We start from the raw sequence: 274,289 nt of genomic DNA on the forward strand, positions 1-274,289 counted from the left end.
TTGTTAGCACTAGCTACATCTAGTAACGCATTCATCGTCACAGTTTGCTAGCTAGTGTGCTTTCGTTGCCGTTTGGATTTTGCTGGTTGAGAATTGCAAGGAATCATCAAGAGGAAGAGGAGGATGATGCTTGGAAAGATACACGAGATCGGCGACGTACGCCGGCCATTTCGGTTAACAAAGCGTTGCTATTATTGATCGGCACAAATTTCGTCAGGGAGATCGCTGTGTATCGGTACACGCGTTTGTTGCCGTGAATTAATGAGATAGTCGTCGGCACAAGTGCGCGAGAGCTAGCGAGGGAGACGTACGTGCTGCATGCCGAGGAGTGAGGAGTACGTACTGAGGATGTGGAGTGCGACGTTGTTGCCAATGGCATGGGCGGCGGAAAGGTAGCTACAGGCTGGAGACCTGGAGTGGCACGTACGTACGTATACTGATTCTTGTTCTGAAATTAAAGATTTATTAGGCGACACGAACCGTGTGGTTTTTGCGTGGATTTGTGTAAAGAGCGAGCTAGGGACGGAGGCGTCAACACTTGCCGGTGACAACGGCAAAATACTGCCTACTCAAGATATATTTTTAGACTTAAGTGGTGGGGATTTATTTTTTTTTAATCACAGCATATAGAGGGTACAAACACATACTCACGCACTTTATCCTATGTGTATATCCAAAAAAACTGATTTCGGGCTTTGTAAAGTCACTATAGACGTCTTTCTGTCGATGGGTACATGCTTACCAATCTCTAGCAAAATGCAAAACATCTGTTTAAAGTCGAGGATTTGAATCTGGATAGATAGGTTTCACCACAAACCTAAAAAGCTGAGCTATACTTAACTCAGTGAATTTTATATCATCGTTGTAATCATTGTTATTACCATTATTATTAAGATTTTGTTAAACTTATGATGATGATTTGATTTAGTTTGTACCTACAACAGTGGACTGGAAAAGTATAGCCTCCATTCCAAAATGTGGGGTGTAAATTTAACTATGAATTCAAATATGCATGATGTTTAGTGCACAAAAGATGGATCAATAGATTCTTATTTTACATGTCTTTTGTAAAACTTTGGTTTGGTCGTAGATTTGATGATATACTGCTAGAAAAATATTGGTCAAGCAAAGTATAATTTAGGAGGATTCTAAAATCCTAACACACCTTATAAAAAATAAATAGAGCCCATAGTAGTGTCAAATAATAAGCCCACCTTATGCTATTTTCCACTAATCGTATAATTTTTGTACCCGGGCTATTTCTTCAATTATTCATGAAGATATTGTTTTTCTCTTTTCCCTCTAGGCTCTAGATCAACCTTACTGCCAAATCAGTAAAAAAAAAACTATGTAGCAGCTAATCCATGTTTATGATACTATATGTAAGTATACTCTCTCCGTATACGAAATAAAAGTGGTCCTGACCGCTTGGCTAAAAAGAAGTCATTGTGCATGTGGAGCCCTATTCTAGACTAAAATACCCTTGGCTCTTCGATCGCGTCAAAACAAATTAAAAAAACATCGGCCAAGGGATTCAAACCTTGGACCCTGCCCGCAGGCCTCAAGTCCCACCTGCCCAACTAGTCCAGCTACAATTCTTTCTCGTCTAGAGGACACCCACAGACGTATTTGATAAGGGCAAACATGGAAAATACCCCTTAATTAATGACTTCTTGCTAAACACAATCATGTCCTAAACGACTTTTATTTCCTATACGGATCGGAGGGAGTATATTCTAAGCATCTATATGTCACCTTTAATTCAACGAGTTGTAGATAATAACAATAAAAGATTGCTTACCCAACCGTGTCTATATATATACTTACCACAAACTATAAAAGCACAGTGAAGTCAATGTGTTAGTTCTTCTACATAATTGATCCACTGCATACAATGTACTGTATGAGGCTATGAGCTAGAGAGATAGTGGACGACCTTGTAAAATAATATGCGGTAAACACCACACGCTACACTTGAGTGATTCTAACATGTCGTTGCATGCACCTACACACTCTAAATATGCTATCATCTAACAGACCTAGCAAGTAGATACTCTCATGCATGGTAGGCTCTTTCACAGTTCTGGAATCAGGGCACTCAAAGAGCCTAGACTCTTGTTTCCTTACTAATGCATGACTTCTTTTGCTTTCTCATCCTTCCATATATTTGCAAAAAATCCTATAGAAGCTATATATAGCACAGGGCTAGACTGCCGGGAAGCTAGCACTCATAAAATCAGAAAAAAATAAATACATGAATAGATAAATAAATAAATGTCCTCAAAATGTTCATGATAATTTAGTGGCCTGGTTTTGTTGTCGATGGTGTGGTTGTGGACACTTGTTGACGGCTCGATCGAGGTACTTCACACACTGGAGAAGGAGCTGGATCGGTCAAAAGATGCGATAGATCCATGCATGCTATTCCTTCATGAGAACAGCATGCTGAAATAATGACTCCAATGATCAGCCTGTCGACCTATTTTTTGCTATGGAACGATGAAGGATAAACCTTACACATGTCTCACGACACGTTGCTAGCTACTATTGTCTTTGTCCGAAAATAAGTTTAGTTAGCAGCTCTAGGAGAGCAAGAGAGTGATATTGTGGGTCTGTTTGGTATAACTCACAAAAGCTTCATGAGCTGTTTTGAGCTGTTTTTTTTAAACACTTATTTCTAAAACAGCTTCATGAGTGAAGCTGTTTTTCTTCTTCTCTCACAAAGACATGAGTTGGGATGAAGCTGAAAAAGTAGCTTATTGCAGCTCTCTCTCTCATCTATACAAGAAGTAGTTGGTGAAACTATTTTACCAAACACCTTTTCCAGAATAGCTTAGGTTCATCTAAAAAGTTGTCCATAAAGCCATTTTGTAAAAAGACAGCTTCATTAGTGAAGTTGAGTTGTACCAAACAGGACCTATATGAATAATGTGAGTTTTACTTCATGGAATGGAAGTCATCTCTTTCTGTTACTCTCTGTAACTTGCCGAAGCTAGTAAGGTCATTTTGTAGACTGATCGATGATGGTATACTGGACCAATGCGCAGTTAATGAACATATATTAGAACAGTAGTATGAGGCATTGGGTCTGGTCAATTCTGATCAGAGCTTGGTGTCCAGTAGCTTATATCTGGCTATCTGTCCCAGTTTGGAACTTCGTATTGAGTCTGCTACTCTGCTGGTCAATTCTGATCAGAACTATGAAGATAACACAATCTTGGATAGATACATTGAGTACAGTACAGTAGCTGTCCCAGTTTGGAACTTTGGATTGCAGCAAAGTTCTGTACAGAACAGAAATGTGGCTGTGTGTATATATATATATAGCTCGATCGGTGTTGATCAGTTGCCCATATGATTGGCGTCCTCATCACTAGTGATGATATGATGATATGAAGTTGCTGTACCGCTGCAGACATATATGTGGATGGGGATGATCACACGCAGTGAACACTGCACGGATCGGGATCAGATACAAATAAAGGTTGGCGGCCATCAGTAATTATATTTATATATATGGAATGGCACCTGCTGTAAATGGAAATCACATGATCGATGCATGCGTGCAATCAGCCTTCGATCAGTCTACTTCATTACTTCCTAATAACTAGGGTATCTATGGTGATATCCCTTTCAAACTGACTATATATATCATATGTGCATGTGCATCCATGTTTATCCCTATGACTATATACTATGACATTATTTGTCGATCCTTGGAGCATGACCTAATTAGTGATTTAATGGATAAAGTGACGGCGATTGAGTGGAGAGTCTGATCTGTAGCTATGAGTGCCACTGCCATTGCCCATTTCTTCCATCGAGTGGCAGCACTTGAAATTTGCTTTTTCTTCAAATGTATAGCTAAGGTAATTTGAAAATAGTCTGAGATTTCTCATGCAAAATTATCATCCATAATTTAGGTGCGAGATTTTAGAAAGTGTTGGATGAATCCAACAAATATGCCGCTAACTTTTCTATTGACTTGTGAAACTTATTGATTTACCTATTATTTCTTTTTAGAAAATATTAGAGATAGTGTGTTAGACTTAGAGTTGGCCGACCCCAATGACCTTCCGATTCCAAGGACAAAGAGTACTTACCCTATGTTCTCTCGCCAACTTAGACCCCGGTAAAATTTAAAAGTTGACCCCGACAAATGCATTCCATCCCACAAGAGAATACATATCTTGTTTCACTTGCTAGTTTTATTTTAGAGTGGATGTTTCACTTGCTAGTACTCCCTCCATCCAAAAATAATTGTTGTTCTCGTTTTCCAAGAAACAATTTTAATTAAATATATATATTAAAAATATTAGTATTTATGGTACATAATTAACATTATTAGAAAAATCTTTGAATCTAATTTTTCAATAATTTTATTTAGAAATATAAATCTTGTATATATTTTCTATAAATCTAGTTAAATTTACGACATAAAAATTAAAACAATAGTATCTTGAGACCAAAGGAGTAGACAGTATGGCTAAGGCTCAAGTGAAAAAGAGAAGCAAAGTAGGGGCCTTAAACAGTTAAACCCCTCCTGTTCTTTAGGCCAGTCTCAATGCATGTTTCATGGAAGTGTCATGCACATTAAATAGGGTGCCACATAAGCAAAATTGCTGACTTGACAGGGTCATTAAATGAATGAGTTTCATCAGATAAGAAGGAGTTTCATGTCTATAAAACTTATATAGCTCGGTTACCTAGTTTATAGTCTTGGTAACTGTGCCATAAAACTATACATTAAAGACTGTTCTTTTTAAAGCCCAGCAAGCCGAAGCCCACTTACTGGACGTGGTCCACGTGTAGTTGTGGACTCAAGCAGGCAACACAATCCCAGAAACGCAAAATTCACCTGCTTGTAATAAATCAATTGTTCTGGTCCCTGCCGACTCATCAACGACGCGACGCCCTTTTGTCTTCGTGATTCAGGCCTTGTTTAGTTGGCAAAATTTTAGTTTTTTGGCTACTGTAGCACTTTCGTTTTTTTTTTACAAACATTGTCCAATCACGGAGTAACTAGGCTCAAAAGATTCATCTCACAAATTTCAGATAAACTGTATAATTAGTTTTAATTTTTATCTTTATTTAATGCTCCATGCATGTGATTAAAGATTCGACGTGATGGAGAATCTTGAAAATTTTTGCGACCTAAACAAGGCCAGTCGCGCCTGTGCGCTCGCGCCCTCATCATGGCCTGGTGCCGGACCGAGCATCACCGCATCCTACCGGTGAGCCGTTGACCGGTGTGACGTGAGAAGGTGAATTTTTATCAAATTTTTACCTACAAGTACACCAACAAATCTCCAATTCTACACTTGTTTGTTTATCACCTTAACGTTCATTCTTTTTCCTTAGAGTAATAGAGGTCTTGTATGTTTAGCTAGGGAGGCAAGAGCAAATTGTTTTATTCTAAGGACCCCTGCACGCTCATGCATCTTGCGGCGCGTCGTTATAAAAACCTTTTCTCGATCTTAATAAAAACTACACAAAGCTTTTGTATATTTGAGAAAAAAAATAAAGATCTTATATCTGTTGCGAGTCAAAGAAAGAGTTTTTTTTCTACTAGACAATGAGGATCAACTGGTAGAAAACTTGGCTCATTCCAGCAAGATGTCGGGTAAGGAAATTACATATTTCTAATCATCTAAGCATGGTTCACTTTGATTTTCGGCAACAAGAGCTTTTTAAGTGGTGACTCAATTTTCAACCGCCACTACAGCTGCACCTAGCAGCCTCTAGATATGTATTTGTAGAGATAAGTCTATTTCTAATCGATTTTTATAGATAGCTCTATTTTCCGTATTCTCTAGAAGAAATTAATTTCTAGAGGTGGCTCTATTCTCAACCACCACTACAAATCGATTTTTAGAGGTGATTAGAAATAGAGCTGCCTCTAAAAATAGGAGTTGCACATCTAGAAACTATTTCTAGAGACGGCTCCGGTTCATAGCCGCCTTTTAATTTATAGAGATGGTTGGAAATCGGAGTCGTCTTTAGAAACACTTTGTAGATGAAAGGGTATAAACGGTTGGGCCAACTCGTCTCTATAGAGGCATCCCAGGCACCTATGTACTTGTTTTCTATAGAGTAATGGCTGCTTGGACATTATTCAATATCTACTTTAAAATTTAATTGCGTGGACTAATTTGATAGCCAATTAAAGCACAATGAAACTATTTTTTTTTGCGAGTGTCAATGGAACTATTGTTGAAAAGGAAATTGGCCCAACTAGTGATAGTTAGAATTAGTTAATTGAGAAAATGCAATAAAATGTAGGTGGTTTAAATATTTTTCCCTAGAGCCCTTTTACAATGGTTGGAAAGTATCATTGGTAACTTTAGGTACTTTTATATTTTCTGTTTTCTAAATAATTAATTGAGAAATATATTATAGAGAGTATTTTAGAATTGAGGTTGTGTCCTTCTAAAGGTAGATGTAATGCTCTCCTCTGCAACATGTTCGAGTGGCGGCCACCTAGTTCTCATCCTTGTTTCGCTGCGCATCTTTAAAGTGGGCAAACCCATTCGACCATGGTCACTGAAACTGTTTGGGCTGATTTTGTCTGACATGCTCGAGTGGCGGTCTGCCTAGTTCTCATATGTGTTTTGTTACATATCTTTAATTGGGCTAGACCATATCATGGTCACTGAAATGGTTTGGGCTGATTATATGGGCCATGTTGTGCTCCCTACTACGCGTGAGCCTAAACAAACCATCCTTTTCATCTTCATCACATTTTTTGTTCTTCTTTATCCAATTTTTTTGTCATACTTTCTCATCTATTTTGCAACGAATAAATTGATGAAACCAATGCATGTATGACTAATTTAATGGAAACTACTTTTAACTTAACAAAAGAAACAACAAATACATTGACATATACGTTACTTAATCAATACACTGCTAAGATACATTTATGGCGGATTTGATGGAACTAATTTGATGTAGTAGATATGATATATTTTTCTCTTTATTATAAACATGGTTAAAGAAATACGTAATACGTTCTGAAACGTAATACACTGATATGATATATTTATGGAGTAGACTTTTAACTTGGGATAAAAACGTCATACGTGTTCTGGAACGTAAGGAGCATAATAGTGTTCATAAAAATTTTGAAATGGATCGGATACATTTCATACATGGACGACCCACGTACGGATATCCTTCCCGAGGTTCTCACTTGATCACTTTGGAGCTTTTATGCGAAAACTTATACTACTATGATATATAAACAGCCTTTAACTGAAAGCCCAAAATTCGGGAAGACAGAAATCAGGACGTCGCCGAACCAGCATTAGTAGTAACTGAAACGCCAAAATTCGGGAACTAGCTGCAGATTCATCAATTTTCGATATTCCCAGGAGATCGTCGCAAAGAAAAAAAAAACAAACCCGGAGATAACCGATCCATGGACATTTTGTCCAGAAAATATATATATATATATATATATATATATATATATATATATATATATATATATATATATATATATATATATATATATATATATATATATATATATATATATATATACGGAATTGATACTGTACAGACGTCCGTCCAATCCGGACGGACACACACAAACGACTCGAACCGCCGTGACTATCCGCTCCCATCCAACTCGTGACCCCAGCGGACAGAAATAGATGCATCCAGTCGCTCTCTCTTCTCTCTCGCACGCACTCGCTCTCTTCGCTCTCCCTCGCCCGAGCTGCTCTCCGGCCGCGCGCCCAGATCGGGATGCTGCACCCGCGTGCAAGCTTTGCTGACGCCTCTGCTCGGCTGTGCTCCCTCCATCCCTCTCTCTCCTGCAACCTCCATTTACCCTGGGTGTTCCAATAGATCTCGCTCCCACTTCTTCCACCGGAGACAAGAACGACGACAACCACAACTACGGCTCCAACGCGGTAGAGCGTTCCTTCTATATATCCAGCTTATCCTTCTTCTCCTTCTCTTCCTCCTCCTCTCAACCCAAGTTCCCCTCCTCCCCCTACTCCGTCTCTTCGGATCTAGATCTAGATCTAGATCTAGATCTAAGGGACACGACGTTGATTAGGGTTTTCAGTAAGTTTTGTTGCAGTAGTCTTACTTTGTTGTTGCAAAAAGTAATGTTTCTTTGTTGTATTATTCTTTTTTTTATGTTGCATCTCGCTTTTGCGCTTTCTTTCTATTGTTGAAGTAGCCTCGTTTTGCTGTTGCAACAAGTAATATTTCGTTGTTGCATTAGTCTTTATTCTCTGATGTTGCATCTCGCCTTGCACTTTTGTTTTTCTTGTTTCAGTAGCCTTGTTTTGCTGTTGCAACAAATAATTTTTTTGGTTGCATTAGTATTTTTTTCTTTGATGTTGCTTTCTCGCATTGCGCTTTGTTCTCCTTTTGTTGCAGTAGCCATGTTCTGGTGTTGCAACAAGTGATATTTCTTTGTTGAATTAGTTTTTTTCTAATCTTGCATCTCGCATTGCAGTAGCTTTGTTCTATTTGGTGTAGTCGCTTCGTTATGATGCTGTAGTAGATTTTTTGTTCTGATGTTGCAAACAAGTAATACTTTTTATGGGGGAGTGGTGAAGATGCAACGCACCTAGCGCGGTGCGGCGAGGGGATGCGCGGCGCAACAGAATGGTAGAGGGCAGGTGGCATGGCGGGATGGTGGTATGGCGGTACGGCGGGATGGTGGTATGGCGGCATGGTGGGAGGTCGGGTTGCGTGCGAGCGCGAGATGATCCGCCCTAACTGGCGAGTGACACCCGAGTCGAACGGACCTAAGGCGCTAGGTGCTCTGTTGTTTTGGTCAGATCAAAACGAGTCGTATTGTTTTTGTGCGAGGAGCGAACACGGTTTCGTGGGGTGAGGAGTCATACACTCGGACGGATCCGAGGTGCGTCCGGACGCACCCCTGAAGCCGGATGTCCGGCCGCTAGGACTTCCGATATATATATATATATATAAAATATAGACTCTTCGTTTCCTCCAAAATCTCGATCTCATTCTCGTCATCGACCAAATCGCCCCACTTACAACCAACCACCGCCGCCGCTGCCATCATTGCTTACGCCTCCGCGACGAGCTGCAATGGCGATCACCAGCGCGCGCCGCCGTCGGATAGCCCTCTTGGCGGCGAACTACGCGGCGCTGCTGGTAGGTTCAGTCGCGGCGAGCCTTCTGTCCCGGTACTATTTCGCGCACGGCGGCCAGAACCGATGGATTGTCACGCTGGTGCAGTCAGTTGGGTTCCCGCTGCTCGTCCCCGCCGTGTTCGCCTCCGGTCGCCCCGCCGCCGCGCCGCGCCCGTTCCTGTGGTTCTCCCGGAAGTTCCTCGCCGTCTGCCTGGTCATCGGCGCCCTAATGGGCGTCAACAATCTGCTGTTCTCTTACAGCTCCTCGTTCCTGCCCGTGTCCACGTCGTCGCTGCTCCTGTCCACGCAGCTCGCCTTCACGCTCGTCCTGGCCGCCGTCATCGTCCGCCACCCGATCACCTTCGTCAACCTCAACGCCGTCTTCCTCCTCACGCTCAGCTCGGTGCTCCTCGCGCTCCGCTCGGGGGACTCCGGCGAGACCCCCGAGGGCGGCGGCCGGTCGCGCTACGTCCTCGGCTACGTCGTCACCCTGGGCGCGGCGGGGCTGTTCGCCGCGTACCTGCCCGTCATGGAGCTCCTGTACCGCAGGGCGGTGTCCGGCGGGTTCATCCTGGCCGTGGAGGTGCAGGTGGCGATGCAGGCCATGGCCACGGTGGTGGCCGCGGGAGGTGGCCGCGACGACGTGGCGCGCTGGGAGGGCTCCACGGCGCTGTACTGGGTGGTGGTGCTGACGCTCGTGCTGACGTGGCAGGCGTGCTTCATGGGCACGGCCGGTGTGATCTACCTGACCTCGTCGCTGCACAGCGGCGTGTGCATGGCCGCCGTGCTCACCGCGAACGTGCTGGGCGGCGTGGTCGTGTTCGGCGACGAGAAGGCCGTCGCCACCGCGCTCTGCGTCTGGGGCCTTGCCTCCTACCTCTACGGAGAGTACAAAAAGAAGAAAGAGGATGACGCTTCTCCGTCCGCTCCCGAGTACGACAGCGTCGGCAAGAACGGCGGCGACGTCCCTGGTCGCGAGCTCGAAACCGTGTAAAACAGACAAGACCGTGCCACACGCAGGTGATATAGGAGCCATGCGAGAAAAGCTAGAAACGCGTTGTGTGTACAAAAAATAAAAAAGGCTGTAGTTTTTTTATTTAGTTTTTTTTAAAAAAATAGATATGCATGTGTGGGACCTGAGACGCATGGGTTTATCTTGATTCTTAATGTAGGCTAGTAGCAAAAAAGAAACAGTGATCATATAGGTAGCACAGTGATTGAACGTATCCGGCCGTATGATTATTTGAAATTATCTGATAGGGCGTTGTGTATCCTTTATATTGTCTAATATAAAAAATATGATAAGGCGTTGTGCATGAGATAAACACTATAAAAAAGAACAATTTTACAAGATAATAGTTTATGCAAAAAAACAAATTTAAAAATATATACAGAAACAATACAAAATCCGTGCGGTGATCAGACCATAATAATAACACCTAACTTCTTTTTGGGCCTAAAGTTTGCTAAAGTGGCCTTGTAAAAACATCGGGCCGCCAGAACTCTGGCCCAAAATCCACTAATCCAGTCTGCCAGCGGTCGACCAGAAGAGCACGAGGAAAACCCTAGCCGCATCCACATAACCTCGCCCGCGCCGCCTCCCCAAGGAGACTCGATACCTCTCGCTTCCGGCAACGCCTTCACGCTCTCGCTTCCGGTGACGACGCCCGCCACTCCCTCGTCGACGAGATGGTACGTAGCTTTGGAAGAAATTGTTTAAGCTTGGGTCTGTCTTGATTTTGGTCGGCATCTTCGAGAAATCCTTACGATTAACTAGTAGTACTCTCTACTTGTTTAGCCTGTAAGTGTTCCTGCTAGTGCTTTCCGTAGTTATCAGGATCGTTGGATTCATAGGCTGACCGTGGGATTTCGAAATCTGGCACTATTATGTTATTTCGTGTTAAAATATTTGTCAGTCTTGTTGCCGGTCGGACAGGCTCCATACACATAAGGCCGTGTTTGGGTAAACTCTAATCCACCCCGATCTACATGTATTGGGATGAATTGGTGTCGGAAGCTAGTGAATTTTCCACCTCAATCCTGTTACATGTAGATTGGAGTGTGCTGAAATGCAGCCAAACAAGCTCTAAATGATCGGTACAGGCACTAAATAACTGAATAACTACAGGTGTATAGCTGAATAGGTTACCAAAGTAGTAAGAATATTGTGCTTTCTTCAGATACATGCTTTGAGCAATAATTATCATTCCATACGAAAAGCTATCTAGCTTAAACTTTCCAACTAGATCTTAGCTATTGTTTAGCATCTCCTAATTTTGGTCAGTCGAAATTAATTTGCATAGGTTGAGTTGTGCTGGTATAAATTAGTTTAGCGGTTCTCTGCTTCTGTCTATGCAGTGTATCATGTTAACCAATGCAGAGTATTGTAGGTATCTGTACATGTTTGTTCACTTTTTATTTATGCTCTGTGATGATTTTGCAGACGAAGCGCACCAAGAAGGCAGGAATCGTTGGCAAATATGGTACAGACACTGGACTATCTTTACTCATTCTTTTGCGGTCTCATGTTCTTACCATTGTATTCTGGTTGATAACTCTTTTGTTATTGCTGTTACATAGGTACCAGGTATGGTGCCAGTTTGCGTAAACAGATCAAGAAGATGGAGGTCTCCCAGCACTCCAAGTACTTCTGTGAGTTCTGTGGCAAGGTAAACTCATTGATTTTGTGATGCCTTGCTTTGATAGTCACATAGCATACTGATCAATCATTTACTGTGCATTAGTTGAGTGTCATTTATTGTTTGTTTGCTATTTTTAAGATGCACTATTGTTTATTTTTAGCAATTATGCACTACAGTTTCCACCTTATTTGAATTTACTAGATAGTCGATTAATGTCAAGGCATACCTCGCCAGACCTTTTCTGGCTTTTCACTGTTTTAAAGTTTTAATGAAACTCCTTTATGAATTCCATACCATGTTTCTTTCTATTTGCTTTTTGGTTCTTACTTGTGCCATTGTCTTTTGTATCGCCAATACTTTATAACAGTTTGCTGTGAAGAGGAAAGCAGTTGGTATCTGGGGATGCAAGGACTGTGGGAAGGTTAAGGCTGGTGGTGCCTACACCATGAAGTATGTGCTGAAGTCCAGTTACTCAGTTTATATTGCATTTTCTGTGTCTCTAGTCGTCATGCGTTTTATTATTTGTTACTTTGCATTTCCAGCACTGCCAGTGCGGTCACTGTCAGAAGCACAATCCGGCGCCTGCGGGAGCAGACCGAAGCATGAGTATGGACAGTTTGAAAAGGAATACCTGGATTTTGTAGTTCAGCCAAGAGTCGAGAATTATGATGTTGCCATTTTGCCTATTTAGCCAAATGAACAAGAAGAAATGTTTATCTATCTGTAGTTACCTTGATACTTTGTACTGTTTGGTTTCTCATGCTAAATTGATGGTATGCAAGTACTTCCATAATTGTATGTTTTTTTGTGTTGCCGAACAACTTTGATGTTCTGTGATGGTTCTGGTGGTGCTTAGCTGCTGGTAGCATTGAGATTTGGAACATAATATACCAAATTGTTGATTATGTTTTGAAGCAATGGCGGGGGCTGTCTTTCAATTAAGATAGAGAGAAGCAGAAGTGCCTATGTACAAGCAAAGGGAAAAAATCATGCCCTCCGGCGGCCAAATTGTTAATGATTACCAATGGTACATTTCGGTGCTGTTACAGCACTTGTCAAGCGCGTACTAATAGATTTGATGCAAGGATAGCAAGTCACCCAGAATGAGCCTATTCGCTTCTTACAATAAATTAGTGAATAATATTTTTAGTTATAGTTTTTTAGCCAAACGAACAGGTATTGGAATTGCTATTGGGTAGCACTAAATGCAGCTGTTTGGATGGTTTAGAATTCGGAATTGGAAATTGAGTTCACTACGAACCGGTATTCGCAGCACTTTGCTTGCCGCATCCCTCAATACGGAGCCTTGCCCCTCTGTATTACAGGGAATCAAGTCTCGCGATTTGGGATTGGTACCAATTCAATCACAGGGTCTCCAATATCTACATTCAAACAGACCTTATGTATCTCATGCAGAAACTTGATTTATGCAGAGCAATTTCATCATTTCCGTTTTCTATTTTTTTTATTTTCATTCAGAAAACGAAAATTTCCGATCGAATGCTCTTACAAAACCATCAAGCTCAGCTTTCGATCACCGGGTGCAGTTCGACTGCTTGAACCTGACCTGCATGTTCTTGAGGTCGAATTCCCAGAGGTGCTCTTGCTGCATGATGTTGCCGATGACCGACAGGCCGGGCCACTCGCCCTCCTGCACCCCGATGCACTTCACGCCCGGTTTCACGTCGATCACGTAGCTCTTCGCCGGTGGCTCCAGCCGCGCCGACCCGGCGAACTGCACCGCCAGCTTTGGGATGATCTCCGGCGCTCCCGGTCGCCGTGCCGTCCAGTTGTAGCAGTGCTCGAACGGGGGGAAGCTCACTTTGGGGACCCCGTCCAGGTGCTTGCTCAGCGCGGCGACCACGGCCTTGTACGCCGGGGCGGCGAGGACCGTGAGGGTGTTGCCGGAGTCGAGGATCACGCCGCCGCTCTTGGCGTCCCACACCTCGGCGGGGATGTCGAGGGCCTTGCCGGCCACGTGGATGGCGTCGACCTTCACGCCGTAGAAGGGCATCTCGGGGTCCAGGAACAGCTTCGTCTGGGTCGCCGGGGTCCGGGGAACTTGCCCCGGGCCGAAGGCGAGGTACCCGGTGGCGTTGCGCGGGGCGAGGTGGTCGACGAGGCAGTAGGAGAAGCTGCCACCGAAGCGCGCGGCGGCCTGGGTCGCGAAGGAGATCTTGGCGTTCCCCAGGCTCAGCACGCCGTCTGCTGACCGGAAGCTCTGGCCGTCGTGCGAGGAGGAGCAACCCAAGACCACGTCTTTCAGCTGCGCCACCTTGCCGCCGGGCAGCGCGATGGTCGCCGACTCGGTGCCCACGATGCCGCGCGCCCCCGCCGATCCTTCCTTGTACCTGCCATGCATGCACACACGTACAGGTGGTGGTAACATTGTCAGGAAGAAGAAGCGATGCATGCATGGATGGACAATGGCGCTGCTGCCGCGTGATGGTGGTGAGATAGTGACCGGTAATCGTAGGTGCAAGGGCTGGCCGGCGAGGAGCAGTTGGCGAGTGTGAAGGGCACGTCCAACTTGCACGTGTCGGACGAACACGGGATGGGCGCCCACGACCTGGAGGTCTTTGGCCGGAACACGCGACCCGGCGGTGAGGCGCCGGCGCACTTGACCCAGGTGAGGTCGCTGCCGGTGTCCGCCACCAGCGTGAACTCCTGCACGGGCGTTCCCACGCGGAGCTTTACAAAGTACTGCCCTGTGCCGGAGTAGGCCCCCGACGACATTGGCAAGGAGACCGCGGACGACGACGCCACCTCCGCGGCAACCCTCCGGCTTCCGCCCTGGCGCGACCGGAGACGGGCGCAGATGTACGCGTGCCGGCGCCGGTCGTCCCTCGCCCGCGAGGCTAAAGACGCTCCCGGCGCGGCGGGGACAAGATCGAGCCTCGCCGACTTACCGCTCGCGGTGGCCGCCGCGGCGAACAGCAGGACCAACACGAGCAGGTTGCCGCGCAAGGCCATTTCGTGGTCCTTGGCTCCTTGCTCTGCCTTCAAAAGTTGTCTCCCTCGCACAATGGCAATGGCAGATAGCAGCATCAATTTAAGAAGAAAAATGATAGAAATTCACAAGTTTTTTCAAGGAAAAGAATCGAGCAAAAGAAGCTAGCTTTGGTGTGGCCTAAATATGGCAAAGCACAAGAAGTGGATATCATTTACGGGCCCTATTTAAAGTAAACAAACTGTCTCAAATGAATGGTATATTTCCTTTGGCGTGGCAAGTCATGAGATACCCAAAGTAACCTTCAGCTTTCTTGGTAATAATTTATATTCTTCAATTATGTCTCCACGAACATTCTTTTTTCAAAAAAAAAACCTGATACAGGTATGCCCACATGTAACCTCACCCTCTATGAAAACACCTTTGAAGAACTGATTAAGCCTGACAAATCTTGAGAGTTGAGACTGGCAAATATGTAGAGCTTAGGACATACTAGGTGTATGTTTGAAGTTTTCAAAATAGAAATACTAGGTGTATTTGAATTGGCTAATAAATGGCAGGATAAAATTATCCAGAATTAGAGTATCTCTAGGAGTTTTGTAAGCCAACTTCTAAGTTCTATTTTTTAGTAAACAGAGACAAAAAAAAACCCTCCAACACTTTGCTAAAAGAGCTCCTTAAAGATAAAAATATCAAACATTCTTTCCAACTCAGTAACTTTTTGTAGGTATCCCACGCAAAATCATTCAGTAAGCTATTATAGCATACTGTTAGACAAAGAACAAAATTCAAGGTTGTTATTTCTTCTGTTAACTTAGTAGATGTATACAACAAAGTTGGACCTCAACTCAACTCTACTCGAGCGCCGCCGTCGCCGCAACCGTCGTCGCCACCGTCCCCCGCTTTCCACCACCATAGATCTCCTCCCTTCTTCTCCGGCACCTCGCTAGAGGCTGAGGGGAGTGAGGATCTATCGTTTTTAATAAGTTTTTCAGTAGATGGAGTTCTTAAGGTTAGGGTCTTTTCATGCTAAGTTTCTTGGTACTAGAGGTTTATCTCTTCCTCCTCCTTTTTTGACAACGGCAAAGGAAAAGGTTGGAACCATTTGGTCCATAGTGGCTATGTTGAAGATGAGGGCAATAACCATGAGCAACTTCACCGGCATAACGGCATGGAGACCTTTCTTTCCGACGGTGACATCAAGACAGAGATGATATTGCCGCCATGGAATAATTTTCTTTCAATCTCTTATTTGTTCTGTCGTGGTTAGGGGTTGCCATAATGAAGGATTAGGAAAATAATTTTCAGATTAGTCTTTCTCATTCTTCGGTGGCAGAAAGAAGAAGGAAGACAAAAGAAAGAAGTTTCTTAACTCCGCCTATAGGAACATTAGCCTTCGTTCGTTGGACATATGTTCTCAGCCCTTTTGCTGAGTATTTGCGTGTATGGTCATCCATACAAAGCGTCATACAGATTTGGTTTTGAGATTTGGAGCTATTCACAACGTAGGTACAATTTAGATGAAAATTCCAGAGTGCTTGTAGCGTACCCAGTTCTTATATAATAAATTTTTTCTTTCGCTCAAAAAAACTTAGTAGATTTATTAGTTTAGCAAGTAAACTATACTCAATCCATCCTAAATTATAAGAGTTTGACTTTTTTAAAACTAAATTTGACCGCTTGTCTTATTTAAAATTTTATGCACAATATTACTTCTTTTGTCATGGCTTGGTTTTAATAAAAGTTCTTTAAGAATGACTTAAATTTGACTATGTTTGTATAATTTTCTAAATAAGACGAGTGATTAAATTTAGAATTAAAACAAGTCAAACGTCCTATAATTTGAGATGAAGGGAGGACTAAACTTCTCAAGATGCTGTTAGCACCTTTGATCTCTACTGATGCGTGGATAGAATGTGTGGAGACAAAAAAAACAGCCTCATTATTAGCTCGTACTCCCTCCATCCCAATTTATAAATCATTCCAAGAAAGATTTATAACATTAAATAGATATTACTATGAAAATATAACTAATAAAGAACCTAATGATACTTAGATGGTATCATAAATATTATTATGTTATTATATAAATTTGGTTAAACTTAAAATGCTTTGACTCTATAAGATTCTTGAAATGACATATAATTTGAGACGGAGAGAGTATCTATTTGGATGGGTTAAATAGGGCATGTTGGATGGCTAAATAGGCCACGGTACATCACGCGAAATCTATTATTTGTCTAATTGAAAATCTAATAGCATGTATCTTACACGACTTGATATAGGTGCTCATATTTTTCTAAATTTATTTTAAGATTTAACAGCAATATACTTTCAGTGATAGGTGACTAGCGCCATCCCCGTCAATAGCGAGGCGCAATGTGTAAACTTCTAAACTGTACCGTGTAATTAAAAAAAACAATGTTGCCTCCACTCATTTTATTGTTTTTGGAAACAGAGCGTGCAGGAGAGCTGCCGATTTATCTTAAAAGAATAAGGAACTCAAAATGGTAGTACAATGGTTTGACAACTCTAAAGGATTAATCAGCCGCAAGAACAGTGCACTCCAGAAAATATGCGTCGTGCAACACCGTCCCGTTGACATGTTGTTAGCTTCGCTTTGATTAATTTGCTTGAGTGCACAAACACACACATTGTATTTGTATCATGTTTTGTAAGCGGGGTTTGCAAAGTTCAGTTCATTCACATTGTCAATGTTCTCCTTTCTTGTTTCAGAATCTGTGCTTTCTAGTTTCAGAATCTGTGTGTGTCTCGTAACTTATGTTTCAGTTGTGTGGCCGTCTTAGCCAAAAGCCCCGAACACAGCGTGCTGTCTGAAAGTCTTAAGAAGATTCATCCCTGCAGTGAACGATTTGCCATTGCACTAAAATTGATCTTTTCATTCAGAAGACCCACTGCCTCCAGGGTCGTTACAATTTTTAAATTTTATCAAGACGATAGACGAATTATGCATGCGCGGCGTCCGTCATCAATCATCATAGGGCGCAGCGCGTGTGCTTGAACCGGAGCCACCGGTCCCTGAGATCGAACTCCCAGAGGTGCTCCTGCTGCAGGATGTTGCCGATGACCGACACCCCGGGCCACGAGCCCTCCTGCACGCCGATGCACTTCACCCCGGGCGCCGCGTCGATGACGTAGCTCTTGGCCGGCGGCTCAAGCCGCGCGGACCCGGCGAAGTGCACCTCCATCTTGGGGATTTCCAGCGCGCCGGCGTCGGTCCAGTTGTAACAGTACTCGAACGGGTCCATGGTAACCCTGGGCAGCCCAGCGAGGTGCTTGCTGAGCGCGGTCACCACGGCCCTGTACGCCGGGGTGGCGAGGATGGTGAGGCTTGTCCCGGAGTCGAGGATCGCGCCGCCGTTCCGGTCGACGTCCCACACGTCCGCGGGGATGTCGAGCGCCTCGCCGGCCACGTACACGGCGTCCACCGTCACGGCGTAGAACGGGGTCATCCGGCGGTCGAGCAGCAGCGGCGTCTGCGCGGCGGGCGCGGTGGCGCCCGGGCCGAAGGTGAGGTAGCTGGTGGCGTTGCGCGGCGCCAGGTGGTCGACGAGGCAGTAGGAGAAGCGGCCACCGAAGCGCGCGGCGGCGCGGGACGCGAAGGAGATGTTGCTGTTGCCCAGGCTCAGCACGCCGTCCGAGGACTGGAAGCTCTGCCCGTCGTACGTGGCGGCGCAACCCAGCACGACGCCCTGCAGCTTCGCGCGCCTGCCGCCGCTGCTGTCTCCGCCGCCGCGCCCGCTCCCGGAGGACAGCGCGATGGTCGCCGAGTCGGTGCCCACCACGCCGCGCGCCGCCGAGCCGTCCCTGTACCTGCCATGCCATTGCCACCACGGTTAGGTAAAGTAACGTTAGTTCGCGCGCATCACCACGACAGCATCAGGATCGGCCATCACATGGAAAGATTCGGCAGCAACACGCTGTGATGTATATATTACAACAAATAATGTAGTATGTAGGGATTATCATTTTTATTTAACTCGTCAAAATGCATTTGACGATTTGCGAGAATGAAACTACAGTACTGTGAAGGCGACACTCGTATGCATGAACATGATTCGAATTGGGGACCCTGGCTTTTTTTGGGAGGCGACAGGAGGCACCAAGAACCGGCTTGCAAGTTACTCTACTCGTCTTCGGTATGGTCTGACGGAATCGTTCATAGACAGTTGGGAAATGGAAAGATACGTCTAATCATGAACTGTAAAGCTCAGCTCTGAGAGTCGGCAAAGTGGCTGAAAAGGGTAATCCCAGCTCATACGATGGTTACGCCGGGGATAGCCTTCGATGTAGTAGTACTAGTAAAATGGACTAGTCCGACTGTCCGAGGCTCAAGATTAGCACATTTCAGTTTTCTTTCAGTTGGGATATAATATTACTAAGTACGGTGCACTTGACCAATTAACTGTAAGTGGTAGCTGGAAAGCAGGCTACGCAGGTAGATGCCACCGGTGCAGTAGTGCCCGGAGCACGACCGATCAAAAGCTGAGCTGTACAAGGAGTTTGTCCAAAGATAGACGGTGCCTATCTATAGTCAGACAGTCAGTGTACTGACGCTGAATCAGCCAACGCGTTCGCTGTCGACGACCTCGGGCTCGGACCATACTACACTGCAGGAACAGTACGGTAAAGTCATGGTAAGTTTCAGAGAAAGCCGGACTGGTCAAACACCCATGACACGTTGCTTGGATCGGAGCAGCAAAATGACGCCCAAACTCCAAGTTCCAACACGTCCGTGTTTCTCAACTCTCGGCGTTTCCAACCTGCCACAAGCAGGGTCACGGGGGCGGCGTCCACCAAGCCAGCCTGAGGAGCAAGCACATGGCGCGCCCGGTTCGGCGAGGCGGCGGGCGAACAAGTTGCTCCATTTTTAAAACAGACCGGGAGACCGGACGCAGGCGACAGCGCATCGGCGGTCGCGACGCCGCCCTACCAACGGCAACGTGCGCGCCACCCACGATCGGCGCGAGCTCCTCCGCGTCCGCGTCGCGTCGTCCAGATCGCACGCGCGACGGATCGGAGCCAGGGACGCGGCCGGGGCCGGGGCCGGGGCCGGTAAAGATTAAATGTGTGCGTGCCCCTCTTGCTCTACCTTCCCGGCCGGCCGCAACCAGACCACCTCAACAACATTAACGCCGCATCCTAGCTTCCATCCAATTTGGCAGCCTGGACAACCTCGACTCGTACAACGTGCTGCTGCTGCCGCTGCTGCTGCTGCCTGTGGTTGGGCAATCCCTAGAACCTACTCTACTGTCGCCGTGAATCGTGTTCTCTACTCTATCAATTAGCAACCGGGTTTCTTCTGAATGCCTCGCTCAACTACGTCCAGGAGACCATGACGAACGCGGCGTAATTTTGCAGGAGAGGTAAATTCGAAGGAGAGGCAGTGGAGTGCAAGTAGAGTTTAAAGCACAAGGCGCATGGAGATGGATCCCAGTCAGCGAAACCGAGCACGAACTCGTGTCCGCACTAGCAGCCCCAGCAAGCCTGCCGAGCGAGGCAATTGAATGCCGCGCTCTGCCATGCCGCGGCGAGACCGGCAGCAGCAGAAGCGCGGTAAAAAAGCTGCGCGAGTAATGGCGCGCGCGAGATGCCGACCCACCCCGCCCACCAACCAACACTTACTACTGCCGCTGCGGCGCTGCCTGCTTGGGGCAGCAAGCTAGCCAGCCAGCCCGCTCGGCCGTGTCGCCACCGGAACCGGAGCCAGCCGTAGCGTGACGATGACGAGATCCGGTGGAGTGAGGAGCACGCGTGCGTGTTATTGAGTCGAGCGGCACGAGGCGATCGATCGGCGGAGTACGAAGCAGGACAATGGCTAGAGGGCATCGGAGTGAGGTACTGACCGGTAGTCGTAGGCGCAGGGGCTGGCCGGCGACGAGCAGTTGGCGAGGGAGAAGGGCACGTAGGAGGTGCACGTGTCGGAGGAGCACGCGATGGGCGCCCACGACTTGGACGCGGCGGTGCGGAACACGCGCGCCGGCGACCCAGCGCCTGTTCCGGCGGCGGCGCCCGCGCCGCGGCACTTGACCCAGGTGAGGTCGCTGCCGGTGTCCGCCACCAGCACGAACGGCTGCGCGGGGGTGCCCACGCGGAACCGCACGAAGTACTGCCCCGTGCCGGTGTAGGCCCCCGACGAGAGCGGCATGGCGAACGCGGACGCGCCCACCTCGGCGGCGCGGCGCCCGCGGCGGGACGAAGCTAGCTGGGACCGGATGTACGCGTGGCGGTGCAAGTCGTCCCTCGCGCGGTCGGACAGGGACGCGCCCGGCGCGGCCGGGACGAGCTCCAGCCGTGGCCGCGCCGGCTTCCTCCCGCGCGGCCGCTGGTGCCGCCCGCCGCTCGCCGCCGCAGTCGCCGCCGCGGCCAGCACGAGCAGCGCTAGCAGCAGGTGGCCGCGCGAAGCCATTTCTTGAACCTTACTTGATTTCCCCCCCTTGCTCCGATCCGATCCCTTCACACCGTCACACGATGGCAACGGCAGACGACAGCAGCAGCGGCGAGCAAGGACACGCACGCACGACCCACGAGGTTCTGCTACGCAATGGGAAGAGCAGCAGCTGCTGGCATTTCGCCACCTCTCGCCACGAGCTTTTGTCGCGTCGCGTCGCGTGCTCGGCTCTGCTCGTATTACTCCTCGATCGAACTCGAGGCCGAAGAAGAAGAGGTGGCCGGAGCAGAGCTTTTTGGCTGCGTCCGTGACGGCGAGGCGAGGGAGACGGCGTCTTTTATAAACACAAAACAAAAGCCGCTGGCTCACTGGCGCTGCGCGCGGTTCGGTTGGGTCGGGTCCGTCCGCCTGGGCCCTGGGGGCTGGTGCCTTGTGCGCGCTTCGTTGGCATTTTGGCAAGCGTGATTTTTTTAAGCAACATTTGGCAAGCGTGATTGATTGATGGGTCGAGGAGGATTTATTTCCTTTGCTGCCCGCCGGGGTTCGGTCCGATCGGGTTTCTGGGACGAGATTTGCTCGCTGTACGTCCCCGTGGGCCATGGGCTCGGCCGTTCTAGTTACCGTGTTCATGTGGGGCCTTGTTTATTTCCTAAAACTTTTACAATTTTTTAAAATTAACCATAGGCTCGGCCGTTCTGGTTGCCAGCCATGTTCATGTGACAGAAATCCAGGCCTTGTATAATTTATTTATTTATTTGTAAAATAGACATCATATCACTTTCGTTTGTATTTGACAAATATTGTTCGATTATAGATTAACTAGACTCAAAAAAATCGTCTTATAAATTACAAACAAACAGTGCAATTAGTTATTATTTTTATTTATATTTAATATTTTATGTATATGCCGTAAAATTTGATATATTTTTATTTTTATTTAATATTTTATGTATGCGCCGTAAAATTTGATATATGATGGAAAATCTGAATTTTTTTTTAAAAATTTTTTTAAGGAACTAAACATGGCCCCAGTTCTGCGAGACCGCCGGCTGGCTGATTTCAGGGTGGGGGATTGAAAGGCAAGCCGATCTGCAGAAGATGGCCTGGCGAGATCAACAACGTTTCTACTGTAACAGCAGCGGCCGGATTCGCCGTCCTGATTGGCGATTCCAATCAGATCGATAGGTTTCCCAATCAACACGTACTCCTAGGCCTTGTTTAGTTCCCAAAAAATTTTGCAAAATTTTTCAGATTCCCCGTCACATCGAATCTTTAGACACATGCATGAAGTATTAAATATAGACAGAAATAAAAACTAATTGCACAATTTGGTCGAAATTGACGAGACGAATCTTTTGAGCCTAGTTAGTCTATGATTGGACAATATTTCTCAAATACAACGAAAGAACTACAGTGTCGATTTTACAAAATATTTTGGAACTAAACAAGGCCCTACTAACTATGCGCTGAACCAGGACAGGCATGCCAGATGCAGAAACTGCCTGCTAGTACCCTGATTACATGCCGCTCGGTTGTTTGTTCTCGTGCGTCGTGGGGGGTGATACTACGTGACAAGTCTCTCTGCTCAATGACGCCGGAACGTCCGGATCAGCAGCTAGCTACTGTAGATTACATGGCGGGACTCTCCGCGCACGTTGTTCCACCCTTCCCGTGCCATGTTGTGCGTCCAGGTCCAGAGGCATGTCCACAGGTGACAGGCCCCTGTCATGTTTGCTCGACCGATCCCATGCAGCGTTGGCACAGACATGCTGGCCTCCCAGGAGCCTAGGAGTCAGCGCCGATGACGGATGCATGAGCCCACGCGTCAGGACGTCGACACGTGACCCGTTTTGGTGACGCATGCACGTAGGTGACAAGTGGCACGTCCACCAAATGACACGCCTTCACATTCGCTGCGGTGTAGTGTACTACTACGAGGAGGGAGTACCACCTCGCTCGTCGCCAGCGTCGTCAAGGGCGGTGACGCATGCACGCCGCCACGCGGCCGCCGCCGTAGCGCTTGCCGGCTGGCACCTCACTAGCACGGCGCACACAACGACGAAATAAAACGTAGTACAGGTGCTGAGATCAGTCGGCAAGCAGCTCGACATCTAATCTTCCTGTCAAGTACGGTACGTACAGTACGTAGGTAGGCACGTATACATGCACGCTCACTCGAGAATGATGGATAGAGATTCTTACAGCGATGATGAGACGATCGTCGATAGAATATACCTACAGTACAGTTTAGGCGGCCGGGAGGCATGCAGCCTGGACCTGGACAGCTCACGCACGGCGAAAGGCCACAGTGATCTTGAGCTAGCACGCACCGAATGAATCCGCCTAGAAATCGCACCAGAACGACACTGCAGCGCGCGATGAAACGATGCAGAGAGAGATGCTCGGGCAGTCGCCGTGCTATTCCTATAGCTAGTGAGCGAGTGGGCGGTCCTGCTCTGCTGCTGCTTGGTGCTGGCCAGGACAACCAGCTACAGCTAGAGGGCAACAACAACAGGCAGGCAGGACCGGGGATTGGGTGGTCAGGTGGATGGATGGACGAGCTCACGAGCAGGAAAGGAAGAGAGATATGCATGGCTTGGCAATTGGCATGGGGTCCGATCGGTCCGGTGCAGCGACCAGTGGAGTCGACAGGATGATGGCGCGCAACGAAAAGCCGTCCCTGGGCACATGGCCGCATCATGCTCGACTTGCGCCGCAGCAGACTGCACGACTCTGCACGTACGTACGTACTCGCGTAGTACGTGCGCACTGCGCTCTCAAGCCTTCGGATACCTCACTCACTTTGGAGTTTCAGTGCATGTGTGGATCCCATCTTCGCTGTTCATCATGTTCTGCCGTGGGGTCCGATCCGTTCGATGGAGCCGTTTGTGTCCGTCCGTCCCACGACGACTGTTAATTTCGGTGGCGCATGTCTCGGGCGCTCTGTTGGCGGCGGCTCCATGCCCGCGCGCCGGTCCAAACGACCGGGCACTGCGCATGCGTCATGGCATCCGTGGAATCGGCGCGCCTCGTGCCACAGTGGAAAAAAGGCTCCATCGTGGTTACTGAACTTGTTCGTTCGGAGTACGGTCAGGGTTTCATGCCTTGTTTAGTTTCTGAAATTTTTCAAGATTCTCCATCATATTGAATCTTACGGCACATGTATGAAGCATTAAATATAGACGAAAACAAAAACTAATTATACAGTTTGTCTGTAAATCGTAAGACGAATCTTTTGATCCTAGTTAGTCTATGATTGGACAATATTTGCCACAAACAAACGAAAAACCTCAGTTTCAGCTCATCTTTTCGCCCCTCCGAATCCAAGAAGACAGGCTTCGCCTTTCGCGTCTGTTAGCCAACAACTGCCTGCCTGCGTGGGATTTGATGGCTCACGAATCGGTTGCCCGCTTAGCTTGAGCGTTGAGCCTCGCTCGACCTTTATCTACCTGGACTATGATCAGCTCTGAGAACTCTCATCATTGGATCCACGCACGCGCCGTCATGATTCGCCTTAGGTGTTCCGCTAGCGCTAATCGAGCAGGTGATGATCATTGTTCATCACTGCTCTCTTGCACTGGCCATGGCCTCGATCTCGCGGCATATCATCGCTCGTCCAAATTTGTTGGCCCTGCACACTGCGTTCATATATCCAATGCGTGGCTTGATCTGAACTCTGATTCTCTGAACCCATCTCCTTGTGCTTCCGGCCAGCCTTCCGGGTACGGGCCGGCCGGCGAACGACTGCAGCTGTATCATATCACGAACTGGCAATTGCTTTGCTTATTAGGTTAGCATGCTTGATCTACTAAACTTACCCTGTATCACAAACTGGCAGTTGCTTATTAGGTTAGCTTGCTCTACTAAACTTACCCGGCCGGTCAGGGTTCTATTGCCAGCTACCTGCATGTTCTCCAGGTATTGCTCGCTGCCTGCGTGCAAGCATCCAAGTTCCCAAATAGAATGTTCAGAATGACTGGCAACTTGGACATACTGGCCCTAACTGCCGATTACAATCGCTGGAACGAACTCTGAACTAACCTGTGTGCTGGCCACATGCCGTGCGGGCATTCTGCCAACCACATGGCCGAATTGCAATAGAAAAAAAATGGCCAGGCCGGGTAGCGGCGAGCCGGCGAGGCGCGGCGCGGCAGGGATACGATTCGTTCTTTTGTTCCCGCGAATGATCCATTTGACCACCACATGTTTGGTACCACTGCTGTTCTGGCTGCATTTTTCTTTGCGAAACAGAAACACGTTTAGCGGTTAGGCTCTACAAGGATGGCTGGTGGGGAGTTGCAGGTCCTTCTTCAGAAGTGAAAGAAGGTCTGTACAGTAGATTACAGCTTGGAGACAGAAGAGTTCTATGTGACATGAAGCTTCCAAGCCAGTGCTTGGAGCAGCAAACCAACAACTACCTATACACGGCTACACAAGTATGATTTGATTTCCTTGGCAGATTGCAGATGCATGTATAGCCTGCAGGATCTTGGTTGGACTTGTTAGGTGGTGACTATAGGAGAGTAGAGACAAGCTTATCTTGCTGAACATCGTCACCTAAGATGCGAGAGGAAGGAGGTAATCAGGTCATAATGATTAGATGTGCATACAGAGCTGCTGAAGAAATGCTAACAATCTGAGATGCCGGGTGGAACCAAGAGTATCAGCTGGTAGAAATTAGGATACATTATCACTCGGTAGTAGGTATACAGGTACAGGCGTACAGCCTGTAAGTGTTCACACAGCTTTTACTCAATGTCCTCTGAAAGTTGAAACAATTATTCCGGTCTTCAAATAACTTCAACATATCTAATCAAGAGGTGTGATTCCTATATAAATTTATATTCATATATTTCAGTATGAAACCGTCATATTTAGAATTATACCGCCTAGTGAAGTGTGTACATGATAACTTGTCAGTACATATGACAATTTTTAAAAATCGCCAGAATATTTAGATGTCACCGATTTAGTTGTCAAGAGAGGCGTATTTTAATCTAAACATTTTTACAACTAAAAATAAAAAGGGAGAGGGTATCGTCCAACTGGTCTTCATGCGTGCACCTTCGAGTGGCGCTCCCACAAAATAGCACCCCTCCCCCCCTAAAATATTTAAGTTTTTTATTTAGGACATCTTTTGTCAAAATAGTGTTTCTTGGGACACTGATGTTGAGCTCAAAATAGCATCGTAGTTTGTCATTTCTAAATTGAAGTGTGTTGTACTTTAAATCTGCTACAACTAAAAAGAACAAAACAAAGATAACTGAATGGAACAACAATTTCATGTCGCCACTCTGCCTCCTATGCGATCCCGTGCACCTGGTGCTTCCCTCTCTTGCCCCTGACCGTGCGGTTGCCGGTGGAGCCGGCTCATGCTCCCTCTTCCACACGTGCGACTCGTGGACTCCTCTCATCTCCCACATGGACAAAACCCCAGGGCAGCTACACAAAAATTGGACAATTGCTCTGTAAAACAAAGAACAAAATTGGTTAACGGGTAGAAATTCTGAGCAATAAAATAGCAGGCTCTTGCAGCGATAAGCTCAAAGCTGTCAATGAAACAGGACCTTAGGCCAAATTCGTACTGCACAGATGTTTGTCATCAGCAAAGTCTTCACATAGACTACAATTTTGGCATAGAAAATGTTTCCTCGAAAGTAATCTTATCCAAACCAAAAGAAATATGTAATTTCACTTTCAGCTTGGTTTAGTTCAGACTTGGCTTAGTTGTTGTCAAAAAAACAAAAAGACTTGGCTTAGTTCAAACTTTAGTATTTGGATCACGTTTGAATCAAAGAATTCTCGTGTCTAAACTCAAATTTTCTCTTGACTAATTTTAAGTTATTGGAGTGCTGAAACAGTAAAAGTAAGTTATTGGACAGCTGAAACAGTTAAAGTGCAGGTAACAACAAAAACATACTAGACAATCCTCGACCATAAAAAAACAGACGATCCTCTCAACAACAAGAAGTGCCGACATGTTCAACTGTTTTTTTTCCTTTTTTTTCTGAGACTGTACGTGTTCAACTGAGGCCTTGTTTAGTTCACCCAAAAACCCAAAACTTTTCAAGATTTTCTGCCACATCAAATCTTACGGCACATGCATAAAACATTAAATATAGATGAAAAATAAAAAATAATTATACAGTTTGTTTGCAAACTGTGAAACAATTTTTTTAGACATATTTACTCCATAATTAGACAATATTAATCAAATAAAAATGAAAGTGCTACTGTGTCATTTTTCTAAAAAATTTTAGCCCAAACCGAAGACAGCCCAATCAGAACATGTCCCCTACCCTTCGGGCTTCGGGCTTCGGCCTTCGCCGTACGAGGCCGCTCCCAGCGTCGGCCCCACGCAGTCCCCTCCGGCCGCGGCCTGCGAGAGCCACGCCGCTCGGGCGACCCTGCCCACGCGGCAAGCAGCAGAAGCCTTGGCTCCTGCCCATCATCTTGCAGACTCGCTGGTGACTCGACTAGAGCGGCGTGGTCTTGTTGGTCTCATTCCTAGATTTTCCTAGGCACTAGGCAGGCTTTCTCCTTCCCCAAGCCAAAACCCCAGAGGCGAGAGAGAGAGAGAGAGAGAGAGAGAGAGGGGCGAGGAGAAGCGCGGCGGAGAACAGCACCGGATGGAGCCCTCGCCAGCGGCGGGAGAGCTGGGCGCGATGCTTCGGGCGGCCGCTGACTTCGCGTCCTACCCAGGCAATGCCCCTTTCCCTAGCTTGCTTCAATCTGGGCGGATGAAGTTAATTGCTCAGGTTGTCTCTGCCGGCGCCGGGTTATGCTTGGCTCTGATCGTGACAACGGATTGGATCACTTTGGGGTGGAGCTCGCTGCGCTGGAAACCTAGTAGCGGATCCTGGCTGGGGCTGTATTACTTCGGCATTCGTTTGATTCTCGCACGGATTCTGCTGTTTGTTGGAAGATATGTTCGCATGCTCTGCTGTAGTGGGGAAATTTCCCGTAGTGTTATTCGACTAGCTCAAATTTGTTTTTTAAAGCTGGAGATACCAGTGGCTTGTACTGCACCATCCATCGACGTGTCTTTGTGCGTGAGTGTGTTTTGATGGAAGGCTATTTTCTCTACTAGAAAGGGAATTACAAGTAGGTCAGGCAGATTTATGACATAATAATGGTTACATATGTATGCTGAAGTGGTGTGCATCGAAGTCTTCCTCAAATTTTAAGAGCACTTAAACTTTCGAAATGCATAGGCAGACTAGCCATGTGATGACTGGAGGACTGAATCTACATGTCATTTGTTGCAGGGTTGCATAGTGATGATACTGTGAGGCAGTTCCTGGAACGATGTCCTCTGCCTAAGCTCTTAGGGTATACCTATTTTCTATCCTCCAACTTTTTAGGGTGTCGACTTGTATATGTTCCTGTGCCATGTAATTCATAACAATACAGGCCCAGAAAAGTTACCTCCTTTAGAGAACGTTTTAGAAGTTCTATCCATATGTGTTCTGATTCCAATCTGTCATAGAATATGTATCAATTTGATATAAGTAACTAATTAAGTATATCTATTGTAAGGAATATTGACTATTTTTTTTTAGTTTACAAAATATTTTTTTTATAGAATGTTATTGTTTTAATAGATATAGAATACTTTTCTGTTCTGTGAAATTCTCTTAAAATTGACAAAGCCAACTTTTACAGTTAATGCCTTATTTATACTGTCTACTGGCACCTTATGTCCTTTATCCCATTTCAGTGATACTGTTTATTTTTCTGTCCTTCAGTGCATTGCAGAGTGAAGCAGATGTACCTGGGATGGTTGAAACTGTCACAGAGTGTTTAGACAAAATATTTTCCTCAAGATATGGAGCGTCACTTCTGCCAAGCTACGGTGTATGTGTAACTATCTCCTTCTCTGACTTGCTATCTAGACATGTCCAGTTGTCCACCTACTCTTACCTAGCTCAACATATTTAAAAATACCTAACAAAATGATCAATGTTCATTCTTTGTGAAAACTCCTTGCTTAGTTCTCATGCATACTGATGATCTGAAGTCTCCATTGTATTTTTATATTCCAGGCATTTATTCAAGCTGGATTGCTCACAGACTCGAAGCAAATCAGAAAATTAGCCTGCAAAGCTGTATGTACCTGAACATGTTTCTAAGTGCATGTTACTCGCAATTTCTGCTCTTTATTTGTTACTCGCATGGACACTCGGAAAACTTGGTTTTATCTGTTATCTTTATTTAACTCTTCTTTTATCCATTCATGTACATTTCATGTAAATTTCTAAGTGCATCTCTAAACACAATGCATACTATAGAATAGATTTTTATTGTAATTTCATTTGATTGCTTCTTTGAGATGGCAAATGGATAAAGACAATTTCCTTCTAGTACATAGTGTTTTTAAAAAGATTTACTCCATGTAACCTTCAAGGTTTCTTTAATCTGGAATAGCTCATATTCTCTAGAGTAAAAGGTCACACTGAACTTTGTGTGCTCACTGTGCTGACAGGGCACTTGTGTGCTCTGCAACTCATGCTAATCCCCTTTCATGTTTGGTGCTCTTCATTTCAGTTTGTAAATCTACAAACTTTTGGCAGAACAATGTCTAGCCACTGACTGAAATTCTGTATCACCATATCAGGTACTCCATCTTCTTGACAAGGCTGAAGATGGTGCTGCTGTGGAGACAGTTGTGCAGCACAATCTGTTTCCTCTTATGATCAATTGCTTGATTGAGGGGTATTATTTTTTGTACGCATACACTTTATTTAATCCTGTTGAATCATATGCATTGTAACTTGGTGATAAAATTTTATTTGCTGTCTTTGGTTTCTGCAGAGATGAAGAGATTTCAGCAATCATTTTGGACACTGTAAAGCGTTTAGCACAAATTCCTAAAGGAGCCGTGAGTCCAATAAGTCTTCTTAGTATTGAACATTTTTCTGTGTGATGGATATTTAGTCTATTTCTTTCCTGTTTGTAGGAAGTCATATTCCCACCAGATGGTCAAGGATCTGTCCAACTTGGTAAAGTGGCGGCTCAGTCATCCTCATTGGTATGGCAATTTGTGTCCTCTTATGTCACATATTTTGCAGAACCAACAAATAACAAATTAACAACAAGTCATGCCCTCGTGGACCAATGCCGGCCTACATGCACAAAGGCAGAAACACATGCTTTAAAACAAACGAGTTAATCAATACTGCATATGATTTGATCCACTTGTGTTTGACCTTATTAACTATATGCCATCAAATTTAAATGTAGTTACAATGGCACAAAAGTATTAAGTGATATCACCTAAATCTAATACAATTGCCACTATTATTGGTATCTTTCGACTTTATTGTATCATCTTTGTTTGTGGCTCTTGTTGAGTTTAATCTCTAGTCTACCCCAACTTGGTACAGAAGACTTTGTATTTTGATAATGAGCATGGCACATCAATACTATTTATAATGAATCTATTAATATCATTTTCATGTGTCTTCCAGAGTATTTACCAAATTACCATGTAATATAGTAATGGCCAAAGTTGCTGCATTATAGGATGTCATCAGATCTTTGTGTACATTTCCCTTTTACCTGGTGCCAATAAAATTAGTTACTAGTTACTACTGAGTGACTTCTGTTTATGTTGTACTGGATGCTCTTACTGTTGATCTGTAGACCACAACATGACCAAATGTTATTCATGTTTCTCGCTATTGTAGCCACGGATTCGTATTCTATCTTTAATAGCCAAGCTCTTCACTGTTTCAAGTTATACTGCTTCTGCCATTCGTGATACAAACCTTCTGAGCATATTTGAAGAGGAAATAAAAGATACAAGAGATATGCTTAAAACCCTCAGTGCGCTGGAGGTCTTATATGAGGTAAAAGGATTTTTTTTCCTGTTCATTCACATGTCTTAATATTTGGCTATCTCACTAAGAGTTTCATTGTGAATACTTGATTTATGTATTTATCTTAAAAAAACGGATTCGGCGAGTCTGTAACTTAGTTTCCAAGGGTTGGTCTGTGTAAGTTGGGTCTCTTTGATCAGTGTAACATTTTTCTACCTTAATGAAATGATGCGCAGTTCTCCTGCGCTGTTCGAGAAATTTTTTTTTGAAAAACTGTTTTTAAGGAGAAGGGGTTATATCCCTTAAGTTTAAGATAATAATGTTTTTATATTGTTTTTTAATGGTGCCCGTCGTGTAAAAACTCGTGAAGCCTTGATTCATTTGCAAAATACTTGCATTAGTATCATTTCATATTAGATGCTTGGTGAACCAATGTTTTATCGCATTGTGATAACTGTAGTTTGTTTCCTTGTCTATTGTACCATGTCAACATGTTACATAATCCTGGCAGTCATAGGTTTTCTGCTATCTAATGAATGATCACGCTCAATGGGTTTAAGATTCTGGAGTTTCTTGGAGAAGCTATATATTTTGGCTAACCATTTCTTCTATGACACTGCAGCTTGTTGAACACCCTCACAGCAACATTTTCTTGCTGAAGACCAACTTGCTTCAACTCATAGTTGATATCATCAAGTACTTGTCTTATGCCTTTATATCTCTGTTTTTCCTTCTGTTATGTTTTCAACTATAATATATGTTGTCTTTTCTTTTGGTCTGTGCAGTGATTCATCAGCTGATTCTGTTATACGGTCAAGGGCAGCATTAATTAGTGGGAGGCTTCTTTCTTCAGCTGATGCTTTCACAGCAATTGATAAATCCTGTAAGCATCAATACACCATTTCAGTCGTCAAACTTTCGATTACCAATTGTTCCACAACTTTGAACATTGAAGATTTTCTATTGTAAATGTTTCATCATCCTGCTTTAAATTTAATCAGATGACCATCTTCTGTAGTTTTCTTACATGTGAAACTAGACAGACATGTTAATCAAGATTTCCCCATGTTAGGCGTTACCAATCTGCTTGTAGCCATAGACAAAATTTTGAAGATGGAAGAAAGCCAGAATACTGATGAAATTGAGAGTGCATTGGAGACCTTGGGTCTAATTGGTACAAGTAAGTCATGCTTCTGCTTGATAATATTGAAGTCTTCACCACGTTGCCAGAATAAATCCTTACTGTTCCTTTGATTTTATGTTACAATAGCAAGTCAAGGAGCACATTTCTTGCTGACATCATCAAATGTTGCCAGACATGTTGTCAAGTCATCCTTTGACCGACAAGGCAGAGGTAGACAGCTGGTAAGTTTGTATACTTATTTGCATGCTTTGATCGAAATCATCACCTGTTACCGGTAAAGGAGTCATATTGTTAGAAACTATCCCTCTTATGTGTTATGATACACATGCAGGCTGCTTTACATGCCTTTGGGAGCATATGTGGTATGGATAGACAAGAAGACCAGATGAAACTTGATGACGAAGCCGAAGGAAACTTGAAGCGCTTGGTCTATACAACTGCAGCAAACAGTCCAAAATTAACCCCTTCAGTTAGTAGCAACAGTTTTTCTAGTTTGTCCATTTATCTGAAATTGCTTATGATTCTGCCTTCTTAGTTGTGTTTTTTATTAAGCCTTTTTCTCTTGATTGTTTGCCAGGCTGCTCTTCTGTCAATTCTGCAACAAGACCCGGACATTAGGATAGCTGTAAGCACCTTAGGCTCGTTAAAGATATTTTTGCATTTTGAATGAATATTTTCTTAACTCGTTAGCTTGGATATTTTTATTGTGCTCAACCTGATGAATGTCGAATGCATGACCATCTGCAGGGTTACAGAGTAATATCAGGACTGGTCATCCGGGAATGGTGCTTAAGGGAGGTTTGCTTAAATTCAGAGATAATCAGATTTGTTACAGACCCAACAATGGAGACAACAAAACTTGGTAAGTAATTAATACACTTGATCCTAATGAAGTAATTATAACCATCTGAACTTGTTTCAACAGGGCATTATGGTATTTATTTGATCATTTGGAATTGTTTTGTCAAACTGGTTATATTTGAATGTGTTGCCATGATCAAGTCATTCATAGTTTACAAATCCTACCATGCACTGGGCTAATTTCCATTTATTGGGCCAATTATTGTAATGTTATGTTGTAGGCATGGAAGCCCGGTATAACTGCTGTGTGGCAATTAACAAGGCCCTATCATCATCCCATCTTCTGCATGAAGCAAGTCTTTCTGGACTCATTGGGAAGGTAGACTCTCACTCTCTCAGGGCCAGTATCTGTCACTTTTGTTGCTTGAGTCTAAAACGTTAACCAGCAATACAAAACGTTTTTGGTGCAGTTGAATGATGCCGTGAAACGGGGCCCTTACCTTTCTGAAAGGAAGCGTGTGGAGGCACGGCCGGTTGTTGATACTGCAGAGAGGTTTTAAGCTAGCCAGAGGTTTTAAGCTAGCCTTGAGCCTTCACCCAAAGTAAACGATGACTCTCACAGCGTAGTTAGGAGGTAACTGGGCGTGCCCTGCGTCTCATGCTGTTGGCTTATGAATATCAGACATACATATGGTGTACTTGGATGATGGGGAGGACAATGTGTACTTGAGCTCATACCGTTTCTTCTGGTTTGCTTTGTGGATGTCTGATGCAGCCCATACCTGCAAAACAAACTCATCGGTTGCAGGACCATGCCAAATTTTGGGGGAAATAACAGATGCAACCAGAACTATTTTCTCTCATTTTCAATCAAATCGGGTACTTTCTCCATATATCTAAACCTAAACTGTTCCTAGATTTGCAAGAACTGAATCAACAAACCAAAACATCAGCCTCCGGGCACGCTGTATTCTGTACAACATAGTTGCCTTGCCTCTATGTATGCAGCGTGCGCACTCTGCATTATCTACACATGCGCACAACTGAACTGTACACCACGGCAACAAAAGACACAAAGAAGACGGCAATGTGGAATGTGGAGGCCTCAAACGTAATGTGGAGGCCTCAAACGTGATCAGTGTCCGTCAGTGTCCTCTTGCACTGCGATGAGCAACGAGTACTTGACCTTGAGCGCAACCTTGCCGCCCTCCATGCACAGCTTAGCGCCGGTGACCACCCAGTAGCCCGGCAGGTCGTCGGGGCCCCTGCTCACCTCGGTGGTGTCAATGTGCCTGGCCATCTTCTGAACCGGGAGCGGCACCGGCGGTCCCTTGGGGAAAATGGCGGAGTTCACCTCCACCTTCTCCTCCGCCTGCGGCACCGGCACCGGCGCCAGGCCACCGGACAGCGCGGCGCTGAGCCGCGCCGACAGCGACCCGGACTTCCGCGGCACGACGAAAGGCCCGTCCCACTCGGAGCGGCGGATCTTCATGGCGGCGACGCCGGAGAAGCCGAGGCGCAGGAAGAGCACCTTCTTGAGGCAGCAGGCGTCCCGCACCTCGAGCCACGCGCTGGTGACGATGGCGGCGCAGTCGTCGATCCGCGCGCCGTTGTACTGCACGGGCGCCGTGCAGATGTGCGAGAGCAGCGGCGACCGGACGGGCTCGATGTAGTCGCGCTCGTTCACCGCCGCGTCCTCCGCCGACGCGGCCTCGCCGAGCACCGTGACCGCGCCGGGCGTCGCCGAGAGGTGCTGCAGGTGGACGCCCAGCCGGTCGTTCTTCTTGCCTTCCAGGAACAGCCGGATGCCGGTCACCGGGCGGTTGCTGGAATCGACCTTGGCAGTGTTGACGTGAAGTTTAGGGCCCATGAGGGTGAACTGGAGAGACGGCAGGCTGTTCTTCCTCCGCTGGAGACACAGCGGGAGCTCACCGAACTCTGGAGCCCAGAGTCGAGGCACCTGGAACTCGAGAAACTGCTGGAGCTCTTCTATGGGCGGCTTGTCTGTTTCCATTCCACAAAGCAGAGGAAAATGAATGAGCAACCGACGATTAGACAGGACATCCAACCAACACAACACACATCTGATAAACTAATTCAGATTAGACTGACAGTCCTGCTACAGTTACAACACGCTTACAAACATAAGTACATACATACATACATCTGAGGTAGAGGTTCACGGCGTGGTTGAGGAAGCCGCTGCCCCGGACGCCGGTGAGCAGGCTCGTTATGGGCACGAACGACATGGAGATCACGTCCGGGAAGCCGGTGATGGTGGAGAGCCACTTGCTGTGGCACTGCCCGCTGTCGACGCCGCCCCTCCTGATGTGAATGCACACCATGTCCTGCGAAGGTTCCACTTCCAGGAGGGTTAGTTTTTGTTTCTGGCTGTTGGCGCCAATGCGCCATCATGGCACATTGAACATTTGTGATGAGCAAAGGTGCTTGCTTACATCCTTTTGAGACACAACGGGTGATCTGAAGGACTGCCAGGCGGCTGATCCGGGGCCAAATTTACCCTGTAGCACACACAACAAGACTTTGCTCATTCCGTTCCACACTCGGTTGTAGGAGTATTTGAATTGCATGGAGCCATGGACTCCAAAGTCTCAGTTTTCAAACGAGATGAGACGATATGTACATGTATGTGTTGGGCAGAGAAGAGGAAGAGGAAGAGGAAGAGAGGAGTGAAGTGCTCACGTTTAGCCCCTGCGACAGCCTGCCGTCTCCCGCGGCGGAACCGGAACCTGCCGTGGAATCCTCCTGTGACGAGGACGAGAGCCTGTCGTCGGCGAGCTTCTTGAGCCGGGCCTGCACGTCGCTCTGCGTGAGGTCAGAGCCCTTGAGCTGCTTCACGCACACCACGTCCTTCCCTCCCATCTTCACCCCGACGATGACGTGGGTCCCGTACTTGTCGATGAACCTGCAGTGAGCACGCACGGCAGCAGCATTAGTTTCAGTTTCAGTTTCAGTTTCAGCTTCGCCGCGCGCCACCGCTGCTCGGAGCCTGGGACGATCGACACGCTACGTACTCGGCGAGCGCGGGGGGATCCCAGGAGGCCGGCAGGTCCCGCTTGACGTCCTCCCTGAGGGCGAGGTGCGCGCGCACGGCCTCGACGCTGTAGAGCTCGACGAGGCGGGCGTCGAAGCAGAGGCTGCGCGTGGCGGCGGCGTCGCGGTGCCAGCACCCGCGGTAGTCGAACATGGCGTTGAAGGCGCCCGAGGGGATCTTGCTGCCCGCCAGCGACAGCGACCGGTTCACCTGCTCCGCCATCTGCGCGAAGGGGAGCACGTCGGAGCGGAACCGCGCGCGCTCGCCCTTGTCGGCGACGACACCGGCCGGCACGCCCGCCACGACGGCGCCGCCCGGGAACGCCAGGTCCCGCGGGGATGTCCCGGTCCCGGCGGCGTCGAGGTCCACCAGCCGGCCACCGGGCTTTGCGCGGCCCAGGCGGAGGTCCCCTGTGACGTCGTAGCCGCACCCGACCGCGCCCACGGCCGCCTCCGCCGCGTCCTGCGCGGTCATGCGCGCCCCCCTGGAGCCTCGCGTCGTCGTCATCGTCCGTCCGTCGTCCGGTACCCCCCCTCTGCTCTGCCCCGTGCGTCCGGGCGGGGGTTATAACGGACGCAGCCGCGACGGGGACTCGGGGAGGCCGGCCCGAGCTGCAGCTGTGCCGCCACCGGCACGGTACGGTACTATTCCATCGGCCTGTCGTGCGGCGTGGGCGTGGACTGCGCACGCAGCGCAGCGCAGCCCGTCGCGGCGTGCACCTGGTCGACTGGTCCGGTAGTGTGTGGCGTTGGGGGAGGGACAGGCTGCGTGCGGGGGCTGCTGCAGGCGCGGAAGGGGAAGGGGGGACAGCGACGGCGCGCGGGCGAGGTCAAGGTCGTGGGGTGGTGGGGCACCATCGTGTATGGTGGGCCGGGGGGACGCGTCAGTGGAGTGACGTGCGGGCGGCGGGTTGACGGGGTCTCGGCTCTCGGGGGCGGGGGCTCGTCGCTGTCGCGGCGGGGCAGCCGGAGCTACCGGTCAGGGGCCAAAACGGGGCGTCGGGCACGGGGGTTTCAGGGTTTCGGTGGACTGGAACTGGGCGACAGCGGGCGGCGGGGCATGCCGGGGCTGCGGATCCTGAGATCAGAATTCAGGTCAGGAGCACCAACACGTAGGATACAAGGAAGCAGCCGTGTCAGACTGAAAGGCCCTGTGTTTTGGAGGCTTGCTGCGTCGTCGTCTTCATTTTCCTTCTTCTATATGCAGGCTGCAGCAAGTGGCTATTGTGACCTGATTTATAAGGTATAATTGACCAGTGTCGCGTGGTATTTTTGTAGAGACAATGGTGTGGACTTTTAGAGTAAAACAAACGCCTGATGATGATTTCTTAGGTTTCTAGGCCTTGTTTAGATGCGAATTTTTTTTAGATTTCGCTACCGTAGCACTTTCGTTTGTTTGTGGCAAATATTGTTCAATTATAGACTAACTATGGTCAAAAGATTCGTTTCGCGATTTACAGGCAAATTATGTAATTAGTTTTTGTTTTCGTCTATATTTAATGCTTCATGCATGTGCCGCAAGATTCGATGTGACGAGAAATTTTGACAACTTTTTGGTTTTTGGGTGAAGTAAACAAGGCCCTAATTCGAAGCGTCAGCGGTGGCAGCCGGCAGGTTCATTCAGGCCGTGTTTAGTTCGTGAAGGAAAAATTTTCGCGACACTGTAGCATTTTTCGTTTGTTTATGGTAATTATGATCCAACTATGGACTAATTAGACTCAAAAGATTTGTCTCGTAAATTCCGACCAAACTGTGCAATTAGTTTTTATTTTCGTCTATATTTAATACTCCACGCGTCTAAAGATTCGATGTGACGGGAAATCTTAAAGAATTTTAGGTTTAGGTTTTGCGGTGGAAGGCGAAGGCTCAACCTACCCCTCGGTCCCAACTTCCAAATTAAGTGTTGTTTTAGATTCACGTATTATAAGTTTGACTTGATTTATATAAAAATATGTGTAATATTTATATTTCCAAATAAATTTGTTAGAAGACTAGATTTAAAGATCTTTTCAATGATATTAATTATGTAACATAAATATTAATGATTTTAAATATATATTTAATTAAAATTATTTTTTAAGAACGACAATTATTTTGGGATGGAAGGAGTATACTTTTCCCAGCAATCTTTTCCATGCTAGTGAACTAAAAATCTGGTCCCTCGTCGTACGTAAGTAGCCCTTTCTGTTTGTCTGACCTTGGAGACTTCCATGGTCTGCAACCGTGTCAACAATGAAGTTCTCGTCGCACTTCACTTTCTAGCGCCTTGTAACGTCTTTACCATAGACCAGAGACCTTTCTCACGCGCACGAGGAAGCTTCGTGGAGGGTAGTGTGGCGCCGTCCAACAAAGGTGGTAGCAAAACATTGTCACAGCTGTGTCCAGTGGCTCGTAACAAGTGCCACCAATGGATCAAAAATCCTCATTCAGGACACCAATCTAGAGTTTTTCACCACGGAGCAGTGTATACAGAGGGCTACCAAGATGACTAGCTCGATTAGAAATCTAGTCGTTCGAAAAGTCGTCATTCAATCATGATTAGTCGTCCAACAACGAGGAGGAAGACTAGACTTGATCTATGACATTGTGACTGCATGTCCTATTCATGGGCCTACTTAACTATGCTTAGAGGTGGGTTATTAGGCTGCCAATTTGGCATGTTAGGTTAGCACATAAGGCTTTATTTGGATGTAGTCGGATTCACATCAATCCACATGTATTGGGGTGGATTGGAGTGGAACTTGAACTAAATTCCACCCCAATCCACTTCAAATGTGGATTGACGTGAATCCGACAACATTCAAACAAAGCCCAAATTGTGTCCAAACTCCACTACAAACACATAGAACGGAGCAACACTGATTTCCTTCTCCCATGCCATCACAATTCCTCCGGTGAGTGAATTACCCCCACCCCACCCATACACACGCACTATTCGTCATCTCCTACGCTACTTATCCTCCGTGTGTCGTTTTTTCTTCTCCTGCGTGCTATTCTTTGTGATGTGTCGTTCCTGTGGTGAAGTTGCCGCCCTTCGTGATGACTCTGCTGCCAGTGAGTGTGCCCTTTCCCTCCCCTATCCCTTACTCTGGGCGCCAGCGCCGACCTCTTGCATGCTTGTTGTGCTTGTGCCACTACGCCCTTGCTTACTATGCTCCATCCTAAGATGTCGCACGGCTGTTGTGTATACAATTAGTCAGGTTTATCGGTGCCATGCCAATCAGTTATGCACTACAAGTAAGCACAATTAGACAAGTTGATCGGTGCTATGGCCATTAGAATCGATTAGGTGATTTGATGATCGGTGTGCCACACCAACTAGGATCTAATAGAATCGATTAGACGATTTGACAACAATGACAGCAATCAACTCTCAATAGTTAGTCACCAAGTAGCCACTAATATGGTCGTGATGCTTGCTTTATTGTGTATACTATATAGTATATGTATATATAGATATGCACGTATAGTATGGACGACTAGGTTCAACTGTATGGTTTGTAAACCCGGAATAGTGATATCATCCGCCTTACACACAGGAAGTGCACTGAAACTTTGAGATACAAACTCACTTATCAGACACACAAAAGGCGAGGCGAATTACCAAGAGAGGAGCTAGCACATGAGAAGAATACTGCTCACTAATTAGCAACAGAGTAAAAGGTAATAAGAATCCTAAATCAGGACCCCCAATACTTGCTCAACTTGTGTATTAATCATATTTCGTATACATGCACGTGATTTTCATTGCAACCAAGCACATTTGCAAAAGGAAACAACGATTGGGAAAGGAAAGAGCTATTCTTTTAGTCTACATGTAAACCTCCCCTATAATTCCCTTGCAACAATGATGTAAAGCTTTTCAAGAACTGACTGTAAAAACATTTCATATCCACTTACTTTTCTTAAGAACTGACTGTGGAAACCATTTCATACTCTCTTGTCTTCCTGTTCTTCGAACAAAGGAAGAAAGCTCCTCCACGCCACTGCTGAAAGAAGAGAAGCACCGACAGTAGTAGTGCTCCGCAAGGTATGACGATGTCCCAAGCAAGGCTGAAGAGATCATCATGAGGGCTCGCATACATGTAAGATGGTCTCAAGCTGGGCACAAAATGCTGTCGCCTGAACACATCATACACATGAGGCAGCGCACGGATTAAGGTGCTTCCAATATAGAACCCTGGGGAAAGGGCTCTAACTTTGGAATCTGAGAACACATTTAGGATCACTTGAGGGAGCAAGAACCCATCGAGTATCAATCCACAATAAGACACAAGGTCCTCCCAGAATGCATGCTCGATTGGCTTCAAGTGGACAACCTGCCTTAGCATTCTTCGGCTGTGGTTCGATCTCATGTGAACAACCCAAGTAATAACTCCCCCAATTATGTACAGTGGCAAGCATATCCAGAGCACTTTCTTCTCAGCAGACCATGACTCAGCTTTGCTGACATCCACAGATCGTGCAGACCAAGCCAGCTGAAGAAGACGCAACTGCAGCAGAAAGGTTATCATGGTAATGATTCGCACCATAACTTCATTCACCTCAAGCCATCCACCACCTGAAAGTGGAACAGTCTGTTTGTTGCTGTTCTTGAAGAGAGCGTCAAAGTTCAGCACAAGAGGGATCATGTAGCCAAGAGCCAGAACAACAAGCATGGTGATAGACATGGCAGGGAGTGCTTCAGGGACCTTTTTGACATGAAATAGCTGCACAGCAATGAAGATGCATGCTAGTGTCATAGAGATCAAGGCCATGGTGCTTTCTAAGTCCATTCTCCATATTGATTCGTCCACTTGCTCTACATACATCCCATATGAAGCAATGTCCAGTGTTTTAAAGAAAAGAGGGTCAGTCTTCTTCCTCAAGCTTTTGATTGTCCCCTTCACATGCTGTGCAACCTTTGCATCCAAAGAAGAAAACTGAGCAGTCACCAGAATTTCACAATCTGATGAGACATTAAGTTCTCGACAAGCGATCATGCAAAGGGAACCTGTCTTAGTATCATAAACACCCTCAGCAGAGATATGTCGACGGTGGAATGATTCTAGAGACCAATTGCCAACATAGTAGATATCATAGCTGACATTAAGCAGTCTTTGCTTCATCTCGGCTGTGACATGCTGAAAATGGGGATCTTGATCAACCAAAGAGTTACCATCAAACAACATTGATCCAATTGTGACGGGTGAGGCATATCCAGAGCCGCCTCCTTTCTGCACGAAGAAACGGAACACCAAGTCCCGGTATGAATTGCTATCTGGGAACTTCCCTTTCCTGTTCTTGTTCCATCCAGATTTCTCATAGTGCTTCATAGCCTCATCCACCTTAGTGTAATTATACTTCAAACCAGAAAGATTGCCCCTATAGTTGGGAGTGATTGCACTAGAACCTGCAGCAATGGCCTCACCACTTTCTAGACTTGCATTCCAGACCAGACCAGCAGAAAAGCTCCGTTGCTGTAAAGACCACACTGCCGGGAACCAGAAGCTCATCCCAATTCCACACTCACCCACTGCCAAATCTACACGGGATGGCCCCTTCACCACGTGACACCCTTTGAGGCAAAGCCGGCTGCTCTTCTGATCCCAGAACCCATCCACCACGACAGCCTTCTCCCCCAGCATGAAGTAGTACCTTGATACCTCTGTCTGGTTAGTGAACGCCACATAAGCGCGGACAGCTCCATCATCGTTGCAGTGCATCCGGTTGACATACATGTAGCTTTGGTGAATCCCCAGTGAAGATGCGATCGACTCGCTGCCATTCGGGTAGTCCAACCTGAACGGCGATTTGAGCATGGAACTGAGGTGGGCGCACGAGAAATTCCTATTCTCGAACACCTGCAGCGCGTCAAGCCTCCCCGCAGGCGGCGGCGGGCAGGAGGCGCTCTCCCCGTACACGTAGCCCTCCTGGGCGTAGGCGACGAGTGAGATGGGCTCGATGGGGTTGATGGTGTCGACGTTCTCGAGGCGACCGGTGACGAAGGGCCGCGTCACGTTGGCGGGGATGGGGAAACCGAGGCGGAGCACGACGGGGAGGAAGTGCACGGGCGTGCCGTCGACGGAGCGCCCAGACCCGGTGCCGACCATGCAGAGGTCCCCGGACGCGGTGGAGTAGTAGCCCTCCAGGCCGAAGGTGATGGAGCCGCGCCGCCCCGTGAAGCGCGGGAGGTGCGGGCGGAAGTGGCGCGCGCGGCCGTCGTACTCGAAGAGGTTCCGGCCGCCGCGGTCGCGGAACGGGCGGCGCCCGCCGGAGACGGTGAGAGTGGCGGAGACGTGGAGGAGCGACGCGTTGGTGGTGCGGGCGACGGAGGAGGGGAACAGCGAGAAGGAGCGCGGCTGGTAGGTGTCGGAGCCGAAGATGCGGTCTCCGCCGACGAAGTACCCGGTGGAGACCTCGGGGACGGGGACAGGGGCGTCGGGCCCGAGCGCGGAAACTTGGCCGCCGGGCAGGTCGAGCGCGGACGGGAGGTTGGGGCAGTGGCGGGAGTAGGAGAAGGAGGACAGGGAGGCATCCGCCGCGGCGGCGGGGATCAGGAGTAGGAGCAGGAGCAGGAGGGGGAGGACGAGGAGCGGGTGGTGGCTAGGGTTTGCGCGCGGTGGCGCCATTTTGGAGGCGGAGAGGAAGCGGAGAGTGAGATCTCGTCTCCCCCTCCCCTCGCCCAGGTCTTTGTTCGGGGAAGGAGAGGACGACGGGGGGAGGAGAGGAGCGGCGGAAGGCTTGACTTCGCGGGTTTAAGCTGTTGGTGTGTTAGATGGGATTTTTTTTTTCCTTTCAGTTTTTCATGGATTCGATGGGAATATTCTTTTCTTACTTTTTTTTACCAGAATGATTGGTTTTTGTTACTATCTAGGTATCTCTCAAAAAGAATACAACGCATTCTTGGTTAACTTCTCTAAAACTTAATTTAACCAAACATGTAGATAAAAGGATTAATATTTGTGACACCAAATGATTATATAGTATGAAAATATATCTTAGGACAAATCTAATAATACTTATTTGATATTACAAATACTGGTATTTTTTTCTTTATAGTTAGTCAAACTCAAGATTTTTTTTAACTTGGTACAATGTTAAAATTATACTCTTTTTCGGATGGAGGGAATACCATACTAGATCCATTGCAGCAATGATTTATTCATCATACATAGATTACATTTACTTTACCTTATTTTACAATCTTGAAAACATCACTGTAGCAAGGACCCTACTAGGGCAACCGTTTTTAAGAGGCTCTCAAATTCTCCTCCAAGGCTCCAAGCCTTTACTCCCAATAGCTCTAAAGTGACCTCCTATTTGTATTGGCGTTATTTTCATTCACTCTAATGACTTTTTCTGTAGTCGTGCCACTGGCTTTAGTCGTCCGAGGAAGCATCGTTAGCCGTAGATCAAGCCCCTCTTCGGTCAAATCAATCCTCCTCAATTTTCAGTCTCCCAAGGTCAGCCTTGCAGTTACCTTCTTCCCCATTCCAGGCTCGGTCCCCCCTAAGCTTGCCCCTCCCAAGCAGTGCTCCTTGATAATCAACACTCTCCCCGAGTTTGGTCCCTTAGTGAGAGCAAACCTTACCATGACCACTTGACCTGACTTCGACCCAAGAAAATCCTAATTTGTCTTGACATAGCAAGTGTATCAATGGCCCTTAGAGCAAGTATTATAATACAGCCAGCTGCTGGCTGTAAGACTTCTTTACAGCCTTCTTGCAGCCTACTCATATAATGGTTAGCCCATCACTATTAATACATGGGCCACTTGTCTGTCTCACAGATTTTCTTGGTTTTTGTGTCTGAGCCGGCTGTAAGCTTACAGCCCACTTTTACTCTCTCTCCTCTTCTCTCTCCTCCACCTCAGCATTTAGCTGGCTTACAGCCTACTATAATACTTGCTCTTAGTTGTTTATCTATAACCCGTGCTAACATAGAAGGCATGCCAACATAGAAATTAACGAAAAAGTACTCAAGAAATGGCTCAACTAGGCTTGGCTCGATGTGTCCGTCAGGTTGGCAAGGGCCAAAATTGAACTAACATTATTTTTTTGGTCCAACCCATCATGGCATTTGGTCAAGTCTAACCGAGAACTGCCTTGATGGATTCTCCAAGGTATGAAGCTCCTGTCTTTGTTGGAAAAAAAAAATAATGCCGACCATAGAATAGAACTGATGAAATTGGTGAATGAGAAGATGGGAATTCCCTTCCTTTGTTCTTGGATTGGGTGGGAAAATTTGTTTTCTTTTCTTGTTTTTCCTCTCTTTTTGACCAGAGTGATAAGCTTTTTAGATCCATTGGGCGTGACGAGTGATATTATGTTTTAATTGGATCTATTGGAGCAGTGATGACGTACTATTCATCATCTGATCGTATTGTCGCCTGTAAAGTTGGTTGGGGTAGTAATTTGCATCCACCCATGCGGGTGGGCGTTACGGAGCATGTGCCCCGTTGGCCAGTTGGGTGCAGAAAAATCAGGGAGAAAATAAATAACTTGCCTGAAACAAAGCGTGCATTGCCTAGACCACGATAGTGTGAGTAACCAAACGAAACCACAAAATAGGTTTCGTAAAAGAATACTTGAGAGGCAGCAAATCAGCAAAGGCTGGCTATGAGCGTTTTGTTTCAGATGGTGCCTAAGTACTACGTAGCCGAGGCTGCGGCGGCAAATCGTAATCCTTCGCAAATAAATAAATAAATAAATAATGAATCCTGGTGATAAAAGTAGCCCATCCAGTCGTCCTTCGTCCGAGTGCATGTCTCTGTGGACGGCAGCGCTAGCTCAGGACAGGAAACAGGAGAGCATCATCATCATCATCCAGTGAGGCCTTGTTTAGATCCAAAATTTTTTTTAGATTTTAACACTATAGTATTTTTATTTTTATTTGACAAATATTATCTAATTATGGAGTAACTTTATCTCACAATTCACAATCAAACTATGCAATTAGTTTTTGTTTTCATTTATATTTAATGTTTCATGCATGTGTCACAAGATTCGATGTGACAGAAATTCTTAAAAAGTTTTTGGTTTTTGGAACGAATTACTTCCTTTGTTCCAAATTATAAATCGTTTTGATTTTTTTATATCAAATTTGCTGTGTATCTAGTTACAATGTATATCTAGATATATAGTAAATATTGTATCTACATACACAGCCAATTTAATATACCAATAAAATTATAAGTTATAATTTAGAATAGAGGAGTATATACAAATATACATACGATACAATGAACAGACACTGTGGCAGGCACACCGAGCCTGACAGCCTGAGGTAACGAGATCTGAGATCACACTAACGAATTAGGCAGGAATCGCCTGATCAACCTCATTTTGATATCCAAATGGTGATCCCAAATCATATAGCGACACAAGCTAACGTCATATGTCGACACAAGCTGCCGAGCTGCGGACGATGGCTCCGCAGATAAAGCAGCACATAAATACCCTTACAGGCTATTATATACCTATATGGTAGAATGGTGTCCCTAAACCCGAATAAGTCGATTATGTTTTACCAGAAGAGCTAGGTAGGGATATTTACATAGACTACCTACAGAAAGCAGTTAGATGAACGGCAGCGCAGGCATTAAACTTGATGTGTGGCGGTGTGGCCCCCTATCGACTGAGGATAGGAGCCGTAGCTTGAATGGTTAAGTTTATTTCTTAGAGCAAGCCGACTCTGCCTTACAGCCTCAGTGTGGTATCCGCTGCGGATGTGGAAGCTCCAGATCTTGCCTTCTCGGTGAGGAACTTGTCGCAGTCCGCACCCTTCGCAGTGAACTCCATCAGAAGTTCCTCATTAAGTCTCTTCAGTGACTGCTTGAACCTCACCGAGCAGCTCTTGTCACCTTCATCAACGTCCTGCACTCCATCACCAGAAAGGCATCCAACCTGGGCACCATCCAGGTAGGCTCTGCAAGCTACAAGGATGTTGCGCCCATACTTGCGGAAATGGCCAGCAACAAAATCCTCAAAATTCTGCAGGCAGTACATCCACATTAGATTTGCATATGAAAAAGCATAGATGGCTAAACAAACAATAGTTCTATCACAACAGGTACTATACTACAAATCAAATCTCCATGTTCAAGAGGTTGAGCGCCATATTCAGCAAGCTTGCCATTGTTATATTGATTTCGAAAAGCTCAGTAATACTACAGAAATAAGTAGTATTCCCATAATTAGAACAATAACAGAGGCATACCTTTGGTGGATTTCGAAGAGAGTACAACATCGTCCTGCAGGATAGCAGGAACGTATCTTCATTATATGTCAGGGATTTCTTCTCCCCATGAACTGTGTTAGCATGCATAGCATAGCCAGGCTCATTGAAATAAGGTTTTGCATTCAAAACCAAAGCTTGAATAGAGACCAGGACCTGCAGCATAGTTGAATTGGCTGGATTCCACTTCTCACATCCACTGCCAGTCCAGGTGTTTAGGAGGCTAAGGCACACCTTCCCACAAGCATACAAGTTTGGATTAAGCCGCAAACCACCAGCACGGTAATTCACCATCTGTATAGAATCAACTGATCATCCCATGATCCATAAAGCAACTGAAGAAACAAGGAAAATAATTAACTGGTATACAAGTGCTAAGTAAATATTACCGGCGGTACATTTGGATACTGAGGAGGGAAGTAAATGTCAAAGAAGAAGAGACCGTCATGGTAAGGAGTACCAGCTGGTCCCATAATGACAGCTCTAAGCAGGTCCATTCTATCCTCATATGCCCTCACAAATATAGTATCTATTCAATTTGGGAAAAAAAAAATACAAATTAGAATATTTTCTTGAGAGCAGACGAGTGAGATTATAATCATTCTTGGCCATTATGAATAGAGCCTTCTAAGTTTTAAAAACAGTACGGAAATGTTCTCAAGACAAAAGAAGTATTTCAACTAACAAAGACATGGTTGCACCAAGTGTGGTACTATTCAAAAACACTAATGCAACCAATTCATAAAATTACGGTAGAGTAAGCAACAGCTACATACCTGGCAAATCTTTCTCTAGAACTTTCCACTCATGCTGAATACGTTTCACCCAGTCTTTTGATGGCTGTCAAAATAAATTTTTTGAGTACTGAACTTAACTAAGACAATAAATGATAGCGAGGGCAGGGCAAAAAGAAAGTTACCTTTTTTACCACCTGAACCCTTCTCTTTTCTGGCTTTGAATAATAATGATCACTGTGATCATCAACAGTATCAAATCGTTTGAAGGCCTTGTATTTTTCTTCGATTTTATCATCTACAGCCTTAGTGGGTTTGGTCTTATTTGCAATCTCAATAGCAGTCTTCTGCGTCCATGATAAAGAAGCCTCCAGACCAGGTGGAACATCAAGGTTATCAAACTTGGCAGACAAACCAAATTTAAATTCACTTTCAATAAGTGGAGCATCATAACCATCATCCTCAAACTCATCTTCATCATAAGCATAGTCTTCTTCAAATCCCTCATAGGGGTACTCATCAGAATAGTTGTAAACTGCCTCATCTTGAAACACTTTGTGATCAACCCAGGAATCAGTATGTTTTGAAGCATATGTGCTTGGGCCAGGTATGTCCGGAAACCAACCACTCTGAATTTATTTACAAAAAAAGAACATGTCTGAGCTTGCATGGTATAAAAGCAAATAATATGAGAAAGAAAAAGATACGAGGGAATTTACCTTGCCATACTTTGGCCAATTCATAGGGCAAGGGCATACAGCAGTTTGCTTATTCTTGTCCACTGGTGCTTTATCAGCAATAATTATGACTCCATCAGGATCATCATCATCAATTTCAATTACTTCTTGAGGTACAACCTATTGTTGAAGCAAGCACAAATTTCAGAAGAAAATGCATCAATTAGTAGTTTCTAGAACTGCAATTCAGTTCTGCAAGCAACACTCTTTTGACACAGTATAATTGTAACATGAAATGTGCTCAGAAGCTATTAATTTGCCATAATAAAACAAGACCATTTGTTTGTCATAGTTTTAACATTCACCCTGTGCACCTAAAGAACAGAAATTATGCCACACATAATGATTCATGAAGATAATTCTGACAGTATTAAAAAGGATATGAGAGCACTTTTCAGTGTCACATATCTCAAAGCTTATTTCAGACCATCCACAATAGAATCCACTCGTTTGTCAGTGTAACATATTGAAAATAAGAGGGCTACTGTGATTACCAAAAAAGGAAAAATAAAGTGTTGGATGGTGAAGACTGTCATAAGTTCACAAAAAGGATCAAGGACCTGATGAATCAAATGAAGTTGCAAGGGGAACCGAACTAATATTATTAGAGGTAGTTTAGTATTCTTATGTGGCATTGTCATGATGTAATTCTTCTTTCTCATGCCGATTGCTCCCTAAGAAACTAATAAGAGTTCTGATTCCCATGAATTCATTCAGGTAGTCGGTGAGTTTTTTTTTCTCTAGAGAACAAACTACATTTTTTTTAGTTCCACTAGTTCATACTTCCATGGTTGACTACTACTAATAAGATGGATTGCCAATTGAACACTTCACAACACATCACATTTTTAGTTCAAATATATGACACACGAATTAACTTATCAACTGCAATCTGCCATCATATAACCATCAGGCCTTATCAGAATTCACTATTTCCCTAGCACAATAAAGAAAATCAACCAGACCAGTCCCCAGGTATCCAGACTTATAGACAAGCAGTATGAATTCTACACAGCCTGAAACCGTCAATTTTACTCGGCACTCAATCTACCAGTACAATCCGGTGGGCATCAACACGTCACCCATCCACACGCACCACAAACCACAATTCCCGATTCCGAAACAACGACGGTAACAAAACTACGCGCAGCTAACAAAGGAGAAGGCGATTTGGAAATCACCTGGCTCCGCTTCCTCTTGTGGTGGCTAGGGGTCCATCCCGCAGCCGCGGCCGGAGACACCTCGACCACGTCGGGGTCATCGAACGAAGAACTGCCCGCGCAGAGGTAACTCCTGCGAGGGGTACCGGAACGGCAGATCAACAAATCCGCATCAGAAATTCAGAATTGAAGGAAGGGGGAAGAGACGGGAGGAGGTGAGGGGCCAGATAGATCGGCGAAGGGCGTGACTCACTTGGAGGCGCGGGTCTTCATCGGACGCGCAGCAATGCGATCGCCGCCGATGGGCAGCGCCGGCGGTCGACGTTAGGGTTCCGGCGAGATGGGTGGGGGAGGAGGAGGGTCTGGGTGGATGATGAGTGCGGCGGCGGAGACTGAGGAGAGAAGGGAATTTTTGTTTATTTATACAGAAGAAAAAAAAGTTTCTTCGAGACCGGCCCGAAGGACGGAAGGAGTAATAACGCGAGAAAGCAGTTCGGATTTTTGGAATTTGTTTTTAGAGATCTCTTTATTATTTTTTATTATTATATGGCCCGGTGCGCAGTTGGGCCCCTCGCGGCTTTCTGCATTCCATTCCAGTTCAGGTAATCAGCTTCGCACGGGGGGCGGGCCGCTGCTTCAGTATATGGAGACCTTGGGAGACTGGATCGTGGGCCAAGGGCTACTCACGTGTGGTGTGGTGGCCGGTGGGTCAATAATAATGCACATAACCACGTGTTCTCTAATATTTTAATGCTAATCAGAAGGCGATTATCGATGCATCTATCCGCACCAGTACGACGTAGAATATTTTATTTTATAGCTGCATCGAAGAAAGTAAATAATACTATAAATGATTTGTAATAAACAATGTGGGGGTTAGGCACGTAGCTACAATCCAATAACAAATTATTTATCACGCACTTTACTTTTAACAAAATTTACATATGGCCTTGTTTAGTTCACCCCTAAAACTAAAAACTTTTTAAGATTTCCCGTCACATCAAATCTTACGGCATATGCATGAAACACTAAATATAGACGAAAATAAAAATTAATTGCACAATTTATCTATAAATCGCAAGATGAATATTTTGAATCTAGTTAGTCGTTGACAATAATTACCAAATAAAAACAAATATATTTTGTGAGACTGCGGCATTATTTTCTGCTCGTGCATCCTCCTTTAGTTCCATAGGTACGTATATATCTTGTGAGACTGCGGCATTTATTTGCACTGTCTGTTTCACACTCTTTCAATTCGTTGGCTTTGCTAGATGCAAAGTTCAAATCTGATCTATTGCTGACAATATTCCTTTTCCTGTTGCTTAATTGCATCTGCTGTTTCTGACCCTTGATTTGATCGTCAGGGAGATGAGCGGCAAGTTGACTTGATCAAAGATAAGATACCACAGCTTCCTAATGTCACGTCTTTAATTTGTTGGTTAGCATTGCTTATACATTTGAGCGCCATTCCTTTGGAGATGGGGTCGCAGGTCTCCTCACAAGATTAAAAAATCTCGAATATCTCAGTCTACAGCAAGACGTATCAGATATCTGCTCTAAGAAGGTGAGCAGCACATTATCCTAACTCGAAATTAAACAAGCCTGCAGCCTTATATATTTGTTTTATCCAGAGTTTCCATCTCACTAAACCATGCATATCGTTCTCCATGTTGCAACAGTAAGTTTAGTAAGTTGTATAAGTGGACACCTTCTCCATGGACTGAGAGATAGATGTGTAATTGCAGATAGCGCGTGCGTCTCTTGCTAAATTATATTTGTCAATTAGTATCTAGTACTATGTCTGTTTTCTTGGTTGGTTTCTTTAATTTCCTTGTTGGAATTGTATATAAACTAATTTCTGCTTACCTACACTATAATGAAAGGACAGAGTGCCTGCCACAGTTGCTCCAAAAAATTGGTATTATGTCATTCTTTGATTCTTGTTGCGACTCATATTGTATTGTTTGTCTGTGGCTTTCTTCTATGAAAAATAAATCACACAGTGGAGCAATAATTTTTTTTCAACATGATTCTTTGATTTAGGAAAAAAAGACTAAAAGCATGATTAATGGAGACGTACTACGTGTGCACCATGAAAAATGATTATTCTCACGAAACAGATATCGTTCACTTTCCAATTTCATTTTTGCATAATAAATTGTTTTCAAAAATAAATAATAAATAAATTCAGCATAGCCAAGATAATTTATCATGGAGATATCGCCTTGCCTTTGTATTTCACATTGCAGTATAAGCAAATATGTACAGACAACTGCTATGTCGATAGTCCAAAAACCATTGAACATATATATACAATTTTTTTCACACCAAAAGCAGAATACAACCCAAACCCAGACACTTCAGTCTCTAGCTGCCTTTAGCTTAGCAACATATCAGTTCACCAATCATGCGTATATACCGTTCCGCATTTACATGACAAGCATATCAGTTCAACAATCATGTGTATATACTGTTCCACATTTACAAGACAGGCATAAGTAACACATAAACCAGGCAACATTTTATTTGGAATACACAAGCATCGACATACACGCACAATATAAAAGGGTCCCAATTTCATTACTGATGTAGAGAGCAGGCTTGCTCTGGTTTACGGGTCACTGGTGATACCAGCCTCATAGAAGGCAGTAACAAGCTTTGGCAGAAGCTTACCAAGCATTATCTTGAAACCGGTTGAACAGTTCTTGCTGCCGTCCTCTGATATGTATGCTTTGTCGTGCGCATGTCCAACAAGATCACCCCCAAGATAAGCCTCGCAGGCATCCAGAATGTGCAGGGAACGACAAGTGAAATGCTCCTTGACCAACTTCTCAAAATGCTGAATTCAGACATGAGGACAACTCCATCAATACATATCTTAACAATTAACATTGAGTGATGCAGCAACTTGCTAAATCAATAGAGATTCCCACAATACATACTATACTCAACTCATAGCATCATAAATTCAGAAGCATTCTTTACTTCAGAGATGTTTGATTGAAGTTTAATCGAACTCATAGCATTATGAATTCAGAAGCATTCTTTATTTCTGAAGTTTAATTGAAACATACAAACTGTTTGAAGGTAGATGCATAAGAACTAAGATGATTTCGGAGACTAGTCAGTACGACAACTTCAGATCTGACAACATACCTTTGGTGGCTTGTGTAAAACATACATCATGGATTTGCATGACAGCAGGAAAGCATTCTCATTGTATGTGATGGAGTTCTTCTCTCCATCAGCCTTACCCACAAATTTGTCATATCCCGCCTCGTTGAAATAAGGTTTTTCATTGAGAACAAGGGCCTGAAGCGATAACAAGAGCTGAAGAACAGTTGAGTTCTCGGCATTCCACACTTCATTACCAGTTCCTGTCCATGTCTTCAGGAGGCTGAGACACACTTTTCCCGACTCGTACAAATTTGGATTCAAACGAAGACCACCAGAGTGATAGTGAACAGACTGGAAAGAAAATTTTACACTATTTGATATTTGAAAAAAAAAAGAACTGTATGATTTATACAAGAACAATTGAGACTGGAATGGAAGAGCTTACAGGTGGTTCATGGGGATAGTCAGGAGGAAAGAAAATATCAAAGAAAAAAAGGTTGTCATGATAAGGTGTTCCAGCTGCCCCAACAATGCAAGCCCTCAGAAGATCCATCCTTTCCTCATAAACTCTCACATGAATACCATCTGCATAATTAAAACAAAGCATACATATAAACATCATACTAGAAAGTATAACCCATCAGTTTTTAAGAAACATGCACTTGCTATAACATCTAATAGTCAGTATAACTAATTGTTTACCTACATCTAATGATCAGATTCCATGATTGCTTAGTACTTGACTATTAGGTGATATGTTTTCAGCCACCAAGGACAAGAAACCCTACAAAGAATGCCATCGTTATGCTTTCAATTGTTCATTCATATAGCACTTCGATAGCTACACTGAATATGCAAAGGTATCGAGTTGCATGCATCAACCGGTTCAACTCAAAATCTTAAGCTTATGGTGAAGGGTGGGCAATTCACTTTACATTTCAACGAAAGGTCACATAATAAGCTACACCTAGTTGGTTTCTGTACTCTGTAATGCCTATGAACAAGTGTAGCTGCTTGAGATGGAATATCGTGGACCAGAACATGAGATAATGGCGAGATCATCAACTCGGGGTTTTCCCAAACACCATGAAACTCTGATAGTCTGATCAGACGACTTGGGTGTGCAAAGCTCTTTACTAGATTGATTCCTAAACATGACCTTACCTTTATATACTAAGAAGCAACTAAGTAATGTAGGAAACAGGAAATAAACTAAGAAATGGACTAGGACTCAAGACATAGCAATCAATCCAACAAACCTAGGAAAGTACTAGTATGTTTTTTTTTGAAACAGTAATATGGTTTCCATGACATGGAACATTTGCCAGTGTTGTGTTATGACTTACACCTGGCCTTAAACACCAATGCAAGTATGCCAGCACTCAATGTTATGGTACAAATTTGCTACCAATAGTATTGACTATCTCTAAGAAATAATGAGTGAATTAAACAGCTACTGCACTTTCACTGTTTCAGATTTACTAAGAGGTACAGCCACTGGAGTTTCAGATTTACTGAATTAAACAGTAGAAAAGCTCAAAAGCACACCTGGTAGATCATTTTGCAGGATGCTCCATTCCTGTTGCACCTTCTTCAGCCAACCTCTTGTAACCTAAAAATAGAAAATAATCATCATTACACATAATTCTCCAGCACCAATAACTATTGTTCGAAAAAAAATGTTAGTGAAAGCTTCAGAAGCTGCATTACACTTTCATGGCCATTTTCCTTCACAAAATGATGATCCAAACAGTCAGTGACTACATCAAATCTTTTTGAGATGGCATCTTCTGAAGAGAGGATTGGCTTCTCAATCTGCGCCACAAACTTCACTATCTGTTTTTCTTTTGGCAATTCTTCTACACATGGCTGCATTTCTGCCATCTTCACAATTTCATATCGAGGATCTACCGAAACCTGGAAGAACAAATTCACTTTAGAACTCTGGAAAAAAAGAACTTGGCCGAATTTGCTCGACAAATAACTTACTGAGCTTGGAGATGGAGAACCACGAGTACCAAACAAACTAGCAGCCACATTTGTCAGGAAGTCAAAAGCTGTCTTGGGAAATAGAAAAGCAGTGGCTTTGCACAAGGACCCAGTGCAGTCTTCAGTAGACTCCAGAGCAATCTGAACAAAAAAAACAAAAAATGTTCAGCAATCACTTAATAGAGTTTAAAAGGTCGAGAAAGAGAGGGAGAGGGGAGAGGGAGGGAGGGAGGGAGAGAGGGTGGGAGAGAGGAAGAGAGACAGACAGACCTCATGGTGCATTTCCTCCTGCTCAGCCTCGCCTAGCGAATCACCAATTGTATGTTCCTCATTCATTGATTCTAGAGAACTATTATCAAGAAGCCTGTCCAATCCAATTATCTCAAAATGCTGCACCTGTCATTGGACAAGAGAGAAATGTGTTACCGCTAGTTTGTTCAGACCTATGCTCATGCTCAAAAAAAGACTGGAACATATAACTAATACATGGCAAATAAATGCAGCTTAAGAAAGTAGACAACTAACTAATCAAACATGACAAGGACCCAGGACAGAATGACGAAGTTAGTGGCAGAGTTAAAGCTAAGTTACCTTGGATATCACACCATTAGCCCATTGAACTTCAATTCCATTGTCCTTGTACCCAAGTACATTTCCGATGCATGATAAGAAGCCAGAGGAGGTAACCAATGATTCTTTGCTTGCTAATGACCCGTTTGTGAGATCTGCTTCAGACTTGTCTATGTTCACAGCTGACCTGATAACGACCTCACCAGTGCAGAAGGAGAAATCTGGGTGCTCTACTAGCTCATAAACACTTACAGTCTCCACTGCAGGGTCACTTCCATAGCTGACAGTGTCACTATGAGCTGGATCAATCCATTTTACATTTACTGTTCGCTCCAGTGCATCCACATCTCTCACTATTGCCGTTCGCTGACATTTTGCAGCATCCTCTACAGTCAGTTTTTCTAGGACATATTGGCCTGGCCAAAAATCATGGTCACCAAGGGTACTCACAGGGACTAATGCCTGGGGTTCTAGACCAAGAGATACAGTTCCATTCTGCCACAGAACATCGACAGTGCTCTTTGTCTTGGCAACAACATATGTTTGAGAACAATCTGAACCATAACTTTCGAAATACATGTGCCCATGAGAGTCACACTTATGGTCTTCACTAAGAATACAAGACTTGCCAGAATCCATCCAGAGATATCCATTGTTGTCGGCCATAAGAGCACACCAATCACCTAGTTGCCAATTAGCATAAGGGAAACATGACAGCAATGTGAGCTTCTTTGGGTCCTGAATGTTTGAAGGACTCGATGATTTATCTCCCCAAACATTGGTCACAGATGTGATCCAGTTCACATGCACCAGCCCTACATCAACATGAGAGACAATACAATCGTCTCTACTGGGCCTCCATGATCCACACAACCATGTTGCCGACTTGGAAACTGACGGATCGACTATCCTCACACGTTGGCCAGGATAATAAAAGTAAGGTGCATCTTCAAAAAGAATAGGAGGAACAGGCTTCAGTACATCCAAATCCCTTAACAGGATTTCACACTTCGCTCCATCACTGAACAGAAGTGTGACAAGATCAAATGCTCTGATCACTCGGCCAATCCATGGCCCCATAACAACACGGTCACCTGAAACAAAAGATCTCACCCTTGATAGCTTCTTGCTGTTTACATCTTTAATTATGTCACCTGAGCTTGTCTCCAAATCAACAAGCATTGAAACACCAACAACACGTCCCAGCTGACCTGAGGGATCAGAAACAGGGCAGACTATATCCCCATGCAGAAACCCCCTTTCAAAAGTCAGAAAATTATCAATCTTGACAATGCTCTCATCCAGGCTGGACAAGATGTTTTGGGCATGGTCGCTATATGCAAATTCACATTCTTGGTCTTCACTGTCACTGGTCCCAGTATAAGACTCACTATCCGAGTCAATTGCAAACAAATCCATGATTTCAAGCCCTGCAATGTCACACTTGGTTATTGATATGGTAGAAGACAACCTTGTTTAAGAAATGTTACTCCACAATTACCTACCTTCTTAGTAAGGTGTGCCTGCTTGGGTAACGTGGTAATCTCAAGAACAAACAACAATATGCAAATTGATGTTCAGAATGTCAATACACCAGCTGACCAAGGCCAAGTATTGCTGCGGAAAATAATGGAAATATAAGAGGATCAGAGATTGTAACGAGAGAGAAAAAAGAACCATATCTCTTTATGGTGTTTGCAATGTACTGGGAGGAACCAGCACCTAAACAATACCAAACATCCAAACCTTATAACTTAAGGATATTTTACGGGGGTTTTGTCACAAAAACTTTCAAATTCCTGAAACACTTGGCATGCTCGAAATTTATCTGTTTACCATCTAGTTCTACTATTGGCCATTGGATTGTGTGTTGCTCCACATGCTTATTTCTTTTTTCTTCCCCTTCCATTCTTCCATGACTATAGCAACCACAGGGTCTAGTGGCAGAGAAACCTTGTGGAGACTTTTCTATCCACTGAAATACATATGTATGGCCCCATAGCCTTCTACTGATGTTGATGTCACAATTTGTTTTCATCTTCACAGCCATTATCAAATTAACTGAGTGAGGATTGGATAAGCTATAAGCATTTCTCTCTAACCTTGTGTTCTAATTTTGAGTTACATGTCCTACATTTAAGTGCATCTAGTTATGGATCATGGGATACAAGTAATGAATGGCCATCACAGCTTTGCAGGAACCACAAATGTCACATTGAAGGAAATCGGTGTATTACCTACCAGAATTACTTCTTGATATTTTCGTACAACTTATGTGCAGGCAGGCAGCACACTTGACTGTTAATGCCAAAGGAGAATTACCCAGATATAGATGCTAGTACACACAGCTGAAGGAGATTTACCAAAAATAGTAAATATAAATGGTATTTAGTGCCAAAGGAGATTTGCCCGAAGAGCAATATGAAACAGCTAGAAACTAATGCCAAAGGAGATTTGCCCAGAGAGATATCTGAAGCAGCTAATGCCAAAGGAGATTTGCCCAAAAGAGCTATTAATAAGTACTGCCAAAGGAGATTTGCCCAGCAAATCAGATGATAAGAAACCTTATGAAACTTCCATCAAACTAAATGAGAATTTCCTAACGGATATCATTTGGAAGTCTCTTTGCTGCTGTTCAATCGACGAGGAGAATATGCTCAGGATATCCAACAAAGTGATGCACCCTGAACAATGTTTGCCAAAGGAGATTTGCCCTATAACAAGGATTCTTTCATAAAGGGAGGTGATTCCAATAGAGGAAAGACTAGCTGACAGATGATATACTCTGGATGATCACAGGACAAGAGTGATCAGGAGCATCAGTCCATAATCAAGCCCAATCACACAGAAGAGAACATGCTACCATCTGGTGACCAGTACTCCTCAAGAAAGCAACCAAGATAACAGCTTTTCATCAGTGGGGGCTTCACTTATAATGAGATAACACAATAGAGTGGTCTATCCGGCAAGATCAGCTGACCCTGAAACCATAGCAAGACAATTAGTCCAAATGGTCATCTTACTACAAAATAATACCATGCAAGCCCACAAAGAGACAAAAACATTTACATGCTTCAGAGAAAATGCTGATCAAGGAAACTAAGACTTCCAAGGACAAATTTGGTACAAAATGCCCTTAATCTTCTCACTATACTAGGCTATTTCCAGGAATGAACTTTGTTGGGTATAGGAACACTGAAAAGTTAAAACTGTCTCTAAATTAGAAGTTATTGCGTAAAAACGAATGGGGCAGATCAGAAATATGATTCTCAGAACAATTAAAAAATGCTCAAGCATATCAAATTATTTTTTTGCCATTGCATTTGAATTACCATTTTATTTCCGAAACGTCATAATAAGTATAGTCAAGACACCAAAATAATAAAAAAGTCAGTTCAAACTGACATAGATACAAAAGTATTGTATTCCAACAACAAGGAAATCTGGTATATTAAGTGTTTTTTTTTTTGAGGCAACAATATACTAAGATTATTATCGAGAATGACAGCACAAACAGTAGATACAGAGTTTTGCTTGCTAGAATACACATATACAAACATGTAAGAGTTATTTCTCTGATCGACGACAACTACAGCAAACGATATGTCCTTTTTCCTACTGCAAGGTAAAATAGGCATAATGAAAGATCTGAATGTTCAGGCTGAAGCACTAATTCACCAATAGAAGGGGCAGGCAAAAACCAAATCAAACAAATAAGGCAGAGTGGATGATTCCCTAAAATAACCTGTACTTCAAACTTTACATTGAAAACCCTAAAATAACCTGCGCTTCCAACTTTATTTAATTGAAGAAACTATCAGACAAATAAGTTTGAATTAGGGAAACAACTAGGTTTTTTTAGTTAACACAAATGTCATTTTGTAAACTTGACCTGGGAAATTGAGATTCTTCCTGGTAAACATGAAGATAACAAGAAATCGCACACACGTCAACATCATAATCACTCATAACCGGCTATGACAGCCCATCCAATGAACAAACCTTCTGAATAAATCAAACACAACCAATTATCTATCCATGCTAGTTACATCCTCCTAGAAGCAAATAAAGATGGAGTCAAACTAAACCTTAGTACCCTACACCAATCAAATAAGACAAACAAAATTCCTTAGTCCCACAGCTCCAAATCCAACAAAGGAGTCATATATTTCACTTTCAGTCAACAACAAAGAAGTAAGAGTACGACATAACGCCAGTGATAACCGAATTTCTCACTGGGAACATGGCAAAAACACGAGTACTGAAAATAAGCAATATAGACATAGCATAAATAATTCGCGCTCCACAACAACGATCACGCAGCTGTTGTTCGCCGCGGCAGGAGTCCGGGAGTAGCAGCGGCTGTGCCGCCACAACAGGCAGGGAAGCCAGGGGAACAGCCGGCGCCGGCGCCCCCATTAACGGCATGCGAAATGAACCTTGAAAACAGGAACCAAATTTGAAGCCTGACGAAAATGGCATCCATACCTGTCGCAGTTCCAACCCGCCGCCATGCTTGCTCCCACGACCCCGTCCCGCGAGCCCAGAGCCGAGCACCGAAGAAGAGGAAGCTACTACCCTCCTCTTCCTCCACGCCTCAATCCATCCCCGAACCCTTCGACCATGGCCAGCAAGCTCCTGAATTCCAACGGCTCCAATTCCTCCAAGGAAGCAGAGGCCAAGACGTGTTCCACCACCACCACCACCAAGTCGCACCAAATCACAGCCCGGAGCAGTTGAACACTGGAGTGGTCGCGCCCACCAATATTTCAAGTGGCAGTGAGGACGCGAGGGGGGCGAGAGGACAGAGCCTGGATAGAAAGGGAGCGAGTGGGAAGTTCTTGCTGGGTGCCTGGCGGCTGCTCGAGTGGCCGTGGTGGCGGTGCCGGTAACAATTTCTACGGTTCTCAAGCGCAAAGGCGTCGCCTTTCCGGTGCCGCGCACGATTCTTTTGGCTTCTTTAATGGAGGGCGCGCCTAATTGCGCTGCGCTAATGGGATTCCATCCTGCCACTTTACAAACTCCCCTTTTCTTCCTCCACTCTCTTTCTTTTTTTATTCTATCTCTCTAATACAAGTGTTGGGAACTGGAAAAAAGCTTTGGCTGGTCTTCCGAATTTTCATTTCCTTGGCGTGAAATGACGCGGACCGAACTCGCGGTGGAGCTGAATCAATCAGGAGCTGAACGGAATCGATTACCGATTGGGCTCCTCTTCCCGGTGTCTCGTCGAATCGGATTCTACTTTTGGCATCGTGATTGCCCTGGAATTCGTATTTGTTGCCGGTACAAGTTTGCCACTTTGATCCCACGGACTTCTCGCTGGTGGTTCTCAGCTCCGCCGCTCCGCGTCTCAAAAGTACTGTGGAAATGTCCACAAATTAACTGTTGGCATAGCCATTGTTCTGACCATATAAATGCGAGCTCTAGCCTAAAATAACTATAGATTTTTAGAGCAAGGTTACGTAAAAGTATCTTAACTGATATTTGGTTAAGTTGTATATTTTTATTTTAGATTCAAAAAATAGTCTCTATTATTCATGATTATAGCGTATAAGGACGTGTTTAGTAAGGTTCTATATTGGCGTAGAAACTTTTAGAATTCCTATTATGTTTCTTTAGCGATCAAAATAATTTATCAAAATTATTTGGCTACTTGGCTAGATTCAGATCAGGACAACTAGAATCAAGCAAAACATCCAAAATGTCATTTCTCTTTTATTAGTTCAGAAGAAAGCTAAAATGCTTTCTTCTAATTCACATAGAAACATTTCTAGATAGGCTACGTTCCGCCGATTCTAGCAAGGAGCTAAATTGATTCTCTCATCCAAACACACCCATGCCACTAGAAGACAGACCTACACCTTGAGCTTCCGTGACGCACTAGGATGTTAAGCTGGCCGACTAACCTGCAAACACCATCTCTCAAAATGTAAACATCTTGTAAACGTTACCGCGGACCGCAAGGGCCAAATAAAATTCAGATGGGAACCCCTTTCTTGAGCTTCAAATGAGGCTTTGTGTTGCGGTTCACAGCAGAAAGCAAATTTTTTTTAAAAAAAAATATAGTTCAGCAAACCGGCCTGGCGGCCATAATATAAGCTCCCAGCAATAATCCTGCACTCCCTGCCCCTGGAAGTGCACCCATCCTTTACAGGATCCTGGGATCGCCTGCAGAATATCCCTTCCACATGGCCGTTGCAACACCGCTGGAAGTGCAAGCAGCCGGCGGCGCAACGACACTACTGCCACACCACACACACGATGGCCTCTCCTTTTGCTTGCTTAGTGCCAGCCTTTCTTTTCGGTTTCCAGCTCTCATCAAACGCATAAAAAAAACGGCAAATTGCGTCATTGCAATGCAACCATAAATTGCATCGCCCGAATTTCTTCTTGTCTCAATGCTTGGAATACATGAGTTTTTTTATTTCTATGGTTTCTTCTATAAAATTAAACTGATTCATGTGAAATTTCTGTAATTTTTTCTGCATTTCAATAAGGCCTTGTTTACTTCTACCAAAAACCCCAAAATTCTTCAAAATTCCCTGTCACATCAAATCTTTAGACGCATGCATGAAGTATTAAATATAAACAAAAATAAAAACTAATTGCACAGTTTGGACGAAATTTGTGAGACGAATCTTTTAAGCCTAGATAGTCTATGGTTGGACAATAATTACCACAAACAAACAAAAATACTACAGTATCACAAAATTTTTTACTTCACCGACTAAACAAGGTCTAAGTGACGTCTAGAGTGGTGGCCGGTGATGGTAGTGAGGACCAGAAGTCAAGAACTGAAGAGAGAGGGCGGCAACCGGCAAGTGGCGTGCTCAACTCAAGGGATCATGTGCTGGCTACACTTTTTGAGGTATCTCAGGTGGATATTCTAGAGGACATGCATGGAAGGGAGGTGTACGTGTAAATGCTGAAAACGAAATGGTTTCGGATGATCTGCGGAATATGCTTCCATATTTCCATGTCATCCATCTTGTTATGTTACGGAAGAGTGTGGGTAGATAGATTCCAAGTTAACAACCATACTTTTCATGTCTGCTTTGAGTTGACGCGCCGAGCCTGAGATCTCATGGCAAGCCTAAAGTTGACCTGGCCTGTCTCAAACTTTTCTTGTGTGCCTCTTCATGTTGTCATCTTGTCTCGTGTACTCTCCTCACGAGTGCTATACTTGTCGTCGTTGATCAGTCGGTTTCTTTGTATATATTTATCAATATATATAGGTCTCGTTTGATATAGCTCACTTTATTATTGTAATTCTTTTTTTCAAAAAAAAACTTTACGAACAATTTTCTTAATAAAGTTGAGATGTTTTGAAAAAAAATTAGTAAAATAGCTTCATACATGGTAGAGACAGGGAAATGAGGGAAAGAGTTATGAAAAGCTATTTTTTTAATCCAATTTCACCTCTCTCCATTCCTTTGCCAAAGCATAAAAGAAGCTTCACCCATTAAGCTATTTCAAAAATGAATATTTAGCAAAAAAAAAAACAACTCATAACAACTTATAAAGTTGTGCCAAATAGGATCATAATATATACACTTCTTGACGCGTGATTTCTTAATAAGCTTTTACCAACATTTTCCTAGCCCACGCTGGGCTCCAAGAAAGAAATATGACAAATCATATTATTTGGCATCATGGCTTGAGTCTGAGTGGGCAATGGCTCTATATAGTTTAAGGCTCCATTTAGAATGTGGGCATTTTTTTTGTGTTTTTCATGTGAAAATAGATTGATCCTATGAAATTTCTGTATGATTCTTGTGACATTCATGTGTTTCAAAGAGGCTCTAAAATGCTTCGGTCAGCAAAAGCATGAGCCGAAGAAACATTCCCAATTCCATCTTTCTCTGGAGAGTGCATTATCGACACGCCATACTACTAATTTCTTTTTCTTTTTTTTGTGACTTGATTACTACTAATTTCTTTTTGGAATACAGCATTATGACTTCTATAGTTTGTAATGAAAGAAAAGTATAATTTCAGAAAAAAAAACTCTTTAATTAAATTTAATCTATGGGTACATGTACTATTTAAGTATTTTTAAATTTTTCTTTAAATTTTTGGAATGGATTATTATATTATAGTACGGAAGGGAATATCTAAAATTATTCAGAGCAGTCGTGCATGTTTAGTTTAGGCCTTGTTTAGTTCCGAAAAGATTTCGGATTTCGCTACTATATCATTTTTGTTTTTATTTGACAAATATTGTCAAATCATAAACTAACTATGATCAAAAGATTTATCTCGCGATTTACAGACAAACTATGTAATTAGTTTTTGTTTTCGTTTATATTTAATGCTTCATGCATGTGTCGCAAGATTCGATGTGACGGGGAATCTTGAAAATTTTTTGGATTTCGGGGTGAACTAAACAAGGGCTTAGTGTCTTTTTTCTGAAAGTGATTTGCACCTGCATTGCTCCACTAGGACAATGCATGGTGAGTGGAGGGAGAGTGCGCATCTGCCATAATATACGAAGCATAATTGCCTTTCGTCATGAACATGTCAACTACTAGTTACATGGCACAAGAAAAGAAACATTAAGCGCATTGAGCCATTGAGCTACTGACACGTCATCAGCACGGGTTGGGTTGGCATTACGGTGGAAGTTCTAAGGTCTTGTTTAGTTCTATTTTTTTTGCAAAATAGACATTATAGCACTTTCGTTTGTATTTGATAAATATTGTCCAATCATGGATTAACTAGGCTCAAAAGATTCGTCTTGTAAATTACATTGTGCAATTAGTTATTTTTTATCTATATTTAATACTCCATGCATGTGTCGCAAGATTCGATGTGACGGAGAATCTGTAAAATTTTACATTTTTTTAGAACGGCCTAAATGTATAGGGTTTGTAAATTTTCCTTAAACCAAAATGTATTCTAGAAGGGATCACATATATATTAGAAGACCCTACGGATTTTGGGCATGTGTCTATGGTTAGCTCATGACAAGTTCATCATTGGGATTGCATCTAAAGATGATTTGCATGCTCATGGTCGGTAGCAATTAGTCAAAGGTTGCGTAGTATGACGGCATTGGCTCTGAAAGAAGGGGAAGTAGCACCAAGGGACTTCGAGTTGGTTGTACTTGTTGGGTCCTGATTCCTTAACTATCTGAGGAGAAATCCCTAGGTTTGCTTTAGTTTTGTAGTTAGAAGGATTTTCTCCCTAAGGTGAAAACCTATATAGTCTAGCTTTCACTAGTTGGATCATGGCAACAACAATGCATATGCGTATCGATCATGTCCTTCTCGAAGGCATTGTTTTGGGAGTTCCTCTCATAGTTCATGTGTTATTATGGTGGCATAAGAAACTGAATATGAAGATTAAGGGGGTGTTTGGGACTGCTCCGCTCCACGTTTTTTTAGCAAAACGGTTTCAGCTCCACGCACTCAGTTCGAGAAAAAATGTTGGAGTTGTGAGAGCACCTAAAGAGGTACTCCACGAACTCCAGTTTTTGTGGAGCTGCTCTACGACAGAGTTTATGGAGAAGAGTTCGTGGAGCAGCCCCAAACACCCTCTAAGTTATACTTGTAGTCAACGGCGACATGATATATGATGTCGTCTCTTTCTTATTTTATATATGTTTTAGCCTTGCAGAGTCCATGAGGTGTCGACCCTATTTGAATTGACCAAAATAAGTTGCTAGCTACTTAAAAAAAGCTCTAATTGATCAAAACAACCCAACTTATAGTTGAACTTATAGCTTTGTTAAACTATTGAACCACTTAATTTATAGAAAGCTATTAGCTAGCTCCCTCTAGCTATTGCAGCTCATAAAGCTGATCTAAACGAAGCCTTAGTTAATTGTCTAAGATAAGTAAATATTTCCTTTTTTTGAAAAAAAACAGAATGGATCAATGGTCTAACAGGTCTAACCCAATTGTATAAAACATCTATTTTTACTATATTACTACTCAATCAACAGTTATCATATGCTTGTGCGTAGATTTTCTTTTGTTCAAAGATTTAGAGACTGTTTGGTAGGGTTTCTCCCCAGCTCTTATGGCTCTTCTAAAACGGCTCTGGCTTCTCTAAAGAAACACCTTAGAAAAAGCCCCGCCAAACACTCCCTTCAAAGACACCTGCAGGATATTGTCCCGCCATGAACAGCTACGCCATGTGTAGATCCAATTTGCACCATTAACAAAACTTCAACTAATCCTAGTCCGAAGTCACCACTGTTCCGTACTGTGATCGCGCATTGCACAACACGCAGAAATCCTTTTCTGGACGTACTGAACATGCACAGTTTGCACATGCATGTGTAACGAAGTCCTCTTTTTCCTGAAAATCATCAGGCCCAATGCTTGATAGCTAATTAAAGGCACCAAAAAGATTTTTTTTATTGAGATGACATAAAATGTCATAGCAATGGGAGGACTGTTTGCATAATGCAATGTTGCTGTTCATAGTGCTGCTCTGCTGCTTCCATATCAAATTCCCTTTCTCTCAGCAGTAGGTCACTAGTCCCCACCAAATTAATTCGTCATGGCACGAGGGCCATGTTCAACTCGGCAATCAGTGATGCACCTGTGCAATTCCCACTAGATCTTGGAGCCACTAAGCCTAATGGGCCTACTAAAGCATTTAGGTCAGCGAATGTGTCTATTCCTGTTATCCTCTGTTCTTCCTGACTCCTTTCATTGTGGCATTTTCCATGTTTTTCAAAACTACAATAATAGCAATATGGATTGGTGAAAGCTTAAAAATTGCGGGGCACCGTCATCGATAGATGATGTTGCAAAGTGTTTATTGATGTATCATGTATGTTTTAGGAAGGCAGTACATTCTTTTCAGGATGGTAGTACAGTCCATGTGCAGTACAATTGATCATGGAGTTAAAATAATAATCATATGGAGTCTTTATTTGTAGAAATAATCTTTATAGCCCTAAACCAACAAGCTTTATACCAAAAGTACAGGTAACTCTTGCAGCATATGCCATCCTTTGTGCCATCAACTTTCCAAACAATTCAGCACTAAGCAGATCAACTAACGTTTGTTGAATGGAAGCTTAGTAGAAAACTCCTCAGATTAGAATAATCTCAGAATCTTCCTGAGACCAACTTTACAAAGAAAAAAGCACAGCCCACTATTGCAGCATATTCTCTGTTATGCTCCTAATTAACATTCAAAGGTGAAGGTTTGGATTTTCTGAATGTGACCTTACAGGCAAAGGTCTCAGACCACTCTCCCAGCATACTATGCAGTCATGCAGATATGCTACCCCCATTAGCCTAAATTTGCCACAATACATACACAACCGAGACATTTTTCAGCTCAAAAGTGTGTGCTGAATTTGTGTTCAGTTGCATCTGTATTTCAGTGCCAAAAGAAGGTGGATCAACAATCAACAGGGAGACAAGCAATGGCCTTTTTTCTTGTCACAGAAAAGAAAAGGAGGCTTTGCAAGTTGCTTGCAGCCAGCATGCAGGGAGAAGGATGGAATTGGATAAGCTCGATCTGCTCTGCTTGTTTCCATGAGTGACCATGACAGGAGGTGGGGGATGTGGAGGCACCCAAAAAGGGAGATGCAAAGCAGGGCGCCAGGTCAGTTAACTAAGCCAAATGCAGGTGCTTGAGAAGAGGATATGCTCCATCTCCAATGTGAATGCTCAGCACAGTTCCTCCATTACAGCCCCGGGATGGGAACCTGCGATCATGCGATGACACCCACCAATGGTGGCTGGCGCCCTAGCTTTGCTTTGCCTAAAGTGGCTTTGCCCTTGCGCATTATGCAGCGTTCAGCTCTGACTTTTTGGCGTGGCGACTTTGTGTTGGTGGAGGCGATGTATATGAACACGGCTTCCAATTAGCCCTGGGTTGGGTGGGTCCTGATGCCTGATGCTACCACACGCCTAGGCTCAGAGGCAGAGTTCAGTTGAGTTCAGTACACAAGACAAGATCTATCTGCAAAGATCATCATGATCCTTGACAGTTGCATGCTGGTTTGGATTGGATCTTCCCGTGCGTTCTCGTGAATGTTTGTTAGCCAAATTGTTTATCCGTTTGTAGAGGTTAGTTATATACAAAAAGTGAATGTCTGGAATGGGATGCATGCATGCTTATTGAGCAAAGTGAATGTCCGTGAAAGGGGCTATCTGTGTTGATACACGGAAGTGACGCCTGGTGCGTTTTCTCCTTCCTCTTCCCCCATCGAATAGATCTCGCCGCCGCCGCCGTCCAGCCACTCTCTGGCCCCTTCCCTCTCGGTCTCGGAGTCCTCGCCGCACCGGGTAGGGAAAGGGGCCCCCACCCTCCCTCCCTCCTGTACAGCCTATAGGAGTCCCGCGATGAGGTCTCCCCTGGTGGTTGCCTTCGCCGTCGCCGTTGTTGTCACTGCTGCTGCAGCTCCCGTCGCCGACGAGGCTCCTACCAAGGTACGTTTGAATAAAATAAATCTGCTCCTCCGCTGCTCGGTCTCCCCCTCCTCTTTCACCTCGCCATCCTCACGCCACCCCTCATATCTGTGCTCGGTCTCCCCCTTCTCCTCTTCCACCTCGCCTTCCTCGCGCCACCCCCAGATATGTGCTTCTCCGACCCGCATCCACCGCGTCCCACCTCCGCCTTCTCTACTATGCAGCCATCGCTCCCGCCGATCCAGACAGCTCTTCTTGTGGCGTTGTCGCACCGACTTCGTCTTCACCGGGATCCAGACTTGGAGCTCCTTCTTCTTCCCCCAGCGACGGCAACAACCTTATTCTTCGGTCGCTTGGCGCATGCTTCATCACCGGCTCCGTCGTCCCACCCTCAACCGACGCTTGGCGCGGCCTTCCACCTGGGTGTATGCGCCTTCGGCGCCTCTACGACCCCCCTCCGGCGAATCCGTCGTCGTCAACGCCTTCGTTGTAGCTGTCGTGCTTATCCGGTCTTTGGACCCAGATATAATTTGATCTTTCTTGGAGGACCTTTCTGTAAAATAGCTGCTTAATATATAATATATGCAGTTGTAAAAAAAAAAGATACAGCAACTAAGAGCTTGTACAATGCATAGGCTCTTATAGAAAGAGAGAAAAATACTAAACTATTATAAGCGCCTCTAAAAAATTTAACCCACAATTGTGTGAAACGCTTGCATGTACTCAACTGCTGGTCGTTACGTGCGTCCTTCTCCGCAAGATTGCGAAGAGCCTGTCCCTGCGCCGCTGCTTCGCGAAGCGCCGTGTGCGTTCGTAAAGCGCTGGGCTTGCTGCATGCTCGCGGCCAATAAGCGCCTGGCCTTGTACAGGCCCTGCAGTTGATTTCTTCCATTGGAAAAACATAGTGAATGTGAATGACCAAAGAGACTCAGGGCCTTTTTTTTTGTTTCGGAAAAGAAGTACTTTCTAGATATTAGTTTTGATTTATAGGATACAAATAGGCCATTAAAGAATGATTGATCACACTGCGGATGAACATTGTATGGTAAGATTTTTTTCGACGGTTTACTACGGTTCAGCGTAGCTACGAGGATCCACAACAAAGCAAGATTTGGGTTAATTGAAAGGTAGAGTTACTGCCATTTGTGCTAAAAAAAATAAAAGATTTTGGTAACTCTAAAGGCTTTCAGATGAAAAGCCTGCCCAAGCTTTGGTTGTTGCCTATAATGGTGATGCCTTCGATTCCCCTGTTGGTGGCAGGCATTGCAGTGAAGTATCTATCCTTTAGAAGTTTGGGTTGAAAAATCTTGGTTCTCCGACGTTCACAGCCACGTGCCATTCCTCTCCTTGAAGAGATTACTGTGGAAATCTCCTCCCCTTTTTCCGCTAAAAAAACTTGTTTCCTGCGGCGTGTAGGCTGATATTTTCTTTTTTGTTGTATTTAGTTCCTTCTCTATCAATATACGCCTGACATACTTTCGTTGATGGATTTTCACAATAAATAAATAAATAAAAACAGACTGCATTCATCCATGTATACGTAGACATAATTGTCAAGCTAAGCACAAGTTTGCAACCTCGACCACACGAAATGGCGGCAAAAGGAGTCCACATCCACAGGTCTCAGGTCCAATCTGCCGCAGCGATCACCAAGCACACCAGCAGCACTAGCGATTAAAATCGAATCCATTAATCTGCAGATCAGTAAAACTATCATACTCAACAGCGATTAATCTAAGCATGAAAAAATAAAAAAGTATTCCTTGGTGCTGCTAGTGCCACCTCCATCATAACGTAAATAATGCCTTGTGATTTGCTAAGTGGATGCTAGGGTGAAGAAAGTTTTTTATTTAAAAAAATGAAAAAAAATCTGCCCAATGTATAATTAAACACGCGGCCTCTGGCTGCTCGTTGACTCGAGAGAACGTGAGAGGTCAAGAAGGATTAGTATTTTTTTATTTAAGTGTAAATAATAATTACCATACAGAAAGGGACAGGAGGCGACACAAGTGCAGTTTCAATCAAAACGTATCTAGTCGACTGCAGATGCGCAGCTGACGGAGCTCGGGACTATCCGCAGCGAACAGATACTCCGACAGAGCGACATGTCTTCAGATTAGGATCAGTCTACAGTCTATCAAATGATGGCAATGTGCAAGGTTAACGCGTCAAATGGAACGGGATACTTTCAGTTCTGAACTGGTCCATTGGCACTTGGAAGCTGGGGCAATATAGGGAGGAAAAAACAAAACAAACAAACACCCTGGATGGTACTTACAAGCTGCAAATTCTCGCAAGATACCAAGACCAAGAGTGCAGGCAAGCGTAAGGTTTGCAGCTACATTTGCACAGGCCAGGGCTTACAGTTTCAGACATCGAACCAGGCAGAAACGAAGCACTGCGGTTTCATTATTACACTCTAGTAATCAACATGGAACTGACGTATCAGAAGTTCAGAACACATGTATAAAGGATGTGCACAGAAAAGCTAACCAAGAATGAAAAATAAGTGTCACTGTAAACTACAACAGCCGATCCACACCACCCAAACTGCTCAGTGCATTGGCATCATGTCAGATATTGTACCCGAGTCCGAATGCTGACAGCTTCTAACCTTTGAATTAACAAGAAAAGAAGCATCATTTCACTGGTATCGACTATCAAAATCTGACTGAACTTATAAGACCGGCCAAAATGATTGCCTAGGCAGGCCTTGCTGCCATAAACAAATCGCGCTGTTACTTCTCTCTTTGCCCTGAATTTAGGCGGCAACAGCAGCAGTCTCTGGCTTATCTATTCCTTCAATGTTGGTTATTCTCAGTTTTGTCAACTCCTGTAAAAGGTTACAGCATACAGTAAGAATTACATGAACTACATATGGACAAGGCATGTACCAAGAAAACATTAATGGTTTCTTTGGGGTACAGTGTATACCAGTGAAACTAAAAACAGCATTGGTTTCTTTGGGGTACAGTGTATACTAGTGAAACAAAAAACAGCATAAAATGCACCTGGCGATGGCCCTTTGTTCGGCGGTAATTTTTTCTGCGTTTCTTCTTGAATATGATCACTTTTGCATCTAAGGCCTGACAAGATTATCAAGAGAAATTTAACTCAAATCAGTACATCCATATGTTACAACACACAATTGCGTCAAAATGAGCTCTGGCAAGGTAATGCCAAAGATATATTGTTCGTGCTCCTATCTTCGGTAATTATAAAAAATAGAAAACCATGGTTTATAAATGTATACAAGCATATGGTGCCAGCAAAATCTATAACTAGTACTATAACTCAAGCTCATCAGATGTCATTGAAGTTATAAGCATAAGAATGAAGCAACCCAACATGGTCATCAACAGATCAGATAGGTAGTCCGCAGCAAATATCCAGTAAACTGTAAATTTTCTGTTGAGCAGATACACAACAACATTTTACCACTCTATACTTGAACATGCCTTCAGGACAAGACTTGATTAATGAAGAATGAGATGCATGATTTACATGTTACAAACTATAATCATCAAGTCAAACAAGCATAATGGTACATGCACTAGAAAATGTGTACCGACTGCAGATGATTGAGTCGCAACTGAAATAAGGATATTAGGCTTCTCCGGCGCAATGTGACTACTCCTATAGTCCTATCAGCTAGGCCACTTCAAATGCATCAAAATCAGTACTCAATAGATTTAAATAGTCAATACTTAGTAAGTAGATAGGCATGCAGACCAATAACCAACCGAATTATTAAAATAAATACACTCAAATAAATCTGAAATCTGCACAGATACACAGAAATTGCATGACACATATTTTGCAAACCAAAATTCTACTAATCGAGCGGATACACTTTACTGATTTGTTTTGATAAAACTGAGTTTAGTAATCATTTCATAAATTTCATCAGTGAAAAATGTTGTAGCAACAAAAAACAAAGTTCAAGAAATTAGTGTTCAACTATTCATCTTACATGTTCTTCTACAACAGCATGAACAGCAGCATCAGGTAGTATTGGTCTCCCAATAACTGTTTGAGTTTGCGAACCAAGCATGAGAACTCGGTTTAGGACCAACTGCAGTAAAGTCAAGCATTGAACAGCATCATCAGCAAATCATGAATAGAATAAAATACACAGGATGTCACAGAGAGACCTATGCTGGTTGCTAGAATCATAAAAGGAATTCATGAATCCACATAGTAGAACGTGCTTCTTAACTTGTAGTTTCTAATAGACTAAAGAAACCATCAGAAAAACACATACAGACACACTACATATATCCAACTAAAACAAGGCCTGAATAATAATACTTCTCAATGCACTAATCACAACTCAAGATGCTATAATCATGATCTAGGAATCCAGAAGAAATTGTGAGACTAAAAATACATTCTCCAAGGTTCAGTTTCAACATAACTTTGAGCAGAATTTCAATAGTCCACGCCCTAGTAGATAAAAAGAGTTATATCACTGGGGTTCCATAACAAATTCAGGAAACTAAATATCATTACACCATCAAGTATAGCAACATTATCTTATTGCAATTTAACTATATATGAAGATATTACATGAAGCAGGAAAGAACATAAAGTTCCATAGTGAAACGTAACCTCAAACATCACAACTATTAGTCACAAAAGTCACAGGCTCATAGCCAAAAGTCAGGTCGCACTAGAAGCGCAATTCTTACCTTGTCATTCACATCACAGAACTTCAACCTCTCCGTGAAGATGGAATCGCCATTGCTCACCTTGAATTGATGCGAGCCGATCTGCAGGCAGAAATAATCACACGCAATCACGCACCAGATCCAAACCCCAGCCTCAAAAACAGAAAGACTGGTGCCAAATGAAGCAGACCTGTACGACAGCGAAGACAGGCTCGTAGGGCTTGAAGGGTTTCTCGTCAGCCCCGAGCGGTCCCAACACCTTGTAGCCGATCTCCGCCGCCTCCGCTACCTTCTCCTCTTCCGTCTTCCCGCTCGGTTTCTTCGCCGCCACCGCCTCCTCCTCGTCCCCCCATTCCCCCTCGCTCCCCTCGTCGTCGTAGTGCTCTTCTTCGTCTTCTTCGTCGTCCTCGTCGCCGGAGGAGCGGGTCGCGAAGTGGCAGCGCGAGGGGTAGTACAGCCGGGGGGAGGCGAGGGCCCGGGGAGCTGGGGAGCCGAGGGGCTCGGACAAAGAGGTCAGGGTTCGGGTCGCGATCGAGACCGGTGCAAGATGTTGAGATCTCTGAGGAACGAGGCGGCTCGAGAGGAGGCGCAGGAGGCAGCGCCGCGACGCCATGGCTGCGGCGGCGGCAGGGGACGGAGGCGAGGAAAGGGTAGAAATGGAAATATTCGGTGAGCAGCGGTTTTGACGAGGGTTTAAGGGGGGTGAAAGCTTACAGTTGCAGGAGACTGTGTGGGACTAAAGGCCTTGTTTAATTCATCACAAATTTTACAACAATTTTTAGAATTTTTCGTTACATCAAATCTTGCGCCACATATATATAAAGCATTAAATATAAATTAAAAAAATAACTAATTACATAGTTTGTCTGTAATTTACGATATGAATCTTTTGAGCCTATTAGTCCATGATTGGATAATATTTATTAAATACAAACGAAATGTTATAGTGTCTATTTTGCAAAAAAAAAATGGAACTAAACAAGGGCTAAGACCTCGTTTAGATCTAAAATTTTTTTGGATTGTGATACTGTAGCACTTTCATTTGTATTTATTGTTCAACCATGGACTAACTAGGCTTAAAACATTTCTCTCGCAATTTGCAACCTCACTGTGCAATTAGTTATTTACTTATTTTTTTAATCTATATTTAATACTTCATACATGTCCCGTAAGATTCGATGTGACAAAAAATCTTGAAAAGTTTTTAAATTCGGGGAAACTAAACAAGGCCTAAAATGAACTAGAAACCTGAATAAACCACATCTTTTTAGCCCTACGAGAGGACACTCATAATAAAAAAAACTATGATAGTTTATATGGGTATTAATTACAATGTCACGTAGGCAATTTGCTGATGTGATAAGTGATTTAATGAAGAGAGAAGGAGAAAATCTAATAAACTAGGTCTAACTAAGAAACTGGGTCTTCACAGTTATCAATGGATAAGAATCTACTCGTAGTCTATTGGAAGAGCAAATATAGTTTCTATCACTGTTTATATGGTGTACTATAGAAAATCTTGCATTAGGAAAGATGGTTTCTTGGTACGGTATCCTATGCTATAAAACTACTAATAGTTTCATGTATTGTGAGTGCCCTGATGAAATAGAGCTCCTAGCTCTAGCAAGGTTGTTGTCTAGCCTAATTACCATGATTAGTTAATTTATGGCAAAGTCATGTAGCAATAGCTATTCTCTTTTAACTCTTTCATCACTGTGTTTTCAGCCAATCAGGTGGACTATTATTATATACTTTCATTTGAAATTATAAACATATCAACAAAATAGAATACTTGTACAGTAATCATGCATAGACAATACGAAAGTTAGTTTCCCTCTCGTATAAGCATTTTCGACACAAGCTTGTAACCAAACAAACTTTTCATTGATCTACACGTTGAAAAGAGTGAAGGGAGAGTCGACTAAGGCCTAAAGGCTCAAATGCGTATCCTGAGATTGTGTGTTTATAAACGAGTGACTTACTTACCAACTTCGTACTCAAAAATGATCAGCCTGAGGCTACAAAGATATATCATAATATTTTTTGAGAATCACATAGTACAACATAAACACTCACAACGTATGTACACTCGTCCTTTTGAACACACCTACGTAAAATCCTATCCCTATAATAGAGACGTCGCCTATCACTGAAAACTTAGATTCACAAAATTACTACAGGCGCCTCACTGTCCTGTTAATAGAGACGTCGCCTATCACTGAAAATATAGCGCCTTAAATTCTAAAATAAATCTAGAAAAATACGAGCACTCGCGCTAGGTTGAGAACTTAAACCCAGATAGACAGGTTCCACCATAAAAAACCTAACCAGCTGATCTTCACAATTGCGTGAAATTTATGAAAGCCTCTTTTGCAGTAGTAACTAGTAAGAAACTATCCAAGCGTGCACGCATGAGAACAGCTTCTAAAGCTAAAACCAAACGAAAACGGTGAAGCTAAAGCTATTTTTGTTCAGAAGCCGACAACACCAAAACGTGATGTTCTTTGAGAAACCGAAACCCTGACAAAGAGGGTTAAGGCTTTATTTGGCAATCGGTATGGCTTAAGTGACTCTCAACTACTAAAATAAAGCCGTGTGCAAAGACCAAAACCATTCCAAACAGAACTAAATTAAAATGTGAAGTGTTAATAACATTACATAACCAGAGTAGCATGTGGCTCGTCAAAAACAAAATTGCATATTGCCACAGTATAATTGCTAATAAATCTAATTTCCACTGTTCCCTGTAAAGACTGTAATATTCCGTGATTTCTATCATTTGTAGTGTGTGCGACAACAGATAGTGCTACACTGCTACTGTGCTATGCTACTCGTAGTAAGTTCCATCTAGTTGGACACATTTGTGCATATATAACCAAAACCATCGAGAACTCCAGATGACCAGAAGGTCAGCGAAATTTCTTCCTGCCAATCTCAACGAGCATGGCCAGCAGAGCCTCGCACATCTCGCTTGCATCGGCCTCAGCGCTGCCCATCTTCAGCGTGGAGTAAACCATCCACGCGTGGTCCAGCCTCCTCTCGGGCCTCACCACCACCGACCCAGGCACCTCGGCGTCGCGTCGTGTCACCAGCCCGTCACTCCTCTCCCCATAGCGCAGCCGCAGGTGGAGGGCTGTGAGCGCCATGGCTGCAGACACAGGCGCAACCACGGGGACCTTCAGAGAAGCGAGCATTGACTCGACAAACTCAGATGCAGATAGGAAGAACCGTGGCAGGGGTAGCCATGGGAGGAGCTCGGCTTGGGCGACATGAGTCAGTGACGCGAGCACCGTGGGCGCGGTGCTGGCTTCAGTGTGGAAGGAGATGATCGGCAGCTCATCGATGGGGAGTTTGTGCTTGGAGATGAAGTCCTTTCTCTTAGCATATGTGAGGTCCTCCAAGGCCCTGATGTCACCCTGCAATTGTTCATTTGTTTTTAAGACTGAAATGGATGAGATAATGATGAACAATTTTGTAACAACGGATTTGACTGAGAAACAGTTCATGATAGGGACCTTGATTAGTTTGCATACGATGAGCTCCATGATCCTCCTTGTCTCCTTATCAGCGATCTGGCCTTCTCGAAGGATATCTGAGGCGACCGGGGTGCCACCATATGGGCTCTGAACCAACGCCAGGCCAGCAACCTTACCCTTGAGCTCAGACCAGTACAACGAAAGAGCTGCAGCTGCATCAACTCCACCTTTGCTATGGCCAAGGAGCAGAACCTGCTTACCAGATCCCCAGTAGAGCTCCTCAATGTATTGTTTCAGTTCCCACGCATTGTTCTCTACTGACGCCTAGACAAAGCAAATGGTAAGTAACAGTACGAGATACTAGTACAAGCAGCAGCTGCTTCAGGACATAATATGAAGCAAGAATGAAACCTAGCACTAGGAAAAAAAAAGAACACTTGCATGTCACCCTTCAGCTCAATTACCTCGCTATGAATTTTCGCAATATGGCAAGCCAATCCCATTTTTGAAAAGAATCGTTTCGTATTGGTGAAGTAAAGTGGACTGTGGTTGCTAAAAAGGCCTGCATAAAGTTGTACAAACGGGATAATTTGTAAGCAATGGCATTTAAGGATCATCCGCAGAAACCAGCTATGTTGAGAAAGATATCTCACCAGGAATAAATAAGTAAACCAGTGTATCAGGCAGGCAGTGTATGCCATTTCTGAAACATAAAGCAGCTTTTAGTATTGCCGGCCTTCTCAGAACTGATTAATTACTTCCAGTCCAACTTAATTGGTAGTTTATGCTCAAAATTTCCACACTGCAGTATTTGAAAGCATGCTACAAATGCTTTCTACAAAAAAAGGTGGTAGTGTGTAATGTTTTTTTTTTTGTGTCAGAGTTCACTAAAACTGGGCACAAAAAGATCACCTGATGTCATGCAAAATCTCCTTGAAGCGACCTGTCCCATCAACTGAACAAAGTGATGCCCGAGTTCTTTGCAGCCATCCTATATCTTCACAAGATCCCTGTAGTGTTGTCCAGAAACGATGTAAGATCCTGTGATAGAAAAATGACATATCTTAGAACTAATTAGAACAAAGAAAACTGGGATGCAACTTACACGAAGTCCTCAGACCACAAGATGCAACATGTAAGCAAATATAGATGTCTGAACAGAGAAGGCATTAACTAACCTGGTTAGTTTGCCATGTACTTCACTTGAAAACAGATTCCACTGATCTCGCACACTGAATGCCAATCTTCGTACCAGCCTGAAGCCATGTAAAAGATAGGAAGACCTGACATATGATCTAACAACACAAAAAGTTGCAAAGTGAATGTGAGACACAAGACAACAACAGATGTAATCAGCTTACTGATTGATGAAGCTATAAGAAAACTGAACCTTTCATAAATACTGGAAAGTCCTTTTCTGAAAATTGTGCCTTCAGATGTTCCATTTGTAGTCTGCTCTTCTGTAGTAGTATAACCAACAGATAATGCAAATGCCCCTTCATGAAAATATCCTATGGTGCCAGTCAATGATCCACCATGGCTAGCAGAGAATTGGACTCCAAGACGTTGAGGAATCCAATCAATGGACCGAAGCCAATTTTCTGCTAGGATTAAAACAAACACATAAAAAAAAGATAAAAACACAACAAAAACATAAAATTTCAGGCTTCTCTAGTTTTGAGAAGGATTTGTCTCATCATTCATCAAACATGTCTTATCCAGTCAAAGCCTCCGAAATTCTAACCACAATGCCTCCAAAAATAGAAGGTTATGTGTGTTTCAAAATGATAATACATCTCGGACTACTTTCTAATAGAAAGTAGTCAAGCATCAAACTAATTGTTCATATAAATAAAGGAAAGAAACTAGGAATCCTGTACTTAGGAACTTGCAACTCAGAATCAGCAAAAGAAACAAGATGGCTAGGTGCTCTAAAATATCAGCTACCCAAATCCCAAGTAGTTTTGTGAACGAAGATATATACAAGCTCAAGTTGTTGGTCCTGGTACCTATTAATTCTGTCAAGTATTGTCTTAGCTGCCAACCAAGGTTTAGGAAGCGTGAAAAATAGTCATCCATCTATGTCCCAAGCAGATGATACAGGAGAGTGTCACCCCTGATGGTACATTTTTGTCCTAACAAAAGGGGGAAAAAATCGCATCAAGAGCTCAGCATGTATCAACAAACGCATTCATGGATACAAGAGAGTTATCTCCTTACCTGCATAATAGACCTCAGACTATTCTTTTATGATATGACACAACTACGCAAGAGAAGATCAACATCTCAGTCGGACAGGGGATTATCCACACTGCCAATATGGCTGTGCACGAAAATCTAGTATAAAGAACCAATTTTGAACCACTGACTGATCATACATGGATTTTTGTTTTGTTTTTTAAATAAACTTTGAGGCAAGTTAACATTGTGCAATTGACATTTAAACTAACAACAATTATGCCCATTGCTAGCGGAAAAACATTGACGTTGCCCAATCGCATCATAGCTACCTCTTCCACGATCTAACACCCTCAAGAAGGAAAAAATAGTGGAGGTTTCACTGAAAACCTATCACATGTTGATCAAGGCAAAGCATACATTACTGTGGGCAAGGGCCCAACAGATAAGTAGTAACTTTGATTCCCGGATGAAATGAGACTAAGGAATGATGTGATGAGCCAATCAAAACAACAAGGTGCATCAGCCAGTTCCTAAGATCTTGTTCGGGATTGCACCGTATCCATCTTAATTCATACCATATCCACCTCAATCCACATCGACTTGAATGAAAAATTAACTATTTTTCACCTCAATGCACTCGAACACGCACGTGGAATGAGTTGGAGACAAGTTGCAGCGAAACCGCCAATCACACACCCAGGCATTTCCACAAACACTTGGGCCGCATGCAGTTGGTAGGTAGACTGCGCCCCGCGTGCACATCGCCCGTACAAGAAAGAAGGCCAACGTACCTCTACGTCCCAGCCCCCGTGGCCAGAGCAGAAGGAAGGAGGAGCTCCCTGAACGCTGCTAGGAAACCCGCCGAGCCGTGTCCTCGTATCTGCCAGGCGGCCGTCGGCGAAATTAAAAAGCAGGAGAGCGAGCGCCTCAGAGGCTCAACCTTCCAAGTTCCGAATGGGCTTATCCAAAGTAGGCGTAGAGGAGATGCGACGCGAGTCAAAAAAGGAGCTCGCGGCGATCCGGGAGCGGGAGAGCGGAGGGATGGGACGGCTGAATAGGCTTATCCGGTCACCGAATCACCGGTGACGCGCGCGAGGCGCCCGAGGCCGACCACACGGGAGGGCGCGCGCATGGGCGCCGCGTGGGGGGCGCGGCCGCGAGCCGTGGCACGCCATGCGTGGGGGCGCGTGCTGCTTGCTGCTGCCCTTCGCCCCCCAGTACTTCTGGAACGGGAGGGAGGCCCGCCAATCGCGGGCGGGCGTCCAAGCCCGACGGGCGGGGCCCGCGCGCCAGTCGTCGTTACTCTGAGCTTATCGTCACCGCCAACAGCGGCTTCTTCTCGAATCTCCATCGCGTATGGGTCCGGGATATTGGCCTCTTGACTCGCACGCCGCCGTCGCCGTCGCCTCCCCAGGATCAATGCAACGCGTCCGAGGTCCGACAACATCTGCGGCGCGTAGTAGACCAGAGATCCATGCTGCGGCGTTGGGCGGCTGCCAGAGATGGCGCGACACGAGCACGTCGTGCTGGGGTGTTGACTCTACTCTCGTGATCAGAGGCACGGCTTGGCATCTGGTGATTGGCGTCGGCAAGGCAGGTGCAGGCGACACGAGTGCCGGCTGCGTCGTGTTGATAAGCGAACTTTTTTTTTTTTTTGACAAAGGATAGCCGAACAAGTTTGATCAGAAGAGAAGATTGGGTTGACGCTTGAAGCTACCCCGTCTGCGACACGAGTGCTATAGCGCCATCTGGGCCATTTCTCACCGTGAACTCGCTCAGCCCTGGTGCTGGGCTGGCTATCATCTTTCTTGCCATCATATAAGTGAAAAATAAGAATAGCAGTACCACTCATCATAATAGCCAAAGTCTACTACGGCCTTAGCGGCACATGAAGCATTAAATATTAATAAAAATAAAAACTAATTGCTCAGTTTACCTATAAATTGGAGATGAATCTTTTAAACCTAGTTACTCCATGATTAGACAATGTTGTCTAATAAAAATAAAAGTACTACAATATCAAAATACAAAAACTTTTTGATCTAAACAAGGCCTACGTCTCTACGATGACAACAGTGTTCTCTATCATTTCAAGTATACAAGATCAGTGAATCCAATTATTACATATTCAACTGCCATTACATATTCAACTGCCATCTCAACATAGGATGTTCAGAAGCACCAGAACACAGATGCTGTTTTTCCATCCAGTATGCAGCTGTTTTTCCATCCAGTATGCAAACAGAGTAAATAAATCAAAAGCTGTTGTGAAGATTTTTCTTGAAAGGATGCACAGCATTCATGGAATGAAGTGAACTCAATCTAGGATCGTAACCCAATTGCTGTGATCCCACAAAACTAAGAGTATCATAATGTAACCCAATTGCCCACAAAACTAAGAGTATCATCAATCACCATGAAGACGATGGTAATGGTTCATAATACATGTACAAAGGATAACAAAACTAGCTCAAATCTGGACAACAGTGACATGGTTATTAAGGAGACAAATGGATTCAGAGAGAGCAGGACAACATAAGCATATTCTTAGAAAATCAACACAAAATTGTTGCAAGTCGAGCGAAGTACAGTCTTAGCAAGAAACAGTTTCGCCATACTTAACACAAAGGCTTGAGCTACTAAGCTAACAAAACTGAAGAAACAACTTCAGGAGAAATCTCTGGGGAACCCAAGTTCTGCGGTATAAGTGATAGGTGGTCTTCTCAAGTAAAGCCTGGTATGGTTCTTCAGGCTGATACCAATTATAACTAACTCAATTCATTGATACTTTGAATAACCAGCCTGCCAATATGAAGAACATTGTCGATCAACTATTTGAACAGGCATCTCCAACAGTAATATCAGCTGTAACATTATACTCTTACCCTGGTCCTCAACTTCTTGGTCTTGCCATCCGATTTCTCCCCCTTGATCTTCTTATCTTCCTGTATTTCATCAGTACCAACTTCACCATCACCCTTCATGCTCTTCTTCTTCTTCCTCTCCTCAGTCTTCCCTTTCTTAATCTTCTTCTTGTCCAAACTGGCTTCTTTCACCTCATTTTCCAAACCACGCTTACCCTTCTCTTTCCCCTTCTTGTCAACCTTCTCATTTTCCAAACCACGCTTACCCTTCTCTTTCCCCTTCTTGTCAACCTTCTGACTGTCATCGGCAGAAACCGCAGTGCTCTTCCTCTTCTTTTTCTCTGTCTCCACCTGAACTTCTTCCTGCATCACAACATCCTCCTCAATCTGCTCCTTTTTATTCCTCTTCCTCTTGGCACTGATATTGCCAAATATCACTCTTCCACTGGCACCATCATTCGCCTTCTTCTTGTCACTCTTCTTCCCGCGAGTCTCCGCTTCTGCAGCATCAATGACCTCCGCAGACCCAACAATTTCAGGCACCTCGATTTTCATACCCAACTCCGGCACAGCTTGGTAAATTGGTAGGGCAACTGAATCCACAGCTTTCAGATGCAGCGCCCTAACGTTGGCCCACTTCTTTGGCACCTTCTCGACAGCCTCCTCCACCGTGGCCATCACATTGTCCACGATCTCCGCTTCCTCCATGTCCAGCCTACCCACCTTGATCCCCGAGCAGGTCCCCGAGCGCAGGTAGAGAAAAGCAGAGCCAAGGACCTTGCGAACCTGCTCCGGCCAACCGACGCGGGTGAAATCGACTCCAATCGGAGCCTTCTTGGTGGAGTAGAACGCCTTCCCGAGGACGCGAGGCAGCAGCGGGAGGATGGCGCGGTCGGCGATGAAAAGGTCGTGGGAGGCCGCGAGGCGGCGGCGCGACTCGTAGGGTCGGTAGTCCGTGCGGAGCGTGGAGAGCGGGATGACCTCGGAGACGGGGAGACCGTGGAGCGACTTGGACGCGTGGAGGAGGTCGGAGGCGGAAGGGGACCGCGACTTGGGGCGGTCGTCCGAGATGACGCAGACGGAGGCACCGTCGTGCCCGACGACGGGATGCGGCAGCGGGAGGAGGCGTGGCCTGGTGCTGCGCGAGGCGGGGACGCGGCGGAGCGAGAGCTGGAGGACGACGAGGTCGTCGCGCTCGTCGGCGAGGAGGTTCGGGCGCGCCTCCGCGGCGCGCTTCTTCATCCACTTGGTGAGGGAGGCGACGGCGCTGGCCACCGTCTCTCGGGGCACCGTGTGTGGCGGCTGCGGCGGCGACATGGCGGCGGCGCGAGAGGGAGAGCAGAGGGGTTTAGGGTTTGATTGATGTCCGTGGGAAGGTTGTGTTTTTATACGACTTCACAGCATTTGCCTGGATGTCTCCCTATGTCAAGTGGGTCCAGGCTCCAGCATTTGCCGGGATGTCTCCCAATGACAAGTGGGACCAGCGATCCAGAGAGGACACCCAAAATTCCGCAACTAGCAAAGGGAGGCGCTGTAGCGCCGGCGGCCCTGGTCCTCTCCCCTGTTGCGGACTCGCCTGGCCAGTGCGTCGGTGGTCGCCGCTCGCCGGAGCTAGCAAATCGAGGCGAGCGGCGCGGCGAATTGGCACAGGAGGCGGGCAAAATTGGCTCGGCCGCGCGGGCAAACCCTTGCGCCGTTCTTGTGCCGTCGTGTGGCTTCCGCCTGTCGGCCGGCGGTGCCCAGGTGGATAGGCGGACACGCGTTGCCCAGTTGCGCGCGGGACAGACAGGTATTTGATATCTGGGTAATTGAGTATTCGTATTTGCTTTTAAACTTCAATTGCACAATGCCACAATCCCCAGTTTCTTGATTTATAGTACAATTGTTGTCAATCGGTATACCTGTGGGTGATTTAGACGATTATTAATGGTGTAGGAAATTCACCAGCTCTGTCACTGCACTCGTGCACCTAAAGCCACGCAATCCCCTGTTCTTGATTTCATATTTACTTAAAACTTCAATTGCACAATGCCCACCTCTTGAATTTTAGCGCTTTTGATGTCTATATATATGTATGTAACCTGTGTGTGATTTAGATGATTAAATGCTGGCCCTAGGCGTGCAATTTCACCAATTCACGCTAGGCATGTCAGTTCATTGGCCACTCTTGTTCAAATGCATCTTCAGAGCTTCATGCATCCGGTGGTTGTTTGTTGTTGCAACTTGCAAACAACATCAGTAAAACAAATGCTTGCGTTGGCTATTTAAAAGTTTGGCTTTGTGATACTTGTTGATATTATTCTGGTAGTGCACTAAAAGGTTGTCTAATCAGCCTGCAATTTGTTTTAAATTGGCAGACATGGTATTTACTGATACCAAACCAAAGTTTCAATTGATATATTTTGTACACTGCACTTACCAATTATAATGCGCTTATTACAAAATGAACTGTGTTAATGCTAGACACACTACTAGCATCGCTGACCTGTGCCTTTATTGTGTTGTTGCAGTGCTGAGCATTGTCCACACAATTGCTAGAGATCAGACTTTATTCCTGGAGGCCTTTCATTCTTGATTAATCCTGATCGAAACCTGAACATTTTAGCAAATGAGTGCCGGTAATGAGGTGTATTGATCTATGTGTTCAGCTCCTAAAATCACTTCATATGTAGTATTTACTATTTTTTTAATTATATTTATTTGACGAAAATTTGTGAGTTTTAACAGGTGGTGCTTTTGGTGGAAATAGGGGGGTGAGGCCTGTACCTCCTGAAAAAGGTGTATTCCCATTGGATCACTTACATGAGTGTGACTTGGTAAGGCTACATAACTTCTTCATCAGTTACCACTGTCATTGTATACTTGTTACATAAGTAGTGATAGTAACTGTTCAAACAGGAGAAGAAAGACTATCTTTCTTGCCTGAAATCTACAGGATTCCAGTCTGAAAAATGTCGGCTGTTCTCAAAGAAGTATCTGGAATGTCGGATGGAGAGGTTAGTATACTTAGTTCTTATATATGCTAATTTCAGACCTGTAAAAGCTATCATGATATAGGTACATAATTGTCTAAACCTAATGGTAATTTCTGTGATCTTCGCTGTTATGTTTATGTGATATATCGGTGGTATTCGGTGGGGGTCTCTGTATCTTGCGAAGCAATATCTTGGGTAAGCCCGGGTGGCTATGATGAAGTGCTGTAAACATGAACTTGTCCTGGCTGTGGCTGAAATGCAAAATAGACAGGGGTCCCTGGAACTAAAAAATAGGGATAGTTTAGCTTTTGCACTTAGCATACTACATTCTACAAAAATTATGCCTCAAAGAAGCTGTGCAAATGTATTAATTGTATGAACTAAAGTTAAAATATCGGTAACTATCCATGTTTCTAGATAGTCCTTTTGGTTGTTTTTTTTTTGGTCGAGCAACGCAGTAGAGCTGCATGTCATCTCATTAAGAAAAAATACATACAAAATGTACAAAAACTAGGAGGAGGCTACGAAAACCATAAAAAGAAACAAAACGACCACAACCAGGCAACCACACTAGACATTGGTTGAAATTAGTTCTGTTTTTTGCACTCAAATGCTTTCAACATCTTTTTATTTTGGTTGGCAAATATGTCTGTTTTAGGCACTTAGTAGTTTGAGATTTATTGAACATGCTCCCCAGGCTACATCATGTTATGATCCCTTTTCAGTTGTTGAGTGAAGTAAATGTTATTGCTACATTAGCCTACAGCAACCTAGTCTGGCCTCCTGGCATGCTCAGTGGTTTGCATACTCGGGTGCAAGTGCAACACATGTGCATTGTGCCACAACGAGGTCAGTGTTTGGTGATTATGTGAAGCAACCTGTTCGCCAAGCACAAGTGGGAAGCTCCTACTTTTAGTTCATGTGCTGATTTGTTTTGAGAAAGAACATTATGTTGATTTATCTTGGAAATTCTTACTGGCCCTGGGTCCCTTACCATCTTTGATTTCTGAAATTTAGTTTCTGAGCTCATAACAAGGTGTTAAAAATGCTTGCTGGCTAGCAAGATTCAGTTTTTGCTTCTCTTTCTGTTTGCTGCTGCTCTTTCCCTTATGATTACAAATCATTGTTTCTACGTGTAGTTCTGAAATCTCTGAATTTATTTATCTTCCTCAGAAACTTGATGGCAAAGCAAGACATGTCAGAGCTTGGGTTCAGAATTGTGGACGAAGTGGATATATCTCCTGACAAAGAACAGCAAACTGGAGAGCCCTCCTAATTAGCCAAAGGATAAAAAATAGCTGTTTGATTTTGATGTAGCTTCAGTATGTTTCTTCATCCAGGAGATCTGTCAAGATCTGAAAACAGATAGGGGTATAATAAGAAGGATAATGGTAGTAACCAAATTTGAAATTTATCTGTTGGCTGTTTAGACATTCCTAAGGAGCAGATTATATGATTTATGTTTGATTTGCACTTTAATGTCTTCTATATGTATTGCTTGATAACAAATTTTTGCAATCAGTGTGTAACTGTGCTGTGCACGCGTGGCATGCTAGCAACCCAAGTGGCAACTGGGAACTGGGAAGGACCCATCTCTCTCGCTAGGGATGACAAGTAGGCAGATTTACATAAATCAGCAGGATTTGAACCTTCTGCTCTTCGCTAGGGATGCCAAGTAGACAGATTAGCACTGATAAAGCAGGGTTTGAACCCTGTGGAGTCCGATGGAAGATGATATGGATTAGCCGTTGTGTGAGCGAAGGGCAATCTAATCCGACTTAGGGCATGTGTCGGATTCTCTAGTGCTAATAGTTAGCAGCTAAAAATTAATCTTAGTGGATCTAAACATAGCTGTTAATAGACTAACAATTTGCTATGGAGTTGCTAACTAGTATTAGTTGGATTCTCTAGTGCTAATAGTTACAGCTAAAAATGTTTCGGTGGATCTAAACACACCTGTTAATAGACCACTATTAGTTATGGAGTTGTTGTTTTCGGTTTGAGCTTTTCTATGGACTTAACACCTCTATGTGCCTCTACTGTCTTTGTGCCTTGCGGATAATAAACACTCACTTGGCCAAAATTGTTTAAGATTGATAAAGTACGGCAATTCTAACACACGAAAGTATTTTGCAACCTAATCTTTAACCATGTCACAATATAAAAATCCTCAGTAAATTATAGAATTTAAAGAGAGTGCTAGGAAGACTCAAATTGTTTACGAGATATTGAAGTGTCAATACTCTATATTAGTTATTGTTAGAGCATGAAATTTTTTAATGAGTTCATACCATTTTTTATTGATGATAGCAGTGTTCCTAGTTCACTGGAACTATTGTTTCATGTTTAACAACACAAAGGAAAAAATATTCACTTGGGAAATTGTCACGAAGAGAAAACTATTTTTATTTTAGAAAAATATTTTTTATTGATTGTTGGTTTGTGAAATTGGTATATATTCTTGTGAAAGTGGCTTCTAGCTTCAAGAAAAATATTCAACCTTAACAAAAATATAAAATGTTTCATTACTTATTTACAATGTACTATATTTTTACTACTCCCTCCATTCCAAATTGTAAGTCATTTCAATAATGTTAGAGAGTCAAAGCATCTCAACTTTGACCAAAAATATAGAGAAAATTATAAAGATTTATAACATCAAATATGTATAATATGAGAATATAATTAATGAACAATATAATGATACTAAGTTGACACCATAAATATTATTATCCTACCATATAAATTTGGTCAAACTTAAAATGGTTTGACTCTCCAAGATTTTTGGAATGACTTATAATTTGGGATGGATGAAGTAGTCACTAATAGTGTCTAGTGAAGAGAATAAATATGAAATTTCTATTATATTATTTAAAACAAGTATTTTACTAGCCAATAGTATCAATGAAGAGAATAGACATATGAAATCAACAAGAATAAAAAATTGAAAAGGGAGAGAAAGAATAAATAATTAAAAGGGAAAGAAAGAATAAAAATTTAAAAGGGAGAGAAAGGAAAAAAACACAATAAAATTTTTTAAAGAAACTGAAAAACGGCCCACAAGAAGCCCGTGCGTTTTTTTTTTCCGCCGTCTGCTTCTCCTTCCGTCCGCTGCCTTCCTTCTTCCCTCCTCCTTCTCTCTCTCTCTCTCTCTCTCTCTCTCTCGCTACCCTCTCGCTCCCAGACGACTGTTGGGCCGCCGCCGCCTACGCCTAGGCCAGGTGCTGAGGCTTTCCTTGGTCTCTTCGCCGGCGACGAGCACCCACCAGGTACTCCCACCCCTTCCCTTCCCTTCCCTTCCCTTCCCTTATTATGTGCGAAGCTGAGCACCGAAACCCTAACCTAAAGCTATTTAGCTATTTGACAATCCTCCTAACTTCGAAGTTTTTGCAAAAATTATTGGGTGTACATGTGTACACCCATGTTCCTTTACTGGATCCGCCCCTGCGAGCACCCAAACCCTAACGTGAGCTATTTGACTAATCGTATTCGGATCCGGTCTAATTACAAGCGTCTACCTACTAATAACTTCGATTCTCTTGCCAAAAAAAACGACTGTACATGTATACAGCCATGTGTCCGCCCGCTAGGATATCTGGCCACAGTGGCTTAGCTAGAAAGTTTCTATTGGGTGTGCTCTAAGAGTAACTTCAAGAGCCTCTTTAACAGCTTCTTTAATTAGATCTCAAAATATTTCCATCGTCTATTTCGGATTTCTAGTATATAGCCAAAGATACATATAGATGCTGATGTTTATTGAAATGGTTCTCGAAAAGATCATTAGAGAGGGGAAGAAAAACTCTTGGAGATGCTCTAATGTATGGAGTATTATACCATACATAAATTAGGCCATGTAAAGAGCTGATCTCCAATAATATTTGCAAAATCTGGGTGCCCCCAGGCACAAGAGGAGACCCAATATCCGGTCATGATTGCCTGTGAAAATTGTGCATGACTAAATTTTGCAGTTATTTAGCGTCTATGCATGTGATGAATTGCTTTGTTAAATGATTCTTACTTATATGTTTCCATCTGCCATAAGTTATTGGATTACCATAAAAATGGTCTTATCTCTTACAAAAGATTTTTATTGCAGGGGTTAAGGTTTGGATGGCAAGAATTATACAATGCTCTCGATTCCATCCTCAGAATGTATGAAGAAATAGTCCGTAATATATCATTGCAATTACCAAGAACTGGAAATGGACGATGACAATGGGCTTGAGCTTAGTTTGGGCCTATCTTTGGGCGGGTCATCAGGGAAGGCCAAGGCTAGAGATGCACCTCTAGAACCAAAAGCAGAACCCCAAGTGGAAGAAAGCAGTAGTAAAGGCGGTTCACAAACTCCTGATGCTCCTTTTGGGAAATTTTATCAAAAGAGCGCTGAAAACCAAGAACAAAATAGTAAACAGAGGCACAGCCCTGTTGCACAACAGTTTGGAAACTTCTGGGGACAACCAGGGAGTTCCTCTGGTCCAGTGGTAGACGGATCTATTGAACCAGTGAGCCATCAGCCCCAGCTTTCCAGTTATCAAGATGGAAGGATGCCAAATAACAGTGGAAACAATTCTGAGGAGCAGAAGCCAGTCTCGAGTAACCGCAAGCTTTCTGAAGAGATGAACTTTCAGAAGAAGCATCAGACAGCTAGTGACCAGCCTGATGCATTCAGTAAGAGCTCTGATGGAGGTGCAAAAAATGCACCTATCTCAATTAGCACGGATGATGGTTCAACTGGTGAAAATGAGGATGTTGCCGAGTCAGAAGCAGAAGGCTCAAATTCTTGGTTGGTTGCACAGCGTGAAGACAGTGCTAAGGGCTCTGTTGTTAACAAGGGATCGGATAGGAAAAGATCCGCAGATGATGCTGCAGTTGGTTTTCAAGGAAAGAGGCAACCAAGTTTCTCAGGAAGTGAGTCCAGCTCTGGAAAGCTGACACCTGGGAATCCGTTATCGATGCAGGCATCAAATGCAGTGGCTGTTCCATATCAAGTCCCAGCTCAAGTTTCTGGACCTCCTACCATAACTAATGCACCAAATTTTCACCCGGTATGCACTGTGCAGTTGAGGCCACCCACAAACGGTGGACTAACTGTCCAGACAATGGGTAATGCCTCTCAGGTTGCTTTTGGTTACCCAGCAGTCCAGCTACCAACACTTGAAACAAGCTCTTCATGGGCATTTGGTGCTCCACCTCAGGCTGTGTCTTCTTTTACTGCAAAAGAACAAACAGGAACCAAACAAGCTGACGATGGCAAGAAGCCTCAGGGTTAGTGACTGTGTTTCCTTCCCAGGAAAAGGAATAAACTCCATTTTTGTTTGATACTTCTACGACTGCTTTTAAATACTAACAAAAAAATGTCTGCCTCTAAAAAAACAGATTGTTAACAAAAACTAGAGTTAAAACACTTGATTTTATGTAACATGTGTCTGGTTAGCAATACATGTTTGAGAAGATTTAAACCATGGTTCCATCCTAACAGTCCGTGGCTGTTCCTCCATTTGTTTGTTATATGATTGGCATGTCATTAAGCCATTTAAGGATTACTGCCTTTTCTTTTGCATTGCCTGCCAGTAACTGGTGTGCAAAATGATGAACTGTGGAAGGAAATTCCATTTTGAGCTCTGGGCTTTTGTGCATGGCTATGTTTGCTGCCAAAATTATATATGCATGTTTGAATATTTTGCCAACTGACATCATATCAACCTTCCAGTGCTGACTTATTTTTCATTTTTCGGTTGGCAAATTGCAGAGGCAGGTGCTTCCTCGTCTGCTCATGCTGAAGATGAGAAAAAGGCTGATAGAGGACTCTCTCTTATGGGTTCTGCCATAAGGCCAGGCATCGCTCCAAATGTCAAATTCGGAGGGTCTGGATCATATCCGGATCTTCCCTGGGTTTCTACCAACGGTGCTGGACCAAATGGCAGAACCATATCAGGTGTGACATACAAGTTTGGTAGAAACGAGGTAAAGATAGTATGTGCCTGCCATGGCACTCACATGTCTCCGGAGGAGTTCATGCGGCATGCAAGTGCAGATGCTCCTGCCCAAGAAAATAGTGCAACTCTACCGGCATTCCCTGTCGGTAACCAAGCAACGTCTGCAGAAAATTAATTTAGCGGTTCACAGAGAATGCTTGACTAATAATCCTTACCCCTCTTCTGTCTATATCAGCCATTCACTGTAATACTCAGTGTTTATCTCATATTGATTTTTATCATGCAAGTTTAGATTCTTTGTATTTTGAGCTTTGTTTGGGGACAAAAGTTGTGTATTTTTAGTGCTATGTAACACATGGACTGCCAATGCTATGGTTGGATTTTGATTTATAGACGATGTGCCCACTGGGCAGTGAAAGTATTTGAAGAGGGAAAAAAAGATAAACAGAGACTTTGTCTTCCTCGTGATCTTTGGTTCTTACCGCCAGTGGTGTATAAGGCCTGGTTTAGTTGGCAAAAACTTTTGGTTTGGGTAGCACATTCGTTTTTATTTGACAAATATTGTTCAATTATGGAGTAACTAGACTCAACAGATAGATTCATCTCGCGGTTTACAGAAATTTTTATCTATATTTAATGCTTCATGTATGTACCGCAAGATTTGTGACGGGAAATCTTGAAAAATTTTGGGTTTTTTGGTGAACTGAACAAGGCCTAAGTTGTAATGACCAGAGTAACAAAAACATATATATGTATATAGCTCAGGTAATTTTTATAGATGACTCGTATCAGTGGCTTTAACTATTTTTAATCCACTATAACTTTGACAACGGCTAACTAGCACTCTATCAGTTTCAAATTATAAGATATTTTAGATTTTGTAGATACGTGATTTTTACTATAAGATATGAAATAAAAAAGAATAAAAAATTAAAAGACAGAGAAAGAATAAAAAAATAAAAGGGAGAAAAAGAAAAAAAACACAAATTTTCAAAGAAACTGAAAAACGGCCCACAAGAAGCCCGTGCGGTTTTTTTTTTCCGCCGTCTGCTTCCCCTTCCGTCCGCTGACGACTCCTCCTTCCCTCCTCCTGTCTCTCTCTCGCTCGCTACCCTCTCGCTCCCAGACGACTGTTGGGCCGCCGCCGCCGCCGCCGCCTAGGCCAGGTGCTGAGGCTTTCCTTGGTCTCTTCGCCGGCCACGAGCACCACCAGGTACTCCCACCCCTTCTCTTCCCTTCCCTTATGCTGTGCAAAGCTGAGCACCGAAACCCTAACCTAAAGCTATTTAGCTATATGACAGTCCTCTTAACTCCGAAGTTTTTGAAAAAATTATTGGGTGTACATGTGTACACCCATGTCCCTTTACTGGATCCGCCACTGGCAGAGGTAGTGATGCATGCAATTTATGAAGCCGATCTGTGGTGCCAAACTGGTATGGAAGGCTAGTGGAGTTGAGGTTTTGTTCAATAACGTGCAGCTCTCCTGTGTGTTGGAGGAAAAAAAATGTGGTACCCTGTTTTTAAATATATGATGTTTAGGACAAGGCTTGTCCTAAACGTCATATGTTTAAATAGGAGGGAGTAAGAAATTTAGAAATTATTTCAATATGTGGGAAACAACTCCCGAACTTTAAGCTAATAACACATGCGAGTAATGTAAACAGAAAATTCTGCGCAGCCAAGATGATTGGTATCACTCAGTTCATTCCTATAGTTCTGCTTTTAAGGCATTGGAACGAAATAAAATGTTCATTGTAGCAGTATACCTGTCCATACTGATTAAAAAAACAACAACTCAGGGGTTTTGCTGTTTGAGTAGCCAATTCAGTTATGTACAAATAAGCAACCAACACTTTGTACTTAAGGTATGTAAAGAAGGGAGATGTGTGTAGTCTGAGCTCATGAACCACTTTCGCAAATCAGTATAGTAAAACTGAGCAGCCACTAGGACGGACATTTTGCTTAAGGATCTGTATAAAGTTGTGTAAAGTGATGTAATTGTCTTCAATACAGGGTAAGTGGGGTAAACAGTCCAAAAAAAGTGTATCAGCATAGTGTTCCCTCGATCAATCAAAGTTTGATTTCCTACTTTTAGAATTGCTGACATCCTCGACCTCTAGGCTTTCAAATTCTGTATAGGATGCCCATTCCAATTTGTTATTTGAGAATTTATATCACTTGCCTGAAATCACTGTATCATATCATGTTAGCTGCTAACATACTCTTTTACAACAAAATAAACACAAAGTAAAACAATGCTTGGATTTTCTAATATGGGAGTTTGGTTTTCCGGTGATAGTACTGTTTCCGGCTCTGTCATAATGGAAATTTGTACTTGTTGCGTTTGATGCTTGCATTTGTAGCAATCTGGTGTAGTGGCATCACTATTGTAATCTTTATATCACTTTGCACAAATATGCCAATAGGAACTGCAGCATATCCAGATGTACAATGCCTAAATTTGGGATTTAGGCAATTTCTGACATGGCACATTGCAGTATACGAGTGCTAGTAAATTATTATTTTTCTGTTTTAACTGTTATTTTCTTGTTTGTTCTTGCATTTGTTTGCGTGTATTGCTAAAACAGTGGATTGGCGGCTCATCTCTCTTGATAAAAGTTCATTCAGTCTAGGCTATGTTGCAATTTTGTTGAAACTCAGATTGTTGTTTTTCTTCTGGAAAACAGCAGGCGAATCCCCTCCTAGAACATCCTTTTATAAAATCAAAGGGAACAAGCATTCAAGCATATGGGCATTATGAGCCCATCATAGAACAAAATTTTGTGATAATCATTCATCTGACAAGGTTTTTCGTCTACTACTTTCAGACAAATGGAACTGGGTGATAAGGTAGTCGGTTTTCTACTGACTCTGACAAGCTTATCCATATTTACATACTATACATTCTGGGTCATCATTTTGGTTAGTGACTTCTAAGCTTTTTTCAGTTTTCAGTTCAAGTAAAACTATTACTATGACTTTATTTCTGAATGGTTATTTTGTTCCTCTTGTTCCCACCTAGCCATTCGTTGACAGCGACCACTTTGTGCACAAGTACTTCCTGCCTCAAGAGTATGCAATTTTGATACCAGTGCTTGCCGGCGTAGTTCTCCTTTCGTTCTTGAGCGTCTTTGTGGGTCTTGTGATGCTCAAGTCAAAGAAGAAGAAGAAGACCACTTGATCGGGTTTGCCATGTACATTGCTTACTGTGATGAAATACATGATTCAGAGTATTTAATTGCTAGAGGCTTGGTTTTGTAATCAGTTCTGTCATACTTTAAAGGTGTTTACTTTGTAGTTTGGGTGTATTTTTTTTGTGTGTTTTTATTCTGGTGGTTAACTAAAAGCAGTGTTGATCAAAACTCTAGTTAGAGGTCACAAAGCATTATCCATTATTCTGACTGAACAGTCTTTTAAAGGGCAAACGGTTGACAGTGATTGAAAGATGACCGCTCACTCATCCTCGTTTGAACTGTGGGGTTGTCATCCAGGTGCTCAGATTCAATTCAACAGCTATTGTAATTAGATTAGAAACACGTCCTCAGCCTTCCAAAACCAGCTAATGAACTTGGCATCCTTTGTGCCTCTGGAGCTAATGAACCTGGCATCCTTTGTGCCTCTGGACGGCGTCAATTTACCATCCACCAGCCAATGGAGCAGCTTCATACTAGTTGCCTAGGAGATTTGTAAAGAGCCTAGGAGCCAATGGAGCAGCTTCATACTAGTTGCCTAGGAGATTTGTAAAGAGCCTAGGAGCCAATGGAGCAGCTTCATACTGGTGGCCTAGGCCTAGGAGATTTGCATAGAGTGGGTTGCCAGAATTTTCGATCATCGGCACACAATAACGGATGCCCTCGATAGATTATCCCCTTGAGCTGAGTTGAGGATGTGTTCTTAAGCTTTGTGTGTTATTCTTGTTTTTTTGGCTGTATGATCGACTCTTCTACATCTCAAGCTAAAAAAATTCTACACAACTTCCGAGTCCCAAGTCTGCACCTCAGAGTATGTTTCAATTGCTAGATTCAAGAGTTAGGTAACTTTGCATGGGAACAAGCAAGGCGGAGCTGGAAATTACGTGTAAGAGAGGTTAAGTGCTAAAATATAAACTGTCAAGGGACAAAATCAACTTTTTTTGTTAAAAGAATCACATAGCAAAACTTTGTACATAAGGGTTGAAGTGTGTGTAGCAAATGCAAACTGGAATTTGGGTGGGTGCCCGCAAATGCTCTACCAAATCCCCACGAAGTGGGAGGGAGGGGTTCTGGGGAGCGCGCCTTGATTTGGGGATGAGCAGGAGCCCACTGGACCTTTTTTTTTTAATTATACCAGTTGACGGAACTGCCACAAAAATTCCAATAACACCTTACGGAGGATTAGAAGTACAATGTCACCCTCAAATTATATCAGTTTACAGGAATTTCTGAGGATTACAATTCCAGGTTCCTCACAATTTTAAACATGGAAACATATCTTGTATCTCTGATGATGACCAGCTGCCTTGAACAACTTCTGATGACTTACACATACTCCGTTGGAAGTTCAAGCAAGCCAAGGAAGTTCCTGTGCACTGCAATGCACTGCACAAAAGCCATCCATCCACAACCAGTAAGACATTTTAATGGCTGTCTGATGTCCATTGTTGGGTCAGCAATCTTCGACAGGTTCAGGTCATTAATCTGCATGCACTGCCAAGTACGGAGATAATCCATTAGTTTTACCCAGACCAGTCATGACTTCAAGTGTAAAACAAACTGAGCAAATGGGAATTCACCTCCTAAAGTTTAACCACGCTGACACTCAAGTTTCTTTGTATTCTCCAATAGCACCTGTTTCAGAACAATAGTCAACAACCCTCCCAATGTGTCAATGACAGGTCGTAAGTCAATATAAACAGAAAACAAATAAATACTAAAGATCAACAAAATGTTGTTTACCTCTCGGATGTAAGATGCAATTGCTTTGCATCCTTCTATTGCAAGTCCCATTACATTTTCAAATGTATCCATCGGTAATTTTGCGTCCATCTGAAAAAGTACTTTTTAAGCTGCTTCCTTCTAATGCTAACAAAAGAATAATACTATGCAGTAATCAAACACAAAAAAGTATTTCACAGGAGAGCAAAACTGAAACATATAACTTGATTGGTCCTAGAGACATAGTCTTGAGGAGGCAAGAATGTGATTCATGATCTATCTACCTGAAGCAAAGTCACTTTGTCCATCTTTGCAAGAATGCCAACGGTGACATCGGAACCCCCAGCACTGTCTTCGAGGTAATTCAGATCTGGCATAGTACATTAGAATTATATGGCTTTTATTTATACCATAAGATTACTGTTAAAGTTATGAAAAATAGGTAGGTGTCTTACCGAGCAAAGGAGTAGAACACAGATAGCCAGCACTACAAGATGTGACAATGTCTCGCATTGGAATCCCAGCATCTGCAAGAGCTAGTGTTGCCGCATTGATGCAAGCTGACCTTGTTCCTGTTGTACACATGATCATGGTCAAGACAACAATAATTTTGAAGCACAAACTATGGTTAAATTATTTCCGAAAATCAAAAGAATAATATGCCATAGCATGAGTAATATACTAATATAATAAACAATAATATACTAATAGCATACTAGGTAATGTAAAAATGCGACATAACAAAAAAAAACTTTGTTTTAGAATAAATAATAGAGAGGTAGGGGTTCTGAGAGTAAATAGAGCCTGGAGGCAACTTCAACAATCAGAAAGTAGGAAAGAATAAAACCTACCACCATCAGCTTGAAGAACTTGGACATATATATCAATCTGCAAAAAAGTATAACAAGCATTGGAAGTTGGCCCCGATATCATATAAAAAAACTTCAGTTTTTTAAAGAACTCGTGACTAAACATAACCGACCTGTGAGTGTGGCATTAAATGTGTTAATATGCTTGCCTCCATTGTCTGTCGAATAACAAGAGAAATTTCTGTTGATCGCCTGCCAGATGATTGTAGCGTTAGTTCACTATCATAGTTACATGGGAAATGAAACACCATGTACCTTTCAGCTAAATCCACTTTAGTTCAGTACTTCAGCCCTAGTCTCTAGGCTGGCTGGCCATAAACAACCAACTACGTCATGCAACTTATATCCATTTTGCACACTGGGTGTTCACCCCAACAGCAACTAAGTAAAGAACAAGATCAAGGTACTGAATTACGACTTATAATACTGATATGGCTGGGAATTGGGGAATTAAGAAAACAGGTGGAGGCAAGATCACCCTCTCGCAAGTTGGAGGCCAGGTTAGATGAATTAGGGACAGCTGCTTGCTTGCCAAACAAAATAGCCGATGCCTTTGAGATCTCAGTGCCTAAGAAACCAATCTAACAAACTGACTACCAAACAAGCTAAGTTTCCTTTGAAGAAACAAAACAAACCAACTAATCTCATCGCTAATCCTCTGTTATAGCTTTGGGCACTGCGCGCTGGGATGGATGGGCATGTCAGGCTTCTAGTGACACTGGCATGTGAAGACCACAAAGCCAGTCACAACTGCTAACTGTTACAAAAGTATCTAACATGCACTCGTTCACTGAGGATTCTTTACTTTGTTGGGAAAGTCAATCGTGATTTCGAAAACACAGGATGCAAGGGAAAGAAACTTGTTGATAAGGTAGAGAGAAAAATAATACACATTTGCCACATCAGAAGTCTGTTCTGGTAGTAAATGAACCAAATGATGCAAGTGCCCAAGGACTGGACTGTTCTTTTTAATAATTTTTTACTGTGTTCAAGTTGGAACGTACCTGTCACCCTTTGGTTTTCTCCTCCGATCTCCTGTACTAAATTCTGCCATCCTATACTCACAACGAACCTGCATACAGAACTCTCTCAGGAACACATCACAAAGGACAACCTAGAACTGAAGAATGCACTTGGAGCGGTGAAACTTTACCAAAGCCTCGTTGCTGTTTACTTGCTGACCTTTGTTCTGAACCTGAATGAGCAAACCAAGAGCGTGAACTTTTAGTTATTTGGTTACACTGAAAAGCAAATTGCTCTTCCTGACAACGGGAAGAAGAAAATAAGGAGGTATGAAAGCAGTAGAAGGTTAAGCCCTATGACTCTCAGCGCCTCCTCCGACGTGGCAATAGAAGATATACTGGAGAACAAGAAGGAAACAACGCGAGTGATTGAATGAAATTTCCATAATTCCAAGTTCTCCAGTATATCTCAAGAAAGAAGACTGTCTATAAACAAATAATGTTTACTGCCCAGAGGCCATTGTGGATCCTAGTGGTTACTGCCCAGAGGCCATTGTGGATCCTAGTGGTTTTCAAACACACTTCATGCATATAGAAAATGTAAATAATAGACAAGTTTTTTCCATTTGATCCCCACTTTCACTGAAAAAGACCCCTGAAGATTAAGGCCATGTTTGGTTCCCCTTGCTAAATTTTAGCTAGCTAAAATTATTTTAGCTACTCTTGGATGACTAGTGGGACTAAACCATTTTAGCTCCAGTTTGGAACTTTAGCTACTAAAGTGACTAAAGTTTAGTTAGCTAAAATTTAGCAAACAGGCCCTAAATCAAAGTCAATGTTGGTTCAGAGAATTCGACTGACCAACCACACAGTACACGAGTAAATAGCAGAGAACCCCCTCTGAGAGACATTTCCTCAAACAAGCAGTGCACATGACCTACGTATCACGACTGACACATGTGCACCGACATAGGCAAATAGCATAAGCGGAATCACCTCTCGGGGGCCGTAGACAGCAGCGATGACTCTGGTGTTGCCCATCTCGAACAGCGCCGACCTGCGCAGAGCAACAAAAACCAGCAGAACCGATCAAAAGCGAGCACCGTACCGCCGTCCACAACCCTAATCGAATAGTCGTTCGTTCCCCCACCCCCGCGGTCCAACAGAGTCGGAGGGGAGCCTTACTCACCCGTCTGCGCGTGCAACGATGCCGACCTCGCCCTTGAGTTGCCGCATCTGCGTGACGTCAAACACCTGGTGAGATAGGGCTGTGCGCGTGAACCGCGCGGAGGAGAAATCGGGAGAGCAGGCATCACCTCGTTGGGGCGGCGGCCGTCGACGCGGAAGCCGGTGAGGGGGTTCACGTACTCCATCGCCGGAATCGCCGCCGGATCTCCTCCGTGTCCTAGTGACGCGCCGCAGCTGGGGACGAACGACGCAGCGAGGTGAGGGGACAAGTGAGGCGAGCGAGGGTTTTTGTTGGGTTTTGATTTCAGAAAGTCGTGTCGTGCACTCGTGATCTGCGGTGGCGCCCGAGCCTTTCTTTGATGGAGCCACCGGAATTTTGAAGCTCAGCTACCCAAGCCCAACAGGCTCCGTTTGGATGTGTGGATTGAATTGTGTTCATGGAAATGGAGGCCCAAATCCAAACGGTGAATTGAATTGTGTATTGAAAATGTTGTGCGATTTCAATATGGATGTTTGGATGGCACTTGAGATTGCTTCGCTAGAATCTTACAAACCTCGTTCAATTTCTTTTGGATGCACAATATTGATGAATTGATGTTTTTTTCCTGAGTTAGAACATGAGAATATTGTGCTTATGCTTTGATAAATATTTCGTTAGGTTGTGTTTGGTTGCTGGAACAAGGAATGATGGGATAGAATGAGATGACTCTAGGACATATGTTGTTTGGTTTGGAGACAAATAGGGTGAGGACGTCTCACCTGAGAATATTTCCACTAGATGCGGCGTGACCTTGTGCCTAGAAATTTTACAGATAGGGTCGCCCTAAGTGGGTCAAGCGTGTTGCCGAGGAAGGAGAGGATGTGCACGTAGCGTAGCGAAGGTTGAGGAAGAAGAGGAGCACCAAGGAGGAGGGGGAGGGCACCACGCTAGCACCGAGGAGCCACCGCACATGGGCTCAAGGGCCACCCTCGCGCGACCTCTAGGGAGCCGTCGTTGTGTGACCTCCGGGGGGGTCTCCACTGCGAGAGTTGCAGGGGACGTGCAGAGTAGGAGGCACTAGCGTGGCCGATCTTGCCGGTAGAGGAGTTGCGGGGTGGCGCGCGATAGAGAGTTGCGGGGCGACGCGATGCCGCAACAAGCAAGGTTGGGAAAAGAGACAAAAAGGAGAAGGAAAAAGAAAATAGATAAAAATAAAAACTGATAAATAGGGCCTACATGTTAGTGGTTGATCTCACTTTTCATGTATCTACACCAACCAAAGTGGTCCCACTTTTTATGTCTCTAAACCAAACAAAAAATGGGTCGATCCCATGCATCTCTCTTCATCCAAACAGAAAATAGAGTCAATCACCTTATCTCCCAACCAAACACTACCTTACTTGACTAGTAGGAAAATATGTCACCCATACTTTGCCATGAGAATAATGAGTCATACAAATTGTTCATACTTTGATGAATCCCAGCCGGATCCAGAGATCACTCTTTTCTTTTCTGTGCACAAGGGACTCCGGAGATCACTTGACTAATCTTGGGTTTGGATTTCAGTTTGCTGATGAGAAAACCACAGCAAAATACAAAAAAAAAACAGAACCGACCAAACACCTTCAGTAATCCATGTTATAACTGCACATCTGTTTACCTATCTATTATATGTATGTAAAATAGTACTCAAAAGAGTCTCAGGTTCGCTAAAAAGAGGTTTAGAAATTACAAGATTAATAAAAAACAATTTACAAAGTTAGATTAGATTTTATGGCCATCTAACGTTCTATGTTAAACCTATGAAACACGCTATAAAAGATTAGACACAACAATTTAAGTTTCAATTTGGTTTATTTTCTAACTTATTATTGTCCATGTATGCCTAATGTGTTTATTTTTTATTTTCTAACTGAATATTACTTTCCCTATTGACGAGGATTTTTATTCAATTTAGTTTTTTATTCATACTGCGACTAGATTTTAAAACCCCCACAATATAGGTCACATGTTCAATGGTGCTAGGAGCAAGTGCGACTTGTTGGTCTATTTGGCTCCACAGGAATGATATTGTTTTTTTAAAAGAAAAAAAAAATATTTCTCATTATGTATTTGGTTACCCATTGGCTAACGTACTTGGATTATGCTACAAAAGCCGGATTTGCATGATACAGTTATAGCGGTATCATAATAGTTGATGCAGGTGGTTAAGATTTTTTTTCTCCTAGCCATTTGGGTGGTGGTCTAGTTTATGAATTCATAGTCACTAGATTGTGTCAGGTTTTGTCTCTTTCTGGTTGTGTGCCTCATGTTAGACAGAGGTCGTAAGTTATCCGCTTTAGCTTTGTATCAACTTGATGTATTGCTTCTAATACAACCAACGCAACCATTTGCTAACTATAAAGCTGCATGACATATTTCTTAAAGAGACTAAATATACTCTGAAGAACAAAGGGAGTAGTACTCTCGTGCATTTTTTTTATTTTCTTTGGATGTTTTCATTGTAACACACTTTTCACACACACTAGAAGTGATGCCACCAAGTGATGCTTGGAATACACTATATACTGTATATAAACTTTGCAAATCTGCAATGCCAATGTCTTGCTCGTGCGTAACTTTATGCACACAATAATTCCAATAGTCATTCTTGCTCTCCTCCTATCAAAGAACTTTATTCACGTCATATCATAACAGAAGTAGATTCCAAAGTCTTAATTTTTTCACGACAGGAAACCCAAATTTCATTACTTCATAGCAAAAAAATGCAACCAAATAAACTATAAAAGATATTATTTAACCAATTTATATGTGAACACAAAGTCTTAGAATTGAGGGAAAGGGAGCATTCCTTGATCTAGAGAATTAAAATTGGTTCTCGAAATTCAAAACCATGCATCAAACTCGTACGATTTCCCTTGTAAAATGTTGGAACCATCATCATCTTGAATGATTGCTCAAGACACTTCTATGAGTTCTAGGATTATAGCTTCAGGTTAAGGTCTAGGTCTTGGTCTTGGGGGCCATTGAAGTTCTTGCAAGTGGACTCCTTTCCTTTGATAGGTTGTCATCTTCCTTCCTTTTTCAAATCAATATGCCCATCTTTCTACAAGTATTAGAAATTTAGAGCACAACCATCATCAGTGAGCTTGATAGCCTATGCAGTTGAATATCATGCACATGTCCCCTGCCTACAACGTTTGAGTAATTCAGTGTTTAGTGGGCATTTTTGCTTAGCCTTGTGTGTGTGTGTGTGTGTGTGTGTGTGTGTGTGTGTGTGTGTGTGTTACTGCACACATATTTCATAAAACTAGCTATGCTAGAAAAAGGTACTGCACATATATCCTTAGAAATGGATTCACCTTGTCCTATCCCCATAATGAAGCACACTTATATAAAGAGATCAAAAGTGTAGGGGGTTTTATTGTGAGGGATCACAAAGGATCAGTGAAATGGCTAGTGAGGAAGAATGATTGTGTTTCATGATGCTTTAAGTGTAGAGATTCATGGATACTTTAATTTGTACCTCTGACCGCAACAATGGATCAAGATATGCCTCATATTCTCCTAGAAATAGACTCAAATAATTTTAATAGATGCTCTCTAATCCGATGCCTATGATTTTCTAGTTGCTGGTGTTCTTATTAGAGATGCAAAATTTTCTATTTCCATAAACTTTGATCGAGTTGATGTGGTCCAAGCGCCACGATCTTATGATGGGTGTGCATGTGAACTTGCTCGTGTTGTTTTGAAACTTTGAATTGGTCCCTGGATTGATCTATATTTGGAAAAATCAAGATAAGATTCATATTTTCTTTAAACTTATTTTTTTTAAAATACCATGTTGTCCTTTGGCACAGCTGGACACTGAATGTATGCCGCAGATATGGAAGTTAGATAAAGAAGCAAAATCTTCACCAAGATCTTTTTTTTTCACCTACATATCTATACCTACTAATAAATTGTGAAAATTTCAATCTGCCAAAATTTTTTCTGCCGTGGAATCCGTTTTCTGCCGTCTATACCGGAATCCGTCTCCTGTGTTGATCGGTTTATCGCTTGTAGAAAAGAAAAGGAAAATAAAACATTTTCTAGGGTTCCCAATGCAAAATCTCGTTTTAGTTTTCTATCCACTCACGGAACCACTCTCCGAATCCTGGCGTCGTCCGCTTGTAGAAGAGCAAAAATAAAATAAAATTTTTTTAAGGTTCCTAATGCAAAATCTCCTATATTCTATTAATTTTCTTTTATTTTATTCTTTAATTTGGCTTAAAATTAATAAATGCGTAGTAATTCATAGAAAATCTAAAAATTACAAAACAAATTTTGTTCAGCTCCACATATGTACATCCATGCAGTAAACAAAAAATAGATACAAAGTGTTTATCCTATTAATTTACTTTTCTTTTATTTTTTATATTGGCTAAAAATTAATAAATGCGTAGAAATTCATAGAAAATTTTAAAAATTACAAAACAAAATTTGTTCAGTCCACATATGTATATCCATGTAGTAAACAAAAATATCATAAATTTTAGTATTTTTTTTGCTGGAGATGCTTGCTATGCTTTTTAGTATAAAATTGAAATTGTAGTTATCTTGCTCCAATTATTATAAAAATTTTATGGTAGTCTATTTAATGTGATGCTTGATTTGTGGTAAAAGTTTTAACACCATTCCTACACATCTCACCGATTTACTAATTTACCTAAATTTATGCTTGCTAAATAGTTTAGCATCAATTTAAGTATGTAAAAATATAAAAAATATGCTTGCACTACATTTGCACGATGTGTTGTTATATCATATGAACACTTCATAAGCCTATGTGTTTATAATCTACATACATTTAACTGATATATCATATTTTATAGGAATCCTAATCTAAATAACAAAATAAAGCTACCAACAAACTTCTCCTGTTTTAATATAATACTATTTTTATTATTAAATAAATATGTCTCCAAGCTACATAATATTGTAAATATTAACTATCTCATACCATAGATGTTATGGTTATAAATAAAAAAAATTATAGACTTTAAATTTTATAAAAAATATAAATATAAATAGATACGTATGTCATCACTTTTTATGACCATTTGATGTTTTTCTCTCGTTGGCATATTTGCTAATAAGATATAAGACTCATCTTAAACCCATATTATAAATAAGATGCAAGACTCCTCCTAAACCAAGATATAATCTTAAATACGTCTATTTAAGAACATGAGTGAAGTACGACATCTACGTTGACCTGCACCATTATTTTTCTTGGACTCAAAAACAACAGCCGATTGTCTCAAACACAAAACAAAAAGATATAATAAAACAAACGAGCACAGGTCCGAAACAAAAAAAAAGGCTAAAATAAAAAGATGGAAAAAACAAAATTTAAAAATCTCTTCATGTTAAGATATACAATGTTAAAAATTAAGATAAGATTCATATTTTCTTTGAACCCGGTTTTTATTTCAAAATATCCCGACGTCCTTTGGCATGGCTGGACTCCGTATGCGTGCCACAGATATGAAATTTAGAAATAAACTAAAATAAGAACACATAAAATAGTTAAACTACTAACAAAATAAAAAAAATGAACTCCAAACCAAACCAAAAGGGATGTGTTCCGAGCTCATTCTTCATCTGGATTGACTTATGTTTCTAGAGTTGAACTCGCATATACCTACAACTTCATAAATTTGTTTACTACAACAGTCATTGTCAAATTGCTGAACACACACCATTGTATTGATCAATCGGAGGAAGAGGATCTCACACCATTGTGTTGATCAATTGGAGGAAGAGGATCTCGTCGTCGATTCATTTCATGGTCAGGTCTCATCGATTGGGATGCTCCACGAGGTCAGCTGTTGTCGCGAGTGCGGAGTCTAGATACCGTATAACAACTTCGCTGACACGTGGGAGCCTGACTGCACTTTTGCTTTTCGCACCACTGCTACCGCACATCGCTCGGATAGCTGGGATCTAAATAGGAGTTGTCGTGCCGAAACCCTTATTCATCGGCGCATGTTGGCCATCACCTTTCTTCACCAGGATGGCCGGTGTTCTCTATCACACCACACCACGTCGTTGTTGCTGGAGATTCCGAGTCAGAACCTAATTAAAGTGCCTGACATGGACTGCTTGTCATCCTAGGTTCTAGAACGGTCCGCATGCCAGATACATGCAACGAGAGTTTGAGGCACCATCGAGCATGAACGTGGTGATGCAGGGCCATCTAGCCTGAATGGCTGAACTCCTAGGTCCATGCATGTCTTTGCCATTGGCGCTAGATCGTACAAACCGTGCCACTCTATCTTGAGTCTCCGGATGTCCCGCGGCCATAGCCTTAGCCTTGTTGTGTGCTTTTCGATATCTTGGCAGAGCCAACTAGATTCATTTGGATTGAAGCAAGATGAATAGCAACAACCGTAAGAATTGCCTAGGAGATGGTATATTGATAGTAGAAGTTAGTAGAAAAACAAGAAAACATGGTGGCCGAATTCTAATTAATGTGACAACGTAAAGAAAGAGAGATACAGAAAAAGTTTAGTAAATTTTATATAAAAAGAATGAAATATACTTTCTTTCTATTGTAATGTACGGATACTTTTGCTAGTTAAAAAGAAAAGACTTGTAACGTGACTTCTGGTTTGTGACAGTGCCTTCAAAAATTAAACTCCTGGCTTGTGCTAGTCAAGCCGAAAATTTCGAAGTGCTACTTCCAGTTCTTCCAGCACCGCGTGTCGTGGGAGAGCGCGCACGCCCGTAGCGGCAGGCAATTTTGACCAGCTCGAGCGTGCGTCCGCGCGGCCTTTGAGCAGATCGGAAGCGCGTAGATGATGAGCCGCCAAGCAGCTTGGCCCGCCCGCGGTTGGAATAATTTCAGGCCCCGTCGCTGCAGCTCCGGCGGCAGGCCGTTGTAGATGGCACGGCCGGCAAAGATTCCAGCTGGTATAGAGTTGGAAAAGACTCTCTCGATTTGATGGTCCGGCCAGTTCCTCCCTGCACTTGTGCACGAGGGTCCTCTCTGCACTCCTGCTTGCGCAAGTAGCTAGCAACTTGCATTGCCTGCTGCAACAAGCAGACACATATATACATTGGCAACCTGCCATTCTGGCACCATTATTCAGCAGGTGGGTCAGCAGTGTCTCCAAATTCTTCACAACTATATTAGCGCCTTGTAGTGCATGATTAGCGCCTTATTAACGGCGTATAAACATGGAGTATATGCATCCTGCAGCTTTCATCAGATATATATATTTTTAGAAATATTTCATCAGATATATATACCAAGTTCTTCTTAAACTTTATTATTAAGAAGAGGACCTTTTCAACTCTCAGTAGTAGCTAGCAAAACATGCATTGGCATGCACGCGATGATTACTTTGATGGTTATTAGCTAGTTTAATGCTAGACGCAGATTGAGATTTCCGGGTATATATACAGCACACAGAAAGCTTATTAGTCAACTAGAGGAACAAAATTTGGAAAAAAAAATACACATCTATGTACAATTGTTTGGCCTGGGTATTGTGGACTGCACTGACAGATTAAATGGCACCTTCAGACCTTCTTACAACCTGTTTTGCACAACTGCACTCTAACATAACCAAGAGATGAAGAGATCAATGGCTTACTAAATCACTTAGGAGCGGTTATTTACCAAATGGCTTGGATGTGGTTGAGACTTGAGACAACTATACAAGTGAGTTTGTATTATGAAGAAAACAAGTATGATTGTGTTTGTGTAATTTACAATATATATTTCGATGACATTTTTTACACCAAGGTGAGTTTGAAAACGCCCAAGAAAAATGAGCTATGGCAGTACTCCAATTCAACAGAGGAATGTAAAAAGGAAAAAAAAAAGGCACTATAGCATAGTTATTTGTGAAGTTTTCTACTATCATATCATAGATTAAAAATATTGATAACCTGTAAAGGTTGATAGCATCCCGTCGTTACATCTATAAATTCTAATACACTAGACATCTATATTATATATATAGTGCTACATCTCCATTCCAAATTATAATAAGTTCTTTTAACTTTTCTAGATGCGTAGTTTTTATTATCTATCTTAGATATAATTACCTGCATAGAAAAGTTATGTGCCTAGAAAAGTTAAAACGTCTTACAAATTGAAATATAACTTAGAGCGTTCTCAACAAGAGTAAAAATCGTCAGAATCTACTCTATTTTATACCACTTGGACGAGAGAACATCCACCATATGCGCATATATAGCTAGTATACAGGGACTTATCAAAAGGGTATATACACAGTTGCACACACATAAATTTGAATGCAAACCTTGTACACAGCCGTAAACTGACATGGATGCAGACTCTCTTTGATGAAAACGTGCATATGCATGCAAAATTTTAATTGTGCCAAACAAATATGTGTGGTGAGACGACACCATGGAACATCCATCGATCAACATCTATCATTCTCCCTCTACTCTAGTAGTAACTGTCTTCATCTAATTATCTTATATATCCTGAACACTCTGAAATGTAGTATATATATAGCGCATGCCCAGATATACATATATATCAATATTCCTTTCTGAGTTGAGCACGCTGGTTGACCAATATTCTATGGTATATATACACACCAAAAGTTACACAATATGGTACAAAATAACTAGGTATCCAGCATCATCAAATAAAAATCCAGCTGGTACTTGATCGTTTCAGGAAGTCAATTACACATCGTCACGCCGTGACTCAAAGAACTTGCACATGTGTGCATCTCTTTTTCTTATATATCAACCATGGTATGCATGCATTTTACACACAAGACTGCAAGCCCTTTAGTTCTTGTGGCACAAACAATCAGGTATATATATATAGCTTAACTGAGAGAGGTACGGTATAGAGGGCCAGCATATCATCGTAGTTTGAGCTCAAGGTCGGTAGAGGGCCATGATATCATCATAGCTTGAGCTCAAGGTCTACCTCCTGATCATCTAAGTTCGATGAGTCTGCCGTTTGATTTAGATCGTACGGTCTGTTCAAGCAAATTGATTCCTGCAGAAGTGAAGTGTGGCAACAATGTAACATGCATGAGCTTCAATAAGTTATCGACGAGACTGAAACCACACGCACTTTTTTTTATTTCAGACATACTCCATCTATATTTCAAACTATAAGTTATCCTAACTTTTCTAGATATCTAATAAAAGATATGTATTTAGATATAGTGTATATTAATTTAGATGCATAGCAAAAGTTGTGTATCTAGAAAAGTCAAACGACTTATAATTTGGAGCATATAAGGGTAAATAAGCACCTGAGGGTTGAAGAGAGGCAAGGTGGCATTGCTCGGATGAGAATAATGTGCTTCTGAACCATAGATAGCGCCATGGTAATTTGGTGACCTGAAGGTAATAAGCAAAATGCATGCTCACATGTTACCGCAGTATATGCCATCTGTGTTTAGCTAGGTCTTTTATTTGATATGATCACAAGTGCATGCAGGTGAACATGCATATGAATCCTTGACTGTATATATATAGCTGCTTCTGCTTGTACATGTGTACGCACCGTACCTGATGATGGGATTAGTTTGAAATTCACCATATCTCATGTCTCCAGATCTCTCTCCATATGTCATCTACATACAACAGACACATAATTGAGGTTAGGTCGCACCAGCAGCAGCTGTAAGATATGCAGGCAGCTGGCTAAGCCATCACGTGCATGGGAGAATAAAATCTTCTGATCTGCACTGATACTCTCTTGTTCATCTTTTAGCGTTAGGCTCAATTATTATGCATTCTTTGCTCATCTTTTAGGCTTCATGATCTATCATTCCATGGCCCCAAAAGTAATATATGGTGCATCTTGATTTAGTAGTACACTAGTACAACAGTACTTGCAAAAGCACCGCAAATTAAACGTACTGAAAAAAGTGCAGCAATACCAAATTGTTTGGCTAGCTTTTCTGATTTTATTTCAGTCTGCTGGTGCACTATATATGTTAATTAACAAAGTGAATTATTAGGAACACCAAAATGCATGTTTATTTGCCTCTGTTAGTCACTGAATAGGGTGTCTAAATTAATCTAGAAAGATATAACTTAATTACACTTCTACCTTAATTACAATAATGATGCATAAATCTTTTACGTATTCGAGAAAAAATCTAGAAGGTATAGCTCAAAATTAGCAACTACTTTCTCAGAGAAAAAAAAACGAAAATAGCAAATATACATATAGACAGTAAACCCATTTTTAGAGTTTTTATAGACAACTAATTTGCGTGATCTCTGCTAGTAAATAGCAGTATACACCTGCTGAACTGTATACTATTTGTGAAGCAATGGCATTTGCGATGTGTACCGCAATATGATGAGTCGGACGATGAATCGGATAGGAGGACGATGAAACACCGATGTTGGCAGCATAGAAGGCTGAGGAGGATGGAGACGAAGGTAGCGAGTGAGACAGCCGCGAGTCTTCCTGCTCGATCATATCGATCGATCAATCAATAATCAATTACAAAATCATCACATCAAATCAGGAACTCGAGACCTAGCTAATAACCATGGCTAGCTATTGCAGAAGAATCAACAAATTTTGGCCAAAAACGAACGATAATTACCAAGTTGAAGCTACCAGTTCTGTGGATCGGAGGCGGCGGGTGGCCAAGAGGGTGGTGCAAGCTGTACTCGGCCATCTCGCTCTGTATCCTGATCTTCTCCAGCTGCGCCACGCCGAGCCCTCGCTGCGGCTGCCTCGGCTTGTCGGAGCCGCTGCCGCCGCCGCCGCCTCTCTTGCCCTTCCTGGACCTCCCCCTTCCCCATTCCATGCTGTCCCCGGACCCGGAATTGCTTGCACTCATGGATGCCGCGGCAGCTGGCCGGCCCGTTGGTAGCCACACACACGTCTCTCTAGACCTAGAACTACTAGAAGACGACCAAGAAATGGGAGCAATGCAAGCTAGCTACAAAAGAAAGGAGGAGACGATGGATGGTGTAAAGAAGCCTCTTAAAAGTGAAAGGGAGAGATCCCCCTACACGCGCAATACCCCCCATTAATTAAAAGGAGACAGCCGATTTCCTCCATTTTTTTATCGGATTTGTTAGTTTAATCCGTGTAGTGGCAATGTGGGCTCACACTGCTAGGCTGCTATAGCAGAGAGAGAGAGAGAGAGAGAGAGAGAGAGAGGGTCAGTACCATGTGCAGCACGACTAATAGAATAAAAAGTAGAAATAAACCAACTTAATTTGCATTGGCTCTAGCTCCTTGGTTTTGATAGGTTCCGAGACGATCTTGGGCCATCTTTGTCAGAAAATTTAAATGAAACACTGATAATTCACATCCTACTCAAATTTACGTAGAACTGGATCGGAGTAGAACAGAAACGGAAGAAGGTGCAATTGCATGCATTAGAAAGAAAAGTTGTTTGTTAATGTAGTTGCATCCACCTTTCAATAACGATTCCTAGCTTAGCTGCATGCTTTCAATAATTAATAATGCTTCTGTTGGCCGGTGAGTGAACTGAAAGGGTCTGTGTGATCTTGGATTCTTGATGTGTCAAGAAAGTACCCCCAGTGGATTCTGAATCGTGGTTGAAATGATTGTTTTGGGCTTTGTTTCACCGTAACATCGATCAGGTGACTGGTGACGCTTTCTTTTTTTATTTGTTCTCACTTCTCACCAACAAAACAACGAACTCTCTCTTATATATATATGTACTCGTATACAGGGGTGGATCTGCACCCCGGGCTAGGGGGCTGCAGCCCGGGGCGTGGTCCAAAATTATTAAGAACACCTCTTCATCTCTAGTCTAAAATAGTTTAGAGTCTAATTAAGTAGTCAGCCCTACTCAACACTGATCTATCGTAGGATTATCGTAGGATTTCTAGTCTTCTCTTACTATTTAGCTCCCCTCTTACATCGTTTATATATGAAAATTTAATGAGATACAATATATATTAACTGAACTAATAATAACAAAAAGTAACAACGATGGCGATATATATAGACTAATTAAATGAATAATCAGATAAGTGGAGAAGACATATATATATTCTCCAAAAATAAAATAAAACACAACTGGATCGAGTCTGAGAGACAGGGGACAGAATTGTAAAGTGCATGCCAAATCAAATCAAAACACGATTAAAGTAGCAAAGTGGATACGCGCGCGCATGGTGGATTAGTTTGGGGGATATATATAGTACATGGCAACATGTACGATTATCTAAAAAGATTGCAGGGGAAGCAATTTAGTAATATAATGCGTGTAGGGGAGGGCGATGGGGAGCAAATCTTCTGGGCGATCTCGGGAATCAGAAGCTTCGCTGGTTGCCTGCATGGATCAGACTCATCATCAGCTGTGCTGGCTGCTGATCTCTCGATCGACGATCGGACAGGACACATGCATATATATGGTGTGTGTGTGTGTGCGCGCGCGCAGTGCGCTGTGGGTGGGATATCACAGATTATTAGGTGGAAAGGATCGTCCTTGAATTAATTGATCCAACACAAACCACACACTAATAATGATAACACTAAGACTTTGTTTGGATGTTGTCATATTCACCTCAATCCACATGTGTTGGAGTGGATTGGGGTGGAATTTAATTCAAGTTCCACTCCAACCTACACCAACACATGTGGAATGATGCGAATCCGACTACATCCAAACAAGGCCTAATGCATGCCCAAACCACAAACACACACACCTGCATCTTCTCCTATTATATGCTCCAACCACTTGCTGCTAGTTGCTACAGTTCCGGCTGGTCGTCGTAGATTTGGGTTTCACGTGCGGCCTGGATCACTGATTGCATTGCATTGCACTGCACTGCACTGCACTGCACTGCACTGCATTCGTGTGGTGACAATAATGATAACACGCATCAGTCGAGAATTGACAGCTGCATGAGATAGTATAATGCATGCAGTGCAGCAAACTGGAAGAACACGCAGAGGGTGGTTGCGCATATGTAAAGTATATGTAAAGTATATATAAACACACATCATCACGGCATTATATATATGGTAGCCTAATGAACAACACATCATCACGGCATTTTAGCCTAATGAACAATAAATCAGTTTATTTTATTCTTCTTTTTGACATTTTTAAAGGATTTTTAGAGATCTGCAGCATCCGATGCTCGCAGAACTCCTTAAAGGGAACAGCACCTAACTCTGGAAGGCAAGCCAAGGCTGATCTCCATAGTTAATCGATTGGGCCGTTTTCTGAGCAATAATGTGGGTTAGAAAAACAGCAGCACGCTGTGCATGCTTGATGCTCCTCATCTATTGTTTAGCTGCATGTGTGCAGCAGCTTTTTGAGACTAATTGCGGCTGATTTTGTTAAATACAATATTGTTGCTTTCACTGCCACCAAGCACGGAGAGAGAGAGAGAGAGAGAGAGAGAGCAACACTCAACACGGTCGTGCGTGCCTGAATGCAAGATGCAGATCTTGCGGCGAAAAAAGAAAGAAATGCAAGATGAGATGGTAAAGAAGGGAGGCTGCTAGCTAGCTAGTATATGTACAATGTACTACTCCTGCTACCTCCTTTTTTTTAAGATCCGGACGTTACCGGCTTTGATTAATAATAAGAGAAGATCGTGAAAAACATCCGTTTATAAGCGCGAGGAGCGCTCCCCATCGCAGCCTAGGCTACGTGGGCCTTTTCTTCCTAGCTGATTACTCGCTACTTACATTTTCAACTAAAGAATTCCTTAAAGCTTTGCATCCTGCCAAGGACCATTGATGAGCCATGTCCTTGATATCCACCAGCAGAGAATGTGGCGCCTTCCCTGAAGATCACAACATTTATCTGTTAACTTCAATCAGGCCACCAAAGCAGCTGATTGAAGACATAGACCAAATGAGACGATATTTCCTTTGGGCGGGAGATAGTGAGATCTCTGGTGGGAAATGCAAAGTGGCATGGACGACGGTGGCTAAGCCAGTGGATTTTGGTGGACTAGGCATAATTGATTTACACAAGTTCAGTAAGGCTCTGCGCCTGCGATGGCTCTGGTTCCAGTGGAGTAACCCAGAGCGACCACGAAGAGGGACTGAACTGCCGGTAAACACTGAAGATGTGGCGCTCTTCAACGCAGCAACTATAGTCACCATAAAAAATGGGAAGAAGGCCTCCTTCTGGCACTCTAGCTGGATCGAAGGCAAGGCGCCAGCCAGCCTCTACCCACGGTTGTATGCACACAGCAAGCGGAAGAATAGAACTGTCAGAGAGGCCTTGCTAGGAGAAAAGTGGATTCGGGACATTGCTTATAATTTGACGCATGATCTTCTCAAAGAATACTTCGAACTTTGGACAGCCATCTCGACTCCGTCCGACCTGATCTTGATGAATCAAGCGAGGATACCATTGTTTGGACACTGGAAAGCTCTGCCCAATACTCGAGCAAATCAGCATATGCAATTCAGTTCGCAGGCCAAGTCCAGTCACCTTTTCCATCCTTAATTTGGAATGCGTGGGCGCCGCCAAAGTGCAAATTCTTTTTATGGCTGCTATTGCAAAATAGACTATGGACTTCGGCGTGCCTACAATTGCGTCACTGGAAGAACAACTATTTTTGCGCCTTGTGTGAACGGAACCTTGAGACATCACATCACTTATTTTTCGAATGTCCCTACTCCCGCCTGGTCTGGCAACTGGTGGCTACCTGGAGTGGCGGCCCGAGCTTGCAGCCAACATCCTGGAAAGAAGCACTTGAGCTCGAAGACTGTTTTAACCAAACAATAAGAGCAGGAGGGAAGAAGGGGCATACTCTAGCAATATTGACTGTGTGGAACTCCTGCTACCTCCTATCTTCAGAATTAAGTTGTGTCCGGCCGGCGGCCCTATCAGGATCTGTATATATTAATCAGGCTATTTCTTTCTAGTAGGAAAACAAAGGCAGGCTAGATCAAACATATTATAAGATAGATTAACTTATTGGGATAAAGCATCACGTACAGTACGTGCAGTGCTTGCACACCAGCATCAATGCAAAAAGAACTTTTGCAACCCACCAAGAGCAAAGTTAGCTAGGGTCTTGTAATGAAATTCAGCCCTATATACACTCCATGACCTGCCCTATTTGAGTTGCCATACAATGAGTAATAGTAATTTACAAGATTACTAAACTCATGGTCAGTGATTTTTTTTTATATAACGAAAAAAACCCGGCTTCATTCTCAAAATAGAGAGATCAGACCACACTCAGTATAGTAGGCTTGCACACTCAAGCAACCAAACAACCAAGCTCTTATATAACGCTTCTGTAAATATCGTCATAAGTTATACTAAAACATGCATTGCATTAAGATGTGAGATCAAAGCACAACTAAAAAAAGGACATGAAATCCACTTCTCACTAGTTATATTCCTCGCTAAATAGTCCTCACCTACAAGCTGCAGTTATCTGTTCCATATAATTTAGTCATGTTTGACAAGTTGACTACCCAAGATATTACTATCTTAATTATTTCATCGTAGGAAAATATGTTACAATCTTATTAAGATGGAATTAACTGATTAACACACATGATGTGTGTGGACACGGATTAGACAGCCTTTTCGCTCACAATGCAAACACCACACATGACTAATGACTCGCTGTCACGTTAATCACCTTGTATATATATGCTTATATATATCTTAATCAGTCAGTAGCTTGTGGCTTAATTGATCCTATGATTTTATTTCTAAAGAAGAGGCTAATTGGAATAATAAACAAAAGAAGAATTGCAAGTTCTCTGCTACGTACTACCACGCCGAGGATTAAAAAAATGGCAGGAAGGTGATGATGGCAAGCAACAAGTGTCACGGTGACTGATAGAGCCATTGACTAATGCAGTGATGCTATGTCCTGATGCCGTTGTCGGATGGCTGCATTTCGCATATATAATTGGATGCCATTTGACAATATGTTTAATTAGATGGCTTTGTCTCCCTAACTAAACCATGCGTGCTTTCTAGCTGTTGTTGTTAGTATTATATCATGGATCTGTTGGATTTATAGAGCTAATAGTTAGCTGCTAATAGTTAGCTCTTTTGATTTAGAATGATCTAATTAATTAATAATCTAGCTAATTGTTAGCTGGATATTCAAACAAAACAAAAATATTTTACTAGTTGGGACTAAATCAGCTATAATAGCAGCTCATAGTTACCTAGCAAATATTAGACATGGATCATTAGCTAGTTAATAACTATCAACACTTAACGGATCCAAACAAAACCTATGTTACCGCCATCGGTGGATGCACCCATGGCATCAATCACGTCAAGTTCTCCCGCGTTGAGCATAAAAAAAATTCTTTGTAGTCATCAACTCATCATCGAGAGCTAACGAGGGAGCCTATTTGAATTGTTTCGTTTTCAAAATTTTTCAAGATTCTCCGTCACATCGAATCTTGCGGTACATGCATGAATCATTAAATATAAATAAAAAAGATAACTAATTACACAATTTACCTGTAATTTACGAGACGAATTTGTTAAGCCTAGTTAATCTATAATTAGATAATTATTACTAAATAAAAACGAAAGTGCTACGGTTGCGAAATCCAAATTTTTTCACGAACTAAACAAGGTCTAAACAGAACTGAAGAAGTTTCAAATGAAAAAAAAAAGAAAAGAAGGTAAAAGGGAAAAGAAAAGGCCACAGAAGAAGCCCATGCATGAATCCCAGGGGCCTAAGGTAAGGTCCTTTCCGTCAAATGGTTATGGGCCCGTGACAATCTCCCTTTCCCGGCCCACATCACACCCTCCATCCATCGTCAAAGGCCCAACGGGGGCACCGGCGACGACGACGTGACGGACGACTATAGGCAAGCAGAAGCAGCGCAGTGGAAACGTGGAATCCGCGAGGAGCTGTTGGATTTCGACGCGAGCAGGCAGAGTGGCGCAGAGAGAGAGAGAGAGAGGCACAGAGCAAACAGGTGTCGCAATAATTGACGAGGCGCAACAGGGGTTTCGCGGCAGGGAAAAGGGAAAATGAGAGGGGAAAAGGACGCGCCGCCTGCCGCGACGCCATTGGCGTTGGGGGTGGCAGGGCAACAGAGCTCTGTAAAAGGGACGTCACGCACACACTACAGTCTCGTCAACCCAGCGTCAGTCAGTCAGTCGGTCGGTCGGTCATTCAGAGCCGGACATGGACATCACAGGAACGGAAGTCAACTCGACGGCGAGAGGCGACTTGTGCGAGCAAAAGCAGGGAGACGGCAAACGGCGCTGTTGCCTTGCCGCCACCGCTGAATCTGAATGCTTGCCGTGCCGAGAAAGGCGCGGCTCGGCGTTTGGGCTAGGGGGCTAGCCCGGCTCCGCCGCACTGCACCGGCGGCGTGTCTGGCCTGGAGAAGAACGGGTAATCTGCACTGCGGTCGAGTAGTCGACCACTGTGCATTGGCTGCGGACTGGCGCCCACGCCCACGGCGTGCTCTGGCGCCTGGCATGCATATTGCAATGCGAACTTCTACTTCTACTGTGCTTGTGCAGCTGTGACTTGTGAGCACGGCAGGCGTTACTGTCGATGTCGATCCAACATGGAGTATGGAGCTTGGAGCATGGACCTCGGATAGACTGGCGCCAGCCAGAGGATGAGAGGATCGGCCATGGCTGGACCGGATAGCGCCTTGTGTGCCGGCACATCACCTGATCGTCTAGTGCTGTGCCGTCGGTTATTCTCAGAATCTGGAAGCCACTTGCACGCTGGCTCTCTAACATCATCACGGCCTTTGCCACTTGCACGTCGGGACGAGACTGCCAATTTGCCACGGATGGCGGGGTTTCAGAATTATGGAATAATAACATAACCAAATAGTCTTATTCTTAAAAAAACAAATAGTCTTACAACAGATCAAAGATGAACCGACAACTTTGGGCAAAGCACTATGTGAAGATCTTCTCAAAACATGGATAGACATTTTTTTTTTAAAGAGAAAACTCTGCTTTTAAAAAGCACCATGTTTGGATACAAACTGGGGACGCCAGTATCTCGATAAACCATCGATAAACCAAGGAAAACTAAACAGAGTCTATTACAAAGCCACAGATTAAACCAACTATCAAAACTCAAACACATCCGTGGACATCACTACGCTTGGTTTAAAACTTCTCATCCAGCAGATCAGACCGTCCTTCGCTTGCAGCACCTTCCATCTATCACTTTCCTTCAAGAGCATCGACCATCTCTGTAACAGTGATAAGGCATCAAACATAACATCAGATGGCGCGTTAGGGAAATGTTTCTCAATCGCCATTTTGTTCCTTGTGACCCATAGGGTCCAGGCAAAAACTGCGAAAAGGAACATAAGCAACCGCGTAGATAAGGGACCATTGCCCCACAACCATCCCTCTGACAGTTCTTGTAAGGAATGGGGAACATCCTCCAGACCGAAAACCTCCTTTATGATTGTCCAGATCAATTTAGCAAAAACACATTCAAAAAGAATATGATTAATAGTTTCTATAACCCCACAAAGACAACATTTGCCATCTCCTCTCCAACCCCTTCTTAACAGAGACAAGCCCACCGGCAGTTTGTTATTAAAAGTTTGCCAAAGAAAAAACTTTATTTTTAGAGGTATTTTACACTTCCAAATAATACCAGCCACCCTACTCGGCATGCCACTATTTGATAAGAATCTGTATAGGGATTTAGTTGTAAACATCTTAGTCTTATCAAGAACCCATAACACTTTATCAGGACTATTTTCTTCTATGGAAAAATGTTGAAGTTCATCATAAAGCATAGTCCATCTCTGGAATTCTTCACTTGAAAGAGCTCTACGAAACTGGACAACCCAATCCTGATCAACCCAGCAGTCTCTAACAACACAGTCAGGATGACTTACCATTCTATACAAATCCTCATAATAGATTTTTAAAGGAACATCATGCAACCAGCAATCATGCCAGAAGGAACAGTTATTGCCCCTACCCACTGTAAAATTAGCCCCCCACTTAAAGAGATGTTTAACCTTTTGAAGCCCTTGCCAAAACTGAGACCCCCCTTTGGATTTGGCAGAGAAGAAATTAATATCCTTCATATACTTAGATTTCAGCAGTTTGAACCATAACTCATCAGGTTCCTGCAAGATCTTCCAGATCCATTTGACCAGCAGGCAATCATTCATCAACCTGGTGTTAATGATGCCTAGACCCCCTTGGTCCTTTGGTCTGGAAACCATTTCCCATTTGGCCATATGATATCTAAATTTGTCCTCGGTCCCTTGCCATAAGAAATTAGCCCTAATACTATCCATTTTTTTGTGCACCCCATCTTGTAACCAATAAAACCCCATGCAGTATAGGGGAATGCTGCTCAGGCAAGTATTAGAAAGAATTTGTCTCCCTCCTGAAGTTAAGTGTTTCCCTTTCCAAGGATCAAGTCTCTTGTACAATTTTTGAGGGAGGAAGGAGAAAGCACTGGTATTAAGATGTTTATTACTAATTGGAATACCCAAATATTTCATCGGCATCTCCCCCAGAACACAGTTTAACATATTGGCCATCCTTTCTCTTTCTACTTGAGGGGCTCCAAACACATAAACTTCACTCTTATGATAGTTAATTCTCAGCCCAGACAACCATTCAAAACAGTACAGGATCAATTTAAGATTTCTAATGGACTGATCTGACCCATCAATCAGAATAACAGTATCATCAGCATATTGAATATGTGAAATACCCCCAGGAATAAGGTTACTCAGCACCCCTCTCAAGTGACCTTTACTAATTGCCTTATCCAGGAGAATACCCAACACATCAGCCACTAGATTGAAGAGGATGGGGGATAAGGGATCACCTTGTCTTAAACCCCGAGAGGACTTAAAATATGGGCTTCTCTCCCCATTTACATTAATGCAGATCTTACCTCCCCTCACAGTGTTCATCACCCATTGAATCCATTTTTGAGGGAAGTTTTTCTTTTCCATAACTTGCTCAAGAAAACTCCAGCTAACTCTATCATACGCTTTTTCAAAATCAATTTTAAGAATAAGCCCTTTCTTGTGGGAAGAGTGTAACTCATGTAGGACTTCATGCAGCACCACTATGCCATCTAAAATATTTCTCCCTCTGATAAAGCCAGACTGATTTTTCCCCACCACCCGTTGCGCAATCGGGACCAATCTATTTGTCAAAACCTTAGTAAAGCACTTGAAATCCACATTTAGAAGACAAATAGGTCTATATTGTTTTATACTGTTAGCCTCCTTGACTTTTGGAACTAAAGTAATAACCCCAAAATTTAACCTTTTGATATCTAACTCCCCTTCCCAGAAGTCCTGGAACATGGCCATAACCTCCCCTTTAATAGTCTCCCAGAATCTTTGAAAGAAAATTGGGCTAAACCCATTAGGTCCAGGAGCCGAGTTCACCTTCATATCCATAATGGCACCCTTAATCTCCTCTATCTCAAAAAGTTTTACAAGGTCCATCTTCTCCTCCTCCCTTAGCTTCCTCTCTAAAGGCCAGAAATCATTATTTAACGTGATAGAGCACTCACCACTTGGACCAAAGAGATTTTTATAGAAGAGAACTATATGTTCAATGATCTCCTTTTGCCCCCTTATTTCCCCATGATCAGATTCCAAAAAAGAAATCATATTTTTCCTCCTTCTTCCATTAGCACATTGGTGGAAAAAAAGGGTATTGGCATCCCCTTCCAATAACCATTTATTTCCAGCCTTTTGCTTCCAATAAAGTTCCTCACTCCTATGGACCCTTTCCAGAGAGTTTTCCACCTCAATCCTTTCCTCCCATTCCTGAATGGTTAATAACCTCGATTCCGCCATCTTATCTAATTCTTGAATTCTTTGTGTCATATTAGCTTTCTCTCTTTTTTGTTCCCCAATAAGCTGTAAATTCCACCCTCTCAAATACTTTCTCAAGGATTGAAGACACCCTTGCCACCTATCCAGAGAGTAGTTATGTTCTTCTTTAAAGAACAACCATCTATCCTGAATCATTTTAGAAAAGCCCTCTCTTTTAATCCACTGTTCGTCAAAGAAAAAAATAACGAGGCCTTTTCTCCCCTTCTTCTCCAGTGTTAAGAACTAGAGGACAATGATCAGAGCCTACTCTAGGTTTCACCCAAGCAAAACAAGTAGGATAGTGTAATTCCCAACTTGTGGAAGCAAGAATTCTATCTAGTTTTACTAAAATAGGATTTTTCTGTTTATTGGACCAGGTAAACCGACTGCCATTACAAAAAATTTCCCTTAGTTGAAAAGATCCAATGAATTCATTAAACAGATCCATAAGCTTTTGATCCCCTACTCCCTGATTCCTTTCATTATTGTTCCTAATTAAATTGAAATCTCCCCCCATCAACACAGGTAAGCTGAGAGTAGAGCAAAAAGAAGAAAGATCCTGAAGAAAACTACTAGAGTAGTTATGCTGAGCAGGCCCATACACATTAATGATCCAGAATCTATGATTAGTAACTCTGTTTCTAACCAGAACGCCCATAAAATAAGCCTCATAAATGTGATCTTCCACTTCTAAAGATTCAGATCTAATACCTATCATCATGCCCCCTGAATGTCCTTTGGAAGGTGACCAGCACCAGGAAAAACTCTGGTTGCCAGCAAGTTCCCTAAGCTCCCAATCCTCAAAGTTTTGCTTAAGGTCTCCTGAAGAGCCACAACTTCCAAATTATGTATTTTTAATAGTTTTACCTTTTTTTATTTTGTACAGATTTTGCTAGAATAGGAGTAAAGCACCGTGTGAAGATCCTTCTAACATATGGATATGCATTTTTAAAGGCATATACATGGATAATTCGTCCTCTCTATTTATATTCTTTATTTAACTTTTGCACTTAGGGTTGTTGTAGCCGTCTTCTTATCTGTCTAAATTGTGCCGGATGGCTCATTTCACCAGCCATGCCAACGGTTTCGATTTCGGGCAAAAGTATCTGTTTCCAAAGTCTCGAGTCCACTATCGAAGGTGGAAGAGAGCTCGGGTTCACTACCATTTTCTTGTCTGGCTAGGCTTTCCACTTTGGAACCTGGACTTCACACCAACGATTTCAGCCGCTTTGAGTGGCATGGGGTTGCCAAGGTTGGAGGAAATGTGGACACATCCCGCCCTCGAGGGCGAGGTCTCATCACGATCAACGCTAAGGTGAATGCCTTCACCAAACTATCTGGCGAGCCAGGAGAATGAGTTATTCTATCTATAGGTCAAACTCCTATTCATCCTACAGAACATGGCATACACCTTCGAGCGAGAGCTTGCATAGAGGATGTACCTCCCCTCATACAACGATAATGTGTTTGTCTGGTTTGGCGAACCATAGGCCTTGTTTAGTTTCCAAAAATTTTCAAGATTCCCCGTCACATCGAATCTTACGGCACATGCATGAAGCATTAAATATAGACGAAATCAAAAACTAATTATGCAATTTACCTGTAAATCGCGAGACGAATCTTTTGAACCTAATTAGTCTATAATTGGATAATATTTGCCACAAACAAACGAAAGTGCTACAGTAGCGAAATCCAAAATTTTTCACAAACTAAACAAGGCCATAGTTCCTTTTGATGGTTGGAGCAACACGGATGGCATGGAAGGTCCGAGCAACATGGATAACATTCGTCACGCAAATATGGAGCTAACTCACTGACACAAACACCATATATATATGCCCCCTCTCATGCTGCTATCTTAGATATGACTCAAAATTCCACTAGAGGAGGAAGACTTTCCTAAAAGAATGTGGTCGTCGTCGGAGAAAAACAGCTACACGAGCCATTGAACAGCTACACGGGCCATTGGCAGTCGGCTCGGCCGCTCAGGTGACAGCGAGAGATGGAGTAAGGCTGCCCTTAACGACGATGAGCTTAGGGTCCACCCGATCCACCCAATATATATGCTTCTTATTCTACGTATATATATTTCTAGATGTAGCCACGCAAATTACATGTGTCTATTGCCAACAGTTGAAGTGATTGGTCACCGTTTTTTGAACTGTTTCAGGTATAATTTCCGTAGAAATCGTGTGGGTTCGAAACCGCGCCTCAAAGTTGCAGGCTCAGCGAACAACACGTTAACGAGCCGAATATGGGGGCCAGGCCAGGCCAGACGCGTCAGTGGCGCGATAAATTTTCACGAGAAAAGATGGTACAAATCACAGGCTACAAAAGGTGACCACAACATATCAATCAAATCACCCCACCGACCGTTTGCATGGGCATCATCAACCCCAAGCCAAGTCACTGCTCCCCCCCGTCCTCACTCGGGCCCACGCTTCAGTAGCCTAGGCCCCACGGCAACTACCTAATCCATTGCATTGGCCCGAAAGACCAGAACTAGTCACTGCGACAAGGGTCCCACGTGTAAGCCAAAGAGGACACACAACAGAGCGAAGGCGTCGTCAGGCTGGGTGGCTGGTAGACAGGGCCCGCGTGTCAGTCACTCACTGATCGCCGACGCCGTCCCACGCGAGCCCGAGGCGGCCGCCCTCCTGCAGCGCGCGCAGCAGCTGCGCGCCCTTGCGCCGTCCACGCGCGCTGCACTCACCCTGCATCGCCGCCACCACCGCCTTCACCACCTCTGGCGGCGGCGGCGAGGACGAGGCCCCGTCCTCACCGCCAGCGCCACCGTAGATGGCGGCCAGGACGCCGATGGCGCACTCCCGACCGCGGCCGGCCATCCCCTCCACCGCCCTTGCCAGCACCGGCGCCGCGAGGGCCTCCCTCCGCACCGCCGGTGCGCCACCGGGGGCCGTGCAGAGGAGCTCGAGCGCGGCCAGCGCGCGCTCGGCCGTGGCCCCCGCGGGCCCGGACGCCGCCACCGCCTCCACGGCCGCCGACGCTGCCCCGGCCTCCACGGCCGTCTCCCTGTTGCCCTCCTCCAGCAGCACGACGAGCAGCACCTTGGCGGCGAGCCTCGCCGTGGCGGGCTCCCGCACCGCGGCGACCACCCCGGCCACCACCCCCGCGGGGACCGGCCTCGCGGCGGCCTCCATCTCCCGCTCCACCGTCCGCAGCGCCGCCACCACCTCCCCCGTGGCGAACTTCTCCTCCGCGCTCAGCAGCGCGTCCCCGGACGCGCCCGCTCCGCTCGCGGACGCGGACCCCGACGCCGACGCCGACGCGTGCGGCGGGTGGTGCACCGGCAGCCTCCACTGCGTGAAGCTCTGCGACGCGGACGAGGACGACGAGGAAGACGACGACGACGGCCCGATGTTCCTCTGCTGCGCTCGCTGGTGCTGCCGCTGCGGAGGCAGTGGCGTGGCCGCTGCCGCCGCTGCCTCCGCCGCCACCGGCGACGCGGACGACGCCTCAGCGCAGGGCGTACCCGAGCCGCCACCGCCCTTGATGCCACCACCACCACCACCACCACTCCCCGGCACCACATTGTTGTTGGGCGTCGCCGTGGGGCTTAGCGCGGGGTGCGTGCAGGTGCTGAAGATGCCGCAGGAGAAGAGCGCCCGCGGCGACGCCTTGAGCCTCGCCGCCCCTCCGGCCCCGGCCCCGCCTCCTCCTGCCTGCGCCGCGCGACTCATCGCACGGCCGCCGCGCTGAGCTGATCGCCGCGAACGCGAAGCAGAGCGAGGGGTAGCTCAGAGCTGGCTGATAGGGAGGTGGCAGCAAGTAAGGCGACCCGAGTGACTTGAATGCTCGTGCTGTGGCTCTGATTGCCCGCGCGCGCTGTCAAGCGGATCCGCGCGCAGCCACAAGCTGAGCTGCCGCTGTGCCCGGCGCGGCGGTGGCTCGTTTAAGTAGGTAGCACAGCACGTGTACGGGTACGGCGGCGGTGGCGATTAACGGCGCGGTAAAAAAAAAACGCAGAGCGACTGAGCGAGCGACAGGAACAGTGCGTTAAGCTTAAGCGGGGCATGGGGGTAACGTTTTACTGGGATCAAAAGGGGACAAGCAAAGCGATCAGCAAGGCTGCCGCGGGGCTCAGGGTACCATATGGGGCAAGCATGCCCGTGGCATGTGCGGCACCGTCCTTGCGGCGCAGCCGGGGCAGGGCAAGGCAAGGCAAGGCGGGCAGCTGCCTGCGAGTCTGCGACTGCGATCGCCGTAGCCTTGCGCCCTTGCCCTGCTCCGGCTGCGCTCGGTGGCTGATTGGTGCCGTGCCTCCTGCCTGCGTGTGTCACTCGCTGCCTCATGAATCTCACAACCAGATGGGGACGGACGGCAGAGGCCTGAGTCCGCCGGAGTGGGGGTGCTCCGTCCGTCCGTCGTCTCGTCCCCCCGGACGGACGCCCCCCGCTGATAGCGATCCGTGCCTGCGCGGGCGTACGGCCGCACTGCGCGGCAATAGCCAATTAACTCGCGCGCGCTGCAGCGGCCGCACGTTCCGGATCGGTCCGTCCACTCATCCGCCTCATGGTCATGGATCGCCCGCCGCTGCATTATTGCTTGCTGGGGGTGGCCGGGTGCGGGGGAAGAAGAATCGTTTGGTGGGAACAACAGCCAAAAGGATCCTCCTGTTCTCCGTACGCGCAGCCCAATGAAGGAGCAAAAAATGGCTACAAACGATTGCTTGCTCATCCTGGCACGTACGTACGTACGTACTCCCGAGATGTCACAAGCATGAATGGGATGTCTCAGGTATTCCTGATAGAGAAGGGGACGGTAGTACACACTAAAGTTGTGATGCGTACGTGTTCCGAGTTGATGTTTTTCTTTTGTAATTACTACTCCCTCCGTCTCAAACTATAAGGTCTTGTTTAGTTCCGAAAAGTGAAAAGTTTTCGGTACTGTAGCACTTTCGTTTGTTTGTGACAAATATTATCCAATCATGGACTAACTAGGATCAAAAGATTCGTCTCGTGATTTCCAGCAAAACTGTGTAATTAGTTTTTGTTTTCGTCTATATTTAATGTTTTATGCATGTGCCACAAGATTCGATGTGACGGGGAATCTTGAAAACTTTTTGGTTTTCAGGGTGAACTAAACAAGGCCTAAGTCAATCAAAGAATCTTAGAGAGTCATTTTTTTGAAAATTTGACCAAATTTATATAGCAAATAATAATATTTTTGGTATTAACCAAGTATCATTAGATTCTTTGTTCGTTATATTTTCATAGTGTACCTATTTTATGACATAAATCTTTATATTTCTCTCTATATTTTTGGTCGAACTTGAAAATGCTTTAACTCTCCAAGATTCTTGGAATGACTTATAATTTGGAACAGAGGAAGTACTTTCTTTCACTACTTCATTTCTTTGAGACTGACTAATTGAGTACTATTGACACATCTTTTTTTCAATAGTGTGAACAAGAGTTACCAGGTTAAGGGTTGAAGGGTTTAAGCCTCCAGAGCTGTTCTCTCGATTCATACTACGATTCCTCAGCGGAATTCGGTTTCATGGAGATTGGAGGGGAATTGAAGAAGACGAAATGCTTAGGGAACAAGAGGACGATGCTGCTACTGGTATGCTAGCTACGCGGCCGCGGTTGGCGATCGACCGTGTGATTTTCTCCACCGTGTGTCAAACACTTTGTGGCAGACCAACCGGGAATCGGTTTTTAATCCGAAATAAACAGGTGTACATATAAGCAGTGGCCCTTACTTCCAACGGGAAGTGGAGACAAGAGACATGGAGCAAGACACCGAGCACACACGGGGACCATGCCTAGATGCATGGCGATGGCATAGTTCTTGTGTTCGTGTAAAAAGGGTCGCTCCCACTTGTGTCGCAGTACATGCCTGAGTGTTCATTTAAGGGCACGCCGCGCCCGGCATCGCGCATGTACGCGCGCGTGACATCCATAACTGCAAGTCTATTCTGCTGTCACGTAACGTACGTATATCCTCCAAACCGCGTTCAAACGGCCGGATCAGCCCCGGTTTCGCTTCGCCCGCCGATACTCCCGGCATGGCAACGGCACGCACCGGGCGCGGACGGGGACGGCGGCCGTAGGCACAAGCAGGCGGGGCCCCGCGGCCATGTGACCGGCGGGTGCCCGCCCACTGGGGCTGTCCGTGGCCGCGGCTCTGCGAGTCATGGCGCGCAACTGGCCGTGTTCCCGTCGCGGTCGCCCACCGAACCCGATGGCGCTGGAGGTCCTGGCCCCGCTCTCGTGCACCGCAGCAGAACCAGAACGTACGCACGCGCGCGCGCGCGCATCGACACGTCCCGCGCGCGGCCACATGCACATGTGCTCCGGTCGCGCCCTGTTGCCGCGGCGTCCGCGACCGCGATCGAGCCAGCAGGCGCAGGCGCTGGCACGGCACGTGAGTGACGAGACGGCGTTCATGGCGTGTGATATCGATACCGATATGCTATGCTACCTGGGGCTGGGGGCGTTCAGTACGTGGCTCGCGCGCCCATGCTCCCGATCTCGGTCAGCCGACGACCCTGAGACGGTGAAAGCACGGTGGCGTCGCCGTCGGCGTTCGCGTCGCGCCTCGACCGGTTCTCGTTCGTTTCTTCGTTTCCGCGGCTTGAAAGAGGCGGCTCGGCGCGGACGCTGGGTCAGGTCGAGGCCACGACCGGAGCCCGAGGCTCCCGAGCCATGTGTCGTCGAGGTCGCAGTGGTCCTCGGTCTGTGCTGTTGCTGCCGTGCCGTTTTGGTCCCCTTGGGCCTGGACGCCTGGTGATCCGGTCGCCACCACCACCAGGCTGTGGGCTGCCGCGCGCGGTGCCCCCAGCCCCCCAGGGACAGGGTCGGTCCCGTCCGTCCTGAACGAATAATCATGGAGGCAACGGCGCCCGCGCTCTCCACCGGACTGGAGAGATGGGCACGGGACAGCACGGTGAGACGATCGAGAGGACGCTCGGGACGGAGGCCCGGGGTTAAATGAGCCCGGCAGGATGGAGCACGGTTCGCCCCGGCCGGGATCAGAGTTACTGTGTGACGTACAGTACGTGACTGAGGCGTGCAATTGTGCGTGACGATGTTAATGCCGGGCAGAAGCTGCTGGTGAGAACCGCACAAGGCCGGGGACGGACGGAGGTCAGGATGCCAGTTTTTGTGCTAGGGAGCTGAGCTTTCATAGTCGAGCTGAGCTTTGCAGTTGTGTGGCACCGCAGCACAGCAGCACTATTCCTATGGCTGCTACGCAACGCAAGTAACCAGCGCGCGCTCGTGTCGGGTTCTCGTGCTCTCTTGCAGGCAGGTAAAGCAAAGCAGTTTCGCTAGCTTCGGATCCTTGAGGGCCCACGAGGTGCGCAGCGCAGACGTGTTGGGAAATGGCAGCGGCAGCGGCAGCAAACTGGGGTCGTGTGATACAGTAACAGTGGTGATCTGGAGTTGTTGCGATGGTTGGTAACGCGCAGTCGCTCCGGGGAGGCCGACCAGATCTCGCCAAGCGCCAGGCCGGGCACATCCCCTTGTCGTCCAATGCTTCTCTCGTCCCTGAACTCTGAAGCAAAGGTCTCGTTTCAGTATTTCCTTTTTAATGATTCGGTCGTCTTTTTTTTTTTTCCTCTCTCCCTCTCGTACCAACTACTCCTACCAAAGCTGTATAGCCTCTGGAGGATGGGCAACGGGTCGTAATAAAGTAGAGTAAGGAATCCAATTCCAACTTGTTTCGATATAGGATGCTATTTTTTTTCTAGAATGTGCTTAGCACGTGTTTCATTAACAAAAAAAATTAGAAGCTTGAACGCTCTACATCACATCACATCACAACGAGATATCATTAGTGATTGGGTTGAACACAAACAAAGCACCACAGGATGGTGCAATACACACTGATTTGATTAACTTTGTGCGGCCAAGGAGCTGTCAGCGCTCTTGCTATAGTCATGCTCAACGTGACATGGGCAGCACTCCGCCCATGCGCGCTCCAACCATGGGAACAACACATGCATGGTGGCTTGCTTGGAGGCAAAAGGCGGCCCATCAAACGTTTCATGGACGCGTTTCGCTTGCTTCTCCGGGTTGGGGTCGCGGTGCATAGACTTGGGACAAACACGGAGTCGATGACACGGGATACACGCCGGCGCGGGGGATGTGATCAGCGATTCCTCCAATGGCAGCTTCACGAATGAGATGAAGCTCAACAAGGAGGCCACACGCACTCCTAGGTGATCCGATAGCCGTTGCTGCCAGCTGAGCGCTTGGGGTCGCGAGTTGGGCCACATCATTGCCCACGGTCACAACTCACAACTATGGAGGGCACAGAAGTTGATCGCTGGACAGCAGGGCTCGGCAGCGCATCGCACGGTGCTAGAGCGATCGACAGTGGTGCCAAGGTTGTCTTCTTTGCCTCCACCATTGTGGCGAACAGGAGGAGAAGCAACCAGAGCAGCATGTTCATTGTTTTCCTCGTCGCAGCGGAATTCCTCCAGATCCTCGGGCCTCGGCCACAGGCTGTAGTGCATCCTCTAGCACCATAGTACTGGAGTCCATCCTAGGTTCATCCGGACCCGGAAGTACCGGGCTAGTATCCTTTGATTGGAGGTTGTTCGCTTGTTTGAAAAATTATGGCTAAAAATACTATTTGTTGATTTATTGTGAGAGAAAAATACTACTGACTATAAAAAAAAATACAGCTTATAAGACAATATGGCTCTCAGAAGAACGTCGACGAATCTAATCACTCAATCTGTTAATCAGCTTTGTATCATGTACTTATATCCCTCAGTGGTAACACATTACTAGTTCAGTAACACATTCGTTAGCCTAGAAGTGCAGAGGAACGTAAAATGTTACATCATCCCAATTATCAGGTAAGATATCAGAGCTGATTAACAGACTGAGTGTTTAGTTTCTAGACCCATCACGAGAATAACTTTTACTGGACAACATGGGCACTTTTTTTACTGTTATAGGAAATGAAGTACAAACTTCCGGATACAGATGAAAGTATCATAGAGGAAGCAGTAGGCTACCGGATTTGATCTTTCACAGACAAAAGCGACCATCTACAATAACACGTGACAACCTCGTGGGCAAAATGGGCGTCTTACAGTAGGCCACAGATCTCACTGCACATGTGAAAAGAAGACTTAACCGAAGCACTTCGCATAAAACATCGCTCCCTTCAGCGCCATGTAAACTCTGTCCTTAGTTCAGACTGTGTCTGTCGGGCAACATTCCTTATTTGTTCCGAGCTATCTGTTCCAGTGATCTTGGAGCTGCAGGAAGATTGGATACTTGAGTACAGAGCAACAAATCGTAATGAAGCTGATGCATGTGTGAACCATAAAGTACAGTTAACAGCAGCCAATGTTCACTAATGTCATATATTAACAGAGAGTGATGGTCCAAGATGCAATTTTTTTTCCAAGAACTTTCAAGTTACTTGGTTTCAGCAAACAGTTATAGTTGGTCATAAATGGTAGCAGTTTCAAAGCAATAAGGGCTATGTTCAATTGTAGCCAAGTCATAAGCAGACAGCAACAGTAATAGTAGTAGAAGCATAGCACACTGTAGTTCACACTCAGAGTCAGAGATCTATATTCAAATTTCCAAATATTTAAAGAACAATGCGTTGAACCAAATATATCAGCCACGAAATAAGTATTTTTATGTCACAGAATAAGAATTTACTATGCCTTGGCAGTATCTCAAGGTTAATGGTCCTGTTTGGCACATCAGAAGGTTCTGATTCCAGCCAGCAACACCAGAATCCAGAATTGTTGCCAAACGAGCAGGTATCAGGCGACAAGACCATTCAGCCTTGAAACGGCCTGAATTGATTCCAAATTTTTGCCTAGGGGACTAAAACAGCTAAAATGTTGTTTCCCATGATTGTAGTTCTAGTTTCAAAGAATCCAGCCAGGTAGCCAAATAGCTCGACAAAATGATTCTAGATCACCAGAGGAACATTTCCAAATTCCAAGGAGAAATCTGGATCAGAAGTGTTTCTGGCAGAATCCCGAATGTGCCCAGAGATTAGTAGTTTCATCACGACCACATTTTTCAAGAGGAAACAGCAATACGAATTCCCTGGTGGATGCATGCTCAGCCAACACTGTCCCCATGGGCATTCACATTTTTGTTGAAATTTAATCTGTCCTAACATTATTCTCATAGCTATTTTTGTGTTTCCAGGACAAGAACATATTCAAATGCATAGTTTAGTTGATTATAAACTACCACAAGGACAGATAATACTGATCAGGAATCTAACATTAAAAGCAACCCAAGAAAATAAAATCACAGCATAATATTTAATATCAAACAAAGTCTTCAACAGTCATTCCGTCAAAGATGGACATATGCCAGTGCGTACACATACCCATGCCAGCAGCATCAGAGCCTCTCATGATTCTTAGTTTCCGACAAATTGTGGTGAACAAGCTGCAAAAAGGACATTGGAAATAACTAGTAAATTTCTAATGCATCAATAGCTGGTTAAACAATAAAATAGAAAGAAAAATCTGAATAATTCATGTCAGGGATCACAGACTAGTGTTTAAGGAAAATAAAAAATGGACAAATATCTAGAACATCAAATTAGTTCCATTAAATTCTCCATGAAATATATTTTGATAAAGCATTTACATGAGCTTATAAATGTTAATATATTTTTCTAAAACCTTGGTAGTTCAATAAATTTGAGTTAGGACAAAGCCAAAGTAAACTATTTGCAATGGAGTATAGGGCAAACTTTTTCTGTTACAAAGGTGAAATGAGATATTCATAGAAATCCATGCATTAGCTAATCTGAATTCTCTGATCCTAGAGAAGTGCAAAGTCGAACATTCCGAAGAAGTTCGTAAAATCCAATAGAATAGCTAATTTAGCCCATGACTGGGTCTAAACATTTGATCAAATTACAGAATCTTCACTGGACCCATTTCCTAATTTTTCAGTTGCCACATCTTAAACAACCAAAATCACATCGATTTAACCCTATCGTTTGCATATAAACAGAAAAGGAACACTATCATTTGCACTAAGTTAGGAACTCACTCCCAGGGCAGATCACCAACAAGCATCCAGTCAGCATCTTTATCTTCGTAAGTAAGGACATATTCTTGGTCCTGAAGGGCATCAGCCCTAGAACCATCAGTAAACCTATCCCTTCTTGATGTCTTGCAAGAACTGTTTTGACCTGCCATATCACTAGTTTAAACATATGTATTTATTGGAGAAAAATCTATATTTACAGAACAAAGGAAGGCCTCGGTCCTGAAGTAGGGATAGAAATATTCCCGTAAAAAGAGGAGCTACAAATGTTTTATGTAGGCAAATATACTTTTAAGGAAACAATGGTCAATACTTCTTAAGTTCAGAGTAACAGATCCAGAAACTTATGAAATACAGGTAAACATACAGCATTTCTTTTTGCTCCCCACCTTAAAGGTATTCATAATAATGTTTAGTGTCATTTTCCATTAATGCAGAGTAGGAGGCTAAGACTTTAGGCCTTAGGACATAATTTGCAACTTTGTATTATATCCTTGTTCTTTTAAAGAGGATATTCCAAATAATCCTGGTCAATACTTATTGGCTGATGTACATGCTGACCATTGACTAATCAAAATAGAATGGGCAATGATTTTCAGCTTATTTCAAACTACTAGCCTCTCCCACCCTCCCTCCCTCCCTGTCTGCTATATATGCAGAGAAGAAGTTTTCTAGAACCTTAGTTAGCAATCAAGCGATGCCCCTTTTTTTTTTGGAAAGGGCATTCTATCTAGTTCCTGTAAAAAAAATGTTGACGGACATTGAAAGTCAAAATGTTCAGCAAGTGTAACTAATTATATATAAACTATGCATCATCATTCAACAATTACTGTCAATTGACTCCTCAAGACTTTATGCGGAAGACAGTATACCTAATTGTGCCCTAGATGGGGAAAAAGTCGATTGTATTGTATACCGCAAAACAGAAACACTTACCAGTGATGAAGCAGCTGAACATTTTCTCCAGACCAAGCGAGAGATTCTCATAGCTTGAATAGGTCTTGAGGTCTACCTTCCTTAGGTATGGGGCTCCATCCATGCTGACCTTAACATAACAGCATCCCGCCTCACTCCTACCTTCATCTTCCACCTTTGTCTTTGTGGCACTTGCAGCTAGTGTATTCTTTCGGTAGCTCCTAACAGGTGGCCATCCAACAACTTGTGCCCTAGAACATAAACTCCCAAAGATTAAGACCATGCCACTAAAAAAAGGCTGCTCAACAAAATCACAAGACCCATTTGCATTATGCCTAGACCTCGACATATTCCATTGTACCCTAGATGCATCTAGACTTCTAGTGCCTACATGATAGAGAATCTGGCTGCTTCTATCTCAAACAACTTCGTTATGGCCTCTATGACAATTCCATCAAAAGTACGGACTCGATTAGAAGTTGTAACCACACAGTTTATACAGGGATGCTTGTCCTGATGGTGTGCAGGCAATCACTAATTAACACTTACTTCTATTTCTGTGCTTAGGTTTCAAATTAACAGCAGGAAATTTGCTCATCGTCTTCTATTTCTGTGCTCAGGTTTCAATTGCTGAACTTATTAACCCTTACTTCTAATTGCCACCCGCAATCAAGCAATCACTAATCCTGTTATTACAGACCCAACGAGCAAACATCGCACACATCCTCCTCACACAGCAAAAGCAAAAGTTTGGCCCATATGACTAACCGAAACCAATTAATAACTGCAGCACCGACTTACTTGGCAGCCGGCGGAGCTCCGGCAGCGGCCGCAGCTACCCCCTTATCCTCCCCAGTTACGCCCCCAGCAGCGTCGTCATCCGCCGCAGCACCGTCCCGCTTCGCGGACCGGTCGAGGGAGTCGGCGAACCCGCGCTTGGCGCCTCCCCTGGGCGGCGCGGGGGCGGGGGCGGGGCCGAGGGTGAGCGCGGCGTCCACGTGGGCGTGCTCCGCCTGCGCGCCTCGGCCGGGGGAGTCGGACCCCGGGAGCCCGAGCCGCAGCGCGAGGTGCGGCACCGTCCCATCGCCGCCGGAGGAGCAGGACGACGAGCAGCACGACGAGGTGGCGCCGGCGCCGAGGAAGTCGCGCGCCTCGAGCGGCGGCGGCATCGGAGTCGCAGGCGGCGGCGAAGGGAGGGGAGGGGCTGAGGTTGAGGAGACTCGCTGTCGCTGGGGAAGCAGAAGCACAGCAGGAAGGCGAGCGAGCGAGCGAGGTGCGAGGCCTCTTTTTGTTCGTTCGTCTGGAGAGGTGCTGGTGGTGGTGGTGCCTTGTTAAAGAAGGAGGAGACGGAGAGGGCACCGGCACCATGACAGTGAGAAGTGGCCGACCGGGCGAGAGGAAGCGCTTTCTCTTCTGCTCCCCGCATTTCGGGCCGTGTGGTTTCCCCGGGTGCGCGTAGCGAGATGGGGGTACGGATTAGGAATTTGGATGCCGGGCCGGCCGGACATGGGATGGGAAAACGTGAGCACCCCTGCGGTACACGACCGTTTGGCGTTTGACCCTATGGTAGTTGGCAAGTCAAAAGTTGAGCCGGTGACTAGTCATCAGAACAGTCAAAGGGTCAAAGGAGCAGGTGTACAGTGTACTTTTAGCTCAATTGCCAGTATCAGTACGCGCTTGGCTGCTCGGAGCGTTTAGGCCTTGTTTAGGGCCTGTTTGGTACCGTTGCCAAACACTTATTTCCAAAACAGCTTCATGAGTGAAGCTGTTTTTCTCCTCCTCTCACAAAAACATAAGTTGGATAAAGCTGAAAAAAAGTAGCTTATTGCAGCTTCTCCCTCATTTCTCTCTCTCAACTATGCATGAAGTAGTTGGTGAAGCTATTTTGTCAAACACTTTTTCCAAAACAGCTTAGCTTCATCTAGAAAGTCACTCATAAAGCTATTTTCTAAAAAACAGCTTTACTATTAAAGTTGAGCTGTGCCAAACAAGCCCTTAGTTCCTTAAAAATTTTGCAAAATTTTTCAGATTCTCCGTCACATCGAATCTTTAGACGTATGCATGGAGTATTAAATATAGATGAAAATAAAAACTAATTGCACAGTTTGGTCGGAATTGACGAGACAAATCTTTTGAGCCTAGTTAGTCCATAATTGGACAATATTTGTCAAATACAAACGAAAGTGTTAATATTCCTATTTTGTAAAATTTTTTAGAAGTAAACAAGGCCTTACCCCACAATTCTCCGCTAGCTAGCACAAACGGTGAATTTCCATCCATCCAGCCTCGCGCCGGCGTGAAAAAAAAAAAAACAGCAGATTGTACGCACACTGCCGGCGGTTAATACATTGATGAAATGTTTCTTTTGGCAGCGACAGGATCTCGGCGAGGATCCACTTTTCAGTTTTTATACTCCAGACAGCTGCCGCGCCGCTCTCGCCAACCTACGAGTAGCGGACAATGGACCCCCAAAAGGGCACTGGTCTGGTCCCACTCCCACCCACACCACAGGGCGCAAGTCGCAGGACGCAACGCCGACGATGAGGCCGGTGGCGGCCGCGGCGTTGGGGCGCACGGCGATGGATGCCGGGGCGCGTGCGTGTTCCACGGTTCCAGGCTCCGTTTGCTTTTTTTTCTATCGGTCAATAATAAATCAACAAACAATTCTTTCTGAAGATAATAGTTCCACTCATAGCACGCTGCAAGCCAGCTGCATACGAGTGCCAACTAAACTCGTATACAAGGCAGACTGATGAGTTGGCTGTAAACAGTAAATACTAGCAACAAAACAACGCAAGTGATTCGGAGAGAGAAACAAAAACGTCTTTTTCTTAGACCTTGTTTAGATCTAAAATGTTTTTGAATTTTAATATTGTAGAACTTCCGATTTTATTTAAGGCCTTGTTTAGTTCCTCAAAAAATTTGCAAAATTTTTCAGATTCTCCGTCACATCGAATCTTTAGACGTATGCATGAAGTATTAAATATAGATGAAAATAAAAACTAATTACACAGTTTGGTCGAAATTGACGAGATGAATCTTTTGAGCCTAGTTAGTCTATAATTGGACAATATTTGTCAAATACAAACGAAAGTGTTACTATTCCTATTTTGCAAAAATTTTTGAAACTAAACAAGGCCTAACAAACATTGTTCAATCATAAAATAACTAGGTTTAAGAGATTCGTCTCGCGATGTATAGGCAAATTGTGTAATTAGTTTTTATTTTCATATATATTTAATGCTCCATGCATGTGCCGCAAGATTCGACGTGACAGAGAATTTAGAAAGTTTTTTATTTTTGGAGTGAACTACGGCCTTCAAAAACATTGTAAAATTTTTCAAATTCTCTGTCACATCAAATCTTACGACATATGCATAAAACATTAAATATAGACAAAAAAAATAACTAATTGCACAATTTATTATAATTTGCGAACGAATCTTTCAAGTCTAGTTAGTAAATGATTAGATAATATTTATCAAATACAAATGAAAATACTACAGTACTTATTTTGCAAAAAAATTTGGAACTAAACAAGCCCTTAGTCCATGTGCTTGCAGCCGGCGGTTAATTAGCAGTCCACTTTCTTCCCTCTCTTCAATTTTCTTACCTCCACATCCGATTTTGATCACATGGATAATTTTGCAGCCTACTGATTAAGACTTAGGATTTTTTTTTTGAGGAAAAGACTTAGGATTATACTTGCTCTTAGTCATAGCTTTACAGAGAAGCGAAGAGCTTCGGTCCCGTCCGTGCATCCAGCATCCCCACGTTTGAACGCGCGAGGAACCCGTGCGCGTGCGCAGCGGCTGGTAGCGGGGAACCAAGGGGGCAACGAGCTGCCGCTGTCTGTCTCCTGCCGTGCCATCTGGCCATCTCACCATGCTCCGCTTCTTCCGTGCCGGGCTGGGAGGAGGAGCTAGCCCGGCGTGCCAGCATCAGGGAGATGCGCACGGCACGGCAGCCACGCCTCCCGCCTGCCATGTCTTTGGTGAACCTGGCCCGGATTTCGTGGCGATTAACAGCAGGTGAGTGCAGATCGTCGTTGGAACTCGTCAAGAAATGAGCTTTCGTGATTATAAAAAAAAAGCTTTCGATGGGCGAAGCGAAGCATCATTGGCACGTGCGGGAATTAGTCGCTGCGATCATATCCATGGGACACACACAAGTACTTCTCCATTTATGAACAGTCAATTTTTTTTAATTTAACTAACTTTAGAGAAAATAATAATAATGACATCTGTAATATAAAATACGTATATTATAAATATATATTTTATGATAATTTAACGATATTAATTTAATATTATAAATTTAGTATTTTTTTAAAAAAATACTCAAAATTTAAAATATTTTACTTAAAACAACCATTCAGAGCAGACGCATCTTCGGATCGGAATTGATGGCGCGGCGGCGTCGTCTTTGACGCGACAATACCTGCGCAGGCATGCATGCCCAGCAGGCGGCAGTGCCAGCTGCGCATGCCTGCAGCGGCAAACCTCGATCAGGCCTTCTCGTACTAGCCTCGATCAGGTAATTTTTTTTCTAAATTTTTTGGTTACATCGAATCCCTATAATTTTAAATATAAATAAAAAATAATTAATTACATAGTTTATTTATAATTTATAAAAATATTTTTTTGAATCTAGTTAATTAATTAGACAATAGTAATTAAATAAAAATAAAAATACTACAATACCTGAAATCTAAAACTTTTCACCAAAGCAATCTGGTTCTACGTACGTACGGAGTATATACACTTGGCAGCAGTACTACTCCATACTATGCTGCCTGCGTGTACACTCCTAGGCCTTGTTTAGTTCCGAAAAGATTTTAGATTTGGTACTGTAGCATTTTCGTTTGTTTATGACAAATATTATTTAATTATGGACTAAGTAGGATTAAAAGATTTGTCTCGCGATTTCCAGCTAAACTGTGTAATTAGTTTTTGCTTTCGTCTATATTTAATGCTTCATACATGTGTCGTAAGATTCGATGTGACGGAGAATCTTGAAAACTTTTTGCTTTTTGGGGTGAACTAAACAAGGCCCCTACTCCTACGAGTCGATCGAGCCTTTGCTCTGCTATGCTCACCTCTGCTCCCCTTCCATGCGTGCATCATCACCGCTCACCTGACCTCGCCGGCCGGGACCGGCGCCGGCCATCATGGCAGGGGTGGTGCTCGAGAGCACCGCATTTACTCGCTGCTGCGTACCGCTAGCATTCACATTCACTCGAGAGCAATCATATCACAGTGCAATGTAAGCTGGCTAGATGCTGAGATATAGGAAATAGACTGTAAGGCCATTCTCAGTGGGAGTTTCACTCACTACTAACTTTTATCCCTATTGCAACCATGTTTTGGTGCAACGGCAAAGTTTTGGTTGCCAAATGGGGTGGTCTCGCAACCATTTTTAGTTTTGGTTGCGATAGATAGCAATGTTGCCACCAAAATTGTCTCGTGGCAAAAAGTGTTAAGATCGTTGCAATAGGGAATTGTTGTCGCAACGAAATGTCGAATGGTTGCAAGACATTGTGCCTATTGCCACGAATTGACTGGTGTTGCGGTGAATTAAGTTAGCGTTGCAATAGTAGATTGATATTGCAACAATTGTACTTGTTGGTTGCAAGAAAAGGCCTCTATTGCCACGGTTGGCTTGCCATTGCAGATATTGCTATGGGCGTTGCAATACTAAATTGATATTGCAACACTTTAATTTTGTGGATGCAAGAATTGTGTGCTATTGCCACGATTTAAATTGCATTACCTATGCTTTGATCATACAAGGTTACAGTAAAAAAACAAAAAAACACTAATAGTAGGATTTGAACCCAAGATCACATATAGACAAACTAATCTACACTAACCAACCAAACTGCTTTGTATTTGTGATATTAGTAGGCAGAAGATGCTATATTAACTAATTTTATCAGTAAATTATAAACAAATCTATCTAATTAACTAATTAGTTGATTAAGTCAATATCCTACTCCCTCCGTCCAAAAATTTTTGCATTTCTGTGATTCAAATTTTGTCTAAAGAAAAACTGCATACAAAGACCAAAAGCTGACATATCAGGTTGCGGGTCCCACTTGGTTTTGTCATCCGTACAATATGCATGCGGAAAAAACAAATCCTAACGTACAGACTTTGTGACGTGGTGCCCTCTCCTCCACACGTTTTTACTGTACTCGCGCTAACAAGCAAAGGATCAGTCAGATTTTTACAGAAGCAGGGGCATTTTTGTAATTTTACACATTGTATTGGTATTCGTGCCCAACTCTAGATGTGCAAATGTTATTAGACGGAGGGAGTATCATACATGTTCTTTCAGCCATGATCGAAGCCCTGTCGAGTCCGTCGCCCTCCATGCTCCTACATTCGTACGTACGGCGCCGTCATGCATGCGCCCTAGTGTCGTCCCTTCTCCCTTGATCCAAATTTTTCTCGGTGTCCCTCCGTGCAGCAGGCGGCAGCCATGAGGTTCGTTCCCTGAGTTCCTCGCTCAATCCCCAAACCGTGAGCCCCTCCCCTACAACGCAACGGCGTCCATGGCATGCGTGCACCGCGAGCCCTAGCTTGATTCATCCCTGTCCTTGCAGGTAGTAAGCCAGGCACCTATCATCAACACCCTGCAAACCAACAGGAGACAGGATCAGCCTCTAGGCTGAGGCAGCCATCATCGACGTAGTAAAACAAATTTCATAATCAAGCAGTGTATGTCTATGCATGCCTTATATATTATATTTATTATAGTAAAAAAAATTGTTTTCCAACTCTGTGTGTGATGAGAGGAGATAAAGGAAACAAGTGGGTAAGGTTTTGAATATTTTTTATTTATATTTTGGATTTGGAGAGTGGCGACTGTGTGGGCCCGTTTGGCCAGTCCAGCGTGGGAGAATTTGGAATTTGATGGGAGCGAGATCGAATTTCTAGCTAGATGACGATTTTCGATGGTGCCAATTCGAACTTTCCTCGCTAATTTCCAAAACTGACATATTAGTTTTTATAAAACTGAAGAAAATTTTAGAATATTTAATCTACAGAGATATGTTTAAATTTAATCCAAATTTAATTTTTAAGGTTTAGTTTACAGAGTGGGGTGTCACAACGATTTGTTTAAATTAGCATGTTACATTTAAATTTAATTCAAATTGCTTAAATCATTTCAGTTTTAATATAAAGATTATGGAACAAAAACATATTACTATGCAAAATTATAGAATTATCCAACGAAATTTAGAATTATTACCATTACAATTATTTTATAATAATTTATTAGAAATAGAAGGATGAATTATCTTTAGCAGACATATGTTTTCTCGAATAACTCTGTGATATGGGATAGAGTGAAATGTATGACCGTACATATGTTCTTTCTATTTACTCCTATTGGAGGTATCCATAGTTCAACTTTCGATAAGTATGCAGAAATTCATTTCAAATGATATAAAATATCAAACGAGTTCCAGTTGTTTTTGAACCTACTGCACAACAATATATGTGTAGGCTATTGTTTGTCAGAAAAAATTTAGAATATGAAAGGCATTTTTTCCAAGGTAGCTTCACATGAGCGTTCTCTATTTGCCTGATAAATAAAATAACCAATAAATAGAAAGAAAACAGTCTACATAACCTCTCAACTATCTCAGTGTACTCTACTTCCGAACTATAAAATCGGAAAATCTATTCACTGAAATTTTCAAAACCGGCTAAATACCCCCCTCGAGCGGTTTTCGAGGGTGGTTTTGTCTTTTTCTTTTTTATTTATTTTTGCTGAATATTTAAAAAATCATAATAAATTATAGAAAAATCATAAAATGAAAAATCAAATTTGGTTGTGGTATACTTTAGTGCAGAGTTTTTGTTGTAGCTTTACATCTTTGATTTTCTTTAATTAATTAGAATAATTTGTATATTCAGTTTCTATAGTCCAATTATGATGAAATTTTTATGGTGGGCTTATTATTATATGTTTGAACTCTAGTACAAATTTCAAGCTCATTAGATCACTTATAACTTAGTTATAGATAAAGCATATATTTAATAAGAAAATAAAAACTAATTGCACAGTTTGGTTGGAATGGACGAGACGAATCTTTTGAGCCTAGTTAGTACATAATTGGATAATATTTGTCAAATACAAACGAAAGTGCTACAATGTCGATTTCCCAAAATTTTTCGGAACTAAACAAGGCCTAGTTTTTGCTTTCGTCTATATTTAATGCTTCATGCATGTGCCGCAAGATTCGATGTGACGTAGAATCTTGAAAACTTTTTGCTTTTTGGGGTGAACTAAACAAGGCCAATCTTTGTAGATGTTCACGTGATCAATAGTTGGACAGTTTTTTTTTACCTCTTTTAAACGTAACAGAAGATAGCAGTGCATTATAATGAATAAGGTATTGTATATTTTCTTTTTTAAAAAGAATGAAACTACCAACCCAAATGCGTTGATCCCATAGAGTGGCTTCCACTCTCTACGTAATGTTGGGAGAGAGAAGAGAGCCTAGAGTTCTCATGGTCGTTTAAGGGAGTGCGAAGGGGATTTGATTACAACAATAGTGAAGATATACACAGAAAATCACTATGACATTGGCGTCGACAAAATTATACAGTACAAGGTTGAATGATTACTCTAGGGGATACAGACAAGGAGGTGATGAATCCACCCAGGGCGGAGGCTCCGCCCCCCTTGGCTCACAAAATTTCCACATGATGTACTGGCCCATCAATACGAAGTGCAGCTATATATACTATCCAATGTTGTCAGCCTATTAATTTTTTTTAGCAAGTCCAAAAGCAATGTAAACTAGCTTGCTGGCCCAAAAATATATAAGCATAGTTCTTTGTGGCCCAAAAATTTTCACAAGGTTGCAGCGCTGGCCTAACTTTTGTCACAAAAAATTGGTATACAAATCGAAATAAACAATTTGGCTCCCCTTGCATTTGGGCCACGCTCCGCCACTGAATCCACCATGCCTTCTGGAGTCGTGATGGAACCAGTGCATAGTTTAAAGGAGGTTGCTGATGGTGTTCATGGTAAGGCACCAATGCATGGTGCTAGTCTGGAAACGTACCTCCAGAATAGAGATGGCAATGATACCCGTTACACAAACACGATGGTTTTACTCTATTAGGACATGTGTGCAGATCAATTTTCATACCCATAGGTATGTTAGTGGAAGAAAACTCAAACCCATCGGATTTGCGGGTTTGCAGGGGTACGCTCTTAAGATATATCCATACCCGCAAACCTATGAACGAAGTTGACAGGAAAATGTTTTAGTTTTCTTTGCCTTTGGTCTTGAGAAAATTTTATCTCTTGTCTCGTGATTCAGGATTTCAGGTTACCATGAGAGCTTGGAAGCTTAAATCATTCTATGTCCATACGTGGGCCTTAATGTGTACGGGCCGAAGCCTAACCAGCCGTCCAAGATCAGAGAAGGGCCGCCCAACATCATCTCGGGAGGAAGAAAGGTAGGTCAGCAGGCCCAGACACTAACATCTATGCTCCTTACTTTATATACTCCTACTTAAGCAGCACGTTGCAAAACTAATAAAAGCAGCACCGAAGACAACTGAACTATAATCTCCAGTTTCGCGGCACCTTGGCATGATGCATCGCCATGCCCATGTGCAGCCGTGCGCCGAGGTTAGTTCACCAACCCCCAAGACCCAAAGAGGAGGACCATCATGTCCAGGACGAAGAAACTCGCATGAGGACCATCAATTAGTAGCACAAACTTTTAGAGAGCACGAGGCCATCTGTCCGTACGCCCGACGTGTTTTTGTTGCGAGTACAAGCTTGACGCGGTGTTAGTTGGCCGATGGAACAACGACGCGTCCTAGTCTCTTCAGAGTGTCCCTGTCAGGAATCATCTACCCCGACCTTTCTTAAGTTCAGAGATTAATCTGAGCACCCTAATTGTATTGTTCTTCTTTTATCAAACGATGTAACAATGTTCTCTGATAAATAAAGTTTGCCGGATGGCTTTTTCAAAAATAAAAGGTTCAAAGATTAATCTAATGATATTAATTATATTATCTGAATAATAATATTTTTTATATTTGTTGAAATTAAAATATTTGATTTTTTTAGGAAGTGAGAATGACACTATTTGTTGAAACGAGGGGAGTACAGGGCAGTGAGTCCAATATGCTACAGTTTAGGATCCATACATGTATTGTTTTACTTGTGTATGTTCATGAGTAAGTTTAGCTCAAATTGTATAATACCCCTCCATTATAAATTATAAGACGTTTGACTTTTTTAACCTTAAGTTTGACCATTTGTCTGTTCAAAAATTTAAATAAGACGAGTAGTCAAACTTGGTGTTAAAAAAGTCAAACGTCTTATAATTTATGATAAGTTGACTATTAATTAATAATTTAGGCAAAATACTAGCCCTGCACTTCTAGCTCTTTTTTTTGCCATGGGGATCCAAACAGGGAGGGTTAAAAGTGCGCAAATGACTAAAACTAGACTAAAATATTTTGCTCCCAAAGAGATCCTAAACAAGGCTAAAAGAGACTAAAGTGCACAATGGTCAGGGGCTGCCCCTCAATATTGCTCTGGCCCTGCCTCATTCCCCACACCCCCATTCTCTCTCTCCCACTAGCTCACATCTGCCCTCCCCGCCGTCGCTGACACCACCACCGCCCCTGCTGCCATGACAATTGAGGGCATTTACTCGTGTTGATTACCGGTTCATTTAATGTGCAAGATGGAAAGAAGGTGCTGCCCCTGCAGCAGTGAGCTCCAGTGCGGGCACATCTTCGGTGGCTCTACGCGGGTGCTAGAGCTAGGTCTGGGCGTTCGGTCTGACCGAACCGAACCGGTCGGTTCTTCGGTCATTTTGAAAGTTCGGTCATCAAAAAATAAGGACCGATCGGTTAGTTGAAAAAATAAAGACCGAGCAATTTCGGTCTCGGTTAGTTCGGTTCGGTCTCGGTCATGACCGAACTAACCAGACTAGCAGATTTGTATCAAATTTCAGCAACATGATAATACAAATATTTTGGTTCTCCTTATTCAAATACTAACTACAGCAACATCTCACAACTCACAAGTCACAAATTCACTATGACACAACAAAAACAACACAATCAAGTCTTAAAAAGATAAAAAAAATAGTGTAGGACTCTCAACAGAAAAATTCGGTTAGTTCGGTTAGTTCGGTTAACCGACACTTATACCCGAACTAACCGTATAAAGTTCGGTTAGTTGGAAGCAGGGACCGAATTTATGACCGAAAAGTTCGGTCTCGGTCAGTTCGGTCTCGGTCTCGGTCAGTTCGGTTCGGTCTTCGGTCTTCGGTTAATTATGCCCAGAGTGAGCTAGAGCTGGGACTTGGGCCGTGCCAGTTGAGGGAGGGTCATGGCATGGCCATTTTGCAAGATCCGAAGCATGACATGACACGAAAGATTTTGGGCCGTGTCGATAACGCCACGAACACGAGGGTTGTGTCGTGCCCAGAATGTTGGCACGATGAGCTACATAGCTCGGCCCGCATTTTGGGCCATGCTTAGGCCGGCACGACAAAAATAGCACGTAGACATTTCTACAATTATATAATATAATTTTCTAGCATTTACTATATTACCTCTCATCTAATTCTTCAATAGATTATGAAAATCATTAAAATTTTTATTAAAATAGTACACATAATATACATAGTTGATATCACGAGTAGAAAAATAAAACTAGCTAAGATATTTTGAGAGCTCTGCTTGTGCCAGCATGACCCGAAGGCATACCAGCGTGGCATGGGCCGTACTTGGGCCGAAGAAAATATTCACTGTGTTATTTAGCGCGGCCCTACATGCCTCCCATACCTGAAAGGCATGACTAGAAGAGAGGTCGTGTCGTGCTGTGCTGGCACGACCCAAGTCCCAGCTCTAGCGGGCGCGAGCGGCGCCCTGCCGTAGCATAGCTCGCCAGAGTTTGCTCCGTCTCACCATGACTGTGTGTGCCCTCTCTCTCTCCTTCATCTTGCTGGTCGAGCAACCCAGAGCGTCGTAGCTCCAAGCGGTGGCCATCCGCGGCGGATCCGATCTACAGCGTCGCCCTTCCCTAGCACCAGCAACGTGACAGTGTCCTCCTCGTCTGTGCCCCATGGCCTACCCATGGCGAGAGTTCTCATGGACAGCAACAGCGTGAGAGGAAGGAGACTTGGAGGGAGGGGGTAAATTGGTCATTTTAGGGTGGAGGATTAAAGTTTAGCCCATGGATCCAAAGGGGTCTTGAGGACGAAAATTTAGAGGCTAAAATTTAGAGGTCCATAGCAAATAGATCTAAACAATACCTTAGTCAAAATAGATTTGGTATAAAACCCCTGAATAATAATTGTATTATTTCAAGATGCCACATGTGGTAGATTATGATCAAATCCAAACTCATTTATGTTTTAATATAAAATAGTCAACAAAACTTTAGTATCTAATTCTTGCCTTCTTTTTATATAGTAATTATCATATATCAATAAACTTTCACCATCCATAACTTGCACATTTGCAATTTTTCTTCTAAAAATACTATATTACTATTCAACCGATTGCAATATAGTAATATGGATGTACATGGACTAAGGCCTTGTTTAGATACACCTAAAAACTCAAAATTTTATAAGATTCTCCGTCACATAGAATCTTGCGGCACATGCATGAAGTATTAAATATAGATAAAAAGAATAACTAATTACATAGTTTACCTGTAAATCACGAGATGAATCTTTTAAGCCTAGTTACTCCATAATTAGACAATTTTCGTCAAATAAAAACAAAAATGCTACAGTATCAAAATCCAAAAACTTTTTGCATCTAAACAAGGCCTAAATATCACTATTGTGACGACTTTCGGGAACTGTGAGCACCGTGCCCTAGCGCGTTGTTTTTTTTTTTTGATAAAATGAAACACATTACTATATCATGTAAAAATATCGTGCAACTTTACGGTCTATTTGTATCACACACAACTAACAATCAGATGCTAAAGAATAGTTGTGATTTTGTTTGGATCAAGTGTGTATGCTAAGAATATTGAGAGCAAGACTAATAATAAAACTGGTTGTTGGCTGTATAGAAACTTCAGTCTATTAGCCTATTTATAATAATAGTTATTAGCCGGTTTATAGCCTATTGTCTTTCTCATAGAATTTCTTAGTTCTTGTGCATGCGTTAGTCGTAAGTTTACAATCTGTTTTTCTTCTCTCTTCTCCCCTCTCTTCTCTACGTTAGCGTACAACTCACTTAGGCTAATCTTAGTGGAATTTCATGTCCTAATTTCCAATACATTTATATTTTAGAAATAGTGCGGAAGTGTTTCATTCTCCATAAAACTATCTCTACTTTCATAAACTATCATCATATCTCTTCATCAATATACTGTCGTCATTTCAGCGTTTTCATTAAGATTGATCTTATATTCTCTTATTATAGAGAATATAAAATTGTTACCCGGATATACAATTCCTAAAAGTCTAATCCAGTTGTTTTTAATGAATGTAGTGCGTGAATGTCACGTCCATCTGCTAATGGGATTAGTTAGTGCTTTGCACTTTCACCGGGCGTTCACTAAAGCCAACGACAAAGCATCTTTGGTGTGGACCTATGGACGCCGATTTTATGGTCGTATATAAAGGCTCACTGGTTGCTCCAGCAACTAGAAAGGGGAGAGGTATATGATACTCCCTCGGTCCATAAAAGAATTAATTTCTAAAATTGTTCTAAGTTAAATTCTTTAAACATTAACTATTTTTTCTAAAAAATGCTAAGATTATAGTATCAAATTAGTAAAATATACTTCCATATGATACACATTTTATGTCATAGATGTTGTTATTCTTTTTTATGAATTTAGTCAAACTTTGACTGACACGAATTTTAGGAATTGATTGTTTCGTGGACGGAGTGAGTATATTTTATCTATCCTCAAGAAACAAAACTCTATCATGGTATCAACTCAAACCATTTTAAGTTTATACAAATCTGTAAAACATATCAATATTCATGGCACTAGATAGTAAATTTCATCATATTCATCATAAAATATATTTGAAATTATTTTCATTGCATATATTTTACGCCATAAATATAAATATGTTTTTCTATAATTTTAGTCTAAATAATTTAATTAAGGTCAGAACTAGAATTATACTTTTGGGGGGCGGAGGTAGCATCTCAAGTTGTCGTCATTTCAAATCAATAAAACAGCATTCGCATTAACATACTACAATGTCATGCACAGTGTCAGTGTCACATGTACTTAGATTCTTTGCCAGTACTGTACAACAGTGGGAATGATTAGACAGTAGTTTACTTAATCCCAACGAAATTACTTACAAAAGGTGAAAGATTAACAATAGTAGCAACCAATCAAGTAGCTACAAAATTCGATCCCGTGCTGACTTGATGCCGTCGGCAATGAGTCAATGATCATCCGGCTGAAAAAAAAGTTATATTAAGTACTAAAAACAAAATGGTTAGTTGAGTCGTCTGATGAAGAATTAAGAAACATCACCAGCTTCCAGCTACGCGGGGTCAGTATTTTTTTTTGGTTGGCTTCACGTGCTCACGACCGCAAAAAAGCACGGCTACCACGTCTACGCCGTTGGATCTGTCGGTCTTAGGCAGCAGACGGCCGTGATCCGTCCTTCAGCAAAGCGCCAACCGACGTGGCCACCGCTTCCTCAACAACCATCCCACCAGGCAAGCAATGCCGCTACCAAATGGTAGGACGGACCCACTTGTCATTGAGCACCTACTCTTGAACAGATGCTCGCCGCTAGATCACCCGCTTGATGCGCCTGATGCGCGCCAGCTGGCCACCTGCCGGAGGTGGCGCGTTGCGGTGGGTCCCACCCGGCACCGCTCGTCCCATCACCGGTTTATTTATTTATAGTATGACGGGATTTTTTGTCGTTGCTTTTATGACGGGATTTGCGGCGGCTGCCTGCCTGCCTTGGAATTAGCGAGTTTTTAAACAAAGACTCGGTGGTAATTTTCTGGTATCACCTGCTGCTGCTGCTTCTTTTAGAGAAGAATAGAAGATCTACTAGGCTTTGTTTAGTTCAAACTGAAAACCAAAAAGTTTTTAAGATTCCCCGTCACATCGAATCTTGTGGCACATGTATAAAACATTAAATATAGACAAAAACAAAAACTAATTATACAGTTTAGCTGTAAATCACGAGACAAATCTTTTGATCCTAGTTAGTCTATGATTGGATAATATTTGTCACAAACAAACGAAAGTGTTACAGTACCGAAATTTTTTTCACTTTTCGGAACTAAACAAGGCCCTAATCAAAAGTACTACTGCATTTGATTTCAACTTAGTTTTGTTCGCTTGAACTTATCTACCAAATCTATCAGCTAACAGTATAACATCTCGGTCCAAGGCGTAATAGAATTAATATGATACTCATACCAATAAGTTACAACTTCTTTTCTGAAAACTCATCTTATAAGAACTCTAAAGTTAAGCGTGCTTGACCTAGAGAAATTCAGGGATGCGTGACTGACCGGAAAGACTGATGTTGGTCTGTGAAGGCTAACTATGTCTAAAAAAACTGTCAGATGTAAACGGATCTGGCCTCGTGGAGGTAGGACGTTACAGAATGATATCTTTCAGCCATGACTTTTAGATAACCGAACATGCTCAAGTCGACACATTATTTTTTGTGAAGATTAACTCAGCACATTTGACATATTCCACGCGCGTGTACTATCTATAGTACAAGTCAAAAGGAAATGGTCTTCCCCGACAGAAAAAAGAAAGAAAGAAAAGGAAATGGTCTGAACATCGTGAAGATATAACCCTAAAATACTAAATCGCGTAGAAAAAATGTCACCGAGATGACTTGTTTTAGAAGAGATCATTATTGCCATGACAATGACATGGACAATAAACAAGTCTAGTGCTACCTCTGATCCGAACATATGTCGTTTTAGCCTTTCTTAATATTCCAGTGCTATACATGCACATTATTAGACGCCACATAGGATGTTTTGTTTTTGTGGCAAAGAAATAAAGTGTTATAGCTTTGTCATGAAATTCAACTGTTCAAAATTAATTTTAATAGTTTGGACTCACTTCCATAGACATAAATATACGAAATAATTAATTACTATATGATAGCACTGGATATAGTAACATGATATCATGTCTTGTAGCAGTTGTTTTTTGGTGAAGAATCTGTATCAGAGCATCTCCAAGGGTTTTGCATTTGAGATTTGCATTTGAGTAATTTGCCAAAAAGCTTCAAAAGAGGTATCCAACGGTTTTGCATTTGGAGTTTGCAATTTAGGCAACTTGGCAAATGAGGGAGCAAACTTGGCAAAAATGCCAAGCCGTGGACGACTTTGCAAACCTGATCGCGCGAGCAAAGTCACGCGCGAGAAAAGCGCGCGCACCTAGAGACCTTCTATTTTTATCCTTTGCCAAGTCCAAATGCCAATTCCCTTGGAGATGACCTATTTTTATCCTTTGCATTTTGTTATGGGAGTTTGCAAATAGCAACAAATGTCAAGTCAATTTGCCAAAGCCTTTAGAGATGCTCTGACAGTATCGATATCATAGATTGGGACTATTATTTGACTTGGGCCAATTGATTTGGCTGGGCTGTGGGATATTCTTTAGTGGAAAATAAATAAAAAACCATTTCTAGCAGGGCAAGATTAGTGTGATTTTTTTAGACCTGGTTCTGTGTGTCCAGACACTTCCTATGACAGGTGACGGTCTCGACCGCTGCTAAGCTTGTTTTGCTGGGGGTTTAGACGTCTTTGTTCGCTTTGGCAAGCGTTAGGTGAGCGGTGCACAAATCCTCCCCAATACCAAATATAATCCCCTATTAAGACCTATGATTAGTTAGAACAAAACCTAATCATGGTACTGTAAAGAAAACTCAAAGAATATGCTGAACACATGTACTACAAAAGCACGCTGCTGCTTACTGTTGATGTTAACACCTATGGTTCACAAACAAAAACGCTTTAACATGGACATGTGATGGGGCTAATTTAGAAATTTGACATTGGGCCCACAAACTTTCGAGACAACCAAATGATGCGCAGTAAAGTCTTTTGGTCAATTTTATTCGCCTCGTTCGTTTCGCTAAAATTTGGCTTATGCTAGTGTTGATGTTAAAATATTATGAGAGAAAACATTGTTCTTTTACTGAAAAATATTGCTAATGTAGTTTTTTATATGCAGTTAGATATACACTAGATAAATAGTAAAAAACAATGTATCTAAAAAACCATAACATTTTATAATTTGGAATAAAGGGTACTATGTAATTCCTCAACTATATCAAAACAGTATAAACGATGGGTATTAAGATCATTTGATCTTCCTTAATCCTTGTGCGTAAGTCCCACCTACATTAATTTAAGGTCAAAATGAGTAGTTTCATACTCCCTCCGTTCTTAAATACTTATTATTTTCGTTTTCGTTTTCCGAAAAACAACATTGACTAATTATATATAAAAATCATTAATTATTTATGATACATAATTAACATCATTAAATAAATATTTGAATTTATTTTTCTAATAAATTTATTTAGAGATATAAATGTTATACGTATTTTCTACAAATCGAGTAGAACTTTTGACACGGAAATCAACCGCTATAGTTAATTGGGGAAGGAGGAGTAGGAGTATATCGTTAGCATGATGCGTGGCTATATCTAGAAGACAATGTAGCGGTTTTAAAAAAATGTAAATATTAGTATGGCAGTGCTTGCTATCAAACCAAACACTAAACGTACCACACGTCGAGTTTGAAGGCCATGAAAGGTACATTGAAATAATCTCTAACTTTCTATTGCATGATAATCGCATGTAGACCGTCTCCCTCGCTAGGACGACGAAAGTCAAAATTCATGCACATGACACTGTAGAAACTACTTTGGATTTTGCATCTCCAAAATTCAGATACTACACCTTCTTCTATTTCTATGTAGATACATTCTCTCCATCATAAAAACTAATAATTTAATTCTTACTTTTATGAGTCAAATGATTTTAATTTTTACCTGTTATATATATATATATATATATATTGATACCAAAATTATATGCTACTAAATTAATATCATTAGGGCCTTGTTTAGTTCCAAAATATTTTACAAAATCGACACTGTAGCTTTTTCGTTTGTATTTGACAAATATTATCCAATCATAGACTAACTAGGCTCAAAAGATTTGTTTCGTCAATTTCGACCAAACTGTGCAATTAGTTTTTATTTTTATCTATATTTAATACTTTATGCATGTGTCTAAAGATTCGATGTGACGGAGAATCTGAAAAATTTTATAATTTTTTTTGGAACTAAACAAGGCCTAGATTGTTCATGATATACACTTTTATATAGCAAACCTACCTAGAGATATAAATGTTGATATTAATTTCTTTCAAACTAGTCAAAATTGAGAATATTTATGATTATATTTAAATCGACTTAGGCCGTGTTTAGTTTCCAAAAAATTTTGCAAATTTTTTTAGATTTCTGTTACATCGAATCTTACGGCACATATATAGAGCATTAAATATAGATAAAAAATAACTAATTATATAGTTTATCTGTAATTTATGAGGCGAATCTTTTAAGCCTAGCTAGTCCATGATTGGACAATATTTGTTAAATATAAATAAAAGTGCTACCATGTTCATTTAAAAAGAAATGAAACTAAACAAGGCCTTAGATGTACCATTGTAACAAGGCCTTGTTTAGATCTATTTTTTTTTGGATTTTGATACCGTAACATTTTTGTTTTTATTCGACAAACATTGCCTTTTCATGGAGTAATTAGGTTTAAAAGATTCGTATCGTGATTTACAGACAAATTGTATAATTAGTTTTTATTTTTATCTATATTTAATGCTCTATATATGTGTCACAATATTCAATGTGATGGAAAATCTTGAAAGTTTATGATTTTTTGTGATCTAAACAGTCCCAAGCTCCAAGATTTCCTTGTGCCCATTTGACCAAGTCTTAACCTGCGGTACAAAAGAACACCGTGCGCCGCCCTAGCAGCACGCGGGAGTCGCCAACAGTAACAGCGGTCACCGTCCGTAAAACCGCAAGAATCCAGGGGCTGGATTGCAACCGGCGACGCAACGAACCTCCGCTCTCCACTTCACCGGACCGACCGACGGCGACCGCCCGCCATTTGTTTACTCGTCTCCCTCCCCTTCCCGTCCGCCTCCGCGCCCGCGGAGCTCCTTTTTCTCTATCCACCCATCCCCTCACCAACTCCTCCTGTCTCGGTTTGCGTGGAGAGAGAAAGCGAGGGAGGGAGGGAAGGAGAAGTCAAGCCTGAGCCGGGAACAGCTCAACAGCACGGGCCGCGGTCTCCGAAAAGGAGAGGCGTGGTGGGAGGGGGAGGGAGAGGGAGAGGGGGGCGAGCCAGCCAGAGCTAGCCACCTCCACACCGTGGCAAGCGGCAGAGTCGTACGCGAAGCAAGCAGCCCCCTGCATCTGGATCAGGCGCCCTCGCGCCGCCGCCGCCGCCGACGCTTCCTGCTCTCACCGACGTGGATTGGAGATCCCGCCCAGGCCTGGTTGCTCGTCGTCTTCCTTCGTCGGTAAGGAAGCCTTTTGCTTGCTTGGACGGGTTGCTGGCTTGCTTGCTTTGCACAGGAAGCATCCGATCCGTGCACCTATAGTTGCGGTGCGGATAGTGCTGCGGGCCTGAGCGGTGGAGTGATGTACGTAGCAGTTGATTTTCCGAACTTTGCGGTTTCAGCTGATCCCCCCATGCCCGTTAGTTAGGTCCGCCTCTGCTTGTTTAGGGAGAAATGTTTGGTTTTTCCTTGGTTGATCTTCTCAAGTTCTTAGAGCCATATGTGCCTTTACCTTTGGATCTTGCTCTCCTGCAACTTGGATCGCTGCTCCAGGGAAATGTTTCAATTTAGCCTGCTTTATCGATTAGCTTGAGCATGTGTTGATTGATCTTGAGCTGAGCCCAGCTGACGCACTTCTCGCAACACGCTGTTTTGCAGGTACAATTCAATTGATTACCTCATCAGGGGAAAAAAAAATCTGTATCCACGGCTTCACATGAGTGAAAGGGATAGAAAGTGCAGCAACCGTGGACTAAAGGACTCGTGCTTTTGAGTAATTGCGGAGGAGTACATGCATCACGAAGCCTTGATTCTGGAATGGTGTCCAGTCGAAGGAACAGCGGGGTTATCCTACGGGAAGGGTCGGTTAGGGACTGGTCTGAGTTCAACGATCCCTCGCCGTCTCCAAAACTGCTGTATTCGCAATCCTATGTCGCAATGAGGGGGTTGCTGGCCTCGTTGATCTCCTTGGATTTTTTCCTGCTGTCAAGCAAGCTAAAATCTGCTTGTGCGGCTATGACTTCCCAGAGGCATAGTCGATCACAGGAGAGATCAAAATCAAAGGGGTTGAGCTGCAGGAGAGTTGCAGTCCATCTGTTGTTCTTTTTCATGGTTGGCATTTTCATTGGGTTCATGCCTTTGTTCTCTGTTGATGTTTACAAGAAAATAGTATCTGAAAACGAGAGGCTTCCGTTCCACGAGGGTGTGATTGAAACGGAAACGATGGGTACTAAAGTTAAGGAGTTGGAGACAGTTGTAGTAGAGAAAGAGGTCGAACTGATTGACGAGCCTCAGGTTCAAGAGAGCCCTCCAGTTCCTGCAATGTTGGATGATGAGGCAGATTTTGCTGAATCGTCACCTGCTTTACCTGGTATTGAAGAATCTGACATTGTCGCGAAGAAGCTGCTGATAATCGTGACAATCACTTCTGTTCGGCCACAGCAGGCATATTATTTGAATCGGCTAGCCCATGTTTTGAAAGCTGTACATGCACCTCTTCTATGGTTAGTGGTGGAATGGCCTGAACAGTCCTATGAAACAGCAGAAATTCTGAGGTCTTCTGGGGTTATGTACAGGCATCTTGTATGTAGAAAGAATACCACGAGTGTACGGAAGATTGCTGTCTGTCAAAGGAATAATGCAATCTATCATATCAAAAGGCATCACCTTGATGGTATAATGCATTTTGCTGACGAAGAGCGGTCATACTCAGCTGATGTATTTGAAGAAATGCAGAAGATCAGGTCAGAGCTCTTTTCCACATTTTTTTTTTGCCCGTACTGATATCTGTATGAACTTATTGTCTACAAATTGTTTTGATGATTCATAGTAAACAGTTAAAGATAGTTTTTTATTGACATGTAAGATTGTAAGCATCACATAATCTTGATTAGTTTGATTAGATGATGGAGCTAGAAAAGCACAATGCTCCTGAAACTGCTAACCAGAAGTTTCAGGTCAAAACTCAAAAGATCTGCTAGCTATATTTCAGTGGAATTAGATGAGACATCCGGCTTCCCAACTCATGAGATGTGCTATGTTTTTCAGGCGCTTTGGCTCATGGCCTGTAGCAATCCATGTTGGAACAAAGTATAGGGCAGTTTTGGAAGGTCCTATTTGCAAAGGTAACCGAGTCATGGGATGGCACACAGTCCAGACGGCTCAAAAGAAGAGTTTGACTCGTCGATTCCCAATTGGTTTCTCTGCATTTGCTTTCAACAGTACAATGTTATGGGACCCTCAAAGATGGAACCGCCCACCAATGGATTCTGTTATAGTCCACTCAGGTGGAAGAGGTGGTTTGCAGGTGAGTTTGTTTTAGTGCAAACTGTGATAGTCAGATTACAGTGGTTTTTTCACATAGCTGATGGAACTTCTGTTTGTGTGAAGTCAGCACTTATCTCAGTTAGAGACTGATCCTAGTTGCTACTTAGTGAAATATCAGTTTACAGCTCTCTATTCCACTTATAGAAAGGACTGATTTTGTGGTGGAATAACATATGGTAGAATTTGGTTTTCCAGTGAAATAATAGATTTTTAATGGAGGTAAAATCAATAGATAAAAACCATATTCAAGCAAGTATTGCCACCAAATGGAAATGTGCCATGACCATCTTTCTTGATGTAGAACAAAGCTATGTGATGAAAAGTTATTCCCACAATTGAGTTCTACTTTATCATAGTATCATATAGATGGTCTGACCTGACGTGTTTTTGCAGGAGTCACGATTTATAGAAAAGCTTGTTAAAAATGAGCGCCAAATAGAGGGTCTTCCAGACAATTGCAATAGGGCTATGGTCTGGAATTTCAACCTGGAACCTCCTCTACTGAACTACCCCAGAGGCTGGGCAATTTATAAGAACCTGGAAGCTGACATGCCTGTAATATAGTTTCCAGCTGCTGCACTATGCCTGCTCCTAGAGGTGATTTCTCCCAGCAAGGCAGAAGTTTGAAGCACATCTCCAGTGGCATGATAGCTCTAAATTTCAACTCCCTGTTGTTATCAGGTGTCCACTTAGGCTGCTGGTTCATGCCATCCTGAACAAGTTGCGCCAAAGATTACATGGATATTGCCTGCTGAGATCTGCTTTCAGTAATGTCGGGGTCCGTTGCAGTGACAATCAAGACAGGATTTCCCCCACCTTTTAGTTTTGTGTATTCCTTTTATGCTCTTTATTTTTTTTCTCCTTATATTCACCAGCTAGATACGCCATGTAGACTTCTTTTAGGCTCTTCTTTTTTTTTTCATACTGTGTTACCTTACTGATGTGAAAGCTCTCTCATACATTGCAACTGTTTAAGAGGAAAGGCAAAATACCGTCTTGATATGTGAAGAGATTCAAACAAATCATTTCTTCTTTTTTTTTTGTCGTTTTGGCTTTTCATAGAGTTGCTTTGCCACAAGGCAATGGCATTTGCGACGCTATGCAACTACGCTTGTGATCTGTAACAGTGAGGTTGGTTCTGTTTGAGATCAGATTTCTCTCTTTTTTTGGCTATTTTTGAGACCAGATTTCTTGGTGGCATTAAAAAAACACTCGGCCGACACAAGTCAGGTGTACTGAACGGCGCATCAGTGAGCTGGTCACATTTTCCTGCTGCAAGACCTTTTTTTTAGGCCTGTTTAGATACACTCAAAACTTTATAAGATTCCCAGTCATATCGAATCTTGCGGCATATGCATGAAGTATTAAATATAGATAAAAAGAATAACTAATTGCACAATTTACCGGTAAATCACGAGACGAATCTTTTAAGCCTAGTTACTCCATAATTAGACAATGTTTGTCAAATAAAAACGAAAATGCTACAATGCCAAAATCTAAAAACTTTTTGCATCTAAACAAGGCTTTAATCCATTTCACGGACCAAAGTTCGATTCCGGAGGACAAGGAAATCAGACACATGGACACTGTAAATTGGCATGTGCTAGTACATGGTATGGAGTTGAACAACCTTGCTAGTACCATATCATATCATGTACTAGCACATGGCTATCTCAGCTCGAAGGCTTGATACGGTGATCTTGCATGAGAGTACGAGAACCAGTTATAAACAGATTTATAACTGTACTTTATAATTATAGTATATAGGGCATGCTTTCGACGACATCACAAGCGTCGATATGTCCGAGTGGTTAAGGAGACAGACTCGAAATCTGTTGGGCTTTGCCTGCGCAGGTTCGAATCCTGCTGTCGACGGATTAATACATTTTTTTCTGTCATCTGCATTTTTTTTTTCTCTTGAAAGAATCTCTTCTTGTTTTTCTTTTTACCTCACTCATCTGTCCTCCATGCACAGTTTGTCACTCGAGCGCCCGACGACGATTGAACCGAGTGAGTGACTGGGCAGCCGATGAAATTGCTGAGCCAACGAGAAAAATAAATACCTTTTTTTTTGTGAAAATGTGTTGCTTTTCAAATTTGCATACTTAGTGCAGGACTGACTAGCTCGACTTTAGCACTTATACCTACTACAGTACCAGGTAGCTCTAATGATAAAAAACTGCAAATAGTTTGAGGAGAAAGTACCACAATGACGCAAGCTCTCCATCATTTTGACGAAAGTGCTAATTCAAAAGCACTTGGGAGTCATGATCCTTAGACAATAATAGGTTATCTTAATACACATATATCATATTTCGAGAAGCCAACCAATCTTTAGTTGATATCATTAGATTAGCCACATCACCATATATTTCCTCAGTAAATCTATTTAGAGTTACAAATGTTAACACTATTCTTCCTATAAATCTAGTCAAATTTCAAATCAGTTAACTCATTAAAGTGTGAGATGTTCATTTATTTTAAGATGGAGGGAATATGAAACATTGACACTTTGGCGATAAATTCAACAATACTAGGACAATGTATTCCTATATGAAATCACTATCGATGTTGATTTGTATGCTTGGTAATGACGTGGACAATGAGACTCCCAACTAGGTTGTAGCCTGTAGCGTTGGGGAAACCCGAAGAGGGCCATTTGTCACGTTCCTTAAAAAGGAAAGCAAAATAGGAAACAGAGAGACACACCTTCCTTGTCCAAGAAAGGCAGAGAAATGGCAAGATAACAAAGAGACTGAAAACTATCCAACATTTTTTTCAATTAAAATATCTAAATATCATCGTTCTTTGTTCTAGGTTTCTCGTTAGTTAAGGACCTAGCAAGGAGAACTCTCCACAGTATACATTAGACATAGGCCATGTTTGGATACTCTTGCTCAGCTGGAGGTTAGAGTTAGTTTCTAGCCTAGGACTAGCCCTAAACTAGCTCTAGTTGAAGACATGTTTAGATACAAGGGTTAGAATGACAATAAATACGACAGTTCGGTGTGACGGCGGATTGATCGCCAGGGAAGAGAATAAGGTCGATCCCGTGCGGCCTGAGTTGGAGAAAAAAAGAATTATTGTGGGTCCAACAGAACTAGCCCAAATAATCACCTCTTTGGAGGGGTTAATTTTTTTGGGTGGGCTAGTTGCAAAAAAAAAAACTAGCTCTAGCCCTCATAGTTGGCTATTTTTAGGCTAGTTCAGCGTGAACTAATGCAAACTAGCTCTAGCCTCTAGATCTAAACATGACCATAGAAGCTATTAGAAGATACACATATAGATAACAAATTTTAGTTAATTAAATGACTTTCCAAATAAATAATTAGAAAATAAGTCTAGTGTCTATAGAGAATGATTTGTGGGCCCTTTAGGCCTGCATGCAAGTCGGTTTGATGAGACCCAGCCCAATAGCAGCCTAGTTAGCGACCTCGCCTCCGTCCCTACAAGCTACAAAAACCCACGGCCGCCGATCGCCTAGGTTAAAGCCGTCCGCCTTTCCTTTCTGAAGGCTTGGTCCTCCTCCTCCTCCTTTGTATCTAATCTATCTCCACTCCACGGGTCCGTCCTCCACTCGTTAGGGTTAGCTTTCCTCTGCAGCGATGGCGATCAAGCGGACCAAGGCGGAGAAGAAGATCGCGTACGATAAGAAGCTGTGCGCCCTGCTGGATGAGTACACCAAGGTGCTCGTCGCCCTCGCCGACAATGTCGGATCCAAGCAGCTCCAGGACATCCGCCGGGGCCTCAGGGGCGACTCCATCGTGCTCATGGGGAAGAACACGCTCATCAGGCGATGCATCAAGGTCTACGCCGAGAAGACGGGGAACAATGCCTTCGACCCGCTCATGGACCTCCTCGTCGGCAACGTCGGCCTCATCTTCACCAAGGGCGACCTCAAGGAGGTGCGCGAGGAGGTCGCCAAGTACAAGGTGGGTTCGACTTTCCTCGCATCTCCTGTTCCTTCCCTGTCAGTGTGGTTTGTTTGCTCTAATGGATAAGATTGCGAGTTGTACAAGTATGCATGGTTGGTTGATCCCCGCTGCAACTTGTTGTTCTGAATATGGATTTGCGAAATTTGATAATGGAAATTCTGTCGTATTGTTTATGTACTACATCTAAAATTGATTGACGTGGAATTGTCAGGATTGATGAACACCTGGCAGTACTGATTATTTTATTTGACTAATTATTTTATTTGAACTTGATAATTCAATCGGTGATCCGTATGGTGGTCACATTACTTTTTGTGTTGTAGCAGTTGTTTAGGAAGGCTGTGGTCAGCTGTGCTCCATAACTCCATTGTGTTGTAGCAGTTGTTTAGGAAGGCTCCATGTCATTAACCGACGAGCTTCATGATTATGAAAAAACATCTTCATGGTTGTGAAAAAAAACATCTCTGGTAGAGGCAAACGAGGTCAAGTTCCCAGTTCATGTTACAAATTTCTGTTATTTTTCTATGTCGTTAGTTAGACACGTTATATTGAAGTATTTGTGTTATTTAGCAGGATTTGGGCTATTACAGACATAGTATCACTGTCGATCTAATGCTTATCTAGAATACCAATGACATAACTCTCATTGTGTTATGCCACAGGTTGGGGCTCCTGCTCGTGTTGGGCTTGTAGCTCCTGTTGATGTCGTTGTTTCCCCTGGCAACACTGGGCTGGATCCCTCTCAGACCTCTTTCTTCCAGGTGAGCATAGCGAGCAATACATCTCTGTAACACTAACAGTTACGTGATGGTTACTTCTCACTCTATTGTTTGTTTCAGGTGCTTAACATCCCCACCAAGATTAACAAGGGTACTGTGGAAATCATCACCCCCGTGGAGCTGATCAAGAAGGGTGACAAGGTGGGCTCATCCGAGTCTGCCCTGCTCGCCAAGTTGGGTATCCGCCCCTTCTCATACGGTCTTCAGATCGTCAATGTCTATGAGGATGGGTCAGTCTTCAGCCCCGAGGTGCTTGACCTGACTGAGGAGGACCTGGTTGAGAAGTTCTCCGCTGGTGTCTCCATGGTTGCCTCTCTGTCCCTGGTGGTCTCGTACCCGACCCTTGCTGCTGCGCCTCACATGTTCATCAACGGGTACAAGAATGTGCTTGCTGTTGCTGTGGAGACAGACTACTCGTACCCGCACGCTGACGAGATCAAGGAGTACCTGAAGGTAACCCACCCCTCTTGCTCCTTACAGTTGTGGCGTTGGAATTGTTTTGAGTGACTGAAGCCCTTGCATAGATCTGCTTTGGCTGCTTGTTTCGAGAAACTTAGAAATGTTCTGTAGAGATATTTCTTTGTGCATAGCCTATCACTTGTGCAGCAATTGAAGTGATTAGTGTACATTTGCAGTTGGTTCTCTGAGATGGTCCGATCCTAATTTTGTGATGCTGCTGAATTGCAGGATCCAAGCAAGTTCGCTGTTGCTGCCCCGGTTGCTGCTGCTGACTCTGGTGCTTCAGCTGCTCCCAAGGAAGAAGAGAAGGCGCCTGAGTCCGACGAGGAGTCGGATGGGGAAATGGGCTTCAGCCTTTTTGACGACTAGAGCTGATCGTATCAGCAGGCTGTTTTGGCCTTTGCTTATGAGCAACAAATAACTATTTAGCTTGTTATGTGCTTTTAGTAGACAGAGAATTGGTATCGTTCCTTGTGAATAATCGACAGTGCTATCTTGCTAATGTTGGGAACTTGTGTCGCTATGTCTCTATCCTTGGTTTTGATGTGGCTTTTGCCCTGCATGCAAAATCAGCTGCCAAATTTTCCGGCGGTCCATGTTTTCGCTGTTTATGATATATTTTCGGGAGACTGGGGGATTGGCTTGGCGCTAGTTCCTACTTGCCAAGTGCTCAATGCTGCTGAGCTGAGTATGGATATGAGTCGACTAGCTTTTCCTTTTCCCTTTGGTTTGCTGTCTTAAGTCAAACTTTTTAAATTTTGACCAAATTGATAGAGTTGTTTTAAGTCAAACTTTTAAACTTTAATCAAATTTATAAAAAAAATACTAAGATCTATGGTATAAAATAGTATCATTAGATTTTTCCAAGATGGTCATGTTATATCGTAGATGTCGTCACTTTTTTTATACAATGTTCAAACTTAAAAAAGTTTGACTGACATGGATTCTATTAATTGATTTATTTGAGGATAGAGGAAGTATTATTTACTTCATCTCAAATTATAAGTTATTACAAGAATTTTAGAGTCAAAACATTTCAAGTTTGATCAAATTTATATGGTAATATAATATATGTATGACACCAACTAAGTATCATTAGGTTCTTCATTAATTAATTTTTTTCTAAAATTTTGGTTAAACTTAAAATGCTTTGACTCTCCACAATTCTAAGAATGACTTGTAATTTAGGATTGAGGGAGTATTTGTGTTCGCTTCTGCATCTTGCAGCTGTAGGTGCAGCAGAGCTAGTTTCTTTGACGGGTGGGAACCTGAAAGTTCGGTTGCCCGACGCTTTGCCAGTTGCCACCGTTGGAAGCATACCAAACGCTCCATGCCGGCAACGAGAGATCCCAAACCTAATGCAAAGGCACGATTCCTCTCCTTATCACTTTATATCACGGCCTTCTCCCCGCGGCCGCCTTCGTTGGCACTTGGCACGCGATGGCGCACCACCTGGGCCTCCTCCTCGTGGCGCTCCTCTACGGCTGCGTCTTCTCCGGCGGGCTCCTCGTCGCCGTCTCCCTGGTGCTGCTGGCCTCCCTCGTGGGCGCGCTGCTCGCGACGCTAGCGATCGCCGCGTCCGACGCGCGCAGGGTCGTGGGCCTGGCCGCGCGCGTCGCCGACTCGGCCGCGGCCGACCTGAGGCTGGCGCGCGCGGTCACCGCGTACGCCGTGGTCAAGGCTGCGGTGCGCTTGGCGCTCGTGGTCCGGCCCAAGATTGGCGCGCTAGCGTCGCGCGTCAGGAGCCTCGGCACGGAACGCTGGCAGTACTACAGCGTGGCTTCGGCTTTGTCCTTCTGTAGAGTTGCGCACTACACTGCTGTAACATGAGTGCATGACAAATCTTTCATACATTTCAAACGAAATTTCTGTACTTTATATCTTTGGTTACAAACTAACAATTGGAAAGGAAATAAGAGAAAAGGACGGAAACTCAAAGAACAAAACTAGCGATAAAAGGAACTGAACTATTGCCTTCCACAGTTCCACATCATCTCCAAGAATGGAACTGGCAACATACAAGAAGGGACAAAAAGAGCTCTCGATATTATTGATTGATTGCATTCCTCTGAGGGACACTTGCAAGTGGATTCAAATTTTCATACATTTCAATGGAAACAAATCACAAAGAATGCGCGTAAAACTGTGAAACTACATCTAGTATACAACAACGTATCATCCTAAACCCGACCACGAAGGTGTTTAGACTTTAGATGTATACAAAGGAATATTTTCAGTGCCGTTGTATGGTCACAAAACTTCAAAGAAAACCTGCTCAAGTCGTAGACCTGTCTTGCCTTGCCCGACCACTGGACAAGAATTAGATGGCACGACAAATCCTTACCAGCACTATACACGAGCACCCAATGCCTGGAGCTGTTAAGAAATAAAACCAGGGTTTAGGGCAACAACACTTTAGGCCTTTGCAATGGAAGGTATAAAATAAATGGGCAAGCAAGCTTCAAACCTGGCTAACAAGAAGATCGACCTGCTCCCTGTACATCTCTTTTAGGTCAACAATATCATTTCTTAGCTCCTCCAACTGCAAAACAGCATCAAATTAAAGTAAGCATATAATAAAAGGTATTTTTACACAGTAAAAATTATTTCAAAAACATAGAATAAATTAGATCACTTCTTATTTTCTAACTGAACTGCAGTGTTCGAAATCCAAACTGTATGTTGTTACAACCATTGTTCATAATCTAGCTTATAGCTTACCTAAATGTTAACCAATGTTTCTGCCTAACTCTTGCTTGAGTTCATACCCCCTCTACACTGAAAAAAGTTTTGTTTCCCCACCCTATAAAACAAACTAGTTTTTGTCTGACTGATAAACATGCAATATTCATAAGCTTATGCTTGTTGGCAGAGTTCACCCAAATAACGTTTAAGCCTAGTTTGGTCTAAGTACCCCGAAAAACATGTAAACAGAAACACAGCAGTTAAACCAAGGGTGCTTTGTATAGCTTATTAGTGAAGCTTATGATGTGTAGCATAGGAGCAACACCTCTTCATCACGTTCCCCCATGAGTTCTAGAGCTTGAAAGTGCCTTTGTTTCAGAGCTTCCAATTCAGCCCTTAAGCCAGGCACAGCTGCGGCTTCCGTCCGTAACTTTTCACACTGCATAAAAGTTCAATTCAGTTTGCACACAAAAATATAGATAGAGGTGTAAAACACTCATTAGATCGTCAGGATTTACTTGTTCTGTCATTTTCACCAACTCCTCTGCCAGTGAATTCCGAATAGATTCCAACGAGGCCTGAAACACACAACAACATTACTTCCAAGAAGAAGACGCAGATCAAATCCGAGTAACAAAAATGATAAATGAAAACGAATAATGAAGTTTGAGTGACTGCTGTCTTAATGAATATTATAATAAAAAGTATGAAAGAAATAATAGAACTAGAAAGGTCGCCAGCAGCCCAGCACATATGACTTCAAATATTGTAGGAACATTTCTTTATCAGAATATGATCAAGACCACCCGAAGGAATAATTTTCACTTCTGAACATGAAAGATGTGTGTGATGCATGAATATGAAGGTGCTAAGGATTTTTAAACAAGTGCAAGATGGGGCACAGGTTGGCAGCAGATATCATTTTCTGCCAAGTGCCAATAACTTCCCTGCTAAATTCTAGATACTGCTCAGTAGAAGTTAGCCAGGAAGACACTGAACAAAAAAACTAGACCAACCAGGAGGAACAAGGAAGCTTTTATTTCAAGAAAATTGACACCCAATTTGCCTCGACAAGTATTTGAACGTGGGAGGTATAGGTGTACGACCACACACAAACAACTGATCCACAGAGAGAGAGAAAACAGTTTAGGCCCAAAAAAAATGTTGCCAAATCATGTCTGGCAATTTGGAAGTTGCAAAGTCAGTTTTTTTTTTTTTTAAAAAAAAAGCTGTGTGAAAGATATTTTTATGGACATGAATGAACTTAATTACAAGAAAACTCATCAATTAATTTGCAAGCTTGTAATTACTGCAGCTCGTAGTTCTAATAATCAACTACCACATCAAAAAGTTTACTATGATTGTTTACCAGCGAGACAAAGGTGATAAAACTTGGGGTGCTAACTAAACAGTTTGAGGAAAAATATCAGAAGGATGCTTATACATACCAAGCGAGACATGTAAGAAGCAAGTTCTCCATCCTTTTGACGAAGTGCTGACTCAAAAGCACTTGGAGTCATGGTCCTCAGATAATACGACATATTACTTTCTGAAGACATTCGCCTCTCTAATGAAGCATTGTCAGATAAATCCAACGATGCTTGAAGGAAATGGCTTTCTTCTAGGCTATTTATACTGCCAGAACTAGACAGCTTCCTGAGAGGGGCATTTCCTTCAAAGAGCAAAATAGGAAACAGTTAAAAAGAATCGTAAGGTAACAACGAGAGGCAAAGTTGGGTCTAACTCGCCTAAATTAATTGGTATGAAAATAAAAGGCATACTTGTCTGATCGGGAAGTGGAACTTTAGGTGCTTCACGGGAAGATGTTTTCTCAATTTCTGCTCTGGCAGCCTTTTCCCTTTCAAGGTCCTGTAATTCATGAAAGAAAATATCACATACATTGAAATTATGTTTATTCAAGTACCAACAAGCAACTTAAACTGATCTGATCATTTATGACCTTTTCAGTAGCAACAATATGATCAATGACATAAAACAAAATTGCTTGACTAAGAAAAAAACAATGGTCCTAAAAAAGGCTTATACCAGAGATCAATGTTTGTTTTATATGACATAAACTAACCATTTTACTAAGTCATAAATTCTAGAGAAATTAACAAAATTGGCAGGAAAACATCACTTTCATACAGTCCTAAAACTAATAACATACATAGGTGGTCCAACTATTTTTTCTGAAACTATCGCAATTAACTACCTTCTCAAGCAGTTCCCTGTGTTCTGCAGCTTCTTGCAGCTCCTTCTTGTGCTTAGCTCTAAGCTCCTTTATCTCTTCTTCGAGCTGTTTAGCCCGTCCTTCTTGCATTGCTGCCTCCTCTTTAATTGTTAGGTACTCCTGTCTACTTTCAGATGCTCTCTGCCTCTCCTTTTCAAGAGATCGGCTCAGCTGTGTCTGCTCTGTTCTAAGAATTGTAATCTGCATGACTCAATAGTCACCCCAAAAATTACTTGACTGTAACTCTGAAAGTGAGGTTTTAACACTAATATTAGCATATTTTTGTTTTGCTAGAAATTGATACACCAACCTGGGTCTCAAGAACAGTTATCCGGGATAAAGTTTGCGACAGTCGCTCATTTATAGACCGCTCCTTTTCTTCTGAAGCAGCAGCTTTAGCTTCTGCTTCCTGCATATTCAAGCAAAACAACAGATTATACATGATGTGTTAAGAAAAGACAGAAACCTTATAATTCAAGTTTTCTTCATTGCATTCATGCACAAGATATTTTTTTTACAAACCTGAAGGCGAGAGTTTAAGGTTCTCTCCACACCAGCCCAAGCTTCTTCCCTTCGAGCAGCTGTCTCCTGTGAATATTAACATGCAATTGATTAACTGAAAAAGCAATACAAGCGGACAAGTCCAATATGGAAATAAAACAGAAGTGCGACACATAGACCAAGAACAAACAACAAAAGAAACATGAAACAAGTTTTAATAAAAGGCCAAATACAGGGGACCAATACCTGCATTGCTTCAATTTGCCTTAGGAGCGGTCTAGTAGACTCGGGAACTTGTGTCACTAGTTCATTATAACGAAGTTCACTGGCCTGAAGTATTAAAAAATAAAATAATGAAGAAAGTGAGAAATGGTTCATTACCATTTTACTTCTTGACAACAGTTAACAAAGAAGCGCCTTGCTTACTTGATACCGCTTTTGAAGATCATCATAGTCCCTTTTTAGTCTTTCTTCCCTGAAAGCAGCCTGAAACAACCACAAAGAAACAGTTAATCAATGAAACTGACATCAGACGGCTATACAAGGTAGATGGCCAAATAGATCATTGTTATTGAGGCAAATAACTAAATGGCATAGATTATATTTAGGTCCACAAGTAAAGTACTCCTACAGTCTTACTTCTATTGACAGTTAAGAGAAAAGATCTGGATATAACATTTACCTCCTGTTCTTGTCGGGTGAGAGAATGCCTCAACTCCTCGATTGTCTTAATCAGCATATTTTCTTTTTCACCAGCTTCTCTTAAAAGGTTCTCCAGTTCAACTTTGGCTTCGCTGTTGACTCTTGCTTCAGCCAATGCCTCAGCCTCTTTAGCTGCATTAAGAGCATTGGTGTAGAACTCCTTCTGAGCTGCAAGTTCAGTCTGATTTCTTTCTATTGTTTCTTGAAGCAACTTCTCAGTTGCTGCCTTGTCTCTCTTAGTGCTTTCAACCTTAGCCTCCTCAACCTGCTTAGTCATAAATTGTCAAGTACATGCTTACTTTTGTGGACAGAAAATTAAACGAAACATAACATCTTGTTCAGGGCGCCAAACTAACATTGCTCCATCTATCTAATCTAAAGATAATAAGGGGGGGAAGCTTAATTGCAACTAAAACACAAAACTGCAAACAACCTGGTAAGCTTGTTTGATTGTAACTATCATGAAATACAAATGAAGCACAGTTTAAATGGTATCCACTGCATCACGTCAAAAACAGAAGTCATAAGGAGGGGGAAAAGGAAAACTGATTTCATATTATGAAATCCAGCAAAGGTACACATTTTTCATGATGTTCCAAAAGGTAAGCAGAATTTAATCACATTGCATCACCAACATCAACAGCAAAAGAACTTGGTTTGGATCATACTAAATATACCAAGTTAATATTCTTTTTTACCTGGATCCTTGAGTTCAGACGTTGTTTTTCTTCTTCAAGCTCACGAATCTAGCTTCAACAAAAGAACGAAAGAAGTACTATAATTAGTCATACTGAGGAAGGCATTTTTATCATCTGAACAAAGCGTAGAGTTCTAGTCCATGCCTGTGCTCTCAGTTTTCGTATTGTAGCTTCTTGCGCAGCTTGTTTTTTGGATAGTTCTTCACCTGTTTATTAATAAAAACAAGATGTTGATGTCAGTAGATTGCTCACCTATTTGTGCATCTGGAGTAAAGCAGAATAAGAAGGGACATCACGATATGATGCAATATATGGTGGTACTAGTGCAGTAGTGCTTGAACGGGTCATCAGAATTTCAACAAATGAAATAATTGTTTGTATATTCACGACATTATAATGGGACAGTTCTTTGAATAATGAGAATCTAACATTGGTTCACAATAAACATAGTAGAACAAGAATAATATATACTAGGTTCTACATACCTTCAGCCATGACCTGATTGATGATCTCATCCTTTTCTTTCAAAAGAGCAGCTGCATCACTTTTTTTATTCTGTTCTCTCCTTAGTGTATCACGCTCTCTGGTCAAGGCATACACCTATATACATCAAGGCACACAAATGATAAAATTTATACCCTACGCATGAGGATAAGATGATGTATAGATGTCATGAAACACATCAAAAGAAAATAGTTCTATACTTTGACCCAGGAAACAGAAAGGAAAGAAAAAGACACAGAAAGGTGTTGTAGTAACTTGTGTCGTTCTGGCTGTGGCATTTCAATGATCTCTTCTTTTCTAATTTTGAAAACATGCTAATGATCTTAACAATGCATCTTACTATTGTTTCTCCTTTTAGCATTAAACACTGTCTGAACAAAACTGAATTAGAATAAATGCATGAACAGCCAAATAAATCCTCAACACTAGCCGCTACATTGTGTACCTACCCCTTTTAAATCGTAGCATGTCCAATAAATCCTCAATACTAGACGCTACATAATAACATGTCCAAATCATAGCATTGTATACCTACCCCTTTGAAATGGTCACTACTACCAAATCTGGAAGCCATATGCAATCACCAATTGGCAATAGAAATATCTTGTAACAAGAAGAAAGTGGTTATGTGCCTCACCTTCCTTTCAAGAGTTGCTACTCTTTGGTGATATTCATCCTTAAGTGCATCCATTTCGGCTTCAGATGACTTACTCTGGATCATATCAGAAACCGATCAATCAAAAAATTTAAAATGTGGTAGTGCTCTACAGCACTAATGATTGATACAGAGAATACTTTTTCAACATTGATCTTGTTTATTTTTCACATAGTTTTATTTACTAAACTTAGTAGGAAGTACTAAATTCAGACATTATAATAACTGCGGCTGCAAGGCAAAATATGGAAAATATGCTGACAAACATACCTTGAGATCATCGATTGTTGATTTTAGTTGTTCATTCTCATTCATCAACCTTGCAATTTCATCAGCTTTGGACTGTGGAAAGAATTACATGCTGTTAGGCGATCAAAGAGCTGCGTATGTTGAAACCAAATGACAAATGGCACCAGGACCTATTAAATGTTTCAACTGTACTAATGTCCATGCAACAATTATAAAACATGAACTATACAGAATTACTAAAATGCTTCCCTTATTTTCCACAGAAAAGTACAAATTCACAGATTTAAAAGGTTCACTCCCATGTGGAGTACCTTTTATAGAGTACAACTCCACAAGCTTTAACTGAATTGCTACCACACAGATTTGGGCATGTGGAAATGATACCTGGGACTGTCTTGCAGCACCTTGCAATGCAGCTTCCATCATCTTCATTTCACGTCTTAATTTCTCTAGCTCAGCGACAGAAACAACAGAGCCCAGAATTTGAGAATCTGTGCTTCTAACAGATTCTGGAATCTTTTCTTCTTTTGTAAAATCACTTGCAGGACCTACTCCCCCAAGTCCAGCAGGTACATCTGTCGAACTGACCACTGACTCATTCTGCAAATGTGAATCATGCACTGCAGTTATGGACTTTGACGTTAAGTCTTCAGGTTGCTCCATTACATTATCCTCCTGTACAACAACAGATGCTTCCCCTGCCTCCATCTTATTCCTTTCATCCTCACTTTTTTCAGTATTAATATTGCCATCATGTAATTTGACTTCAAGATGAGTAACTCTGTCTACTGTATCGCTATTCTCCTGTGGGCTACTGAGTTCTTTTGGGGCATCATATTCTTGAGCAATCTTGTCGTCAGCTTCAGTTATATTATCTGGACTAGCTAGCGTGGATTCTGCTGGTTGTGACTGAGAGGCGTTCCCATCAGATGTGTCTTCCTTTCCTGTATGAATAGATTCCCCTGTTTCGGTGTCACTTGATTTATCTATTTTGGTAGGCGACGAAGAAGATGCACTACCATCAGGTAAGTCTCCGGCAGACTCTCTAAGCTGATTTGGCTCTGATTCATCACTGGGACCAGAATGTTTACTATCTTCATGGTCCTGGTTTTTTTCCACTGTTGAAGGATGTCCTGGAGATTGTGATGTTTCTGGCGCTTCAGCATCACCCACCTTTAATGCAGGTGCCTCAGTGGAGACATCAATTTTTTCTTCTGCTACTGAAGGATGTGTTGGAGTTTGTGGTATCATAGACTGCTCAGAAACATCTGCCATAGAAACAGGTGACTCATTGGAGATACTATGAGATTCTTCTGATTTTGAAGGCTGTTTTGGAGATGTTGTTCCTGATACTTCAGAAGGATCTACCTCAGATATCTGTTTCTTAGTTGGGGTGCTATGATTTTCTTCCTCTGCTGACAGATTCTTTGGAGATTGTGGCTTTTCTGATACCTCAGTGCCATCCTCCTCACCATTGTGTCCCATGAAAGCCATGACAGGATTGAAGAATCCTATTCTATCAGAGTTGGATGTCCGCGATCCTGATGCTGCATTACCAAAAAAACGAAACATTTTATTTGAGCATCCAGATGGCCATGTGAACAAAAATACAATACTTCCACTGGGAAGCTCTTAGCCAGCACTAGCAATCAGTGAAAAACAGGCATGCATAAAGCCATTGCTTGAACCGCCTAAACCAATCAATCCTACATATATCAGCAATTCAGACAGAGTGAAAAAGTGTTACAGTTCCAACACTTTTAAGAGGACATAAGTTTGAAAAGATGCCTAAACCAATCAACAGTACAGAATTGAACAGACTATAATAGACTGAATTTTGACTACACGTGGAAATTGAACAGGTGGTAGGCGCTTTTTTTTGTCAAAATCCAGTCACAATAAGCAAAGAACACATGTCATTCTCCACAAACAAGGATCTGTCAAATATCAATTGGACATAACCACTAACACCATTGACTACCCTATCACAGTGTCATATCAACAGTTACAATGTTAATACACAGGCAACCACGCACCAATGCACCCCCAATACACTGAATTAGGCGAATGGCAGGACAGAGGATTGCAGCATTAGTGGCCCCGTGTCGTACGTACCTTCCTCATCGTCGCGCTTCTCCTCTAGGCCGAGCGCGCTGTCGAAGTTCTTCTCGATGTTCTTCACGCTCTCGCTGATCTTGTTGACGGCTCCGGCAATGTCCTGCAGGCCGCCGAGCGACACCTTCCCGGACCACCACGCCATCCCAGTCCCCGGACTCCGATCACCACAGGCTCACGGCCTCCACCACCGCACCTGGCGGCCCTAGATCTCGGGCCGATCCACCGGCCACACCCTATCCACGCGCGCGGGCGGGAGCGGGATCTGGACACCCCGCAACCTCGCCTCGGTGACCAGATCAGCTGAGCCCGCCAGGCGCCAGACTACGTGAGGCGGGGAAGGGGACCGAGCCGACGCGACCGCGGAGCAAGGGAAGCTCTTCAGCTCAGCGAGCTCCCGCCGCGCTGTGGCGAGTGGCGAGGCGGGAGGGGAGATGTAGCTGCTGCGGGACAGCCGGAGGGAGGAGTGCGTAGGGTAGGGTTGGGTTGGGTCAGGGAGCACAACGGACGGAGAGGAGGGAGAGAGTGCGTTCGGCCGTTGGCGCGTGGGGGCGCCGCGTCGGCGTCGGTGATCGCCCGCGCGCCCGCCTACCCCCGCTCTCGGCTCGGTGCAGTGAGCAGTGGATCTCGGCCTGAACGAGGAAGACGAACGGGGAGGTGCGGGTGCGGCTCGTCCCGTCGCTCCAGGCCAGCTGCGTCATCACCAGGGCACGCTGCCTACCAGGGCCAACCAACCGGGGCGCCGTACAGTACAGGGCAGCGTGGGCCGTGTGGACCTTGTCGACGAGTCGCTCATGGGCTGTTCCGGCGTGCAATCCAACAGAGGTTTTGGGCCCATTTGGCCTGTAAGGCGGTTGGACAAGCCCAAGCAGATTCCTCCAAAAAAAAAGGGTCTCCATGTTGGTAAGTATTGCCAGGTCAGCTGGCAGCAGAATCAGGAGATGAGGATAAGCCTATCCAGAGCAGGCCACGTGGCACACTCCCTATGGGTCTCTCGGGCATCTTCGCGCCATGCGAGGCGGCCACAACCTCCCAAACAAATCCCAAAATCCTCAGCACGATACGATTCCACCGAATTAAGTTTGTGCACGTAGTACGCACTGGGACACCAGTGAGCAACACAACAGCCAGTGCGCGCGCCATGGCCTCCCTCGCCGCCGCCGTCTCCGTGCAGCCCGTGGCCGTGAAGGGCCTCTCCGGCAGCTCCATCTCCGGCAGGAAGCTCGCCGTCGCCAGCAGGCCGTCGTCGTCGGCCCGCGCCGCCTGCCGCTCCACCCGCAGGGCCGCCGTCGTGGCCAAGTACGGCGACAAGAGCGTCTACTTCGACCTCGAGGACATCGGCAACACCACCGGGCAGTGGGACCTCTACGGCTCCGACGCTCCCTCGCCCTACAACCCGCTCCAGGTGATGCTTCCATTTCATCCAATTTCCTGCAGTTATTCTTCCATACTCTCGTAAAAGAAATCGTTTAGGACAATGATATGGGCTGTCAAACCTAACTTTAACCTCTTATTTTTCACGTCACCAGAGCAAGTTCTTCGAGACGTTCGCGGCTCCGTTCACCAAGAGAGGCCTGCTGCTGAAGTTCCTGCTGCTGGGCGGGGGCTCCCTGCTGGCCTACGTCAGCGCGTCGGCGTCGCCGGACCTCCTGCCGATCAAGAAGGGACCGCAGCAGCCGCCGCAGCCGGGCCCGCGCGGCAAGATCTAAGCTCATCGACCAGCTCCGGCCTCCATTTGCGTTGCATGGTCTAGTAGTAGCTTGCTTTGTACTGCTAGCTCCCGGTCGGTCGCACTCTCAACTCGCCATGGATCATCATCCCTGCCTGTTACGCTGTTCATAACTTTGGTATATTTGTGATGCTGATATTGTGTACTCTTTTGGCACACAATTAAAAGAGCCTTTTAGCCGTGTGTCATTATAAAAGACCACACAATTCCTTCTACTATATACTACTGAAAAATAAAAAAATGGTGTTGCATGCCTTTGTATATTATGAGCCTAACTGCTTGGTTGGTTCCAAAACTTGTCAAGCCAAAATTATGACTTGCTAGAATGAAGGCTTGCCAAAATTAGGACAAAAAAATGTAAGAATGCAATTGGTCGAGTGCCATGACATAGTAGTGATCCTTTTTTTTCCTCTTATGAGATTGAAGAAGTTTCTAGTGGTTTTGCCATGTTTTTGACCATAAATATTGGTGTGCCAATTTTTTTGGTAATGAACCAATTAATAGCCAAAGTTTATAGGTTTGTCTTAATTTTATTGAAACCCAACCAAGCAGGCCCCATATCAACCAAGTACATATAGTATAGACAACTTTATTACAGATATTTTAGAGAAAAATATCCATGAATACATCCACAGTTGTGTTAAATTTATTTTATATAAAAAATCGTATCGTCGCCCATCTGTAGATATATTTACTTCTTCATTGAACAGGGTAGATAAATGTGGGCCCTAAAATTGCCACGCCACAAAAGAATGGTGATCAACATGAACATGAGGCTACACAATTATATAAATCTTAGGTCGTGTTTGGCGCCGCTTTAGCTCTAGCACCATGGAAGCCGCTTCAGCTCTAGCACCGTGGAAGCTGGAGCTAAAGCATCAAAATTATGACTCCACCTTTAGAGACTCCACTACCTAGAAAATTACTAAGGCATTGGAGATAAAAATTTTTGGGGTGTCACATTGGATATGTCGGAAGAATGTCGGGAGGGGTTTTTAGAAACTAATAAAAAAACAAATTACATAGCTCGTCAGAAAACTGTAAGACAAATCTATTTAGCATAATTAATCTATCATTAGCACATGTGGGTTACTGTAGCACTTAAGGCTAATCATAGAGTAACTAGGCTTAAAAGATTTGTCTCGCGATTTTCAACCAAACTGTGCAATTAGTTTATTTTTTTATGTACATTTAATGTTACATGCATGTGTCCAAAGATTCGATGGGATGGATGAAAAAATTTTGAATGGGGAACTAAACAGGGCCTAAGCATTATGTTTTGCATCCACACGAAGAACTATGTACCATCACAAATGAGCAGGCTACATGGGACATGCCGCTACCTATGTGCTCTAGGAGCAACTAAGGTCAGTCTCAATAGAGTTACGTTAGAGTTTCATACACATTAAATATGTTGATGTGATACTGTATTAATGGAGAGAGATGATAAAGAGTTTTATAGGAGTAGAGAGAGTTTCATCTCTACGAAACTCTTCTGCACTGTTTCTAAAATATATATGTGTTAGAAACTGGGTCATAAAACCCCCACTAAAGATGGTCTGACAAGCTTTTTACGAAAAGTTAGAAATAGTTTCACCAGGCTAATTTATTAGAAGAAAAGCTACATGACTTTGATTTGATTTGGGGGCTTGGAAAACAGCATGCTACACTTTGCCTGTGTTCCATTGATGCACAAGAGCTTAATGGTCATGGGGATTGGGTGTATCCAAGTAACCCTAAGAGGAACCCACACCCCTTCTTTTATAATGTTGCGTCGTGCATGTTGGATTTGTACTTGCTTGCCCTACAGTGGTTTTATCAGTTCTGCATTGTTGTTGTACTTCTCTAGCTGTCATTTATCTTTAGGTGGGAATTTATTGTTGTGATGCTTTTATAATTAGTTGTTGCATATGTTGCCTTTTCTTCTCTACTAATATACGTCCAGCAATTTTTTGTCAATTTGCTGCTCGAAAGAAAAAACTGGGAGCCTAGGACATAGCTATGCAAAACTCCACTTGCTAGCTATTGTTGTACAGCTCCAAAATTTTATACAGCTCTTGCATATGAACCAGAAAGATTTGGTTGAAGCCCTCTCTCACCATTCGAAGCTAACCTTGTATGAGCCTTCAAGTGACCAAGTAATGCTTTGCCAAAAAAAAAAGAACTGTTCTTTTCTTTTGTGAACTCCTTGTATTCCACTCCGAATTTTACAGCTTTCTTCAATCGGCAAATAAGAGCAAGAAGCAAAGAGGCAAAGTGATACTAAGAAACATATGCTGAAGAAGGGATGTGAAGGATGCCGTTGTGTCATCTTCCTAAGCTTGGAGGCAAACATCGTTTTGTAGTATGGTTACATACATTGCAGCTGAGCGTCGTTGCAAACAATCAAGCAACGAGCATTCAGCAGCCCGTGAGCTTCGTGCGTGTATTATCATCATGTTCAATTGTCACGATGCATGCATGGCTGTGGTCTGTGGGAGAAGAAAGGTTGCCGGTGGTGGGGCAGCTACGAACGAGCTTCGCGTCACTGTCGACGGACGAAACCAAAAGAGGCGCTACTACCAACAAGCTGTCACGTGGAGACCACCCCGGCCGGCGGCCCCCGGCGGCGGAGGAGCTGCTGCCCTTTTTGACCACACCACTCTCATTTGCAACGTACTACTACTACGTAGCTTTTTGCCCCCATATTGCCACGGGAATTAATGAACGATGATGATTGCGTCCTCTCTTTTTTTTTACAAATCCTATTTAGCACGACTTCAAACGTGTCTGACTACTCAGATCATTACATTTTAGCTTTTCTAGATATATTAGTTTTACTGTACATCTAAATATATTAAAATACCTTATGATTTGGGGAGAGCAAAATAAAAGAGTTATAAGCTCTATATGGTCGATCTTAGGCCTTGTTTAGATGTGAAATTTTTTTGGATTTCACTATTTTAGCACTTTCGTTTGTTTGTGATAAATATTGTCCAATCACAGACTAACTAAGGTCAAAAGATTCGTCTCGCGATTTACAATCAAACTGTGTGATTAGTTTTTTTGTTTTCGTTTATATTTAATGCTTCATGCATATACCGTAAGATTTGATGTGACAGAGAATCTTAAAAAATTTTTGGATTTCGGAGTGAAGTAAACAAGGCCTTATGCACACAAGCTTTTTGCCCCATTCCATGTTGGGCGTGGCAGTGTGAAAGAAGAGGGAGGACCCTGGCGCTGGCGCAACCAACCGCGGTTGCAGATACGGATCCAATGATAGATGGCGCAAAACCGGTAAGTATTAGTTAGGAAACGATGAATTTGATGAAATTGGAGTTGGGCACCATGCAACGACAATGATATGGAACATTGAGATTGTTTTATTTGGGGAGTGAGACCCGCCTAACGAACAAGTTCTTTCACCGAGATTACATGGATATTTTCTTTTGGTAACATAAAAATGGACACAAGTATGCCCAGCTATTGATTATTCCTGAACTATGTATTGTTGCAAGCTACCCATTTCAATTTTAGCAGATTCCAAAGTTGTTAGAGGAGTTACTACAATCTGAGTTACTCTTTTGATGAGGATTGATGACATTTGAGTTAGCCGTCATGAGAAAGCATGTGCCCAGCCCCTACACATCACATGGGCCTTTACGGTTGGGCCTTTTTAGCCGGTTTTACAAGGTTCTACACTAGTGCCAGGAAAAACAACATAAAAAAAAGTATTAGCCATCTTGAGATGACCACCAACAGATAAGAACCTGTACAGTTTTGTCTTACATAATTATTATTATACGTTGATTCATCAATGACGAGCGTGGACGTTGTCTATACTTTGCTTGCTGTGGCCTACCTCTCATTATACATGACGGGCCATTTCATCGTTTTTATTCTCGTTGATTGGTGTGAGGACCATTAAGCTCTTATGTATCATCATCTGACGTTCTATAGATATCCTTTCCTCATAACCATATTTCAAAGTGCATGTTTTCTATTTGGAAAGTCGTTGACTGATCAATGACAACAAAATAAGTGCATCTTTCTCCTTTTGTCACAAAAGAAAACATGACTTTTTAGGATCTTTAGGCTAAATTAGTGCACAATTGAAACTTTAGATTTCACCTAAACATATACACTAAGAAATTACATAATAGAGTTACTTTCTAAACCATGAATTTAGATAATTTTGTCAATTTTTTGGAGTTTATTTAAGGCTAAACATGATAACTTAAGACTCAAATATAGCATTACAGAAATAATTCTACAAAATTACAATAATTATGTTGGCACGTACGTACAATCAAGTTATGTTTACTTTCTAGCATATACTTGAAAATTTTGAAGACACGTAGATTATTTGTTTGGATCGACCAAAAGTCTTTTCAAAAAAAAAACATACGTGTTTTACTTTTACACTATTGGTGGTGGCTTGACTCAACTGCTCAGTGCTCAGGCACCTTGCTCGCCCGCGCGCAGCACGGCAGCACGCAAGCGACGGCGCGACGCTCCACCGCTCTCCGCTCGATCCCTCTCTTCTCCCATTTCGCAGGCGACGGCGCGACGCTCCACCGCACCGCGAGGCAAGGTCCCTCTTCGTTGAGCTCGCTGCTCGGGGTTCGGGGCGGGTTTGAGTATCTGATTTCGGGTGCGGGTACGCGGATGCTCCACCCGCCCCCGACCCGCTCCGTTGCCATCCCGTGCCGTGCTCACCCCCCTACCTTTTCTTCTCCGGTTCACCACCCCCTCGTGCGCTCTCCTCACTCTCACTCAGCTCTCTCTTTCTCTCTCGTGGGAGACGACTGGGCGACCGCCGGCGCCGACCGTGCTCAGGCCTTCGTCGAGACCATCGCCGGCGAAGAGCACCCACCAGGTATGCGCACTTCTTGTCTTCCCTTCCAGATGCGCGAAACCGAGCACGCAAACCCTAACTTAAGCTATTTGGCTATTTGCAGCTGGATCTGATCTAATTACAGGTGCATACGCGCATTATGCCTACTAATTTCGATTCCTTGCAAAAATTGTCGGCTGTATTTGTGTACACCCATGCCATTTACTGGGTCCGCCTCTGATCCCGAGCAACCGTGTGTGTTTACAGTCAGAGATGTCTTCAGTTGGGAGCAGCCCTGGCACCAGGGCGGCGAATGGTGCCGCTGCCATCAGTGCTGCCGCGACGGCAGCAGGCTCAGCCGACGCCAGATTCCACTCCCAACTACTACAGCAGGACAGGGTACATACACTATATACCACTTGTTGTTCCATGGGCGGATGCAATCGGGCTTGGGCTTTAGCTGCAGCTTTTGCCTTGCATGCTTTAGATATGTGGACGACAGGATCAGTACCGGAATTTTTAGTCGGCCTTGACGACCTAGATTGGCAATTTGGGCCAGCCTTTGCTTACTCAGTACGAATTGTACTGCCCTGCAGTGGTTATGACTTGAAACTGGGCATCTTTACCAGCAATAATTTGGCTTCAGTACTATATATATGCTTGGTTGCTTCTGTCAGATAATTTATTTAGTTGGATTTTGCTTTTGCTATGTTGTAATGCACACGTTTTGCACTCCTTATTTTGTTTTCAGTTCCAGAGGCTTTTGTGATATCATTCCTCCAGAGAATGTATATACTAATAAGTTCTTGATTTTACCCCTCGATACACTCCCACCCATTTGATGTTGAAGTAGGGGCAAAAAGCTTTTACACCTGGGATAATCCTTGCTTTATGATAAAAATCTTTTTCCATGTGAATACTTTTGGATTTTTGTGAAACACTAACATTTCGTATGTTCTATTGTATGATTCCTTTGATGCTTATTCTTATGCATTTTTTCTTCCCACAACACAATGATAATAAAAATGTTTTTTTGTATACAAAGTATAGATTACTGCTCCTTTGAAATTTCGTTGTCATGTGTTTTCTTTTATTTCTGTGGTGACAGCTAAGTTATTTGCTTGGACTAACACACGCTTCTCTACTCTAAACAGCAAAGTAGATGGGCTGGCTGCTTTTCAGGTTTATCATGTTTCGGATCGCAGAAGGGCGGGAAAAGAATTGTTCCTGCAGCACGTACTTCTGATGGGAATGGATCAAATGCTCGTGGAAATGGTCAATCTGGTGCCAATTCAAACCAAAATATGCCTATGAATTTATCTCTTCTGGCTCCACCATCATCACCAGCATCCTTCTCAAACTCTGCCCTTCCTTCGACTGCTCAATCACCGAATTGCTTTCTGTCTGTATCTGCAAACTCTCCTGGCGGTCCAACGTCTAATATGTTCGCTGTTGGGCCATATGCTAATGAACCTCAACTTGTCTCGCCACCTGTCTTCTCAACTTACACAACTGAGCCATCCACAGCACCATTGACCCCACCACCTGAACTAGCTCATGCAACAACGCCTTCTTCTCCAGATGTTCCATATGCTCGATTTCTTTCTTCTTCTATGGATATCTAAACTGCCAGCAAGGAGCATAACATGCCTTTCTTATCAACAGCCTATTCTGGTGGTTCAGGACTCCAGGCATCCTACCCACTTTACCCTGAAAGCCCTTGTAGCAGCCTCATCTCACCAGCTTCAGTAACTCCGAGGACTGGTCTATCCTCACCTATACCTGAGCAAGAGGTTCCTCCTGCCCATTGGAAGACCTCTAGGTCCGCCTGCGACACGCCATACTTCAGGGCTTCACCAATTCCTGAGCAAGAGACCACTGCACAATGGAAGACCTCTAGATCTGCTTGTGACACACCGTATGCCAGGAACTCACCAACCAATATTTTTGGTCTGGATTCATCTACCCCGAGAAACTATATGCTAGATAGCAATTTCTTTCGGCCAGCGGCATCTGCTCAATTCTACCTGGACCAGGCTCAGCAGACGTTTCCACATAATGGCGGGAGGGTTAGTGTATCCAGGGAGAAGCAAGATGCCGATGAAATCGAAGCTTACAGAGCTTCATTTGGGTTTAGTGCTGATGAAATTGTCCAATCTCAATCTTATGTGGGGATACCAGATGCGGTTGATGAGTCATTCAGTATATCACCATTTGGAAACAATGCTCCTGCTACTGAGATATGCCCATTTAGTGATCTGCCTAATGAGGTTCAGAAGGTGGATAAATCATGTGCCTACGCTAAAGATGGCACAAGTCCAAAGAAATCAGCAAACCAACTCTCCATTGATTCTCCAAATAAAGTTCTGCGCTTGGACGTGTTCAAAGGTAACATTGGATTTTTCTTGGTACTGTGTGAAATAATAATCTGCTGAATTGAAATACATATTGTAGGCTGATTTGTACACCCAGATTTTAATAGTAACAAATTTGTTATGGCCCTACTATTGTTGTGTTTCTGTTTCCACATGCTTATTGTGTTTCTGTTCTCAAATGGCAGGAACAAAAGGAGGTCATCAGTCTGAGGACGAGGGTATTGTGAAAGATGGTCATCCTTTCAGAAGGACAACAGATGAAATATCTCTAAAACCCATAGAAGTAAGGAAGAAATCTCTTCCTGGCCATTCTTGCTCAGATGCAGAAATCGAGTACAGAAGGACAAGGAGTTTGAGGGATGCCAATGGTGTTTTATCGCGGCGGAGTGCATTGGCAAGACAATTGCATTAATAAGTCACTAGTATGCAGGGTAATTTCATAGTTCATGTAGCCTAATGTGCATTGAATTCGAGCTGTCATTAGAGTGATCTGTAGCCGAAGAGTAGCCTTTATCGTATATGAGGATTATATTACCAGTTTGTGTTCTAGATATGTGATGATGAGCTTGTACTCTGTTTGAACTCCAAGATCCTCTTTGTAGACACTCCAATCGTTCGCAGGAGCAGTGAAATGAAATATCGTTGGTACATTATTACAGGAGTTGTGTTTTGGTCTTACTGATGATGTAGGCTGTGTTTGAATTTTGCAGCCTGCTGATTGGGAATCTTTGTTCTTTTTATTTGCATGTCAGCAAGACAGCAACTTGTGTAACACAATCAATCTGACGTCTAGGTTCTTATATATATACGCAAAGAAAGCAACAGCTGGTCGACGTCAAGAATATTTTGAACTGTTTTTCACTTGTCGATGATTATTATTTATTCTGCTACATAAAAAAAACTTTTGACACATCTGCTGCTCCTCTGACGTAACGGAGAGACGTCACCTTTGCCGTTCAAACTAATCGGCGCCAACGCTCCTCCCGGCATGAGTATATTTGTTTTAGGTCTTGTTTAGTTCCAGAAAATTTTGCAAATTGTTTCGGATTTCCCGTCACATCGAATCTTACGGTACATACATGAAACATTAAATATAGACAAAAAAATAACTAATTACACAGTTTAGCAGTAATTTACGAGACGAATATTTGTCAAATACAAACGAAAGTGCTACAGTGTGCGTTTTGACAATTTTTTTGAAACTAAACAAGGCCTTAGTCTTCTATGCAATTTTGTGGAAGGCGCTCAAGAATAGCATTTTCAGCAAGGGTAGCATTAGAAGAGGCTGTCATGAATAATGAAGATACAAGTATAAAAACAAAGTGAATATGAAAGCCAGGGCTTGGTTTCGGTGATAATGCTTACGCTTTAAGAATTTTTCGCGTTTATTAGTCGATTAGATGTTACATTATCGTTAGGCAAACGTTTGCTGTGGTTTTGGTGTCTTTTTAATTGCATGCTGCTGCTTATGTTAAGTAGTAGTATCCATCCTCTGTCATCCTGTTACAAATGATCTGTTATTGTTGTTTTGTAATGGGCCTGTTTGGTTCCCTTCATTAAAACTTAGCTACTAAAACTATTTTAGCTACTCTTAGGTAACTAGTGGGACTAAAGTATTTTATCTTCTTTTTAGTTAGTGTGTTTGAAAGTTTAGCTACTAAAGTGACTAAAGTTTAGCTGACTAAAATTTAGTAAGGTGAACCAAACAGGCCCATTGTAAATAAAGGACTAGAATTTGTAACAATATAGGAAGTCATAAGGAGTACCCCTAGCATTGTCAAGAGAGAGAAGCTCAATTGAACATGGCGTTACTAGAAAAATACAGTCGTTTCCCCTCCTTATCTTTTGAAACCATAATACAAGTACAAATCCCACAGGCCCGTCACTGAGCGCCATCTCATGATTATGATCTTATAATTACTTCATGTAAACATGCCAAGACCTCACATTGGCACCCTTAATCCGGAATGTGATGCATAGTCCTTTGGACATCTGTGCTATGTACAAAGTTTCTTCCGAAGGCTCTGTGGCAGCATGATCCATCTATCCTCATACCCCTATAGCAGCTAGTGTCTAGCTATTGGGCTTCTTGTTCCACCCAAATTCTCAAGGTATGAAAACCTCTTGGTTGCAACTGATGACATCTTTGTCAGCTTTGGACCGTTACCCTCCTTGCCATATGTTCTGAGGTCTTGGTCCCGTGGGCCCACGTAGTCACATAGCATCGGCGATACTGGTTCCATTCTCCTCATCTTCTCTACCTCAGCCTTAGCATCCGAGACAACCTTGTCGGTGTCGTCTGAAGTTAAACTGGCGATTATCATTGATTCTGCGTTCTTGGGATCTTGTGTGGCCAAGTCCGCATTGAGAACATCTTCGATTCGAGACATGACTGTGAAAGCTAAGCTCTCCAGAGTCCTGGAGTAACTCTCCAAAATGGCAAGGCCAACATCCTGATGAAGAAAAAGGGTAGAAGGGAGGTATGCAAATTATGCGAGTAAACAAAGCACTGTGGCGTATCTGAAAAGGCAATGTTAATTCTGAATGCTTTCTGTACCTTGTTGCATTGGATTTTGCTTATGTCTAGGGACGACTGGGCGATGCCAGGAAATCTGTGCTTGATAAGGAGAAGAACATTCTCTGCCCTCCCTTCAAACATTCCCCTCTTCTCGTGACTGACGTTATGCCCCCACGACAATTTGCTGTCCTTGTGGGTCATTTTCTTCTGCCAGATGACTACTGAGGCTTCGACTCGGTTCTTCAGATCAACAATGTTGTGTTCATCCGACAAGTCTACAGAGCGTAGAAGTTCTTCAGGGTCAAAATAATCGTCGGTTATAAGTTTGTACATTGAATCTCCAAGGGTGGACTTCCCATTCTAGCAGACATATAACAAGAGAAGTTATAGAGTTATATTGTTAGAGCTGTTGTAAACAGAATATGGCAAGGCGGTTAGCAGACTGGTCTTATGGATCACCTTTGGTAGGGACTCCGTGTATGATTCAGGAACCTCCATTTCCATGAGAATGTTAGCATTGATAGCCATTGCTGCCTTCAGCACCTGTGCAACAAGTTCCTTCTGGTTCTGAAGCCATTTCCTGTATGCATCTGAGAGCCCATTAGGAGGAACCCTGACAGTTGGGAGCCACCATTTGTCGTCCTGCCTCGGCATGTTTCCCTTCCCCGATTCATCTGAATCTTTCTTCACATACCAAAACTCCTGCTTACCCTCGAAACTGTCAAGGTATTCCTATTCCACAGGAGACATATGCAATGCCACAAGTTAGAATTTTAGATATCCATCCCTCTGAAGTCTGAACTGTTCAGTTCAGTAAATTATCAAGATAGAGCATGCCCGTGCTTACAAGGAGCATTGCATCGAGCTTGCGCAACGCAGGGATGTTCATTTGTAGATCCTGACGCTGCTGAGTTATCATTATCTGTTTGACATGAAAACGCGTCAATTTAAGTTGGTTAACGCAGTGGTGTTTAACGCTGTATTGTTGTATAACGAATTGGAAATGAAGCTGAATACTTGAATAGTACAGCAACAGCAAGTACTGAAATAGGGGGATTTTTTTTACCTCCATGCAGGTCCCATTCTCGGCGACCTGCCGCGAAGGAACAAATTCAACAATGTGATCGGAGACGGACAAAAGCCAGTCGATCTCCTTCGTCCACCGCGATTTCTGGTCGGCGGCCATGGGCTGCAGACGACGCTGCTCACCAAACACAGAAGCTGAAAAGATGGCATCGCGAGAAAGAACGGGCAGTTGATCAGGGTTTCCACTAGAAATTGGGCAAAAGCTCAAATTGTGGAATTGCAGAAGGAAAAAAATGATGTTTAGAAAAATAAGGAAAGAGAGGATTCTTGGGTGGGGAATAAAAAAAGAAAGGGGGATTACCTGCAAGATTAGTGATGGCGTTGGACAGGGCAAGAGCAGAGGTCACCCCTTTGCCGGTGCCGGACATGTCCTCCCCCAGCAGCAGCTTGGAGAACTTCTCCCTCACGATCTCCGCATCTGCAACCCACAAACGCGAATCATTTCTCCAACAAGATTGCAATTTGCAGCAGCATAACGAGCGTTGGTTGATGGTCCAAGAACAACCGTCACCTGAGGGCGGGCCCTCGTGCCGGACCGGCTTGGGCGGCACCGCGAGCGAGGACGAGCTACCGGCTGCCCCCTTATCCGAAGGGCCACCGGCCAGCGGCGGCGGAAGGTCAACGGACAGCCGGCTCCCCTTGGACCCGCAGCTCCTCGACAGCGCCCGCCTGGTGCAAGGCTGCCCCGGCGCCGGCGCCTGCGACTGCGCCTCCATCGAGGAGGCGTCCGTGCCGTCTGAGGCCAGCGAGAGCGGCGACGACGACGACGCCGACCTCCGGCGCCTGAACGAGAACCTTTCGAGGCCGTGGCCGATCTTCTGGAACGGCCGGGCCATCACGAGCGCATGGCTGGCACGCGCGCGCCCGCTACGGCATCCGCAATGTCAACGTGGCGCCTTTTCTTTCTTGGCAGAGAGAGAGGGAGGGAGGCGGTGGGCGCGCGGTGGCTGGCTAGATTTCGGGGACGCTGTGTATGGGAGGTGAGGAGAGGGAGGGGCGGAGGGAGGGAAGCACAAGCTCGGGGCGGGCGTGCGATCTGCTGGAAGGCTGCGGTTGCTGTTCGTGTTCGTGGGTGGCAGGCGGAGCAGAATGTGGTTGGTTTCTCGGCTTTGCTTTGCCCCACGCCAAGCTTGGAAAACGGCAGCGTTCCCGGCATGCAGCGCCAGGCTTTTTTATCGTGCGCGGCCGCCGGACTCCGTGCGGTCCGGCTGGCTGGCCGCCAAATATAAAGAGCACTGAGCACGGACGCCTTGATAGCACAGCACGGCGCCACGGCCTGCGAAATCTTCCGCTGCTCGTGCGATAATGGCAGGAACCGTGCCGTGCATGGTGGCGTTGGCCTCTCGTCCTGCTTGCGCTTGGCCCAGCTCTTAATCGGTGGATGAGTACAAATTCCTCATTGCCGTTACTTTTGCCTTTTGAAGAACGTTAGTTGAAACCATAATATAGCAGTAAAAAGAAGCCAAATTCTGTAAGGTCTTGATGGAGTGGATTGAAATGATACTCTAATCTACTTTAACATATATATAAATTAAGATAGATATATACGTATCCAAACAAGACAGTTTCCTCAACTAGGAGCTGGTAAATTTCAAGGTCGTAAGGAGAGCTCAAATTAGTTTGGTTGGTTGCCGCAAAAACTCTGAATCTCTGCCTCGCCACCTTAATTTTTTTTAAGTTGCTCCTACCGTTCCAAAATAACTAAAGTTTGAGGTTTATTCTAAAATCAAACAATTTACCTTTTGTCTGCAAAAAAACCAATTTACCTTCGATCAAAATTATAAAGAACACCATCATTTATGGGACTAAATAGGTGCTGAAGTTTGGTTTATGCTGCTGCTTATGCTAATTTGTGTGAGAAGCATCAAGAGACGGTGGTTTTGTGCGCAGCACATTCCACTCGTTAATTTAGAATCAAACAATCCACTCGTCAATCTCGTGCATTTTATTCATGTTCTCGTGCCCCTGTCACGGCCCAGACAGGTACAGCCCGGCAAAATCATGGGACGAGCCAAAAAAAAACTGGGCTAGGCCAGGCAGTGCAGGAGAACTCGAAAAAACTGGGCCAGACATGTCATCCGTCCCGGCCCGACCCGTGCTTGAGCCCAAACTCCCGGAACCCGATCTCCAGGTCCGCGGCGGCGACGAGCAGCTCGGCCGCCTGCGCGGGCTCCAGTATCTCCACCGCCCGCTTCACGGTGCGCAGCCGCAGCGCGTCCGCCCTGTCCAGCACGGCCCTGGCCGTGCGCACGAGGCCGGCCACGTCGAGAAGCCCGGACCCGTCCGCCGACGGAGCGGCCACGACGCCGTGGCCCTCCTGCACGAGCGCCATCTCCCGCGCGAGCGCGTCCTCCTCGGCCACCGTGCGGCGCTGCAGGTCGTCGACCTGCGCCAGCTGCGCCGGGGTGAGGTCGCCCAGGTTCCCCGACCGCACGCCGAGGAGGAGGTCCGGCAGCTGCGCCTCGAGGCGGCGCCCGGACTCGGTGTAGAGCAGGTGGACCAGCGTGGTGGGCCGCCACCCGGCGAGCCAGTACGCGGCGCCGCGCTCCGCGGGGGTGGCCCACGGCGCCGACAGCGTCCACACCGGGTCCAGCCCCGCGCGCGCCGCGCAGTAGGATTCCAGGTGGGCCACGAAGCGGCCCACAAGAGCGGGGAGCTGGGCCGCCGCGTCGTCCGACCACCGGGCCGACGCCAGGTCCCGGCGCAGCGAGCGCAGCCCGCGGAACCAGAGGTGGAAGCGCCGGGTCGCCGCCTCAAGCTCCAGCTCCATTCCCGCCGCCGGCCGCACAGGCAGGCAGGCAGGCAGGCGCGCGGCGGGAGGTGTGTCAACGACGACGACGACGACGACGACGAAGAAGCGTGGGCGGTGGGATTTATAGGGTGCGGCCGTGGAGTGGAGGCGATCGGACGACGGACGGACGGCTGCGGGCTGAGCGTATGAGGTGTCGCGAGGTGGCGCGCATGCAGGGGGCCATGTGTGCCACGAGCACTGGCCGTGTGGTTCTGGACGGCGACGCCGTCACGCCGGCGACGCGCGGGTGGGCTGGGGTGACATGTGGCCCGAGGTGCCAATGGGTTTACCGTCTACTGTAGAGGTGTCGCGACGCGCCGACTGGTTGGTCTGGTCCCAGGGGTCAGCTGTTTTGTTGATGACGCGAGGTGACGGTGACGGTGACGGTGACGGAAGAGCTACTGGTGGCCTTGGAGCGCAGAAGTTTGGGCTGTCATTTTTGGGTTGGATCCCATCGCATCCCATCTGGATGCCTGCAGATATTTTGCACTGGACGACGGTATTGAATCATGTGTGTTACTGTTATTGCACAAGCTCAAAAAAAAGTGTGTGACTGTTCACTCAGGTTTGCTGGAAACAGGAGAGTCATCTCGGCCTCATCTTGTTTTATAATAGTTGGAGCTGTGGATAGTGCTGTCTGCTAGTGCTGTGCTGTGCTCCCAAGATCAGGTTTCTGAATTTCTACTTTCCGGTAGGTATCAATAATGGAGGTTTTATTTGCCTGGCTGCCGGCCATGGCGATCGGCCGGCGCGTGTCATTAGTAGAATCTTTGTTTCGTCCTCGCGTGTCTCGTTCCTGTCCCAGGAACCTCAAAAGCGGAGGATACGTGTATATCTTGCCAGAACACCAGCACCTTCAGAGTTTCAGACACATGATGGTGCAATGCAACGGGTGGTAGAAATCGTCGGTTCACGAGGATTACTAGTACTATTCCTGCAGTTTCACATTTACAGCAGGAGATATATATATATATATGCAGTTGTCCAGTTACGTTGACGATGCTGGGCGATGCACAAAGGTTGCATAGCAGCAGTATGCACAGCGACACAGCCTGCAGGGGCATCCCGTCTTGCCAAGTTAGCTTCCTTCCGCGGTCGAAAGCACCTCCAGCTCGGCCCACCAGAGCGGAGACAGCCTCGGCGTCGCAGCGACCGGCGAGATACCGATGGCTTCTCTCAGCCTGGCAGCGACCTCCCTCATGCTCGGTCTGTTTCTGGGATCGCTCTGGATGCAGGCACGGATCACCTCGCCGATGACTGCTAGCTCATCTTCCCTGTGAATGTGATCGCACAGTGTTGGATCCAGCAAGGAGGCTATACTCCGGTCATCGTTGGCTATGCACTCCAGAGCCTAGGAAAGAAGAAGAAATACAACGTCATCATTTGATTTTTTTTTCATCATCAATCAAGTAGAAATGATGTTTCATCGATAGCGTCGTCATTACCGAGCTCACGAGGGAGCGCTCGTGTCCGGGGTATGGAAATGGAAGTTTCCCTGAGATGATTTCAAGCAGTAGAACACCGAAGCTATGTACATTCCCTGCTAACCCAGCGGACACCTGTTCTTGGTGATGGTCGAGCTCGCCATTCGTCGCCGTTTTGGCTTCAGAAATCACTTCATGCCAAACGCTCATGTCCGCTATCTGCAGGAACAACTCAGGTCTCAGGGTGGATCAAGTTGCAGTTCCTTCACACTGATGCTAACACAGCATGGTTGTTGACACCAAGAGGTTTCAAAATTTGGTAAAACTCAGGGAGTGATAATATGAAGTTGGGTAGGACAAACAAAAGAAAAGAAAACATTAACCAAGACTAGCTTATAGCCTTATGGAACTGGGATGGGAGTGTGTACCTTTGCAGCACCATCTTCAGATAGCAGTATGGAACTGGACTGAAGATCAGGGTGCACCACAGGAGGGCTGAGCTCATGCATGTGCTGGATGCAGTATGCTAGTCCCATGATAATCCGCATCCTACCTCGCCAAGCGATGTGCTCAAAATCCTCAGCTGCAACAAGTTTGCAGAATTGTTAATTACTCGTACACAATATTTACAGAGCTACATGTACAGTTCAATGGTATGGTTGAATTAGCAAGAACAGTTTCTATATACCATGAAGACTCTCATGAAGTGTCCCATTCGGCGCGTACTCGAGCACCATCATCCTGGTGAAAGGTTCCTCCTCCTCACAGAAGCCAAGCAGATTGATGAAGTTCTTGTGGTTTATTCGCGACAGGGTGTCTATCTGCTCAATTCATCATTAAAGTAATTCAAGCTAATATGCAAATACACAAACTCAAATGGGTGTGTTGTTCACATATATCTAAATAAATGGGCCAAATTCTGATGATAACCTTTCTCCTGAAGCAGGTCTCTGAATGCTCTGACCACTCCTTGCTCGATGTAATCATAGTGGACACCACGGCGATCTCAACCCCAGTTGACAAAGTTCCCTTGTAGACGGTGTAGTGTGGGTAGCTCGCCACGATGTTACTGAAGTCCTCACAGGCACGTTCCAGCTCTGAACGCTGCAACTTTGGTACTCCTGATGAAGCAATGAGAATCAGCTGGGTTAATTGCAACAAGCAGCAGCTTAAGTTGTACTAGATATCTGAACAATTCAGACAGCAAAGTATCAACTGAATCTTCCATCCTATTTTTTTTCCCTTGCAAGTAGTACAGATTTTTTTTAAAAAAAAGGGGGGATGTAAAATAATTTTGAGCACATATATGAAGGAACTAGTAGCAAATATAGTACTCCCATACAATAGCAGTATGTATACCTGTAGCAAAGGCTTTCTGCAGCTGGCCACTGAGTCCAGTCTTCCAAGGGCCAATGGTCGCAACCGCACTCTTACGACAAAGAAGCCAGCACGCTAGTCCAGCAAGCAACAGCAGGGCAAGCGCCGGAAGAACAACCATGTAGAGCCACCTCATAGATCTCGACAAATAAGCCGCCGGCGTCGTTGGTGCCGCCTCGCTCGGATCGTTCTGCCCCCCGTGTCGACTGGGAGACGCCGCCGGAAAAGAGCCGGTTCCATGAGACGGGACATGAGCGTCGACTGGGACGCCATGAACGTTCGCAGGCAGAGGCAGCGCGGCGAGATTTGTGGTGTCCTGCTGAAGTAGTAGCCTCCGATGGCTCGGCTGCGCCGCCGGCAGATCCGCGGCGGTCATGGCAGAATGGAGGGTCAACATGACCAGCACGAGGGAACTCGACGCGTCCATCGTTCGTCGGCGTGCCCAAAGATCGGTCGCATCAGATGAGCAGATAGCCTCTACGCGCTGCGTGCCCTCCCCTGAGAAAAAAAAAGGGATATGGCAGAATCATCGGCGTCGTCAGGGCTGCATGTTTTGAAGCATTAGAGATACTAGTAGAACACTGGATAAAAAAAGAGGTGTTGGGAAATTCAGAGTTTCAGACAGCTCCATGATTGATCGCATCGCGTCACCGACGACAACTGATCGAAGAAACATGATTGATGAGAGGAAGCAGGGTAGATTGAGAGCTTACAGTGTGAACGAAACGAAGAGGAAGACGATGACGAGGGAAGGGTCGGAGTTGCTTCGTGGCGGTAGTAGTTGGAGGAGCCAATAACACACACTTTTCTTTGTTACCAGTGACAAAGAAAAAATGGGGGACTGCTTTGCTTGATTGAGATTAACGACTACTAGAGCGAAACCGGCAATCCCGTTGCTCGTCGCAGTTGCAGTTGCGGACAGCGTCACAGTTTTGTCAACGAAGCGTTCAATAACTGGGGCTGGGGGAATAAAGAACAGCACCCGAGGGACGGAGCCCACTGCCCACCGCTATCGTCTATCGATCTCGTCCATGGCACGGCTCGCGTCGTGTCCGTCCGCACTGGCACGTAGCTCCTTGTCATGGCGCGCCGCCACGGACGCGTAGCGTTTTTTTAGAAAATCGCAGCTGCCGTCGTACTGGGGCGCCGGCCGGCAAGTCAGCCACGTGAACGGTGAACCTAGAGTGCGTAACGAACCAGAAACTAGTCCAGAATCTGCGTCGCAGTCGCAGCTTGCCCGAAACAAAGACCGCGCGTGCAAAAGCAAGAACCCACCGGGCCGCGCTCGCCGAAAACTTGTCCGTGACTAGCGCCGCGACGACGGCGACCTTGGGGACGGGATGGACTCGAGAACCCATCGATTTCGATTTCGATTTCGATTTCGATTTCTAGCGGGGTTTGCGGCGCCAGAGGCCGTGCCGACGGCGCGACGCCGAACGCGGCACACCCCCCCACGCCTGCGCCTCGGCGCGCGCGGGAGGAAACGGCCGGAGGCTACTATAGCCGTTGCGGCTGGTCCCCCTGAGCAAGTCGTCGGTTTCGGCAGGCGCGCGGGGTCGAGACCGCGAGGCGCCGAGACCCCGAGGTCTGCTGCACTCTGCTACGGGGCGCGTCACGGCCCACGAGCACTAGTGAGCAGCCAAGCTAGCCAACCAAACAGGACAGGAGGCTCCGTGCCGCTGCATTCGCTTGACTTGGGGCGACGACCGCGTCACAGAATTGGTCATTCATGGCTGTTTCTTGCCCGTTGGCAGTAGAGCCAGCCAGGTAAAGATAACTGGAGTCTACACCGTCAAAACTCTTTTGTTTGCCACACATCCTGTTGCGTAGATTGGCTGCATATATTTGTTGGTAGTTGGTGAGGCTTATAATATATGATCGATCATTGTCACGGTATGGATAGAAATGGAGAGGAAGGATTCACTGGCTTGCAGTCTTGCACAAGACAAAGGCGATACTGACTAAACGTGAATGTTAGATAAGTATTCCAGCGATGACAGCGACAAACGCGAGGCATTGACTTGGAGCAGTGCTATCTCCACAGGCGACTGGTTCAACTTCAAGCAGGCTGATGATAGATAGTGGCCTTGTTTACTTCCATCCAAAATCCGAAAAAAAAATTCAAGATTTTTCATTATATCGAATCTTTGAATACATATATGGAGCATTAAATATAGACAAAATAAAAACTAATTATACAGTTTATTTGTAATTCACGGGATGAATCTTTTAAGCCTATTTAGTCCATAATTAGATAATAACTTTCAAATACAAATGTAAGTGCTACAGTGTCTCGAAAAATTCGAGAAGAAACTAAACATGGCCACACTATGGCCCTGTTTGCTTCAACTTATCTACCGAATCTACTAGTCATTCATTAGTGTTTTTCTCTCATAATAAATCAACGAATAAAACTTTTAGCCAATTTTTCAGACATGTTGTAAAGGAATCTTAATTGTTCATTCATGTGTGCATATGGACATAGTGGTGGAACTTTAGTCTCATTTTAGCCTTGTTTAGTTCATTATCAGATTTTTTTTGGCTAATGTAGCACTTTCGTTTGTATTTGACAATTATTGTTCAATCATGAATTAACTAGGTTTAAAAGTTTCGTCTCACAAATTGCAGGTAAACTATGCAATTAGTTATTTTTTATCTATATTTAAAGCTCTATGCATATGCAACAAGATTTGATGTGATGAATTTTTTTTAAAAAAATATTAGATTTTAGGTGAAACTAAACAAGTCCTTAGTAGTTGAAGTGGATGATGTCATTTTTAGATATGAAAGCCCTTTGCTCTCCGCTTCACTATATCTAATGTGAGAAGAGAGAAAGAAACTCCATGCGTGTGTGCTCGCGATGACAGCCGTGTGGCAGGGTCAGAGCGTGAAAGAAGAGGGAGCCTGACAAAGCCCTTTTTATATAAGTTAATTACGAGAAATTATTCAAGACATACGTTTTCTCTTTCTCTACTTTTTTTAGTCGTTTCAAATACTTACTGATTTATCAAGTGTACGGCCAGAGTGTGAAAGAAGAGGAAGCCTGACAAAGCCCTTTTTTATATCTAAGTTAATTACGAGAAATCACTCGAGACACACGTTTTCTCTTTCTTTAATTTTTTTAGCTGTTTCAAATACTTGATTTATCAAGTGTGTTTTTAGAGAGGTGCTTCAATGAAAGTGTGAAAGCACCCGCTGCGCCCTTTGTTTAGGGTAGGTTGCTTATTCTTATTTGTGTACTTCGTCCACTTTAAATTATAAATTCCTTTGGTTTTGTTAGATAGATAGATTTTACTATATATTTAGATATAGATTTTTTTAAAGAGCAACAAGAGGTTTGCCATGGTTTTATTGACGATAAAAAGAGCAAAAACATGATTACAAATGCATGACTAGAGTAACACCGGTGGTCCACAACTACCAATCCTGATGTGACAAAAAGAAAAAGAGAGAGAGAGAAAAAAAAGACACAACAGGTCAGAAAAAAAGGTCATAAAAAGTACCTCCAAAAAATCCAAGAGGAATGGCACAACACAATGACTAAACGCAACTAAAAACTTAGGAAGACAACTTTAAAAGAATCTGTGGTAGTATTTGTTATAGTGCCAAGTTAAACTGTTGTATATCATGCTTGCACAAAGAGAGTAGCTAGTTAGATTCGATGTCACGAAAGAATATTTAAAATTTTTTGGAATTGGTGCAACTAAAAGGCCTTATTTCTGTTTCAATCATCGGCCCAGCTTTACTGAGATGCCAATCTCGGGCATCCTCCATTTTACATGGGTTGGACCACTTGGACGGAGTAACGACCACGTGGTTCTCGCTATATTTGAACGCATGCCTTCCCGCGCGAATCGCGCACCGGCAGCGCGAAGGCGCCAGCTATGCACAGCGAATGGAGCTAGAAACCGCCGGCGGCGAGCGCGCGCGACGAAGACGATCCAAATTTAGGCGCCAGAATGACTAGAGGAGCGGTCACGCAGGAGGAGGCCGGAGGGAAGGGGGAGACCGGCTCCTCGACCTCTCCGCCGCCGCCGCCGCCGCAATGGGGTCCCCACCCCGCTCTGCGGTCATCGCCGTGGCCTTCCTCCTCCTCGCCTCCTCCGGTGAGGCGTTCTTCGACATCTTCAACTTCTTCCACCCGCACTCGGAGACCGACTACTTCCAGAACGCCTTCGAGGGCACGCCGGAGCAGACGGTGCCCACGCAGACGGAGCAGGAGGAGCGGGGCGCCGCGCCGGCCCTCGCCACGGGCCTCACCAGGGTGCCGGCCGGGGGACCGCCCAGCAAGGCTGCGCAGGACACGGTCGCGCTCCCCGCCGACAAAGGCGGCGGGGCAGTCGGCTCGTGGACCATCGTCAGCGAAAACTCCGGCGTGTCGGCCATGCACATGGTCGTTATGCGCCATGGCAAGGCCGTCATGTTCGATACCAGCACCACCGGGCGGTCACTCATGCGGTTGCCCCAGGACAACTGCCGCATCGACCCGCGCGCCAAGGAGGAGGGCACCATGGACTGCTGGGCGCACTCCGTCGAGTTCGACTACAACACCGGCGGCCTCCGCCCTCTCAAGGTTATTGGCTGCCTTAACGTTCTTGCATGCATGTGCAATGGCTCCGGTCCCAGTCTCAGGCCGGTTTTGATGGCATGCAATGCAATGCAATGCGCAGATCTTAACAGACACATGGTGCTCGTCGGGCGCGTTGGACCCGGACGGCAACCTGGTGCAGACCGGCGGCTACTTCGAGGGCGAGAAGGTTGTGAGGACCCTGAGCCCGTGCGACACCTGCGACTGGCTGGAGCAACCCAACAGCTTCGCCGAGGGGAGATGGTACGCGACGCAGGTAGCGCTCCCGGACGGCCGGTTCATCATGTTCGGCGGTCGCCGCGCCTTCAGCTACGAGTACGTCCCGTGGCCCGGGAAGTCCAACGACAAGGCCGTCCGGTTGCCCTTCTTCCGCGAGACCACCGACGACGTGGAGAACAACCTGTACCCGTTCGTGAACCTCCTCCCCAGCGGCAACCTGTTCCTCTTCGCCAACGACCGCTCCGTCATCTTCGACGCCAAGTCGAGCAAGATCGTGCGCGAGCTCCCCAAGCTCGACGGCGGGAGCCGCAACTACCCCGGGTCCGCCATGTCGACGCTGCTCCCGCTCGACCTCCGCAACGTCACCGGCGACCCGGAGCCGGTGGTGGTCATCTGCGGCGGGGCGCCCAAGAAGGCCTTCAGGAAAGGCGAGAACAACACGTTCCTGCCGGCGCTCCGCGACTGCGCCCGCATCAACCTGGCAAGGCCCGACGCGCAGTGGGAGAGCGAGGACATGCCCGTGGGCCGCGTCATGGGCGACATGCTGATCCTCCCCACCGGCGACCTGCTGCTGCTCAGCGGCGCCGCCAAGGGCTGCGCCGGCTGGGGCTTCGGCAGGCAGCCGGTGCTGACCCCGATCCTGTACTCGCCGCGCAAGGCGGAGGGCCCGCGGTTCCGGGCGCTGGCGTCGTCCACCATCGCGCGCATGTACCACTCCAGCAGCGCCGTGCTGCCCGACGCCACCGTGCTGGTGGCCGGCGGCAACGCCAACGCGGCCTACAACTTCAGCGACGTGGACTTCCCCACCGAGGTGCGCGTGGAGCGGTTCACCCCGCCGTACCTCAGCGATGATGGGGCCGCCGACAACCGCGCGGTGATCGACTTGGCGTCGTTGCCCGTGGACGGGATGCGGTACGGCGCCCCGTTCGCGTTCCGGTTCTCCGTGACCTCCGAGCCGGCCGTGGTGGAGGCCGACGTGAAGGTCACCTTGTACGCGCCGCCGTTCACCACGCACGGCTGCTCCATGAACCAGCGGCTGCTGATCCTGCACTTCACCTCGTACGTCCAGGAGGGACGGAGCTACAGGGTGTGCGTGGACGGGCCGGGCAAGCCGGAGCTAGCGCCGCGGGGGTACTACCTGCTGTTCGTCGTGGCCAAGGGCGTGCCGAGCGTCGGTGTGTGGGTGAAGGTTTGGTGAGATCGATCGGCCGATCGTTGGATTTTAATGGGATCGATCCCCGTGTGGGTTTCTTTTTCTTTTTTCTTGATCGGGTTCGGGTGGTCAACCCGTATTGTACAGAAGTGGAGAGCCAGGCTACTAATTAATTGTGTAAAGAGTAAAGTCCATCAGCGGTCCTTAAACTTGTTTGGATGTTTCATTCTGGTCCTTAAACTCGCAAAATGACCGTTTAAGTACCTAAACTTGTTCGATTGTGTCATTCTGGTCCCTAAACTTAAAAATCTCTCATATAGGTCCTCAAACTTGTTCAGTTGTGTCATCCCGGTCCCTAAACTTGTTTTTAAGTCTTATCTGGGTCAAAACAGGACGAATCTAAAAACTCTATATTGAAAAATAATTCATAACTTTTTCATATGAACTCAAATGAAGATAAACTTTATATTAAAATTGTAGGCAGCAACATGATCTACAACTTTGCAGTTGAAAAGTTTTTAAATTAAAATCGTTTAGGTTCCCAAAATATTTTTTATAAGTTTATAAATTTTAAAATTTAAAATTTAAAATTAAATTTTATAACACTAAATGACTTCAAATAAAAAAACTTTTCAACTACAAAGTTGTAGATTGTGCTGAGGACTATAACTTTGGTATAAAACTTGTCTTGATTTGAGTTCATATGAAAAAGTTATGAATTATTTTTTGATATAGAGTTGTTAGATCGCTTTGTTTTGACCCAGATGAGATTCAAAACCAAGCTTAGGAACCGAGATGACACAACTGAACAACTTTGAGGATCTAAACGGATGATTTCTAAGTTTAGGGACCAGGATGACACAATTGAACAAGTTTAGGGACCGAGATGACACAGATGAACAAGTTTGAGGACCTAAACAATCGATTTGTGAGTTTATGGACCGGGATGACACGACAGCACAAGTTTAGGGACCGGTAGTGGACTTTACTCTTGTGTAAAATATTGTTTGAGTACTCTTGCTCGGCTTGTGTGCGTCTTTTACCTAGGGATGGATAGATGTTTTTGGGATCAATCAGATTGGCCAGATCACCGCTGGATCACTATGTGATGTGTGCTGTTCTTTGTTTCCCCTTGCTTCTCACTTTCTCAGAACGTTGCGTCGTTGGTGCGCTAGTTTGAAGAACACACGTATAGTAGACTAGTAGTGGGTAGTCCACGGATTGACAAAAGACAGAAGGCGTGCATGCCGATGCCGCTGATGTTCAGAAGCTTGACAACATTGATCATTAACAAATTGTGCGGTATTCATGATAATAGTTTCAAGAAAACATCTATCTTAGTCTCAATAGTGAGTTTCATGTTATTGTTTTTAATAGTGCCATGCACGCCTTCTGTTTTTTGTCAATCCGCGGACTTGATGAAGAGTTTCATTATGTGGTTTCAAAAACGTTTAATTTTAAGACTCATAGAGAGTTGATAACTATGCCATGGCGCCAGCGGACGGATGGCCAAGTTGGTGTGCTGGCAGCTCGCCGGCCTCCTCGCGACGCTCAGCCCTTCTGATCTGTAGCCTCATCTCCGTCACTTTGTTGCTTGTCTCGCCTACGGTGATGGCAGATCTCCTCCTTTCTGTATGCATCTTCGTCTCCTTGCAACTACCAGATAGCAGAAATGTCGTGTGTGGAGCACCGCCCCTGCCCTCCACCCTCTTCGTGTTCTGTGGTAGACTGGTAGTCATTCAAGAAGGAAAAGGGCAGCGTAGTCGAAGGAGTTGAAGCAGATGCATGGCCTCCGCTCAGCAAGGTCATCAATGGATGAGCTGTTTCTGCACTGGTGTCTTCACTCGGCAAGCTCCGGAAAGCTAGTCAGTGTCAAAGATATGGATGTATATACTCCCTTGCATAATATCTCCATCAAATTTCTAGTTTTATTCAGTCCATCTGGATGAGCAATGGTGTTTCTGCATGCATTTTGTTTTTATGCTGACACATTGTTGGTACCCCAAAGAATCCGGTCATGTTTTGATCTGAATTTCTGACCTCAAATTTGGGCGTTAATCTGAATATATTCAGTTCCGAGCTTCTATTTGAAACTCTGTTCTTAATCTCATTGCCCGTCTAGTGGCCATTCATTGTGATGCAATGTTAAGCAAATTTGTTGTCCCCAAAATAGTATGTATGAAATATCCACATAAACTGTTCTGTGACTGGATGAACTTTATTCAAACAAATTCGGCTAGAAGCATATAATATCATTGTAAAAGAAAATACAGCGAACATCGGTATGCTGGCACCAATATTGCGCTTGCAGGTAGAAAGTATGCTAAAATGATATTATGAAATCGACCAAGCTGACCAATGCTCTGTGGGACGACCCATCTTTGGTAGCACATTTTTCAGCCATCTCTTTCAAGTCCTTGGCTCTGTCTCTGTACTCTTTCGCTTGCTTGTCGTCCATCAGCTTGTCAATAGCAGCTCGTATATTCCCTCTTCGTAGCTGAGTCACCACCCCAATCTCCACTCCCACCTTCCAGAAGTCACAAACATACCTGGCAGTGCCAAATTGGTCCCCAAAACACGGCCTGCATAGCATGGGCACGCCTTGGGATATGCTCTCCACGGTTGAGTTCCAGCCATTGTGCGTCAGGAAGGCGCAAATCGCTGGATGAGATAGCACCTCTTCCTGTGGTGCCCAGTAGACAATCTTACCACGACCATGTATCTCCTCCTCCAATCCGTCCGGTAGCTGTAGCTTGGCGGACTCCAAGCTACGGCTACGGACAAGGCTCGGCCGAACTGCCCAAACGAACGGGCGCTTGCTGTCTGCAAGACCCCAGGCGAGCTCAACGAAATCGGGAGCGTCCATGGCGGCGATGCTACCGAAGCTGACATAGAGCACGGAGCCAGGCGCCTGGGTGTCCAGCCAGTCGAGGCACTCGCGGCCTCCTGGCATGAGGTTGGTCTTGACGACTGACGGCGAGAGTTTATTGAGAGGACCCACGGCGAACACCGGGATGGACAATTCCTCCCTGATTTTATTCACGTTGTTGGCCTCGATGGCATCGAAGCTGTTGAGTATGAGGCCAGATGCCTGCCGCGCTCTGGCCACGACGTTGCCGACCATGCTGGCGAAGTCGTAAAGACTACTCGTGTCGATGCGTTCCAGGTCTTTCACACGGAACGGAGGCAGCTCCGGCACCGGATCGTCCTTCTTCGACTCTGCAGAGCCGGGAACAAATGAGGGTTGTGTGCCTTATTAAGCTGATGATGCCAAAATTAGTCCATGATTATCAAATACACACTGTAAGTGTTAGAGTAGCCAAACCTAAATATTTTTGTAAACTAAACAAGACGTTAACGTTATTAGGTCTTGTTCAGTTCACCCAAAAACCAAAAACTTTTCAAGATTCTCCGTCACATCGAATCTTGCGACATATGCATGGAGTATTAAATTTAGATTAAAACAAAAATTAATTGCAGTTTGTCTATAAATCGCGAGACGAATCTTGTAAGCCTAGTTACTTTAGGATTGGATAATGTTTGTAAAATAAAAATGAAAGTGCTACAATGTTAAATCTAAAAACTTTTGGGATCTAAACAAGTCCTTAAGCTGATGTCAAAATTTCTGATAGGAGCCAATTGTTACCTTGTACAGGCAGGTAGCCCTTCTCAATTAGCGTCGGGTAGGCCATGAACGTCCGGAAGCTTGCCGCGCTGTTGGTGAAGAGCCCCAGCGACGGAACGCCTAGCTCCTGCGCAGCTGCCTGCGCTGAGAACCATACTGCGTCGGTGATCACGCAGTCGACACCGCCGCTCTCCTTGTCGGCAACAAGTGCAGCTACCCTGTCCTTGAAAGGCGCCGCGAAACTGGCGTTCAGATCCATGACAACTCTCGCGATGTCCTTGGACGCCATAAGCTCCGCCGGTACATCGGCAGACAAGGACTCGAAGCGGTACTCCGTCGGGTGGTTGGCCGGATCCAGCGGCTGAAGATCGGTATGGAGAACGATAATAGCGAGGCCCCGACGGTGAAGGGCAGCGGCTAGGCGCAGCATTGGGTTTAGGTGGCCCTGGTAAGGTAACGGGAATAGCACCACGCGGCGGCCGGCATCGGCACCGCTGCTCGGCTCCATGGCATCCATGTCCACGGACTCAGTGGCGGGACTAGGATTTTGGAGCTGGGTATTCAAAATGTATGAGCGAAGCAGGGAACCCAAAAACAAATTGAATCTGAATTTAAACTTAGAGAAGCAGAGAACTAGAGGCTCAGCTTGACTCACACCTCGTTGCTGCTGGCTGCCGGCCGACGCCCGGCCTCGGCCGTCCCTGCCCCCGGCCCTACCGGCTGCCGCTGCCGCCGGCCGGTCGCCGGATCCCGACTGCAGTGGCAACCTACGGCCTGCCGCTGCGCAGTGCCAGTGCGCGGTGCGCCCTTGCCGCCACCGCTCGCGGTCGTCGCTAGACGCTGCTTCGCTGGCGACTCCGCTCCGCCGTCCGCGTCCGGGATGCGCCGTGCGCGTGCGTGCTGGAGCCGGGAGGGAGCAGGCGTGAGGCCTGGTGGTCCGGGCTGCGGTTAGAAATATGAGCTGCTGGGCCTCGTTGCCTCGTTGGGCCTTCAGGTGGCGGAGGAGAATGAGTGAACAGTGAAGTCATGCTTGTTTCACAAAAAAATAACTTTTTTAAAAATTTGACTAATAATAATAATAATAAATAATTAGTATCAGTAGATACATCTTTGAGTGCACTATTATAATAAATTTATTTGAAGATATAAATGTTGCACGTATTTTCTATAAATCTAGTCAAAGTTAAGAAAGTTTGACCAACACTATTCCATAACGTCATCTATTTTGAGATGGAGAGAGTATGTTAGAAAAAGTTCACATTATCTCTCTTAATTTTCGAAAAGTTTAAGGACGTGTTTGGTTTCTTGACCTAGAGCTGTGTTGCCTCGCTGGGAGAGGCTTCAGAGTGAGACCATGTGTTTGGTTTTCTTGCTTGGGGGTACTCGGGTTTGTGCTGTTGAGAATTGGCTCGCTTTTATGAGAGAGGGAAAACAGCTCGCCCGCCCAAGTGCGTTTCTTGCTGCGCGTGCCAGCACAACGAAGCAAGGCGTGTGTAGATCCAGTTGTGTACATCCAATTACAGAAGGAGATGCACGGACGTCACACATGCCGCTGCCTTGCTTCTCTCTCTCGGTCTCTCCCCGATCCGAATTATCCAAACCTTCTGTGCAGTGCATCTTTTTAATTAAGCTGTGCAGACTCGCGAAGGTTGCGTGGTGCTTCTCACACGCGCTCTCACCACACTGGTAAAACTTGCTCTGCGTACACGTACACGAACGTTTCCAGACACGACGCCCGCCTGTCTGGAACGATGTTACGATGGTTAAAAAAAACTTTTACCCTGTCGTGCGTCGTGGACAGTCCCTGCTGTCCACCTCTGTAATCAGACGATCCAAGGAGCCCCGGTGGAGGCGTCGACCTCATCGAGTCTCCGGTGACGACTGACGACCAGGTAAAATGCCGCGCTCCCGCTCAGCCCCTCCAGCGGGGTGCGGACAGGAATGGAGTGCGCTCGTACCCACCCCACCCACCCACCCACCCGCGAAATCCAAATGGACGGTAGCAGATCTTCTAGAAGTGGAGCGGAAACCGTGGAGAGCTATAAAAATAAAGGCGCGCGCAGCAGCAGGAGCGCTGGATCCGCTCTCCCGCAGGCGCGACGACTCGCGAGCAAATTTATCCTGTCTGTCGTCTCCCCCGGTTCGAGCGGCGCACACGGCTCGGTTCTGCTTTCGAGAAACGAGACAGCAGGTCCTCCGCACCGCACGGCGCGGCGCTGTGCCTGCCACTACCCCGTAGCGTGCGAAATGGCGGCTCCGCTTGTGCCCCGGGAAGAGGGGTTGAGGCAGGAAGGTGCGGTGGAGCAGGAGGAAGAGGACAGGTGGGCGTGCCTGCTGCCGGAGCTGCTCGCCGAGGTGCTGCGGCGCCTGGAGGCGTCCGGCGGGGAGCGGTGGCCGGCGCGGAAGGACGTGGTGTCGTGCGCCTGCGTCTGCAGGCGGTGGCGCGACGTCGCCGCCACGGTCGTCCGCCCGCTGCCTGAGTCCGGGAAGATCACCTTCCTGGCCTCGCTGAAGCAGGTGAGGACACTCCCGGAGTTAGGCCCCATCCCCTAGGTAGGTCTAGGTCTGGTGGCCGGCCAATTTGGTATCTGGGCGGCTGCACTAGATAGAGCTGTAGAAATGACAGTTTTTTGCAGGGTTTGGGGAGATTTGTAATCCAGAGCAACTAGATAGAGCTGAGCTTCCATGTAGGATTTGTGCATCCCCACATTGACTAGGAATCGGATACCGCCAAAGTGCTAAATTTGATACAATCGATATCTACAGTAATCTTGCATTTAGTTCAGGTGATAATAATGCTCGGTTAAGGTGATGGATTCGCTAACCCGGTTCATTTGCGTTGCTTTAGGAGTCAGGACCAAATGTTTTACTTACATTACATCATTCCTGTATATATGTTCTGATATTCCAAAAATTGCAATAGTTTTATGATTATATAACTATATAGGTTTGAGTTCACAATCTTGTTTGAAACATGCTGAAACCTTTTACATCAGTCTCTGGGTTTGAGCAGCTTAGCACAAATTTAGGTTTGCTGATTTTTGTAATAAGGGTTTAAATGAGTAGGTTCGTGTATCTAGTCTGGTTCTTTGTGGCAGCTCTAGCTGATCCTTTTTCGCTCCATTTCTTGTGATTTAAACAGCCAGGGCCAAAAGATTTTCCAATCCAATGCTTCATCAAACGAAACAAGAAGAATTCTTTGTTTTATCTCTACCTTGGATTGACAAACAGTAAGTTTATATGGCATCATACAGCTCTGTTGTTCACTTATTCTTTTTCCTCTTAGTGGTGAAATTCAGTCTTAAAAAACACTTTGGCATGCACCATGCAGTATGAGTATCATAAACCTGGTTTTTTTGAAGTATTCCTTTGTTTTTTGTGCTCTGCTATTTGCTTCAGTTGTTCTAAGAACTGTAATGTATGTGTTCAAAGCTTGTCTTTACTGAATGTTGTGTCTGAACTGCTTTTATATGTCTGCACAATTCAGAACTGAATGTCCACAAGGAGAGCAACTTGTTATTTTCACTTGTGTTACTGTGTATTTTATTTCAGTATATGTAGTGCATGTTAAGGGATTTTCTTTTTGTTAGCAACAGCTGATAGAGTCAGATAAAAGATTTACGCACCTTGGACATGATTGTGTGGATAAGTTAGTGGCAGAAGTTTGCACGGATCGCTAGAATAATTTACCAAATGCATCCTTGCTTAACATTATTCGTGTTGGTTTACATGACTGTTCTTTCCTTGTTGATTCACCAATAAGCTTTTTTATTGAGAATATTTTTTCTGGCTGTTTACTTTTTAAAGATCCGATGATGCCTGCCACAGACAAAGGAAAGTTTCTCATGGCTGCTAAAAGGTTTAGGCGGGGTGCTCCCACAGAGTATATTATTTCCCTTGATGCTGATGATATTTCACAAGGAAACAAGGCATATGTGGGAAAATTGAGGTATTTTGATGCAACTCATACTTTGCTCATACCTTCTAGTGAATCTTGCAAGCACTTCTTTTCTAACAGACAGGGCTGAACTTTAAACTTCATCTGAGTTTGAAGAAGTGACAATTGATAATACCTAATGCAAGAATAATATGATGTAGTTATTTTGTATTTTTATTCTGGGGCTACTGTATTTATGTGATTCTTCAATACAAGGCTTCTGTTTGGGCCTTAGGGGAAATTAAGGAGAACATGAGTATTTGAGCTGGTACTTGACATAAAACGGATCTAAAATTTCCTCAATTTTTATTTTGGTGAAGTAGGCAACTTTAGTACCTGTTATGTTTGCAAGTGTTACATTATCCATGTTATATATTTCCTTAATAACAAAACGAGGGTCTTATTCCTTCTCTTTTCCATTGGTCTTGTGGTTTGGAACTCTTCATGCCAACAATCACTAGGACTTATAAGCAAGCAGCTCTTTCTTTTCTTCTCGAACATGCTGCAGTGCTGCGTAGCATTCCATTAGGGGAAAAAAAAGATGTGTTGCTGATTACATGTTGCAGTATTTACTCCACTCTCCATTTGATTTCTTAATGCAGCCAATTTTAGTGTTGTGTGTAGTGTGTTCATGTTGTAACCTTTCTGATTATAGACCTGACTATACTTCTGTTGCACCCATTCTATTGTAGGTCTGATTTTTTGGGAACAAACTTCAAAATATATGACAGCCAGCCCCCCTACGATGGTGCAAAGGCGTCAAGCACTCGATCTATTCGGCGTTTTGGAAGCAGGCGAATCAGCCCCCAAGTATCGTCAGGCAACTTTGATGTCGGACAGGTTTCTTACAAATACAACCTGCTCAAATCCAGAGGGCCTAGGAGGATGCTTTGCACCATGGAGTGCCCCTCTGTTCAAGAGACCTGGGAGAACTCCCTCAAGGTGATGTCTTTCAGGCAAACAGGTAGCACTATCCTTAGAAACAACGCCCCAAGGTGGCATGAGCACTTGCAGTGCTGGTGCTTGAACTTCCATGGACGGGTGACAGTTGCATCTGTCAAGAATTTCCAGCTGGTGGCTACAACCGACACAAGCCATCCTGATAGCGTCGATGATGCGGAAATTGTTCTGCAGTTCGGTAAGGTTGGTGACGACATCTTCACCATGGATTATCGCCAGCCACTCTCGGCATTTCAGGCGTTCGCCATCTGCCTTAGCAGCTTTGGGACAAAGCTAGCTTGTGAGTGACAATGTTGTATGTTGTTATGAAGTCCTTCACGTCGCAGGATGGCTGTGTACACCAACTGTCGCATCCTCTGATGTCTTCTGGCCTTCCTGGTGCTATTACAATGGCTTTCGCAGTTAGAGGCTACCTCTACCTTTTCTTCAGGAATGGTTTCTGCGGTGCCACTTACAAGTTGCATAAATTCGCTTTGCAGAGTTGTTTCATGGACAGAAGATATATGTAGACTTAGCTTGAGCTGGGAATTGAAAAGGAAACGTGCCTCTTGTACATAAGGACTTGAGTTGAGGAGCTAATGCTTCCCCTTTTCTTTGAGAACCAACATCCTGTAACCTTGACTATGTAGTTTGAGTTATATAATCGAAATCCAGTAAGCTTGTGTTGGCTGTAGTCTTCATAGATAGGCAATATCTGTGGACACCAAATTTATCCATGAATCTTCTAAAACTATAGCCTGAGCAATAGTACAGGTTGATGGAGTAGCCATCTGAATTCGGTGACACAGTTGCTGCAGGTAATAAGCTACTCGGCTGCAGCCCGCTAAGATTACTAGCTACTCGTACGAATCCCTGCTGGCCTTGGCAACGTCGGTCTCCAATGTTTCCATCTGCTGCTCAAGCAGCCTCAGCCTCTGATTCATGCGTTGCAGCCTCTTCGTGGCAGACTCATCTGCAAAGAAACGCAAGGATCGTCAGTCAGTTTCTCCACTTGAACATTACGCCAAGGAATTGAAGCAGAGGAGTTTCAGTTAAGCCTACCGAGCTGCGTGACGAACTGTGAGACGCCGGTCGCCGCCCCCTGGCCGGTGTCAGCAGTGACGGCCGTGCCAGTGTTGGTGGGTTGTTCCTGCGAATTGGATGATGAGCCACCTCTCCTCCTGCTCCTCCCAAGCATCTCTGCAAACTTCTAGCTGCTCTTCCTATCACTATGACCTGCAAGTGTTCAAGCAGCTCACCGAGGCGTGAGTGACTGGTGTAAGTGTCCTTATATACGTGCCTGGATGTGCTTGATTGGATTTTGTGTTGTGGTCTAACGCCTTGTTTAGTTCCTAAAATTTTTCAAGATTCCCCGTCACATCGAATCTTGCGGCACATGCATGAAGTATTAAATATAGACGAAAACAAAAACTAATTACGCAGTTTACCTGTAAATCGCGAGACGAATCTTTTGATCCTAGTTAGTCTATGATTGGATAATATTTACCACAAACAAACGAAAGTGTTACAGTAGCGAAATCCAAAAATTTTCCTAAACTAGAGCTCGCTTTCAGTCAAATGTTGGAGTCAGAGTCAGACCTGGCGACTTGGACCGGAACCCTGGCCACCCATTTACTTCAGACCAGGGGCTTCTCGCTTCACTGGCTCGTGACTTGTGAGAGCGGGGGTGCTTGGCACTGCTAATTACGCGAGGGAAATCATAAATTATGGTTTCATCAAAACAACTTCGGTTTCTCTGCTTTGTACTAAAAACAGTTTCTTTATAAAACATTTGGCAGGACTCTTCTGAAGAAGCTAGAGTCGAAGCTGTAGAAGAGCCCTAAGCTAATCTTGAAACTTATGTGCGAAGACTAATCGACAAATACAAACGAAAGTGTTATAGTAGCTAAATTCTAAAAGTTTTTGGATCTAAGGCCTTGTTCAGTTCCCAAAAACTTTTGTTTTTTGGTTCATGTAGCATTTTCGTTTTTATTTGACAAACATTGTCTAATTATGAAGTAATTAAGCTTAGAAGATTCATCTCGTGATTTACAGTTGAACTATGTAATTAATTTTTATTTTCATCTATATCTAATGTTTTATACATATGCCACAAGATTCAATGTGACGAAAAATTTTGAAAATTTTTGGAAACTAAACAAGGCCTAAACGCCTTAACAGTTTCGGTTTGCAAGGCATGCCTACCTGCGTTCCCCACCCAACACTGCCTGATCTGAGCTTGGCTGCCCGTCGTGCGTCGTTGTCTGTCCCGTCCGGGGCGTGGAGCGAAGAATTTGATAAACTTTCTCAGCTTGTATCCCATATTCGCTTGTTTAAAAAATTATAATTTAAAATACTATTTTCTAAGTTATTGTGAGAGAAAAATACTACTAATTGATATAAAAATATGGTTTATAAGATAAGTAAACACCGAATTTTCTCTCTTGGTGAAAATCAAACCTGCGTTTCTGTTTTTCACGGCCGAACAAACAATTTTCAGTGGTTGAAGGCCCAAGGGCCAGGGCTGCTGCGTCACTGCGTGGCCGGTGACCACTGACGATTCCGCAGGCTTCGGCAGGCAAGGCACCAGAGCTCGACAGTTTTTAGTTCCCAAAATTTTGTTAGTTTACTGTAGTATTTTATTTTTATTTAATAATTATTATCCAATCATGAATTAATTAGACTTAAAAGATTCATCTTGTAATTTACAGGCAAACTGTATAATTAATTTTTATTTTTATTTATATTTAATACTTTATGCATATGCCGCAAGATTCAATATAACGAAAAAAATTATTTTTTTGTTTTTGGATGAACTAAACAAGCTCCCAGCCTGGTCGAAACCCTGACGGGCACAACATGTTTTTTGTTGACAAGGAACACGACTATAGTCAACAAAGAATGTCGGGGTGTGGCTAGGTAAAGAGACCTAAGATATACAGAGATATTTCATCGGTCTTAAAAATAACAATTTCTATACTTTTAAAAAGTCAAATATTTTAAAGTTTAGTAAAATTTATGTTTGCATCCATCTAGCTAAATATTAAATGTGTTAGATGGAAAAACTAGCTTATAGGGGCGGTAGCTAAGACATTAGCTAACTTACTATTAGTTAGCGTTAAGATCCAAACATAACCTCAGCTAATCTATACTAAACACAAAAAAGATAATTCTCGTTTTTAAAAAGTCAAACAAATTAAAATTGATCAAATCCATAAAAAATACTAACATTTATGGTATAATTTATAAAACCGAGGCTCTGTTTAACTAACTACTAAACGTCTTAGCTAGGAAAAACTTGCTAATAGCTAATCGTTAGCTACGTGTTAGATGAGACAGTAGTTGAGGAACTAGACGTGACCTTAGCCAAATTTTAGCAGCTAATTATTAGCGATATGGGATCCAAACAAGCCTTAAATAACTATTAATAGATTAATCATGTATTATACTCTCCTGACAAGGCCTTGTTTTGATCCACAGAGCTAATAATTAGCTCCTTTGAATCTAAATACATCCAGCTAATTACTACCCAATATCTGACTGACAACTATCTCATTAGTTGGATCAGACCAGCTAAGGGCAGTCCCAATGGTATATTTATAGTGGTTTCTATATATATTAATTAGGCTGTTACATAAATATTTTGCTGATGTGTCAAGAGATTAATTGAAGAGAGAGATGAAAAAAGAAGGAAACCGTTTCTCGGAGAAGAAACGGAGTCTCCGCGCAGACCGAGACACTAGGAAACGAGGAAAATCCCGTTGGGGAGACCCAGCTCGTGTCTATCCCAGATCATGTCCTCCTGCGCTCGCTCTGTGCCGGTGGACTTGGTTCCCTGCTTGTAGGCGGCGTGCACCAAGTAGTCCTGCATCGCCATGAGACTGACCTCTCGCCTTGCATCTACACGGCCATCTCGTCGTTCGAGTCCGGCACCGCAGCACCGGCGTTCACGAACACAGCGGTGGCGTAGTGGATTCCATCTGCTGCTGCAGGATTCGTCGCTGCTGGCCTGACAACGAAGTGAGCTCGCTCGTGAGCTGGCCGCAGCGCTCGCTGACTGCCACCGCTGGTACGCCAGACGCTGCCGCGTGCGCTCCCTCGCTCCGCCAGCTGCATGCACTCACACGCCGCCATGAGCGCTCGCCTGCACTGCTCGCATGCTGGTCGCCGTGTGCCCTTGCACGCACGATTGCTCGCTCGCCGCCGCTCTCTTCGTTTGCCGTTGGGAGAGAATGAGAGGAGAGAGCGTGGAAGGCAGCAACGGATTACGCGAAGACTCCTTCCATTGTGTGATATAGTTTCTATAGATGAATTTCATTAACATAGTTCTCTTGGAAACTGCACATAGTTTCCTCTATTGGGACTGCCCTAATAGGACCGAAGCAACTTCTGAAACCTGGGAGTGCACGAGAGGTTCCTACGGCAGTGCTACAGCATTTATCGCCCGGGCGATGCCGGAAGCAATGACCACCACGGTCCACGGCCACGGCCTTGCTGCCCTGCCCTGCCTCCTACGGCGAAAGGACGCAGTGCGTGCTCCACGGTTTCCACCGGCCGTCCCGCGCTCTGCGCCCTGCCTCTGCCTGTAGCAGCAGGTTTTCGGTGAAGCTGGAGAAACGCTTCCGCCGTTCCGCGCAAGAACCGTGCCGCTGCCTGACTTCCTGAGAACGGTGCAACGCAAGTGGCGTGATGAAGGAAGGCCCTGCCCACCGGACCAACTGGAGCGTTACCAGCGGGCAGCGTCGTGTGCGCGTCCCTCCGTCTGCCGTCTCCGTCACCCTCGATCGCGTTGCTGGCCGGCCGGTGTGAAGACGACTCCTGGCCCGAAAGAGATCGAGAAGCAAAGCAATTCGGCGATGCACAGCAGGTCTCTCCTGACATCGCCATGTGAGTACGTGACACGGCGTCGGTCCGGTCCGCCCCCCCGAGCAGATGCACTCATGCACGCAAGACGGCGGAGATTGGTTTGGGTCACGTCAGAACCGCCGGTTCAACGCGAGCGCCGTGGAGATGGAGACGGAGACGGAGAGTCCTCGTTTGCGACGACGTGCGATGCGATGCGATGCGTTCCCGGCGGAGCGTCTGAGATCTGACTGGCCTCGAGTCCAGAGGACTTCTCTTGTATCCGGCGCCGCAGCCGCAGAGAGTGTGTATGTAGTGGTACGAACTTGGAATTAATCGCGCGATTCAACGAAGACAGCCGGATCCAGGTACAGGATCCGTGGCTGGCAGCAACCGTGGCAACTTGAGCGAAAGCAGCAGAGTCCGGCGCGGCGGCTAAATACGGACTACGGAGACGCGTACAGCTAGCCGGCCAGCCCGGCCGGAAAACGGGGGCAGAGGTAAAGGCAAAGGCAAACCGACGGGCGGGCGACGTGTTGGTGGTGTTGGTAGTACCACCGGGCCGGCCGTGGCCGGCCGGGAATTGATGGGTGGGTGGTGGGGACGTGGGGTACAAGCAACCGAGCGTTACTCGCGGCGCTGGCCCGGACGGACGGACGGACGGAAGCGGCCACGGGGGGGGGGAGGGTCCCCACACGCCGGCCGGCCGGCGCCGGTGGTTCCCAAGTCCACGCCGCGCTCGCCACGGGCCTCGGTGCGTGCGGTGCCGTGCCGTGCCGTCCGCGCCAGTGCGTGACAGGCATGCGGGAGGGGACTGCGGCGCGGCGCGCGCAGCGGCGTGGTGCGTCGTGCGTGAGAGGTGCAGGAGCAGGAGCAGGAGCCGGTCCCAATTCAATGCTGCGGCCGGAGGCCGGATGGCTCGGCTTTCTCTGCCCGCCGGTCGCACGGCACGGGCACGAGCCGAGTAGCGACTAGCCGGCAGCGCGTGGTGGTCTACTCGAGGGAGGGGGCTGGGCTACTGGGGTGGAGCCGTCAGCCGTGGAGGCGCGCGCTGGCCACGTACGCCGAACCCGAACGGAGGCGCGCGTGGGCGTGGGCGTGGCCGGCGTTCACGGACGGGCGGGGGGCGGCCACCGGTGTGGAGCGGCTGGGAGACTGGGACGTGTACTTTTCGTGGCTGCCAAGGTGTGGTGCCACCGGTCCTTGTTATCGACTCCGATTTCCTCCGTCGGACGCGTCGAGATCTACGCGTTCTCGGCGGTGTTTTGGACTTCGAACGGGCCAACCAAGGGAAGTATATGGCTGTTCTTGCTGATTCATCGAGACTCAAAAGAGACGGCAGTGGACGACGGCGGTGAGGTGAACGGCAGTTGAAGGGGAGGGGTTTTGCCACCTGCGTGACCGTGCGGAGCAAAAAACATTTTCCGGTTAAGCAACTCCTCTTGTTTAAAAAACATCTTGACTATTTTTAAAAAACATTCAACGATTCAAAGCTTTTTCTTTCTCGCTTACAACGGTACGCGCACACATCTTGACTATTTGAAGAGACCAGTGAACATATTGTAGATTAATAAACTCGTCACAATAGTCTCCAGTCTAACAAATTCTCCAATAAAAACAACTAAGAATGAAGTTAGGTGCAATTGGTGCACGATTGGACACAACCCGACTTCCTCCGCACTAGCACCCAGGGACGAAGCCAGAAAAAATTGTAGGAGGGGCTGAACAAAATTGCTACATCGACTTAATTTTTACTATAATCACTCACAATAGAAAAAAAATATATTAGCTTGAAGTAGTCTTATATTAATTCACAAAATATATCTAAAAATAAGGATCTCAGCCCACCCTATCTTATAAATTTGTGTCTAAAATTAGAAGCAAAAACACTAAAAGCTCCACTGAATCAGCAGGGGTAACCCATATAGCTAGTTCCATCGTAATGAACCTAAGTAAAAGAGGTTTAATTTAATTTTTTTATATACGGTTTAATTTAATCTATATATTCAAAAGGAAAAAGTCAATATTACTCTCTCCGAGTTTGGTTTATGTCTAAATAATCCCCTAAATTAACATTTAGCTCAAACTAACAACTTATAAAAGAGATTTTTCCTTTTTGTTTCTCTATGTGCAAAATATATTTCAGTTTCAAATTTTGTAAGGTGATAGAGGATATTGTTTTTTGTGTTAAAAAATGCACTATGAATTTTTCATCACTATGGTTTATATGAATTTCGTTAAGCTATCAAAACTATGGCAAAAAGTAAGATATACTTTTCCTAACATAACTTATAATGTTCTCTACCATATCATAAAGTTGATATTAAGACTCAACTGATACATGAAAAAACAAAAATAACAAATAATGTTAAGGGGTAAACTAGACCAATTAAAATAATTAGATGTAAATTGAATCAAATGTAAGTTTATGGATAATCAGGACATATGACAACTCGAGGGAAGTAATTTGTACCTTTTTCTATTCAAAATGACCATTTCTCGGCTTAGACCAAGGCCCCAAAGTAAGTTTCGACGGCTGCACATATATCATAGAGATGTGAAAATGACGCACAGATATTTGAATCTGCTACGGACGGATGAAGACGATGCGCCGATGATTAGCATCGCGGCAGACCCCACGTCCAGCCGAGATGCGCAGCGGCAAGCGCAATCTGCCGCGCCGCGCCGTGCCGTCCTCTTTGCTGGGCAACGTCGCCACGCCAGTCGCCAGTCGGCAGTCGCCACCACCAACAGAGACGACAATAATTAAGCCCGCCTCCTCCCCGCACGCGGGCCCCACTAGACCTCGTCACCCACCCCGCACCGCAAGCGCGCCGAGCCGAGAGTGGTTGTCTTCTCTCTCCGCTCCCCCTCCCCTCCCTCCCTCCCCCTCCTCGCGCGCCCGCCACTGCCTGCGCTGCGCTCCCTTCTCTCTCCTCCTCCCCTCCTCTTTCGGCGCCTGAACGCAAGCCGACCAACGGCGACCACCTCAGCAGTCACCCGCGATCCCACGCCCCCCACCTGACACACCCGCGCCCGCGCGCCTCCCGTGCCCCGAGGCCGCGCGAATTCCCCGGCCTGCCCCTGCCGCCCGCCATCCCCCGGGGGGCACGCCAGTAATTTCCTGCCGCCACCGTGTGCCGTCCGGTCTCCGGACCCCGGTGGGCTGTCGCCTCGCCTGCCCTGCCCGCCTGCGCTACGACGCTGCAGGCCGTGCTCTCCCTCGCCTCGCCTCGCCTCGCGTCTTTATCCCCACCCACCACCTCTCTCTCCGAACCCAAAACCGACCGGCCTCGCTTTCGCCGGTTACCCGGTCAAACGCATCAAACGGCGGCACGTCTCCGATCGGGTCACCACGATGCCCTGCGCCCGCCGGTCAGGTCAGGTCGCCCCACCGCGTCGTCACGTGCGACGCGCGTGCCGTCCTCGGCCGGCGCCCCACCCCCCTCCCCCCCTCGCCGTGTCCTTTTATTCCACCCGTCCCCGCCTCACCGCCCGCACCCCCAATTCACGCCAGCACCACGACTTCCGTGCTCGTCGCCTTCCTCGGGCTAGGGTTCGGCGCGAGATCTGATTCCGGGCGCCGGAGAGCGAGATGGAGGTGAGGGAGATGGCGATGGCTGCGGCGGCTGCGGCGGCGTCGGTGGGCGGGGGAGGAGGAGGAGGAGGAGGGGTCAAGCTGCCGCCGCCCAATCCCAACCTGCCCTACAGGGAGGACTGCTGGAGCGACGGCGAGACGGCGGCGCTCGTCGCCGCCTGGGGCAGCCGCTACGTCGAGCTCAACCGCGGTAACCTGCGCCAGAAGCAGTGGCAGGAGGTGGCGGACGCCGTCAACAATCGCCGGGGAGCCTCCGCGCGCCGCCGCCCGCCGCGCACCGACGTGCAGTGCAAGAACCGCGTCGATACCCTCAAGAAGAAGTACAAGGCCGAGCTCGCCCGCAACGCGCCGTCGGGCTGGTCCTTCTTCCCGGAGCTCGACCGCCTCGTCGGCCCCACCCTCAGCGCCTCCGCCTCCAAGAGGCCCTTGGCGTCGCTGCCTCCTCAATTCGCTTTGCCCTTGCATCCACCAGCCGTGCGGAGGCCCCCATCGCCTTCGCCGTCATCATCCTCCCCGCCGCCGCCTATGGCTTTGCCTCTACCCAATTACCGTCGTGGGTCCCCGCTCCCTGCTGCAGCACTCATCCAGAAGGAAGCTGCGGCTGCGGCGGCTGCTGTGTCTGATTCAGAGGACTCCGATGATGCCGATGGCAACAACAATCACAATTCGCCCCGGTCACCTTCGCGCTCGCTGTCGTCGCTCTCTGGCAGTAACAAGAAGCGCAGCAGAGATGAGGCTAGCAGCAGTGCTGAAAAAGGTTTCAGGGAGCTAGCAAGGGCGATCGAAGCTTTTGCGGAGATGTATGAGCGCGTGGAGAGTGCTAAGCAAAAGCATGCGGTGGAGATGGAGCGGCAGCGAATTGAATTCCTGAAGCAATTGGAGGTGAAACGGATGGAGAATTTTGTCGATGCCCATGTGAAGCTGGCTAGAGCAAAGCGTACAAAGAAGACTACAGGAGGTGCTGCTGATGGTGCTGGTGCGATGGAGTTGGTTGCCACCGTTGCTGCGCTCCCTTTCGTCTCCACCTCGACCTTCCTTTGATATGGAGGAAGAGTTTAGGTAAAGTCTGAATTTTAGATTAGCATTGCCCTAGGCTACTGTTCCTTTCTTTTGTTCAATGGCTATGTTAAGACATTGTAATTCTACCTTGGATAATGCTCATGTTTCAGTTATTGACAAGGCTGTAATGCGTTATTAGAGAGATATTTTTTGAATGCTTTAACTTATGATCCTTAAGGATGGATTAATCTGTTCGAGTCTAATTTGATGGAGCATAACAATCTTTGGTGCCTCTAAATTGTGCTTGAGAATGTTGTATGATTTCGTCTCTCGTTACTGTTAGTGCTATAATTCACGCTTGGTATCTCAAGTACCTGCATGTTTGCTAGTATATCACTGCAGGCAGGGTGTGTACTATGACCTTATGTTTTCTTACGATGCATGCTGAAAACTTTTTCAAACTTGTTCCATGGTATGTGTACAATAATTTAGATTTGTTGAGTGACAATGATGGCAATATTTTCAGTGTGCAGAGAAATTATAATTGTATTTGTGTTGACCAAAGTAATTCTATATCGTTGTATTTTTGACATTTTGCTAGCTTATAGTTAGGAAAGCACTAGCACTTATGTGTTTGAAACTGTTGATATAAAAAATGACATGCTCAGAAGAATGGATATAGTTGTTTATATGTATGTAGGTGATCCTAACTGAGGTGAGACTGACAAGAATTCTATGTCAATTATAGGGACAAACCAGCTTGAGGCTTTTAGTTTTTTTAAGTCTTTTTAACACTCATTCTTAGTGTGCATTTGGCACGTTTATTTTGGGTTATTATATAAATGTAGATTTGAAGTTGCTTTTGCCCATAATAAACACCTAAATATTTGTGATGGGAAGTTATGCTGGTGATCTGTTAAGATTTTATAAGAGTATTTTGGATCTGTATGATTTTGCTGTCGTATTTATGATATTTATGTGTGACTCTCTGAAGTCTATGCTGAGTTAAAATATGGAATCTAGTTTTGTCACTACTTGTCCAAAGTGTAACCCCACAGGATGAACAAATGTGTCGCATGATAAGATGTATGTTTATAGAGGATCTCTGGATTTGTTAGTTGATCTTGTAATCAACTCCAGACCTTAACTATCCAGGAGAAATTAAACATTGTGTTATCGTTCTTTCAAATTGTTAGAAACTTCAAGCTTCTGACAACATATAACTATAAAGAGTTCAAGCTAGCTAAATCAAACAATCTAACATGTAGCGGAAAATATCCGATAACCTACTACTTGATTTTGAATCCTTAGACTGTATGCCTTGATCTTGTCTAACGCTTCTCTGGGTTTGAGGTCCAGTGGTTTTCTATGCATTACTACTCCTGGCATGAAGTGCTGAATGTAGCTTTGCATATATTAAGGTATAGTTGAGGAACCACCTGTTTTGTTCTAAGTTGTTTGTAGTTTTGTACAACCACCAAGAAATAAGCTTGTCTGGTGAAACTACCTTATGTGTTTAAAAGTCTATAAGCCCAACAAGCCACTAAGGCATGAATTTTCAACTCTGATACTTTTGAAGATCCTCTCCACTCATGAACTGTGTGCCAATGAGCCAATGATGGTCCAAAAATTCTGTCTGATTTGTGGCATATATGTAAAATAGATAGACTGAATGCATGTAGCCTACTGTAATGTGCCATCCAGATGGATCATGTCTTATTTCTTAACATGATTGTTGCTGCAGTTACATTTGCATTCTGTGTCATTCTAAAATACCATCTTTGTAATTTAGGACCCCAGTTCATTTTTTCAACATAAGTATTTATCACCTTCTATTAGAAGTCACAAGTGAGGTATTGTTAAATTGGTGGTCTCACATTTGGGTCGTGCCGCTAACTGTAGTAACAATTGAGAATAAGAATGATATCCCAAACCAAATAGAAGAGGTAGAGGCAAATAGTCCATCCAAACTAATAAGGCTCAGAAACTGAATGATTTATTGTTTGTTCTTTTAAATTAGTGTGAAGCTCTCTTGTTAAGTAGCTAATGTTCTCATGCATATTTTAAAGAAAACAGGTCCTGTTGACTTATTATTTTTCGTATTTGTTGAAACAAGTAAACCCTGATGGTACAATTTGATTGCTACTGTCTTTTGCAGATCATCCGTGTCAATCTCATGCGATGGCATTCTCTGTCCAGTGAAAAGGACCGCTGGGTAGTAAACACTACTGCCCTCGGTTAGTCTGAAACAGACCTATTCTTGGGTTCATGGCAGTTTGTAATCTAGTACATGATTAATTGAAGACTAGAAGTTCCTAGTGTAAAGCTTTGTTGGCAGTGTTTCTCCTGGCTGTTTACCTGATTGTTTTATTGACTGTGTAGCTCAGAGTGTCTGACCTTATCTGAGAAAATATGGTAAAGGAAAATGGTCTTGGAATCATTTCCTAGTCTTGTCTGGAAACATGCAAATTGCAGGATACTTGGTTTGACGAATGAGGTGCTCTGTCTTTTTCTCGTTCCTCGATAGGGTGTGTTTGGTTTGAAGAATGAGGTGATGCATTATCTTCTTACTCCCACTGTTGGTATTTGGTTTGTGTAATGGAATGAGTTGATTCGTCACCACCTCGTTCTTCACAAGCTAATAATGAGGAATGAGTTGATTTTACCAAAATTCATGGATTGAACTCACACAAACAAAACACACATTTATGTTTGGTTTGTAGAATAGGATAAGTTGATCTATCACCACCTCATTTTTAGAGAATGGAGCCATTACACTAAATTTGATTAATGGGTTGACATTCTTGCGGTCTTGCCTACTTCGCCGCTTGCATGTAAACTACGAATGGCGTAAAGGTTACCTTGTAAATCTGCTACAAAGTGGTAGGCACAGTTTACGCGAGTGAATGCAACAATTGTTGTGAATGCTCCCTTGCTTGCTGCTTGGCGGTAGACAATTTGTATCGGTAACGCCCATTTCAGTGGAGGCACAGCAACTAAATTTGCATGGTTCCTTCTCACTCTTCATCTTACCATTTTGGGAAATCAGAAGGCAGAAAAAGGCGCCACAAAGACCGGAATCAAATCATGATGCATTTTGGGATACTCCGAATAGCTATGATCTTGTTCGCTGCTCTAAAAAGTCATGGCTTTCACTGATTTATCATGAGAGAAAAATACTATTGCACTAGAGGCCCTCTTTAGTTCTCTATCAAAAAACTTTTCACTTAACCCAACAAATCTTTGACACATTGCATGAAGCATTAAATATAAACAAAAAAACTAATTACACAGTTTAGTTGTAAATCACGAGATAAAACTTTTAAGCCTAATTAGTCTATGATTATCTATAATTGCTACAGTAACCCACATATACTAATCATAAATTAATTAGGTTTAATAAATCCATCTCGAGTTTCTAAGCAAGCTATGTAATTTAATTTTTATTAGTATCCAAAAACCCCTCTCGATATCCTTTTAACAGTCTCGCAGTACATTTCAATTTGATAACATCATTCGAAACAAAACGCAAATCTGCAAGCGACAGCAGGCTCCATTAGGCTGTCTCCAATAGGAGATTCATGTGGGAACTCAAAACCAAAATAGGTCTTCAACACAATAATATAACCTCCAACAGAGTATTTATATGGAAGAAGATTCATTTTGAGTATCAGGAGAGGCATAACTCAAACGGCCTCGAGACCCATTTATAGAAAGTGTTGTCTTCTAGTTCTTTTGTTGGAGAAAACTGGAAATTAAACTTTTGTACTGTAGTGCTACCAAAAAGGAATGAATCTTGTATTTTGGATGATCGGTGGAGATAGTCTTACGGCTAGGAGTAGCAGACTAGCAGGGCGCGGCGCAGCGAATGAGGCAGAATAATTCCCAATTGGAATAATGTTTCAAATTTCAACTGAATACTACAAGTCCCACAGAATGATGCTAAACTAGTATCTACGCAGGACACTTTCACAGAGCAGTGCTTACAGAAGCATGGAAGGCTCGGAGCTTCCAGGTTCCGATCTCCCAATGCAGGCCACTAAAAGCATCCGAGGCCTTGTTTAGTTCCATTTTTTTTTAAAAAAAAGATACTGTAGTATTTTCGTTTATATTTAACAAATATTATTCAATTATAAATTAACTAGGTTCAAAAGATTCGTCTCGCAAATTACAGTTGAACTGTAAATTAATTTTATTTTCGTCTATATTTAATACTTCATGCATGCGTATAAAGATTCAATGCGACGGGAAATCTAAAAAAATTTACAATTTTTTTTTGAAGTAAGTCATTTTTGCACACCTGACAGATGATGCATCCATAATGATATGATCTCTGACAGATTCATAAGAGAGAAACGACATGAATCTTGCAGAGATTAGTTCACCACATTGCAAAATAAAATAGTGAATCGGCGTGCTGACAATAATTCGTGTGAATAAAAAGCTAATAATTGGCATCAATTGGCATTTATATATATATCCGTGTTATATGTGCTTTAGCATTCATTTGTCTCTATTAGTATCAATTGTGGTTTATTGCCTGATTACAACTGTTTGATATATTTAATTTAATTCTACTTGATTAACTTCAAAGTCCTATCAAGAACATATTCAGTTGGCAAAATTTTTTGTTTTTGGCTACTGTAGCATTTCGTTTTTATTTGACAAACATTGTCCAATCACGGAGTAACTAGGCTCAAAAGATTCATCTCACAAATTACAGGTAAACTGTGCAGTTAGTTTTTATTTTTGATTATATTTAATGCTCCATGCATACGATGAAAAATTCGATGTGACGGGAAATCTTGAAAATTTTTGCGAACTAAACCAGGCCTTAATAGAGCACAGGGCCAGCCGGCCAGGCCCCCTTCCATTTTGTTATTGGTTAGCTGTCTCTTCCTGTCTTCCATATATGTAAGTAAGTAATTTCACTCTGCATAGTCAGGGGCAGATTGAAGGCCAAAGGTGGCCATTGCACATTCTGGTTTTACAATTAGCCAAAGCAAAATCTAATCATCCACGCTTATAAACAAAAGCACTAAATTAAAGCACTCTATAAGCTTAGCTGGCTCTGGAAGTTTGATCAAGCTCCACCACTGTGTGCAGTTGTTTAGTTGAAAATTTTCTTGCTTGAACTTTGTGTCAGTGGTGTTTCTTCTAATGCATGTTTACATTTTTATCCATTCCTTTTGTGGTAGGGTCAATGTGAAGTTGTACTCACTAATTTGCATTGTAATCCTAATGAACAGGAGTACTTAGAACTTGCTTTTGCTGGAAAATCAGCACTACCATTCCTTGAGTAGTCCTATAGTACGTATGAATTCTATTGTCTTCCTTTCCTTACATATATGGAAGTCAGATTTGTTCTTCTGTTAGCTCTTTTGTATTATTTTCACATAATTTGAACACCTTCATTGAGTGGTTCTATAGTACTTCTGAATTCTGATTTGAATGGTACAACTACAAATTATCACACAGATGTGGTTAACAAATCGGGAATGCCTTCTATTCTCCTATTTGGGGACCAGTGTTGTCTAACTTTATTTACAGCTCTTCTATTTATTCTATCTGTCACTTTGCTGTAATAGTTGTTGATGGTAAGTTTACCTGTCCTGCTGCTGTTACAGGTTAGATTTCTCACAAAATTTACCATCCCAACATTGACAAGGTAGGAAAATGGTACTGTTTGCCTTTTTTTATTGTTGCAAGAAAGTGATGCCTCATCTCTGTCATAATTTTGCCGACATTCTTAAGGACAAATGGAAATGGAGTCCGGTCTTCAGATACGTACAGTTCTGCTGAGGCAACATAGTTCTGATGTTGGGTGATTTATGATGTTGTACTCTGTATTGTATTTACAGTATCCAATTTTCGTCTTGCAATATGTATTTCTCTACTGCCTACTTCAATGGTTCTAGCATATCAGTGTGCTACCACACTGCCCCCTGACAATATTCGCTCTTCAGCATTCAGGCACTTCTGAGCGCCCCAAATCCAGATGATCCTCTCTCAGACAACATTGCGAGACACTGGAAATCCAATGAAGCTGAAGCTGTTGAGACAGGTACTTGTAGCTGCACTAAACACAGCTATGAAAAAAGTGGTGGATTCTGCTTCACGTTTATACAGATGCCCTAATATGGCGGCGTTTGGTCTTTCAGCGAAGGAGTGGACTCGCCTGTATGCAAGTGGGGCATGACAACCAAGTGTTATTTCAGATGTAATAACACTTCCATAGTTTGGAGCCGATTGAATACCCCGCTTGCTTGATGAGAGCAAATCTGTTGAACGTTGCAATGGGGTCAAAAACATGTCTGCGAATCTTGCTTTGTATACTTGTGGCTGTAGCTCCATTCGCTGCAGTGCCCGTAAGCATCAAAGCAGGTGTTGCTTTGTCTGTTCCTATCTGACCATCAGTTGCATATCCAACGTGTCCCATCTATGCTCTGAGGTTTCAGAATCATGCTGCCGGAACTCCGCTAGCTTGTTCTTATTTTGCTTCTTTACTCGGGAGCACTGAAACCTCCTAGGGTACCTCGGCGAACCATGGCTAAATTGTTAATTTGGAGGCTGTTTCGCCATAATTTGTCAACACTGTCCGGAGGAGCTCCTTAAAGGCTTGGTCAGTTAATCCCCTCTGATCCATAGGGGGATTGGAAGGGATGAGGAAAAATTTTAATTTGCAGGGAGATTCAATTCTCTTCAATTCCCGCTAAACTGAACAAGGCCTAATAGTTTTAGCATGCATTGTTTTTTTTTTCTCATTTGGTACAAATGTATTGGCTAATCCTTGACCATTGCGTTGTGTTTGATGTATCTTGGTAAACCTTCATTCCATGCACTGTATTTCATACGTGGTGCAAACATGCAAAGCATTTGAAAATGCACTTGGGTCACTAAAAAATAAACTTGGTACATCTATATTGTCTGTATGCATATACATGCAAAAGTTAAGATGTAAACTCAAACTAGACATACAAAAAAGTAAATTTCAGGTACATGTGTAGACAATTTCTGGTTTTTAGTCTCGTAGAGTTGTACAAACGCATATGAAGTTTTTTTATTTTCATACGATTTTTTCTAGTTTAAAAGTTTGCATATATAATGGATATACCCAGTTTTAAAAATTGTTGAGCAACTGAAATACGTTTTAAAAAAGTGGTTTTGCAGTAACACGCGTCATGTTTTTGCACTAACACCAATGGACTTGTGTCCGCATGTCGTGCCGTATTATGGCAGGCCGCAATACGGGAGCACGGCCCATGGACGTCAGCCAGCAGGGCCGTCCACGACACATCCCACAATGGCATCCCCCCGACCCCGAGGCAAGGAAAAGGGCCGACGCCGACCCAAGACGCCCTACGTTGCGCGCTGCGCAAAACCAAAACCTGGTGGAATCGAATCTTCTGCAGCTGCTGGATCAGCAGATAAGCTCGGGCGCTCCTTTTCTGTCAACGGGAAGGGGGTGAGGGTCGCTATGGTACTCCATCGGCTTTGGCAATTTGGCTTCTCGTCTCGGCGAGGACGTACGGAATGCTGGATCGCTTGTTGTTGCCTGTGCTCAGCCTCAGCCTGACAGCCAGCGCGCTATGATATGGATATGCCAGCCCATTGGCTCTGGTCCTGGCTTCCTTATCCACTCTTCGATTCCATCACCATCCCACTAGCCATAACGACCACTTGGCCACAGACTAAGGCCCTGTTGCCTGTTGGTTTAAAAATCATCTGTCATTCGCAGCGTTTTTTTTAACAAATAATATTTTCAATCATAACTTTTTAAATAGGTAAATAGGCTCTAAAACGCACCATTGTACTGTATGTGGGCGCTGGTTGTGGGTTGCTCGCCTCGTTCGCCCGGGCGGCTGGTCCTGCCGTGCCGGCTGCCGCAGCAACCTCTCGACGTGCCGGCCACACCACACACTCTTACTAGGGCCTTGTTTAGTTCACCCTGAAAACCAAAAAGTTTTCAAGATTCCCTGTCACATCGAATCTTGTGGCACATGCATGAAACATTAAATATAGACGAAAACAAAAACTAATTACACAGTTTAGCTGAAAATCACGAGACGAATCTTTTAATCCTAGTTAGTGCATGATTGGATAATATTTGTCACAAACAAACGAAAGTGCTACAGTTCCGAAAAGTTTTCACTTTTCGGAACTAAACAAGGCCTAGCAAGCAGCAACTGTTGCTTTCACCACGCCCGTCTAGCTAGGTAGCCCCAGGCCGGCACAGTTGTAGGATAAGAAAGAACGTGCTGTGCCAGATGGATGCAACGCATGCACCTCCCAACACTTGGATAGCGATGCAATATATAGTCGGGGCTTTGTTTAATTGGATAATTGGATCACGTGACTAACAATCCTAGAGGAATCAAAGCAGGCTGTAACTGGTACGTAGGCAGCAAGGACCGGCGCGCGACGAAGGACCGCCGGCCACGAGGAGAGCCAGCAGGGCAGGCTAGCTACCAATCAACTACTGCATCGATGATCGATCGCAGTCGCATGCCATGCGCCTGTCGGCTGTCACCCCCCCATGCATGCATGTTTATCTCAAACCTCAACTTGTCAAGAGCTACAGCGCTCGCTAGCGGCCTACTAGCTAGCTAAGCTACCTGCACCTGGTGGCGTAGCATAGCACACACGGGAGCGTATGCGTATGGTGCATTGCATGCAAAAGATGCAATGCAACGCGAAAAGAAGCTAGCTAGCACGAGCGACTTGTCCAATCTGGATTCAGGCCACAGGGTCCAGGGGCAGGGGATCCCCTCCTGGTCCCTCCTGCCGCCACCACCACCGCTGCCGCTTCCGCTTCCACCTGGCGCGCGACAAAGATTCTCTCTTGTGTCTTTGCGATGGATGCTCCACGATCCGGGACGAACACAGCACGAAGCCGGATTGAATTGAAGGGGCCTGGGCCTCCATCCCGGTCCTGATTGATTCGCTCCCATCGGAATAGCCGGCCGCTCAGCTGTTCGTGTGTGTATGTATGGCAGCTCCCCGTCTCCAATCCCGACTCCACAGTGCCGCACAGCCACTGCTGGTCTATCAATCATCGCTCCCTTCGAGCAAGGCTAATAATATATGTCACTTGCTAAATGTAAAATTTTTTGCAGCTTTATTTCAGCTCATTCATATAGCAGCTAAATATTCACTATTAATACATGGTTCATCTCAAGATGGCAACGGGGCTATCCTCGTCGGGTTTGAACGAAACGTTCTCTCCCCCGAGTGAATCAAAACTCCCCGCTCTCCGTCCCCGTCCCCGCCATCGGGGATACATTTTCCCCGTCCCAGTCCCCAAACAGGGATTTCATCCCCGATTCAACAGCACCACTTGCGACCACGACAGGATCCAATTTCAGGCGCAACTGAAGATCTTCACTACCCCGTGATGTAGGATCTAATTCCAGACGCCATCCCTGGGAAAGCTCTCAGCGAGCTCTCAGAGCCGCGGCCCGCGGTGGTCGGGGGAAGGGGGAGGGGGTGGCGGCGGAGCTCTCAGAGCCGCTGGGGAGGGGGAGGGTGGCGGCGACAAAGCTCTCAGAGTCAGAGCCAAAGCCCGCAGGGGAGGGGGAGGATGGGAGGGGGCGGCGGCAGAGCTCTCAGAGCCACGAGAGGAGGGGGAGGGGGAGGGGGCGGTGAGCCGGCAAAGGAGCTCTCAGAGTCGCGGCTCCTGCACTCGTGCGACATCGGGGAAGAAGTGCGAGCGTCGGGCTACGGCGTGGGGAAGAAAGTGCGGCGCCTGGAGACAAATGGATGGTGAGAAGGAGGAGCTAGGGTTTCACAATATATATATATATATATATATATATATATATATATATATATATATATATATATATATATATATATATATATATATATATATATATATATATATATATATATATATATATATATATATATATATATATATAAGAGTTTTGGGCTGGATTAATTGGGCCTCTATGCACTATGGCGGTTATGGGCTATACTCGGTGTGGGGGTATAAACCCCTATACCCTCATGGGCCTATATGGGCCGCACCATCAGAGGTGGCTCGACCCACAGGATGAAGACATGCGGCGCACAACTGATCGGCGTGCACCGCAAGGCTACAAGATATTGTACCAAATAGGATACTTTGCTTGTAACTCTGTCCCTTCAGGATATATAAGGAGGGGCAGGGGTCCCCTAGAGGACAAGTCATACATCATATTCTCTCAACACAAATCAATACAACCAGACGCAGGACGTAGGTATTACGCCAACTCGGCGGCCGAACCTGGATAAAAAGCTTGTCCGTGTCTTGCGTCACCATCGAGTTCGTAGTTTGCGCACCGTCTACCGATAAACTACTACCGTGGGTATACCCCAAGGTAGACTGCCGACCAGCTTTCGTCGACAGTGGCGCGCCAGGTAGGGGGTGTGCGTACAGCTCTTCCGACGAACAAGATGGCCATCATCCCTGACTTCGCGGCCATGGCGGGCGACTTCACGTTCACCGTCAGCTTCAACAACTTCACCGCCATGACCACGGAGGAGGTGTAGATCCGATCTGCGCCAACCACTTCTTCATCGACGTCGGCGGCGGCTTCAACCACGCTGGCTATGACTCTGACTACTCCAGCAACGTCTCCGACCACGCCGACAACGCGTCACCCGCTTCCCTGCTACAAAGGGAGGCAGATCGACAACACCGACCTGCTCGGGCCATCGACCAAATTGTTTAGCCTACTTGCTCTGACCACCAGTCGCAATAATAATCGCCGCGAAGAACGACGCTACGACAACAGCGACCACCGTCATGACAAGTCGAAAAGCTCGAGGGCCGGACAATTTTGTCGTCACCGACTAGACTTTCATCCAAAGATAAGTACACTTCTAATATCTTATTTATTTTTGGCATAATATTTTTTATTATCCTTCAAAAACAACTTTTTGTTTAGCCACACTAGTTTTTTCTCCTACACGAGCTTTCCAGAGCCGGTACTGTCTCCGACTCCTCCCTACACGTGCACGAGATCCGCCCTCTGCGTTCCGGGTGGTCGGCAGTAGCTCTCTGGCGAGGCTGGCAATCCCACGCGTGTCTAGGTTCCGCACCTCATGCTGATTGTTGGCTAGACCAGAGCTGGTACAAGCTCTAGGATGAATTAACTACTTGTGCTAATTTTATAACAAAAAATCTAAAACTTATCTCAGTACTGATTTTTATCTAAAGTTTATTTATACATCATGTACTACCTATTATTTATATTTATTTTTCAGGGGTTTGGCCCAGTCGACAAGCTACGCTCGGGGACTCGTCGACTATTCCTTACGCTGTGCCCGGGGACTGCTCCGACCACCGAGCACGTTTACGTTCCCAACCACGCTCGGGGACTTGTCGACTAGTCTCTATGCTGTGCTCGAAGACTGTGCCGACCACCGAGCACGTTTACGTCCCCAACCACGCTCGGGGACTCGTCCACCGGTCCCTACGCCGTGCTCGGGGACTGTGCCGACCACCGAGCACTATACGCTCGGGGACTGGTCGACCAGCTCACCAATTGAGAGTTTGGGGATTGCACCGACCACCGAGCACTATACGCTCGGGGACTGGTCGACCAGCTCACCAATTTGAGAGTTTGGGGATTGCACCGACCACCGAGCACTATACGCTCGGGGACTGGTCGACCAGCCCACCAATTTGAGAATTCGGGGACTGTACCGACCACCGAGCGTTATATGCTCGGGGACTGGTCGATTAGTCTATTCAATTGCAGACGAGCATGATATGCTCGGGGACTGGTAAATTCAATTTTTTAGACCTTGCTACAAGGCTCATACTTCGCCTTCCAGCAAGCTCGGGGACTACATCGGTACGATGCATCTGTCGATGCATCTCGGTTTTAGAATTTCTATGATTTTCTTTTTAGACCCTGGCACCACGTGCCTACGTCACCTACTACCAGGCTCGGGGACTAAGTGGGCACACTTCACCTTGCGGTGAATATGCTTGCTTTTTTGAGGTCTATACTTTTCAGAAAAGTAAAGTGGGCACACTTCACCAGGAAAGAAATCTTTTTTAATTAAGAGCACCATGCATTCTTCGAACAACCTGCTTCTTCGATGTCAATGTTGATCAACTGTCTTTTGAGTTGGTCAAAATACCGTTGCAACTGTTTGGGCGACTTTCCTACTTATTGAAGACGTCAAGCCTCACTGATCGAAGAAGCTCAAGACAGCGTGTTACATCACAATACATGGTGCTCGGGGACTAGCTGTGGGGGTATAAACCCCTATACCCTCATGGGCCTATATGGGCCGCACCATCAGAGGTGGCTCGACCCACAGGATGAAGACATGCGGCGCACAACTGATCGGCGTGCACCGTAAGGCTACAAGATATTGTACCAAATAGGATACTTTGCTTGTAACTCTGTCCCTTCAGGATATATAAGGAGGGGCAGGGGTCTCCTAGAGGACAAGTCATACATCATATTCTCTCAACACAAATCAATACAACCAGACGCAGGACGTAGGTATTACGCCAACTCGGCGGCCGAACCTGGATAAAAAGCTTGTCCGTGTCTTGCGTCACCATCGAGTTCGTAGTTTGCGCACCGTCTACCGATAAACTACTACCGTGGGTATACCCCAAGGTAGACTGCCGACCAGCTTTCGTCGACACTCGGGGACTCAGCGGGGAATGGGGACGGGGAGGTAGGGAACGTTCCCATCCCCGCCTCACCCGACGGGGCTGAGATTCAGCCATTAACGTCTCTGTGGGGGACAAATCTACCCTATTTTCTTCCCCTAATGGAGGAAATCCCCATCGGGGATCGGGGCCCGTTGCCATCTTGAGGTTCATCTATCCTTCTCATAAAATTTCTTTATTCCTGTATGTCTAATCTAGCTGTAAGCTTAGAGTTATCTACTTCTCTTTTTTCTTTTCTTTTCTCTTCTTCACCTCAGCATTTAGCTAGCTTACAACCCATTACTATACTTGCTCTTATCAACTCGGTACTCCTGAGTACTAGTAACACGGTCCTTGTAACAGTAATAGTAGTAATCAACGTAGGTTTTGTTGATTTGGACCAAATAAACATGTCTCAACTGAAATTACGCGCGGGTCACGACTCACGACCAGTAGATAGATGCGTGCCAAAGCCTCGCGACATATATAAAGATAAAAAATATAAGTATATATAGTCCATGTTTAGATGTTTTTTTAATAGGCACTGTAGCACTTTTGTTTGTATTTGACAAATATTGTTCAATTATGGACTAACTAGGGCCAAGCTGAAATGAGGTCTTGTTTAGTTACACCTAAAAAGTGAAAATTTTTAAAGCTGGTTACTGTAGTATTTTCGTTTTTTTAACAATTATTATTTAATTATAGACTAACTAGACACAAAATATTTAATATTGATTACTGTAGCACTTTCATTTTATTTAACAATTATTATCCAATTATAAATTAACTAGACTCAAAAGGTATTCCTCTGGTGATTTTCAATTTAACTACACAATTAGTTATTTTTTATTTATATTTAATACTTTATGCATGTACCGTAAAATTTGATGTGACTAACTAGGGTCAAAAGATTCGTCTCGCGATTTACATGCAAACTGTGTAATTAGTTTTTGTTTTTTTTCTATATTTAATATTTCATGCATGTGCCGTAAGATTCGATGTGACGCAAATCTTAAAAACTTTGATTTTTTGGGTGAACTAAACAAGGGCTCAATGTGTTGGCGAGGCAACAATTTTTTTACCGGAAAAAGAAGCCGGCATCTCTTCCTTTTCATTTGTCCAGGGTCATGCAAACAGAAGAATCCCGCCCCGGGCAAAGCCGTGGATACGACCAGACCAATCATGCAAAGCTTTCGGTCAAATCATCAGACGCACGGCAATGACCCCCGTGTCTGTGACCCGCCGCGTCTGCGTCTGCACGCACGTACTCCCTCCGTCCAAAAAAAAAAGTGCCGTTTTAGGTTTTCGTGCCACAAATTTGACTCGATTTGTAGAAAATATATACAATATTTGTGTCTCTAAATAAATTTGTTAAAAAACTAAACTTAAAGATCTTTCCAATGATATTAATTATGTACTATAAATATTAATATTTTTTACTATATATTTAGTTAAAGTTATTTCTTGGAAAGCGCAAACGACACTTATTTTGGAACGGAGTGAGTACGCGCTCCCTAATTCGCTCCCTAACAGTACTACAATGCATGCATGCTGGAGCTGGACAGGTGAATCTTGATGGGTCTAGATCGAGTCAACAGTAACAAACCGTCCCCGAACCACAGGAAACTGCATGCAGATCTACACTGCTGTATTCCTCCATGCATGCATGTGATTGTGAGTAGCGACGAAGAAAAGAAAACCATGGCTTGTCATTTTTGACGCCGCGTACGATATATACGTACGTACGATGATGGACCGGAGGCGTGCACGCCGGGTATCTCGTTGTTGTGGGCAACTAAAGCACTATATAGGCAATGCAAGAATCGGGCTATACTCGATCTACAACTCACTCCCGAGAAGGCGCCGGCACTTGGACGCCGTTCCCGTCGCGGTAGGGGCCTGCATGGCTGGCTCTTGCTGGTCGTCGTCCGTCCTTCCCAGCTGCATGCAATGCAATGCGGTGCACCCGTGCTGTACGTAGCTGGGCGCCCGTGTCGTGTCCGTGTAATACACGACGCCCGGCAGCGGCAGGGGTCGGCCAAACTTCGTGGCAGCTGTGTGACAAAAATCTGGCTCCGCGCTCACGGTCGGAGCCACCAAACTTCGTGCTCGATCCTGGCATTGTTTGCTGCAAGCCTGTTATCGCCCTTTTCTCTCCTTGGGATGGAGATTTTTTTTTTTTTTTGCATGCCGCTAGCTAGCTGCTGCTTCTTTAGTGCAAAACACACACATCTCTGTCTATTCCGATCGCTCTCGACCCCCTAACCCCATGCATAGATCTGCCAGCACACAGCCACACGTACGAACGTACGACGTACACGCTAACTAACGATCTCTGAAGCAGGCAAATATCGTAGCTCTCATACCGATCCTCGTTCGGCAAAACTTGCTTCCAATGCTACGCCTAATTAAACGACGACGACCAGTATGATCGGGACCGGCCGGCCGGCGGCGACCGCGCGCTCGTACGTGCCACGTCGAATAATGGCCGGCGCCCGACCGCGCGTTGCATCGGCGGCCCACCTAATTAACCAGCCGGACCCCAACGTGGCCCGCCGGAATCCAGCGACGATGGCGCAGTGCAGTTCACGCCGATTCGGTGGCGACGCGGACGCCGGAGCGCCATGCCTGCCGGCTGCCAGATTGATCTATCGGCCGGGGAGCGCGCCGCGCCCGGCCGGGTACACGGTGGCGTACGTTTGGTACGCCGGGCACGTCTTTTCCGGCCGGCCGGTCCGCATCGATCTGTCTATACCAGCTCCTGCGCGGTGCGCGCCCCCGGCGGCCCGACCGGTACGTACGTGCGCCCAGGAGATCGCACTCGCGCTCCATCATCTCCTGATGCATCTGCTGCCGGACCGGCCGGGTCGCGCGCGTTGGGCTACCTTGCTTTGCTTTGCTTTGCTTGCAGCACCAACTCAGCTTGTCCCTGGCCGCCTGGCCCTAGCCGCGCGCGCGCGGCCCGGGCGATCGATGCGACGGGCCGACGGCGACGCGAGGGCGAGCCTGCTGCCTGCCTGCATCTGCATGTGACCTTGCCATGCCGCTGTGCTGCCTGCAACTGCGTGGGCAGCAGTCTCCGACTCCGATCGATCCACTGCCTGGTGCCTGCATCGGCATGCCAAGACGTACTGTACGCCAAGGCATGCAACGTAGTACGCGTCACCGGATAGTCTTGTGGTCTCTCATGGGCTGCATGCATGCATGTTGGGCAGCTGACAAAACCTGGGTGTTCCGGCAAAAGTGGTAAGTAGACCTGTAGTGTAGTGGTAGTGTGCATGGGCTGGCCACGTATACAGAGCGAAAGGCAATGCACGTAGGACAACATCTGAAAAAGGGGAGAGAGACCACATGGACGACGCCGTGCCTGTCAGGACATGGGTTCACATGCATGTATATATGCTGCCACATATCAACTGTTCCTCTTCGTGCCAATCCATCACGCGTCGTTGCTATCCTGTGCTGGTATACACATGTATACAGGATACCGTAATAATATATATATAGCCGATCGATACAGGAGAAGGAGCGGCGATGCATGTGACCATCAAACAGGATTCTGAACGGCTGCTAGACATGCTACGCCTATATATAGTTCTCTCAACTCCTGAATGCGCCGAGAATCCGATCAAGATAGCCTCAGGTAAACACAGAGAGTGCCTCTGGTGGTCAAGGCTCTTCTTCAGACTCGCAGAAGCATGTAAACAGAGGCTGTACTGGTAGTGTAACCCTCCAGAGCCTCATGCATGTACATTCAATAAGGCCTTGTTTAGTTCCGAAAAGTGAAAAGATTTCGGTACTATAGCACTTTCGTTTGTTTGTGACAAATATTATCCAATCATAGACTAACTAGGATCAAAAGATTCGTCTCGTGATTTACAGTTAAACTGTGTAATTAGTTTTTGTTTTCGTCTATATTTAATGTTTCATGCATGTGCCATAAGATTCGATGTGACGGAGAATCTTGAAATTTTTTTGGTTTTCAGGGTAAACTAAACAGGCCTAACTTCTTTTGTTGCAAAACATGAGCATGTTTACTAGGCAAGTAATAGGGAAAAAAAAGAAGAACGTACAGGCAGAATAGGCGGACACACGGGCGAACATTGTGGACTGCTCGAGCAGGCTGCTGCCGGTACCGTCTCTCCGATCACATCGGCAGATGCATCGGGCGTGAACCCGTCGGTCTCACACAGGAGTGTACGTAGTACGAACGACTTTTAAGGTTGCCCATACGGGCCTTCCGGGCACATAGGCTTGTCGACAACAAGCAGTCCTGGTGGTGCGAGTGCGAACACAAGTAGAATGAAGGAAAGCTGGTTCCACCAAATGGAGCAAGCAAATGATACTCGTGTGTGTAGTGTGTACGTTTTGGGCTCCTTCGAAAGAATAAGGCAATGCAAGGCTCAGTGTTTTGGGCACCTTCAGAAGAAGGCACAATGCAAGGCTCAGTTTATATTCAGATCTTGGAGGTTTTTTTTTTTCTTTTTGAAGTATTGGAGGCTAGAGTTTTGGTTGGTGGTTATTACCGGGCATGCAAGGCTCAGTTTATATTCAGATCTTGGAGTTTTTTTTTTTCTTTTTGAAGTATTGGAGGCTAGAGTTTTGGTTGGTGGTTATTACCGGGCATGTTCGCCTATGCCTAAAGCGGGAGGTTGTGATTGCACTAGTTTTAGCAACAATATTTAGCAGTTTACCAATTGTAGCCGGCCACAATTGCATGTTCTCCTCTAGGGTTCGATGGGGCCGTACGGCGTCTTCGGAGATTTAGGTTGTAAAAGATCGATATATAGAGTAGTAGTGGAGATAGATAACAGGGTAATGGTCTAGCAACACTGGATTTGTATGGTGATAACGATCAGATGTACCGTGTTTGAGCTTGCTACAACTGCAATGGAGGAATAAATCCTAGAAGGTTGAGCTTGCTCCAATCCAGAAAAAAAAACATTTGATAGGGAAAACATCTAGAGGTACGTAAAAGCTACAATTATGGAGATTGGATTTGTTCATTTGGCATGAAAATTGAACGTGTTCAAGTGAGATAATACATCACTAGAGGTAGAGAGCTGATAATAAAGGATGCCTTTTTCACACACAATGTTGCCATTTATAAAACGTGTACGTTGGAATTTTTTTAATATAAATTAGGATCGATTTCATTCAACTTAAGTTTTGCTAACGTGGTTTATCAAACTTGAAATGTTTCAACCTAGAAATCACTATATAATTTCCATATATACCAACTTAAGTGGTGGTATGGCTAGCAGGACACAGGCGGACTAGTGCAGGAGGCTGGTGGGAAGTACCGCTGGTGGGAAGCAAGCGCGATGTGCAGGTGCAAGTGAAGGCGTGGCGAGCAGGACGTAGGCAGACTAGCATGGTTGTGGGTGGGTGAGTGCGGTGGCACGACTCATGGTTGCAGCGGATGAGTCTAGCAACATGGCTCGCATGATGTCGGCGGTGCGGTTTGTGGGTGAGCTAATGTAGTGGTGTGCCACACATCACCGAGCAATGTACAAATGCACCCCCACAAAAGTTTATGGAAGAAACCGTGATTTTCTCCCAACATGGAAGTCGACATTTTCTTGAGCCGTGTGTATTGTGTCAAATTGGTTTATATGTGAACTAGCAGTTTTCCTCCTTTTTATCTATTTCCTTATTAAATATCTTACCACATCATTATTTCAGTGGCGTGACAACCTCAGTTAATTATATGAAACTATGCTTTTAGTCAGAACTGCCCTTAGGCGTTGTCTGCGAGCTAGCAACGTCATCAACTGACGTCATGTCTTGTTTGGTGTGGAGGAAAGAGAAGGCTAAGAAACGAGTAGCTAGCGTGTGTGTTTCTTCATTGGACTCACATTGTTCATCCGTACATTTAGCTTTTTATTTTTTATTCTTCTTTGATGCCAGATTAGTTGACAAAATCGCTAATGCCGTTGCAGACGCCATTAGGGCTTAGGGCGTTCTCAATGAGAATTCAAATCGTTAGCTGAGCTGAGAACAGCGACCGTACGCAGAGAATCAAAGCCAGAAGAGGATTTGTCAAAAAAAAAAAAAACCCACAGGAGGGGGAGCTTTCATTGAGGCCTTGTTTAGTTCCAAATTTTTTTGGCTTAGGTACTATAGCACTTTTATTTTTATTTGATAATTATTGTCTAATCATAGACTAACTAGACTCAAAAGATTTATCTCACGATTTACAGATAAACTATGTAATTAGTTTTTATTTTCGTCTATATTTAATGTTTTATATATGTATGTGCCGTAAAATTCGACGTGTCAGAAAATATTAAAAAGTTTTTGGTTTTTAGATGAACCAAACAAGGCCAGGCCTCGAGACTAGCTATGTGGGAAGCGCTAGGGCGTTCCTCTATGCTGTCGATTTAGCACCTGTTAGGGACGCTCTTCGAGGGAAGTCTTGTAAGGCTAGTCTCATCGGTAGTACTACCATGATAGAAGACACTAGAATTGGGTTGCAGATGATTGCAAATCGTGGAGCGTTCATGATCTCTGGTTGGGCAAGCTGTTGGGATAGCGAAGGCTCGAACGCACTGGCAAAGTAAATTCGGTTAGGAGTCATTTGAGATTTCGACACACACCCGTTTTCCATCTCGATTGGAGGGGGTATTGTCCCTCACATACACCCTCTAATCCAAAGAGGAATGGCTTATCTGAAGTAGCCGCTAGTGATAGGGGTGCAGCTAGGGCAGATCAGATCCAACGGCAAGCACTAGGTGAAGGCCACCAGGCAGCTCGTTCCAGCGGGATAAGAACATGGTGTACACACAAACAGAGATCACTTTCAAATGAAAAAGGCCCTTAGAGAAAAAAAAAAGAACACAGACAGAGATCGGAATTGGGACGGCATGTGCACGTGAAATTGCTAGTCTACTAGTCTTACTTCCCTTTACAAAGGCTTCACAGTTCCTGTCGCCGTCACAGATGCAGCTACACATCATCCACACAGCCCTGCTTGCTCATGTACAGACAACAAGCAGCATCAGCAGCAGGAGTAAGCAAACTACGGCGCCTGCCTGCCGTTTAGGTTTAGTAAGACAGATTAGAGTAGGAGTACTCCTATCCTAAGCAACAAAAGTGGCAGCAGCATGACGACATGCAAACAACATCACTACCACAGTACCACAGACAGTATCAGCTACTACCACAAACTACAAGGACACGGCCATGTACACGAAGCTAGGCAGCGGTCGATCAGGCTCAGGCTCAGGTGCGGCGCAGAGAGCCAACCTGCAGCGCGAAGCAGCAGGCTTCCTCCAGTCTTGGACCGGCCATGGCCAAGCCACCGGGTTACTGTTACATTTCAGTTACCCGATATGGATTAAACAAAAGGAAGGAGAGGTGGACGGCGGTGGACTCGCTCCATGGTCCATGGCCATGGATCAGGCCACCACCATGGGCACCAGGGCAGCAGCTAGCCTAGCCTGGCACTGCTCTCCACGAAGCTAGTAGGCAGTAGCAGGCACGGTAGGCTAGTGTAGTAGGAGTACCAGTAGTGTGGCGGTGGTCTAGTCTACTACTAGTGCACCTCTGCCACCTGCTGCTGCTGCGGCGGCGGCTGCGGCATGCAGATGCCGCTGCCGTTGCAGTACGGGTCGACGCTGGGCGGCGGCGGCGGCGGCACGCAGCTGTTGGTGTTGGTGGCGCGCAGCTCGAAGGGGCCGAGGCGGTGGTCGGCGAGGCGGGTCTTGTACATGGCGGTCTTGTACTCGGCCCAGGTGAACTCCCGGTACAGGCTCTGCTCCCCGTCCCGCATCACCTCCGGCAGCGGCGCGATCCGCTGCGACGGCGCCGGCCCGCCGAAGTAGATCACCGACAGCCGTGACTGCGCCCCTTCCGGCGCCACCACCCGGTGCTTCACGCTCTTGAACCGCCCGTTCGTCAGGACCTGCGCATGCGGGAACGCGAGGGCATGAGCGATCGAGCTGAATTAACGAACAATGCGCCGGTGCGGTGCCGCACAGGCACAGGCAGCAGCACAGAGCCGCCAGAGAGAGGGACACACACGCACACACGTCTGTGGTGCATGCATAGGCATAGCACTAGAGCAGGGAAGTTTTTTAAAAGCGGACCAAAATAGTAGAGTACCTGCAGCGCGTCTCCGACGTTGACGAAGAAGGATTCCGGGGCGGGGGGCACGGGGACCCACCTGCCGTCCCGGAGCTTGATCTGCAGGCCAGCCGTGCTGTTGGACCTGAGCACGGAGATGATCTGCGGGTCCGTGTGCTCCCCGAACCCCGTCACGCCGCAGTCCACCGGCGGCAGCAGCGGGCAGGGCGGGTAGTGGTTCACCCGCACCAGCTCGTCGCTGCCTTCCCGCCCCACCACCATCGCACGCAGCAGGGACCTGTCCACGCCCAGCCCCTCCGCTATGAGCTCCAGCACCCGCCCGCACACCTCCCTCACCGCCGCCGTGTACTCCTCCAATGCCGCTCTGCATGCTCATGCGTCCAGTCCGCTGAGTGAATCGACCCAGGTGTGCGTGCACGGCGAAGACGAAGCAACTAGATCAACAGCTCTAGCTTACCGGAGCGAGGGCGGCAGGGAGGAGATCTTGACGGTGTTGGCGCTGACGGAGAGGAGGAGGTACTCGAGCCACCCGACGTCGCCGTTGGAGCCGATGCGCTTGCTGCCGTACCCCATGGGGCGAGCGGCGCCGGACATGTCCAGCTTCTCCTGGGCGGGCAGCGCGAAGAACGCCATCGCGCGGGCCTCCAGCGCCTCGACCACGCGCGCCGGCACGCCGTGGTTGGTCGCCCTGAAGAAGCCCACGCCGCGGCACGCGTCGGCCACCGCCGCGGCCGCGCCCGGCGCCGACAGGTCCACGCACGGGATGGCCGCGCTCGCATTGGCCCTGGGACACTGCACCAGCGGGATCTGCTCGATCGAGCTCGGCGCCGTGATCGCCACCATGGCTGCTGGTGTGGTGAGTGAGCGAGCGTATGCACTCTACTCGGCTAGGAGCGAACGTCGTGGGAGGAGGCTGAGCTCAGCTCGGCTCGTCAGCTGCAGCAGTAAGGGGAAGCAGAACAGCAGCAGGGGAGCAGAGCAGTGCAGCTCGCGATGCTAGTCGAGACCGAGGACTAGGGAGGGGCAGGGGAGAGGCGTTGCACGTCTGCCCTTGTGGTGGTCTGTGGTGGGGCGATGGACCTCCAATATATAGGCCAGCCGCCCACGGCCCAGGGCATCACCAGCTGTACTGACAAGAATTTGCAGCCAAGTGCAGAGTATCAAGGAGTTTGGGCTTGCACCTTAATGGCTTAATTAGCTACTTAGCTTAGTGCAACACGAGTGAGTGAGTGACACTTGGTCACTTGGAGGAGTAAGAGCTGTTTGGCGATACACACTACAGCGACTTGTCAACCTGTTTTCTGCTTTAGTTAGTGATTACTGAATGAAAGAGCTGATGCCGTGAACGTTAGGCTCCAAAAGAGGACGTCGCCCTGTCGCTAACTGATTTGGAGGCCATCTTAGTTGATATCTTGCCCTCCAGCTTTGATTTGTGGATAATAATTAAGGGGTGTTTGGGACTGCTCTGGTCCACGTTTTTCAGCTCCACTCCACGTTTTTTAGCTAAACAGTTTCAGCTCCACGCACTCAGTTCGAGGAAAGAGGACGAAGTTGTGAGAGCACCTAAAGAGGTACTCCCTCCGTCACTAAATACTGCTATTTCTAAGAGAAAATTTTGTCCACAAATACTGCTATTTCTACTAGCATACTCAGTCCACCAACCTATTTAATTCTCCTCGGAACTTCCGTGGTCTACTAGACCATTTAATTTCTTCTAGGGAGTAGTACTTTGGCGCATGGTAATTGTTTAAGTCTGTTTAGTTGACATTAAATGCAGCTCCTTGGAACCAGAGAACCATGACTTAACGTACATGATTAAATGGTGGAACCCAAATTAATTAAGGGTAGAATGGTCTTTTGTTTGCCACACTAATCTGTCTGAAATCTGCTAGAAATAGCAGTATTTGGAGACGGAGGGAGTACTCCACAAACTCTAGACCTTGTTTAGTTCTCCAAAAATTTTCAGATTCCCCGTCACATCGAATCTTTAGACGTATGCATGGAGTATTAAATATAGATAAAAATAAAAACTAATTGCACAGTTTGGTCGAAATTGACGAGACGAATCTTTTGAACCTAGTTAGTGCATAATTGGACAATATTTGTCAAATATAAACGAAAGTGCTACTATTCCTATTTTGCAAATTTTTTTAAAAGTAAACAAGGCCATAGTTTTTTGTGGAGCTGCTCCATGGTGGAGTTTGTGGAGCAGAGTTTATGGAGCAGTTCCAAAATCCCCTTTTAAGCCCAATTCCACTAGATTCAAATCCAACAAATATTGAAAAGTCCCACAACTTTTCATTTCTCGCTTTTTTTAAGAGTTATCAAGTTATACACGTAACTTTTAGGCACAACTTTGACAATATAACATTTCATACATAAGTTGTGTTTCATAACTTTTATGTTTACAAGTTTTGATATAAGTTATAAGTTAATTCATTTTTTGTTTTAAACAATTTTTCTACTAAGTTGCGTTTCATAACTTTTGTCTTTTCAAGTTTATACACATAACTTTTATACACAAATTGGACAATAAAACATTTTTAAGTTATAAGTTAATTCATACCGTGTTTTCAAGTTTTGGCTCTTTATGTTTAATATTTTTTGTACATAAGTTGCGTTTCATAACTTTTGTGTTATCAAGTTTTAGCAAAACATTTGAATATATAACTTAATACACATAAATTGCTACAAGAATAAAATTCATCAAAACATATGTAAGTGGGGTGCCTCGTGACGTAGAATATACTGGTGCAGATGGAATTGAACGCCGTTCAAAAGTTATAGCAATTTTAAATAAATGTGTGCGTTTTTTCTGACTCGCGTCATGTGAAAATAGGCTGATATTTTGAATGTATAAGTACATGAAAATAAGCTAATTTTAAACAATAAAAATGACTCGAAGACATCCTAGACCTTTGGGTCATAGCAAGCTAGGAAAAAAAATGAGTGGGGGACGGTCCCCATGAGCAACCACGGACGCCCCATCGTATATTTACGACATGTATCCATGTGCATGTATTTGACGCACGACTAAAATATAGTTTTTCTTTTCAGTGATTTCTTCTCAGTTTAAACAACAATTTCGTTTGTTGGATAAACACGAAATATAGATAAAAATTTTGGACAATATTTGTAAAATTTTGGACAATATTTGTAAAAATTTTCACAATTTTGGCCTTGTTTAGTTCCCAAAAAATTTATAAAATTTTTCAGATTTCTCGTCACATCAAATCTTATGGCACATGCATGAAGCATTAAATATAGATAAAAATAACTAATTGCACAGTTTATTTGTAATTTACGAGAGGAATCTTTTAAGCCTAGTTAGTCTAGGATTGGACAATATTTGTCAAATACAAATGAAAGATTTACGGTGTCCATATTAAAAAAAAAGTAAACAAGACCTTTATGGTAGGTGCCCACTGTTGCTCCATGGGTACCTGTCTTCACCTAATTTTTTTCCCATACAATAACAAGCCGGGCTTTCATCCATGTGCCTAGTAGGATGGTGTCCAAAAAAATAAATTTTATGTCCATCCAGGTAGACTAAAAATTAACGCCAGGTATGAATTTTGGATCATCCTAAAAAAATAATTCTAAATATTCCCAAAAAGAAGAAAAGGAGACATAGAATAGCAGTAATAATTAACTGGCATTGTATTCTTATTAAATTGCGAAGAAAATGTTAACAACATCGAAGAAAAAGATTTTCTAACTAACTACTTCCTTCGTCACTTATTAATTGTCGGTCCGGCTTGCTAAATAATAACTTTGAATAAATTTATATAAAATATTAATATTTATGATATATAATTAGTAAGTTGGACGTATTATTGAATCTATAATAAATTTATTAAGAGATAGAAAGATTAATAATGTTTTTTTTATAAATCTAGTCAAAGTTACGGCACACAATCAAGCCAACAATGACAAATATTGAGGGATGGATCAGGGAGTATATTCCATTGCACAACACAACGTATCAACATGATGGCACAACAAACTTCCCCAAACCTGGTGCTCAAGTCATTGTCGCACGTGGTGGTAGAGTACAAGCACGAATTGAATCCGACACAAGTATAACACTAGCAGACACTGCATTTTGGACTCATACATAACAACTCCGGAACGCAGTAGCCATCTGTGATGTGAGGCCACAAACACAAGCAGAGGCAGCGCAAGCCTGAGGCCACAAACACAAGAGGCAACACAAGCGAGGCCACCACTGGCACTGGTTACTTTGTTTAATTTCGGAAAGATAGCGACTCGATCGGTTATTTCACTACACGATAAGAACAGAAAATCCCTGTCGGTTATAGGAATTCTGGACGGTTTTCCGAAAACTGACTTCTGGGCTAGACAAAACCCACACTAGTGAGTGAAAATTTCTGACGGCTATATTGAACCGACATGAAACAGGGAAAGCCGGCAGGAACAAGCGGGTGGTTCTGATGACGGTAAAAAAAACGAGATGAATTTCTTCTAGCAGTCATCTCTGGTACTGGTTAAATTTCATTATGTCTGATCAAAATTATATAAAATACTAATAATATTTAATTTATGACATCTGGCACTAATTTAGTTTCATAAATCTTGGGTAGGGGTGCCATGGCCGGAGCTTGAAGCTCGGCGTTGTCGGCGATGGTGGCGCTCCGGCAAACCCCGGTGGGGTGGTAGCTGGCTGCGGAGGCGAGGGCGAGAAGGATGACAGGGTTGAAAACGAGCGAAGAAAGGAAGAAGATACCCACGAGAGAGTGTTCGTCATGAGGAGGATCGTGGAGAAGAAGCTGTCGTGAGGAAGAAGATGAGGTCATGCACTCCCTGAGGGCGCAGCGGGTCACGGGATGACGCGGTGCAACCTGAATGATTGAATCCAAGCCTCGGCCTTCTAATTTGACGTCGGGCTCTTCTTCTCCTGTGGCATCTTGTAGAAGTTGGGGTTGCGCACGTTGTGATGACTGATGATCCGAGAGATTGGAGAACACCTGATTATATAATCACTAAGTCAATTTACTTTTGCTGACATGGCACCTCGTAGACACTGGAATAATTTATCTCCTAGCTTGACCGTGAATGTAGGCTTGTTTTCTATGAACCAGACAACACCACTCGCTATCGTGCTTTGGCGTTGCGGTGTTGGTATGACTGTAACGCTACAACGACGTGCGTGTCTTGCTCCTCCGATCGTGACATGGCTAGTGGCTTGAGTCCTAAATTAAAGCAAGAGAGAAGCAGCAACTGTCAAAGCTGTTCGTATATGCACGGAAGCACGTGTGGCGAGCAGTGCCACCTGAATGAGTGAATCCTCGTTTTGGATATCTGTCGTTGCGCCGCCCTCGCGTTCTAAAAGAAAAGTCGTTTAGGTCCTGTTCAGGTCAAGTTGTCCCAACAGTCTTGCGATCTGCTTGAAACTGTGTTTCATGCTAATTAAAATAGATATCTTTTTAAACACCTTCAAGAATTCAAGTTCTTTAAAACACGCATTTATAAAAGACTAGTGTGCGATAAAGCTAAAAATAGTTGCTTCTCGTAGCTTCAATTCCCTTTAGTGGGACTATGTGATCATGTTTAAGAAACTTCATATGCAAAACACTATTTTACTAAATGGATCAACAAAATAGTTTCAACTCTATCGATCGATAGACCTACCTGATCATGACTGTGAAGCACAAAAACAAAGCTACTTCACACGTAAAACTCTAGCTACGAAAAAGCAGACGAGTGGACGACAAGTTGCCGCTGCTCATTCTGTACAAGACATCAACGTTCTTCAGAGCTTCAACAACGACAGGCATGTTGTGCGTGCATGTGCAATGGAGATGGAGATAAGTCGCTTATTAGCATTCTGGAAATACTGACGTGTCGTCGGCCGGGCGCGCACGCGCGGTCTCATTCACCAAGATTACATCGTACTGTACTGGCTACACATGTTGAGTTCGTGACGATGCACGCTAGAGCTGCATACGCGGCTGAGTGCAGACCGTTGGTGATGACTAGTGACTCCCCACCGGTACGGTGGGCGCGAGAGTACAGACGTGTCAGTCGCGCTGGCAGCGAGGCCACCACTGACACGTCGTCGCAATCGCCTTCAAACAGCTAGTTTGTTGCAGTGAACGCGACCGGCCGGGCCGGGTGTGCTGCGTCGGTCTCGACTGTGCATGCATGCGCGTCCACGTGAAGCTCACGCGGGGTCCAGATTGGCGCTGCATATGTCCCGGTGGAGTGGGAGTGCGGAACACGACAGCGACACGTCGACGGCGCGCGCCACGTACGTACACACCAATCTACCGACCGGTGCTCTCGCAGCACTGACGATCGACTGTTCCGGCCACGCTCTCGAGTCTCGTCGACGGTACTCGGAAAACGGACGCTTGCTGCCTGCTGCTAGCTTCTCGATGGGCGGGATTACCAAATTATTCTGCTAGCCTTTGTTCCGTTTGTTCGTCGCACCAAAAGTAATTACTCATCAGGTTTTTTAAAAAAGTAATTACACGTCAACAGGTGCCGGTACAGGTACAAAGTGGCTAAAGCCATGTTTAGTTTCCTAGGTTAAAAGTTTTTAAGTACTACATATATTTTTATTTGCACTTTGCAATTATTATTCAACCATAGACTAAATAGCTTAAAAGATTCGTATCGCAAATTAAAAATAAACTATACAATTAGTTATTTTTCTATATTTAATGTTCCATACATGTTAAAAGATTTAATTTGACAGAAATCTTGAAAAGCTTTTGGGTTTTAGGTGTAACTAAACAAGACCTAAGACTAATGACTAGTTGTCCTAAGGGAGGGAGAGAAGAGGGATTGAGGCGGCATGGGGACAATTCCCTGGACGACGATGCGGTTTTTTTTTTGCATTTAATATCATGTAACAGTAGAATTTTTGATGACTTGGTAGGTTCGTTATGGAGAGAGATAGAGAAAGTTTAATAGAATTTCATCAGGATGAAATATGTTGTCAATTTTATGCCAGTAGTTAACTAGAGGAGTAAACTTCTCTGGTTCGGACGAAGATGGGCCGAAAGTGGTAGAAGACTGTAGCGAGAAAGAAAATGGGCCTGTACAAGTACAATCTCATTGATGCAGTTTGTTGCCGCCTTGGGCCTATAGCCCACCTCTGGTGTTTCAGCCGGGGTACAACACATTTTTCAGGTTGCTGTCAGCGTTCACCAGTCAGAATTTTTTTTTTTATTTTTAACCCAAATTTCAAACATATTTCAAATTTGACCCGCTTTGAAAAATATTTTCAAAACTAGGCCGTTTGGACCCGCCACCATGCATGGCGGGGCAAATACACAGAACCCCGCCATGCATGGCGGCGGGGTACTACTGCTGATGTGGCATGGTTCAGGGAGACACCTCCTGATGTGGCTAACACGTGGCGGGGTACGTGGCAAAAAGTACCCCGCCACCCATCATGGCGGGATGCAACCCCGCCGCGCATCATGGCGGGGTGCTCCCTGTTTGACAAAATGACCCACCCTCTGCTTTCTCTTTGTACCCTGGTGGCACTTTCGTTTATTTGTGATAATTATTGTCTGTAAATTGCACTAATTATACAGTTTGCCTGTAAATCACGAGACGAATCTTTTAAGCCTAGTTACTTTATAATTAGATTTTTTATTAAATAAAAATAAAATTACTACATGGTTAAAATCTAAAAAGTTTTTGAATATAAACAAGTCCAAGTGTATACGTGGAGAGAGAGGGTCAAGCCGCATGGGCAAGATGACATGAGAGGGAAAGTGATAGTAGTCTAGGGTATTGGGCCTTGTTTAGTTCTCAAAAAATTTTGCAAAATTTTTCAAATTCTCCGTCACATTAAATCTTTAGACGTATATTTTTAACTTTAAAAAAATTTATTTAAAAATTAGATTTAAATATCAATCTAATAATACTAATTTTATATCATAAATATTAATATTTTTAATTAATATTTAATCAAAGTTATTTTTCAAAGAAAAAATAACAAAGAGCAAAACTATAGCAGCGGCACAGTGCATGCTGCGCGCAGCACTGTGCACGCGTGCTGCTACTACAGCAGCAGCACTGATGTACAGCCCTGTCCAGCAGCAGCAGGAGCACTGTACGCACAGAGTGCCGCTGCGCTAGTTTTCCCATTCCGAAATGTCTGTTTATTTTTTTTTCCAAAAAATAACTTTGATTAAATATTTACTAAAAATATTAATATTTATAATATAAAATTAGTATCATTAAATATATATTTAAATCTAATTTTTGAATAAATTTATTTAAAATTCGAAATATACGTCTAAAGAAATTTGAAAAATTTTGCAAAATTTTTTGAATTAGGGTTTAGGGTTTAGGGTTGCATGACCCAACACCCTACAGTCACTTTGCCTCTCACATCAGGTTGCATGCGCAGCCTCTCCCACGCATACACACTATAGCCTGAACTTGTTTAGATACAAAAACTTTTTAGATTTTAACACTGTAGTAATTTCGTTTTTATTTAATAAAAAATATCTAATTATAAAGTAATTAGGCTTAAAAGATTCGTCTCGTGATTTACAGGCAAACTGTATAATTAGTGCAATTTACAGACAATAATTATCACAAATGAATGAAAGTGCCACAAGAGAACAAAGAGAAAGCAGAGGGTGGGCCATTTTGTTAGACAGAGAGCACCCCGCCATGATACGCGGCGGGGTTGCATCCCGACGTGATGCGTGGCGGGGTACTCTTTGCCACGTACCCCGCCACGTGTTAGCCACGTCAGCAGGTGTCCCCTTGAACCATGCCACGTCAGCAGTAGTACCCCGCCGCCATGCATGGCGGGGTTCTGTGTATTTGTCCCGCCATGCATGGTGGCGGGTCCAAACGGCCTAGTTTTGAAAATATTTTTCAAAGCGGGTCAAATTTGAAATATGTTTGAAATTTGAGCTAAAAATAAAAAAAATTCACCAGTCACCACTAATTCCGTGTGTGGGTACACATTAGCGGATTAGCGCCTTTTGTCTGTCTGGCGGCTCTTTGGCTATTAACATGGGCGGATATAGAGGGTATTCCTGGTATTCCCAGGAATACCCAACTTTTTTATGCACTAAGTATATATAGACATATTTATATATATGTATATTTAATATATAAGCATTTCTATATTTAGCAAATAAAATTTCTCTATTATTCTTTTTAGTCTATTCTTGTATTTCTTTTTCCACACAAGTTTTAGCTTGATTGCCGAAATTATTCTATTTTATTGTTTCTGCAAATGAGAACCAATATTTATCTCTAGACCACATACATATTAACTCATGCCACCAAATATTAGTACAAATCATATCTTGTTTTCAAACTCTTTTCCAAGATAAATCGGAATATGCACATGGCAATATGTATAATAAAGTATTCTTTTCGTGTGAGTGAACGAGACATGAGTGGGAGGCAATTCCATAATCCTCATTCCTAAATCTCTAACTCTAGCCGACCAACATGGTGGCGGCACTACTGTTTCTAGTGTCATGAGCTCTTAGCGGCACGGGCTGTGCAGCGCGGGTGCGGCCCCTGTCTCTTTGTCTGCCTATATGGCAACTGACGAGGGCACACGTCGTTCATGAGGTTAGAGACAACAGCTGAGTGGTGGCCCACCAAACATCAGTAAGGGAATACCCAAGATTCAAATCCTGGCTCCGCCACCGGCTATTAATCAATTGCCCTCACGCAGGATGGCTACAAACCCTACCATTACCAGTATGGGCAGGCATAATATAATTTTATCAGTTTTCCGAGTCAAAGCAATAAGATATATATGTATATCATCACTCGTAAGGATCGCACGCACACCACACCACCCTTTTCCTTTTCTCAGGGTCTCATGGAGAAGATGGAAACACAGCCAAAAGGACAATCACTTTGTTAATAATCTATATGCGCTGCCAGGTCACCAGGTTCGACGAAAGCTTTTCTGAAGAAAAACAACACCTAAAACACACACACACGATCGACCTGGCTGGTAGTGCTTCATTCCACCAGCAATGTCTATCGTCTACTGCAGTACCTTCCAATTTTCTCTCCCTTTTCTCTTTATTATTATTATTAAAAATGTATACGTTTCCCTGACCATGCATCATGCATTATTGTACTACTCGATCCAACTAGTTTCGACGACGACGCCGATCGTCCGGTAAAAAGTCTGCTCTCGATCGGCAAGTCAAACCGCCCAGCACGGTGTCCGCCTGTCCTCTTCTCTCTGAAGCGCGCGCTGCTTTCCGTCAGAAGGAGTCGCACCACAGGAGTTGCCGCGCAGCCAGCTGAATTGAGCTGAGATGTCGGCATATATATGCTTGCACGCAGCAGAGTGCGCGCCCGCCCTTGCACACCCCGACGTGCGCGCGCTGCCGGCCAGACTCACGCACGCATGACCGGCCGGCCGGCTTATCGCGGGTCGGCACCGCTAGATCGACTGCCGGAGCGCAGTAGTGCAGTGCAGAGGCCACCAAACCGAGAGATCTCGGTTTGACCTGGACCTCCGCCGCGCGAATCGATCGAGTCAGCGAGCACTAGCTATAGCTGGCCGGCCACCCAGACCCCCCCTACCCCCACCCCACCACGCGCGCGGGCGGCTCTTCGAGGGTGCGCGATCCATCCAGGCCGCCGCCCGCCGGCCCACGCCCGCGCCGCGCCTATATAAACCCGCGCGCGCCCTTCGCGGAGCATCGGGCAACCGCACCTCCATCCACTCCTCTTCAGTCTTCACCCACTCTAGCTGGGAAGAACGAGAACGTCGACGTCGACGAAGGTAGTTGGCATCGCATCGAGTAGCTACTGTGTGCATGGCGAAGGTTGTTAGCGTCGACATGGCCGGCGTGGTCGCGCTGCTGTGCGTCGTCCTGCTACTCTTGTCGTCCGCCGTGACGACGACAGAGGCCGCCGGCAGGCATTTGGGGATGGGGAGGAGGGACGACGGCGCGGCCGTGGCTACTGCGGCGTCGGCAGCGGCGACTACTGCTCCTGCTGACACGACGACCGTGACGAGGACGGGGCGGCGGCTTGGTAATAAGGTAATGCGAGAGGAGATGGAGACGGCCACGACGGACGGCGACGGCGCCGGTATCGGCGAGTCCAAGAGGCGGAGCCCTGGCGGCCCGGATCCTCAGCATCACTGAACTGAAACAAGATGCATGCCGCCGGTGCTGTCTGCCGAGATCGACTGCATGTGCGTGAACGTCATCTGAACACAGTTGGATACGAAAAGGGCTAGCGTCTGTGCTCGTACACAAATAAAAAGAAGATGTTGTTTTAGTTTTTCATTACAGCTTATATATTGTAGAACCATCTGCTATCTAGCCGTCACCCTCAGCCAGAGTCATAGACCAGATTTTATATCTGAAAAATAGGTATAATCTATGCAATGGTTCTTCTGAGAGCTCAGAAAGAATAATAATGTAATAAGAGGACTTTATTTTGATCTCTTCGTGTCCCATTTCGTCTGCAGTTTATGTTCGCATTAATTGGGCCAATTGAAGACGAACAGGAGCTGCTCTAGTTTTAAGGCTAATAGTGTTGCAACTGCAGAACCTGTTATGCAGATCAGCAGAGATGTACAGCTAGCGTGCCATGAAAATTTTCAATCTCATACCACCTTCTGTCCTTCTGTGCATGTGTTAGAAATTTAATTAGGTATTATTTGGTACAATTTTACACTAACAGTAGTTATGATTTACTACCTCTAACAATGAAAATTGCTTATATTTGAATGTATGTTTTTTTATCCTTTTCCATTTTCTAACACAATAATAGGATGCATGCATTTTCTGTACTCCTAGGAGTAATTACTCCCATCTTCAATAAACCATATTACATATGTATTCATACTTGTTTATCGGTTTGAGTATGTTCACATACTTATATTAAGATACTCTAGATCTTACCATGCAAAAAATTTTCAAAGAAATTTATATTTTTTAATATATTACTAAAATGAACATATTGTAGTTTATATAATAAGTATAACCATATACTCTATGTATGCATGCATACTTAACATATATACTACTTTACATGGTTTAGTATGATCATATACTTCATCTACATACACTTCATCGGGCCATATACGCTTTAAATCTAGAGATATACACATGGGAGTAACTACTACTGGGAGTAAAAAGGAATGTGCATTTAGTTGAAACCTTCTCTTAAACTACGATGGCTCTTGATGTAGCCTATATCTTATGACATCATGAATCTAAATTTTTCTTTCCAAATATTAGTCTTATTTATTGATTGTAGGTCTTATATCCTCAAGTTAAGTTGAAACTCAAGTACTTATTATATCTTTTAGTAATAATCCTTTTTAACTTTTCCGAAATAAGGAGTTTTGGTTTTAGACTGCATTATTCTTAAGTACTATGATGTCTAAAATGTGCTTTGCATTGCTTAAGATTAGTGGTAGAGCTTGAATGAAGAAATAGGTTGGGTATATGTGCTGACCTCAAGATAATATTAAAAATTAACCCTTAGAATGACGCACTAATTACTCCAAAAAAATCATAAAGTCTATGGAGATATGGCTAAAATGTAGTGTGCACTAACCACCCCCGCTTCTCAAAGTGTTTGAATTTTCATATAGAAGAATTATACATATATTGATGGTTATATTATTAATGTAGATATGCCAAACATTTTAATTAACATGTATAAATATATCCAAAGCAGTAATTTATTAGTAAACTGTATGTTGTTGGTTATAATGTAAGTTTAAATAATTCTTTCCAAGTTTTCAAACTTAAGTAAGATGTATTAGTATCATTAATACATGCGACATCAACGAAATATTTTCATGATTGCAGAAACATATGATATATGGCATAATATGTATGTTTACTTTATTCAAAATTAACATGTTAATATGAATAGGAGTGGATAACGTAGAACCATATACATGCTTTATGTTTATTTATTTAAATATTTTTTAATAAAAAGTGTTAGTCATTTAAATGTAGATTTAAGGGGACACTTTAGTACTTCTAATAATAAAAAGTCATATTATATGAAAAATTAAGTTTACTTAATTAGATCATGTTTCTTCATGAAATGGATGGATAATTTGAAGTATAGATTCGTGGGTTATTACCTTATGTTGATTTACTCAATCGTAGAGGTGGGTAATTATTTATGATCCAATGACTATTATTATCAATGGTGATTTAGAGTCGACAAAATTGATCGCTAGATGTTTTTTTAATTATTTTGAGAATTATTAGGATTTTTTTTCTATTGGGCCTTGTGAGGATGAACATGGTGACTCCATATTAGAGACCGGTAGTTAGAATTTCTAGGATATTTTTTCTAGCATGATGTGTGTATTTAGCCCAAACATAAGCATAAGTTATATAAGTTCTTGCCGCATTCCTTTCTTTCACGTCATGAATATATAGTTTAGCTTCCAACATTTAATCTAGTTGTTGTATTTTTTTAATCTATTTGTCAAGTTAATCGATAGATAGATAGCCAGAGTGTAGAGTACAGGGCAAAAGAGACCATTTATAACAATTATTCCTCTCCTATTGGATAAATGGTCATTTTAATTCTTGCGATGTCCAACGGCAAAAGATTCACACTTTAATAGTGGTACCAGGCACTCCAGTATGGATCAGCAAATTCCACACAAGAATGGTGGTGTAGTGAGTTAATTTTGCCTAATAATTGATAACCGTCTAGTTTCTCCTATAGGTTGGTCACCTTTTTTTTATAAAGTTTTTCAAACAATCTAAGCTTAGATATATCGTTTATGTATATCTTGTCAAATAGTGTAATCGTATTTCATTTTCGCCACACGTACGAGCCGTATGAATGCATCATGGTGAACTTCTGTGGAAACTGAAAAGTGGAAGATGACAATGCTTTCTTCAAAAAGGTAATATATATTCTGATCGTAGATGGCGACCAACCTGCTAGAAATGTCTGTAGCACACAAAAGATTGTCTGCCATGAGAGCTAGCCCTTTGCCGTTTTAGTACCTCTCAGCGTGCGCCGCCATGACAAGAAACCGTATGCCGAAAGGGAATTCATGTCTGATAAGCGCATCTGATCAGGGTGGCCATTAGCCAAGTGGCCTGCTTATAGTTGGGTTTAGTTTTATCAACTGTCCATCTGGCTTGCAAAAACTGCACAAGTGGAGAGAACAACACCATTGTCGGTCACGCGGTACATGCATCGACCTCAAACCCAATTTAAAGTGGCATAATCCAATGCATGTCGATCATGTCACCATTCAGTGAAAAATAAAGGAAGTTAACTAACTGTTTTTTTGGTCTAAAAGTAACACTGTTTTGCCTTGTCGGCGAAAAAGAAAGGGTGATGGATGTGTAGGATTATCAGCAAGTTAGCTTTGGTAAGTCCTTGGGTCACATACTTTTGGATATAGTATTTCTATTCAAGGTATTGGGAAAAGATTGCCTAAATTTCCACTGAACTGCCTAAGTCCTTAGGGCATATACTTTTGGATATAGTATGTCTATTCAAGGCATTGGGAGAAGATGGCCTAAATTTCCACTGAAGAGATAAAGTTGACACAGAAGGTGTTCACCTATATCTTTTATTCATATAATGCCAGTGCTAGTACACTTGCATAGTTGCTTAGCATTTGAGCTCCATATATTGCTTTGATTTGATTCATGCAGTATTGGAAGGCCTGCTCATTACCAAACCCTTTTTCCTCATCATCCACAAGACCACGAGTAGAGATAACATCCATTATCCAAACCCATTTACACAGCGCCGATTGAGACCAAACTAAAAGACTACTTTGAATAATTGTTCTGAAACACAGCAGCAGAATTTAGTATGGTTGTCGTACTTCAAAAAAAGAATGTATGGTTGTGCATGGCCACTGCCCGATGCTCTTAAGTTTAGCTGACTGCTTTGCCGCCCTGTGTTTCTAGTTTCCGCAGGCAGAGATTTAAGATTAGCAATGCCATTGCAGACGAGGATTGGAAGCAAAATGGTTGACGTATACAACGTCGATCAAGGCCCTCATGGTTTCAGACTTAATTTCACCACTACCACTACCGTTTGCGTTTGTGCACGATCGACGCTCTGAATTGGCGGCTGGACGGCGGGTGCGCAGTGGAGATTATATTCGAAGGCCGTTATAGCACACGGAGTCGGCTATTTCTGCATGCGCTGCGATGGACGCGATCACGCATTCACCAGCTCACTCGCTCCCTATATAAACAGCGTTGGTGGTCGTCAAGGGCAGTGCAGTTCAGTTCACCGATCGCAATCCACAGCCACCCGATCCCCGCCACTCTAGACAAGACTAGCTGCCAGTACTACATGATCACTACATCCTTCTGCTGGGAGATGAGGCCCCGCGTTCACCTGCCCTGCCTTCTCGTGCTCGCCGTGATTGTAACCTCGGGCTCGGGGCATTTCATGGAAACGTCAATGGCGCGCATGATGATCCGCGGCGTAGACCCGCCGAGTGAACTGCTACCAGTCCCGGTGCCGGCGCCGGCGCCGCTCGTGGTCGCTGCTGGGCGGGGGAACGCGGTGAAGGCGACGGCGGAGGGCGAAGGCAAGAGAGAAGTCCCGGGCGGGCCTGATCCGCAGCACCACTGAAACTGAATTATTGAACCATCACTAGGGGGTGCAGTGCAGAGTTTAGTGGATCAACCCAATGACCCAAAGTACAGAGTGTAATATGAACACAGTACCTAATAATTTGATCTGCTAAGTTTTGGTACCAGATAGTGTTGATTCGGTTGTGTTGTTTTGTAATCCAATCCAATCCAGTCCAATCTAATCATCATGGCTTATCGCTGACACTGACACCGTACTCGCGCGGCCTCCAGCCCCCGGCGCCTGCCGTCTCCAACCCAACGCCACCTCCGACGTCGCCGGCACGCCCCGACACTGCCGGCACGTACGTCCTCCGCGACCCATAGCTGCACACAAGGATGCAGAGGAACTAACTAGACCTCGTCGTCAAAGATTTGGGAATAGGACAATGCTGCTTCGCGAGCACGTTTAATCTGTTCACGGGAGGGAGTCCATACTCCATAGGTTTATGTTGGTTTCATGTACTAACAGGAGCCGGAGCGCCGTGAACACTGTTTGCTCTTGAGTCTGGAGGTGATTTCTTTGTTCATCTGTGTTCTTCACAGCACGTTTTCTAGGACCCTCTCCCACACTCTGGGTATCAATCGTGCTGGCAGAAAGAATCCCTTCTACCATACGCAAAATATACAAATACACCAACATACATAGGTAGATATATTATGAGGTGTCATCTACTCAAAGCGTGTATTAGGAGCCTCTTCTAATGATACATGCGAGGAGTCTACCGGATACACTCCGACACCACCAAGTCCCGACGCGCTTGAATAATACATGAGTAGGTGTGGTCGTCTGAAGCCATGTCAAAAGATGAAGATAAGCCTGCATGATGCGGTGCACACAGCTGTGAGATATAAGACACAGTGAGCCTAAAGAAGGCTAGAGAGCATGAAAGACCTGTGGTGTGGTGGCACCACTAGAGCTCAACGGTTGTCCTATACGTGTTTAGCAATAAAGCCCATGACGTAAAAGATGACAGAGGGCAGAGGAGGAAGAGAACAAGGAGCGGGCGTTAGAGCCTTAGAGGAGAGAGCGAGAGCTTGAGTCCTAGTTTTCGCTTTCACTTTGTAACGTCACCGAGGTCCTTGCTCTCCATTTCCACTTCTACAGTGGAAGTTGAAGTGAAGACTAGGACTTAAGGTTTCGCTCACTCCTCTAACACTCGTTCTTTGCTCTCTTCCTCCTCTTTCCTTTGTCATCTTCACCGAGGCCCTTTATAGAAGTGTCGTGGGCTTTTGCTAGATACGTCAAGGACAGCCGTTGAGCTCTATCTAGTGGCACCACCGCACCTTTGGTCTTTCATGCTCTCCAATCGTCTCCATATACATTGTTGCAACATGTTGTATCTCACAGTTGCGCGCATCGCATCGCGCAAGTTTATCTTTGTATTTCGGCATGGCCTCATACGACCACACTTGCTCATGTATTATTCAAGCGTCTAGAGGTCTGGTGTCATAGAGTATCCTATAGGCTCCTCGCATGTAACGTTAGGAGAGGCTCATATAGGGGTATTTTTATTCTTCCTGTGGTAGGAGGATCCTCCGTTAGCACTACTGATAATATTCTTACCAGTTCCAGAGCGTGGAAGAGGATTCTCCACGCCTATCATCTATGCTTCGGTTGCGTTTCTTTGTTTGGTGCTGGGTTCCTTGGGATGCACCTTTTCTTCATCGTTTTTGTTTGGATCGGTAATGTCTAGCGATGCCACGGCTTGGTTTTTTTTTTACTGCAATTACTGCTTGTTTATTTCTATTTGTATGCGCATTAGCGCACCGGGACTAGTCCACGGGGATCATACTTCAGCGCTACAGCGCTTGATACTCGGACCTCGACTCGAGGTATTTTCTCTAGAGAGAATTCCTTCGTTGCCATCAAAACTTATAGCATTCCTTGGTTGCCATAAAAAATTATAGAATTCCTTAGTTGCCATCAATTCATAGTTTTTTATTCATTCATTGCCATCATTGTTATATAAATTGGTTTTGTTCCCTTAACTGTTATTAGTTTAGCTAATTTGATTCCTTATTTGCCATGCAACTGACGAAACAACATGAGATCCTTGTTCACTTGGAAAGATGCTTTACGGTCTTGCCCCTACCCCAAATGAAGGTGTTGGCTGAGACGTCGCGCATGGATGGATGCTGAATCGAATTAACTCTGAATTAATCCCGATGGCTGTTGTCCCCATCGCCACTCCGCACAGCACAGCAGACGACTTGGCAACTGCAGCTGTTGCGCCAACGCCGCGCGCGCCAAAAATCTTAAAACACTTTTGGATGGTAGCACCACTGAGCGGCCACATGCTATGATACATTATCGCGTGTCGTGTCGGCCTGCAAGCGATCCTAGAGATTTTTGCGATAATGTATCGTAGCATGTGGCCGCTCAATGGTGCTTATCTCCTATCATACAAAAGTATTTTAAGATTCGTGCTCCAGCATAATCTCTACTGTGTTCAACACTTTCTTTCCCAGTGTTTTGCACTCTCTCTATCTCTCTCCCTCTCTCCTGCTGCACATATCTTAAGATTGTTTAAATGGCTAGGATAGTAGCTGCTAAGCATGTAGAGGCCAAAAAAATATGTTCCGCGACACGCCTCACGGACTTCGCGCACCCGAATGCATGCCTGCCAACAATTCCACGGTGTGTTTAGATCAAAAACTTTTGGAATTTGGATACTATAGCACTTTTGTTTGCATTTGGCAATTAATGTTCAATTATAGACTAATTATGCTCAAAAGATTCGTCTCGCGATTTACAAATAAACTGTACAATTAGTTATTTTATATCTATATTTAATATTTTATGCATGCGTCCAAAGATTCGATATGACGAAAAATCTTTTAAACTTTTGAAATTTCGAAGGGATTTAAACAGACCCTCGATTTCCTCGGGAGCCAAACAGCCTGCATGGTCATCTTGTGTTTCAACGGAGGTCACCATTCCATTCCACCAAAGTGTTCTTCATTTCCTGTTGTTTGGATTAACAAGTAAGTATTTGGCAATATGCCTACCGTCCTTTTCCATTCCTACATGGTTGTGGAGAAAATTAAGAGATGGGTAAAACTGTCTTTTTCCATTATAAGTTTTGATGGCAACGAAGAAATTCTCTCTAATCTAAACACTGGATCATAATAAAATGGTCGCTTGTAGCCCTTAAGTGCAAACGTGGTGATTTCTTTTAGTACCACGGTAATGAATGATAACGTGGTGATTTCATAATAAGTTTTGTTGACCGATTAACCATGGATGCGACATTCCGTGTGAGTAACCACAGGATAATGCGAAGTTGTATTTATCTTTTTTTTTTTTGAGGAAGTGAAGTTGTTGTATTTATCTTATCAATCAGTCACGCCTCACAGCATGGATGGGTCTTTACCCTTTTGTTATATTGCCCAATTGCTTCTCTACAGAACGATTTGTTTTCACTGTGCATGAGACTGAAAGTAATGCTACTAACTCCTGAAGTACAGATACAAAACTGCTGATTGAGGAGTAATGCAAGTGACAGATTCAACCACTGAAAATTTAGGAAGCACAAACTTCAAGAAGTGATGCAGCAGCTTCACGGTATCATGCTATTCGGAAAATGGGATACCAAAAGTCTCCCACCAAGCCTATGCCGATAACGGTGCAAAGCACTTACTTTCTCTTCATTTTCTACTGAATGTTTCTCGCTCGCATCAGTGCTTCGATTTTCTCAACATCCTCAGGAGCATCTACACCATGGGCATCGTGGTCCACTTTGATCACCTACAATTACGGAATGCAAACGGAAACAAAAATCAGTGCTCTAGGAGGATATCAACTACAGACGGTGAGTCTGTAACCTGCTATGCAACACACAAAAAGATAATGCTACTGCACACATTGGAAAACCGTACAAGTTCATCGTGAACAAACCAGACAAACTCCATCAGAGCAGTAAAAAAACCGGCATTGTCTATCTCATAGATTCTAGAGTTCCATGCCAAAATACCTTCATCCTATAGCTGTTTTCAAGTACTTTCAGTTGCTCTAGGTCCTCTTCCATTTGTAACGGTGTTGGTGGAAGTTCTGGATAGATCTTCAAAAACTTTGAATCAAAACCCTGCGTGAGCGAATACTCGGTTACTTAATTGGTCAACTGCAAGTCAGTTAATCAAAGGACCATGAAGCAAATATAAATAAATAAACATGAGGTAGATAAGATACCGAGATTCCAAGATGAAGAAGATACAGGTATTTTGGATTGACGTTCCCTGATCTGAAATGGTCAAAGTCAGAAAGATTTCGTGTGGAAATACAGTCAATGGAAGAGTTAATAGAACTATTGGTGCCTCACTTATTGAATGGAATCAGCCCTCTTGAAAAGTATATAGCGTAGCCCTGATTATCCACGACACACTTCACTCTATTTGTATCGAATGCATCTTCTGGCTTCAGTGAAGTAACAGCAGTGCTGAAGACTGCATCAGGAGCTCGCTGCAAACCACATTTGAAGTACAAAGAAACAAGGTCAATAAAAAGGGATCAAGAGATCTGCAGAGGCACAGGGTGTTTAGGTGTACAAGGTCAAGGTATAAATGTTATAAAGAAAAGATATAGTCCCCACTCCCCAACTACAAATGCTAAGAACCATTTGATTTAACTGAAGAGAAGTACAAGCAACATCAAGACAGTGTTGTGTAAGTAACTACCTGCAGTGCCATAACTACACCATCTATTATCTCCGGTTCAATAAGAGGCTCATCTCCTTGAATATTGACGACAATGTCATAACGTTTTTCAAGCTTCTTTAGTGCCTCACAACAGCGTTCAGATCCTATGTTATCAAGCAAATGCCAATAAACACACACATTACTGTTTTATCATATAAAATGAAAAGATAATATAACTACAAAACAACACCATTAGTACCATTTTTGCAAGATTCTGATGTCATTATAACATCAGCTCCAAATCCTCGACAGCATTCTGCAATTCTCTCATCATCCGTTGCCACAACTAAGGGGGGAAAAGGCACAAGTGTGAACATGACAAACAAATGAAACCAATCAGTGATTAATATTAGCCATCTTGGGCTTACCAACATGGTCCAAAGAAGAAGCTAGCATCACTCTTTCCCATGTTCTCTGCAAGTGTGAAACACACGAATTTTTAACTGAACACGAAAACAAGAAGTAAAAAAAGGTAACAAATCTGAAGAAGCATTGATACACTTTCAGAAGAAATTAGTTCTGTTGTCAGTATAAAAAAAAAAGTGTCACCACAAGGTGCTGTAGGAATTATACAAATTGCTGGATTGATCGCAGACAAGAAATCAAAACTGGCTAAGCTGACAGCTATACCATTTCCCTTCTCCAAAATGCATCAAATCGAAATTCACTGAACTAATGCCTGACTTTTTAAGGTGAAAAAAACATTGAAGGGTGAGGAATGAAGTCAGTAACCAACATGACAGCTACGGCATAGTTCACTCTCAATTGAAACAGCACAGTTCGATTCGACCTCCCTTCGGAGTCCCAACCGCGAATTGCTGGTACAATTTCCCCAAATTGATTCTCTACCGCAAGCTTCCCTTCGCTCTCTCTGAAAGATGCGACATTACAAGGTCGGAAGAAGGAGGCGGACCTGTATCATGGGCTTGCCGAGGATGTGAACGAGCGGCTTGCCCTCGAAGCGCGTGGAGGCGAAGCGCGCGGGTATGATCCCCACGGCGCGGCTGCGGAACCCGCTCGGTCGCCGGTACAGGTACGCCGCGGCAGCGGCCGCGGCCGCCGCGCCGAGCACTAGCCCGTGGAGTACCCACGCGCGGGAACCCGAGCCCGACGACGAGGAGGAGTCGGACGACGGCGAGCAGATCGGCATCGCGGCGTCGACAGTCGGCACGGCCCCCGCCCCTAGATCCGCGCGCCGAGCTCTGACAGAGTGACAGACACTGACACGGCTGAGGTTGTCAGTCGACAACCCGAGCCTTGACGAGGACGAGGAGTCCGGCTACAGGTTGTCGAGGTACGATCGTCACGGGCCGCAGCCCACTCCCATGTTGGGCCTCAATCAGCTTAGCCCAAATCCGCCATATGCAGCAAAGGTTTTCGGCGGCCCAGCCGGTGTCTTTAATTCGTCCATACTAGTTCTTCTCTGGTTTCTTCAGCTGTCCAGGATAGTCCGATACCCGTGCATGATTGCTTTCTTGTCTTTTTTTCTGGCTTTCTTGTACGTACTTTCGAAAAAAGTTATGTGTTGAAAAACCGTCTTAGGCCTTCTTTACTTGCAAAATATTTTGCAAAATGTGAATAGTATTAATTTCGTTTGTATTTGACAAATATTGTCTAATTATGGACTAACTAGGCTCAAAAGATTCGTCTCGTCAGACCAAACTGTATAATTAATTTTTATTTTCGTCTATATTTAATACTTTATGCATACGTCTAAAAATTCGATGTGACAGAGAATCTGAAAAATTTTACAAATTTTTTTAAGAACTAAACAAGGCCTTACACTTTTGTAGAAACTAACAATGAAGCACGCATTGCAGGAATGGAGCGCCTGTTTGTGAAGAAAGAGAGAGAGTTGGAGAGAGAAAAAGGTAGCTGTATAATGCCTTTTTTACACTACAAAAGATGTAAAAGACTCTAATAGACTTGATAGTTATAGGCGATAATCCTAAAATTGTTTGTTGACTTTTTGCCACGGCTAACATGTCTATATACCTGCGATAGTGCTGTCCTAAACGACTTTTAAATCCTATACGGAGAAAAAGTATGCTAAATTACTGATAACCAAATTATGTACTTTTTACTTGACAAAACGAGTTCGGTTGATCCTCGTAATTTTCTCCCTCTCTAAGTAACCAATAACCCTGTTTCTTTCAGCCAAAACCTTGACATCTTGAACTTTACAATAAAGTAGAGGATACCGTTTCAAATCTCGGCACGTTAGGACTTCACGCATTTGCGTGAAGCGTAGGGAAACGCGTGAGAAAGCTGTGTGTTTCAAATCAACGTTGTAGAGACTAGAGACCCTCGGCGACGATGCCATTTGCTTGTCAAGAGCCCTGTGTACGTGTCATGGTCTCATGGAAGTATAATGCCTGCTTCCGATGTAACGTCCATACCTTGAACACGGCGTTGACCTGGTTGCACCAGCTGCACGAGGGCATGGCGGGTTCGTATATGAACATCATAATAACTGGTAGGCCGTGTCCGTGCATCAGGATTGGTCCATGCGGTCCACGCATAAATGTGACTCACGTGTTACATGAAGACCCGATTCTTTTTTTAGTTGTTGTTGCTGAAAATCTTGTTCAACATCATCACTATCTCGAAAAAAGTTACCTTAGATTTAAATTAAGTCAAACTTTTTAAAATTAATAACTAGATTCGTTGAAAACAGTACATCAATTAATATAATTCATGATTATAATCTAATAATACCCATTATATATTATAAATATTACGCAGTAGTATTTTTATATATTTTACCAATTAATAAAATTAAATTGACTCAATAAAATACGAAAAAAAATACTTTTTCCAGACCTGTATTCGGACGGAGGGACAACTAGAAGAACGCGTACATCGTACGCCCAACGAACGCGAGTCACCGTCTCCAACTTGCACTGACTGGGCCACTCACAACAAAAATAAACAACAAGTCGTGAGCCATGGCCCATGGCCAATCGTCCATGCGTTTCCCCTCTTGTCCGTTGTCCTCAGCACAAAATCTGACCCGAATTCCGTGCAAGGATTCCCCCCGTCGCGCACATGTCTCCCCCGCTACCGATGGACGGTGGCGGCATCCGGCACTGTGTGGCCCAACGAAAGGGATCACCGGGGCGTCGCCAGCCACATCAAAAGAATTCCCCGTTGCGTGCCCGTCCAGCCCAGCAGAGACCACCAGCAGGTTTTCGTGTGGCGGAGCAGCGAGGTGGGACGTCACGAGCCGGCAGCCACCCACCAACCCCCCCGCCCCGTTTCACCGAATCCAAGTCAGCGTGACATCTCGCTTTCAGGGCCTTGTTTAGTTCCCAAAAAATTTTACAACATTTTTCAGATTCCCCGTCACATCGAATCTTTAGACGTATGGATGAAGTATTAAATATAGATAAAAATAAAAACTGATTACACAGTTTGGTCGGAATTGACGAGACTAATCTTTTGAACCCAGTTAGTCTATGATTAGACAATATTTGTTAAATACAAACGAAATATATATTATTCACATTTTGCAAAAACAAAGCCCAGATTCGCTTCGCCCCCGTCGTGCCTATCCGCAGAGCGGAGCCGAAGCCGAGCCACATGAACGGTGCCGCTACGTGTCCGGGTGTTGTCCCGACAGCATCCTCCAGAAAACCAGAACGCAACGCCGTCTTTTTCTCACTTTTGGTTTCGTGTGGCCGTGCTGTGGCCTGGCCCTGTGGGCACGCTTGCAGCTGCAGCTTTCGGGCGGGAGATCAACGTCTGGAGTTTGGAAAACCAGGCCCATGGCAAAAATCTTGATGGAACATGGAAATGCAGCAGCAGTATTTTTTATACTAGTCCATCCATATATATAATTGAACACAAGTTGGGTTTTGGTAAGCAACGGGATACCATTGACTTGTCCAATTGGGCCTTTCTTTCGGCCGCCAGCCTGTCAATACGTACTACACCGTGCCTGTCTATTTTGAACGCGTCTCTGTTCTACTACGTTCACGTCTCCGTCTCGTTGCTGTCAAAACAGTGCAGGTCGGATCGACGTAGCACAGCCGCCGGAGCCAAAATGGCCAGATGTCATTCCGACACTAACACACGGTACACGGGGCTAACTGGAAACCACGATTTCCCGATCAGGATCGAAGACCACTAGTATATGATCTACAGTGTCGCACGCACGAGATTTGGACGCGGTGATGGGCGAGGGCATTCCTATCCACGTCAACTTTTTCACACTACTAGACGATCCGCGGAGAACAGGGTGCCGTGTCCGCGCGCCATTCCACTTCGTGCCTGCCATACACGCCGGCGACCGGACAACCAGGCTGACTGCAAGTCGAGTCGTGAAACACGCCGGCGAGGCGACCCCAACAGGCCCCAGCGAATGGTGCTAGCCACTGCCAGCCGTACGCGTACGGCGGGCCGGCGGCAGGCGATCCGTCCGCGTCCCCGCGCCCACCGGCCGCGCCACACCCTCCCCACGCTCTCCTCACGCCTCGCGTGCGGTGCAATAAAATCAGGCGGAGTAGCATTGACCCGCGCGGATCACGAGCGTCTCGGCTGCACGGCAGCGCGCACGGTCCAGGACCTGACCAAACCAACAAAAAAAAAACAAAAAACAAACTGCGAGCGGTGCGGGTGCCCGCGGTCCGCACCGGGCAGGCAGGCGCGCACGCAGCCGCCCTCGGGTCGCGTGGCCGCCGCGCCGTGCGCTCGTGCCGAGCCCCCCGTCTCTTTTTCCACTTTTCCCCCACCACGCACCACGGGTCTACGGCACGGCGCCACCACCCTCGCCGTATTTATTCCGCGCTCCTCCGCGCCCCCGGACCGGAACTCGCCAGTCGCACCCCCGCCCGCCGCCCGCTCCGCTTTGCACCGCTTTTTTCGAACGCTTCTTTAGCTTTTACTTCTCTTTTTCTCTTGGCTTCCACTCCTCGCCCACGCCTCCTCCTCATCCTCTTCCCTTTCGTCGTCGCTTCCGTTCCCGTGCGAATCCTCTGACCACCGCGGAGCCGTCCCCGAAGGAAACCCTAGCGCAGCCGCCGATCACCGCCGCGCACAGCATGGCGTCCCCGGCACGCCCTACCGCTGCATCCGTCTCGGGCGCCTTCGGCCTGTCGCCCGACCCCAAGCGCTGCTCCTTCGACCAGGCGCTCCGGCAGAAGGTACGAACCCGTACACCTTTCGATCTATACGCGCGAGATCTCCGTGCCTGACGCTGTTTTGGCCTTGGGGGAGCAACGAACCCGCGCCTGACGCTGTCTAGACTTCCGAACCGAGTGGTTTCGTGTGCGCGTGGTGCGTTGACAAGAGTAGCGGGTTCGTTGCTCGTTGCCGGGGATGGGCGCGCACCTTGCTGTCTTGTTCTGATCCGTGCCAACGGTTGTGGAATGGTTTCGTGTGCGTGCGTGGTGCGGTTCGTTGCTCGTTTGCCGGGATGGGAGGTGCACCTTGTTGCCTTGTTCTGATTTGTGCCAACGGTTGTGGGGTTATCGTCTGTTGTGGATTTGATGCTCATTAGCCGCTTTTGAAGCGTAGGGTTTGGGTACGCTTGGTTCTAGTGTTTTCCTGATTATTCTGGACCGTTGGAGTGAAAGGAGGGCCTAAAAGGAGCGGACGTGTTAGCCAGCTCCGGGTGGAGATTTCTCGTTTCTGTTAGCTGACTTTTCAGATTTGTGGCTCTCTCGATACAACTAGGGTAGCATGACAATCAGGTGCAACGCTGTCTAAGGAGATTTGTCCTTAGGTGCCTGATGCAGTGATACGTGAAGTAGTTGTGGTTCTGTTCTCTGTAACTTGGCACAAGAGAGATTGTCCATCTTACATGCTAAACCTTTTATGTTCATCTTATGTGGTCTAATGTGTCTATTATCCCAATGAATCAGGATTTTCAAGAGAACAGACTGTTGATGTCATTTGTTAATTTCCATGAGCAAGAAAAGATTTCTAAAGAAATCGTAACAGACGCTATAGAAAGCTGTATGAAGAAACAAGCAGATAACTTGTTGAATTCACTGGAAGTTATCAGCGGTAGGCTGTCACAACTGGAGTTATATTGCTATAAGTTGGAAAGATCCATTGGAGAATTACGAAGTGATGTGATGGATTATCATAACGAAGCAAATCTCAACTTTCAGTGCCTTGAAAAGCAAGTGAAAGAGGTATATCTTTTTTATACATTGAAATATCAAATTACTTTGCTGATTTTATTTGAGCTCTGTTGCAAGATGCACTACTGTTGGTTTCAATTTTTTATGTAACTAGATTCCATTTCCTGTTTCTTATGGGCTATTGTTTGGGTAGAATTTGCTAGTGTTGGTTTATGGATGAACAGTACAAAATGTATGTCATGAACAGACTGTGTTCTGCTTTTGATATAAGCAGAGATCTCGTTGTTTTCCAATTAAATCATGTAACTGAAATATGGTGGAATGGTTTTTCAGTTGAATCATTAGACATTCATCAAGTGCATACTAGATCAGTTTCTGCAGACACGCGCTTTATTGATTTATTGGGATCCCTCAGGACAAACTCATTGAGCAGTGCTGTATCAAGATCCATTTGAACTGAATCTTTATGCTCTGGTAATTATACGTTATCAGCTTAGTGTGCATAGATTAGCCCCCACCCCACCCACACACACAAAAATCAGATCTGATAGTATTGCAGAAAGTTGTATCAATGCCTACTATCTTTAGATTTTCAAATTGTGGCATTAAAACTTCATTGATGACATTAACTCTGTGATGACATTTTTAAGAGTTCCACTCATAACTGTACATCTGTACCTACATCCATGGACAGGTTCAGAAATCTGTGCAGGTCGTTCAGGAGAAGCAGGAGCTTGCTGAAACTCAGAAAGAAATGAGCAAACTTCAGGTAGTACATGAGGATTCTGCACAAAAGAGTGAAGGTACCGCTCCATCAGTTTTCATGACTAGAGAAAATGAGGTTGCCCTTGTGCCATTTCAACAAGTAAATGCTGTTCAGTCTCCTGCTGTGCAATTCCAAAGTTGCAGTGGCCTTATTCTACAGCAACTTGTGCCAGTCCAAGACCACCAGCGCTCGAACCAAACTGCTGTGTACTATATGCGAGGCCAAAGTCATCCAGAACACAGACAGGCCCAAATGTTCCAAGCTGCTGCTCAATCTGTGCAGACACACACTCGGAAAACTCAGCCACAGACAGTAGTTGAGGTACCCCAGGTAACCAGTCAGGCACCAGAGTTTTACCCTCAACCGCAGCATCAATGGCAACATCAAACTGGTCAGCAGGTTCAGTCCCAAGCAAGGCAACCACAACCACAGGTTGTACAGCAGCAGCAGTACAGCAATATCCAGCAAGGTCCAGCACAGATGATTCAGCTGCAAACGTCCTCTCCACATGCTCATAGCACACCACAGGTCACAGTAGTATATCCTCCATATGGGGCTCATCAGTCTGCATGTGGTAACACTGAGGCACGCACCGGGGGCATGGTCGTGCCACCATCCTACTCTACAATTTCCTCATCCCAGCGGAAGCATCATGAAGCTGCTCCTATTTATGTACAAAGCAACACAGTTTCTGTTCCATTGGCGGAGCAGCATCAGCAGCTTCATTCACTCAGCAATGGCTCATTTGTACCTCAGCCAAGCAAAGTCAATCCATGTGGTGTCACATCATACACGGTACAAGGGAATGCACAGGCCTACAACCCTGCTTATGGAAGCCCTTCCAGCAATCCTGCTGCTATTGTTGCTGTCCTTAATCAACAAGCACATAGCAGTGCTCCCATGGTGCTTCATCACTTGGGACCTCAGTCAGTGCAGAACCATCCAGTAGACATTGCTGAAAAAGTTGCTCGGATGGGTTATTCAAAGGATCAAGTTGAGGGCCTTGCACTCCGTATGGTTGCCGCAGGCCAGCCTGCAGAATATAACCACCTGCACGATAGGTTGAGCTCTGTTAGCCATGGGGTAGCTCCTCATGCATGGTCTGGATAGTTAAGAATGACAAATGCAGCTTTGTCACGCTTACTCATGAGATGTTTGTGTGATATATCTCGGTATGTACTTCACTATCGTCGGAAATCTTCAGGTATTTCCTCTGGCATCTTTTTATCAGCCAGGATTACATATTCACCAGCTTATTTTTTCCAGCTGGAGGATCGAGATGAAATAAGACTGTTTAGATTAGTTAAAATGATGATGCTGGCATATGTCCTACCTTTTAATGGACATATGTGCTTGTAACCTGTGGACTTGCACACGCACGTTTGCAATATAAAAAGATATGATAGTTTGTTGGTTGTTACTACTTTCTTATGAAGTGTTGAGCTCGTTCATCTGCGGACGCCAGTTGAATTGTCATATGTGAAATATACGATAATCTGAGTTTTTTTGAGAAAAGAAGATGTGAAGCTCAATTGACTTGATTTTGAAATAAATTCAATTGATTTGCGAGTTTGCGTGGATGATATCATGAGTCGGGAATTTCGGATAACTCTCGGGTTCCAGCAGTCATGGGCTGCCTCGGTGGCCGAATAACTGGGTTTTTTATTTGGTAATTGTGGAGTCATGATGTAATTGATTGCCGACCAATCTCTCCTGCTGCCTCTGCTGATACCTCCGACCTTCTGCTTGCATCGCGGCACGCCGGGGCAACACCTCTCATCGTCATGGGCTCATGGGCTAGTCGTCGACCGAGGAAACACATCCACATCGCTTTGGATCAAGTACCGGTCCGGTTTTTTTTTTCTTTTATACAGTACAACAGACGCTGCTCAACATTCTTCGAAGGGAGACAGCCGCTCGTTCCGCTGACCACAACAAACCGATCGAATCCTCTTTCTGTTTACGACATATATAGGCCAGAACAGAGATCACACAAAAAGGCAGAGGAACCCTGGTCCAAGCACAGTAGTGCATAGACCTTCATATCAGCCTCTTATCCGTAATGGCTATCAAATAGCAAGCTAGGAGAAATTCTATTGGCTCTCAATAGTACTTTACAAATAGCTAGCGAGATGACGTATAAAAATAATAATAAAAATTAGCACTCTCATTGGATCGAGGAGAGAGATCAAATAGCTAGCGATTTTCTAATATAGCTAGTCTAGCACGATCTTTTAGAAATAACTCTCTCACAATCCTCTTCACAATAGCTAGCGACTTCTTAATAGCTAGCGACTTTCTAAGCTAAATATTTACAAATTGCTATTGAAAGCTAATAACATTCTTCCTAGAAATCAAATAGCCAGCGATTTAAACACCATTAGAGACGCTCTTTCACTGTCGTTCTGGCGCACATGGACTAACGGTAACGACATCCAAATCTAGACAGTTTCGGAACTCGTTAATTGCTCCCTATACAGTGCAGTGTGTAGTCATGCGTTGTAGTTTCGGAATTCGTTGAATCTGCTCCTACACGCTGCAGTGTATGTATAGCCATCCGCTGTTGTAACATTATTATTATTATGTTGGTACAACAAACCAATGCTTCAGAGTTCAGACACAGATGAGGTACACGCACAACCGCGACTTGCATGCATATCACATGCTGATCGTCAGTTATGAAGGAACTGAGGATAGAGAGACCGGCTTACAATAACTTAGAAGACACATCATGCCCACATCGATTCTGCACCACACTGGAAGGGACGAAAGGCTAGCACCCCGGATGCGCGCATATGTTCCGTCGAGGAATTCAGCAAGTTGGGTGGAGCACGCTAGTCTCTGCAGACCTGCACCGGGAAGCACCCTTCCAGTGATAACTTGGCTCATCCTGATTTATTAGTCCCCGAATAGAGTAGAGAGCAGCAGGTCTTGCACGAATGTGGCTCTGACGCTGGCTTGCTTCCGTTTCTGCTCCCTTTCTTCACTTGTGAGGGACGAATCGATACTGTGCCACCAAAAAAGAACAGTGGATGACTGTCAATTGTAAGATGTGTAGGATTTAATAATGGCACGGACAACTGCTTTATCAACTGTCAGTTGCAAAAGGCAAAGAGAAGTTTGTTACTACACTGCTTATCATTTTTTCAATGAAACCAACTTGCTGGCTTGAAGACTAATTATTCAATAAAAGGCATCTATCGAAGGGGGAAAAAGGCAGAGCTATCTAGAAGACTAAAACTACTGGCTCATATTTGCATGGCCACATAAGATTTCCCTGTCGGGCCTGTTCGTTTCATCGCCATTCCACTTGGATTGCGAAAGAAACGAACAGGCCATCAAACAAGTCCATTCAGATATCGACTCTAAACTAATCCAGACAGTAACCTGAAGATTATGGTGTTCGCATGATTGGATGAAAAATAATGTGGTTGTAAGCCTATCAACTTGAATATATCGATGCTAGTGTTTCGTTTTAGCATGGATGTGTATAAAACATACCTTAACTTCCGTGCCTGAGCAGGCGTTTCTTTTATCATCGTAGCATCATCAGGAATGGAAAGAGTCGATTTGGATGTTTGCTCTGCATCTGATGTAGGGAAGCTAAGGCCGAATGATGACAGAAGAGGATCAGCTGAAATATTTGTGGTGCTGTTATTGTTGCTTGATCTATGTCCGCCTCCAAGAAGCACCTGCAAATGGGCTTCCCGTAGATCTCGGCTCAGTAAAGAAAGGGCCTGGCTGCCTGGAATGATGAATCTGCGCAACCGGCGACGATTCTGCAGGAGTTCAGAAGGCGAATGAGTTTCAAGGGAAAAAGAACTTTGTAAATTGACCAGCTACATATGTATGCATTAATTGTTGAGCTCAAGTACCATGAATTTACATGTGCACAGTGTGAGAATACCTTGAATAAATATCCATGTTGCATAGTAATATGGTTAACCATATCCTTCGTAACCATCTCAGAGCAGACAGGGCAAGCCTGAAATGGGCAGTGGAAATATCAGGGCAAGAAAGCAACCAGCAAAATGAATCATAATTCCGGCATAAAAGCAACATCATTAAGGTGAGTTTCATACATGCTATAGGCTATAGCTTACACAATTTTTTTGAGGGAGAACAGATAAATAGAAGATCAATTCAACTGAGGCAAAGAGATGGGGTCCTCAAATCTACACGCAGCAGATCCTATAACATTGGAGACAACTAACAGCTCTTAAATCTACAACTTAGGATAAGCTAGAAGTTCTACCCCTGATACTGAGTTCTTGTGTTCCTTCCTAAACTGATGTTTCAGTTCACTAGTCCAAAGGCAGTGATATTCATTCTTTGGATAAAACTTGAACCCTTTATTCTCCAAATGCCTATATGTAACTCCTTTTGCAGAAAACTTTGTGTCCTTGGGTTATCCAGATGGCTTAGCTCCGTTTGACGTCGGGTGAATGTTTGAGGTTTGCAAGAGGTTTAGTAACTCTTAAATGTCTTTCGCTGCTCTGTTGCAATGGAAATGGGGAGATTCCTCGCATAAAAAAATGCCTATATGTAAGCTTTCTTGTAGCAGGCTTCAGCCCACATTTGTATGTAGACAAAAACTCAAGCCACAGGATTATATAACACTGATGAATGGTAGAAGGGCTACCGATGGAAAAGAGCCCTAAGTGGTCATATATTCATATCCCAAAACTCTAGTTTCATTTAGTCAGACTAGAAGGATAGTGCAAGTAATCAAATTATACAATCTTTCTAATACTTCTCGTGTCCACAGATCCCCCAAAGTTTTTTTTTTTAAAAAAATCTCGTTCTTCAAGTCAACGCCAACGAGCTGATAGTTCCAAATTCCAATCGTGTTTAACCCATATAATCAAGCATCCCCGCCTGCACGACTAGCATCATGAGGTCAGCCCCCAGGTCAACCAAGCACAAAATTGTTCGATCCTCTCTAGCCATCCATGTAGAAAGCAAAACACATCAGATTAAGGCACCCGGTGTGGGGCACTCACCGCGGCTTGGGGCTCGAACGGGTGCTCCTCCTCCAGGTGCGCGCAGAGGGATCCGACGTCGTGGTCCTCGTAGCAGTAGGGGCAGGCGAACTCGGGCCTGACCTCCTCGTCCATGTCCAGCTCCTCCATCCCCGCCCGATCTGGCGCAAAAGCAAGCCCAGGGTGAAGCGATCAGAAACCCCCACAACCATCAAGGCAAACCCAGCGGAACGGAACACGGAAAGGGAGGGAGCGCGGTCGCCGCACCGCTGTGGCCGAGCTGCGCCGCGTAGAAGCGCTTCGCAGCCGCCAGGCGCGAGATCCAGTGCTCCGAGTCCATCGGGTCGATAGGTCCGGCGGAAGCGGAGCAAGCGGACGGGTACGGCTCCTCTTCCTTCTCCCCTCTCTCCTCCGGCGGCGGTACGGTGGCAGCCGCGGCGCCGCGCCTCTCCTCTCCTCTCCTGGACCCCCGCTCGGCCTCAACGGCGTGGGGAGCAGTCGGATCGGATCGGATCGGAGCGGAGCTCGCCGCAGATTTTTGGCCGAGGATGGAGGGGAGCTGGAGCTGGAGCGGAGGGGAGGGAGGGGAAGCCGAGGGCCCTCTCTTATCGGGAGGTGAGAGTGAGATGTGGAGAGAGAGGAGGAGGAGGAGAGGGACCAGGGACGTGGCGCCGCTGGTTCGTGTTTTTTTTTTTTTAGTTCGCCGTGCGGTCGCCGTCCCTGCCGGCCCGCGCCCCGCGCCGCTCCGAGGTGAGGTGAGAAGGCAGAGCAGAGCCAGTGCCCACTGATGGCTGACTCGCCGTGTCAGCCCGTGAAATTTCGCGGGGGTGACGTGTGGGGCGGGAGGAGGCGCGGGACGCGACCTGCCGTCCACGCGCGGCGACGTTGCGTGGGCCTGTCTGCCTGCGGAATCGTTGGATGGGACCACCGTACCAGTGTCCAGTAGCCGCAGTGGTAGGGGCGTTTGGTTAGGGGTTATAAAATTTAACAGGCGCGGTAATATATTTATATTTATAATTAATATCAAAGTATATATTAATTAGGTTTAAAAAACTTATCTCATAAATTATTTTTTAGATATGTTTTAATTTCGTAAATAGTCTATATTTAGTATTATATATATGTGATTAAATATTAAATAAGATAAGTGTCCGAACACCTAAGGACTTGTTTAGGCTCTGTTTACTTGCAGAAAATTTTACAAAATGGCTATGGTAATACTTATATTTGTATTATCAATTATTGTCCAACTATTAACTAATTATGCTTTCACAAATTATAGACAAACTATGCAGTTAATTATTTTTTATCTATATTTAATGCTCCATGTATATGCTACAAGATTCAATGTGATGAAAAATCTAAAAAAAATCTAAAATTTTTGGGAACTAAACAACCTCTTAGTTTCACACCAAAACTTTTTACTAATTACATCGAATCTTTAGACATATATATGGAGTATTAAATGCAGTAAAAAAAACTAATTATATAATTTGTCTATAAATCACAAAATGAAACTTTTAAAACTAGTAATTAGTTTATAATTACACACTAATTGCTAAATAAAATAAAAATACAGCTAAATCCAAAAGTAAACACGGCGCGACCCCGAGGCCGAGAGCCCGAGATGGGCAGACGGAGGATGCAGGAAAGATAGCCCCCGCGCGCTGCAGGCGTCCGTGACACCGCGTCCGGCAATGCTGTGCGAGTGCGACCTCCGGAGAATTGCAAATTCGGCAGTGGTGTGGTATGTGACGGTGGGCCGAATACACCTGGCGGAGGGAGAGCGCAACTCCGACATGCAAAGTGTTGCGGCGGCACCGAGTCGAGAAAGAGGATAGAGACCAAGCTACTGCAACGACAGGTGACGAAGGGCACCCTAAGATCATGCTGAAGATTTGCCAAAACCAAACATCATGCAGAAGACAGTGAAGATTTGCCAAAACTTTAATGTGTACTACCTCAAATAAACATCATTCGATCAATCACATTATATGATGTCATAATAAACTTATTTAAAGATGCAAATATTAATATTTCATATTAAACATATTTAAAGATCCAAATGTTAATATTATCTTTTAAGGGTCAAAAGGTTTGACTCAGTGCGTTACTCAAATCTATAAAAAAAACACTAACATTTATTATATTGAAAGATCATTACTTAATGGAGTGCATTTTTATTGTAAACATATTTAGAGACATACTACAAATCACTTTTTTTTTCCGCGAACGGAGTTCACAGAGCACTAAAAATCTCATTCGAACTTATGAATGTTTAATAACTCATCTTAAATCTAGAATTCCATTTTTTTTTTTTGGATAGAGGGAGTATAAATACCGTTGCAATAACTATTACTTACATTACAGAGAACGTAGTATTTGTATGTGCTCAACAATTATTCCATCCCTCCCTTTGCAAAGCTGCAACGACTACGACATGGACTACGAGATGAACATACAACCACCAAGATAGCACAGCACAAGGAATCCTATTCTATGCATCTCAAGTTCTCAACCATATATAACAACAAGCTGTTCAACACTTGGTGGCCTGCCTCGTCGTCGTCGCGGACGCTGCAAATGGCAGCGTCCCCCACTTCGATCAACCAACAGTCCAACACGAAAAACGTCTGATACACAACAACAAAACACAACGCGCTCTACTGTCCAAGAAGCCTCTTGACGCCGGCCTTCTGGTCCGACGTGAGCCTCGCCGGGAACTTGATGTCGAACTTGATCCGGAGGTTGCCCTTCCTGGACGGGTCCTTGGGGATGGGCATGCCCTCGCCGCGCACCACCTCCTCGTACCCCGGGTGGATCACGGAGCTGATGGGCACCGTCAGGCTGCGCCCGTCTAGCGTCGTCACGTGAGCGGTGTACCCCGTCAGGGCCTCCGCCAGCGGGATCTTCTGGGTCACCACCAGGTCGTTGCCATCGCGGGTGAACACCGGGTGCGGCTTCTCGTCGATGATGAAGACGAGGTCGGCCGGGATCGTGTTGGGCGTCTCGTTGCCCTTCTCTGGGAAGGTGATCTTGGTGCCCTTCTTCCACCCCGGCTTCACGTCGATCGTTAGGATCTCTTCCACTGGGATTGTCTTCCTGCACACACACACACAGAGAAGGTAGCAGTGGTCAGCACACAAGCTGCAAATGAAGCTCAGCTTTCTTGTTTTGTAAGTAGTTGTTGTGGAGCTAGTTCATGGACCGACAGACCGAACAAGACATCCAAATGGCAAATGCAAATCAAAACTGAGCCACCGATGCTGAATCAGTAAAGCTGACACATCCAAATGGCAAATGCAAATCAATTCAACTGAGTGAGCTACCGATGCTAAAGCAGTAAAGCTCAAACCACACGTAGTCGGACGGGTTGATCCACCCACCTACGATGGCAGGTGGAAACTAGCAAGAAAGAACTGGTCCTTAGACAAAAGCATTCCGATCCCCACAAACCAAATTAACTGTCACGTGACCTCTAACCACTACTCCAATGGTTAGATGAAACTTGGTTTAGTTTAACACACCATCAAATGAAAAAAATGACAACTACTCCCCATGTCTAAAAACAAGGTACAATTGTACCTGGTTGAAGAGTAAAAAAACAATTTAAAGGTCATCAGGTTAATCATGGCATAGTAAGCCTACTCAGAGACATAAACATTGATACTATCTTCTATAACTTGGCCAAATTTAAGAAAGTTTATAACATGATTCAAATCTAGAATTGAACTCATTTTGGGACCGACAGAGTATCCGAAGGTGGATGGATAACAAGTATCACTAAATTGAACGGAAGTGTCTACTACACATACATGCAGGTTCAGCTATGAATTCAACAGCAGAAATTGACCAAGCATAAATCCGGTAAAGATCAGTTCATCTTGTTTACTCAAACAATTTTAAGGCGTCTTCTATCTAGTATCTATCTATTGCATTGAAGTTTAATTTCAAAAAATATTATTAAGCAACAAGAGTATAAACAATGCTAAGACAGAGAAGGCAGGCACTCACCCACTGGCGTCAGCAATTTCTCTGGAAATCTTCATCTTCTTGGTGGTGCCCTTGTACAGCTCCTCCAGGCTGCACGGCAGCTTCCGCTCGATGGCCGGCGCCTTCACGGGCCGCCCGCCGGTGTGCATGCCGTACCCGTCCGGGCCGCCGCCGAACGCAGAGCCGAATATATCGTCCCCGAAAATGGACGAGGAGAACCTCGTCCCGCCGGTCCGCATGCCGGGCATCCCACCCCCCATGCCGCTGCCGCCCATGCCACCGCCGCCCATACCGCCGAAGGGGCTGGAGCCGCCGAAGAACTCAGCGAAGATGTCCTCCGCGTTGCGCGGGTTGAAGCGGAACACATTCGGCCCGTCGCCGCCCGTGGAGAAGAAGGTCGCGCCGCCAGGGCCCGCCCCGCCGGCGCCCGGCGGCGGCACCTGCCCCTTGAGCCCCTCCTCGCCGTACTGGTCGTACACCGCGCGCTTCTGCGGGTCGCTCAGCACCTGCACGGGCAAACAGAGAGTCAGAGCACGTCACGGCATTGCCGACCTCGATTGGACAGGATGGGGAGACGAATCTGGCGTGGATCTTCTCCGGACGCCCACTTACCTCGTAAGCCTCCGAGATCTGCTTGAACTTGTTCTCGGCCTCCTTCTTGTTGTTGGGGTTCTTGTCGGGGTGCCATTTCATGGCTAGCTTGCGGTAGGCCTTCTTGAGGTCGTCGTCGGTGGCGCCCTTGTCGACGCCCAGGATCTTGTAGTAGTCAAGCCCCATGGCTGATCCTGCTGCCTCCTTCCTTCCTTCGCGCTTCGCCGCTTTGGCGTGCCCGCGCTCCTCGTAATCGCCGGAGACTCGCTCTCGTTTGGGGGGTTCTCGTTCTCGCTCTCGTTGCGACTCGGTGAGGTTTGTTTGGTACGGGGGAGGAGAAGAGGGGAGGGGGAGAGAAAAGGGGAAGAGGGAAACGTCTGGATAGAAGAGGCGACGAGACCCCTCTGGAGATGGGTGCGGAAACTTCTGGAAGGCGCAGGAGCCTGCGCGCGGAATCTAGGGGCACACAGCCCACGTGGAACTCTCACGACTCACGTGACGTGAGACGGACGCGTGCGTGCGAGCAGACAGCTTCGTTGGGCTGTCAGGGTAAAAAATATATATAATTCTCACTTTGTTCATGACAGTTGGACATTAGGATTAACGGAAAATACCGATTGTGTCATACTATTTAATGGTTTCAATTTTAAAATGAACTATGTAGTATGACTAAACTTAGTTGAACTTGCGTTATACGAACTCATATGAGGTCTTGTTTAGTTCCGAAAATCATTTGGTCTTACAGTAGCACTTTCGTTTTTATGTGACAAACATTATCTAATCATGGAGTAACTAGGCTTAAAAGATTCATCTCACGATTTACAAGTAAACTGTGTAATTAGTTTTTATTTTTATTTATATTTAGTGCTTCGTGCATGTGCCGCAAAATTCAATGTGACGGGAAATCTTGAAATTTTTTTGATTTTTGAGTGAACTAAACAAGGCTTGAGTTTTGGGTCACGGATAGAAATGGAAATCAAGTAGTAATACTCTTACTCAATAATTCATCAATATATTATTATTCTTAGTAAAACCAGCCAATACCTTATGTCGTAGCCTTGGAGAGAATAGGATGAAAAGATCGAAAACAATTACAATATTTACTATTATTATAGGAAAATGATTTCTGTCACATTTTTATTTTTACTATTTATTGAGAACATCGATATGGTATCTAAATGTTGTAACATGATGTACAACTTATTATGGGTTCATCTTAAATCTATCTATACCAATTAAAATGACCTAGCTTTCTCTTTGTTGGATTTAATTAATCTTGGTCCAACCTTCTTTTAACTAAATCAAATAGATTACAAGGTCTATATTAAGTGTTAGGCTCAATAAAATATTAAACTTGTATAGGCAAATGACTTGAGTTTAACTTACCTTCAACATGTTGCTATTAAATTTGCATCTAATGTGAGGTTAAGAAAGGTACGAAGTGTGCCACATATCCAAATATTTGGAGTCGTAATACACATGGACTCGAAAGAGAGGTAGAAGTGGTGTTTTTTACATCAAATTTAGTATATAGCAATAGATATAGATAGAAACTATTATAGACACCTATAGTTTAGTTCTAACTACTAATTTTAAACAGATAAAAGTTTTTTTATCCATCACTCACAATCGTTCTATGGAAATTTTTTTGGTCATCAAATGTTTTTTTAGGTCAGTTCTATGGGGATTCGAAGACCCAATCTCTCTAGTATTGTACGAGTTAGAGTAGGGTATTCAAGCATGATGCAAAGTTAATGTAAAACAACAAATTGGAATACAAAGTGTTTTCATGGTCAGCCACTGGAATCATCTCAATGAAACACAGGCACCAAACACCAAGTAACCAAAAGTACGCAATCATGGCAGTATTAGGGCACAATGTGGGCCTATAGTGGTTTTCCTCGCGTATTAGGGTTGTACGCAGTATACTGTTATATGCAAAGCTTCTGACAACCGTAAGAGAACGCTTCCAATGTATAACAATGAAAAAACTGTTGAAGAACAAAAAACATACAGTTGATTGAACCCTTCTTTTCAACTTTGGGTAATTGGTATACATGTATACACCGCAAATGACCTGATTCGAACATCCATGTACAAAGCCGATCGTCTAATGTTGATTGGCTTCTATCTAATAACGAGCCACACAACACAGTTTAGAACGGGTAGCCTCTTAAAAAGTTTGTCAACTCAACATTAGTGTTGGAGAGACCACCAAAGCCTCTGTTACATTATTTTACCACAAGCCTACACAACTTCAATCCACTCTCAACATTCACTATGCTCTGAAGAATATGATGATGTACCACCTTCGTCCTCATCTGTGTTGCCTGCTCCATCTCCACCATCGTTGTCATTGTCATCATCGTCGTCCTAAATGTCATCCTCCCCACCCATGTCAACATCATCATCATCATCACCACCACCACCAGGATCTTCAACTTCATAGTCCTCTCCATCCTCCTCACCCTCATCTCCTTCAGCATTCCCATCGTTATTGTCACTTGCATCATCCATCATTTGTACAGGGCTAGACTCAAAATTGTCCCTTGGATAGACTGAAATCTGCTCATCATATTCCTCGTTCACAGGCTCACCATTTTCCTCCTCGGACTCATCAGTTTGAGAGACCAAATTGTTATCATCATCTTTGACACATTCCCTTCTCTCCAAAGCCCACTCTTCTACACCCGAACTCTGAGGAGAATGCATAGTGCCAGTGTGATTTCCCTTGCTGAACATGCTAAAGCTGCCTAATAGGTTTGCCTTTGGAAGATCTGACACTGAGCTCAAATGGTTGCCTTGGTCTAACGGTTTGAAGTCCACGACCACGGCCACGATTACGCCCACCACGTACATCCTTGTAACACTAGAGAAAACATTTTTTTTTAAAAAAAGAAAAAGTACTGTAGCGCATCTACAATACCGCGACCCCCCTTTTATCTGTCATGCATCGAACTCCCCTGCTGCTGTGTTTTTTTCTTTTCCTCAACCCTACGACCTTTTTGCCCCACCAGCCGCCCTCCTCTGTTTGGTCACACGAAGGAAGAAAAAAGAAGGAAAGAGGAGTGGTCGTTCTTCCTCCCACAAACGGTTAGGATCTATCTCCTATCTTGGGTATCCCATTGATCTTCCATGTCTCTTGCAGTCCATGAGGGCTTAGCCATGTTTGGTGCGTAGATCAGAATGGCAAGGCCTTCGTGGCATCAGGGATCATTGCGAGTTGGAGATGATCGAAAGGTGAAGAGACAAGGGAAAGGAGTAATCGCTGAGAGTTTTTGATGTCGTGCTCGCTGTGGCTCCCCTAGGTGAGAAGCCAAATATTAATCCCCTTCTTTTGCTCAAGTTTTGTGGATTGAAGCGCTTGTTTGGATGGGTTTTGTGGAGTGATTCTCGAAATCAATCTTGTCCATGTCTGAATTTTTTCGTCAGACTGAGCAGTCTTTGTTCATCATTATGTTTCGGCATCTTAGAGGCTTCAATAAATTTTAGACTTGTAGACGAAGTTGTAGAGGACTTTAATATCTTTATCTGAACACTAAGAATACTATCATAGCCCCTACATTCTGGGAGATATTGCTTTTACAATTAGACTAATTTTCGATGACGAGAATTTGGATAGTTTTGGATCTAAGCAGTTTTTGGACATTGTAATGGAAGAATTTAATCTTTTGATATGAACAAAAGTTGTAGAAGTCTTGTTAATCTTTCCAAATTGGTAAAGTTTATAATTTTTGAATCAGTTTTATCTCTGGTTATGAATTTTTGTAGGTTTATGTTCTATTTGGACATTAGAAATATTCAGTTATGTTTCCTATTTAATTGTTCCACCTTGGAGACCTTTTATATGAAACCCTACAATACAAAAGTTGTATATAATGAAGTTTTCTATTCTCTAGTAATTTTTTGGAGAATTTTTGGGTGTGTGGTCTAAAGTGTACGAAAAAGAGAAGAGTTAATGATGCTGTCATGTACGGTAGCCTAAACGGTAGATGCTTATATGTCGGTTTTGGGTGTGATCTAGTGCGTTGTATGGAGCCCAGCTAAAAGGTCCTAATATGGCTAGAGGGGGGGTGAATAGCCTATTTAAAAATTCTACAAACTCACTAGAGCAAGAGGTTAGTGAATAACAAAGCGAAGCTTTTTGCTCTAGCTCTAAAAGGGGTGTTTGCAAGCCACCTATCCAACAATTCTAGTTGTTAAGATCACTAGGCACACAAGAGCTATGTCACTACTTACACTAGAGAGCTACCTAAAATTTCTATATAAGTAAGTAAGCTACTCTAGTTTGCGGGAATGTAAGAGAGAAGGTTTGATCTTTATACCACCGCGTAGAGGGGATGAACCAATCAATAAAATGAAGTCCAATCACCGGGAGAAATCCAATGAACAAACACAATGGAGACAAGCAATTTTTCTCCCGAGGTTCACGTGCTTGCCGGCACGCTACGTCCCCGTTGTGTCGACCAACACTTGGTGGTTCGGTGGCTAAGAGGTGTAGCACGAACCTCGTCCTCACTAGGACACCACAAGAACCTACCCACAAGTGAGGTAGCTCAAGGACACGAGCAATCCACTAATGTTGCCTTTGGCTCTCCGTCGAGGTAGGCACAAACCTCTCACAATCACCGGGAGATGGCCACGAACAATCACCAACTCGTGCCAATCCTCCTCCGCTGCTCCAAGCCGTCTAGGTGGCGGCAACCACCAAGAGTAACAAGAAAACCGCAGCTAGAACGATCCCCAAGTGCCACTAGATGCAATCACTCAAGCAAATGCACTTGGAATCACTCCCAATCTCACAAAGATGTTTAATCTATGAAGGAGATGAGTGGGAGGTGTTTGCTTAGGCTCACAAGGATGTCAAGTATGTTAGAATGCCAAGAGTGTGAGCCCCAAGCCAGCCAAACACGTATTTATAACCCCTCAAGCAAATAGAGCCGTTGGCTCTTTTACTGGGCGAAAAACGGGGTCACCGGACGCTCTTAAAGGGGCACCGGACGCTCAACACCAGCGTCCGGTGCTCCAACGTCAGCCACGTGTCACGCTCTAACAGTAACCTGCAGAGCACCGGACGCTGAGCAGGTTGGCACCGGACGCGTCCGGTGCACACCGGACTCATGCGCAGAGAGCTCTGCAAACTCGCAGGGTCACCGGACGCACCCTCAGCGTCCGGTGCTCACCGGACCCATGCGCAGAGAGGGTCGCAAAACGCCCGCACACCGGACGCTAACCACCGGACGCTCAAGCCAGCGTCCGGTGCCTATCGTCCGGTGCCTTACCCTAGCTGGGCCAGGCACTGTCTGCACCGGACGCTCAGACTTAGCGTCCGGTGCCTTAGAAGCTAGCGTCCGATGAGTGTTTCTCACTCCCGCGACTTCTCCAAATTTCCCACCGGCGCAATAGAAAATATGCACTTCATTTTCTCGAAAAGCGCCGAATCCCGCCGGTGCCTTGATCACCAAAACCAAAACCCTAAGCAATACCTTTGCCTTGATCTCCATAGGGTTTTGTTTTTCTCTTTCTTCTTTTACAAGTTGAGCACTTGATCATCTTGTGGTCATCACCATCATCACCATGATCATCACTTGCTCCATCACTTGGTATGTACCAACCTCATTAAGTCTACACACACTTAGCATAAAGGTTAGTACTAGGGTTTCATCAATTATCCAAAACCAAACTAGGGCTTTCACCAGCTCTAAACAAAAACCAAATCACACTTTTATCTCTATACCTTACTTCTCTTTCTTATTGTTGGCACTCTGTGAAAACGTTGTCATTGTTGTCCTTGCTTGAAACCCCTAACTCTCTCTGACCTAGCTCATCGTCAATCATCACCCCCATCCTTGTGACTGAGCCCCGCCAAACCCCTACATCTAGGCGAAGGAGCCTATAGCCTAGGAGCTAAAGGAGCCCGTGATAAAGGTGGCCTAGGTGGACAGGCTCCTTGCACTCACACTCTCCAAAGGCTAGGTCTCCAAGAGCGGGGGCAGGGGTCTCCATGGTCACACCAGATTTGACGAGGAGGGAGGAGGAGGTGGAGCCTTGGAGAGGGATTTAGGCAATGAGGAGGGAGGCGGCAGAGGGGGTGCAGAGGGTATGAGTAGTGGAAAAAGAGAAGGTGGAATGATATAGGACCAAGAGAGGAGATGGGTGTGGGAGAAAGAAGGTGGACGAGGGATAGTTTTTTATTCTTGTGGGTCCCACCTATTGATTGAGGTGATATAGATCTATGGGCCTATTTAGATTTCGATGGATTCTAGAAGCTAGCTTCTAGAATTTGAGGAGCTCCAAACAGTCACGAACTTTCACTCGGCCTATACAATCTAGAGAGCTACATATTGTACAATCTAGGAAGCTGATCCAACCTAGCTTTTTGCAACTTCTGGATGTTAAGAGACAATTCTACCCCTTCCTATTGTGATTGCACTAACATAAACACAAAGAATAATGGTATTTTGGTAATCTAACCCTGTATAATAGCTTACCTTAGCTTTTACCAGCTATGAATCAAACAATTTTTTTCCATCCAACTTTTATAATCCAGCTTATATATAGCAATCTAGCTTTTAAAAGTTGGCTTCTACAATTCAGGTGGTACCCAAACAAAGCCCCTGCATTGTGACCGATTTGATCAGTCTAACGAATGGAGTGACATCATTGTATATAAATGGAGACAGTTCCAAAGTAAAGTACTATGATAAGGATATTTGAGTGGATTGCGGTGGTACATTTCCCCTATTAGGCCTTGTTTGGGTGTGTATGTACTTCCTCTATCCTTAAATGTTTGTCGCCACGCTTTGCATGTCGACAACTTTGACTCGATTTATAAAAATATGTGCAACATTTTTATGTCCAAATAAATTTATTAAAAACCTATATTCAAATATCTATCCAATGATACTAATTGTGTAGCATAAGTATTATTATTTTTTAATATATATTTAGTCAAATTTATTTTCTAGAAAGCGAAAACGACAGACATTTAGAGACAGAAGGAGTATTCATTTCAATCCATATGTAGTGAAATCAGATATGAGGAAGGAGGACAACTAGGAATCAACCCATAAGTAGCTGAAAACTGATACCCCATGATATATAGACCTACTACTAAAGTGACATAAAGAAGTATTTGCCCACAATATATAGAACTATGAATTTATATGGTCTGGTCTCAGATTTAACACACAGAGAGAACCAATATTAGTATCCATCCCCGTTTTTTTTTCCTTTTTTTTTGACAGAAGTATACATCCCTGGTTTCTGTCGTTAGGGTTAGAGTCCTGCCTGCATTCAGGCTTAAATTTCTGTGAATGTGCCGCTTGATGCTTGTATTTGCCACAGATTTGGTCCAAAGTTCCTTCACTTCATTCCTCTCTAAATCTCAACCTCCTCATGTTTCATAAAAGGACAGTGTTGTCATCACTTCTCGTCAGCGTGCTTGATGTCATGGCATATGATCGTGCTGAAGGCTCGTCATTAGGGCTCTTGATCCCATCATTTGCTTAGAAAAAAAGCTCTACACAGGTGCCGGCATTGCATTGCATGCCGTTTGAAGTCTTGGCGTCTGCCGGGTTTGCTGTCCGTCAAGAGCTTTGTTGGACGGGGTGTTTGGCATGCTTCGCTGTGCGCTCCGAACAAGCTCGCCGTGGCGCTGAAATAGCAATGTGCGTGTCATCTAACACTTATCCGATCCTGCGGTGTCCCTCATCTAACATTATTTTACTTGCAAGTATCAGCTTGTTTCTTGCTATTTTGGCGTGGTGTACAAATGTACTATTTCGCTTGCCATGTAACTTACACGCATGCTAATAATTCAAAACATTAGGAGGAGCACATTTCAAGCTCATAAGTTATAGCATGATGCATGAAGCAGTGTACGAAACAAAATCATCATGAATTCATGCAAATATTAGGTGTTTCTAGATCTAGCTATATATACTCATATATGTCTCCTTCAATGGAGTTCACAATCTTTTTTTTGTGCCATTTAT

The 274,289-nt window shown here is 44.4% G+C and overlaps 37 protein-coding genes, 1 long non-coding RNA gene and 1 other non-coding gene across 52 annotated transcripts in view; 16 read left to right on the top strand and 23 right to left on the bottom strand.

The window, feature by feature from the left end:
* Nucleotides 8,988-10,564, top strand: LOC8074572 (probable purine permease 4). The gene has a single exon (XM_002440182.2). It carries the CDS (start codon nt 9,082-9,084, stop codon nt 10,117-10,119), a length of 1,038 nt encoding a protein of 345 aa, XP_002440227.1. The 5' UTR covers nt 8,988-9,081; the 3' UTR covers nt 10,120-10,564.
* On the top strand, nt 10,684-12,604 carry LOC8063575 (60S ribosomal protein L37a-1). Of its 2 annotated transcripts, XM_002440183.2 has the most exons (5): nt 10,684-10,817; nt 11,569-11,608; nt 11,706-11,794; nt 12,135-12,217; nt 12,310-12,569. In XM_002440183.2, the coding sequence occupies exons 1-5, from the start codon at nt 10,815-10,817 to the stop codon at nt 12,371-12,373; spliced, it is 279 nt and encodes a 92-aa protein (XP_002440228.1). In that variant the 5' UTR covers nt 10,684-10,814; the 3' UTR covers nt 12,374-12,569. The 2 variants fall into 2 exon arrangements, with proteins under 2 accessions (XP_002440228.1, XP_021302519.1); XM_021446844.1 differs by lacking the exon at nt 10,684-10,817 and having other exon boundaries at nt 11,542-11,608; nt 12,310-12,604.
* Nucleotides 12,993-14,793, bottom strand: LOC8063576 (aspartyl protease family protein 2). Its single transcript, XM_002441450.2, has 2 exons — nt 14,232-14,793; nt 12,993-14,118 (listed from the first exon to the last, which is right to left on the bottom strand). Exons 1-2 carry the CDS (start codon nt 14,738-14,740, stop codon nt 13,302-13,304), a joined length of 1,326 nt encoding a protein of 441 aa, XP_002441495.2. The 5' UTR covers nt 14,741-14,793; the 3' UTR covers nt 12,993-13,301.
* On the bottom strand, nt 17,561-21,493 carry LOC8074573 (aspartyl protease family protein 2). Its single transcript, XM_002441451.2, has 2 exons — nt 20,585-21,493; nt 17,561-18,551 (listed from the first exon to the last, which is right to left on the bottom strand). The coding sequence occupies exons 1-2, from the start codon at nt 21,145-21,147 to the stop codon at nt 17,714-17,716; spliced, it is 1,401 nt and encodes a 466-aa protein (XP_002441496.1). The 5' UTR covers nt 21,148-21,493; the 3' UTR covers nt 17,561-17,713.
* LOC8074574 lies at nt 27,536-33,758 on the top strand. Of its 2 annotated transcripts, none has more exons than XM_021447460.1 (17): nt 27,536-27,831; nt 28,398-28,461; nt 28,878-28,986; nt 29,175-29,237; nt 29,747-29,844; nt 29,944-30,010; nt 30,089-30,160; nt 30,819-30,980; nt 31,573-31,646; nt 31,736-31,833; nt 31,969-32,130; nt 32,221-32,315; nt 32,426-32,563; nt 32,672-32,719; nt 32,842-32,956; nt 33,177-33,274; nt 33,366-33,758. In XM_021447460.1, exons 1-17 carry the CDS (start codon nt 27,759-27,761, stop codon nt 33,453-33,455), a joined length of 1,626 nt encoding a protein of 541 aa, XP_021303135.1. In that variant the 5' UTR covers nt 27,536-27,758; the 3' UTR covers nt 33,456-33,758. The 2 variants fall into 2 exon arrangements, with proteins under 2 accessions (XP_021303135.1, XP_002440229.1); XM_002440184.2 differs by having other exon boundaries at nt 27,542-27,831; nt 32,023-32,130.
* Nucleotides 33,735-36,664, bottom strand: LOC8063577 (MACPF domain-containing protein NSL1). Its single transcript, XM_002441452.2, has 5 exons — nt 35,931-36,664; nt 35,599-35,821; nt 35,352-35,417; nt 35,060-35,243; nt 33,735-34,899 (listed from the first exon to the last, which is right to left on the bottom strand). Exons 1-5 carry the CDS (start codon nt 36,455-36,457, stop codon nt 34,031-34,033), a joined length of 1,869 nt encoding a protein of 622 aa, XP_002441497.1. The 5' UTR covers nt 36,458-36,664; the 3' UTR covers nt 33,735-34,030.
* LOC8074576 lies at nt 39,595-49,247 on the bottom strand. Its single transcript, XM_002441454.2, has 9 exons — nt 49,052-49,247; nt 48,820-48,931; nt 47,621-47,758; nt 47,087-47,530; nt 46,944-47,007; nt 46,557-46,696; nt 46,150-46,461; nt 45,632-45,923; nt 39,595-42,676 (listed from the first exon to the last, which is right to left on the bottom strand). The coding sequence occupies exons 1-9, from the start codon at nt 49,069-49,071 to the stop codon at nt 39,855-39,857; spliced, it is 4,344 nt and encodes a 1,447-aa protein (XP_002441499.2). The 5' UTR covers nt 49,072-49,247; the 3' UTR covers nt 39,595-39,854.
* Nucleotides 51,063-59,531, bottom strand: LOC8074577 (probable ubiquitin-conjugating enzyme E2 23). Of its 2 annotated transcripts, none has more exons than XM_002441455.2 (11): nt 58,966-59,531; nt 56,719-57,458; nt 55,983-56,094; nt 54,499-55,907; nt 54,178-54,303; nt 53,908-54,048; nt 53,629-53,835; nt 53,467-53,530; nt 52,364-52,503; nt 51,958-52,269; nt 51,063-51,640 (listed from the first exon to the last, which is right to left on the bottom strand). In XM_002441455.2, exons 4-11 carry the CDS (start codon nt 55,894-55,896, stop codon nt 51,413-51,415), a joined length of 2,616 nt encoding a protein of 871 aa, XP_002441500.1. In that variant the 5' UTR covers nt 55,897-55,907; nt 55,983-56,094; nt 56,719-57,458; nt 58,966-59,531; the 3' UTR covers nt 51,063-51,412. The 2 variants fall into 2 exon arrangements, with proteins under 2 accessions (XP_002441500.1, XP_021303134.1); XM_021447459.1 differs by having other exon boundaries at nt 56,715-57,458.
* Nucleotides 66,291-67,469, top strand: LOC110430219. Its single transcript, XR_002447539.1, has 2 exons — nt 66,291-66,878; nt 67,023-67,469. It is a non-coding gene; the product is annotated as an uncharacterized LOC110430219 (long non-coding RNA).
* Nucleotides 69,180-72,211, bottom strand: LOC8074578 (50S ribosomal protein L21, mitochondrial). The gene is made up of 5 exons (XM_002441456.2): nt 71,718-72,211; nt 71,549-71,629; nt 70,831-70,932; nt 69,869-69,943; nt 69,180-69,690 (listed from the first exon to the last, which is right to left on the bottom strand). The coding sequence occupies exons 1-5, from the start codon at nt 72,138-72,140 to the stop codon at nt 69,619-69,621; spliced, it is 753 nt and encodes a 250-aa protein (XP_002441501.1). The 5' UTR covers nt 72,141-72,211; the 3' UTR covers nt 69,180-69,618.
* On the bottom strand, nt 74,127-79,027 carry LOC8074579. 5 transcript variants are annotated; one of them, XM_021447464.1, is made up of 10 exons: nt 77,976-79,027; nt 77,224-77,266; nt 77,013-77,138; nt 76,394-76,604; nt 76,182-76,298; nt 75,916-76,044; nt 75,657-75,706; nt 75,468-75,565; nt 75,043-75,327; nt 74,159-74,943 (listed from the first exon to the last, which is right to left on the bottom strand). In XM_021447464.1, the coding sequence occupies exons 3-10, from the start codon at nt 77,080-77,082 to the stop codon at nt 74,437-74,439; spliced, it is 1,467 nt and encodes a 488-aa protein (XP_021303139.1). In that variant the 5' UTR covers nt 77,083-77,138; nt 77,224-77,266; nt 77,976-79,027; the 3' UTR covers nt 74,159-74,436. The 5 variants fall into 5 exon arrangements, with proteins under 5 accessions (XP_021303140.1, XP_021303136.1, XP_021303139.1 ...); XM_021447465.1 differs by lacking the exon at nt 77,976-79,027 and having other exon boundaries at nt 74,127-74,675; nt 74,756-74,943; nt 77,013-77,969; XM_021447462.1 differs by lacking the exon at nt 77,224-77,266.
* LOC110430218 (ribosomal L1 domain-containing protein 1-like) lies at nt 79,560-81,415 on the bottom strand. Its single transcript, XM_021447467.1, has 2 exons — nt 80,070-81,415; nt 79,560-79,986 (listed from the first exon to the last, which is right to left on the bottom strand). The coding sequence occupies exons 1-2, from the start codon at nt 81,363-81,365 to the stop codon at nt 79,963-79,965; spliced, it is 1,320 nt and encodes a 439-aa protein (XP_021303142.1). The 5' UTR covers nt 81,366-81,415; the 3' UTR covers nt 79,560-79,962.
* Nucleotides 81,513-84,502, top strand: LOC8074580 (cytochrome c oxidase assembly protein COX19). Its single transcript, XM_002440185.2, has 5 exons — nt 81,513-81,837; nt 82,559-82,666; nt 82,776-82,864; nt 82,947-83,044; nt 84,197-84,502. The coding sequence occupies exons 2-5, from the start codon at nt 82,657-82,659 to the stop codon at nt 84,297-84,299; spliced, it is 300 nt and encodes a 99-aa protein (XP_002440230.1). The 5' UTR covers nt 81,513-81,837; nt 82,559-82,656; the 3' UTR covers nt 84,300-84,502.
* On the top strand, nt 86,119-89,420 carry LOC8063578 (ninja-family protein 8). Of its 2 annotated transcripts, none has more exons than XM_002440186.2 (3): nt 86,119-86,292; nt 87,120-88,288; nt 88,773-89,420. In XM_002440186.2, the coding sequence occupies exons 2-3, from the start codon at nt 87,226-87,228 to the stop codon at nt 89,132-89,134; spliced, it is 1,425 nt and encodes a 474-aa protein (XP_002440231.1). In that variant the 5' UTR covers nt 86,119-86,292; nt 87,120-87,225; the 3' UTR covers nt 89,135-89,420. The 2 variants fall into 2 exon arrangements, with proteins under 2 accessions (XP_002440231.1, XP_021303141.1); XM_021447466.1 differs by having other exon boundaries at nt 86,122-86,292; nt 87,107-88,288.
* On the top strand, nt 90,009-92,405 carry LOC8063579 (dolichol phosphate-mannose biosynthesis regulatory protein). Its single transcript, XM_002440187.2, has 3 exons — nt 90,009-90,172; nt 91,788-91,881; nt 91,982-92,405. Exons 2-3 carry the CDS (start codon nt 91,792-91,794, stop codon nt 92,138-92,140), a joined length of 249 nt encoding a protein of 82 aa, XP_002440232.1. The 5' UTR covers nt 90,009-90,172; nt 91,788-91,791; the 3' UTR covers nt 92,141-92,405.
* On the bottom strand, nt 93,289-97,267 carry LOC8063580 (exosome complex component RRP41 homolog). Of its 2 annotated transcripts, none has more exons than XM_021447469.1 (12): nt 97,020-97,267; nt 96,893-96,939; nt 96,700-96,760; nt 95,895-95,936; nt 95,746-95,813; nt 94,855-94,933; nt 94,724-94,760; nt 94,328-94,444; nt 94,157-94,242; nt 93,894-93,983; nt 93,731-93,785; nt 93,289-93,635 (listed from the first exon to the last, which is right to left on the bottom strand). In XM_021447469.1, exons 1-11 carry the CDS (start codon nt 97,074-97,076, stop codon nt 93,741-93,743), a joined length of 729 nt encoding a protein of 242 aa, XP_021303144.1. In that variant the 5' UTR covers nt 97,077-97,267; the 3' UTR covers nt 93,289-93,635; nt 93,731-93,740. The 2 variants fall into 2 exon arrangements, with proteins under 2 accessions (XP_021303144.1, XP_002441503.1); XM_002441458.2 differs by having other exon boundaries at nt 93,289-93,644; nt 97,020-97,259.
* On the bottom strand, nt 105,225-107,901 carry LOC8074581 (protein SPEAR3). The gene is made up of 5 exons (XM_002441459.2): nt 107,488-107,901; nt 107,226-107,345; nt 106,433-106,497; nt 106,174-106,261; nt 105,225-105,911 (listed from the first exon to the last, which is right to left on the bottom strand). The coding sequence occupies exons 1-5, from the start codon at nt 107,725-107,727 to the stop codon at nt 105,816-105,818; spliced, it is 609 nt and encodes a 202-aa protein (XP_002441504.1). The 5' UTR covers nt 107,728-107,901; the 3' UTR covers nt 105,225-105,815.
* Nucleotides 120,293-121,384, bottom strand: LOC8063581 (transcription factor SOX-4). The gene has a single exon (XM_002441460.1). It carries the CDS (start codon nt 121,382-121,384, stop codon nt 120,293-120,295), a length of 1,092 nt encoding a protein of 363 aa, XP_002441505.1.
* Nucleotides 126,449-131,069, bottom strand: LOC8074583 (auxin-responsive protein IAA19). The gene is given in 6 exon segments (XM_002441461.2): nt 126,449-126,924; nt 128,031-128,092; nt 128,708-128,849; nt 129,641-129,870; nt 130,421-130,820; nt 130,823-131,069. Coding segments are annotated over 6 exon segments (1,095 nt in total). The 5' UTR covers nt 131,046-131,069; the 3' UTR covers nt 126,449-126,886.
* On the top strand, nt 148,731-152,347 carry LOC8074584 (probable glucuronosyltransferase Os05g0559600). 2 transcript variants are annotated; one of them, XM_002440189.2, is made up of 5 exons: nt 148,731-149,221; nt 149,639-150,723; nt 151,028-151,286; nt 151,700-151,903; nt 151,988-152,347. In XM_002440189.2, exons 2-4 carry the CDS (start codon nt 149,798-149,800, stop codon nt 151,868-151,870), a joined length of 1,356 nt encoding a protein of 451 aa, XP_002440234.1. In that variant the 5' UTR covers nt 148,731-149,221; nt 149,639-149,797; the 3' UTR covers nt 151,871-151,903; nt 151,988-152,347. The 2 variants fall into 2 exon arrangements, with proteins under 2 accessions (XP_002440234.1, XP_021303427.1); XM_021447752.1 differs by having other exon boundaries at nt 148,732-149,221; nt 151,700-152,347.
* TRNAS-CGA lies at nt 153,100-153,181 on the top strand. Its single transcript has one exon. It is a non-coding gene; the product is annotated as a tRNA-Ser (tRNA).
* On the top strand, nt 154,778-157,073 carry LOC8063582 (60S acidic ribosomal protein P0). The gene is made up of 4 exons (XM_002440190.2): nt 154,778-155,238; nt 155,904-156,002; nt 156,081-156,473; nt 156,708-157,073. The coding sequence occupies exons 1-4, from the start codon at nt 154,912-154,914 to the stop codon at nt 156,846-156,848; spliced, it is 960 nt and encodes a 319-aa protein (XP_002440235.1). The 5' UTR covers nt 154,778-154,911; the 3' UTR covers nt 156,849-157,073.
* On the bottom strand, nt 158,507-167,496 carry LOC110429999 (golgin candidate 5). The gene is made up of 19 exons (XM_021446784.1): nt 166,822-167,496; nt 165,091-166,253; nt 164,728-164,799; nt 164,440-164,514; nt 163,784-163,898; nt 163,443-163,504; nt 163,299-163,346; nt 162,581-162,865; nt 162,325-162,384; nt 162,145-162,228; nt 161,920-161,985; nt 161,708-161,806; nt 161,380-161,598; nt 160,946-161,033; nt 160,613-160,836; nt 159,683-159,742; nt 159,490-159,603; nt 158,947-159,021; nt 158,507-158,855 (listed from the first exon to the last, which is right to left on the bottom strand). The coding sequence occupies exons 1-19, from the start codon at nt 166,964-166,966 to the stop codon at nt 158,829-158,831; spliced, it is 3,081 nt and encodes a 1,026-aa protein (XP_021302459.1). The 5' UTR covers nt 166,967-167,496; the 3' UTR covers nt 158,507-158,828.
* Nucleotides 167,863-168,813, top strand: LOC8063584 (photosystem I reaction center subunit VI, chloroplastic). Its single transcript, XM_002440192.2, has 2 exons — nt 167,863-168,226; nt 168,351-168,813. The coding sequence occupies exons 1-2, from the start codon at nt 167,963-167,965 to the stop codon at nt 168,528-168,530; spliced, it is 444 nt and encodes a 147-aa protein (XP_002440237.1). The 5' UTR covers nt 167,863-167,962; the 3' UTR covers nt 168,531-168,813.
* LOC8063586 (uncharacterized protein At1g76660) lies at nt 173,002-176,399 on the top strand. Its single transcript, XM_002440194.2, is given in 4 exon segments — nt 173,002-173,408; nt 173,634-173,765; nt 174,521-175,754; nt 175,927-176,399. Coding segments are annotated over 3 exon segments (1,587 nt in total). The 5' UTR covers nt 173,002-173,408; nt 173,634-173,639; the 3' UTR covers nt 176,154-176,399.
* LOC8063587 (rop guanine nucleotide exchange factor 9) lies at nt 177,470-180,465 on the bottom strand. The gene is made up of 7 exons (XM_002441462.2): nt 179,857-180,465; nt 179,647-179,763; nt 179,326-179,480; nt 179,107-179,181; nt 178,719-178,991; nt 178,299-178,619; nt 177,470-178,194 (listed from the first exon to the last, which is right to left on the bottom strand). The coding sequence occupies exons 1-7, from the start codon at nt 180,179-180,181 to the stop codon at nt 177,808-177,810; spliced, it is 1,653 nt and encodes a 550-aa protein (XP_002441507.1). The 5' UTR covers nt 180,182-180,465; the 3' UTR covers nt 177,470-177,807.
* LOC8074585 (transcription factor LG2) lies at nt 181,189-182,521 on the bottom strand. Its single transcript, XM_002441463.2, has one exon. The coding sequence runs from the start codon at nt 182,113-182,115 to the stop codon at nt 181,420-181,422; it is 696 nt and encodes a 231-aa protein (XP_002441508.1). The 5' UTR covers nt 182,116-182,521; the 3' UTR covers nt 181,189-181,419.
* LOC110430000 (protein MALE DISCOVERER 2-like) lies at nt 182,969-185,943 on the bottom strand. Of its 3 annotated transcripts, none has more exons than XM_021446786.1 (7): nt 185,651-185,943; nt 184,920-185,435; nt 184,491-184,681; nt 184,249-184,381; nt 183,989-184,143; nt 183,582-183,779; nt 182,969-183,487 (listed from the first exon to the last, which is right to left on the bottom strand). In XM_021446786.1, exons 2-7 carry the CDS (start codon nt 185,362-185,364, stop codon nt 183,215-183,217), a joined length of 1,395 nt encoding a protein of 464 aa, XP_021302461.1. In that variant the 5' UTR covers nt 185,365-185,435; nt 185,651-185,943; the 3' UTR covers nt 182,969-183,214. The 3 variants fall into 3 exon arrangements, with proteins under 3 accessions (XP_021302461.1, XP_021302462.1, XP_021302463.1); XM_021446787.1 differs by having other exon boundaries at nt 182,971-183,487; nt 184,920-185,481; XM_021446788.1 differs by lacking the exon at nt 185,651-185,943 and adding an exon at nt 185,561-185,629 and having other exon boundaries at nt 182,971-183,487.
* Nucleotides 188,696-191,160, top strand: LOC8074586 (aldehyde oxidase GLOX). Its single transcript, XM_002440195.2, has 2 exons — nt 188,696-189,510; nt 189,608-191,160. Exons 1-2 carry the CDS (start codon nt 188,983-188,985, stop codon nt 190,940-190,942), a joined length of 1,863 nt encoding a protein of 620 aa, XP_002440240.1. The 5' UTR covers nt 188,696-188,982; the 3' UTR covers nt 190,943-191,160.
* LOC110430107 (DIMBOA UDP-glucosyltransferase BX9-like) lies at nt 193,084-195,464 on the bottom strand. The gene is made up of 3 exons (XM_021447100.1): nt 195,180-195,464; nt 194,544-195,075; nt 193,084-194,116 (listed from the first exon to the last, which is right to left on the bottom strand). The coding sequence occupies exons 2-3, from the start codon at nt 195,037-195,039 to the stop codon at nt 193,221-193,223; spliced, it is 1,392 nt and encodes a 463-aa protein (XP_021302775.1). The 5' UTR covers nt 195,040-195,075; nt 195,180-195,464; the 3' UTR covers nt 193,084-193,220.
* LOC8063588 (tubby-like F-box protein 10) lies at nt 196,548-200,084 on the top strand. Of its 2 annotated transcripts, none has more exons than XM_021446782.1 (4): nt 196,548-197,039; nt 197,665-197,752; nt 198,351-198,471; nt 199,152-200,084. In XM_021446782.1, the coding sequence occupies exons 1-4, from the start codon at nt 196,770-196,772 to the stop codon at nt 199,705-199,707; spliced, it is 1,035 nt and encodes a 344-aa protein (XP_021302457.1). In that variant the 5' UTR covers nt 196,548-196,769; the 3' UTR covers nt 199,708-200,084. The 2 variants fall into 2 exon arrangements, with proteins under 2 accessions (XP_021302457.1, XP_002440241.1); XM_002440196.2 differs by having other exon boundaries at nt 196,549-197,039; nt 198,330-198,471.
* On the bottom strand, nt 200,097-200,764 carry LOC8063589. Its single transcript, XM_002441464.2, has 2 exons — nt 200,461-200,764; nt 200,097-200,371 (listed from the first exon to the last, which is right to left on the bottom strand). The coding sequence occupies exons 1-2, from the start codon at nt 200,594-200,596 to the stop codon at nt 200,256-200,258; spliced, it is 252 nt and encodes an 83-aa protein (XP_002441509.1). The 5' UTR covers nt 200,597-200,764; the 3' UTR covers nt 200,097-200,255.
* Nucleotides 207,140-211,356, top strand: LOC8074587 (trihelix transcription factor ASIL2). Its single transcript, XM_002440197.2, has 2 exons — nt 207,140-208,897; nt 210,996-211,356. Exon 1 carries the CDS (start codon nt 207,836-207,838, stop codon nt 208,877-208,879), a length of 1,044 nt encoding a protein of 347 aa, XP_002440242.1. The 5' UTR covers nt 207,140-207,835; the 3' UTR covers nt 208,880-208,897; nt 210,996-211,356.
* Nucleotides 228,351-230,626, bottom strand: LOC8063590 (gibberellin 2-beta-dioxygenase). The gene is made up of 3 exons (XM_002441465.2): nt 230,044-230,626; nt 229,605-229,950; nt 228,351-229,404 (listed from the first exon to the last, which is right to left on the bottom strand). The coding sequence occupies exons 1-3, from the start codon at nt 230,427-230,429 to the stop codon at nt 229,036-229,038; spliced, it is 1,101 nt and encodes a 366-aa protein (XP_002441510.1). The 5' UTR covers nt 230,430-230,626; the 3' UTR covers nt 228,351-229,035.
* LOC8063591 (3-deoxy-manno-octulosonate cytidylyltransferase) lies at nt 248,533-251,124 on the bottom strand. Its single transcript, XM_002441466.2, has 8 exons — nt 250,785-251,124; nt 250,240-250,285; nt 250,071-250,157; nt 249,851-249,975; nt 249,496-249,635; nt 249,366-249,417; nt 249,151-249,261; nt 248,533-248,924 (listed from the first exon to the last, which is right to left on the bottom strand). The coding sequence occupies exons 1-8, from the start codon at nt 251,019-251,021 to the stop codon at nt 248,832-248,834; spliced, it is 891 nt and encodes a 296-aa protein (XP_002441511.1). The 5' UTR covers nt 251,022-251,124; the 3' UTR covers nt 248,533-248,831.
* Nucleotides 254,434-258,155, top strand: LOC8074589 (ecdysone-induced protein 78C). The gene is made up of 3 exons (XM_002440199.2): nt 254,434-255,015; nt 255,736-256,011; nt 256,655-258,155. Exons 1-3 carry the CDS (start codon nt 254,914-254,916, stop codon nt 257,834-257,836), a joined length of 1,560 nt encoding a protein of 519 aa, XP_002440244.1. The 5' UTR covers nt 254,434-254,913; the 3' UTR covers nt 257,837-258,155.
* On the bottom strand, nt 259,271-262,488 carry LOC8063592 (protein DEHYDRATION-INDUCED 19). The gene is made up of 5 exons (XM_002441467.2): nt 261,976-262,488; nt 261,730-261,869; nt 260,634-260,711; nt 260,228-260,505; nt 259,271-259,733 (listed from the first exon to the last, which is right to left on the bottom strand). Exons 1-5 carry the CDS (start codon nt 262,046-262,048, stop codon nt 259,625-259,627), a joined length of 678 nt encoding a protein of 225 aa, XP_002441512.1. The 5' UTR covers nt 262,049-262,488; the 3' UTR covers nt 259,271-259,624.
* On the bottom strand, nt 264,050-266,690 carry LOC8074590 (dnaJ homolog subfamily B member 4). The gene is made up of 3 exons (XM_002441468.2): nt 266,314-266,690; nt 265,723-266,207; nt 264,050-264,810 (listed from the first exon to the last, which is right to left on the bottom strand). The coding sequence occupies exons 1-3, from the start codon at nt 266,476-266,478 to the stop codon at nt 264,372-264,374; spliced, it is 1,089 nt and encodes a 362-aa protein (XP_002441513.1). The 5' UTR covers nt 266,479-266,690; the 3' UTR covers nt 264,050-264,371.
* LOC8074592 overlaps nt 274,213-274,289 on the bottom strand; it is a 1,014-nt gene continuing 937 nt past the window's right edge. Inside the window, exon 1 of the mRNA XM_002441470.2 lies at nt 274,213-274,289. This exon is cut by the window's right edge and continues 937 nt beyond it. The gene's annotated coding sequence lies outside the window, so the exon portion shown is untranslated.

This window comes from Sorghum bicolor, chromosome 9 (assembly GCF_000003195.3).
Source record: "Sorghum bicolor cultivar BTx623 chromosome 9, Sorghum_bicolor_NCBIv3, whole genome shotgun sequence".
NCBI classification, from domain to species: domain Eukaryota; kingdom Viridiplantae; phylum Streptophyta; class Magnoliopsida; order Poales; family Poaceae; genus Sorghum; species Sorghum bicolor.

What these genes read in the sequence shown, in the direction of transcription:
- LOC8074572 (XM_002440182.2), top strand. Translation starts at nt 9,082, where the DNA reads ATGGCGATCACCAGCGCGCGCCGCCGTCGGATAGCCCTCTTGGCGGCG.
- LOC8074577 (XM_002441455.2), bottom strand. Translation starts at nt 55,896, where the DNA reads ATGGATTTGTTTGCAATTGACTCGGATAGTGAGTCTTATACTGGGACC. An exon ending in CTAATGGTGTGATATCCAAG is followed by an intron (nt 54,304 to 54,498) that starts GTAACTTAGCTT and finishes GTCCAATGACAG; the next exon opens with GTGCAGCATTTTGAGATAAT. An exon ending in TTTTACACAAGCCACCAAAG is followed by an intron (nt 51,641 to 51,957) that starts GTATGTTGTCAG and finishes GTCTGAATTCAG; the next exon opens with CATTTTGAGAAGTTGGTCAA.
- LOC8074584 (XM_002440189.2), top strand. Translation starts at nt 149,798, where the DNA reads ATGGTGTCCAGTCGAAGGAACAGCGGGGTTATCCTACGGGAAGGGTCG. An exon ending in GAAGAAATGCAGAAGATCAG is followed by an intron (nt 150,724 to 151,027) that starts GTCAGAGCTCTT and finishes TATGTTTTTCAG; the next exon opens with GCGCTTTGGCTCATGGCCTG. An exon ending in GTGGAAGAGGTGGTTTGCAG is followed by an intron (nt 151,287 to 151,699) that starts GTGAGTTTGTTT and finishes GTGTTTTTGCAG; the next exon opens with GAGTCACGATTTATAGAAAA.
- LOC8074585 (XM_002441463.2), bottom strand. Translation starts at nt 182,115, where the DNA reads ATGGAGCTGGAGCTTGAGGCGGCGACCCGGCGCTTCCACCTCTGGTTC.
- LOC8063580 (XM_021447469.1), bottom strand. Translation starts at nt 97,076, where the DNA reads ATGGAGTACGTGAACCCCCTCACCGGCTTCCGCGTCGACGGCCGCCGC. An exon ending in ATTTAATGCCACACTCACAG is followed by an intron (nt 94,761 to 94,854) that starts GTCGGTTATGTT and finishes ACTTTTTTGCAG; the next exon opens with ATTGATATATATGTCCAAGT. An exon ending in TTGCATCTTACATCCGAGAG is followed by an intron (nt 93,786 to 93,893) that starts GTAAACAACATT and finishes GTTCTGAAACAG; the next exon opens with GTGCTATTGGAGAATACAAA.
- LOC8063575 (XM_021446844.1), top strand. Translation starts at nt 11,557, where the DNA reads ATGATTTTGCAGACGAAGCGCACCAAGAAGGCAGGAATCGTTGGCAAA. An exon ending in AGGAATCGTTGGCAAATATG is followed by an intron (nt 11,609 to 11,705) that starts GTACAGACACTG and finishes GCTGTTACATAG; the next exon opens with GTACCAGGTATGGTGCCAGT. An exon ending in TCTGTGAGTTCTGTGGCAAG is followed by an intron (nt 11,795 to 12,134) that starts GTAAACTCATTG and finishes ACTTTATAACAG; the next exon opens with TTTGCTGTGAAGAGGAAAGC.
- LOC8063578 (XM_002440186.2), top strand. Translation starts at nt 87,226, where the DNA reads ATGGACGATGACAATGGGCTTGAGCTTAGTTTGGGCCTATCTTTGGGC. An exon ending in CGATGGCAAGAAGCCTCAGG is followed by an intron (nt 88,289 to 88,772) that starts GTTAGTGACTGT and finishes GGCAAATTGCAG; the next exon opens with AGGCAGGTGCTTCCTCGTCT.
- LOC8063587 (XM_002441462.2), bottom strand. Translation starts at nt 180,181, where the DNA reads ATGGCCCGGCCGTTCCAGAAGATCGGCCACGGCCTCGAAAGGTTCTCG. An exon ending in CGCCATCACTAATCTTGCAG is followed by an intron (nt 179,481 to 179,646) that starts GTAATCCCCCTT and finishes CCATCTTTTCAG; the next exon opens with CTTCTGTGTTTGGTGAGCAG. An exon ending in AGCTCGATGCAATGCTCCTT is followed by an intron (nt 178,992 to 179,106) that starts GTAAGCACGGGC and finishes CCTGTGGAATAG; the next exon opens with GAATACCTTGACAGTTTCGA.
- LOC8063591 (XM_002441466.2), bottom strand. Translation starts at nt 251,021, where the DNA reads ATGCCGATCTGCTCGCCGTCGTCCGACTCCTCCTCGTCGTCGGGCTCG. An exon ending in ATCAGAATCTTGCAAAAATG is followed by an intron (nt 249,976 to 250,070) that starts GTACTAATGGTG and finishes TTGATAACATAG; the next exon opens with GATCTGAACGCTGTTGTGAG. An exon ending in GGGCTGATTCCATTCAATAA is followed by an intron (nt 249,418 to 249,495) that starts GTGAGGCACCAA and finishes TGACCATTTCAG; the next exon opens with ATCAGGGAACGTCAATCCAA.
- LOC8074578 (XM_002441456.2), bottom strand. Translation starts at nt 72,140, where the DNA reads ATGGCGTCGCGGCGCTGCCTCCTGCGCCTCCTCTCGAGCCGCCTCGTT. An exon ending in TCTGTGATGTGAATGACAAG is followed by an intron (nt 70,933 to 71,548) that starts GTAAGAATTGCG and finishes ACTTTACTGCAG; the next exon opens with TTGGTCCTAAACCGAGTTCT. An exon ending in GAACAAAGGGCCATCGCCAG is followed by an intron (nt 69,691 to 69,868) that starts GTGCATTTTATG and finishes AACCTTTTACAG; the next exon opens with GAGTTGACAAAACTGAGAAT.
- LOC8074579 (XM_021447461.1), bottom strand. Translation starts at nt 77,082, where the DNA reads ATGGATGACTATTTTTCACGCTTCCTAAACCTTGGTTGGCAGCTAAGA. An exon ending in ATACTTGACAGAATTAATAG is followed by an intron (nt 76,605 to 77,012) that starts GTACCAGGACCA and finishes TAATCCTAGCAG; the next exon opens with AAAATTGGCTTCGGTCCATT. An exon ending in TCGTATGCAAACTAATCAAG is followed by an intron (nt 74,944 to 75,042) that starts GTCCCTATCATG and finishes GAACAATTGCAG; the next exon opens with GGTGACATCAGGGCCTTGGA.
- LOC8074576 (XM_002441454.2), bottom strand. Translation starts at nt 49,071, where the DNA reads ATGAAGACCCGCGCCTCCAA. An exon ending in AGTATCCAAATGTACCGCCG is followed by an intron (nt 46,462 to 46,556) that starts GTAATATTTACT and finishes GATTCTATACAG; the next exon opens with ATGGTGAATTACCGTGCTGG. An exon ending in GGATACCACACTGAGGCTGT is followed by an intron (nt 42,677 to 45,631) that starts AAGGCAGAGTCG and finishes AAACCCGCGAAG; the next exon opens with TCAAGCCTTCCGCCGCTCCT.
- LOC8074574 (XM_021447460.1), top strand. Translation starts at nt 27,759, where the DNA reads ATGGAGCCCTCGCCAGCGGCGGGAGAGCTGGGCGCGATGCTTCGGGCG. An exon ending in CTTGGGTCTAATTGGTACAA is followed by an intron (nt 32,131 to 32,220) that starts GTAAGTCATGCT and finishes ATGTTACAATAG; the next exon opens with CAAGTCAAGGAGCACATTTC. An exon ending in TTTCTGGACTCATTGGGAAG is followed by an intron (nt 33,275 to 33,365) that starts GTAGACTCTCAC and finishes TTTTTGGTGCAG; the next exon opens with TTGAATGATGCCGTGAAACG.
- LOC8074586 (XM_002440195.2), top strand. Translation starts at nt 188,983, where the DNA reads ATGGGGTCCCCACCCCGCTCTGCGGTCATCGCCGTGGCCTTCCTCCTC. An exon ending in GCGGCCTCCGCCCTCTCAAG is followed by an intron (nt 189,511 to 189,607) that starts GTTATTGGCTGC and finishes TGCAATGCGCAG; the next exon opens with ATCTTAACAGACACATGGTG.
- LOC8063592 (XM_002441467.2), bottom strand. Translation starts at nt 262,048, where the DNA reads ATGGACTCGGAGCACTGGATCTCGCGCCTGGCGGCTGCGAAGCGCTTC. An exon ending in AACATGGATATTTATTCAAG is followed by an intron (nt 260,506 to 260,633) that starts GTATTCTCACAC and finishes GAACTCCTGCAG; the next exon opens with AATCGTCGCCGGTTGCGCAG. An exon ending in GCTCAGGCACGGAAGTTAAG is followed by an intron (nt 259,734 to 260,227) that starts GTATGTTTTATA and finishes TTGGTGGCACAG; the next exon opens with TATCGATTCGTCCCTCACAA.
- LOC8063576 (XM_002441450.2), bottom strand. Translation starts at nt 14,740, where the DNA reads ATGGCCTTGCGCGGCAACCTGCTCGTGTTGGTCCTGCTGTTCGCCGCG. An exon ending in CCTTGCACCTACGATTACCG is followed by an intron (nt 14,119 to 14,231) that starts GTCACTATCTCA and finishes CATGCATGGCAG; the next exon opens with GTACAAGGAAGGATCGGCGG.
- LOC8074581 (XM_002441459.2), bottom strand. Translation starts at nt 107,727, where the DNA reads ATGAGTGCAAGCAATTCCGGGTCCGGGGACAGCATGGAATGGGGAAGG. An exon ending in GAACTGGTAGCTTCAACTTG is followed by an intron (nt 107,346 to 107,487) that starts GTAATTATCGTT and finishes ATGATCGAGCAG; the next exon opens with GAAGACTCGCGGCTGTCTCA. An exon ending in GTCCGACTCATCATATTGCG is followed by an intron (nt 106,498 to 107,225) that starts GTACACATCGCA and finishes TGTTGTATGTAG; the next exon opens with ATGACATATGGAGAGAGATC.
- LOC8074590 (XM_002441468.2), bottom strand. Translation starts at nt 266,478, where the DNA reads ATGGGGCTTGACTACTACAAGATCCTGGGCGTCGACAAGGGCGCCACC. An exon ending in AGATCTCGGAGGCTTACGAG is followed by an intron (nt 266,208 to 266,313) that starts GTAAGTGGGCGT and finishes TTGCCCGTGCAG; the next exon opens with GTGCTGAGCGACCCGCAGAA. An exon ending in GAAATTGCTGACGCCAGTGG is followed by an intron (nt 264,811 to 265,722) that starts GTGAGTGCCTGC and finishes GTGTGTGTGCAG; the next exon opens with GAAGACAATCCCAGTGGAAG.
- LOC110430107 (XM_021447100.1), bottom strand. Translation starts at nt 195,039, where the DNA reads ATGGATGCCATGGAGCCGAGCAGCGGTGCCGATGCCGGCCGCCGCGTG. An exon ending in GGGCTACCTGCCTGTACAAG is followed by an intron (nt 194,117 to 194,543) that starts GTAACAATTGGC and finishes CCGGCTCTGCAG; the next exon opens with AGTCGAAGAAGGACGATCCG.
- LOC110429999 (XM_021446784.1), bottom strand. Translation starts at nt 166,966, where the DNA reads ATGGCGTGGTGGTCCGGGAAGGTGTCGCTCGGCGGCCTGCAGGACATT. An exon ending in GTGCTGCAAGACAGTCCCAG is followed by an intron (nt 164,800 to 165,090) that starts GTATCATTTCCA and finishes TTCTTTCCACAG; the next exon opens with TCCAAAGCTGATGAAATTGC. An exon ending in CTTCTTACATGTCTCGCTTG is followed by an intron (nt 159,743 to 160,612) that starts GTATGTATAAGC and finishes TGTGTGTTTCAG; the next exon opens with GCCTCGTTGGAATCTATTCG.
- LOC8063582 (XM_002440190.2), top strand. Translation starts at nt 154,912, where the DNA reads ATGGCGATCAAGCGGACCAAGGCGGAGAAGAAGATCGCGTACGATAAG. An exon ending in CTCAGACCTCTTTCTTCCAG is followed by an intron (nt 156,003 to 156,080) that starts GTGAGCATAGCG and finishes TGTTTGTTTCAG; the next exon opens with GTGCTTAACATCCCCACCAA. An exon ending in AGATCAAGGAGTACCTGAAG is followed by an intron (nt 156,474 to 156,707) that starts GTAACCCACCCC and finishes GCTGAATTGCAG; the next exon opens with GATCCAAGCAAGTTCGCTGT.
- LOC110430000 (XM_021446786.1), bottom strand. Translation starts at nt 185,364, where the DNA reads ATGGACGCGTCGAGTTCCCTCGTGCTGGTCATGTTGACCCTCCATTCT. An exon ending in GCAGAAAGCCTTTGCTACAG is followed by an intron (nt 184,682 to 184,919) that starts GTATACATACTG and finishes TTGCTTCATCAG; the next exon opens with GAGTACCAAAGTTGCAGCGT. An exon ending in AGCGCTCCCTCGTGAGCTCG is followed by an intron (nt 183,488 to 183,581) that starts GTAATGACGACG and finishes CTTCTTTCCTAG; the next exon opens with GCTCTGGAGTGCATAGCCAA.
- LOC8074580 (XM_002440185.2), top strand. An exon ending in ACTTACATGAGTGTGACTTG is followed by an intron (nt 82,865 to 82,946) that starts GTAAGGCTACAT and finishes CTGTTCAAACAG; the next exon opens with GAGAAGAAAGACTATCTTTC. An exon ending in CTGGAATGTCGGATGGAGAG is followed by an intron (nt 83,045 to 84,196) that starts GTTAGTATACTT and finishes TATCTTCCTCAG; the next exon opens with AAACTTGATGGCAAAGCAAG.
- LOC8074573 (XM_002441451.2), bottom strand. Translation starts at nt 21,147, where the DNA reads ATGGCTTCGCGCGGCCACCTGCTGCTAGCGCTGCTCGTGCTGGCCGCG. An exon ending in CCCTGCGCCTACGACTACCG is followed by an intron (nt 18,552 to 20,584) that starts GTCAGTACCTCA and finishes ATGGCATGGCAG; the next exon opens with GTACAGGGACGGCTCGGCGG.
- LOC8063589 (XM_002441464.2), bottom strand. Translation starts at nt 200,596, where the DNA reads ATGCTTGGGAGGAGCAGGAGGAGAGGTGGCTCATCATCCAATTCGCAG. An exon ending in ACAGTTCGTCACGCAGCTCG is followed by an intron (nt 200,372 to 200,460) that starts GTAGGCTTAACT and finishes GTTTCTTTGCAG; the next exon opens with ATGAGTCTGCCACGAAGAGG.
- LOC8074587 (XM_002440197.2), top strand. Translation starts at nt 207,836, where the DNA reads ATGGAGGTGAGGGAGATGGCGATGGCTGCGGCGGCTGCGGCGGCGTCG.
- LOC110430218 (XM_021447467.1), bottom strand. Translation starts at nt 81,365, where the DNA reads ATGTCGCCGCCGCAGCCGCCACACACGGTGCCCCGAGAGACGGTGGCC. An exon ending in CCAAGAAGTTGAGGACCAGG is followed by an intron (nt 79,987 to 80,069) that starts GTAAGAGTATAA and finishes TCATATTGGCAG; the next exon opens with GCTGGTTATTCAAAGTATCA.
- LOC8063588 (XM_002440196.2), top strand. Translation starts at nt 196,770, where the DNA reads ATGGCGGCTCCGCTTGTGCCCCGGGAAGAGGGGTTGAGGCAGGAAGGT. An exon ending in TCCTGGCCTCGCTGAAGCAG is followed by an intron (nt 197,040 to 197,664) that starts GTGAGGACACTC and finishes TGATTTAAACAG; the next exon opens with CCAGGGCCAAAAGATTTTCC. An exon ending in GCATATGTGGGAAAATTGAG is followed by an intron (nt 198,472 to 199,151) that starts GTATTTTGATGC and finishes ATTCTATTGTAG; the next exon opens with GTCTGATTTTTTGGGAACAA.
- LOC8063590 (XM_002441465.2), bottom strand. Translation starts at nt 230,429, where the DNA reads ATGGTGGCGATCACGGCGCCGAGCTCGATCGAGCAGATCCCGCTGGTG. An exon ending in TCCCTGCCGCCCTCGCTCCG is followed by an intron (nt 229,951 to 230,043) that starts GTAAGCTAGAGC and finishes ATGAGCATGCAG; the next exon opens with AGCGGCATTGGAGGAGTACA. An exon ending in ACGTCGGAGACGCGCTGCAG is followed by an intron (nt 229,405 to 229,604) that starts GTACTCTACTAT and finishes CCGCATGCGCAG; the next exon opens with GTCCTGACGAACGGGCGGTT.
- LOC8063577 (XM_002441452.2), bottom strand. Translation starts at nt 36,457, where the DNA reads ATGACGACGACGCGAGGCTCCAGGGGGGCGCGCATGACCGCGCAGGAC. An exon ending in GATCCCCCCGCGCTCGCCGA is followed by an intron (nt 35,822 to 35,930) that starts GTACGTAGCGTG and finishes TGCTCACTGCAG; the next exon opens with GTTCATCGACAAGTACGGGA. An exon ending in CCGTTGTGTCTCAAAAGGAT is followed by an intron (nt 35,244 to 35,351) that starts GTAAGCAAGCAC and finishes GAACCTTCGCAG; the next exon opens with GACATGGTGTGCATTCACAT.
- LOC8063584 (XM_002440192.2), top strand. Translation starts at nt 167,963, where the DNA reads ATGGCCTCCCTCGCCGCCGCCGTCTCCGTGCAGCCCGTGGCCGTGAAG. An exon ending in CGCCCTACAACCCGCTCCAG is followed by an intron (nt 168,227 to 168,350) that starts GTGATGCTTCCA and finishes TCACGTCACCAG; the next exon opens with AGCAAGTTCTTCGAGACGTT.
- LOC8063581 (XM_002441460.1), bottom strand. Translation starts at nt 121,384, where the DNA reads ATGAGTCGCGCGGCGCAGGCAGGAGGAGGCGGGGCCGGGGCCGGAGGG.
- LOC8074589 (XM_002440199.2), top strand. Translation starts at nt 254,914, where the DNA reads ATGGCGTCCCCGGCACGCCCTACCGCTGCATCCGTCTCGGGCGCCTTC. An exon ending in ACCAGGCGCTCCGGCAGAAG is followed by an intron (nt 255,016 to 255,735) that starts GTACGAACCCGT and finishes CCAATGAATCAG; the next exon opens with GATTTTCAAGAGAACAGACT. An exon ending in TTGAAAAGCAAGTGAAAGAG is followed by an intron (nt 256,012 to 256,654) that starts GTATATCTTTTT and finishes ATCCATGGACAG; the next exon opens with GTTCAGAAATCTGTGCAGGT.
- LOC8063579 (XM_002440187.2), top strand. Translation starts at nt 91,792, where the DNA reads ATGGAACTGGGTGATAAGGTAGTCGGTTTTCTACTGACTCTGACAAGC. An exon ending in CATTCTGGGTCATCATTTTG is followed by an intron (nt 91,882 to 91,981) that starts GTTAGTGACTTC and finishes GTTCCCACCTAG; the next exon opens with CCATTCGTTGACAGCGACCA.